General features: G+C 55.8%; 14 protein-coding genes, 2 long non-coding RNA genes, 1 other non-coding gene and 1 pseudogene across 30 annotated transcripts; 10 read left to right on the top strand and 8 right to left on the bottom strand.

Moving 5' to 3' along the window:
• Positions 1-547: 547 nt before the first annotated feature.
• LOC122692794 (WAS/WASL-interacting protein family member 3-like) lies at positions 548-4,798 on the top strand. The gene is made up of 5 exons (XM_043900619.1): positions 548-621; positions 1,052-1,276; positions 2,583-2,803; positions 3,268-4,131; positions 4,572-4,798. The coding sequence occupies exons 1-5, from the start codon at positions 548-550 to the stop codon at positions 4,796-4,798; spliced, it is 1,611 nt and encodes a 536-aa protein (XP_043756554.1).
• SHANK1 (SH3 and multiple ankyrin repeat domains 1) lies at positions 2,534-53,449 on the top strand. 6 transcript variants are annotated; one of them, XR_006340634.1, is made up of 26 exons: positions 2,534-2,987; positions 5,519-5,816; positions 6,050-6,253; positions 6,969-7,040; positions 8,658-8,766; positions 8,870-9,021; positions 11,682-11,849; positions 12,254-12,370; positions 18,246-18,323; positions 18,538-18,604; positions 18,864-19,194; positions 20,049-20,242; positions 24,542-24,655; positions 24,822-24,897; positions 25,373-25,399; positions 33,050-33,132; positions 33,366-33,490; positions 34,074-34,209; positions 34,645-34,725; positions 35,254-35,277; positions 35,483-35,551; positions 36,024-36,142; positions 43,132-43,228; positions 45,060-48,177; positions 49,631-49,833; positions 50,130-50,270. XR_006340634.1 is itself a non-coding variant. In XM_043899887.1 (25 exons), exons 2-25 carry the CDS (start codon positions 5,562-5,564, stop codon positions 50,845-50,847), a joined length of 6,534 nt encoding a protein of 2,177 aa, XP_043755822.1. In that variant the 5' UTR covers positions 2,546-2,987; positions 5,519-5,561; the 3' UTR covers positions 50,848-53,449. The 6 variants fall into 6 exon arrangements, 4 of the variants coding, with proteins under 4 accessions (XP_043755822.1, XP_043755825.1, XP_043755824.1 ...); XR_006340633.1 differs by having other exon boundaries at positions 2,535-2,987; positions 49,627-49,833; XM_043899887.1 differs by lacking the exon at positions 49,631-49,833 and having other exon boundaries at positions 2,546-2,987; positions 50,130-53,449.
• Positions 53,450-53,491: 42 nt separating this feature from the next.
• On the bottom strand, positions 53,492-64,618 carry C4H19orf81 (chromosome 4 C19orf81 homolog). 2 transcript variants are annotated; one of them, XM_043899987.1, is made up of 5 exons: positions 64,537-64,618; positions 56,623-56,695; positions 56,399-56,519; positions 54,874-55,013; positions 53,492-53,760 (listed from the first exon to the last, which is right to left on the bottom strand). In XM_043899987.1, exons 1-5 carry the CDS (start codon positions 64,601-64,603, stop codon positions 53,565-53,567), a joined length of 597 nt encoding a protein of 198 aa, XP_043755922.1. In that variant the 5' UTR covers positions 64,604-64,618; the 3' UTR covers positions 53,492-53,564. The 2 variants fall into 2 exon arrangements, 1 of the variants encoding a protein (XP_043755922.1); XR_006340641.1 differs by lacking the exons at positions 54,874-55,013; positions 56,399-56,519; positions 56,623-56,695; positions 64,537-64,618 and adding an exon at positions 54,503-54,601 and having other exon boundaries at positions 53,624-53,760.
• On the bottom strand, positions 57,422-57,932 carry LOC122692406 (annotated as a pseudogene).
• Positions 64,619-72,006: 7,388 nt separating the features above from the next.
• Positions 72,007-86,625, top strand: SYT3 (synaptotagmin 3). 4 transcript variants are annotated; one of them, XM_043899905.1, is made up of 10 exons: positions 72,007-72,723; positions 74,195-74,360; positions 77,119-77,644; positions 79,836-80,223; positions 80,349-80,567; positions 82,994-83,114; positions 83,416-83,587; positions 83,676-83,808; positions 85,876-85,944; positions 86,105-86,625. In XM_043899905.1, the coding sequence occupies exons 2-9, from the start codon at positions 74,210-74,212 to the stop codon at positions 85,939-85,941; spliced, it is 1,776 nt and encodes a 591-aa protein (XP_043755840.1). In that variant the 5' UTR covers positions 72,007-72,723; positions 74,195-74,209; the 3' UTR covers positions 85,942-85,944; positions 86,105-86,625. The 4 variants fall into 4 exon arrangements, with proteins under 4 accessions (XP_043755840.1, XP_043755842.1, XP_043755841.1 ...); XM_043899907.1 differs by having other exon boundaries at positions 74,190-74,360; XM_043899906.1 differs by having other exon boundaries at positions 73,965-74,360.
• A 25,757-nt stretch (positions 86,626-112,382) lies between these two features.
• LRRC4B (leucine rich repeat containing 4B) lies at positions 112,383-154,963 on the top strand. 2 transcript variants are annotated; one of them, XM_043899903.1, is made up of 3 exons: positions 112,383-112,891; positions 130,495-130,826; positions 152,405-154,963. In XM_043899903.1, exons 2-3 carry the CDS (start codon positions 130,530-130,532, stop codon positions 154,244-154,246), a joined length of 2,139 nt encoding a protein of 712 aa, XP_043755838.1. In that variant the 5' UTR covers positions 112,383-112,891; positions 130,495-130,529; the 3' UTR covers positions 154,247-154,963. The 2 variants fall into 2 exon arrangements, with proteins under 2 accessions (XP_043755838.1, XP_043755837.1); XM_043899902.1 differs by lacking the exon at positions 112,383-112,891 and adding an exon at positions 127,644-128,324.
• A 3,110-nt stretch (positions 154,964-158,073) lies between these two features.
• On the top strand, positions 158,074-160,612 carry ASPDH (aspartate dehydrogenase domain containing). 2 transcript variants are annotated; one of them, XM_043899915.1, is made up of 7 exons: positions 158,074-158,220; positions 158,748-158,892; positions 159,154-159,238; positions 159,327-159,476; positions 159,559-159,779; positions 159,848-160,002; positions 160,434-160,612. In XM_043899915.1, the coding sequence occupies exons 1-7, from the start codon at positions 158,166-158,168 to the stop codon at positions 160,475-160,477; spliced, it is 855 nt and encodes a 284-aa protein (XP_043755850.1). In that variant the 5' UTR covers positions 158,074-158,165; the 3' UTR covers positions 160,478-160,612. The 2 variants fall into 2 exon arrangements, with proteins under 2 accessions (XP_043755850.1, XP_043755851.1); XM_043899916.1 differs by lacking the exon at positions 159,327-159,476.
• A 331-nt stretch (positions 160,613-160,943) lies between these two features.
• Positions 160,944-165,521, top strand: JOSD2 (Josephin domain containing 2). Its single transcript, XM_043899988.1, has 5 exons — positions 160,944-161,096; positions 161,713-161,872; positions 163,392-163,517; positions 164,936-165,130; positions 165,240-165,521. The coding sequence occupies exons 2-5, from the start codon at positions 161,727-161,729 to the stop codon at positions 165,337-165,339; spliced, it is 567 nt and encodes a 188-aa protein (XP_043755923.1). The 5' UTR covers positions 160,944-161,096; positions 161,713-161,726; the 3' UTR covers positions 165,340-165,521.
• Positions 165,522-174,651: 9,130 nt separating this feature from the next.
• LOC122692408 lies at positions 174,652-176,304 on the top strand. The gene is made up of 2 exons (XR_006340642.1): positions 174,652-175,698; positions 175,864-176,304. It is a non-coding gene; the product is annotated as an uncharacterized LOC122692408 (long non-coding RNA).
• Positions 176,305-179,494: 3,190 nt separating this feature from the next.
• On the bottom strand, positions 179,495-185,741 carry EMC10 (ER membrane protein complex subunit 10). Of its 2 annotated transcripts, XM_043899959.1 has the most exons (8): positions 185,536-185,741; positions 184,498-184,570; positions 183,467-183,576; positions 182,548-182,652; positions 181,983-182,164; positions 181,734-181,827; positions 180,839-180,925; positions 180,486-180,627 (listed from the first exon to the last, which is right to left on the bottom strand). In XM_043899959.1, the coding sequence occupies exons 1-7, from the start codon at positions 185,647-185,649 to the stop codon at positions 180,839-180,841; spliced, it is 765 nt and encodes a 254-aa protein (XP_043755894.1). In that variant the 5' UTR covers positions 185,650-185,741; the 3' UTR covers positions 180,486-180,627. The 2 variants fall into 2 exon arrangements, with proteins under 2 accessions (XP_043755893.1, XP_043755894.1); XM_043899958.1 differs by lacking the exon at positions 180,839-180,925 and having other exon boundaries at positions 179,495-180,627.
• Positions 185,742-185,791: 50 nt separating this feature from the next.
• On the top strand, positions 185,792-191,409 carry FAM71E1 (family with sequence similarity 71 member E1). Its single transcript, XM_043899986.1, has 5 exons — positions 185,792-186,051; positions 186,236-186,354; positions 186,710-186,840; positions 190,452-190,713; positions 191,237-191,409. Exons 1-5 carry the CDS (start codon positions 185,982-185,984, stop codon positions 191,291-191,293), a joined length of 639 nt encoding a protein of 212 aa, XP_043755921.1. The 5' UTR covers positions 185,792-185,981; the 3' UTR covers positions 191,294-191,409.
• A 689-nt stretch (positions 191,410-192,098) lies between these two features.
• MYBPC2 (myosin binding protein C2) lies at positions 192,099-218,285 on the bottom strand. The gene is made up of 28 exons (XM_043899898.1): positions 218,123-218,285; positions 216,918-216,998; positions 216,338-216,424; positions 216,034-216,182; positions 215,620-215,737; positions 214,535-214,583; positions 214,288-214,347; positions 212,139-212,332; positions 211,758-211,890; positions 210,109-210,233; positions 209,579-209,684; positions 208,292-208,464; positions 206,120-206,285; positions 204,821-204,927; positions 204,543-204,572; positions 203,856-203,995; positions 202,599-202,758; positions 202,399-202,503; positions 201,783-201,971; positions 201,172-201,306; positions 199,427-199,594; positions 199,180-199,268; positions 198,863-199,058; positions 198,490-198,629; positions 197,160-197,319; positions 196,715-196,851; positions 193,521-193,707; positions 192,099-192,225 (listed from the first exon to the last, which is right to left on the bottom strand). The coding sequence occupies exons 1-28, from the start codon at positions 218,139-218,141 to the stop codon at positions 192,215-192,217; spliced, it is 3,414 nt and encodes a 1,137-aa protein (XP_043755833.1). The 5' UTR covers positions 218,142-218,285; the 3' UTR covers positions 192,099-192,214.
• Positions 218,286-220,830: 2,545 nt separating this feature from the next.
• SPIB (Spi-B transcription factor) lies at positions 220,831-226,860 on the bottom strand. Of its 2 annotated transcripts, XM_043899962.1 has the most exons (6): positions 226,683-226,860; positions 225,662-225,689; positions 224,067-224,139; positions 223,569-223,780; positions 223,052-223,202; positions 220,831-221,801 (listed from the first exon to the last, which is right to left on the bottom strand). In XM_043899962.1, exons 1-6 carry the CDS (start codon positions 226,703-226,705, stop codon positions 221,503-221,505), a joined length of 786 nt encoding a protein of 261 aa, XP_043755897.1. In that variant the 5' UTR covers positions 226,706-226,860; the 3' UTR covers positions 220,831-221,502. The 2 variants fall into 2 exon arrangements, with proteins under 2 accessions (XP_043755897.1, XP_043755898.1); XM_043899963.1 differs by lacking the exons at positions 223,569-223,780; positions 225,662-225,689; positions 226,683-226,860 and having other exon boundaries at positions 224,067-224,132.
• On the top strand, positions 221,808-232,607 carry LOC122692411. The gene is made up of 3 exons (XR_006340645.1): positions 221,808-221,971; positions 231,230-231,921; positions 232,473-232,607. It is a non-coding gene; the product is annotated as an uncharacterized LOC122692411 (long non-coding RNA).
• Positions 227,513-249,729, bottom strand: POLD1 (DNA polymerase delta 1, catalytic subunit). Its single transcript, XM_043899899.1, has 27 exons — positions 249,622-249,729; positions 242,899-243,104; positions 242,415-242,528; positions 240,277-240,423; positions 240,067-240,192; positions 239,804-239,972; positions 239,647-239,728; positions 239,433-239,562; positions 238,795-238,961; positions 238,325-238,429; positions 236,482-236,622; positions 236,292-236,402; positions 235,552-235,743; positions 235,366-235,454; positions 235,166-235,282; positions 234,871-234,984; positions 234,420-234,567; positions 231,738-231,833; positions 231,485-231,622; positions 230,418-230,593; positions 230,036-230,188; positions 229,795-229,897; positions 228,951-229,083; positions 228,757-228,870; positions 228,404-228,456; positions 228,226-228,323; positions 227,513-227,698 (listed from the first exon to the last, which is right to left on the bottom strand). The coding sequence occupies exons 2-27, from the start codon at positions 243,101-243,103 to the stop codon at positions 227,593-227,595; spliced, it is 3,327 nt and encodes a 1,108-aa protein (XP_043755834.1). The 5' UTR covers position 243,104; positions 249,622-249,729; the 3' UTR covers positions 227,513-227,592.
• On the top strand, positions 244,073-244,145 carry TRNAM-CAU. The gene has a single exon. It is a non-coding gene; the product is annotated as a tRNA-Met (tRNA).
• Positions 249,730-252,187: 2,458 nt separating the features above from the next.
• On the bottom strand, positions 252,188-258,771 carry NR1H2 (nuclear receptor subfamily 1 group H member 2). The gene is made up of 10 exons (XM_043899917.1): positions 258,613-258,771; positions 258,362-258,500; positions 257,785-257,846; positions 257,582-257,704; positions 256,969-257,259; positions 256,615-256,886; positions 256,253-256,432; positions 255,488-255,587; positions 252,968-253,176; positions 252,188-252,717 (listed from the first exon to the last, which is right to left on the bottom strand). Exons 3-10 carry the CDS (start codon positions 257,825-257,827, stop codon positions 252,571-252,573), a joined length of 1,365 nt encoding a protein of 454 aa, XP_043755852.1. The 5' UTR covers positions 257,828-257,846; positions 258,362-258,500; positions 258,613-258,771; the 3' UTR covers positions 252,188-252,570.
• Positions 258,772-260,244: 1,473 nt separating this feature from the next.
• Positions 260,245-263,246, bottom strand: LOC122692793 (aurora kinase C-like). The gene is given in 7 exon segments (XM_043900618.1): positions 260,245-260,442; positions 260,602-260,776; positions 261,304-261,449; positions 262,220-262,358; positions 262,542-262,733; positions 263,038-263,083; positions 263,198-263,246. Coding segments are annotated over 7 exon segments (945 nt in total).
• Positions 263,247-273,504: the final 10,258 nt, after the last annotated feature.

Here is a 273,504-nt window from a genome sequence, read left to right as displayed (position 1 = left end):
TGGGCAGGGAAGGGTGGATCCTTTGCACCTCTGCAAACTCATCACCCCTACTCCCTTCACCACCCCCCTCCAAGCTCCAGCCACACTGATCTCTTCACTACTTCCTGAATGCTAAGCTCCTTCCTGCTTCAGAGCTTTTGCACCAGCCTTTTCCTCCTTCTAGAAAGCTCTTCCCCCCAGCTCCTTCTCATCACTGAGGTCCCAGCTCAGAGAGGCCTTCCCCAGGTAGTTTATTCAAACACCCCCTTTTATGTTTTTGGTTGAATCAAGACCAACTTTGCCTTGTTGGCTTGTTTACGTGTTTGGTGTCTGTCTCTCGCCAATGAAGGCAGGTATCCCTGTTCATGGCCATATCCTCGGAGCTAGGACAGGGCCGACCCAGCGCATAGTAGGTACTCAATCAATTGAACAAGGAAAGGAGCCTTCCCTGGCAGCAGGGTCGCAGCTCAGCGAAAAGATTGAACCCTGTATAGTTGTGTTTAAGTGGAAACTCGAGTTTCCTGTGGCCCTGGGGGGGGGTGGGGGCCTGGTGACCGGGGTAGAGGTGATGAGGGCAGTGGCAGAGAGGCTGCAGAGGCAGGAGGAGCAGGAGGCTGGCCATGCCCACTCCATGCCAGACCTGTGAGTCATGTAGGGCTTCCCCAGCTTCAGCCAGGCGGGGGGTGCCAGGATCGCAGGGCCCACTCTTCCAGGGGGGACACCGAGGCTCAGAGAGGGGACAGCTGGGCCTGCTGGAGGTTACCAGTGCGGCGGCGGCAGCTAGCAGAAGCTTCTGGCTCCCGGCATGAGCAGGGCATTCGCCCTCAGCTGCCGGGAGCCCCAGGATGGGGCCTTGGAAATCAACACAGCCAGACTTTTCCATTTTCCAAGAAAGCAAAGGGCAGTGTGACCTTGGGCAGGTTGCCCACTGCCTCAGAGCTCGGGCTTCTCTTAGGTGCCCATGAGGGGCCTGGGGACCCCTCACCGAGAGCTGATGCCCAGGCCCAGAAAAGCCTCGTCAACTGTAGAAAGGGTACACGGCCCCTCTCACTGCTGGTGCTGACACACACAGGCAGCTGTTTTCTCCCCACGCCCAGCTGCTCACCACCTGGGCTGGTGGGGGTGAATCCAGAACCGGGCCTCCTGGGGCAGCTGGGCCGGCACCTGCTCCCACTCATCCCGTGGCACCCCAGAGCCTGCAGCAGGACGCGCACCCAGAGGCTGCCTGGAACTGCCCTCCGCAGGTGCCTGGGCTCTGGCTGGTGGCCCCGGAGGAGCTGTTGGAGCTGGGAGAAGGGTAGGGGCCTGGGCTGCGGCCACGCACTCACTGCTGCCCTATGGGATCGGCCCTGTCTCTGCAGGTGTGTCCCACACGCCATGCAGAGATGGCTGGGGGGATTGTGTGTGACGAAGAAGGATATGCAGCTATGGAGTGCCCAGTACTGAACCCCAGCACACAGCAGTCTGAAGATTTTGAGTCAGGCCGCCTGTCTCTGATCCTGGCCACCACCTCTTGTGGGCTGGGTGACCTTGGGCAAATTCCTTAACCTCTCTGGGCCTCAGGTTCCCCCTCTGGTAAATGAGGATGATGCAAGTCCGTAGCCCGGAGGACTGCGGTGTGCAAAGTTGAGGAGTAAACCCAGCACAGAGCCAGGCACAAAGGAAGTGCTCAAGAAATGTCAGGGATAATTATCAGGAAGGAAGTGGTGGTGCAGAGTCATGCCGCTAAACAGGTGTGTGCACACCTGTGTGATGCACGGCCAGGGCACGGTGGGTGACTGTGACAGAGGCAAAGCACACGTCTCCCTGTGGTTCTGTGTCTCTGTTTCAGGGTTGCGTGTGAGCTGGAGTTCTGAGCAAGTACAGCGGGCTGCGTGCCCGTGTGTGGGGTGGGTAGACGCGTGTGCTCTGCCGTGTGCATGCTCCGGCACACGGGTGTGATATGTACATGATGTAGCTGGCTGTGCTCATGGTAATGTCATCCTGCAAGAGCCCCGCAAGCTCTGGAGATGTGTTTGTGGAGACGTCTGCAGGGGCAGGGCTGGGGAGCGGCTCGCTGCACCTGTGCCTTGCGGGAAGGTGTGTGTGTGTGTGTGTGTGTGTGTGTGTGTGTGTGTGTGTGTGTGTGTGTGTGTGTGTGTGTGTGTGTGTGTGTGTGTGTGTGTGTGTGTGTGTGTGTGTGTGTGCGCGCGCGCGCGCTGGGGGAACAGGACAGGAATCTATAGCTCTCACCATCCAATTTGGGGGTGTAGAGTCTAGCAACGAATATTTAATTGCACCCTACTGTGTGTAGAGGAGGTGGGGGCTCCCTGGGAAGGGGCGGTCCTGGGGGGTGCGGGGAGAGGTACCCTTAGGGGGGCGGAGCCCCATCGCCGGGGTACCGGGGCAAGCAGGGGTGGAGTCAGGGTTCGGGGATCTGGCGGCGGAGAGGAGCGGTGGGGGAGGGCAGGGGGAGGGGGCGGAGCCGGCGTGGGGGGGATGGGCGAGGTTTGGGGGCGCGGGGAGGGGCGATGTCTCCTCCGCCGGCTCCCGGAGGGAGGGGAGAGGGCGGAGGGAGGGAGAGAGGGAGGGAGAGAGAGAGAGACGGGGTGAGGGAGAGACAGCGAGAGCGAGAGAGCGAGCCGGGAGGCAGAGGAGGCGCGGAGCGGGCGGCGGCGGCGGCGGCGGCGGCGGCGGCGGCCTGAGGCCGAGGAGAGGAGCCGGCGGAGACGCGGCGCCCGGAGCCGGCCGGACCGAGCCGGGGGCGGGCTAGCTAGGAGGGGCGCGGCGGCCGCGGCGCAAGGGGGGGCGCTCTGCGGATGGCCAGGCCCGGCCCGCGGGGGGGGTGAGGTCCGCGGGCCCCCCGCCCGCCCCCCCGGCCCTCGCCCGCCCCCTCCCCGGGCCCGCTCGCCCTCCGGGGCGGTGGGGCATGGCCTGAGGGTCCCCCGTCTCCGGGGGGGTGGGGGGTGGGGGGAGGGGGGAGGGGCCGCGGGCGCCGCCGACCGGGACTCAGCAGCCCCGCCAGGCAGGTAAGGGGGCTGAAAACCGGGGGTCTGGGTCGGGGGTGGGGGGGGGAAGCGCGGGCCCGGGGCCGCGGGCGGGGGCGGGGGCGCCCCGGACGTCCTTGGCCGAGCGCCGGGCTCCCGGCCCGGGTGTGCGGTGGGGGGCGGGGGTGAAGAGGGGAGCGTTGCCCCAGGCGACGCCAAATTGGGTTACGCCCGGGTCCCCCGTGCCCCGTCCCGGATCGCGGACTTGCGGGGGGCATGCGGCCCCGTGGCCCCCTGCCCGAACCCGCCTCCCGCGTTCCAGGGCCGAGGGCTCGGTCGCGGTACCCGCCTCCCGGCCCGGCCCGGCCCGGCCACTCCCCCGCCTCGCCCATCGCGGCCCACCTGGGCTCCCTAGACCCCTCCTGCGGCCCCACCCCTCGAGACCCCTCGCCGAGGTCATTCCGGCGCCCACCCCCTCCAGCGGGGGTCTGGGCCTCGGCCTCGGCCGCCCCCTTCGACCCCCTGTGGCTTCGGCTTCTCCTTCCTGACTCGTCCAATCCCCTCCCACCCTTTCACGAGCTCCCTGCATCCCCACCCGGTCCCCGCTTCCTTCCCCACCGGCCGGCGCGCCCCCTCGGCTCCCGCCCCCGAGTCCTGCTCCCGGGGGCCTCCGCCCCCTCTCCGCGGACCCGGGCTCTCCCCCACCAGCTTCTCGGCCCCAGCCGGGGCTCCCTCTGCCCGCCTCTCCCCGCCTCTCTCCGCCTCCATTCATTCTCCCGGGCCGGCTCCCGGCCACGCCGGCAGCCTCCCCCCGCCGTACCCCCGCAGCTTCCCAGGGCACCCCCTCTCTCCCCTTTCTCCCCCCCCCCCCCCCCCCCCCCCGCCGATTCCTCAGCCCGTCTCGGTACCAGCTGCGTGCCAGCTATTCTTAGCCGCGGAGCGTTTGATTCATGCCGCCCCGGCGGAGTGTGCCCGCTCCCTCCCTCGGGGCTTGAGGGGGAGGGGCCCGAGCTGGTCCTGGGGGTTGGGGGCAGCCGCACGCGCCGGGGGACCGGGCGAGCTTTGCTTTCAGGGCCACTGGCCACCCCATTAGTGCCCGTGGAGGCTGGGGGAGGGGGTCAGCCAGGGTCAGCAGAGGGGGAGTGGCTGCCAGCCCGAGGTCTGGAGGTGGGAGTGGAGTCGCCCGGTAGGAGAAGGCCGGGGGTCTCCGCCAGGGCCAAGTAGGGGAGACTCTGATGGATACCCAGAGGGGGAGGGGGCCGTGGCCACGCTTGGGTGAGGGGGTGGCCAGCCCACAGTTCTTGAAACTCTCCTCCTCCCCCCGCACACATTTTGTCTTCTCTTCCCAACCCCCCCAGCCCATCCCCACTCCCCCAAAGTCAGCAGTACCCTCCACTGCTTCCCATCTCCATGGCAACGTGCAGGAGCCGGGCCTGGTGTGGGGGGGAGGGACCAGACCAGACATTCTGGTTTCCGGTGCTGTGGTGGGAGGGGGGAGAAAACGGGGAAGAAGGGCCCCATCTGGACTCACCCTTATAAGATCAATTCAGGGGCGAAGAATAGTGGGGATCTGAAGAATAGTGGGTATCTCACCCCTGCTCCCGAGACTCTCATCCCACTCCTTAGCCTCCCTCCCAGCCCCCCAGTCTCCCTCAAAGTGGAGCCCCCAGGACAAGGCAATGCTGGTCCTCCTACCCAGCCAGCGCCAGGTCTCGGACACACCCGCAGGTCACCTACCGCCGCCCTACACCCACCCAGGCCACGGCAAGGCTGTCACCCAGACAGCCCCCCCAGGGCTAGTCTCCCCACCCACCCACCCTCCCTCTCAAGATGCCTCCGGGAAAGTTGCATAGGCCACCTCTTGTGGTTCCCCTGGGGGACACCTCATGCATGGTACTCTCTGCCCCATGACTCCCCCGGCTGGGTGCCCCTGCCCCCTGGGATGCTGGCTCTCCAGCAGCCCTCCGCACACACGAGGTCAGCCACACTTCAGTGAAGCCACCGGCTCCACCCTAGGCTCAGGGCACCTCCCTCTCCCCCTTACTACATCTCAGCCTCCTCGTGGTCATCTGGGAGGCACCGGGAGCAGAAGGCGGGGAGGACCTTGGGTGAGGAGGGGCCAGGCTGGGGCCAGGGGGGCAGGGTGCCGATGGGTCGCCCACCTGTCTGTCCTGGGCTAATTTTAGCTGCATTATCCCTGGCCTGGCAAAGTGGGCCAGCGGCTCCCGCGGTGATTCTGCGGTTTCTGGGACACCGGCGCGCTGGGTCAGCGGCAAAGTGGGGCGCAGGAGGGGCGGGGGGCCGCAAGCAAGGCCAAGGGCAGGGAAGGAGACACGTGCAGGCAGCATGGCAGGGCTGGGGGGGGTGTGTGTGCCCGGGAGAGAGAGAGAGAGAGAGCTCGGGAGAGAGCTTGGAGGCGGTAGGAGTGTCTGGGGGTGTGTCCAGCCTCCTGCCGGCCTCCCTCCGGCGGCTTGGAGCCACTGCCCTGGACCGTGTTTGCCCACTGAGTGCGCCTGTGGCCTCCGAGCCTGGGCTCCTGGTCTGACCGCCACCCCCGCCCCCTCCCCCGCCAGCCGCCTGTGATGCTGCCGTCCCCCGTCGCCCCGTGGCCCCACGATGACCCACAGCCCCGCGTCAAGCGAGGACGAGGAACGCCACAGTGCCAGCGAGTGTCCCGAGGGGGGCTCAGAGTCCGACAGCTCCCCAGACGGGCCCGGGAGAGGCCCCCGGGGGACCCGGGGCCGGGGCAGCGGTGCAGCTGGTAGCCTGGCCTCCATCCGAGGCCTCCAGGGCCGCTCCATGTCCGTCCCAGACGACGCCCACTTCAGCATGATGGTTTTTAGGATCGGCATCCCTGACCTTCACCAGACAGTGAGCCACAGCCCACTGGCTGGGAGACGGGGGGCGGGAGACAGGGACCACCAGAGTCTGCACGGGGAGCGGGGAAGGGGACGGGGCCTCTGGTTCTGGATGACCTCACACATGGACCCCACTGCCAGACCCCCATGGGTTTCCCCCCAGCCTCCTCTGTCCCGAGAATCACCCAGAGCCCTCCGCAGACCTGCTCAGGCCCCTTCTCTCTCTCCTGGCGCCTCCCCAACCAGAAATGCCTGCGCTTCAACCCGGATGCCACCATCTGGACCGCCAAGCAGCAGGTGCTCTGCGCCCTGAGCGAGAGCCTCCAGGACGTGCTCAACTATGGCCTGTTCCAGCCAGCCACCTCGGGCCGGGACGCCAACTTCCTGGAGGAAGAGCGGCTGCTGCGGGAATACCCCCAGTCCTTCGAGAAGGGGGTGCCCTACCTGGAGGTGAGACCCCCACGGCCTTCCCAGCCCCTTCAAAGATGCGAGCAGGCATCGGCCCGCCCCCCCCCCCCCCCCCGTTCCTTCACCCAGCCCAGACCTCAGCGAGGGAAAGCCCCGTGGGCTCTTCTGGATATAAAGGGCACCCTAAGAATCCCGGGGCTTCCCTGTGGCTCAGAGGGTAAAGAATCCGCCTGCAATGCAGGAGACACCCCTGGGTTGGGAAGATCTCCTGGAGAAGGGAATGGCCACCCACTCCAGTATTCTTGCCTGGAGAATTCCATGGACTGAGGAGCCTGGCGGGCTACAGTCTGTTGGGGTCACAAAGAGTCAGACACGACTGAGTGACTGAACACTTTCACTTAAGAATCAGAGTGAGGGAGGCCCGAGTTCAAATTAGCATGGCATTCCTGCCTCTGACCGGAAGGTAGAGTGGCCTTGCATGAGTCATTTCCCAGCCCCAAGTCTCCCCTGGCCTATCAAAGTGGGAAACGGCTCCCAATGACAGTGGTTATTCTAGAACATTCCCCGCGGGGTCCAGACACCTTAGGGGGTGCAGTCCACAGGTCCGCAGTGGTCCAGCAGCCCTCTGCCCACCCAGCCAAGACTCGGGGGCTATTTTTCGTCCTGACCCTGCACTGACTCTTTCCTGGCTCAGAAGAGGTCCAGACCCCTGACTCCGAGTCTTTTGTCTCTCCCGTCACCCCACTCCTGGCCTCAGTTCCGATACAAGACCCGTGTTTACAAGCAGACCAACCTGGATGAGAAGCAGCTGGCCAAGTTGCACACGAAGGTGAGAGAACCCTGCTGGTACTTACACCACCCCCAACCTGGAGCCCCCTTCCCTAACCACTTTCTCTCCTACCTCTTCCCGACAACCCTCCAAACCTTCTTTTCTTCTGCCAGCATCCCCCACTTAACTTGGGATGCTGTGTCATATTTGGGACAACCCCAAATGCACCTGACAACTCCATCACAGCCTTTTATAAAAAAAACAAAAAACAACTTTTTATTTTGTGTTGGAGTACCGCCAATTAACAATGCTGGGGTAGTCTCAGCTGAACAGGGAAGGGACTCAGCCACACATACACGTGTATCCATTCTCCCCCAAACTCCTCTCCCATCCAGGCTGGCACATAATGTTGAGCCGAGTTCCATGTGCTATACAGTACATCCTTATTGGCTATCCATTTTAAATACAACAATGTGTACAGGACCTTCCCAAACTATCCTTAACTTCTTAACTTCCTATCCTTAACTTCCTTAACTATCCCTTCTCCCCTCCAGCATACATCATAGCCTTTCTCATCTTCTCTCTTTGTGCCTCTGCCCAGGCTTGTGCCATTTCCACCTGGCTCCCACTTTCTTCATCCTTGGATTCTCCCCTCTCCTGGGGCCCCTATATCCATACAGGAACCCCCCCCCCTCCGCCTGCCAATGTGGCCTGTGACTCTGGTATCTAGTGTCCCTCTGTCTAGGGGCAGTTTCATAGACACCCTGCAGTTCACACAATCCCAGAGCCTGAATCTCTACCAGATCCAAGGATGCGCTCCTCCACAGCCATTTATCCTCCCGGCATCTTACTCTCTGGGGCTTCCCTGGTGGCTCAGTGATAAAGAATCCGCCTGACAATGCAGGGGGCACAGGTTTGATCCCTGGGTCAGGAAGATCCCCTGGAGAAGGAAATGGCAACCCACTCCAGTGTTCTTGCCTGGAGAATCCCACGGACAGAGGAGCCTGCTGGGCTACCATCCATAGGGTCACAAAGAGTTGGACACAACTTACTGCCCAAGTATGCACTCACACACCTTGCCCTCGAGTCCTCAGACTGTACGTCCCCTGCGTCTCCTCTGGTCCCCTGAAAGCTGGGAGTAAGTCAGGGGGCTGCCTCGGTCAGAAGTGAACGATCCTTGACACTTGGGAAGAAAGCTCCCTGGCTGCTTCTTATCCTCACCCCCACCCCACCATGCAGTTGTCTCTGTCCTCCCCCGAGCAGTCTATCCATCCAGACCTGTACCATCTGCGGGAGCCACCAGCCACATACAGCCCCCCGGGTACCTGCGGTGTACCAGGTCCAAACTGAGCCTCACTGTGAGTGTGAAATATACACCCGATCTCAAAGACTCAGTACCCCTGAAAGTATCTCAGGAATAAATTTCATGTGGATTACCTGTTGAATAGGTAATATTGTGGCTATATAGGATAGACTAGAAATAGACAGGTCGTCAAAGTGAATTTCAATATAATTGGAAGGTCTTCTTCCTTTAAAAAAGTGGTGGCTACTAGGGACTTTTTGATGGCATGTGTGGCTCGCTGTGTGATTCCACTGGACGGCGCTGCTCCAAAGCCAGCTTTGCCCCCTTCCTCCCTGACCGCCTCTCTCTCTCTCTCTCTCTCATCTACGGCTCAGACGGGGTTGAAGAAGTTCCTGGAGTACGTGCAGCTCGGGACATCTGATAAGGTGGCACGGCTGCTGGACAAGGGGCTGGACCCCAATTATCACGACTCGGATTCAGGAGGTAGGGAGCGGGCGGCAGGGCGGGGTGCTTTTGGAGGGCTAGGGAGTCGGGGACCACGAGGCCAAGGGGCTGCACGTGACTGGCCTTTCCCCCTGCCTCCCAGAGACCCCCCTGACACTGGCTGCCCAGACCGAAGGCTCCGTAGAGGTGATTCGAACCCTGTGCCTGGGCGGGGCGCACATCGACTTCCGGGCCCGGGATGGCATGACCGCGCTACACAAGGCTGCCTGTGCCCGCCACTGCCTCGCTCTGACGGTGAGGTTTCAGATCCTCCCGGGACCCTCCCCAGAGCCCAGAGACACCCCCAAGTGACCATGTTCCTCGCCCAGACTGCGTCCAGCCAATCCCCCCGGCCCCTCCGTCCACCTCCCTCCTCCAGAGTCACTCCTCTGACTGCAACCAAGACCCTCCTGGAACCTCCGTGAGCCCCCACCCTCCCCAGCTCAAGGCTGGTGATCAGCTATAGCTGATGGTCACACGGACCCTTGCCCTGTCCCCAGGTAGATCGTGTTAACTTCCTGACACCCAGAACTTCTCCAGCCCCACTGAGCCAGCAGCCGACACCTATCTCTGTCTCCCTGAGATGTAGACTCTTGCTGGTGCCCTTTATTTTTTTATTTTTGGGCCGCACGGCACAGCATGTGGGATCTTAGTTCCCCGACCAGGAATTGATCCCGTGCCCCCTGCACTGGACGTGCAGGGTCTTAACCACCAGACCACCAGGGAAGTCCCTGGTGCCCTTTAAAATACAGAGTGAGCTCCCCACCGTGCCCCCAGACACCGTCCCTCCATCTGCTCCCCCAGACACTGGTCCTCCCGCTTCCCAACTCAGCCCTTCCATTCACTCTTCTCAACCTACAGCTCACAGTCCCAGTACCCCACCTTCGCTCACCTGAAATACAGCCCTCTCCTCCAGCTGTTGCTGTTCAGCTGCTCAATCGTGTCCAACTCCTTGCAACCCATGGACTGCAGCATGCCAGGCTTCCCTGTCCTTCATTATCTCCCAGAGTTTGCTCAAACTCATGTCCATCGTGTCGGTGATGCCATCCAACCATCTCATCCTCTGTCGCCCCCTTTTTCTCCTGCCCTTAATCTTTCCCAGCATCAGGATCTTTTCCAATGAGTCAGCTCTTTGCATCAGGTGGCCAAAGTATTGGAGCTTCAGCTTCAGCATCAGTCCTTCCAATGAATATTCAGGATTAATTTCCTTTAGGATTAACTGGTTTGATCTCCTTACTGTCCCAGTACAGTGCCTAAAATGTGCCTTTACAAGCAGATGAACCTCGTACACCCTCAGTGTATATACATGGAGGCTTCCCAGGTGGCTCAGAGGAAAAGAATCCTCCTGCAGTGAAGGAGACTTGGGTTCAATCCTTGGGTTGGGAAGATTCCCTGGAGAAGGAAGTGGCACCCACTCCAGTATTCCTGCCTGGAAAATTCCATGGATAGTGGAGCCTGGTGGACCGCAGTCCATAGGGTCCCAAAAGAGTTAGATACCACTGAACGACTAAGCATGCACGCATACATTTATGGAGTCAGCTTACCCAATCTTATTTTTAAATGTTCTTCCTCTCCCCCTCCCCAAGGGCACTTGATGCGTCTTCATCCATAGATCAGGATAGAGCGCCCCGGAAGTTGTTGGTAAACACAACGACTCATAGATGATCCAGCCTAACCAGCCCTCCCCCTCCTTCTCCAATCCTTTCCTGAAGAACCCTGAAGGCAGTCAGACACCAGTCACAAAGGTCTGCCTTACAGCCCTGGAATTGAAAGACCCTCTTCATGCATCCCCCCTCCCCCAAACCCCTTCTGCCACCTGCTTCCCAGGTGCCTCTAATGGTAAAGAACCCTCCTCCCAAGGCAGGAGACATAAAAGATGTGGGTTCCATCCCTGGGTCGGGAAGGTTCCCCTGGAGAAGGAAATGGCAACCCACTCCAGCATTCTTGCCTGGAGAATCCCCATGGACAGAGGAGCCTGGCAGCTACAGTCCACGGGGTCGCAAAGAGTCAGACAGGACTGAAGAGACTTTACACATACACACATACCCCCAAACCCCACTCCTGCTCACGCCCAGCCCCTACCTCCCAGGCCTGCGCTTGTTCAATCCAGCCGCCACTAGCCACGGGCGGGGGAAGGGGGGCTGTTTAGTTTTAAATAGATGAAAATGAACTAAAATTAAGACTTCCGATTCTCAGGCTTACTAGCCACCTTCCAGTGGCTCGGTAGCCCCCCACGCGGCTGCCATGTTGGATCGTGCGGTTGTAACTATTTCCATCGCCGCAAATGTTGGAAATGTGCTGTTGGACTGCGCCACCGCTGACTGTTCGCGCGGCGCTGGCGCCGCCAACACTCCTCACACGCTCGAAGCTGCCAGTCTTCCAGGCCCAGATCCGTGTCTCAAGGGGGACCACTCCCTGCCCCCACCCCAGCCCCTGGCCCCAGTGAGGCTGAGCCGAGTCTCCTTGACCCGAGCCTGCCCCCTCCCAGACCGCTTTCTCTGCCTCTTGAGATCCCGGACCTCACCACACCTCCCACTCAGCCAGGGGCCCTCCAGCATCCAGACGCCCTTCTCTGATTGGTTCCCCACACCAGCCTGTTGAGTAGGTGGGCACTGAGGCATTATGCGCCTTCAGCGGCTCATGCCTCATGGCTCATGGTGGAAGGCTGGGCAGGATTTCAGAGTGAGAGGGAGGGGTCCTCTGGAGGCATCGCCCCAGTCCCTCCGTTGTTCACAGGGATGAGAGAGGCCCCGAGAGGGCAAGGGCCAGCCTCAAGGTCACTCAAGGGCGTCGCGGCAGCATCAGCTCTGGCTCTGACCCCGTGTGGAGTTACCCAGGTCTCTTCGTCCAACTGGCCCTTGATAACGAGCCAGTACTTGTGTGATTGTCATCTTTTTTTTTTTAACCTTTCCTAGGCGCTCCTGGATCTCGGGGGCTCCCCCAACTACAAGGACCGCCGAGGGCTGACTCCCCTGTTCCACACGGCTATGGTGGGGGGTGACCCCCGCTGCTGCGAGCTGCTCCTGTACAACAGGGCCCAGCTGGGCATAGCTGATGAGAACGGCTGGCAGGAGATTCACCAGGTACTCCCGCACGGCCTAGAGGGGTTGGGTGGCGTGGGCGGCGCGTGGGCCCCTTGGGCGGGCAGGGATCAGGGACCCTAGTCCAAGGATCGGGAACCCTAGTCCAAGGGCCTAGGGCTGTGGATGCTGGGGTCCTCACAGGGGATGGAGGGGGGAGTAGCATGGTCCCCAAAGAGGAAGGACAGAGGTGTCACCGCCGAGACTCTAAGGAGTTAGCCTGGAGCCCTGGGCCTTGGAATGACTGGTGACGTTGACAGCGTGGGTCCCTAAGCAAGAGTGGCGCCTCAGAGGAGAAGGCGGGGGGAGTGGCGGATGCAGGGCTGCCTGACCTCCAGGTGGAGGAGAGAGACAGACGCTGTGGTCAGGTGGGTCTGACCCGGCTCTTCACCCCTGGTCCTCTCCAGGCCTGCCAGCGGGGTCATTCTCAGCATCTGGAACATCTGCTTTTCTATGGAGCTGAGCCTGGAGCCCAGAACGCCTCGGGGAACACGGCCCTGCACATCTGTGCGCTCTACAATAAGGTCTGCTCTCCTCCTGGGTCCAGCCTCCCAGCCCCCTGGTGCCACCCCCCGCCCCTGCTCTTCCACTATTTCATTCATTTGTTCATTTGTTCACTCATTCATTCATTCAAGACCTGTTTCCTGAGCTCCTTCCCTGGGTCAGGCTCAGAGCCAGGGGCTGAGGGGACAGTAGTGAGCAAGACAGACAACCTCCCATCAAGGGACACACCCTGCCAGTGTGATCCCAAGTGTTCAGAGGGAGGTCACCGGGAATCCAGGTCTCCGTGGGGGCGCACATCTGGGCTCGGCCTTAGCGCTGGGTCGATGGAGGTGTCTCTCAGGAGGGTATGCCATCAGAGCTAAGAAGAGCAACAGGTGGTCATGTAGAAGAGGGCAGAGGGGCGTTCCCGGCAGAGGGCACAGCCTGTGCTGAAAAATCCAGAGGGGAGAGGGTCAGGGTTGTTCCTGGAAATGCAGGAAACTACAAGGTCCTGTTTCTTTTCTTTAAAAAATTTTTAAGATATATTTATTCATTTATTTCTTTATTTTTGGCTGTGCTGGGTCTTCACTGCTGTGCGTGGGACTTTACTTGTGGAGAACAGGCTCTAGAGCAAGGCTCAGTAGTTTCAGCACACGGGCTTCATTGCTCCGCAGCATGTGGGATCTTCCCGGACCAGGGATCAAACCCGTGTCCGCTGAATTGGCAGGCAGATTCTTAACCGCTAGACCACTGGGGAAGTCCTCCTTTTAAAAACATTTTTACTTTATATTGGAGTATACGTGATTTACAGCGTTGTGTTGGTTTCAGGTGTACGGCAAAGTGATTCAATTATATATAAATATAGATCCATTCTTTTTCAGGTGCTTTTCCCATATAGGTTATTACAGACTATTGAGTAGAGTTCCCTGTGCTATACAGTGGGTCCTTGTCGATTATCTATTTTATATATAGTAGTGTGTATATGCTGGGCTTCCCAGGTAGCACTGGTGGCAAAGAACCCACCCGCCAAAGCAGGAGAAATAAAAGATGCGGGTACAGTCCTTGGGTTGGGAAGATCCCCTGGAGAAAGGCATGGCCACCCACTCCAGTATTCTTGCCTGGAGAATCCCATGGACAGAGGAGCCTGGCGGGCTACAGTCCATGGGGTCGCAAAGAGTCGGATGTGACTGAAGCGACTTCACATGCATGCACGCATGCCGTGTGTATATGTTAATCCCCAAGGGTTCTGCGTCTAATGGGTCTCCATTCAGCTGCCACAGGAGCACCTACTGCAGGGGATGAGGGACAGTCCCCAAGGGGGACAAGAGTGTGTTGCAAGTTGTAGAGATTCAGGGCTGGGTGGACGGTCCCCAGCTCAAGAGCTCTGAATGGAGGTGAGCAGTGAAGAGCTGGTTACCCGCTGTAGCTGTGCTGTCGTGGCTGGTTGGGTTGATAAAAGCTGGGGCTTTCAGCCTGATGACCCCAGCTGGTTTGTCACCAGTGCACTGGGGGAGCCTGGGCAGATCAGCCCAGTCCCCGCAGCCCCAGTCTCAACACCTGCTTCCCAAGGCTCCCTGCCCTTGGACGGTTGCCTCAGGTCTTACGAGGCCAGGGCCTGGCATGCTGCAGCTGACCCATCAGCCTCTTCCCCCCTCCTCCAGGAAGTCTCCCAGAACAGCCCCAGCCCCTCTCATCAGAACGTGCAGTGCCAGGATGTGGCAGGTAGCCACGAGCCGCCTTGTGGCAGCAAGCAGTCTGCTCGCTCGGCGCCCGCCCGAGCAGGGAGAACGCAGTGTTTGTCCAATTGCCTGTACTTCCCCTCCCCGGTGCGTCTGTCTCTCCCGCTCCCCATGTGGGCCTCATTCTGGATTTTCTGACCCCACAGCCGGTGTGCAGGCCAGGGCACCCCGAGCAAGTCCCCTCCCCTCTCTGAGGTTCCATCCGGCTCCCTGAAGTCAGGATAACAGCAGCTGATTGAAGGGGATGAAAGATCATGCATGATAAGTGCTCATCCCTAGGAGGCAGCTATGCTAATAATAATGATTATTCTCATTATCATTACTGTTATCAGTCAGGATCTGGTCAGGAGACAGAAACCATACCGGTAATTTGAAAGGGAAAATGTAGTGTATAGATAGAGAGAGAGAGGCTTCTCAGGTGGCCCTAGTGGTAAAGAATCCACCTGCCAAGCAAGAGATGTAGGTTCGATCCCTGGGTCAGGAAGGTCTGCTGGAGGAGGGCATGGCAACCCACTCCAGTATTCTTGCCTGGAGAATCCCATGGACAGAGGAGCCTGGTGGACTACGGTCCATAGGGTCATATAGAGAGGGAACAATTACTCCGAGTGGGTCAGATGAGTCAGCCATTTCCCTCTCCTTGAGCTTCTACTTTCTCATCTGTAAAATGGGTCAGTAACCTCTACCTTGAAAAGGATCAAGGGTGTGAATGTTTGGCTCGCTCTCAGCATGGTACTTAGCAAATAGATGCTTGACAAACACAAGTTCTTCTCCGACTTTCTCTCCACTCCTCTTCCCTCCCAGACTTTCAGCTTCCCAAGGCCCAGAGCTGGGTCTGAAAGATTTCCTCACTCTCTGCCCCTCTGGTCTCCTGGCCAGCCCATCTAGCCTCTGGTGCTGAGGGTCAGGGCCATGTGCGGGTTGTGAGCTCCTCAGGGGTGGGGCTTGAGTCTGATCAAGTGCTCTGCCCCAAGGCCATGACATATAGTAGACTTAGATGCATCTTTGTTGGATGAGTGAGAGTGAATGAATGAATGATGGATCAGATACCTTGAATCCCCCGCCAAGACCACGCACAGCATCCGGCTCAGAACACTCAACAGGCATTTGCTTCGAGATAGACTGAATGACTCCAGGAATGAATGAATGATTTGAACGAATGACTTTTGCATGACTCAACTGCACATCCTCATCCTTTCCAGGCCCATTTCCTGAGCACCTATTGTGTGCCCGGATGTGAGATGAATCAGACACAGTATGACGCCCGTCCTCGGGAGGGCGGGGTGGGGGGAGGTTCACAGTCTGGCCAAGAGGCAGATGTGTAAACGAATCACTGCAATACAGTGGGATGAGTGCTAGCACCCCGGTACATACGGGGTGCTCAGGGGTGGAGCGAACTCCTGGCTGAGATGAAAGAGATGCTCCTGGGCCTGGGCTAGGCACAGTGACGGTGGGGGCAGGCAGATATGCAAAAACACACACGGCACCAATTTATCATCGAGTCGGGGAGACAGCATGTGCACACAGGGACACACAGTCACACTCACAAACACGCCCAGAAAATGAACCAGGCTAACTTTGCCATCCAATCAGGAGCCATCGGACTTGGGCGATCAGAGTTGTGTTTTCAGGGTAGACAGATGAGCGCTAGAATCAGAAAGCTTAGTTTGAGTCCCAGCTGCCCCACTGACTGGCTGTGGGACCTTGGCTACGGATTTGCCTTCTCTGAGCCTGTCCTGTAGGAGGGACCCGTACAAGCATCCTTGATGGGTCTGTCACGTGAAGAGGGTGAGACCGAGGAAGTGTCTGGTGAATGCTGGTTAGACTGGCATCTGGGGGATTTGGAGTGGAGCTGAGCTGGAGGCCAGGTTGGGTTTGGCCAGGCCAAGACAGAGGAGGAGGGCTCCCCTCATCCAGCAACCGTTTTTGAACGGTTCTATGGGCCAGGCACCATGCCAGGCCGTGGGTGCCACAGACAAAACCTTGCCTCTCCAAAATAGACAATGGAGTGGGGAGAGATGCTGGAGATGAATAAAATCGAAATGTAATTTCAGGGAGGCAGTATTATAAGGAAAACGAGTTAACTCTGACTTAGAAGAATGCCCAGCACACAGCAGGTATCATATAAATTAACATAAAGCCAGGAACAGGTCAGGGGTTTATTTTTGACAAGGTCATCAGAGGGGCCTTTTCTAAAGAATTGGCCTCTGTGCAAAAATGTGAATCAAGTGAGGAAATGAGCTGTGTAGAGAGCTAGGGGCAGAGACTCCTAAGTCGAGGAAGCAGCAGGTGCAAAGGCCCTGGGGCACGAGCCTGCCTGCCAGAGAAGGGAGGCCAGAGGAGTGAGGAAAGATGGTAGCAGATGAGGTCGATGAGGCTGGGGCTGGGGGTGGCAGGGCAGGCAGATCAGTGGGGGGCCTCCCAGACCAGGACAAGGACCTTGGGTCTGTTGTGACTGACACTGGCAAGGAATCGATCTGGACTTGGATGGCATTTGTCTCCCACCCCCTCGACCATCCAGCCCTGGCCCCCACTGCCTCCTGCCTCCTTCCTTCTGGGTCTAGCAGAGCGTTCGAGTAAGGGCTCAGGAGTCAGACACACCTGGGCTCGAATCCGAGGGCTGATTGTCACCGGCTCCCTTCGAAGCCTTAGTTTCCTCGTCTGTAAAATGAGGACAGTCATTTCCATCTCACGGAATTGTTGGGCCAGTCAGTGGCTACCGCCTCTAAGGCGCTCTGACATGCAACATAGTAAGTCCCCCACCCCAAGAGGTCTGACTTGGTGGCTCTCAAGCTGGATGCTCCCGCACCCTAGGGGACATTTGGCAGTGCCTGTGGACGTTCTTCACTGTCACCACTGAGGAGGGAGTGTCACTGGCATCTAGTGGCAGAGACCAGAGAATGCTGCTCAATGCAACGCACACACAGGATGACCTGCAATGCACAGGGTGGCCTGCAATGCTCAGGGTGGCCTGCAATGCACAGGGTGGCCTGGCTACAGAGACTTGTCTGGACCCTAAGTGTCAGTAGTGCTAATGATGAAAGCCCCTGATTGGGAGGTTGGGGCGAGCAGATGCAGGCTATTATATATAGAATGGATAAACAGCAAAGTCCTACTATAGAGTGCAGACAGCTATAGTCTCCTGTGATAAACCATTAAACGGGCTTCCCAGGTGGCACTAGGGGTAAAGAACCCGCCTGCCAATGCAGGAGACCTAAGAGACGTGGGTTTGATCCCTGGGTTGGGAAGATCCCCTGGAGGAGGGCATGGCAACCCACTCCAGTGTTCTTGCCTGGAGAATCTCCATGGACAGAGGAGCCTGGAGGGCTACAGTCCGTGGAGTCGCAAAGAGTCAGACACGACTGAAGCGATTTGGCACGCATGCGGGCAAACAGTAATGGAAAGGAAAAATTTCAAAAAATGATATAAATATGTGTGTATGTGTGTATAACAGATTCACTTTGCTCTATAGCAGTAATTGACCCAACATTGTAAATCAACTATACTTCAGTAAAATAGTAATAATAAGAAGAAAACCCTGGTTTAGGTTAGTAGCCATCCAATACACTATAACCCAAGTCACATGCAATTTTAAGTATCCCAGGAGACACTTTTTTAATAAAAGGAAAAAACAAACAGGTGACATTAATTTTAGTAGCATATTTTGTTTCAAAAATACTATCCTTTCAAGTAATCAGTATAAAAACTGTTGTGCTGTGCTTAAGTGTTAGTCACTCAGTCATGCCCGACCCTTTGCGACCCCATGGACTATAGCCAACCAGGTTCCTCTGTCCATGGGGCTCTCCAGGCAAGAATACTGGAGTGGGTTGCTATTTCTTCCTCCTGGGGATCTTCCCAACCCAGGTATCGAACTCACATCTCCTGCATCTCCTTCATTGGCAGGCGGATTCTTTACCGCTGCGCCACCGGAGAAGCCCCCATAAAAACTGCTGGAGAGATTTAAACTACATCTTTCAAGTCCTTGAAAGCCGGTGTGCATTTTGCATACACAGCACCTCTCAGTGTAGACTGGCCACGTTTAAAGGGCCAGTGGCTGCTGTCCAGAGCAGGGCGGGTTTCCACCAGATGGTTCCAAAGGCTCTAGCGCAGTGTCTGTGTCCACTCGCGGTGGCCTTAACTGTTTTTCTCTTCCCTTTCACCCCGTGCCACTGTCCACCAGGAGACGTGTGCTAGGATCCTTCTCTATCGAGGGGCCAATAAGGATGTCAAGAATAACAGTGGACAGACCCCCTTCCAGGTCTGTTGGGGCGGCTTGGGGGAGGCGTGTAAAACTCAGAGGGGTAAATTTTGGGGAGCTGGGAGGGAGGCAGGCGGTCTCGGAGAAGAGGGAGGCTGGACTTGCTGGGGTGAAGGTTGGGGGGTGCAGGGCAGCTGGCTGGAGACCTCACAGTGTTTCCTGTTTGTTTTTCTCTCTCTCTCCTACCTGGGCCTCCCTTACCCCCTCACGCCAGGTGGCAGTAATCGCTGGGAATTTTGAACTTGGGGAGCTGATCCGAAACCATCGAGAACAGGACGTGGGTGAGCGAGCTAAGGGGAGAAGTTGGGGTCCTTGCAGGGGGGGTGCATGGTGGGATGGGGAGTCAGCGGACCTGATCTGGGGGCCAGGATGGGACCAAATAAACCTTAGAGGACCGTGAGCACCTGGGCAGCGGGAGGGGTTGGGGTCCAGGAGCCCCACTCTTTCTCATCTGTTTCTCCCCCGGTGCCTCCCCCCCCAACTGTCTCTTGCCTCCTGTGTGTCTCCCCACCTGCCCCCCGGCCTCCGTGCCCACCTCAGTGCCCTTCCAGGAGTCCCCCAAGTACGCAGCCCGGCGCCGGGGACCCCCAGGCACAGGGCTGACAGTGCCCCCCGCGCTGCTGCGGGCCAACAGTGATACCAGCATGGCCCTGCCCGATTGGATGGTGTTCGCCGCCCCGGGGACCTCGTCCACGGGGGCCCCCGGCCCCACCTCAGGGCCCCAGGGCCAGGCGCAGCCCACCGCCCCCAGCGCCAAGCTCAGCAGCGGGACCCTGCGGAGTGCCAGCAGCCCCCGGGGCGCCCGGGCCCGCTCCCCGTCCCGCGGGAGGCACCCCGAGGAGGCCAAGCGTCAGCCTCGTGGACGGCCCAGGTAGGGGGGGCTCAGCCCTGGTCCCGCAGACCCCCAGCCCCTGAATCCCTCCTGGGAGCCACGGCTGCCCCCCACCGCGCTCCATCCAACGCACTGGTCCCCACCTCGGACCACCAGGTCTCCCTCCTGACCCCGAGGCAGTGAGGGCATTGTGAACCAGTCTCGCAGCCGTGTATTCCAGTGCACCAGAGTTTAGCTCAGTAGTCACTCCGTGGGCCAGGGGTGGGGAGGGTGCCCAAGAGAAAGGCTGGTTCCAGCCCCTGAGGACATGCAGGCAGAGACATAAGACAGCCTGGGCAAGGTGAGAGGAAGCTCAGCGGAGTGGGGGTGGGCGAGGAGGGAGACTGGAGGGGCTTCCATGCCTGGAGATGAGGCTGGAGGCGGGGAGGATGAGCAGGGGACATTGGGGGGAGCCGGCTGGAGGGGGACAGGGAGGGGGTGGGCGGGAGGAAGATGGTGGCGGGCTGGGGATGGCGGGAGAGGCGCTGGACCCAGCCCAGGAGGAAGCTGGGAGTCGCCGAAGGCTCGTGAGGCAGGGATGACACAGGCAGAGCTTCAGGAAGCTGAATCAGGCAGGGTGTGCAGGCCCGTGGGAGGGGACAGAGCCGGAAGCCAGGAGGCAGGAAAGGGGGCCGGCGGGCCCACAGCGGGCAGGCAGGGGAGCCCCCAAATGCCCTCTTCCCCCCCCCCACCCCCCACCCCCGGCCCCCGAGGAATCAGAGCCGGAAAAGGCACTCAGACCCCCTCCCCCACCCTGATGCTCCACCTCCCACCCCCCCCCAAGGACCCCTGTTCTCCCAGAGGCGCCCCCTCCCTCCACTCGCCCCTGCCTCTCACACCCTCTGTGTATGCAGCTCCAGCGGGACACCCCGGGACGGGCCGGCCGGGGGCACGGGGGGCTCCGGGGGCCCCGGGGGCTCCCTGGGCAGCCGCGGGAGACGCAGGAAGCTCTACTCGGCCGTCCCTGGACGCTCCTTCATGGCCGTGAAGTCCTACCAGGCCCAAGGCGAGGGGGAGATCTCCCTGAGCAAGGGCGAAAAGATCAAAGGTAAAGGGGCAAGGGTTTGGGCAAGGGTCAGCAGGGGAACTCACCCCCTTCTCAGGGAGGGGCCTGCGACCAACAGTTGTCCAGAACCTGGAGCTTCCAGGGCAGCCTGAAGACCTCAGAGAGACCTAGGTGCCCCTTCCACCTCCGAGGGGCACACAGCGGAGCTCAGATGCGCTGCCAGGAGGTGGGGTCCAGGCAAAAGAGAGGAGATGAGCATCTCTGGGACAGCGACCCCACGAGGTCCCATCTCGCTCACCGCCACCCTCGAGGGCGGGTGTCCGGAGCCCATTGTACAGTCAAAGGGGCAAAGCCTCACACGGGTGAAGCGACTTGCCTGAGGTCCCCAGTCCGAGCGCACAGTTCTTCTCGCTCTCTTGCGCGGAGAGTGAGGGACACACTGCCTTGACTTCACCTGCCTCTGCCGGGCGTCTTCATCTGAGACCCGGGGTGTTGGTGCCCGCTTCCCCGGGCTCTGATGAGATGGGCAGTAGGTGAAGCCGGTCCCTGCCGAGGGCTTCCTGAACAGAGGCTGCTCTCATGGGGGTTTGCCTCTCTTCTGCCTCCCTGCCTTCCTCTGGAAAACCATGCCAGGATCCCCCGCGTGCAGACTTCGCAAGGCTGCGGATGTGTGTTCTTGGACAGAATGGTGCTTTGGAGACAGGAAGTACCCAGCCGTAGTTCACTGGAGGCGGGGGAGCAATTCTTTGCCTGACTCTAGGCTGGTAGACGAGCCAAGTCGCATAGGGGTTGAGAACCAGGCTGTCTGGGTTCAAGTCCCGGCTCCTGCACTTCCTGAGGGTGGCCTCAGGCAAGTGACTTCTCCGGGGCTCAGTGTCCTCATCTGTACAATGGGACCTTTGCGAGGATTAAAGGAGTCAGCTCTTGGAAAGCCCCCAGAACAGTGATTCACACCTAGTAAGGCCAGCTGTCATCATCACACGCGGCCCCACTAGGGGCACTTAGAAGGAAGGGAAAGACCCTCGGCCCTGGGGGAAGCTGAGTCCGGGGGTGGGGGGTGTCTTCCCACAGGAGACATGGTTTAAGTGGGCCTTGAAGAGCGTGCCGGGGTCAGAGCGTCAGTCGGGTTGTGGAATTACATCTGTCTTGTAGTCTGTCTCCCTGGTGCCTGAGTTTCTGAAGATGAGATCACATGTCACCGGGGGCCGGGTCATCAGGGCCCAGGTTAATGACCCGGGACACAGAGGGCCTCAGTGCATACCTGCTGAGTGGACAGGTGGATGGATGAATGGCCAAATGCAGGAGCTAACTGTGGGGGCCAGGCAGGGACAGTGTCTCTGGCAGGGGGGCAGCGTGCCAGGGGAATGTGTGTATGTGTGTGTCTGTGTGTATGGCCAGGTGGGGGGTCAGTTCCGTCGCTCAGTCGTGTCCGACTCTTTGCAACCCCACGGACTGCAGCACGCCAGGCCTCCCTGTCCATCACCAACTCTCGGAGTTTACTCAAACTCACGTCCATTGAGTCAGTGATGCCATCCAACCATCTCATCCTCTGTCGTCCCCTTCTCCTGCCTTCAACCTTTCCCAGCATCAGGGTCTTTTCCATTGAGTTAGTTCTTCGCATCAGGTGACCAAAGTATTGGAGTTTCAGCTTCAGCATCAGTCCTTCCAATGAATACTCAGGACTGATTTCCTTTAGGATGGACTGGTTGGATCTCCTTGCTGTCCAAGGGACTCTCAGGAGTGGGGGTCAGGTCTGTGCAAAAGAAGAAAGGGAAGCTGAGATCAGAGGTGAGGGACCCTCCCACAGGCAGAGGGCCATGGGCTGCATCTTCTGTGTGTCTTTCTGAATGTCAAGCCCAGTCATCCGATGCACTGCCTGGATTTCATATCCTGTCCTTTCCTTAAAAGTTCCCTGATTGCCTCAGAGCACACCCACATCCATGATGTCACTGGTCTTCTTCATTGCCCGATTAAGGCAGCAGACTCCCTCTGCTCTCAGGATCAAAGCCTAGGGCCTCAGCCTGGCCTGCAGGCCCCTCCACTGCCCACCCTGCCCTCCACACGACCTCATTTCAGGCTACTCTTCCCTTCACCTGCAGGGATCCAGGGACCTTATTCTCCTCATCCTTCCTCAAACTCCCCAAGTCCTTTTCCACCCTAAACTCTTTGCACATGCTGTTCTTTCTGCCTGGAAAGGCTTTCTCCCCTCTCTTTGCCTCCTCCACACTCAGCATCCTTCAGGTCTCAGCCTGTATGTCACATCCTCTGAAACGCCTTCCTGATCCCCCTATGCCATCAGATTTATTTGTTTATAAAGATTTTTTGATGTGGACCATTTTTAAAGTCTTTACTGCATTTGTTAGAATATTGCTTCTGTTTTATGGTTTATGTGGAATCTTAGCTCCTCAACCAGGGATCGAACCCACACCCCTCTGTGTTGGAAGGCGAAGTCTTAACCTCTAAGACCACCACAGAAATCCCCTCATCGGATTTATATACTCCTATCTGGTCTTTCTCCAAAATTCCTTTCCTTTCCCCTCTCAAGCCCTGACCTCAGTTTTCCAATCATGGGGTCACTTGTAGAGTTATGTCTCCCCCGGCTGCCAGTCTGGAAGCTCCGTGAGGACAGGAACCACGTTGGCTGTGTCTGACAGCTCTACTCACTCCCCTGGTGGCTCAGACAGTAGAGAATCTGCCTGCAGTGCCGGAGGAGACCCAGGTTCGATCCCTGGGTTGAGAAGATCCCCTGGAGAAGGGCATGGCAACCCACTCCGGTATTCCTGCCTGGAGAATCCCATGGACAGAGGAGCCTGGCGGGCTATAGTCCACAGGGTCACAAAGAGTCGGACAAGACTGAGCAACTAACACAACAACTCTACTTGGTTCCTAGCCTGACGTCTGACTCATGACTGGCACGAAATACATATTTGTTTAGTGAACAAATGATTGATTCCCAGATCATCCAGCTGGGCAAGGCAGAGTCAGCCAAGAGCCCAGACCTCTTGACACACATCTGCTCTCTTCCGTAACCTGGAGCACCTCCTGGCTGGGGTTTCCCCAGACCCTCTCAGAGGAGGTGATCGGTGCAGGGCAAAGCATCAGATGGCCCCAACCCCAACCCTGGCCTGGCTCAAGCCACCCCTGGGCAAGAGGTGTTTCTATTCTAGCTTCAACTTCACCTTTAAAATGGGAAATCAATTGTTACCTACCGAGGTGTAAGGATAGAGTGAGTGAAGGATGTGAAGGGCCAAGTGGGAAGAGAGCTGTGAAAGGTGCTGGAGAGGTGGACGGCTGTGGGCTTGTTCCTTTCGCTCTCGTCATGATCAGGAGCAGCAGCAGCAAAGCACTAGAACAGAGAGGTAGCAAAACAGGAGTGTTCAAATCCAGGCTGCCAAACCTGGAGCAAACGCGCCTGAGTGTCTCCGAGCCTCTGTTTCTCCATCAGTAAAATGGGGCACATGACAGTATGACAGTGCCCCTCTTAGGGTCCTGGCCCCGGTGAGAGTTGGGTAGACATCAGCTGTCCCTCCTGCCCATCATTGTGGGTCAGCGTATGCCCCATGTCTAAGGGGTAGGGGTGGTGGGCAGGGGCCTCCGGTAACGAGCAGCGGAGAGAAGGAGAGACGATTCTAATCTCCCATCTAGAGCCAGGGGAAGCAAAGAGAGACAGAAGGAGGGGTCTGGGAACAGAGGACAAAAGGTTTAGTGACAAGGAGACTGCAGGAGGTGGCAGGGGTAGTGATGAGGTATTGCACGTGACCTAGGAGCCTAGCGGGGGTTTAGGGAAATTACGGAATAACTGAGTTGTGATTGGTTACCCAGGGCGATGAGAGCCAGTTGTGGACATGTCCCTAACTTGCAAGGACCACATCATGGGACACAGCTCCTTTCCCCAGTGCCTCTTGGTGTCCCCGTTGTGTTCAGGAAGCTACTATGCAGGAGTGACTATCTCCCCATTCCCCTTTGTGGGGCTTCCCTGATGGCTAAACTAAAGAATCTGCCTGCAATGCAGAAAACAATGCAAATTCAATCCCTGGGTCCAGAAGAGCCCCTGGGAGGAGGAAATGGCAACCCACTCCAGTATTCTTGCCTGGGAAATCTCAAGGACAGAGGAGCCTGGCGGGACCGTTCATGGGACGGCAAAGATTCGGACATGACTGAGCACACACACACTCCCCCTGTGCCCCTTCCTGGGGATGCCCTCGGGCCGGGTTCTGGGCAAGGTGCTGAAAATTGTGGAAAAGCTGTGCATCAAGTGTTGGGAGCAGGCCGGGTAGGGGAGGTGTGGGCAGCAGGGAAATGCAGAAATGTTTCTATTCTGTGTCCCCACTCCCCATCCAGTGCTTAGCATCGGGGAAGGAGGCTTCTGGGAAGGCCAGGTCAAAGGTCGCATTGGCTGGTTCCCCTCTGACTGCCTGGAAGAGGTGGCCAACCGCTCCCAGGAAGCAAAGCAAGGTAACACCCCCAGGTGTCCCCGACTTACTCTAGATTTTCATGTCCCTTCCTTTCCCCCTCCTGGTGGGGGTGAGAGGTCGAAAGGAAGGCTTGGGCCAGGACCCCAGGGGATGAACCCATGATTTCCAGAGTAGAAGATCCAAGGTCATCCTTTGTCCCCCTGCAGAAAGCCGAAGTGACAAGGCAAAGAGACTCTTCCGGCATTATACCGTGGGCTCCTACGACAGCTTTGATGCCCCAAGGTAAATGTCCTACACCCTCGGGCAACCCCCCCCCCACTCCACATCCCTCCCACTCCACCTTTTAAGTAAGTCCACCACCTCAAAGCCCCCTCTCTCATCTGATCCCTCTAACGTTTGATCGGGGTGGAGGGAGGCAGGGTTAGCTTCAGACCACACAGCTCAACCCCAAACCATCCTTGGCAGCCACTGAGACTGCCCAGCTCTGGGGTAGCCAGAGGCCAATGAGGTGGACTGGGGCAAGGTGGGGGTGCCTGGGGGGCTGGGGAGCTCCCCTGTATGGTGGCTGGAGGCTCCCGTCTCCTTCATGTGCCGCATCTCTGTGCAGTCCTGTGCGGCGGAAGTGTGTGCATCCCATGCTGGCCGTGTGGGGGGAGGTGGGGGGCGGACAGCAGAGCCGGCCACGTGGGGTGGGGGCGGGGAGAAGGCACACTGACACCTTTCCCCTCCCTGGCTGCTGGCTGACTTGCTTCTGAAGCTTGATGGATGGGATTGGCCCAGGGAGGTGAGAGGGGAGGGGAAGGGAGGGAACGGGGTCAGGAATGGGAAGGAAGGGGTGCCTGGGGGCGTATGGATGTGCGTGTGTACCCCCAGAGCTACCGTCCCCCTGTGCGTGACCGTCTCACACAGTCGGCGAGCATCCCTGTACAGATTCCCCAGGCGTGTTCTTGCCCGTGTGCCTCTGTAGGTGTGCATGACACGTGTCTGTGTGCATGTGTGGCCGGAGGCCCTTGGAGTTCTAGCCCTGTGCACATGCCCGTGACAGCGAGAGGGTGTGTCCCGCTCGGTACAGATGGGTGCATTTGTGGCTGTCATTTCTGGTGCACGATTGTGGCTCAGTGTGTGGCTGTCTCTCTCTGCACCTCTCTTTCCTCGAATCCTTGTGTCTGAGAATGAGGGCCAGTGTTTTCCAGAGATGTCCAGTGTGTCTGCTTACCACCTGGGGACCGGCGGTGGGTCTCTGCACATGCCTGTCCCTCTTCATGCACGTCGCTGTGTGTGCGCATTAACGCATAAAGTTGTGTGCATGCATTTGTGTCTGTCCGATTGATCTGGAATTCAGGACCTGGGGTGTTGGGGGAGGGGAGGGAGGAAGAGGGGAGGACTCCAGGGCTTGAGCTTCCAGAAGGGCCGGCTGTGGGGGAGGGATGGTCATAACTGGGCATCTGAAAGATGACATCCCCCCCCACACCGCTCCCCCTGATCCAGGGAAGGGTCTCCTTGTTCGTAGCATCCTTCCATTAAATGTGTCCAAACCTACGTGTCTGTGTTCTGGCCAGTGGGGATGGATCGGGGCGGGGGAGGGCCCGGGGTGGGGGTGGGGGGGAGGAGAGAAGTGACAATATGGGAAGAGAGGGTGGGACTGGGGTGCCACCCTGCGCCCCAAGTGTCCGAGGCGCTTGACCATTGTGCGTGTTCGCCTGGCACGTCTCCGGCTCTGGGCACTGGGTGAGTATCGAGGTCCCCCCCCCACCACCCGGAGTCTCCCCATCAGCCCCTGCTTCTCGTCTCTTGTCAGTGTCTCTGGGTCTCCCCTTGGCTTTGGTTTGGGGGTCGTTTGCTCTACCAGCTGGATGAGGGTAGTCGCTCAGCTTCTTCCTCCTCTTTCCTCTGCTTGTCAAGTGCGTGGCCCCCCTCTTCCTCCCCTCCTGCCCGCTGGCATGTGCGGCCCTGCGCGCGGCATGTCTGAGGTTCTCCTCCCCACCCCCCCACCCTCCGCTCTCCCCGGCCCTGTCTGGGGTGGCCTGGCCCGTGTTGTGACCCTGCCTCCCTGCCGGAGCTGTGCCGTCCCGCCGCGTGTCACCCCTCTTGGCCTCTGCTGCGCTCTGTCCTCTCCCCGGGGGTCTGTGGCTCTCTGGCGGGGAGCCGTGGTGCGTGGATGTCCCTCCGCCTGGACTTCTTTGCGGGGAGGGGTGTCTCTCCCTGTTCTGGCGCCCAGTCCAAACGTCCTGGCTCTCCCTTTCCGGCCCCTTCCAGACTGTCGGGGTGCATCGTGCGTCTGTCTGCTGTGGGGGGCGGGGGGGGGAGGGTTGTGCGTCCCCTCCCGGGGTCTCTCTCGCCGCGCCGTCCCCCCCGGCTCGGGAAGTGGGGCTCGGTGTCCGCGCGTCCCTCGCACGCGGTTGCGAGGCGTCTCGTGTGATGTTGTGCGTCCCTCTCCCCGCGCTCCCTCGCTCTGCACCTGCGCGGGAGGGCTCGGGAGGGGGGAGGGGGGCGAAGGGGGGGCCCAGACCGGAAGTGCCTCCCCCTTCTCCTCCCCCCGCGCTCGCCCCTCCCCCGTCTCCCGCCAAGGGGGCCCCCGCGCTCCCCTGCCGGCCCCCTCCCCCCGGCCCGGCCCCCTCCCCCGCCCGGCGCAGGACGCCAAGGGGTTAAGCCTCGCGCCCGCCGCCCGCCTCCGGAGCTGTCCGCGGTGCTGAAGCCGGCGCCGTCCGCGGTCCTCGCGCTCCCGCCGCGGCCCGACCCCGCGGCCCGCGCCCCCGCGGCCCCCCGGCATGTGAGCCCCCGGCCCTGCCCTCCCTCCCGCGGGAGGGCGCGCGCCCCCTCCCCCTCCCCCTCCCGGCGCGGGTCAGCATGAGGCGGGGCCTGGGGGCCCGGACACGGGGGTTCGGCCGAGCGGGGACGGGGACGCGGCGGCGGCGGCGGCGGCGGGGGCGGCCGGCACCGGGACCGGGGCCGGGGCCGGGGCCGCGGCGGCGATGGCTCTGTCAGCGGTCGGCGGCGGCGGCGGCGGCGGGGGTCTCGGGGGCGGCCCCGGGGGGGGCTCCCTGCCGCAGCCGCCCCCCGCGCTCTCCTCCAGCTGGCCGGCCCTGGGGCCCCGGCGGCGCAGCGTCTGGTATATCTACAGGTAACGGAGCGCGCCGCCCCTTTCCCCCCGCGGCCCGACCCGGAGGCCCCGGCCCGCGGCGACGACCCTCCCCCAGCCGCTGATTCCCCCAGTCCTGGGGCTCCTTCCCCGCCCCCAAGCCGCTCGCCCCCTCCGCCCTTCTCCCCTAATCTTCTCTCGGCACTAAGCCCTTTCCGGACCCCTCTTCTCTCCCCTTCGTTTTCTCATTCCCCCCAACCCAGGCCTGTCTCCCCGACATCCCCCCCACACACACACACACGCACACACACACTCCTCCGGCCCCTCCTAGGCCCTTCTAGGCCCCCTTCAGCTCCTTCTCCAGGACGTCCCTCCTAAGGAGGCCCTCCAGACGGACTCCACTCCGGGATTCGGGCCCCACTTGTCCTTCCTGCCACCCTTAGCGCCCCCACTCTAGAGCCCTCCCCTCAGGCATCTACACCCCAGGCCCGCGTTCCTCTGATCCCTGTGCCCCCACACCCCTTCACGGAGTTGGCAAGTCCCCCCATTCATACCCCTCTCTCCCATTCACAGTCATCTCCCCCCATCACATACGCATCCCGCCCCCGTCTCCCCTCCCCTCCTCTTTTTCCGCTGCGTGTCACTGTGCGACGGTGCGTGTGTCCCTATGGCTGTGGCGGTGTGCGTGCGTGTGTGTGACTGCCTGCAGCCCTGTTTGTGTGTGTGTGTGTGTGTGAGCGAGAGAGAGATGGTGGGCTCCCAGCCCACCCCCCAACTGTGTCCATCTGTACGTCCCTGTTTGCCGGCGTCTATCTCTGTGTGTGACTTGGAGCGATAGCGAGGCTGTCTGGGGACTAGTGTGTTTGCTTGTGTGTGGGGGGGGGTCTGTCCCAGGGACTGCGGCTGTGTTTCCCAACACCCACCCTCCTTGAGCAGGCCTGCCCCCTCCCCCACAACCACCCTTCCCCGGTCCCCGTCCCCACGCACCCCTCTCCCTGCCCCAGGGGTCCGTGCCTGTGTGGGGCACGTGTCGAGCTTCTGCACGGGGAACTGCATCTGCTTCTGTGTGTCACTCCTCAGCATGGGAGGGGGCTGGCTTCCCTGCGGGGGGCTGGGGGCGCCCTCTGGGCAGGCCATGGAGAGGCTCTGGTGCTGGGACACAGGGAGGGGCTGAGTGCCGGGGCGGGGGGGGGGCGCTACCTACAGCAGCAGGCTCTGGGCTGTGGGATCCTGGGTGTGCGAGAGGGACCTTCGGGGTGGGGGTGGGGGGAGTGGAGGCTGCTGCAGTCCCTGTGTGTGGGATCTGGTGAACAAGAGCTGGCCGCTGGGCTCCGGAGGCCGCTCAGGGTCGCCGAGGGATGGCCTGGGGCGGAACATTGTGTGTGCTCCTGCAGGGCAGGTAGTCAGCCCTACGGGAGCATGAATGGGGTGCTGCGTGGGTCGCCAACAGTAGGGCAGGGGGCGGGGTTAGAGGGTCTGGGTAGGAGGCTGGCAGGATGGAAAGGGAACAGGGGGGAGTGGGGGATACTGAAGTCGGGGGAGGAATGGGGAACACCGGAGCAGAGCTTGTGCGCGGGGCGAACAGAGGAATGGGGTAAGGAGGGGGTGCAGGAAGTGTGAAGAGGATTGGGGGGGCGGGGATTCAGGCAGTTCGGGGAGAGCACAGAGAGGAGATGCAGGGAATGTAAATGAAATGCAGCTGCCAGTGAAAGGAGACAGAAGGAGGGGTGAAGTGAATTGAGGATGCGAAAGTAGGAGGAGGCTTCCACGGATGAGAATGGATGGAGGGGGGGAACTGGAGTAGGAAAGAAACCTAGGATGCTGTAGGGGATACAGTGGGGTTCTATACTGAGGCTCGAGAGGCTGTGGGAGGGATGAGGGCAAAGGAGAGGGAGAGCTGGCCTGAGAGGGGGTGAGGAGGTCACAGAAATCTGTGGGAGACAACTTTGGGAAAGGGGATGTGGGGTGTGCAAGGGCAAAATGGGAAGTGGGAGGACGGCCCCGTGGGGTGTAATGCGGGCTTGCAGAGGTGAGAGCTGGTGGGGAGTGGGTTAGGGTCCTGGGGAGCTTTCAGACAACTTGAGGGGGGATCCAGGTGCAGAGCAAGAAGGTATACACAGGAGTAGGGGAGAAGGAATACCCAGTTATAGGGAGTTGTGGACACAAGAGGGCAATTGGGCAGTTCAAGGAGGATGAGAGATACAGCACACAGTGCTGGGGGCTGGTGAGAAAGTCGTGGGAAAGAGAGGTGTATGTCCAGGATGGGGAGACTCGAGAGGGAGGGATGGGGTGATCTGCTGGTATTTGGATATTATTGGGGTATATGGGTTGCCTACCACTCCAGTGTTCTTGCCTGGAGAATCCCGTGGACAGAGGAGCCTGGTGGGCTGCTGTCCATGGGGTCGCACAGAGTCGGACACAACTGAAGCGACTTAGCATGCATGCATGCATGGGTTGCCTATGTGGAATTCAGATCTTGGCTGTGACATTTTTTTCTGGCAGGTGTGATCTTGAGCAAATTTATTTCTCTGTGCCTCAGTTTCTTCATCTATAAAATTGGGATGATAACAGCCAACCCCTTCCAGGGGGTGTCGTGAGGACTGAATGAATACATAAACGTAAAGTGCTTGGAATGCCGTCTGGCATTCAGCAGCTGTTCAATAAATGTTACTTGTTGTGCTATGGGCATAGCCTGAGATAAATTTCAGGCACTGGAGGGGCACGTTCATGGTGAATTGGGGGCAAATGTATATGTACTGGGGTGTTTGGTTTCAGTGGAGTGGAGGGTGTTACTATTGCAACTACCCGGGTACTTTCTTGGGAATTGTTGAAGAATGTTGTTCACTGTGTGAGCTCAGGCAAGTTCCTTGACCTTTCTGTGCCTCTGTTTCCTCATTCGTAAAGTGGAAATGGTACTCACACCTACGTAGAGGCCGGCCGTGGGAGATGATGGATTGAGTCATTTACCTGTGAGGGGCTTCAGATGCTGGTTGACATAGCACAGGCTTTTTCTTCCCATCTAATGGATAAAGGAGTCTTTTTGAATTGTATTAGGGGCTGGATGTTTGGGGGAGGCTTATGTATGAACTGTGAGGAGAGTGTGGGGTGAAAGAGAGATTGAGGGGGATGGGGGAAAGGTAGGGTTTGTGGGATGGATGAATGAAAGCGAAACTGCTGTAAATGAGGAATAAAGGGGATCTGAAGAGCATTACTGGCCACTGGGGGGCCCTGGAGATCTGGAAGGGCTATGGGGGCAGCGAGGGCCTGAGGGCTCAGAGGAGGTTGTCAGGCTACACGGTGGGCGCAGAGCTGGGGACGAGGATGCTACGGAGTTCATGGTCAGAAGCAGGCAGCTCTAACCTCTCAACTCATTTCTACTGGCCCCATCATTCACCCACTCAAGGAGCCTTCTTGACCTCTTTCCTCCCCTTCTTCATCGCTTTCAACCCCTTCCCTCCTTCTCTTCCAACATCCTCTCCACCCAGATACAAGGTGATCGATCCCTGGGTTGAATATAAGGTCTAGAAGATGTAGTGGATATGGCATAGACATGTTTACTGAAGCATCATCAGCTCTGAGCCAGGGCAGTTGTGGGCTGTGTCTACACGTGCATGCCTGCTGTTGGGCCCAAGGGGTTCTAATAATGGGTGGGAGCAGAGCTGGGGCCAGGGTGCATGTGCAGAACACTGTCCCTACAGTACAAATGTATGGATTCAACCGTGGATGTGTCGGGGGTCACGGGACTACCCAGCGGGGCTTGCGTGTGTGGAGGGGGTTGGTGCCGAAATACAGTAGGAGCACATTAAGTATTATTGGAGTGTGCTGGTTTGTGTTCAGGGGGCGTGTTATGGGAATAGACTGAGATCAGAGTGTGGGGGAGTTATTATTGGAGCATACTGGGATGTGTGGGGGGGGGTTGCTGAAATATACTGGAGTATTGGTGGAGGCCTGTTTTGCCAAATCTGTGGGGGTAGGTAATTGGAACGCGCAGGGAGCATGCTTGTCTATTATTGGAGTGTGTTGGGGCCTGTGGATATTATTGGGGTATTCTGAGGGGGCTGCTTGTGCGCTGGGCCATGTTTCAGACGTGACTGCAGGGTGTCTGGACGTGGCAAGGCATGGTGCCTCGGGCAGGGGTGGGGGATAGTGGGTATTCTGAAAAGCCTGGAGCTGGGGTGCCTGGGTATTCTGGGGTGCCTGCAAATACTGGGGCTCCTGGAATGGAATGGATGTGCAGCCCTGATGTACACCGTGGTGACATCTAGGGTTTGCAGCTGTTACCTGAGTGAGCCTGGGGCCGGTGTTGAGAGACACGAAATAGGTCTGCGTTTAACTGAACTTTTCTGGCTATGTGAGCATCCGGCCTTACAGGGAACTCTCCACGTATTCACATGCAGTTTTCATTTTGCTAGAATTCTCTGACCGCATGAAGGAGATCCATTTGAGTATGCCAGGAAGTAGATGTCATCGCTGCACGCTAGAATTTTCTGTGGCAACGGAGACATTCCATATCTGGGCCATCCTGCGTGGTAGCCGCTAGCTGTATGTGGCTGCCGGGCCCTTGGAAATGTGGCTAGTGAGGCTGAGGAACTGAATTTTTCCATTTAATTTTTAATTAATTTGCATATAAATAGACACAGGCAGCTAGTGGCCACCATACTGGACAGTTGCTGAATAAGCAGTGTTAACAATTTGCTCAGGGACCTGGGGAGATGTTACTTTAGCATGTATATATGTGTGTGTGTGTATATATAGTCTGGGAGTTGGGAGAGGTATCATCCAAGTACAGCTGTCCTCTGGACTAAAAGACTTGGCCGAAGACAGAGAACACATCATATTGCACACGCTCTGTACCCAGCGCTCTGCTGAATACTATATACACTACAGATGAGGGAACTCGCACGGTCACCCCACCAGGTGGGGTCTGTCATCGTCCGCTGCAATAGACAAGGCAACCGAGGCCCCAGAGGTTAAAGTCAGGGCTCAAGGTCACAGACAGGAAGTGGCCAGCAGGGCCTCCAGCCAGGCTGTCTGGCGATCTGGTGGTTCACCTCTGCGTTCCTCCCGCCGTGCTTGCTGAATGGATGGGTGGATGGATGCGCCGATGGATGAATGAGGAAAGAGTGAGTGGGAGACCGCGCGCTCCAGGCTCCGAGGGGGAGAGGCCTGTCAGGGCTGCTGCAAGCAGACACACGTGGAGTGGGTGAGGAGGCTCCTGGGGGGGGGTGTGCAGTGAAGGGTTCCGGAGCTTAGGTTCAGGTTGCCAGGTGGCTGGCGGGGCACGAGGTGGCTCCGTGTCTCATGATCCTTTTTCCACCCACCCCACCCCCGCCCCTCCCCCACCCTCCCCGCCAGCGATTACATCATCAAAGAGAAGACAGTTCTGCTGCAGAAGAAGGACAGTGAGGGGTTTGGGTTCGTGCTCCGGGGGGCCAAGGGTGAGTGCCGGCCGGGGTGGGGATGGGAGAAGGGCTCTCTGACCCAGGGGGATGGACAGGGGAAGGGACGCCCCCCTTCCTGGGACCCCTCCCCCGACCTGCCCACCACCCCACCCCGGGGTGCTGGTCCCTCAGTTACGGTGAGGCCTCTGTGACTTGGGTCTGAGCCCCATCCCCTGCTCGGCCTCTCCACCCCCTCCCCTCCGACCCCGCCGGCTCCTCCCCATCTGCAGCGCAGACCCCCATCGAGGAGTTCACCCCCACCCCAGCCTTCCCGGCACTGCAGTATCTGGAGTCGGTGGACGAGGGCGGCGTGGCATGGCGGGCTGGACTGCGAATGGGAGACTTCCTCATCGAGGTGAGTCCTGGCCCCCAGCCTCCCAGGGGCTTCTCCAAAGACCCAGCGCCTGGCCCATCTGCCACAGACACCGCGCTTTCCCCTGGGACCCTAGCAACAAATCCCCAGACCCCTCATGATCCATGTCAAGATGCTGCTGCCCAGATCCAGATTCTCCGTTGGCACCAAGCTTTCCAGCCCCCTGCCCTTCCCCCCACCCCCCAGCAGCTAGCCAGCCTCTTCAGTGATTCCATCTGAAAGCCTCTCTGAAGCATCTCAAGATAACAGAGCTGTCCCCTAGGGCTTAGGTGCGCGCGCATGTGCGTGTGCAGGCAGGCACGCCCGTGTGCACACACACACAGCTGGAGGACAAGGAGGGAGAGAGGCAAATAGGGTGGGCCCAGCCCCTTCCCCAACCCTGAGGCCCTAAGAGTTACAGGAGTGGAGAGGTGGGGGCTTGCAAGGGGCCGGGGGAGAGGAGAAGAGTGACCAGCAGCGCCACAGACAGGGCCAGGCAGAAGGAGGCCACTTCGACGGGGACCCGGAAGCAGAAAGCATCCCACCCCTCACCTGTCGGGTGTGGTTGGGGGTGTCTGTGCCACAGGTGAATGGGCAGAACGTGGTGAAGGTCGGCCACCGGCAGGTGGTGAACATGATCCGCCAAGGGGGCAACACGCTGATGGTCAAGGTGGTCATGGTCACCAGGCATCCGGACATGGATGAAGCTGTTCATAAGAAAGGTACTCCTTCCTCCGACTTGTGTGGTCAGGCTTGGACACTCCCCCCGCCCGCCACTGCTACTGGACTAAGACCTTCTGGAGCCCTAATGACCCAATGGTCCCACCAGTAGCAGCAGCCTTCCCCTCCCCAAGGCTGCTTGATCATGACCCTCAGGAGAGGAACTGAGCAAAAGCTCAGCTTGCTGGAAGATCCCCTGGAGAAGGAAATGGCAACTCACTCCAGAATTCTTGCCTGGAGAATCCCATGGACAGAGGAGCCTGGTGGGCTACAGTCCATGGGGTCGCCAAAGAGTCGGACACGACTGAGCGACTAAAGGCCATCACCAGCATCTCTTCTCTGAGCACTGGGAGCGCCGCAGTGGTGGGGGTAGGGGTGGTCGTGGAGGGTTTCTGTCCATGGTGCTGACGTCTGACCTCACCGTCATTTTTTTCCAGCGCCCCAGCAAGCTAAGCGGCTCCCGCCCCCAACCATCTCCTTGCGTTCCAAGTCTATGACCTCGGAGCTGGAGGAGATGGGTGAGCTTGCGGGGCTGCCGGGGACCAGGTGCTGCGGAGGGAGAGGGGGCCGCGGGCGGCTGGACCACCCCTCGGGTTTGCTAGTGCTGGTAGTGACCAGGGGCTCCTGTCCTCATCGCGTCCCCCAGGCCACCGGTCAGGCTCCCACTGACCTGCGTGTGTGTCGCTGGGAAAGGGCGTCTGAGAGTCGGCTTTCCCTGTTTATATCTGTTTCTCTGTCGGGGTGTCTCTCTCTGGGTCTGTACCGTTCCTCTCTGCGGGTCCCGGTTTCCTTTCTAGCCCCTCTCCCTCTGTCCCCCCGCAGCCCCACCCGCATCCTCTATTTCTCCCGCTACCAGCTCCCCGCACTTCCACTAACAGAAGGGGAGGCGAGCCCCCTCCCTCCAGGCAAGGCCGAGTGGACCCGGGGGGTCCGGTTCCCCCCCAATCCCGGGGCCCTGAGGGAGGCGGGCGTTCCAGAAAGGGGGCCCCTCGCCTCCCCACGAAGTCCTAACTCTTGGCTCCTCTACTGCCTCCCCCCCGGGCTAGTCTCCCCCTGGAAGAAGAAGAGTGGTGAGTGGGCACAGGACTGGCGGGAGGGCCCCCGTCCCGTTCCCGCCGGCGGACTCGCCCCTCCCCGACCCCGGCCCCTCACCGCCCCACTCGCGCTTGCGCACGCCCGCCGGCCACGCCCGCCGGCCACGCCCGCCGCCGGCCGAGCCCGCTCCGCCCCGCCCCCGGGGGCCCCCCGGGCCTCATCCGCCTCCTTTGCCCACAGAGTACGAGCAGCCGCCGCCGCCGGTGCCCAGCATGGAGAAAAAGCGGACCGTGTATCAGATGGCTCTCAGTAAGATGGCCCAGCCCTGCTCCCCGGGGGGCGGCCGCAGCTCCCGCGACCCACGCCCCCTGGGGTGCTGCATCCACCCCCACCCCGTCCCTCTCCCCTCTACCCCGCGCCCCCTTCAGCCACTTCCACGCTGATCATCCACACACCCCGACTGTGCACCAGCCGATAAGTTTAAGCACCCACCTCTGTCATGAGCCTCTTTGCAGCCCCTTCTGCCTCCGCCCCACCCTCCCTTCCTCGGAGGATGGCTGTCCTGTTCCCCGCCCTCAGCCCTTTCCGTCGCTACATCCCACCTGCCCTGCCGGCTGGACCTTGTGTCTCCAAAGAGGCCCGCCGGGAGGGAGACAGAGATGCCTGTCCCTGGTTCATACAAGTCACTGAATGGGGCGCCCAGCAGCTCCGTCTCTATGCCCGCCAGGCCCAAGCCAACTTCATTTCGCTGTCTCTCTTCCCCTCTTCCGCCTCCCCCTAGACAAACTGGATGAAATCTTGGCGGCAGCTCAGCAGACCATCAGTGCAAGCGAGAGTCCTGGGCCTGGTGGCCTGGCTTCCCTGGGCAAACACCGACCCAAAGGCTTCTTTACCACTGAGGTAGGCAGCCTGGCCTGTGGGACTGGGGGACTCGGGGGACTTGGGGGAGGGAAGCTTGAGGGGTAGACAGAGCAACTTGGAACCTTTATCCCTCCCCCTACAAACCCTTTGTGACTCCACTGTGTTGAATGCTCTTCCTAAGGGGCACCAGATTTTCTGGGGTCTCTCCTTGCTCCCCACTCTGGGGGGGGCCCTTTCCTCTCTACCTATCCTCTTCCTCCTTTTTCCCCCCAAATCCCATCTCTGTCCCCTCCCTCCACTCTCCATCCCCACACCTCATTGCTCCCTCTCTCACCCACCTCTTTCTGTCCATCTCCGACCCGCCTTAAGGATCTCGGGGAAGGTAAAGGGAGGTCAGGGATGGCACTGCCTAGCACAGGCACAGCGCATAATAATAGGTGCTCAACAAGTGGTAGTTATTAAAATATTAATTATCATCTCTGTCTCCGCTCTGCCCGCTCACCTGCAGTGGGTGTTGATCACATTTCTGACACTGTTTTTAACGTGGATTATCTCATTCATTCCTTGGAATCATCCTGGGAGGTGCACTCGGTTGTGATACAGAAGGGAAACTGAGTTTCAAAGAGGGAGCCAGGATTTCAACCCCAGGCAGTTCGGCAACTGGGATCCACAGTCCACCATGGCCCTGTCATTTCTGGTGTGGATCTGCTGGTCCTTCACTGGATTGTGCCCCTTCACGGGGACACATCCGTACCACCACCCTCCAGTTCTCCACCCAGGCCCCCCTGCCCTCTGACCGCACCCTCTGACTCCTTCTTTCAACAGGCCACACCCACACCTGGTGGTCAAGGGGCCACTGACTCTAGTGCTTTGACTTTGGAGGGATTGTGGATCCTTTTAGGCTGGCCTAGCCCTCCAAATAATGCTCCGAATTAATGCTCCAAATAATGCATAAAATAAAATACATAATCCATAAGGGTGAAGAACCCTTGATAGCTCAGTTGGTAAAGAATCTGCCTGCAGTGCAGGAGACCCCAATTTGATTCCTGGGTCGGGAATACCCACTGGAGAAGGGATAGGCTACCCACTCCAGTATCCTTGGGCCTCCCTTGTGGCTCAGCTGGTAAAGAATCTGCCTGCAAAGAGGGAGACCTGGGTTCGATCCCTGGGTTGGGAAGAACCCCTGGAGAAGGGAAAGGCTACCCACTCCAGTATTCTGGCCTGGAGGATTCCATGGACGTATAGTCCATGGGGTTGCAAAGAGTCAGACACGACTAAGTGACTTTCACTTCACAAGGGTCAAGAACAGTACATAACCATGGGGAGTGACAATGGAAGGGTGTAGCCCCTCAGGGCAGTGTAAGCCTCAGCAAAAAGAATTCAACTCTCGTGAGCAGATGAAGTGAGGTTACAAGGCCCTTGAACCAAAAATAAAATTAAAGCAAAATATAATACTTAAAATAACAAAAGAAGCCAGGTACACAGAAAAACAGTTATCAAAGCATTTTTAAATTTTATTAATATTTATTTTTATTTATTTATTTGATTGCGCCAGGTCTTAGTTGCTGCATGTGGGACTTAGTTCCCTGACCAGCAGTCGAACCCCAGCCCCCTGCATTGGGAGCTCAGAGTCTCAGCCACTGGACCACCAGAGAAATCCCTCAAAACACTTTTAAAAGCAGAATTTGTGATACAGTAATGTTGGTACCTTTTCTTCAACACAGTAGCCAGCAAGTTCCAGTGGTGGATCTTGACTACTCTAATTTCAAAGTTTCTAAGAAGCATAAACACTGTTTAGCGAAATGTGCCGCTCTGTCATGAAGAATGCAGAAATACCTATGATTTCTGATACAGTCACATGTTTTGTTAAGACTGGCATGGTCTGTGGGCGACATCCTTAATTAAGGAAATGTGTTTTAGTTGAAGGCTAATGAAAATCAAGATGTAGGGAGTTTTCCCCCTATCCAAGTGCACCGCCCCTCCCTACCCCCAAAATCTATCCACAGCCCTCCCAAGGGTTCTAACATCTACTCTGAAAGGGTTAGTACTTTTACAAGAGCCAAATGCAGCTGGCAGATTTTGTATCCAGACTCCCAGAATTTCTTTCAGATTTAGAGGCAGAGGGTCCTTGGCCACTTCTCAAGGCTGGGCACAGGGCCCTGCATGCAGCAGGCCCTTGCTTCACACCTGTCCTTGGTTTCTCAAAGAATCTGAAATCTCTCAGCCTGGGACTTCCCTGACGATCTGGTTGTTAAGACTTCCACTGCAGGAAGTGCAGGTTAGATCCCTGGTCAGGGAGATTAAGATCCTGCATGGCATGCGGCCAATAATAATAACCTATAGTGGAAAAGAACCTGTAAAAGAACAGACACATACACATATATGCGTATGTGTGTGTATGTGTGTATATACACTGAATCATCAAACTAACCCAACATTGTAAATCAACCGTACTTCAATTAAAAAAAAAAAAAAAAAGCACATGGGCAGTAGAGCCAGGCAAACCTGCCTTCAAAGCCTGACTTCCTCTAACTTACTATGTCAGTTGGCCCATGCTTTATAATTTCTCTCTGCCTCACTTTCCCATTCTGTAAAATATGGCTAAAGTCAATCTCACTGGCTTTTAGGAGGATTGAATGAGATCAGCTTCTAGCAGAGGCTCTCAAGAGATGGTGAGCACCCCCAGCCACCATAACATAACTGGAGCCCCCACTGTGACCCCAGCCTGCACCCCCAGAAATGGCCCCACAACAACATCCCAGGCTCAATATGGAGTCTCTAGTAACAGATTAGGGCCGATCCTGTTTTCATTTATTCAACAAATGCGTAGAGTACCCACCAAGTGCCAGGTTGCCAGCCCCTCCTTACATGAACCTCTGTTACAAGAGGGACAAGATCCTGGCTCCAAAGACAACCCCTCCCTCACGGCCCAGGCACTAGCCAGTAATAAAACTAGCTGCCTGCCCACCCCCTTCTCCTAGAAATAAAATGCCTGAGGTCTTCATGGGGCCTCCTTTTCTTCTGGGTCCTGGAGGCTAGTGGTCATTTCCCCTTTCCTTCTCTTTCCTTCTCCCTGCTGGGGTCTGTCCCTGGGCCTCCCCCAAGCCCTCCCTCTCATGTCACAGGCTGTCTCTGTCACCATCTCTGCCCCCTTCCTCCCACCAGCCATCCTGATCTTTCTCAGTCCCTGAGACACAGGGGCTCCTCCGTGTCCTTCCTGTGTCTCTATGGCCTCCCTGTGTCTCTCTGCCTCTCTCAGTGGGTGATCTTGTTCTCATCTGTCTCCATCTCCCATCTGTTCTGGCTTCTCTCCCCTTTCCCACCTGGACTCTCGCTGCATCTAAACCAGGGGGACAAGCAGGCAGTGTGGAAGCCCAGTGCAGACCCTGAGGCTTCTTTTAACGGGGGCCTGCGCCACAGTGGACAGAGGTCCCTGAGATACACCTCTGGGTTAAACCTAAAGGGGGCTAGGGAGGATCCACCGCGCCAACACGGGGGCTGCAGACTCCTGGTAGATCCACTGAAGGTCAAGATCCTCTTGGGCTCCGACTCTTCCTAGGGCTCTGCTGTTCGTCTGTCTGTCCTCTCCTCTGTGTGGCCTTGGTTTTCTTGGCTACTGTCTCTGTTACCTGGTCACTGCTCCCCGCTTCCCAGGGGTCCCCTGCTCCCTGTCCCCCACATCTTGGTCTGGGTGGTCCGGGTTCTAGTTTCATCCTCTCTCTGGACTCAGTTTCTCCCTCTGGTTATTTTTTAGCGTATCCTCCTGGTTGCATACTCTGCCTCTCCCCCTCCTGGGGCGTGTCTGACCCTCTGACTGCATGTTTCCTCCTAGGCTGGCCCTGGTCCTCTCCATGGCACGACCTCGCAGGACCTTTTCCTCCCTGCCTTGCTGTTTCAAGCCCCCGCCTCTCTCCCCCGCACCTCTGGACCCCCATCTCTGTCTTTTGTCTAGCTCTGCCTCTCCATCAGCCTCCCACGCTGGTCTCTTTCCCCTCACCCCTTTCCGGGGCTGGCTCCTTAACGTGAATTTCCCAGCCCATCTTCAGCCTCTAGGCTGCGCACAGCGCCCGGGCACGCTCTTCTGTGGAGGCACAGGACCCAGAGCTGACCCAGGACGCGGCACAGAGGAGGGCGGGACCTCTGGCCGACCTCCTGGGGAGAAATCTGCCAGGCAGCCGGTGACGTCACGGCACCTGGCGCCCTCTGACTGGCTGCCCTCTCTGCGCGGGAGAGGACGCTCCCAGTTTGTTGACAGGTCAGCCTGTTCGGCCTTGAGTCGGTCCGCCCCTCAGGCAGTCACTCCTAGCCGCCTCCGACGCTATTATGCCTCCTCTGTCAATCTGGCATCTCCTCTGCCACTCTGATCCCTCTTGGTGCCGAACTAACCCGTTCTTTGATCCCCCTTCTTCTCACACTTAGAAGGTCTTCCAGTGTGCCGATCAGACACCTCTCCCTTGAATCTGGATCCTCTTCTGTTAGGGGAACTCTTCTCTGTCACCCTAGCCCCTCCACCTTTATTCCGCCCCCTCCATTGCCTCCTCCTGCTTTGACTTCTCCCCTGTCACTGTGATCCACCCGCCATCAGTCTCTCAGAGGCGATCTAGTGTTACATCATCAGTGGCTTGCCACATCTTGTCAGGATGTCCTTCATTCTACAAATATTTGCTGAGCACCTACTGTGTGCTAGACCTGCTGCCCAGTCCTGGTAGTATAGGAGGGAACCTGTCAAACAAAGTTTGTTTGTAAATAAAGTACTTCCTTTAGAGAATTTATATTGGCAAAGGGAGTGGGGGTATCTTTGGGGAACTGGGTTCCATGGTAAGAGAAATCTCCAAATAACAGAGGTTTGAACAAGATAAATGCTTATATCTCTGTCATGTTGAACAAGTCAGGAGTAAGAAGTCCAAGGGAGGTGTGGTACCCTCTATGGTCATGAAGATCTAGAATCCTTCTCATCCCAGACACAAAGTTCCCTCATAGTCCGCAATGGCTGCTGGAGCTCCAGCTATTGCACCAGCATTCCAGATAGCAGGAATAAGGAACAGTGGAAAGACAGGAGTGCAAAGGAGGGCACATTGTTGCTTCTTGGATTACCTCTAATGAGACTTTCCAGAAATAGAACACAACACTTCCACTTATGCATTTGGGCCTGCCTTAGTCCCATGACCACACCTAGTCACAAGGGAGGTTGGGAAATACAGTCTCTTAATAAGTGCCAAAGAAGATCAGGCTCTTCTTATCGAGTAGAATGGGTATTGGGTAGGCCACATGCTGAGGAAGACAGACAACAAACAAGTAAGCAAATAATTATAATAACTCTAACCTGGGATGAATGTTATCCAGTCTGAACTATATTCAAGTCTCCTTCCTATCTGAAAAGAAATGAAAACATTTCTCCTCTAGAATTATCATAAGCCCTTGACCCTGTACCCGTAGCGCCTGGGAAAATGTCTGGTGCCTTCAGGGAGCCAACATTCTAGATGGGGAGACAGACAGTAAACAAGTAAACCAGATCATTTCAGATGGAGAGAAGTGCCTTGAAGAAGACAGGACAGAGAAATGCAGTAGGCTGTGACTGGGAGGGATGTTTGAGCAGAAGAGGTAAAGATGGGAAAGAATCTGTGATGATTAGGAGGAAACCATTGCAGAGAGAAGATCCAGGACTTGTAAGTGTCCTAAACAGGGATGGACCTTGAGGCATCAGAGGAGCAAGAAAAGGTGGGTGTGGTGGGACCAGAGTAGGAGATGTAGGCAAGGGCTAGATCATACATAGTGTCTTAGTTTGGGTTTCCTAGAGTCGGAGTCTGAGACACGGATGCTCGAGACAATGATTTCTTAAGGGGGAACTTTTAAGGTCGCTGGGGAGACAGGATGAGCTGCAGAGGTCAGCAAGCCTGATCTCCACTGAATTTCCCCCTCAGCCTGAACTCTCACAGATCTCTGGAGTGTGAATGACAGGATGGAGTTAATCCCGCCTTAGACTTTCATGTCAGTGGGCTGCAGGCTGCTGCTTCCAGAAGTGGGGACACCTAACTGCCTGGGCACATCAGCTCCTTTGGGGGAGGGTGATTCTTCAGAACAAGGGGCCGCCAAGTGCTGCAGGAAGGTGATGCTGCAGCTGGGGACGGACACAGCATCCTGGCCAAGGAGATATCTGGGTGAGCACAGGCAGTGCCTACCGCAGGGGGACCTGAAGATCAGACTCAGAAATTTGGATCCCCTCTGACCTGATGCGAGATGCAATAGTAGGATTTTAAGCAGGGCAATAGCATGATCTGAGTTTCTTTTAGAAAGATCCCTCATGTTTTCTTTTTTTTTTTTTTAGATTGATTAATTTTTATTTATTTGGCAGTGCTGGATCTTTGTTGCTGCATGGGCTTTTCTCTAGTTGCAGTACACAGACTTCTCCTTGCGGTGGCTTCTCTTGTAGCGCAGTACCAACTCTAGAGTGCCCTGGCTTCAAGAGTTGCTGTGCACAGGCTCCATAGTTTCAGCTCTTGGGCTCAGTTGCTCCACAGCGTGTGGTATCTTCCCAGATCAGGGGTCGGACCACTGTCCCTTGCATTACAAGGCCGATCCTTAACCACTGGCCCACCAGGGAAGCCCGCCTCTGACTCTTGTGTGAAAAGTAGATCAGAAAAGGGTGTCAGGACAGCTGTGGCAGCCAGGAGCCAAGGAAGAGGCTACTGCCGCCATCCCAGCAAGTGATGGTGGTCACTTGGACCTGAGCAGTGACAACACAAGTGGAGAAAAAGTGCCCAGATTAGTGATCGGTTGGAAACAGAGCAGACTCAGTTGATAATCTGCTTTTTCTTTCCCTCTTTCTTCCTCCCCCATGCTGCCGTAAGGATTCAGAAGCCTTTCTCTTTCCCAGAATTCCCTTCCACTTCCTTCACACCCCTTTCCCTTCCTGCAGAGGCTGGAGAAGGGAAGGAGGATGGCCGTGGAGGGAATCCATGGATTTCCATGCCCTGACTGATCTTCCCTCACTCTCTTTTCTCTCTCCTCCTCTGACTGCCAACCCAAAGTCAAGCTTTGATCCCCACCACCGCTCCCAGCCAAGTTACGAACGTCCTTCCTACCTGCCTCCTGGACCTGGGCTCATGCTCCGGCAAAAATCTATTGGTATGTCACCTGCAGGGGTAGGCATAAGGGATGCCAGAGGGGAAAGGGGAGGCTGGGAGGGTGATGGTTTATGGGGATAACAAGGGTGCCTGGGGATGTTCTTTTCTCCTTCCATATGTGACCATGAAGTTGGGCAAAGAGCTCAGGCTTTGTTGCTGGGCAAACCTGGGTTTGAATCCTGGTTCTTGTCCATCCCAGCTGTGTGATCGGGGGGGAGGTGGCTTCACCTCTCTGGGCCTGGGGCTCTGCATCTAGAAAATGGGGGCATCACTGCCCCTGCCTGGATGCAGTAAGTTAAAGCCCCCACCACAGACTGTGGTTCATTCTCTCATACCTGACTCCATTTATTTATTCATTCATTCTACAGATGTTTATTGAGCACTACCATATGCAAGGCTAGACTACTGGGGATTTGTCAGGAAACAAAACAGACTAAAGGGTCCCGCCCTCGTGGAAATTACCTTCTAGCAGGGGAAGACAGACAACAGATTATAAGGAGGAGAAATAAGAAAATAATATAGTATGTTAATTGTGGTGAGTGCTATGGGGGAAAAAAAGGAAAAAGAGTAGAATGAGAGAGGTCAGGCATGCTGGGGGGGCAGGTTTGAGCTGAAACTTGGAGATGAGTGGGGAGCCGTGGGGATATCTGGAGATAAGGCATTCCACGGAGTAGGCACAGTCAGTGCAAAGGTCCTGAGGTAGGTGGGGGACTGAGCTGCCATTTGCTGAGAGAGCAGCTTGGGAAGATCACAGGAGAGATCAGGAGCTCAGTTTAGGGTCTGCTGAGCTTGAGATGCCAATGAGACATCCAAAAGGATGCAACATTTGGATACATGAGCCCAGAGCTCTGAGGCAAAGATGGGGTCCAAGACAAGCATGGGAGTCTTCAGCAGGGAAGTGGTGAATGAAGTGGTGACACTGGCTAAGATAGTCAGGGGAGAAAGAGAAGTCAGGTGAAGAGAGAGTGAAGGACTGAGCCCTGGCAGTTGATCAGTAGGCAAAAGATTTCACTCCTCTGGTTTTCTCCAAGTTGTCTTGCTGTTTGAATCTAGCTTTTCCCCAACTTCGGTGTCCACAGTCCACCAATGTGTGTCATTTGCCTAATAATAGCTACCCTTACATCCACCCGACATTGCTTACCTATAAATTGGCTCCCTCTTTTATTTTTTATTTTTGTTCTTTTTTTTTTTTTTTTGGCTCCCTCTTTTAAAATATTAGCCTCATCCTGAGTTCCATCTGTGAAATCACAGATTTGATGTGCTAATTACATTTCTTTTCTGCCTGTCAAGAAAAGAAATCTAGAACTACGCACATAAACAAGGTATCTCTTCCTGGCTCAAGCCAGTTTCGCTCACCGCAAGAGACCCCTGGTGGTGGTGGTGCTTTAGTCACTAATTAGTGTCCGACTCTTGCGACCCCATGGACTGTAGCTAGCCAGGCTCCTCTGCCCATGGGATTCTCCAGGCAAGAATACTGGGGTTGCCATTTCCTTCTCCAGAGACCCCTAGCCCATATTATACCTTTGGACGAGTTAGAAAAGACGCCCCCTCCTGGCCCGGGGAAGAAGTACATCTGAATTTCGCCCCACCTCTCTTGCTCCCTCTGCTGTTTGCTGTTGTGCAGTGCACAACCTGAATTACTGTATCGAGCGGATTTGCATTTGCCACAGCTGGGGAAGGAAGCTCTGGACTAACATCCTTCTTAACATCTACTGGGTGTCACCATTAGTATCATCACGGCTGTTGTTGTTGTAATACTCTAGCTCCATAGGGTTAGGGGAGACCACCCCTCCCACCCCCGCCCTGCTCCTGGATCCTCTGTGTCTTCCCAGGGGCTGCAGAAGACGATAGACCCTACCTAGCACCCCCAGCCATGAAGTTCAGCCGCAGTCTGTCTGTGCCTGGTTCGGAGGACATCCCCCCGCCGCCCACCACGTCCCCACCAGAGCCCCCCTACAGCACACCTCCAGCCCCGTCCTCCTCCGGCCGCCTCACTCCCTCTCCCCGGGGTGGGCCCTTCAACCCCAGCTCAGGTGGCACCCACCCGGCCTCATCCCCGGCGTCCTTCGATGGGCCCGCCCCGCCTGACACTCGGATAGGGAGCCGAGAGAAGAGCTTGTATCACAGCGGGCCCCTGCCCCCAGCCCATCACCACCCGCCCCACCATCACCACCACCACGCCCCGCCCCCCGCGCCCCACCACCACCACGCCCACCCGCCTCACCCCCCGGAGATGGAGACCGGCGGCTCCCCCGACGACCCCCCACCCCGCCTGGCTCTGGGGCCCCAGCCCAGTCTGCGAGGCTGGCGGGGCGGCGGGCCCAGCCCGACCCCGGGGGCGCTGTCCCCGTCGCACCACGGCAGCGGGGGCGGCGCGGGCGGCCCCTCCCAGGCCCCGGCGCTGCGCTACTTCCAGCTGCCTCCTCGGGCGGCCAGCGCGGCCATGTACGTGCCCGCCCGTTCCGGCCGCGGGCGCAAGGGCCCGCTCGTCAAGCAGACCAAAGTCGTCGAAGGCGAGCCCCAGAAGGGCGGCGGCCTCCCGCCCGCCCCCTCGCCCACGTCTCCGGCGTCCCCGCAGCCGCCGCCGCCGCCGCCGCCGGCCGCGGCCGCCCCGTCGGAAAAGAACTCCATCCCCATCCCCACCATCATCATCAAGGCGCCATCCACCAGTAGCAGCGGCCGCAGCAGCCAGGGGAGCAGCACCGAGGCGGAGCCCCCGAGCCAGCCCGAGGCCGCGGGCGGCGGCGGCGGCTCTTCCGCGCCCAGCCCCGCCCCGGCCGTGTCGCCCGTGCCGCCGTCCCCCTCGCCCGTGCCCACCCCCGCCTCGCCCAGTGGCCCGGCCACCCTGGATTTCACCAGCCAGTTCGGAGCGGCCCTGGTGGGGGCAGCTCGGAGGGAAGGGGGCTGGCAGAACGAAGCCCGCCGGCGGTCCACGCTCTTCCTCTCCACCGACGCGGGCGACGAGGACGGCGGCGACAGCTCGCTGGGCCCAGGGGCGCCCCCGGGCCCCCGGCTGCGCCACTCCAAGTCCATCGACGAAGGCATGTTTTCGGCCGAGCCCTACCTCCGGCTGGAGTCGGCGGGCGCCAGCAGCGGCAGCGGCTACGCGGGCTACGCGGCCGGGGGCCGAGCCTACGGGGGCAGCAGCGCCTTTACCAGCTTCCTGCCGCCGCGACCCCTGGTCCACCCGCTGACCGGCAAGGCCCTGGACCCGGCCTCCCCACTCGGGCTGGCCCTGGCCGCCCGGGAGCGGGCGCTGAAGGAGTCCTCGGAGGGCGGTGGGCCCCCTCAGCCCCCTCCAAGGCCCCCATCGCCCCGCTACGAGGCCCCGCCGCCCACTCCGCTCCACCACTCGCCCCACGCCCACCACGAGCCAGTGCTGCGCCTCTGGGGAGCCTCGCCCCCGGACCCGGCCCGCCGGGAGCTGGGGTACCGGGCAGGGCTGGGCAGCCAGGAGAAGTCCCTTCCGGCCAGCCCTCCGGCGGCCCGACGCTCCTTGCTGCACCGCCTGCCTCCCACAGCTCCCGGGGTCGGGCCCCTCCTACTGCAGCTGGGGCCCGAGCCCCCAGCCCCGCACCCCGGGGTGAGCAAGCCCTGGAGATCCGGCGCCCCCCCGGAGGAGCCCGAGCGGCTGCCCCTCCACGTGCGGTTCCTGGAGAACTGCCAGCCCCGGGCCGGAGGGGCGGGTGGAAGGGGGCCCCCCTCGGAGGACGGGCCGGGGGTCCCGCCGCCCAGTCCGCGCCGCTCGGCGCCGCCCTCGCCGACCTCCCCGCGGGGCAGTGAAGAGAACGGGCTCCCCCTGCTGGTCCTGCCGCCGCCCGCCCCCTCGGTGGACGTGGAAGACGGCGAATTCCTCTTTGTGGAACCGCTGCCCCCGCCCCTCGAGTTTTCCAACAGCTTCGAGAAGCCGGAGTCGCCCCTCACGCCCGGGCCTCCCCACCCGCTGCCGGACCCACCCACCCCGACCACCCCCTTGCCCCCTGTGCCGCCCCCGGCCGTGGCCGCCGCCCCTCCCACCCTGGACTCGACCGCATCCAGCCTGACTTCCTATGACAGCGAGGTGGCAACGCTGACCCAGGGGGCCCCCGCGGCTCCCGGGGACCCCCCTCCGCCAGGCCCTCCCGCCCCAGCCGCCCCGGCTCCCCCAGCTCCCCAACCTGGCCCAGACCCTCCGCCGGGCACGGATTCTGGTATTGAGGAGGTGGACAGTCGGAGCAGCAGCGACCACCCCCTGGAGACCATCAGCAGCGCCTCCACGCTGAGCAGCCTGTCCGCTGAAGGCGGCGGCGCAGGGGCTGGAACCGGGGGCGTTGGAGGCAGTGGCGGTGCCAGCGTGGCCGGTGGGCCGGAGCTCCTGGACACCTACGTGGCATACTTGGACGGCCAGGCCTTCGGGGGCAGCGGCACTCCTGGCCCCCCATACCCCCCGCAGCTCATGACTCCCTCTAAGCTCCGGGGCCGGGCGCTTGGGGCCGGAGGAGGCCTGCGGCCGGGCCCCGGTGGGGGACTCCGAGACCCTGTCACTCCCACCAGCCCCACTGTCTCGGTGACGGGGGCGGGAACGGATGGGCTGCTGGCCCTGAGCGGTTGTCCGGGATCCTCGACGGCAGGCGTGGCTGGCGGCCCCGTGGCTGTAGAGCCGGAAGGTCCGCCAGTGCCCTTGCCGTCGGCCTCCTCCCTGCCTCGGAAGCTGCTGCCCTGGGAGGAGGGCCCGGGCCCGCCGCCGCCCCCGCTGCCGGGGCCCTTAGCCCAGCCTCAGGCCTCAGCCTTGGCGACTGTAAAAGCCAGCATCATCAGTGAACTCAGCTCCAAGCTTCAACAGTTTGGGGGCTCCTCGGCAGCTGGTGGCGCTCTGCCCTGGGCCCGGGGAGGCAGCGGGGGAAGCGGGGACAGCCACCACGGGGGAGCCAGCTACGTCCCGGAGCGGACTTCCTCCCTGCAGCGGCAGAGGTGAGCAGGGTGCGCGGCTGGCGGTTGGCAGTGGAAGCCAGAGGGGCTGATGCTGTGGGTCCCGGAGCCCACCTCCCGCATCAACCTCGTCCCTTTAGGCAGTAGGAAGAAAACAAACCAGGCTGGCTTGGAGAAGTTCGCCCTTAGAGAAGCATGCTTTCCCAGGCACTCAAAATTTCCCTTTATCTCAGTAGCTTCTGTGATCTCCTCCCATCACCATGACAACCCACATTCCATGATGAACAAAAAGAGTGATGAACAGAGGAGATTGGAGCACAACTTGCCAATGTCCGTTTCCTTGGTGGGTTGTCATTTCTGACAATCCCTGAAATCTCTGAGTCCCTTTGAGCCCAGAGTTGGTTCAAGACAAGAGGCTTTAGGGCATGGTGGTTACAAGCATGGTTCTGGAGCTAGGTTTGTTTTTGTTTTTTTTTGGGGGGGGGGGGTCCTGGTTCCAGCCCCTGCACTTGTTAACTGGGTGACCTTCGGCAAAGGAATCTACCTCTCTGTAGAAGGAGGAAGACATAGAACTCACCTAAAAGGGTTTTTGAGGCCAATTGTTGTACCATGAGATGGAGGAGGGGAGGGGGTCTCTTAAAAGGCCATCAAGTATAGATGGAGGAATCTGGAAAGATGCAGGGAAGTTTTCCAAAGAAGCTAGCTAGTTGGAATCAGCTCCAAGTTCAAGCCCTTCTAATCTTAGGGAAAGTATAGAGTCACATTCCTGACTCAGACAGACAGAGCGAGTGGAGGTTTTTTAACCCTCTTGTCCTTCTTCAGAGCTTACTTTAATTCTGCTTGAGGGTTTGATATCCTTACGGCGATATTCTAAGGTGGTTTTTAAGGTCTTAGAGGTCTTTGAGATATTAAGGCATCTCACTGATGATGGAGGAAAGGATGCTTAATTTAGTTGACCCATCCACCAATGATTGACTTGCCATCTATTCTGTTAACCGGGTGCCCTTTCAGGGGGAGAGGGAGGGACCCCGCAATGGACAAAACAAGCACAGCATATCCCTTATAGAGCTCACAGCCTGATAAGCAGAGGTGGACGTCAGACAGTAAACAAAGTCACTGCCATCATCCTAGGGGAAAAAAATACAATAATGGGATGGTTGGGAGAGGTGTCTCAAATAACAGGCAAGCTGAACAGAGACTGGAGGAGGAAAGGGAGCAAACTATGGTTCCTCGAGGGAAAAGAGCGCTAAGCTGAGGGAACCGTTCAAAGACCCTGAGGCAGGGACTTTGTGGAGGGAGCTAAAGGGATGAGGGGAACCCTTTTCTCCCCTCGTTTCTTCTCTCTTTCATTGCCCTCTCCTCATCTCTCTCTCTCTCTCTGTCCCCTGTCCCCTTCCATCTCTCTCCCCTGAATGCTCCCCCTCTTTTTTTGTTCCTCTCTCACCGTCTCCCTGTCTTCCACTCTGCTGTGACTTGGCCATAACCCGGAAGGCAGTGTAGGGTAGTGGTTAAGAGCTCAGACTTTGGTGCCATATAACTGGGCTCTGCCACTTCCTGGCTGTGTGTCCTTAGGCAAGTTACTTAACCTCTCTGTGCTGCTGATAATAATAGTAACCTGCATCAGGGCTGTCGCGGGGATTCCATTGAGATGCGATCTGTAAAAGCACTTAGAACAATGCCTGGCACACGTGAGCATCAGTAAGTGGTGGCGATTATTATTATTATCACTTAATGTCTCTTTTTCTTTCATCTCTCTCGACTGTCGCCCTCTCCCTGTCCTCTCACTTTTCTCTCCCTTCATTTTCTGTCCTGACATCCATCTTACCCCCTCACTCTCTCCTTCCATCTTTTTCCATCTCTCTACCCCCCCCCCCCCGCCCCGCCCTGGTCTCTCTTCCTCTCTCCCTGTATCTTGACCTCTGCCTCTTTCTCACCCCGCCCCTGCCCCCCACCCCACCCCTCTCTTCCACCCCCGCCCCCTTATCACATTCCAGACTCTCCGAAGACTCCCAGTCCTCGCTCCTCTCCAAACCTGTGAGCAGCCTGTTTCAGAACTGGTCCAAACCACCTCTGCCGCCACTCCCCACGGGAACCGCGGTGTCCCCTTCAGCCGCTGCAGCCCCGGGGGCCACCTCCCCATCGGCTTCCTCCTCCTCCACGTCCGCCCGCCACCTCCAGGGCGTGGAGTTCGAGATGCGCCCACCTTTGCTCCGCCGGGCCCCCAGCCCCTCACTGCTGCCCGCCTCGGAGCACAAGGTCAGCCCTGCGCCCCGGCCCTCGTCCCTCCCCATCCTGCCTTCCGGACCCCTCTACCCGGGCCTCTTTGACATGCGCGGCTCCCCCACCGGAGGGGCAGGAGGCTCGGCCGACCCCTTCGCCCCCGTCTTTGTGGCGCCCCACCCCGGGATGTCCGGGGGTCTCGGCGGGGCCTTGTCAGGGGCCTCCCGCTCCCTTTCACCGACCCGCCTGCTTTCCCTGCCCCCGGACAAGCCGTTCGGCGCTAAACCTCTGGGCTTCTGGACCAAGTTCGATGTGGCTGACTGGCTAGAGTGGCTGGGCTTGGCCGAACACCGAGCCCGGTTCCTGGACCACGAGATCGATGGCTCCCACCTGCCCGCCTTGACCAAGGAGGACTACGTCGATTTGGGGGTGACCAGGGTGGGACACCGCATGAACATCGACCGGGCTCTCAAGTTTTTCCTGGAGAGGTGATGGCTGGCCTGGACGGACCAGCCCGTCCACAGAACCCTTGAGCCAGCTGGCCTCTTGACCTCTGACCGCCCCCACCCCAACCCAACCGTCCTTCTCTCCCCGGGCCAGGGACTCTGCTAGAACTGCGCCCTGACCCTTGTCTCCCAAGGCCGGAGGTCACCAGGTGGCCTGATCCCGGCCAGACATTTGCACCTCACAGGAGGGGGCAGCTGACAAGAGACTGTGTGTGTGTGTGAAGGGGTGGGGGGAGCGGAGGGGGGCTGGAGGAAATCACAGAGGGGGGATGGAGAAGGAGGGAAGGGTCGATTCTGGGGAGCGGGGGACAGACAGAGCCATAGAGGGTCAGCCCTGAGCCTGACCGGTTGGGGGTCGTCCCCCAGGCCGCAGAGGAAGGGGACGCCCTCAGATTCCACCATCTGCCGCCCCTCTAACCACCCTTCCCCCCCTCTCCAGGCCCCTGGCTCTCCCCACCCTCCCCTCTCCCCAGCACACACAGCAGCCCCCCCGCCCCCGCCCCAGGCTCTTGCACGCTCCTTTGCACGCCTGCTCACCTTTCTCCCCTCCCTGGGCTACAATTTTGCACAAATGCGCCCTCTGGCTGTCTAGCGCGCTCCGCCTTGGCTTCCTCCGCCTGCCTTTGCTTCCGGCTCACGCTCGGCTTCCCTGGCACACCACGGCGTCTGTCTCCCCCACGCTCCACACCCCCCTGGTTTCAGACTCTTCCCACGGGCGCCCTCCTCACCCCCACCCCTGTCTCCTGAAGAATCTCTGGGCCCTTGCTGCAGACACACTTGGGACACCCTTTCCCTCGCCCTCTCTCAGACCGTGCGCCTTCCCCTAAACTCGCGCCTCCGTTCTCCTTAAGCACCCTCTCCCCTTAATCCTGCACCCCCACATTCTCACTCTACCCACCTCTCCGTCTCACAGTGACACTCCCACGCCCCCTCCTTGCCCCTCCCCCTTCCCCACTGTTGCTTGCACCCTCGCCTCCCAGGAACCGTATCTTCTCTTTGCCAGGCTTCCTCACTCCCTCGCCCCGTCGTTTCCCAGATCCTTGTCCATCTCCACTGTCAACTCTTTGATAAAGCTTCTTGCACGCCCGCTCTTGCACACGCATCCTCCCCAGCACTTCCTCTGCTCTCTCGAAGCCGCCTTTTCGCCCTTAACTAGGCTCTTGCACCCCGCAGCCCTGCCTTGCCCGCTCATGCTTGAATTGCTGGTTGTTCTTGGGTAACTTTTTCCATCTCTCTTGGAGAACTCTGCAGCCTCTTTCCTTTTGCACACTCATCTCATTCCACACGCTCTTGGGACTGTATTATTGTTTCTTTTCCTGGCACTTTTTTTTCTGCCCCCAAAGATCAGCTCTTATGATCATTCGCACTCTGCCTATTCTCTTAGCTCTGTACACTCTTTTTCTGGCAAGAGAAGATTCTGTGCATTCTCAGTTCTTGCCCACTTTGCTTCCTCGCTTCCTCCTCTCCCTGCCCGTCTTTGCCCTCTCAGCTCCTCCCTCCTCCGACTTCCGGTCCATCCATTTTGCACGACGACACCGCCTCCCCTCCCCCTTCTCCTAAACTTTCCGTCTCTCCCAGAAACTCCTCCCTCCAGCATGGCTGTTCCTTCCTGCACGCTTCCCTGTCCCTCTATTCCTAGGGCTTGGAAATTCTAAGCCACCCCCTTCCCCTGGAAAGCCCCCTCCCCTACTGTGGGCAAAGCGGGGGAGGGCATCGCCCCCGGTCCCCGCCATGTTCAGCTGCCAAAGAAGGGAGCTCCCCCTCCTTCCCCCAAGCCCATTCCCCCTCTGCTGCCCCCTACCCCCGAGGGGGGGGCGCTCCGTCCTTGGGGGGAGGGTGCTTGCAGCCCTCTCCCCTTACCACGTCAGGGATCTGCGGGGAACCTTGTGGGAGGGTCGTGGGAGGGGGGAGGGGTGGCAAGGAGGGGGGCGGAGGTCGCGCTGGGCCCCTACCCGCCCCCCTCCCCCTAGTCGGATGCCCCCCGTCCGCAGGGGGCCTGCGCGGCGCTCGTCTATCAAGGGCTTGTTCATTCTGGATGGGTGCCGCGGGGTTGGGGAGGGTGTGGGGGGTGGGGAGGGGGGTTGGAGAGGTTGGGCTGGGGAGGGGGAAGGTACTGGATGGGGGGCAGCGCGGGGCGGAGAGAAGAGACAAAGCAAAAAGAGGAACAATAACAAAAGAAAATACAAAAAAAAAAAACAACTAGAACACACACAAAAAAAAAAATCCAAAAAAAAACCTGAAATAAAGCCCGAGAATTGTCTTCCAAGGGGGGGGTGGGAGGAGGAAGAGGAGAGGGGCGGATGAGGACGTCTGGTTCTCGCTGGGACAGGGATCGCACGCGTTCAAATCCACGGCGCCCGGGTCTTCCCTCTCGCGGGCCTCGGAATTCACCCCTCAAGGGATTGCGACCCAGGCGTCCATTCGCAGGGACTGGGGGAAGACTAGGGAGGCGGAATTATACCATGGGGGTTCGTCCCTACCCCCCATCACCACCCTCCCCCTGACTCCCCACCAAGATTTTGCAGAGAGAAATGGCTTTTGTACCAGGTCATTCTTTATAATTAAACTCACAGTATCCACCCCCTCGAGCCGACCCCGCCTCCTTCCTGGGGAGGCAACTCCCCTTTTCCTCTGAGGTTCCGGGTGGGTATCCCGAGCCAGCTGGGCGGTGCGCAGGCGCAGCCGGGGCCCGCCCCCCAAATGTCAGTCTTCTTCGGTCGGCTCCGCCCCCAGAGCCTCGAGCATGCGCCGTCGGACCAGGGCGCGGCGCAGGTGCAGGCGGTAATCGCTCAGCAGCAGTTCGTCGTGGCGCACGAGAGGGTGCAGGTTCCCGCGGAGTCGAAGCCCCGAGCGCAGCAGGCGCGAGCGAGTCTGGAAGTCCGTGACCATGATGAGCCACCTGCGAGGGGACAAGGCCAGGAGGAGAGGAGCGGGGCGGAGACGGAGTGGGAATCGCTGAAGGCCCCAGCCCCGCCTCTGGTTGCTGGAGCAGCCCTTGCCTGATCCCTGAGTTCTTTTACCGACGCGTCCCTCAACCCGTCGCTGCGTCCCTAAACTCGCCAGCCCTGCACTCTCGTCGGGGTCAATCTGTTCTTCGAACCTCACAGGGGTCAGTCTAGGCTCTGTCTTCCCTCAGCCTGGTTCTGTCGAGGCTCCATATTTCTAAACCGCCACTGCACTGGCCGCCCCGCCCCTCCAGCGCTGCTCTCAGGCCTGGTCCCGCCCGCCACCAGACGGTCTAGAGCCACGGGATCACTCTGACCCCGCCCCTGCAAGGTGCTCAGGCTCATAGGTGCTGTTCGGACTCCACACCTCGGTCTTGCGCACCCCCGTCACCACCTGGGTCACTGAAAGTCTGGCTCCTCTCTCCAGATCCCGCCTTCTTTTCCGATCTCACCTGGCCCTGCTCCCCCACCGCACCCACTCTCGGCTTCGCCCCGTCTAGGCATCCGTGTGGGTGCGTACAAAGTCGTTTCAGTCGTGTCCGACTCTGCTCCCTTATGGACCGTAGCCCATCAGGTTCCTCTAGCCTGACAGGCTCCTCTGTCCATGGGATTATCCAAGCAAGAATACTGGAGTGCGTTGCCATGCCCTCCTTCAACGGACCTTCCCCACCCAGGGATGGAACCCGTGTCTCTTACGTCTCCTGCATTGGCAGGCAGGTTCTTTACCGCTAGCGCCGCCTTTCAGCCAGATAGAGGTCCTTCTATCTATCAACAACCTTCTCTGGGCGCTCCAGGCCCCGCCCCCTCACTGTCTGTCTCCTCCCCGCCCTGACTCCCGACCACGCCCACCCAAGGTCTCCGCTCCGCCCCGCCTCCTCGCTGTCTGTCCCCGCCCCGCCCCGCCCCTCGCTGCGCTTCCTGTAGGCCCGCACCGCCCGTTAGCTCCCGGCCACGCCCATCCGAAGTCCCCGCCTCGCCTTTCTCCGCCCTCACTCTCGGCTCCGCCCCCTCATCCTGTTCACGGCGGGCCTACAACTCCAAGCCCTTCAGCCCCGCCAAGGACTCACCGGTCCCGGCGCCCAGCAGTCCCACAGATGACGTTCATGTTCTCAAAGCGGATGCTGCTCACGCGCCCACTCTCCATGGCCCCGGGGAACTCGGCTTCCAGGGCCTCCAGCACCTCCACGTGGGTAAGGTCCTCTTCAGGCTGGGGATGTCGGCAACACCCGAGTTAAGTCCAGGTGCAAAAGTCCCCACCCTAGACCCCACCTGCCAGAATCTGCCAGAGCGAGGAGGATAGGAATCTTTCAGGTAGAAAGGCATCTGCTGCCATTCTAGGTCATTCTCAGGGGAAAAATAAAATCAATCCTCACCAAGCCGATTTGCCAAAAGTCAATGAACAGTCGGCTGAATGATTCACCAGTTGGCCAACTTTGCCCATCTATTGAAAACTTTTCAAGCAGCCTGCGTTGGATGGTGAGGTTTTGGCAGACCTTGAAGATTTCCGCAAGGATTTAAGCCCTACATTTTTCCTTTTATAGTCATATTAGCATTTTAAGGACTGTTCCTTTGTCAATAAATAAGAATGATAGGGAAGGGGTTGACATCTTGTCAATCTATTTAACGGAGGAGGAAACGGCAACCCACTCCAGTATTCTTGCCTAGAGAAACCTGTGGACAGAGGAGCCTGGTGGGCTGCTGTCCATAGGGTCGCATGGAGTTGGACACAACTGAAGCAATTTAGCATGCATGCATGCATTGGAGAAGGAAATGGCAACCCACTCCAGTATTCTTGCCTGGAGAATCCCAGGGACAGAGGAGCCTGGTGGGCTGCTGTCTATGGGGTCGCACAGAGTTGGACACGACTGAAGTGACTTAGCAGCAGCAGCAGCAGCAATCTATTTAACATTCAGAAAACATACTGATCGCTAACCACGTTTCAGTCTCAGATAACAGTGTGGAGAGTGATACCATATGTCACATATAAAATTGCCGAGAAGCTACAATGAAATCAAGAAATCAGTCACCTCCAGGAAAGCAAGCCTTGGGTGTATATGTTGAGCGGAGGTGGGGATGGGGGGTATCGCATGTAAAAAGACACAGAGAAGCAATGGAGTGTAGATTAGCCTTATCAACAAGAACGGTGATCACTTTTCGTTGGGGTAAAGTGACACAGATCAGCTGAGGGAACATTCTGAGGCTTGTGCCTGGCAAGCCTCATTTAATTCTCAAATTAAAGGGTGAGACCTTAATAGCTACCTCCGCTGAAGCAGGAATGGCCACAGAAGCCATACATGGTGTAACCACTTCACTGAATCTGTCAAACACCTGAGCCTTTTTAAAATGAGTTTTTGCACTATCTGTCCATTTTACAGAATTTCCTAGTAGACGGATTAGCAGGATTACCCCTGTCCTCTGTCTCCCTTCTCTCTGCTTCTCTCAGCGATGGCCCCTTTGACAAATTCACAGTTTATTTTCAGCCACTTATCCCGGTGCCAGGCCCTCAGCTGCTAAGCTGCAGATCTTGGATTCAAATCCTGTCCACCGCCCCAGCAGGGACCTGGGGTCACAGGCTGGGGGAGGGCCACTCACCAAGGTCTCCATGCACAGACAGAGCGGCTGAGCGGCAGGTGGCATGGGGAACTTGCGGATACATGGGAGCTCTCGGTCCAGCGCCTCGTATTCTGCAATGACCTGACGCAGATACTGTTTCCTGGGAACACAGCCAGCGGGCAGGGCCCTCCCAAGGTCAGGGGTCAGTGCCCTGACGCTCAGAGGAGCTGAGGTCAGAAATCACAGGGCCAGGGACCACTCACGAGGATTTGACAGGTCTGCCCAGGCTCCGCGCCTGCGTCTCCTCTGGGTTCTCTCGGTCCACAAGGAGCGCTCCTGGGGATGGAAAACCCAAGTACATCGGTTGCCCTGAGCACTCCTCACACCTTATTCTGCTTAAATGGCATCACCAAGTGACTGTCCATGCCACTCCTGGGATAGCTCCTCTGCCAGTTATTTGGCTGTTTTGTCTCAGCCCCAAATTCCACCCTCCCCCACCCAGCTGTGGGATACCCCAGAGCTGGGACTCACTACTAACCCCATTTCCCTTCCAACTTTTGGGGTCCCCTTAGACTCTGCCTAAAGGGGGCACAAGAGGGAGACTGCAAGGCAGGAGGACAAGGAAGGGACCTGTCCCTTTCTGCCTCCTGTTCAGTCACCCCAGCCTGGCTCTTTCAGCGCAGCAGCGTTTAAATCCGGTCTGTGGTTTCTCCAGCACCCTCAGAACTGCCCTCCTGATTGGAGCTCGATAACAGCTCTCAAATCTGAGCTCTTCTACATAACCCCTTCATCAGCTGATTGATCTCTCTTATGGCCAACTGCTAGTTGTCCCACATAATCCATTTCCTCTTTCTCTTTGCGACCCTATGGACTCTAGCCCACCAGGCTCCTCTGCCCATGGAATTCTCCAGGCAAGAATACTGGAGTGGGTTGCCAGGCCCTCCGCCAGGGGATCTTTGCAACCAAGGGATCAAACCCACGTCTCATGTCTCCTGCATTGGCAGCCAGGTTCTTTTTGTTGTTGTTGTTGTTTTGTTTTTTGTTTTTTTTTTTGGGGGGGGGTTGGGTTAAGTGGCTTTATTAGAGAAAGCCAAGACTACAGAGGACTTAGGAGTTAGCATTAGGGCCCTTCTTCTTGCCAAAGGTGGGCACAACATTGACAAAGTGCCAGTTGTACTGCATACGCCTCTTGGCCCTGCCCGCCTTCTTCTTCTTCTTCTCTTGCTTGGCCACCTTGGGAGTCTGACCTCTCACTTTCCCAGCACGGGCCAGGGAACCATGGACTTTACCTCCAAGCATGCGGCCGGCTGCTTCCAGAGTGCTCAGAGCCTCCACGCCACACTGGCCCAGAGTAGCCTCATCCTCTAGGGGTGTGCCAGCCAGGAGCAGGACTTGATCTTCTGGAGCGATGCCCTCCAGCTAAGCTACATGAGCCTTGATCTGGGTGACCGTCTCCTGGCCGGTCACCTCGAGAGTGTGTAGCTCCTGGGCGCGGACAAAGAGCTGCATGTTGGCGACTAGATCGCGGACAACGCTACCGCTACCGTGAAGATGGAGTTGAGAAAGAGGAAGGAGCGAGGGCACGCACACCCTGTCCGCCTGCTGCCTGTCACGTCACTCGGCAGCCAGGTTCTTTACCACTAGTGCCACCTGGGAAGCCCCAAGTCTTCTCTAGCAACATTTTATTCAGTCGTTGATGTGTTACCATCTCCTTCATTACAGTTCAGTAGACTGTGTGGTGTACTGTGTTTTCTCTCTCTCAGCAGGTACTAGTTTTCATGGTGTGGGTACACCCACCCTGACCAATGTCATGGTACCCATGGTTTTAACAGGGCTTCCCTTGTGGCTCAGCTGGTAAAGGATCTTCCTGCAATGCGGGAGACCTGGGTTTGATCCCTGGGCTGGGAAGATCTCCTGGAGAAGGGAAAGGCTACCTACTCCAGTATTCTGGCCTAGAGAATTTCATGGACTGTATAGTCCCTGGGATCACGAAGAGTCAGACATCACTGAGCGACTTTCACTCACTCACTCATGGTTTTAACAACCAGCTTACAAACGTCATCACTCAGCTCTCGTGAGCTGGGACAGGCTGTCTCCAGCACGCGGCTATGTCCCAGCTCTACTCCTGGCAGCCTTTAGCTTCAGGGTGTCAAGACGGCTCGGCTTGTACCTCAGTAAGCCCCCCTCTCTAGTCCTGGTCCTCCCACCTCCATCTGTTTTAGCAGGGCAACTAGGGTGATCTTTTCCTCTCAGAGGCTCACAAATTTCCAGAGGCTTTCTCTTGCCTTCAGGATAAAGTCCTCCCCTGCTTTGGGGACTCATCCCTCAATGTGTGGTCTGGGGGAGCCTCTCAGGGTCCCCTCCAGACCTATGGGATGAGAATCTGCATTTTAAACAGATCCCCTTTGAGAACCACCTGCCCTGCATCACGTATGGTCCCTCTGTTGACCTCCCTGCGTTTCTGTCCAGCCATCCTGGCCTGCCTTCCATCCTTCCAATGTAGTCATCTCCTTCTCAAGTCTGTCCACTTAACAATAACTACATGTTTACAGTCCCTTTTATAAAGCCAAACACCTTTTAAAGTTCTTTCCATTGAATCCTCACAACAACTTCTGAGGTAGTGTAGTTTAACACTAAACTAGAGACAATGTATCAGTTCAGTTCAGTCACTCAGTCCTGTCTGACTCTATGATCCCATGGACTGCAGCACGCCAGGCTTCCCTGTCCATCATCAACTCCCAGAGCTTGCTCAAACTCATGTCCATAGAGTCAGTGACGCCATCTAAGCATCTCATCCTGTCGTCCCCTTCTCCTCCTGCCTTCAATCATTCCCAGCATCAGGGTCTTTTCAAATGAGTCAGTTCTTTGCATTAGGATGCATAATGAACCCAAATGTTCCAATACCTAGCTTCAATCAATATCAATATTTTGCCAATCTTGTTCCATCTAGGCACTTCCCCACCACACAGAGAAGCACAGAGAAGTTAAGTGATTTTCCCAAGGTCACACAGCCCAAGCGATAGAATCATGATAAAAATCAAGCCATCTGGATCCAGAACATGTTCTCAATCCCCCAGTCCACTGCCTCTCATCCCACTATTGTCTAGACAACAGCTTCCTAACTTCTCAATCTCTTTCTCTCCCTCTCTCCTTCATTCATCCCATTAGAATAGCATTTTTTGCTACCGTTTCTTGGTTTGTTTTATAATTATTATTTATAATTTTTACAATAATTTTATTTAATTATAAATTTAATTTAATATTTAATTATATATTTAATTTAATGATTATAATTTTATAATAATTATGTATAATTTTATTTTTTTATTTATTTTGAGCTGTGCTGGCTCTTCATTGCTACATGGGTTTTTCTCTAGTTTCAGAGAGCGCAGGCTACTTCCTAGTTGTGGTGTGCAGGCTTCTCACTGCAGTGGCTTTTCTTGTTGTGAAGCATGGGCTCTAGGCATGCAGGCTTCAACAGCTGCAGCACACAGCCTCAGTAGTTGTGGCCCACAGGCTTAGTTGTCCCAGGGCATGTGGGATCTTCCCATGGGATCCCCCATGGGGATCGAACCCATGACTTTTGCATTGGATTCTTTACCATTGAGCCATTAGGGAAGCCTCAGAATAGCATTTTGAAATGTAGATCCGACCACATCACCACCACCACTTTCCTCAAAACCCTGCCAGGACTTCTCATTGTCTTTGGGATAACTTAAGACCAAGACCACATAGGACCAAACCCTGCTGATGTCTCAAGCCTGATCAGACACCATCGACCTCCTCACTTGCTGCATTCCAGAAACATCACGCTTCTGTGACTTGAACTCTCCATGCCCCGCCTCCTGCCACAGGACCTTGATACATGCCGTAAATCCACATGGAACTCTCGTCCCCCTCACTTAGCTCATCACGTCTCCTTGAGCATGTGAAGAGTTCCTGTCTTGAATGCATAACACCATGTATTGGCTGTCATCACAGCTGCATTTTTACATTTATTTCTATGAGTCTCTAATTATAATGTGAACAACATGAGGTCAGGGGCTTGTCTTCTGCTCTTGGCATCTAGCAAAGCACCAGGCACCCAGTTGTAAGAATTCATTGGATAAAGACTGAAGGGATATAATCATCAAATGCAATATATTGTCTTTGTTTGGATCTTAATTAAAACAAACCAACTGTGAAAAATGAATGTTCTTAATAATTAGGGAAATTCAAATATATACTAGATGAGATGATATTCAAGAAAAATTTATGAATTTTTGCTGGTTGTAATTAATGGCATGATAGGTCTGTTTTCTAAAACTTGTTTTAAAACAAATTTGTCCTATAGAATGTCCCCCAAAAAAGTGTGTGGGGGGGTGCCTAGGTGCAAGAAGATTAGCAAAATATTGATAGTTATTGAAGTTAGGTACTGGGATGTGTGAATTTATTAAACATTTTCTCTATTTTTGTGAATGTTTGAATTTTTCCATAGCAGAGAAAAATCTTTTAAATTCCTATCACAGATAACTTAGAAATAAAATTATATGCCCTGGAAAAGTGTGTGAAATGACTTGGAAAATGACTCTAGCAACATCAAAGTGATATGTTTAAAATGTGAATAAAACTGTTTCTCATGAAATGTGGCATTAGAAATAAAGATTCCTAAATTACAACCATGATTTTAATATATTTGTTTCAATGTATATGCATAACTTAATAAAGGTATACATTTATAAATGAGTACTTATTGAAAAACTGAGTAAACATAATACTTTCAAACATCAACAGACACCTCCAAGGCCTCCTGTGTGCCCTGAAGGATGATGCAGACAAAGAGATTAATGAGACCTCCACCCTGCCCTCCAAGAGCTTTTGGTCTGGTGGGGAAAGTGGTCACTGTAAAGTGCAGTACTTGCTACAGTGGAGGTGTCGCAAGGTGGATAGTCTGGGGGCAATCAAGGCAGGCTCCTTGGAGGAGGTGATGTCTACCATGAGACTTATAGGACACAAGAGGAGTTTGCCAAATAAAGAAATGGCAGAGACCCTCCTCATTAAAAAAAAGAAGAAGAAGAAAGAAAGAAATTGCAAAGAAAGGGATATTTTATGCAGAGGCATCACAGGATGTGTGGGTGGGGCGCTAAAGTCTTTAAGCAAAAGAGAATATTCCCAGAATTCTCTTCAGTCCCAAGGCTAAGGAGTACTTATTGCAATTGTAGGTTATTAATTATTTGTGAGATGACGTGTGTCATGTCTACCTTCCTTGCATGAGAACAGGCTGGGTCATTTCATTCATTACTACAGGCAAACCACTTGGGACCCACAGGCTTTCTAATGGCCTAAGCCAAAATTTGCAACCTGACAAGCTAAAAATGTTACTGGTTCCAAAATACCACAAGGGAAATAGAAAAACTAAAATGAACAAATATTGATCTGCAAAATGGGCCAACTGGTCAACTCAATGCCATTCAACATAAAGCTTTGATGCTCTTGAACTGTTGGAGTTCTACTGGTGTTGGAGAAGACTCTTAAGAGTCCATTGAACTTCAAGGAGATCAAACCAGTCAATCCTAAAGGAAATTAGTCCTGAATTATTCATTGGAAGGACTGATGCAGAAGCTGAAGCTCCAATACTTTAGCCACCTGATATGAAGAACTGACTCATTGGAAAAGACCCTAAAAAAAATTTTAAAAAAAAAAAAAAAGAAAGAAAGAAAAGACCCTGATGCTGGGAAAGATTGAAGGCAGGAGGAGAAGGTGATGATAGAGAATGAGATGGTTGGATGGTATTACCGACTGAATAAACATGAATTTGAGCAAACTCCAGGCTATCGTGAAGGACAGGGACACCTGGCGTGCTGCAGTCCATGGGGTGGCAAAAAGTCGGACAAGACTGAAGCAAATTAGCACAGCAGGGAAAAAACTCTTGAGAGTCCCTTGGTCTGCAAGAGATCAAACCAGTCAATCCTAAAGGAAATCATCCCTGAATATTCATTGGAAGGACTGATGCTGAAGCTGAAGCTCCAATACTTTGGCCACCTGATGTGAAGAACTAACTCCTTGGAAAAGGCCCTGATGCTGGGAAAGATTGAAAGAGAAGGGGATGACAGAGGATGAGATGGTTGAATGTCATCACCAACTCGATGGACGTGAGTTTGAGAAAGCTCCGGGAGTTGGTGATGGACAGGGAAGCCTGGCATGCTGCAGTCCATGGGGGCACAAAGAGTCAGACATGACTGAGTAACTGAACTGAGTTGATACAAAAAGTATACTTATCAGGTGGGTGCCTCAGTCTAGGTTAGAGATGATGTGGAGTGGGGGTCTCCAAATGGAAGAGGTTTTCAAAGACACTAACAGAGACTGGAGGACAGAGAAACTGTCCGTTTTGCCACTAGAGCGTTTACCGTGCCTAGCCTAGCACCTGGCACAGAGTAGGTGCTTACAGCCAACACCCAGAAAGGAGACCCCGTCAATGATTTCCATTCCTATTCCTCACTTGAGGAGTGTCCATTCCCCACCCATGGGAGAGATAGGGAGGGAACCAGGTGAGGCTCACCAATCCCCAGGATCCTCAGAAATATCTCATCCAGTGTAAACCAATGCCTTTGACCCTTACTGCTCATTATAATTACCTGGCAAGCAGTCAAAAACTATAGATGCTAGGGCCCCAGTCCTAGAGATCCTGGTTAATTGGAATCTGAAGTAGATTAGATAGAAATCCTTTAAAAACTTTCTCCCACCTGAGGCATAGACCCAATGACTAAAATAATCATAATAATTTCATTCTTTTTGCCAGGCATTGAGACAAGAGTGAATAGGTGCTTAGTGCTGGCCAATGAGATGTGAGGAGAGATTATTTGGAATTCTTAAGATTAAAACCTTTGGACGTGATGCCTGGAACTTTGGAAGCCATTTGGTGACCATGAGGTATGCAAGCTGGTGTGCAAAAGGGATATATCCCAGACCAAAAAGCAGGGAAACAGAAATCGGCTTCTCAATAACATTCACTGAGCTGCTGATCCACCCAAACACAAACCCTGCTCCACCTATAGACTTCTTTTACAGTGAGATAATGTCTTTCCTATTCTTTATACTGGGCTTCCCACGTGGCTCAGTGGTAAAGAATCTGCCTGCCAAGCAGGAAACGTGGGTTTGATCCCTGGGTTGGGAAAATCCCCTGGAGAAGGAAACAGTAACCCACTCCAGTATCCTTGTCTGGGAAATCCCACGGATAGAAGAGCCTGGCGGGCTATACAGTTCATGGGGTCGCTAAGAGTCAGGCACAACTTAGCAACTGAACAACAACAATTCTTTATACTGCCTTAAGTCCAATTTTGTATTACCTGCTAGCCAAATGAACTGTCACCAAGATATTACTTTAGAAATGTTCACTGAGAAAATGAATGAGTGAATGAGCTGTGCTAAAGTAGAGCGGAAGTAGGCAGCCCTGGAAGATGAGCCTGACAGCTGGCGCAGGCTACATAGGGCCTCAAACACTGGATTGAGGGGCTGATGCCCTATCCTGGGAGGGATGGGAAACATGGAAGAACTGCGAGCAAGGGAGAGGCAGGGTTAGTGCTGGGTGTCAGAAAGTTTTCTCTGGAGCTACGTAGGGGATGGGCGGGAGGGAAGAAACTGGAAGCCAGGGAGTTAGGTGGAGAAAGGGTCCATTGGAAGAGGACAAGCCCTGAGCTGGGGATGTGGGGACGGGACAGAGAGAATGAGAACGAAGACAGGGTTAGGGACTGATGTCAGTGGGAGGGAACAGGAGTCGGCAGAACAATGCCTGGGGTCTGGATTGGGTTGGTCGTAGGGTCATTCAAAGATGGAAAGCAGGGAGAAGGAGTAGCTTTGGGAGAAGATGCTGAGTCCGGTGGTGGAGACAAAAAGGGTGTGAGGGACCAGGGCAGCGGGTCTCGGGGGGCTCATGGCCTCCAGAAGAGTTGTTAATGCCCCAGAGACTCATGGGAAATGTAGTTCCGGGTCCAGAACATTGGCCAGGGAACTGCAAAGGCTCACGGGAAATGGCGGTTTGAGGTCTTAAAGGGTACTGCCTAGTGGACACAAGAATTTGAGGGTAGCTCTGTCTTTGGAAGGCCAGTAACTCACTCACGGCCACGCCGCAAGGCAGGCGGTGACACAAAGCTCGGATGAAGGCCCTCCACCCCCACGCTTGCGTACAAACGCATAGTTACCTGCGTCCCTGTGCATGCCGGGGTTGCCCATGGCGGAGGAGCACAGGGGCTCCACCTCCTGTTGCATCCTGGGAAGGCGGGTGAGGGTTGTCTCAGGAGGACGGGGAGAAGAGCTCTGACTGGGCCACCCGCCCCAGCTCTGTCTCCCCGCTGCTTCCTCCTTCTTGTTCTTGAAGCCCCGGGGGAAAAATGTGGACGGCTGAGTCCACATAGGTATCTGGTTTCCTTTCATCTCTGGGACCCCCTGTGTGTCCCAGTTCCTTCTTTCCCAGCTTCCTTTTTCTTCCTCAACGTCTCCCGGTCTCCTCGAGCCTCTTTCCCCACCCCTGTCACTTGCACTGTCTTCCTCATGTGCTCCCCACGTCTCTGTCCCCCTCCCTTCCTCCCTCTCCCCCCATTTCTTTATCCTGACTTCTCCTTGTCGCTCTCCCCATCTCTCCTCTACTCTTTCCCTCGTTTTCTCTGCCCTCTTTCTCCCCACATCTCTCCCCTTCCCTTGTTCCATCTCCCCAGTCTCCTCCATCAGTTTCCCCAACATCTCCCCAGCCCCCCAGCCCTCTCTGTCTTCATTGTTTTCTGGCTCTCTCTAACCCTGTCACCCCCTCTCTGTCTCCCTACCTCTCTCCCCATCTCTCCCAGCCCCCTTTTTCCCTCTTTCCCCATCTCTCTTCTCTCATAGCTGCCTCTGTCCGGCCCCTTGTCCTCCCCCTCTCTGTCATCCCTTTTCTGTTCCCACTTGCCCTCCGCTCATCCCTGTCTCAGGCAGGAACTGGGTAGATACAGGCGAGATTCAGACAGAAACTGAGTTCTATATGGGGGAGGGAAAGGTGAGCAGGGACTGGTTGCCATGGTACCTCCAATGGGTGGGGGAGGGGCTGGGAGTGAAGGAGTGTAGCCACAGAGGTGCCCACAGGGCATCTCTTCCTCTGTCTGCCGAGCTCTCTGCAGGGGAGAGGAGCCCAGACTTTTCCCCTTATTTTGTCTTTCTCAGTCTGTCTCTGTTACCTGTGTCTCAAGCCTTCTCTCCACTTCAGCTGGTCGTTGCCTTAACTGTCGATTATTCCTGCTTGATAAGGATTGGTTCTCTGCTTTTTAGTAGTAGCACCTCGATTTTCTGAGTCGCTAATGTTTGTGGTGTTGGAGAAGACTCTTGAGAGTCCCTTGGACTACAAGGAGATCAAACCAGCCAATCCTAAAGGAAATCAGTCCTGAATATTCATTGGAAGGACTGATGCTGAAGCTGAAACTCCAGTACTTTGGCCACCTGATTCGAAGAACTGACTCATTTGAAAAGACCCTGATGCTGGGAAAGATTGAAGGTGGGAGAGAGGAGGATGACAGAGGATGAGATGCATGGATGGCATCATCATCTCGATGACATGAGTCTGAGTAAGCTCCGGGAGTTGGTGATGGACAGGGAGGCCTGGCGTGCTGTGGTCCATGGGAGCACAAAGAATTGGACACGACTGAGAGACAACTAAATTGAGCCTGAAACGCAATCTAGGATAGTTTTTGCTAGATCCATTTTGCTAGATCCATTATACAAGAAGGTCTTTCTTTTTCCAGTGAGGTTAAGAGGCTGGTTGGAGCCTAGGTTTGAGCTGCTGGGGACCATCACATTGCCATATGGGGAGAGAGCCTGCCTGAATGCAAAGACAACAGGAGGAAAGCAGAAACCAAAGATACAGACAGATTGCTGATGATGTTTGAGGCACCTAGATCTAGCTGTGCCTGAAGCCATCACTCACTCAATTAATTCCGTGTTATTGCTTGGGTTATTTGAGTCTCTGTCATTGGTAATTACAACAGTCCAGACTTCAGTGGACTCATTTCCAGACCCAGTTCCTTTGCAGCCCAGACTCCCTCTCAGCATCCTTATGTCTTTTTCTCTCCCATCAGATTGTCCTTTACTTCTAGTTGCCAAGTTCATCCCTATAGGAGAGGAAACATTTTTCACTCTAATGGCCACAGGCACACCCAGCCTGCACAGCCCATCAGTCTCCAAACTCTATCCCTTCTGCTTCCTGACTCTGCTTTTTCTTCTCTTCATTCCCACAGCCCAATACCCACTCTGGTTTCAAGGTCCTTTCCTGCCTGGACCCTCCCCCCGCAGACTTCTCCTCCCTCACATCCTCCAGTCTCTTCCCCACAAGGTTTCAGAGGGGTCTTTTGGCACTCAGAGCTGACCCCTCCCCTGTACTCGGCCCTCCCATGGCTCCTCAGCACCTTGGACAACGTTTCAGTCAGGCGTTTGACAGATACATGATCTGGTCCTAGCTTCCTCTCTCACCTCCTACCTTCAAGACACTCTTCAGCCACGTTTTACTAATTACTTTATTTAATTAATCCCTCACCTCTGTCCCCACTCTCCACATGCTGCCTTTTCCAGGTGCCCAAATGCCCTAATCCTTTCAAAAGCAGCTCAAGTGCCCCCTCCTCCAGGAAACCTTCTCTGACTCCTCCTCCTATCTGTTGTGTTTTCTGTCTCCTTTCTCTGCACATTCTTTATCTGCTTCCCCACTGCCCCCTGCCCACCCCAGGCCTCTGAGTACTGTGCACTCTGCCTGTCTTGCTCAGGGATTTGGGTCTTTGTCTGCCTCCCACTCCAGACCATCCCTGACTCCTCTCTGGTTCTCCAGCATCAGGAAAGTGTGGAACATGACTGTTGACTGAATAAGTGAGTGACGATTCCCCTCTGTTACTGTGACCCACACTCAGCAACCCCCAAGCCCACTGCCCTCTCCCTCTCGGTCCACATGACGTAATACAGAATGAAGAAGTGAGTATGGACTCTGGAGTCAAACAGACTAGCGTCAAACTCCATGTCAAGGCTGTGCAACCCTGGGAAAATGTCTTCTCCTCTTAGAGCCTTGGTTTCCTCCTCTCTTGCCAACAATGATGCCTTGAAGGGCTAATGGTGCTTAAATAAAGCAAAGCCCCCACATGTGAGCCAGACACAAAAGAGACACTCAGTTGAAGGTTGCCCCCTTTCCCAATTCTTAGCTTAGCCTCAGGCTTTAGCTGCCTCTTCTGGGGCTCTTTCTTCTCTCTTTGGGTGTCTCTCTGCATCTCTGGGTGTCTGTTTCGCTCTTCTTCCCTCTGGCATCTGGGTCTCTTAAATTCCCATCTCTCCATGTCTTCATTTTCCTCTGTGATTTGTTCTTCTTTTCTCCCTACCTGTCTGTCGCTGGAACCCTGCCCCATTCATCTCTCTCTGTGCCTGACTTTGAATCGCTCTGTCACGTGTCTCTGACTTTCTTTATCTGCCTCGCATTCTCTGGGTCTCTGTACCTTTCTGCGTGTCCCTGTCTCTGTTTTTGTGTCTCTCTGTGTCTCCATCACTTTATTTGCCATCTCTGTTTCAATCTCTCTGCCTCCTTCCCTGTGTTTCCACCTTAGCCCCACCTGCCTGCCACTGCCGCTCACCCCAACTCTCTAGGATCATCTCTGTCCCACTCCCTGGCCTGGCATGCAGCCCGGGACACAAATCCCTGAATCAGCATTTTCTTTCTATTCCAGAAATTATGTCAGCGCTGCAGCGGGGGTGGGGCTGCTTGTAGCTCTGCTCAGAGGGTTTGCCTTCCTGGACCCTTGTCCACACAGGCCCCAGCCAGCATGGCCTGCCTCTCTTCTCTGCGTTGGTTCTCCCACGGGAGCACCAGGAGAAATGGTGAGCCTGTGTTTACACACACTGCGCATGTCTCTGGGTGTGTGTGTCTGCATTGGTCTGCAGGCTCTTTGTGGGTCTGTAGGTACTTTGCAAACTCATCCATTCATTCGTGCATGCGTCTATCCATCCACCCACGCCATGATCCACTCACTCACCCACTCAGCTATCCATCCATTCATCCAACCATCCATTCATCCATCCATCCACCCATCCATCCACCTATCCACTGATCCATCCATTCACCCATGCAACTCATAAATACACAAATGCGAATGTATGGGCTCAGTTGTGTCTGACTCTTTGCAACCCCATGAATTGTAGCCTGCCAGGCTCCTCTGTCCATGGAATTTTCCAGACAAGAATACTGGAGTACCAGGTTGCCATTTCCTACTCCAGGGGATATACCTCACCCAGGGATGGAACCTGCGTCTCTAGCGCCTCCTGCACTGGCAAACGGATCCTTTATCACTACGCTTGGAAAGTCCTTATACATACATACACTTCTCTGTTTATCCCTCCACTCATTCATTCATTCAGCCAGCAAGTGTTTATTGAGTGCCTACTGCATGCGAGGCACTGTGCCAGACAGCAAGGACAGAGCAATAAACAAAAGGACTCCCCCCGGTGGAGCTTATGTGCTCACCAGCCCTCCTCCATGTGCCAAACTTCCTCCTCCCCAGGCTTTGCACAGACGGATTCCTCTCCCTGGAGGAGTCCTCTCCCCTCCCTCATCTTCACCTGGTTTATGCCAACTCAAATATCACTTGCTCAAAGAAGTCTTCTGTGACCTCCTTCTCAGACACAGCACCCTGGACTTTCTTTCATTAACGTTGATCCTCAGATGGAGTTATTTAATGATTGTCTGTCTCCACCACTAGACCATGAGCCTTTCCAAGGCTGGGATTTTTGTCTGCTTTCTTCCCAGTCAAATCCTTAGTGCCTAGAACAGTGCCTGGCGCTCAGTAGATGCTCGTATCTGCCCAATAGCTGCGTGGATTGAATTGAATGGATGTCTCTCTCTGTCTCCTGCTTCCCTGTCTAGTGCTCTGCACTCTGCTACACCCCCAGTGGTGATAACAGGCAAGGTCCTCAAACTTCCTAGATGCAAACAATGTAGTGGCTGAAAGCTGGGAGTCTAGAGTCAGACCACGTGGCTTTGAATCAACTCTTGACACCTCCCAGCTGTGTGACCTTGGGCAGGGCACTTTCCCTCTCTGATCCTCAATTTCCTCACTTGTAAAATGACATTAAACAGTCCGTGAGCAGGGACTTCCTCCTGGTCATCCAGGGGTAAAGAATTCACTCTGCGATGTGGGTTGGATCCCTGGTCCGAGAACGAGGATCCCACATGGTGCAGAGCTACGGTGCCCATATATCACAGCTAGAGAGTACATGCACCGCATTGAAAGATCCCGCATACCAAAACAGATAAATAAACAAGCCAAGAAAAAAAGAAGACTCCATGAGCCAATGCATGTAATTACTAATTACGACAACAGTAAACATTAACCATTTTCTCTGAATCGCTGGTGAATTTAATCCTGGTGAATAACCTAATGAGGTGGAATCTGGGTTTAAAAAATGATCACCCTCCCAATAAAAAAAAATTGGGGAAAGAAAGATTACCCTCACTTATAGATGGGGAAATGGAGGCACCAGGAATGTTAAGTCATTCACCCAAGGCCACAAATGATAGAAGAGCAGAGCTGGGATTTGAACCCACGCTCCCCACTCCCAAAGTCACACACAGTCGATGCACTGCAGCTGTTCCTTGATGCCTGAGGGCGTCTTTGGGAACACATCATGGGGGTGTGGCAAGCCCACCTGCGTACACAACTCTGCTTGTGTTCGTTGCTGCATGCTGCTGCGCGTCTCTCCCTGCTTGTGGACCCTGGGTGGAGGTCTGGCTGTGAGAGTGCTATTTGGGGTGCTTGTACCTCCATGCACACATCTGCGGGTGCACCTCCTCCCATGCAATATTTCTTGGGTGCAAATGTAGGTCCATCTGGGAGAAAGCAAGAAGCACTGAGGGTAGGATTTGGAGTGAGCTCAAAAGGCAATTCTGGGGGATCCTGCAGTATGATTTGTTGTTGTTCAGTAGCTCAATCATGTCTGACTCTTTGTGACTCCATGGACCCCTTTGCACGCCAGGGTTCCCTGTCCTTCACTATGTCCCAAAGTTTGCTCAAACTCATGTCCATTGAATCGGTGATGCCATCCAACCATCTCATCCTCTGTTGCCCCCTTCTCCTCCTGCCCTCAATCTTTCCCAGCATGAGGGTCTTTTCCAATGAGTCGGCTCTTCACATCAGGTGGCCAGAGTATTGCAGCTTCAGCGTTAGTCCTTCCAATAAATATTCAGGGTTGATTTCTTTTAGGATTGACTGATTGGCTCTCCTTGCTGTCTGAGGGACTCTCAAGAGGCTTCTCCAGCACCACAGTTCGAAAGCACCAATTCTTGGGCTCTCAACGTCCATTATGGTCCAGCTCTCACATCCGTACATGACTACTGGAAAAACTTTGGCTAGACGGACCTTTGTTGGCAAAGTGATGTCTCTGCTTTTTAATACACTGTCTAGGTTTGTCATAGATTTTCTTCCAAGGAGCAAGCATGATGGTGGCTGCAAAATGTATACATAGGCAGCAACTGGGGGAGGGAGTCGTCTAATTAAAGGGAGATGAGCCTCGGAGACACGTCTTAAAGTATTTGCAATTTTTCACTTAGATTATATTTATATGGGTGTCACTGGGAGGCAGGGGGCAGCACTGAGAAAGACTAGGACGGGCCCTCCAAGTCGCCCCTGTGGGCTGCACCCAGACTCTAGGTAGTTCTGGACCTTCCTCAAGGGATTTCACCTCTGTGGGCCTCAGTTGTCTCCTCTGTGAAATGGGAATAACATAATTGCTCCCCACCTGATAGGGCCAAAGTGAAGATTAACTCAGAGAATGATTTCAAAGCATTTAACCCGGTGCAATTGTCATTAATTGAGGCGTTGAAAAAATATTCACTAAGCACCTCATTGGTGCCTATTCTCTCTATATACTGACTGGTTTTTCAAATCTCTGGGTCCCTTAGGAAACGAGTCTTTTGTCTGTATTTTGGTGATGAGGAAACTGGAACTCAGAGCAAATAAGGCACTGTCACAAAGGTAGGAGCAGACCCAGGAAGAATTCGAGTCCAAGTCCTTGCTTCCACCTCCACACCGGGCTCTGGCTCTGCCTCCCCTCCCAGCACCAGCCCTCAGAGCCCCTCGGCTGGGAGGACTGGAAGTCCTGGGTCCTGCGGAAAAGCGGGGTGGGGAGTCGGGAGTCCTGCGTCCCCGAGGGAGGAGGGAGCGGGAGAGGTGGATTCCTGCATCTGAGAATGGAGGGGGTTGGGAGCTCGGTACCCGGGGTCCTTGGAGAAGCGATGACCAGGGTCCCTGACTTCTCTGTCTAGGAGAGGAGGGGCTGGGGCCCGGGGCCTTTGGATCCTGGAGGAGGGGGGGGCGGGGGCGGGAGCAGAGGGTCCTGATCTCCGATCTCTATCTCCTAGGCGGTGGAAGTGCGCTGCGTCTCAGACGCCTAGGTCGGGGGAAAGCGCCCTCCTTCCTCTCTGCGGCCGCGTGATTTCGGCTTTCAAGCCGCAGGTTCGAAGGGGAAGAAGGAGGGGGTGCGAGGGGAGGAGCCGGGGACCTGCGACAGGGGCGGGGGGAGGAGCCGAGCTGGCGCCGCGGCCGGCGCGCGGGGCTGCGGCGGCGGCGGCAGGGGCAGCTCCGGGTGAGTCCGCTCCTCCCCTTCCCCGTGCCACAGCCCCCGCCCCAGCCCCATCCCGGGGGGCGGCCCGGGCGCGTGGGGGCGGGGGTAGGGGCAGAGGTGCGCGGATCTCCGACCCGGGAGTGGGAGTGCTGCAGCGTCTCCTGGCTGCCCCGGGGGAGGGGCACGTGGTCCCGGAATGTGGGGGGGTCCCGAAACACCTGGGTGCACCCCAACCGATCCCCCGGGCGTGGGGGTGGTTTACCCACTCCATGGCCCCTCCGGACTTAGGACTCCGTGGCTTCTCGAGGTCCCAGACATTATTCATCTCCCCTGCAGCGCCTTGGGACCCCGGCATCTCATAACCGCCCCCCCCACCTCCAAAAAATTCCCATCCTATCTGCAGCCGGGAGAGGCACTAAGGACTCCAACTCCCATCAGTCCCTGCAGTGCCTGGTCTATGAAGCCGCAGCAATGCGAGCGCAAGGCCTGCCGGGAATTGTAGTCTTTAAGCTTAACAGGAGCTGGGGGCCCGAAGGTGGGAAGGGGGTGGCCGGACCTCCCGGGGGTCGCCTGAGGTCGAGCAGCTGGCCCGAGTAGGACAAGATGTGAGGCTCGGGCTAAGCTTTTTCTCACGGCCACGGCCCCCAGATCCGGCCCCCTCTCCCACCACCTGGGTCTTGGGGACAGTTCCGCAGCCCCTTATCCACCCTACAACCCCAATGGGCTACCGCCAGCCGCCGCCTCCGCTGCCATCCAGGACAAGGCAGGGATAAGCGCAGGTGAGTCTGACTATGCCCGTCTCAGAGTCCTGGCCTTCTGCGGCACCCCACGACACCTGTCCGTCTGTGAGCCCTGATCTGTCCATCCCTAATTTCCCCTGCACCCTCCTTCCAGTCTATCTCTGATGTCTAGCTCCAAACCATGTGTCGCTAATTCCCCTTCTCCCCACAGCCACCTATTTCTCCCTGTGTTTTATGAACGTCCCCCCCGCCAACCTTCCTTCTGCCCCCATGACTGTCTGCCCAGTCCTCCATCCGCTGTATCCTTTTGTCCATCTGTGATCTCTGGCCATTATTTTTCTGTCCTTTATTTCTGCACCCCATCCATTCTCCTGTCCACTATTTGTCTCTCAAAGATATTTCGGTCCACTCTCTTGCCTGGCACTTACCACTGCCCGCTCGGTCCATCCATCTCTCACACTCCTGTGAATTACACACCAGCTTATTCTTTATGGCTTGTCCATCCCAAGTTTCAATCCTTGACTTTCCCTCTGTCTGTCTGTTCATCTGCCCTTCTCTTCCAGGCCCCAGTTTGCCCTTCCCATTATCTCTGTCTCCCTTCCCCTTGTCTCTCCCTCTCTCAACTTGGTCCTTATCTCTGCATCCTTCACCTTCATCTCTCCACGCCAGCATCAGACAACCATCTCCTATCTCTCTGCCCCCATCCATCTCCTTCTCACTCCCCCTCTCCTCTCCTCTCCTCGTCTACACCTTCCTGTTCCCTGGACCTCCCAAGCCCTTTCCCACCCTGGGCCATTGCTCATGTTCTTCCCGCTGTTTTGAATGGTTTTCCGCACTCCAGCCCCACTGCCCACTGCTAATGGCTGGCTCCGTCTCGTCTTTCAGGTTTCAGAGAACTCCCCCGATGACCCACCTCCAGGTCCCTTTGTGACACATCCTTCTTTTAGGGCAGTTCTCACAGTCTGAGGGCTATGTGTCCATATGAGTGTGTTTGTTGATTTGATTGTCCTTACGTCCTCTCATTGGACTGTGACACCAGGAGGCCGGGGACCGAGTGGGGCTTGTTCCCTGCTGGATCTGCAGCAGCCCACACAGTGCCTTGAGCGTAGTTGGTGCTCAGTGAATATCTGTTGAATGCACGAAGGAGAAATGGCGGTTCCATTGTCTCTCCATCCCTAAATTCTGTCCCTGCATCTGTGCAACCCTAATCTTTGTCTCCTTGTCTGTCCAACCCTTTATTTGCACATCCTGAATCTCTGCCCCTTGCCTGGCCTTCCCAGTCTCTTCCTCCTTGTCCATTTCCTCCCAGTTTCTTTTCCCTTGTTCATTGCCCTCCCAATCTCCATCCCCGTGTCCCTCCACCTCCCAATCTCTGTCCCTTTGTCACTCCACTCCCAGTCACTACCCCTTGCCTATCCTCTTTCATTCTCTTTCCACCCCTTATCCATCCCCTCTCTCCCCCCCATCCCATTCCCCATCTGTACCCTTGCCCGGCCCCTCCCAAGCACAGGACTCGCTGGCCACCATGTCAGGAGACTACGAGGATGACCTCTGCCGTCGGGCGCTCATCCTGGTCTCGGACCTCTGTGCACGGGTCCGAGATGCCGACACCAGTGACAGGTGCCAAGAGTTCAACGACCTGCGAATCAGAGGCTATCCCCGGGGGCCAGATGCAGGTCAGCACCCCCAGCCATGTTGGTCAGCCCCCTGCTTCCACCATAGGCAGAATTTTTAGAGATTTAGAGCAGCCTTGCTCAGCTTCCTGTGCCTTATGGAGCCAGTCCCTCTTAGAGTCTTGCCTCCATCCTGCCTGTTGCTGGTCCCCCTAACCTCTAGTCTAAGGAGAAGGAGCTATGTGGTCCATTTGACCCATGACCTTTGGAGTTTTGCCCTGTGGGCCTCCTATCCACCCTCCCCACCCCCACTCCCCTGCTGCACACACCCCCTTCAAGTGTCTTTGTGCATCTCACAAGTGCTTAGAAGCTCAGGCTCTAAATCAGTCTGTCTGACTTGTCTGGGTTCAAATCCCACCTCCGCCACTTACTAAATGCATGGGTTCTTCTGTACCTCAGTTTCCTCATCTGGAAAATGGGAATAATAAAAGTGACTACTCCATGGAGCAGCTGAGAGACTCAAATGATATAACACATGTGACTTGCTAACAACAAGCTGGGCACACAGTGGGCATTCGATAAATGTTGGAATATACTTACTGAGCACTGATTGTGCGCCAGGCAGTATGTAAGGTCCTTCACATATCTCATCAACTACTCATGATGACGCTTGGTGGTACATATAATCCCTATCTTCTCTTTTTTAAATTTTATTTAAAAAATTTTTAATTGAAGTACAGTTGATTTACAATGATTCATGTGTATGGCAAAGTGATTCAGATATAGATATTGATGTATATATTCTTTTTCAGATTCCTTTCCATTATATGTTGTTATAAGACACTGAATATAGTTATGATCCTTATTTTCAATGGGGGAAACTGAGGTTCAGATGGAGTGGTTGGTCCCCCAGCTAGGAAGAAGTAGGGTTCTGAGAGCTAGGGAATATCATGAGCGCCTTCGTCCAGACGAGAAACCTTCACGAAGCAGGAGCTGGGATATTAGGATGAGTGCCAGGGTGGGGCTCAGCATCTCAAGTGCAGGGTGTCCAGAGGTCGGTGATAAGGGATGAGGCCCAGAGAACTGCAGCAGCTCGCTTGGAGTCTCATGGTCTATATGCAGAAGAGCCCGACTGTGACCCCAGGAAATCTAGCACACTACGGTGATTTGGCGAGCTGGGGGTGGGGTGTCTCAGGACCACCCCCAAATTCAGTAATTCCTAGGACTTTGACTTGGAGAGAGTCTGGGTCAGGCTAACAGTGGGGAACGGCATCTGTCCAACTTCTCTCCCCCTTCTCTTCCAAAACGACCCCTTTTGCTCAGTTCTCCCCGTGTTCAGAAGGCTGGGGGGCCCTTGCTCTGGCTTCTAACAGGCCCCCAGAACTCTAAGTAGGTGCTGGTCATTTCAAAATGGACTCCCCAGGGGATTGGGGTCGGGTGGGAAACTCAAAGTCCTTCCACTGCCTGCCCTGTGGCCCTGCAGGGTCACTTCCTGTCTCTCTGAGCCTCAGTTGCCTTGTCCATAAAATGGGATCAGTCACCCTCAGGTGGTATAGTGTCATGAGGATGAACATCAGGGACCACTGACTTAGATTCACCGGGCGGTTCAGGATTGAAGCACATCCCCTTGTCACCAAGCGCTCCCTGAAGGGACAGCACACAGCGCTTCCACCCTGCTGTCCTTGCCGCCGATGCTTTGGTGACCTGCTCCTCCCCGTGCGCCCCATGACCCGCCGTCTGGACACAGCAGGAATTTCCCTCTGTGATCCACTTCATGGATCAACCCCCAAACAAATTCACATCTCCTTGAAAAACCCCAGTCCTGGCACCAATTACTGAACGAACCTTCGGTTCAAGATCTGGGCTGTCCCGGGTTTCTCTGAAAGGCATATCAGCACACAGCAAGCATTCAGAATGTGTTAGTGGTGATGGTGTGGGATGCAGGTGGCAGCACTGGGATTTATCATCCTAACAAAAAGTCCTGCTTGAACCGCCATTCACTGGGAAACACTGAATGTGGTAGCCCAGTGGTGAAGATGGTGGGCTCCGGAGCCAGGCGCCCCGGACTCAAATTCTGCCTCCTCCACTCCAGCTACAGGACTTCGTGTCTGTAGTAACTTCATGTCTCTTGGTCTCAGTTTCCTTTTGTGAAAAGTACTAATGGGCATAATCATGTTGCCAAGCTCCTAGGGTGCCCTTGAGGCATAAGGAAGCTAATGTCTATAAAGCACAGTAACCTCTCAAGAAATGTTTGCTATTATCTTCCCCAGCTTCCTCTGCAAGCCATTTACTCCCTCTGTTCTTTAAAACCACTCTGACAGGCAGAACTGAGTTTTCCCCATTGGACAAATGGGGTGGGTCAAGCTCAGAGAGGTGAAGATATGTTCCCAAAGCCACACAGCGAGCTGGAATTTGAACCCTGACCTGCCTAACTGTGCCATGCGATCTCCCCTCTCTTTGATCACCTCTGAGCATTTGGGGGAAGCTTAGTTCTAAATTGGAGGATGTATCCACTTATAGGAGAGGCAGTGAGATCAAGAGAATAAAAAGGATGAAATCTGAAGACAGACTGCTGGTTCAAACCCCAGATCTGTCATGGACTAGCTGTGTAGCCTTAGCCGAGTCACCCAACCTCTGAGCTTCCTCATCTTTAAAGTGGTTAGACGGAAACACCGACGTTGCGTAGCCGTGGAGTCTATACTGAATAGTACGTGTAACGTGTTTAGGATGGTGAGAGGCCAACACTAAAGCTTAGCTTTTTCAGGGAGAGCTAAGTTCTGACCCCACCCTGACCCCTGACCTTTGTCCTCACTCTCTCCAGACATCTCCGTGAGCCTGCTGTCGGTCATCGTGACGTTCTGTGGCATTGTCCTTCTGGGTGTCTCCCTCTTCGTGTCGTGGAAGCTGTGCTGGGTGCCCTGGCGGGACAAGGGAGGCTCGACCGTGGGCGGTGGTCCCTTGCGCAAAGACCTAGGCCCTGGGGTCGGGCTGGCAGGCCTGGTAGGCGGTGGTGGGCACCACCTGGGGGCCGGCTTGGGTGGCCATCCCCTGCTGGGGGGCCCGCATCACCATGCCCACACGGCCCACCATCCGCCCTTCGCCGAGCTGCTGGAGCCGGGCAGCCTAGGGGGGTCTGACCCCCCTGAGCCCTCTTACTTGGACATGGACTCCTACCCAGAGGCCGCAGCTGCTGCAGTAGCCGCGGGGGTCAAACCGAGCCAGACATCTCCCGAGCTGCCCTCGGAGGCCGGGGCAGGCTCGGGGCTGCTCCTGCTGCCCCCCAGTGGTGGGGGCCTGCCCAGTGCCCAGTCGCATCAGCAGGTCACAAGCCTGGCACCCACCACCAGGTGAGACAGGCCACCGGGCTGGGGGTCCACTCTGAACTGCCTTTCCTCTTCCGTGTCGCCTTCCCATCTGCGGCGCTCCTGAGTCCCGGGAAAGGAGGGAGCTTGGGGCGTGGAGTCCTGGATCCTGGAGAAAGATGAGGCTGGGGACCCAGACTCCTGAGTTTGAGGGAGGAGGTGGCTAGAGGTCTGAGCTCTTAAAACCAGTGGAAGGAAGAAGATAGGGACAGGACTCTGAGATCAGGAAGGTGGGAGAGAATGGAGATTAGACCCCCGAGTCCCTGAGGCACAAAGCGATTCATCATTGTTGGGACCTGCAGTTCATTGATCCATTGATCCTGATTCTATGCATGCATATTGAGCGCCTAATATGACCTAGACCTGAGCTGGGTGTTGGGAAAAAGTAGAGGTGAGCATTGCAGACAGACCCTCATGTCACTCCCAGTCCAGGGGAAGTGGGTCCCCAGATCAGCCTGTCCTGAGCCAGGAGGCCAGGTCTGCAGAAATACAACCTAACGGACACGGGTGGGACCGGATGACACCGGGTCTTGGATGCCAGATTGAGGGTCTGGGACCTTGTCCTGGGGCGCTGGGGAGCCACGGAGGGCTTGAGCAGAGGAGGTCAGCTCTGGGTATAGAAAGACCTCTCTGGGGCCACACGGGACAGACTGGAGGCCAAGAGTCCAGGCAGGGGGAGGACAAGGCTGAGCTGAGATCACGGGGGTGGTGGAGAAGGAGATGAGGCAGAGAGAGTCGGGGGCAGCGAGTCAGGGATGGAACTGGGGGGCTAACAGCTGTGGGCATGAGGGGGTCGGAGGAGGTAAGGACAGCACCCAGGGGTCTGGCCTGGTGATCGGGTGGATGGTGAGGCTGTCAGAGGACCTAGGAAGAGGGGAGGGTTTGAGGAAGACCCTGAGCTTATCTGGGTCTTGTTGAATGGGAGGGACCTGGGGGGGCACCTGGGGGAAACTGCCTTCTAGGATTGTCTTGGGCCCCAGAGGTTCATGGGTGGTTCTCCTCCAGGCGGGAGCTGGTCAGTGGCTCATGGAAAATGTAGTCTGAGGTCTCCGGGGAAACCCTCCAGAGGTTGATGGATACACTGGTTCTGAGTTGCTCATTCCCCCATTATACAGATGAAGAAACTGAGGCTCAGAGGGTGTTAATGACCTGCTCAAAGTCACTCTGGGAGCAGGGAATGGCGCACTGATCAGTAGCTGGGGGCATCTCACCCCGCATCCCTTTTAATGGCTCCCCGCTCCCCCGCTTCTCCCAGCCCCGTGCCTGCCTCTGAGTGCATCTGGCGCTGCCCTGTCCAGTCATCACTAGGGGCCCCACCACATGGACTTCACCACGGGTGCAGTGGCCCATGCAGCAAAGGATGGATGAGCAGAGGGACTGAGGGGGTGGGAAAATTCAGGAGACGGGAGGGAAGGGGTTTTAGGGGAGAGAGGAGGTGAGGATGGCACCAGATGTCTGGCCTGCAGGCCAAGGTGGATCTTCGGGGGCTGGGAGAGGGAGTGGGTTGGGGAGAAGGGTGCGAGCCCAGTGGGGAACACAAGAGGAATGTGGTGTCTGATGGGGCCGGGAGGCTGAACCTGGCTGGAGCCCAGGAGACACACTTAGCAGACAGAGGCTGCTGATGGTTGCGGAAACCTGGGGCACAGATGAGCTTGTCCAGGGAAAGCATACGAGGGAGAAGCAAAGACAATGGCCAAGATGGTTAAGGATGGAGCTGTGGGCTTCCGTAGTGTTCCACAAGCACAGAAAAGACAGTTGAGAGAGAAAGAACAGGCCAGGGGCCACGATGGCCAGGTGGGAGAGCGTGAGGATGGGCCGGGGAAATTTGGAGGAGGGCAGATGGAGGTCGGGGGATCTGGGCTGTGTGAAATCCCAGGGCTCCACAGAGGTTATTCAGGGTCACTCCTGGAGGTCAGATGGAAGCTTTGAGAGGCTGGTGACAGCCCAGGTCTGATTTGGAGTTAGCTTAGAGAAGGGGATGGTCACCCCCCCATACAGACGGGGAAACTGAGGTTCAGAGGATTCAAGCGCCCTGCTCAAGGTCACAGTGGGCAAAGGTGGGGGTCTGTGGGCCCCTGGCTGTGGGGTTTGGGGAGGAGGCCGGGAGGGGCCCCCCAGGTCTTCAGGTGCAGAGATCAGAGCCACTGACTCCATCTGTCTTCCCCACCCGCTGCAGGTACCCCGCCCTACCCCGGCCCCTCACCCAGCAGACCCTGACCCCGCAACCAGACCCGGGCAGTGAGGAGCGGCCGCCCGCCCTGCCCTTACCCCTGCCAGGCGGAGAGGAAAAGGCCAAGCTCATCGGACAGATCAAGCCAGAGCTGTACCAGGGGACTGGACCCGGCGGCCGGCGGGGCGGCGGGGGCCCCGGCTCTGGGGAGGCCGGCGCGGGGGCGCCCTGCGGCCGCATCAGCTTCGCCCTGCGGTATCTCTACGGCTCCGACCAGCTGGTGGTGCGGATCCTGCAGGCCTTGGACCTTCCGGCCAAGGACTCCAATGGCTTCTCAGATCCCTACGTCAAGATCTACCTGCTGCCTGACCGCAAGAAGAAGTTTCAGACCAAGGTCTGGAGTGGAGGGCTGGACATCCGGGTCCCAGGGAGGAGGGGCGGTGTCCGGACTCCCGGGTCCGAGGGAGGAGGGGCCGGTGGGCATGGTGTCTGTCTCCCTTCCTCGCCCACCCCCTCCAGGTGCATAGGAAGACCCTGAACCCCGTCTTCAACGAGACGTTTCAGTTCTCGGTGCCGCTGGCTGAGTTGGCGCAGCGCAAACTGCACTTCAGCGTCTATGACTTTGACCGCTTCTCCCGGCACGACCTCATCGGCCAGGTGGTGCTGGACAACCTCCTGGAGCTGGCCGAGCAGCCCCCCGACCGCCCGCTGTGGAGGGACATCGTGGAGGGTGGCTCGGTCAGTGACTCCCGCACCCTCTTCCCCAGGGGACCCAGGACCCCCCAGCTTGCCATCTCCTTGCCCCCCTACTACTTCACAACCCCATAACTCCTGGATCCTGGAGTTTTCTTTTTAACTTTATTTTCCTGCAAAATATTGCAAACGTACCAGCAGGAATAGAGAATGGTATGGGCTCCCACTCCCTTTCTGCACTTAGTTAAATATTAACATCAGAACCAGGCCCCAGATTTCCCAACTTCTGACCCCACCTTGACATCTGATGGCAACCATTCAGAAAACCATAACAGATGCCACCTGTTTTATCAAAACTCTAGGCTGTGACCCCATGACTTCTGCCTCTGACCCCGGATTCCCAACCCTCCATCTTCCCAAGCCTAGAGTGCCTGGCTTTTGTTTGTCAAACTTCCTTTCCCCTTACAACCTCCTCATTTTTTCAATTCCCAGTCTTCCTGAGACCCCCAGCCCCTCTGATCTCTGAACATTTTGTTTCAAAGCTCTGACCCTTAAGCTCTCTAATTTAATCTAATCCTCTGAGTCTTCATGGTCTCCACTGGAACCCTGATAGTATGATTCCCTAAAGCCTCACACTGGAATCCCCGATATCCTGACATCTCCCCAGTGCCCCCAACACCCCCCACTGGCCCCTTTTGCCTGTCTTACAGCCTCGTTCTCCTGTACATCCAATCCTTCCCCGAGCCCAGCTCCTAGGTCTTTGTTTGGGTGTCCTGACCCCTTCCATGCCCCAAACTTCACACCCTCCCAACTCCTCAGCCCTCTCAGTTCCAGTCCATGGGTTTCCCAACACTCCAGTTCTCTATTGATCTGGGGAAGCTGTGTGTGAGTGGGGAGAGGTGTGAGCCCTGTCCTCATATCTTGAGAGGGCTGGTTTTGCCCACCCGATGGCCCAACTCAAGCTCCTTCCCGTCTCTGAGCCTCCGTTTCCCCCTACGTATCAGGTGCGTGTGGCTCTTCCTAAGGTATCCTTCACCCGGGGGGACCACAGCCCGCTTGCTCTGTCCCCCAAGCCCAGGCTCTGAGAACCACCTGCCTAGTTGTAGGGTCTTAGCTCTGCTCCCTGTTATTCCCCGAGGCCGCCCCGCTCGAGGGCCCCCTCCTGCATCTATCCTTGTCTCCTCTGTCACCTCACATTTTCTCTTCTCCTCCTGATCGCTTCAGGCCTAGGTGGTCACACAGGGGCCAGCATCATGGGGACACCCAGGGGGAGTCTTTGCTCAGGGCGGCAGGGAGTCTGGGAGCACGTGGGAAGAGCTGACAGCTAAACTGAGGCTTGATGACTGGGAGGAGACGGGGAGGGAGGGTACTCTCGCTGAGGACACAGCCGGGGCAGAGCCTCAGGGGAGCGCGTGGGGAGTCTAGGGACCTGGGCTCCGGCTGCGTGGGTGGGGGGTGAGGCGCTGAGATGAGGCTGAAGACTAGGGCAGCCTGGTGTCGAGGCGGGGGATCTGCCTCCCTTGTAACCTCGCGCAGGCTCTTGTCTGTCTCCTGCCCCGAGATTGACCTCTCCCTGTGTCTCTTCTCAGTCCCACCTCTCTGGATCTCTGTCCCTTTCTCCATGTAGGTCTCTGCCTCTGTTTCTCTCTCTCCTCCCGCACCCCCTCCCCATCTTTTTCCCTCCCCTCATTCTGGGTCTCTGTCACTCTCACTGGGTCTCCATATGTGTTAGTCACTTCAGTCGTGTCCGACTCTTTGCGACCCCAGGGACTGTAGCTCACCAGGCTCCTCTGTCTGTGGGGTTCTCCAGGCAGGAATACTGGAGTGGGTTGCCATTCCCTTCTCCAGGGGATCTTCCCGACCCAGGGATTGAACCTGAGTCTCCTGCATTGCAGGCCGATCCTTTACTATCTGAGCCGGGGATCTCCATACACTGCCCCCCACCAAGTCTCTGCCCCCTGGGGACTCTCTCCCCTCCCAGGCCTTGGTTCTCCCTGAGTCTGTACCCCTCTTCCCCTCCCCAGTAGGTCTCTCTCCTCTCTGTCTGGGTCTCTAGGTACTCACCGCACCCCCACCCCCCCCACCCCGCCCCTCCACTCTGCTCTGGGTCTTTCTGACTCTAGAATCCTGTGGGTCTGTCATTCTGACTCTCTCCCGCTGTTTGCATCTCTGTCTCAGCGGATTTCTCACAGCGTTCTTCTCTCTGCCTCCCTCTTTCTGTCCTTCTCCTGATCTCCCCCCAGCCACGCCTCTTCCAGTTTTCCCCGCAGAACAAATAGGCTTTGACGGTGGTGGGCCGCTGTGGCCGGGGAGTTTACCAGGTTTTGGCCCGGAGTCAGATTGTTAAGTGGATCGGAAACCTGAGCCTTGCAAATCGGGGAGGAGAGCTGGAGGCTGGAGATGGGGAAGTCAGGAAGAGACTGGGGGGAGGCTGAGACAGCGCCTCGCTGGCCCCCTTTCCCCAACTGCAGGAAAAAGCAGATCTTGGGGAGCTCAATTTCTCACTCTGCTACCTCCCCACGGCCGGCCGCCTCACCGTGACCATCATCAAAGCCTCTAACCTCAAAGCGATGGACCTCACCGGCTTCTCAGGTGGGTTCCTGGAAAGGCGCCGGTTTCTGAGGGGCAGGGAGGCGGGTGAGACTCCCGGGTCTGAGCGAGGAGGGGGCTGGAAGCCCAGACTCCACAGAGTCCTGAGAGAGGAGGGGAGGGGCGTCCAGACCCCCTGAGTCTGGGCGACGAGAGTCTGAGGTCTGGGCTCCTGGATCCGAGGGGCTAGGAGAGAAAAGATTGGGAACCAAACGCTTGGGTCTGGGAGGAAGGTCTGGGGTCCGCGACGGGGTCCGAGGGACGAAGACCCGGTTCAGCGCCCTCCCTCCACGCCCGCCCCCAGACCCCTACGTGAAGGCCTCTCTGATCAGCGAGGGGCGGCGTCTGAAGAAGCGGAAAACCTCCATCAAGAAGAACACGCTGAACCCCACGTACAACGAGGCGCTGGTGTTCGACGTGGCCCCCGAGAGCGTGGAGAGCGTGGGGCTCAGCATCGCGGTGGTGGACTACGACTGGTGAGGCGGGGCGCGGGGTGAGAGCGGGGTGTGGGGCCCGGCCTGCCGGCCTCGGGGGTGCTCACCAGCCCCCACCCGTGACCCCCAGCATCGGGCACAACGAGGTGATCGGCGTGTGCCGCGTGGGTCCCGACGCCGCCGACCCCCACGGCCGCGAGCACTGGGCCGAGATGCTGGCCAACCCGCGCAAGCCCGTGGAGCACTGGCATCAGCTGGTGGAGGTGAGTGGGGCGCCACTCACCCCTTCATTCCCGCAACCCCTCATGTCTTCGTGGGCTGCTCAGTCACAGGTTCGAGTCCCCGCTCCGCCCTCTTTAGCCGTGTGACTTGGAGCAAGTTCCTTGATCTCTCTGTGCCCCCGTTTCCCCACCTGGGAAATGGGACCCTTAGAAGCGTCTATTGTTAGGACTGGTGTGAAGATGCAGTGAGTTAATGCAGGACTAAGTGTCCGCCTCTGAGTAAGGGCTCAGTAAATAGTCAGCTACTCTTATTATTATTACTCATGATGCTAAGTCCCGAATAAAAGGAAAGGGAAAAAAACCTGGATGATAAAATAGAGCAGGGCTTTATTTGTTATTTAAAGCAGGCTGTGAAAATTGGTGGATTGTGGTTTACGGGGTAGGGATCAACAATTTTTCTTTTGAAATGAATAAGAAAATAAAATTGAAATAGAACAGTACAGAAATTTTCACAGGGCAGGAAACCAAGGATGGTGGTATTAATTTATTTTTTCCCTGGGGGTTGCAGTGCAAAAGGTTTGAGAGTCTTGGGTGGGGGGAGAGGGAATCTGGAGGGGAGTTGGGGCATGCCCTTTCAATTAGGGAGTCCTGGAGGGCTTCTCGGAGGAGACATTTGAGCAGAGGCATGGAGGTTGAGAAGGAACGGGCTTAGGTTAAAAAAGCTTGTAGGAAGAGGGTGAGGCTGCCAGTTCCTCCAAATCATCCAGACGGGAGGTGTCAGTGGTGAGCCCGGAGCAGAGAAAGAAGGGGATGGGAAGATCCCAAGAGGCCTTGGGGGTCACGGGAGAACCAGCTTGACAATTTTTAAATTAAAAATTTAAGATCACTTAAGAACCTTAATTGGTCAAGAGAAATTTTCAAGTATGGGTTCTCTCATTTGAATCCAGGAAAAGCAAAGAAGTAACTTTCAAAACTACTGATGACTCTACTGTCACTAAAGCCAAGAAAGTAAAATTATACTAAATTCTTGCAGGGTGAAAATAAAACATTTAAGATAGTATGAATTTCAGTACACTTACTCTTCTTTTTTTTTTTCCTTCAATATTTTCTCAACTAGTTTAATTTTCCAGGGGGGAAAAAAAAAACAAAAAATACAGAAAAATCTAGTACATATTTCTCCTTTTGTCTTTGGTTCCTGAGCCCAAAGGTTGGGCTTTGGTTCCTGGCCTTTACTGCCAATTTAAATAAATTTAAAGAAATTTCAATTTTAAATAAATAAAATAAATTTTAAACAAAACAAGTTGTCTTTAAAACGGCACTGGACTAACTTTTACTTAAAATTTATATTTTGCTCATCATGGACTATTTTTGCATTGATTTTGATTTTTTTTTTTAAAGGTGGTATTACAATAGCATTTATCTGGATTGCTGCATTTGGGTGCACCTTGCATTTTATACCTGGATTCAGTTCCTCACTTGGAATTGACTAGTGTGGCCCTGCTTTGAAGTTTTCTCTGGGGTTGGAGTGGGGAGGGATGTAAAGGGCTGAGTGCAGAGCTCAAAAGTGAGTTTTGAAAAGACTGATTATACTTAGCTGAACAGATGGCAGCTCTCCCTGCTTTCATCACTTACTCGTCTTCTAATTCACTCACTCGTTTATTCACAAACTTCTCTGGCAGCTCCTGTGAAACAAGCTTGCCATGCTCCTCAGTGAAGAGGAGCTGAACCCTGGCAGAGTCTGGCCACGACCTTGACTTTCAGCCAATGGTGTTCTGTGGCTGACCCTGACCATTCTGTAGCTCAGCCTTCCCGTGGCTCCCCAGCACTCTCAGGACTGGGTTTCAGCTCCTCGGGGGCTGTGCAGGGTCTCCCCCATCACCCCAATGGCCTCGTCATCTCTTCTCACATTTCCAGTAATGTCTCCTTCGTGCCTCTGTTTTCCCATCTGTAGAATGGGACTGTAGTACCACTTGCCCCATCACTTCAGAGCTGGGCAAAAAAAGAGAATTATAAATGATGAAAACAGGTGTGATGTCTTATTAGGTTCATTACTGGCAACTGTTTTGCCTCTGTCCCCCTCCTCCTGAGCCTTTGGATTTCCCCCTTCAGGAAAAGACTTTGACCAGCTTCACAAAAGGCAGCAAAGGATTGTCAGAGAAAGAGAACTCAGAGTGAGAGGTAAGGAACCCAGGCCAGGGGTGAGAGGGGCTTGACTCCCAGGTCTGAGGATGGAGGGACATAGCACCAGGATTCCTGGGTCCCTGGAGTGTTTGACAGCCATGACCAGCTAGGTCATGGGCTGGCTGTCCGCCATCACTAATGTTTCCTTGCTGCCCAGTCCCGCAGGTCTGGCCAAGGCTTGGAATCAGACCAGGCCCCCTGAGGACCCCATCCCTTCCTGCCCGGACTGTGAATTCATCTCCTCGAAGCCATAACGTCCGAGCTGCGTGGTGCGAGGCAGCCCTGGGCCTGCCCATCCTTCTACCCCTGGAGGCTTGGGGGTGGTGGGAGGCAGGCGGGCCCAGCTCCCTGTTTCAAAGTGGGGGGCATTCAGTCTCCACTGTGTCTGTCTTCCCTCCCCGGGGCTCCCCATCCAGGTGAGGGGCCATGCATGTCTGGGGGATCCCTGCCCCCCAAAACCTCTGTCTGTCTGTCTGTTGTCTGTCTCTTTGCTGTTTGTACAAGACTTACTGTCCTAACCCTCGTGCTGGCTGTGAATGTCTACGGACCAATCTCCCGTGTCCCCCTAGACACGCACACGCCCGTGTCCACCCTGTCTGTTCACTACACCCTGAGTCTGGCCGATTCCCCCCACTGCTGCTGCTATCAACTCCAGAATAAACACATACATTGGGTCTCACTCCATCTGGGGCTCCTGTCCTTTCTGGGGCTGGGAAGCTGGGTTGGAACATCTCAGTTTGCATTCAAACAAATGTTTCATTCACTAGCAGGGTGACCTTTGTCAACTTAACTGATTTCTCTGAACTTTTCTAAATGTTACACCGGCCAGGACCACTGTAGTCATAGGACACAAAATGCAATCCAGACTATTGTAAACCACAAGCAGAAATGAAGGACCTCCATGCAAGCCTGAGTGTACAGAAGGACTTCAGGCATGGTTGGATCCAGGTGTTTGGGTGATTCCGCTTTGTCCTTTGTTGACTTCGTTCTCGGGCAGGTCTTTGTGATGGTAGCAAATGGTCATTTGGAACTGCAGGCTTATAATGCTGAAGCTGTTATAATGCCTTCAGCTGAAGAAAACAGAATTCCCAACAGAGAGAGCTGAAGTAGTAGAGATTTCTTTTGCTCATCTAACATTTTAAGACACAAAATCCTAGGGTTAGTTCAACTGCTCAGTGTCAGGCACTAAGTTGGCATCTCTGAGAATAGTTTGCTTTCCCCGCATGGGTACAAACTGTCTGCAATGATACCACACATCCTGTTCTCAGTGACATCTAAAGCAGAAAATGTGGACAAGGGCCTCTCCCTTATGTGTTTGACATTTTTATTTTCTCCCTAGAAGAGTTCTCCTTCTTTCTCATTTGCCAGACTGGGTTCTAGGGGGCCAGACTGGGTTGCAATGCAGTCTGAAAAGTGAGCATCTGTCATTTCTAGTCTAGATCGTGGGGCGTGGGCTTTGCCAGCAAGAAAGCATGGAAAAGGGAATGATTGTTAGGGTGGAAATTAACAGGACCTGCTGCAGTTGCAGAAAAAGAGGAAACAAAATTAGGATATTCCCTTTCTCTCTCTCTCTGCATCCATATCCTTCAGGAAGAGGAGTCCGATTGGTCCTCCTCATATCTTAAATGACCCCCTCCAGCTAAGCAACTGTCCAGTTGAGAAGCTTGCTCTTGCCCATCTCCCACCCCCACCCCCGCCAGAGCTGACTCCTCCCCTCCCCATCCCACCCAGATTGGATCAGACTCCCTCAGGAACCCGACCCTTCTTGCCCAGCGGTGAATTCATCTCCTAACGTCATAATGTTCTTTAGTGGAAAACACAGGGGTTCCCTTCACTGACAGCCCCAACAGAATGTCGTGGCAGGGGGGCAGGGGACAGTCCTTCAAAGTAGCCAGTGTCCGCTCCATGACGAGTTGACATTAATTCACACCCCCTTGCCCGTACGCACCATTTCAAAACATGCGATCATGAAAAGAATAGTACAGTTCCTGTATTTGTTGGCGTGAGCTGCCATAATAAATGACCACAAGCTGGCTAGCTGAGAACCGCGGAAGTGTATTCTCTGGAGACCGGAAGTCTGAAGGCAAGGTGTCGGCAGGGTCGGTTCCTTCTGAGACTTTGCAAGAGAATCTCACGCCTCATGCCATGCCTCTCACCCAGCTCCTGGTGACTGTCTGAAATCCTTGGTGTTCCTTGGCTGGTAGAGAATCGCTCCACTCTGCTGCCGTCTTCACATCTGCGCCCGCGCGTATCTCATACTTCCCACTTCCTTTCCGGTTCCCTCTCTTTTTAAAGCACATAGAACACTGATATTTTTTTTTAATTGTAGTCTGACTAGGAGTACATAAACTCTTTTTTCTTGAGCATTGAGCAACACTTTTCAAACCCTAATAAATGTCAAGGTTAGAAAGGTGCGATACTCTTAGTAAAGTTCAGCTTAAAGGTAAATAAGCAGAGTGACAATATACAGCCTTGACGTACTCCTTTTCCTGTTTGGAACCAGTTTCTTGTTCCATGTCCAGTTCTAACTGTTGCTTCCTGCCCTGCATACAGATTTCTCAAGAGGCAGGTCAGGTGGTCTGGTATTCCCATCTCTTTCAGAATTTTCCACAGTTTGTTGTGATCCACACAGTCAAAGGCTTCGGCATAGTCAATAAAGCAGAAGTAGATGTGCCAGCAAATATGGCAGCAGATTTGGAAAACTCAGCAGTGGCCACAGGACTGGAAAAGGTCAGTTTTCATTCCAATCCCAAAGAAAGGCAATGCCAAAGAATGCTCAAACTATTGCACAATTGCACTTATCTCACATGCTAGTAAAGTAATGTTCAAGATTCTCCAAGCCAGGGTTCAGCAATATGTGAACCGTGAACTTTCAGATGTTCAAGCTGGTTTAAGAAAAGGCAGAGGAACCAGAGATCAAATTGCCATCTGTTGGATTATCAAAAAAGAAAGAGAGTTCCAGAAAAACATCTATTTCTGCTTTATTGACCATGCAAAAGCCTTTGACTGTGTGGATCACCACAAATTGGAAAATTCTAAAAGACATGGGACTACCAGACTATCTGACCTGCCTCTTGAGAAACCTGTATGCAGGTCAGGAAGCAACAGTTAGAACTGCACGTGGAACAACAGACTGGTTCCAAATAGGGAAAGGAATATATCAAGGCTGTATATTGTCACCTTGTTTATTTAACTTATATGAAGGGTACATCATGAGAAACGCTGGGCTGAAGGAAGCACAAGCTGAAATCAAGATTATTGGGAGAAATATCAATAACCTCAGATATGCAGATGGCACCACCTTTATGGCCGAAAGCGAAGAACTAATGAGCCTCTTGATGAAAGTGAAGAGAAGACTGAAAAAGTTGGCTTAAAGCTCAATATTCAGAAAACTAAGATCAAGGCATCTGGTCCTGGCACTTCATGGCAAATAGATGGGGAAACAGTGACAGACTTTATTTTTGGGGGCTCCAAAATCACTGCAGATGGTGAGTGCAGCCATGAAATTAAAAGACTCTTACTCCTTGGAAGAAAAGCTATGACCAACCTAGACAGCATATTAAAAACGAGAGTCAAAAAAAAAAGCAGAGCCATTACTTTGTCAACAAAGGTCCGTCTAGTCAAGGCTATGGTTTTTCCAGTAGTCATGTATGGATGTGAGAGTTGGACTATAAAGAAAGCTGATTGCTGAAGAATTGATGCTTTTGAACTGTGGTGCTGGAGAAGACTCTTGAGAGTCCCTTGGACTGCAAGGAGATCCAACCAGTCCATCCTAAAGGAAATAGGTCCTGAATATTCATTGGAAGGACTGATGCTGAAGCTGAAACTCCAACACTTTGGCCACCTGATGCGAAGAACTGACTCATTGGAAAAGACTCTGATGGTGGGAAAGATTTGTCAACTACAAATTGGCAGTTACCAAGAGCATTACCAATGACTGAACAACAAGGCATTTGCCATCTGCCTCTACGGAGACTGAACCCCATGCTGCTATAACTGTTGACCTTCAACAACCCCTAAGGGAGTTCAGGGTGGAGTGAAGCACTCTGTGCTCCAGGGAATCTGGTAGGACACGTCTGTAGATAGTTGGATATTTTTAGGAACAGATTTTATAATCTCAATCCTTGCATCTCCTCATATCTAGAGAAACATTAAATCCCTTCATGGTAATATCAAGTCCTCATGACTAACAGGAAGACTTTCGTAAAATGAGTGCTTCATGGCACTGAACACCCCCGTCACCAAAACTTTATATGTTGACTTTCCCCACTGCCGCTTTGGAGCAGTCTCCCAGAGCTATCTGAGATGCTGCCTCCAGGGCTGCAGTCCTCATTTTGCCCCAAATAAAACTTAACTCACAACTCTCAAGTAGTACATCTTTTTTAGTCGACAGATTGAAGGCAGGAGGAGAAGGGGACGATAGAGGATGAGATGGTTGGATGGCATCACCAACTCAATGGACATGAGTTTGAGTAAACTCTTGGAGTTGATGATGGACAAGGAGGCTTGGCATGCTGCAGTCCATGGGGTCTCAGAATTGGACTCGACTGAGCGACTGAACTGAACTGAAGGTTAACAGGGCAGCCTGTTAGCATCCAATTGCAAGTTAATTTTAACCTAACAAATACCCTGAAAATATCCTTAAGAAGACAGTGCATCATGCCAAACTTTTCCTTTAAATGAATGTCATACTCTACTGAGCATGCTGCTAGCTCATTCTTTTTGCCGTCTTTGATGACGCCACTACGTACCAGCAAGTTCATCTGGTACACAAGTGAGCTTTTTTGTTTTGTTTTGTTTTGTTTGACCATGACCTGTGGCATGTGAGGTCTTAGTTCCCCGACCAGGGATCAAACCTGTGCCCCCTGCCGTGGAAGTACAGAGAGTCCCAACCACTAGAATTCCCTACAAGCAAGCTTTGAATTTGAGCCTAGATTCAAATTCCTTCTCCTCACATATTATCTCTGTGACTTTGGGCAAAGTAGATAACCTATTCATGCCCTGATTTCTTTAACTGTAAGGTAGAGAAATGATAATGCCTACTTCACAAGAATGTTATGCAGATTAGTGAAAATACACATGAGACACTTAGCGTGGTATTTGGTATATAGCAACTGACTCAAATGTTAGCTATTAATATGGATAATAATGCTGACTGTAATTGCTAATAATTATGTATGATTAGAATATAGTTGTGCATTAGAGATCTTCATAATCACTTTCATGATGACCTAATATATTAAGGACCAGGTGTTCTAGAAGGGAAAATGATGTTTCAGGGTAAGGAAATGTAAGCAGGGCAATTTTTTATCACCAGTTTGCTTTGAATAACATCAGTTGGTTACAGTCATCCAGGTATGTTTTTTCCCTCCTTTCTCTTATAAAGATACCTGTCATTGGATTTAAGGAGCAGTCTAAATCCTGAACAATCTCATCTCGATATCCGTACTTCAATTATACATCTGCAGAGACTCCAAGTAAGGTGCCAATCACAGATTCTGGGGAGTTAGGAAAATATATTTTGAGGGTCATCATTAAACTTGCTGCAACCATTTTGGAAAAACATCTCATCAGTTTTTCATAAAGTGAGACATAAGCTTACCATGTGACTCAGCAAAGGGATTCTGAAGTATTTACCCATGAGAAGTAAGAACACATGTGCACACAAACATTCACAACAACTTCATTCATCACAACCCCAATCTGGAAAACTAGAAACAATGGGAACTTTCTAAACAATGGGTAAGCAAATTGTATGTTGGTAGGATGGAATGCTACTCAGCAATTAAAAGAAGTACCTACTGATAATATGTAACACCACAGATAAACCTCAAAAACAGTGAGTCTTGTGAAAGAAGCCAGGCAGAAAGGAGTACAAACTGTATGATTCCATTTCTATGAAATTGTAGGGACTGTTAATCTATAAGATAGAAGTCAGATTAGGGTTGCCTGAGGCCAAGGGAGTGGGGATGGGGGATTGATTATATACATGTACAGAGCAACCTTTTTTTTTTTTTAAGGAATGCTCTGAGTTTTTAAAAACAATTTTATTTCTTTATTTATTTGACTGTGCTGGGTCTTCATTGCTTTGAGGGCTTTTCTCTAGTTGTGGAGAGCTAGCTGTGTTCTCTAGCTGCAGGGCGAGGACCCCTCATTGCTTGGCTTCTCTTGTGTAGCACAGGCTCTGGGCAACCCCCCAGTAGTTGCAGCTCACAGGCTCTAGAGCTCGGGCTCCAAAGTTGTGGTGCATGGACTCAGCTACTCTGAGGCATGTGGGATCTTCCCGGACCAGGGATTGAAACCATGTCTCCTGCCAAAGGCAAGCAGATCCTTTACCACTGAGCCACCAGGGAAGCCAGAAACTGTTCTATATCTTGATTGTGAAGATGGCCATACACTGTATATACTTGTCAAAACTCATAGAAGAATACACTTAAAATTGGTGCGTTGTTTTAAGTTACAGTAAAATACACATAACGTAAAGTTTACCATCTAAACGCTTTTGAAGGTTTAGTGCAATAGTGTTCAGTAGATTCACACTGGTGTGCGGCCAGTCTCCAGAACTTTTTTATCTTGCAAAAATGGAAGTTTTATATTCATTAAACAACTCCTCACCCCCACCACCCTCGCTGCCTCAGCCCCTGGCAACCACCATTCTACTATGTGTCCCCATGAATTTGACTACTCTAGGTACCTCATGTAAGTGGACTCATACGGTGTTTTCCTTCAGTTGTAATAAATATGCCATACTAATGCAGGATGTTAATAATAAAGGGAATTAGGAGAGGGCGTGTTAGGGAGTGTTGAATTAGGGTACAGAGTTTCCCATTAGGGTATATGGGAAATTTCTGTACTTTATTAAGCTCAATTTTTTCCTGTAAACCTAAAGCTGCTTTGGAAAAAAAAAGCCTATTAATCTCTTTTAAACAGAACAGATGCCAATCAGGCAAAAACCACAGGTGTCTATTATATGGGTCCATAGCTGCAGGTGGGCGTCCCCTCTAACAATAGTTTGCACGTCTGCGGGCGATTATGGAGGTTGGAAAGGATAATAAAGGTGACTGCCCTCTGCACACTTAAGTATTTGAGTCCAAGGTCATTCCTTATTCCTGAACACAATATCTTTCTGCCTATGACACCGTTCTCCAGGTCTCTCTTGACGGCCAGAGCGGAGGGATGTAACCAATCAAGAATGGCCTGGCAGTGGCGTCACCAGTCACCAAGGCCTCCAAGGCCCCCGGCACGCTGTGGCGCCCTCTGGCGGAGGAATGGGAGGCTGTATCTGAGAGGGAGTCAATCCGGTCAGCTGACTTGGGCCAAGTTCCAATGCCGGGTGCGACGCCCCTCACGCCCCCTGGCGACTCAAGCCACTTTCCATCTCCAGAAACCCGACCCGGAGAAAGAGATTCTGAGGGGAAGGAAAGAGCAAGAGTACCTGGCATCCAATCAGATACAGGAATGAACTCAACAGCCATCCAATCAGGTCAGCGGACCCAACCTAATAGCGCAGGTATCCCATTAGACGGAGTAGAGTTGCCATGACAACACGAGTCCCCGTAGGGTTGGCTGGGTCCCCGAGCTCGGACGCGTGAGCGCCACCTGGCGCTCAGCAACGCGGGGCCACGCCGGCGAGCGCGTGCTTGCTGAAGGCCGCCAGTAAGGCCGCGCAGAACCTGGGGGAGTGAGGTCGCCAGTTGCGGAGCCTTGGAGGGCACAAGCTCCAAGGCGAGCCCGCGTGAGCCCCTGCGAGCCCGCTGGCGGGTCGCGCGCACTTTCTCAGTGCAGCGGATGGTGTGCGGGCCCTCGTGTTTCTGTCTTCTTTTACCTTGAGGGAGCGATAATAGGCGGGGAAGGGCCTGAGGCGAGGTGTTAGGCGACAGGCACAAGGGGGATGCCTGACAGACTGATGGATCCGGGTCGGGAGTGGCGGGGCTGACTGACAGGTGGACCGGGGTCGGGGGTGTGGCGGGGCTCTGTCCCAGAAAAGGCCTGGGAGCCGATGTTGCCCCGTAAAAATCTTGTTGAAGGACAGAGCCCATGCTTTGCAGGCCCTTGAACGTGGACTTGTTCTGCCTCTTGCGTTATCCAGTATTGGTTCCAGGCAGAAGGGAGAGCAGGGGGAAAGCGCGTGCTTGGTATGTTTGAGGGAAGGAAAGAAAGTCAGAAAAGCCAGAGGGGGCGTAGTGAAGGAGCGGGGAGGGGAGGCTCAAAATGGAGGCAGAGAGGCAGGGGCCAAATTGTATAGGGCCTGGTGGCCGCAGTGAGGTGCTTCCCTTTTACTCTAAGAGGAACGAGAAGCCGAGAGCTCACTAGGCCAGAATTCAAGACTTCTATATGTATTTGCTGTGTATCTCAGGCAAGTCACTGTACCACTCTGATCCTTTGGTTGTCCCAAGTGTGGGGAAAAAAAGAGTCCAGGAGGGAGAGTCAAGAGATGGTGAATCTTCTCCCATCTTGTATCTTCCCTCTGGCTGAGAGATTTCCTTCAAAGAAGCTAAGACTGAAGTTATCCCAAAGAACCTTATGTATAGAGAACTCCCACCTTCAATTCCTTGATCCAGTCCTTTGTCTGTGACCCAAAGCTCCTCTCCAGGAATGGAGGGAGGGATCCTGGACTCCTTGAAGATTGTCTTCTTCCTTTTGATGCCTCCCTGGCAGTCTGTTTAGAACTAAGCAGGACTTTATAACCTGGGGCCAGACTTCAGGGGGTCAAAAGTTCCCCTGAAATTGTATACAAAGTTTTGTCCACAAGTGTTTGTCTCTAGGGAAAGGGTTGCTAGTTCATCAGATTCTCAAAGGATTATTTCATTTGCAAAAGACAGAACTCCAATTCAGACTGGCTGGGGAAAAAAAATAGAAAAAAAAGAAGATGGATTGTTATTGCCTCATATAAATGAAAAGTCATGGCCACCCCCAAAACTTCAAGGACAGGTTCAGACACTCACATCATGTTATCTGGGTGCCTCTGGTGAGCCCTGACTTCCTCTGATTGGCTTCATCTTCACACAGGCTCTCCCTTCCTGGTGGAAGTGACCTTGTGATTACATTGAAAGTGAAAGTCACTCAGTCATGTCCCACTCTTTGCAACCCCACGGACTGTAGCCCTCCAGGCTCCTCTGTCCGTGGAATTCTCCAGCAAGAATAGTGGAGTGGTTGCCACTTCCTTCTCCAGGGGATCTTCCCAACCCAGGGATTGAACCCAGGTCTCCTACATTACAGGCAGAGTCTTTAGTGTCTGAGCCACCAGGGAAGCCCCATGTGACTACATTAGACCCACCTGAATACTCTCAGCTACTCTCCCTGTCTTCTTTTCTTTTCTGGCTTCACCTTGCAGCATGTAGCACCTTGCAGCAGTTCCTCAACCAAGGATTGAACCCATGCCCTCTGTCATTGAAGCCCGAAGTCTTAACCACTGGCCCATCAGGGAAGTTCCTTAGTCTCCCTATCTTAAAGTCAGCTGATTAGCAACCTTAATTTCTTCATCAGCCTTCATCCCAATTTACCATCTAACCTGACATATTCACAGGTCCTGGGGATTAGGACATCTTTGGGAAGCCATCATTATGCCTACTGCAGCAGGGGTAAATGCTAAGGAGGCACCAGAAAGCAGTCATCGTTTTCTGGCTGCTGGGTTAGAAGCAAGGTTAGGGTGAGGAAGGGCTGGGAAATGGACGGGAAGGGAGCTAACATTGAAATGAATACATACTACCTCTCAGACACTATCCTTGGAACTTTATATACATTATTATTTACTTTTTATGACAACCCTGTTTAATATCCCCACTTTACAAATGAGAAACAAATATCCCCATTTTACAAATGAGAAAACAGAAGTTCAGAGTGATGGGGTAATGTGTCACACAACTGGTGGCAGAAGTGGGATTAGAAATCAGGCCTGTCTGCCTCTAAAAGACATTTAAAATAGAACCTCAGGGAGGGGACTTCTCTGGTGGTCAAGTGCTTAAGACTCTGTGCTTCCAAGGCAGGGGCACGGACGGGTTCAGTCCCTGGTCAGGGAACTAAGATCCTTCGTCAGTGAACTAAGATCCTACATGCCACAAGCAAGGCCAAAATAAATAAATAAATAATTATTTTAAAAGAATGGGGAGAATTTTTTTTTTTTTAAATATGAAATACTTTGGGACTTTCCAGGCAGTCCAGTGGTTAAGACCACATGCCTCCAATGCAGGGAGTGAGGGTTTGTTCGATCCCTGGTCAGTCAAGGAACTAAGATTTCATGTGCTAGGTGGCCTGGCCAAAAAAAAACCCAAGATGTAATATTTTAAAAAATAGAACCTTAGGTTTATATTCACAGTATACCATGTACATATATTCATATATATTTCTTCCCTTTTAGAAAATTATTTATTTTTTCAAATGTACAAGTAATGTATAGATAGAGTGTTCTTGCTTTTTAAAAACTGTGTAATAGATCAAGCTCAAGTCCCCTTTGATCACCTCTCTATAATTGCAATTTCTTCCCTGGAAGTAACCTTTGTTATCCATTTATGGTGAGTCCTTCTAGGTCTTTGTCTATAAGTGTGTGCATATATCTAGTAATATAGTGTGTGCATAGTATTGTATAGTAAATGAGTAGTATTGTTTTGAGCAAGCATGTGAGTGTGTTTTAACATAAATGGGATCATACTGTACATATTGTTCTGCAGCTTGCTTTTTTAACTCAACAATATGTCTTGGAAATCCATCCAGCTTTATTTAAATAGCTCTGTACCATTTCTTTCAAGAGCCGCAGTGGTGTTCCAAAAAACTCGTGTTTCTTTATCCGTTCTCCTGTTGCTGGACATTTGGGTTATTTTGGGTTTCTTTGCTCTTACAATGTTGCCATGAACATCTTTTTTCTCAGGTACATGTGTGTTTCCTCTGGGTCTATAAGGACAGGCAGAATCATCAGGTTATGTGAGTATATTCATTTTAATTTTAAATAAACACTTTCTATAACTTCCAACTACTGCCATTTGGTGAGTATCAAAAGCTCAGCAACTTCAAATAATAATCCTGTGATGGTTGATGGAGTCTGGCTTATCTAGGGCTGGTCTGCGGTGGGCTGCAGGTCCGGCTGGCTCAGGTCTGCTCCAAGTATCTCATCCTAGGGCCCAGGCCAAGGAGGGTCAGCACCTACAGCAGGAATCTCATGGCCAGAGAAGAGTCACAGAGAACTAATGGCAGCAAGCTAAGCCAATCACGTCCCAGATTTACACACCACTGTTCCCACCCACAAGCCACTGGCCAAAGCAAGTCACGTGACTACTAAGGGACAGGGATGATGTCACGGCAAGGGTGTGGAGATAGTGTGACACCAGTTTTCACTTCTGCAAGCCTAGGACAGAGGGCTTTCCACATCCTATCAACACTTATACACCAGTCAACTAAGTTTTGGTGAGCCCTGTGGGAGAAATGTATGTTGACTTTCTTTTTCCCAAAATGCCTTTATGGCTGCTCCCGGCCACGGGGCAGCACAATGCAGAGGCAAAAGCACCAAGTGGAGGGACTTCCCTGATGACGCAGTGGATAAGAGTCTGCCTGCCAACCAGGGTACCCGGGTTCAGTCCCTGGGCTGGGAAGATTCCACATCCCCCAGAGCGACTAAGCCCATGCCCCGTAACTATTGAAGCCTACGCTGTAGAGACCACGCGCTGCAGCTCCGGAACCTGTGGGCCTCAAGTCTGTGCTCCGCAGCCAGAGAAGCCACTGCAATGATAAGCTCTCGAACCACAACAGAGACCCAGAGCAGCCCCCCGAAAAATTACTGGATGAAGATCAAAAGAGCCTGCCACTGCCCTGGATGGAAGGGGAGTTTGGGGGAGAATGGATATCTGTATATGGATGGCTGAGTCTCTTTGCTATCCACCTGAAACTATCACAACATTGTTCATTGGCTATGCTCCAAAACAAAGTAAGAAGTTTTTTTAAAAAAATGGTGCCCTGCTGATTTCTCTATTGTGTAGGTACCTTTTTTCCTTTGTCAATAAAGAACTTCTCATTTACAGAGAAAAAAAAGAGAGAGCCTGCCACTAATTAATCCTCTTGCCATTCTCTGTGATTTTAAAGTTGCTTCCTTTGTACCGATCTCAGCTTCCACACCTGTCAATGGAGCACAGGACACGGAGCCGTGTAGCCCAAGGTCTGAACCCCAGGAGCTGTGTGTGCCTGTTTTATGTGATTTTGAACAATCGCTTAATCGCCCCCAGCTGCCATTATTTCAGCAGTGTGGAGTGGGGTCGATAAACTCTGCCTTCCCTAGTTCCTCTGCAACAAGATTTCTCTCAAGTCGAGTATATATGATCAGCATTGAAACATGAAGGGCCACTGATTAGACTCTTTCATTTTGTTTATTTTATTTATTGGCCATACCGCACAGCATTTGGAATCTTAGTTCCCCGGCCAGGGATCAAATCCATGCCCCCTGCAGTGGAAGCTCAGAGTCCTAACCACTAGACCACCAGGGAAGTCCCAGCTCTTTCATTTCAGAGTTAAGTAAGCTGACAACCCATGGAGGGGAAATGAGAGCATGCTGAGCTGTATGAGAAAAGATAGCAGGAAGTCCCTCACAATACCCTTCACTTCTGTCACACTTGAAAGTAATTGAACCTCAGTGAAAACTGGTTTAAGCAAAAACATAAAATAAAATGGAGAGAGAGTGTGCATTTCTTGGTTCATGTAACTGGAAAGTTCAAGACTAGTTCCAGCATCAGGAATGGCTGGATCAGGCACTCAGACATCACTGTTGGGAGTGTGACTCCCCTTTTCTCCCGTCTGCTTTCCTCTCTGTGGCTTCATTCTCAGGCAGCTTCCTCTCCAGTAGGGCAGGGTCACCAGATGTTGTATGGGGAAATTACAAAACAACAACAACAACAATAAAAGGCTCCTGGGATGGACAGATTACCAAAAAGCCACTAACTCTGGGTAGGTCATTTCAAAACGGCAGCCCTTCCATCCAGCTGGCACAGTCTTGAACCCAGGACATAGGTTTGGCAAGAGAAGCAGAGGCTGAACGTGTGAAGGGCTCCAATTGCCCAAGCCTGTGCAGCGAACCCAAGGGAAGCAGGATGGTCACTGGCACTTCTAGGTTTCATTTCTACCAGCTAACCCAGCCCAGGATCGAGCCAAGTAACCCCAGAAAAGGTCTCGGGATTGGGAGACACCAGACCTAGGTCATGCGTGTGCGTGTGCTCAGTTGCTTTAGTGCTGTTTGAGTCTTTGTGACCCAATGGACCGTAGCCCACCAGGCTCCTCTGTTGATGGGATTCTCCAGGCAGGAATACTGGAGTGGCTTGCCATTTCCTTCTCCAGGGGATCTCCCCAACCCAGGGAATGAACCTGGGTCTCCTGCATTGCCAATTCTTTACTATCTGAGCCATCAAGGAAGCTCCTAGGTCATGCACCTTCTCCTAATACCTAGGAAGGGTTAATGCCACTGAAATCCCATAGAATGAATGTAGAACAAGGGAGAGTTCCCAGTGGAAATTACATTGCTATTACTAGAAAGAGGAAGAACTCCTCGCCAGGCTGACAAGACAGCAGAGACCCACTACACTCCCTCAAGGAGACTGCAGTCTAGCCCAGGGAGTAATAAACAAGCAGATTAACTAGAGGCTTGGAAGTTGGATTTGTAAAAGCACAGATGGTCTCCATTTCAACTTCAGTGAAGTAGGTTCCTCACCTCGACAACACTGTAAGCTTCACGAGGGCAGCTTTTTGTTCCCTGACCTTTCATTCATCACTGTATCCCCAGTCGACCGCACAGAACTTAGTCCATGTATGAGATGACTGAATGAATGATTAATAAATAGATATGGCAAGAGTGATTCAGAATGAAAACAACAGGATACAGGTACAGTATCCTGGATCACACATCCTCTACTAATTTTTAACATTTAAGCTTCCAAATTTTTTTACAAATGATGCTATGATACACATCTTTGCATGAGTATTTTTGTCTACTTCTCTGATTATTTCTTCTTTTTTTAGAGTCTTTTGTTTTATTTTTAATTGGAGGATAATTACTTTACAAGATTGTGATGGTTTCTGCCGTATATCAACATGAATCAGCCATAGGTATACACATGTCCCCTCCCTCTTAAACCTCCTTCCCTGATTATTTCTTTAATATAATTCCCTAGGAGTTGAATTACTGGGTGATTAAGAAAACTGCAGCAAGAGGCAAAATGACTTTTCACATTAACTGTTTTGTTCCTTCTGATAAAACCCAAGGGCATAGCTTTAAAACAACTTTGTGGGTTGTTATTTTTTGCCCATCAGATGAGCAAAAAAAAAATTTTAAGGTTCTACTGAATGCTGGTGAGCGTACAGCAAAACAGATATTCATGCCCATACTCCTCGGTGTTGGAATGTAAATTGCCACCACCCTTTCGGAAAGCAAGTTGGCACTAGATGTCAGTTCAGGAAAAATGTTCACGCTCTCACAGCCTGAGGATCCACCTGCAAGTCAAGAGACTCATATACAAAGAGGTTCATCATGATGTTGTTTATAATGGTATTTTAAAAATGAAATTACCAGCATACCCAACCAGAAGGAAATGGTTAACTCTACTGCATCCACTCAATAGAATATTACACAGCCATTTAAAATGACATTTAGAAGAATATGTATTAGCATGGAAATGCTGGTGAGGCAATGTTCAGTGAACAAAAGCAGAATGCTCACATTTTATGTGAAGTATGAAGATAACTATGCTTCTAAAGACTAAGTGGAAATGCATCAAACTGTTAAGCCGTGATTTGGATGGTGGACATTTTGTTTTAATGTATAATTCTCTGTTCTCCCCCCGCGCTCTCATGCTTGTCGTGGCAGAGAGTATAAAGATGCCCACATCCTAATCCCTGGATTTATGTAGCAAAAGGGACTTTGCAGATATGATGAAGTCATGCTCAGTTGTTCAGTCATATCTGACTCTTTGCGACCCCATGGACTGTAGCCCGCCGGGCTCCTCTGTCCCTGGAATTTACCAGGCAAGAATGCTGGCATGGGTTGCCATTTCCTACTCCAATAACGAAGTTAAGGATCTTGAAAAAGAGAAGAGGGACTTCACCTGTGGTCCAGTGGCTAAAATTTCACATTCCCAATGCAGGGGACCAGGGTTCGATCCCTGGTCAGGGAATCAGATCCCACATGATGCAACTTAGAGTTCACATGCCCCAACTAAAGATCCCACATGCCACAGCTAGGACCTGGTGCAGCCAAATAAATGAATACAGATTAGAAAAGCAGAGCATATCCTAGATTATCCAGTGGGGCCCAGTGTGGTCACAAGGGGACTTGTAAGAGGAAGCTGGAGGATCAGAGTCACAGAAGGTGATGTGACAACAGAAGCCAAGGGTGGGGCCACAAGCCAAGGGATACAGACGCCTCTGGAAGCTGCAAAGGGCTATGGAACAGACTCTCCCTTCAGCCTCTGGAAGGAACACACCTTGATTCTAGCCCAGCGAGACCGATTTGAGGCTCCTGGTTTCCAGAACTGTGAGAGAATAAATCTGTGTCTTTCAAGCCACTAAGTTTATGGTAGTTTGTTACAGCCGCAATAGAAAACTCATACAGTCGTGAGTTAGTTTACTTTGAAAAGTAAACCTTTTAAATATATGTATTATAGGGTTTCCCTGGTGGCTCAGTGGTAAAGAATCTGCCTGCCAATGCAGGAGACACAGGTTCGGCCCCTGGTCCGGGAAGGTCCCACAGGCCACGGAGCAGCTAAGCTGTTGTGCCACGACTACTGAGCCTGTGCTCTGGAGCCCAGGAGCCGCAACTAACGAAGCCCAAGTGTCCTAGAGCCTGTGATCAGCAACAAGAGAAGCCAATGCAACGACAAGCCTGTAGAGAAAGCCAGCGCAGCAACGAAGACCCAGCACAGTCAAAAATACAATAAATAAATAATACTTTAAAAAGTAAACCTTTAAATATCTGCAGTATACACAGAGAAAAAGACATACGTGATATGTGTCCAACTCAGTCAGTTTCTGCAAGGTGCACACGTCCATGTGCTCAGCTGCCAGATTAAGAAAGAGCACTTCCAGGCCCCCAGAAGCCCTCTCATTCTCCCGGTCAGGCACCACCCGCCCTCAAAGAGCACTCGCTATCCTGACCTCAAACCCCATAGGTTCTTTTTGCCTCTTCCCTGCTGGTCCAGCGGCTGAGGCTCCACACTCCCAGTGCAGAGGGAGTCGGGTTCAATCTCTGGTCAGGGAATTAGATCCCACATGCCGCAACTGGGACCTGACATGGCCAAATAAGCAACAAAAATAAAATAAATACGCTTTTAAAAAGCAACGCAGTATAGTGACAAGTGGTATTAAAAAATAAAATTTAAAAAAAAGCTCTTTTGTGTTACCTCTTAGGTTCACATATATAACCAGTCTAGATGTAATTTTTGTAAATTATATGAGGTAGAAGCCAATGAATTATTTATATATATTTTGGTTGAAGCATAGATGATTTACAATGTGTCAGTTTCGGGTGTTCAGTACAGTAACTTAGTTATAGATCGATAGATAGATAGATTCTTTTTCAGATTCTTTTCCCTTGTTATGCCTGACTCATTATGACCCCACAGACTATATCCTACCAGGCTCCTCTGTCCATGGGATTTCCCAAGCAAGACTATTTGAATGGGTTGCCATTTCCTTCTCCAGGAGATCCAGGGGATCTTCCGGACCCAGGGATTGAACCCTCATCTTCTGCATGGGCAGATGGATTCTCTACTGCTGAGCCACGGGGGAGGCCCATATTTTAGGTCCTTGTTGATTATATATTTTATATCAATTATTATCATTTTATATCAATTATTTTGAGGAACAATTTACATACAGTGAAATGCACAGATGCTCAGTTTACAATTCCATGAGTTTTGACAAATCTGTACAAACATAACCAACACCTCATTCAGAATGACAGAACTTTTCCATCAACACAGAAAGTTCCCTTCCAAGGAATCCCCAACCCCCATAGGAAACTACTATTCCAATTTCTATTACTGAAGAGTAATTCTGCCTTTTCCTGAACTCTGAGCAAATAAAATCACACAGTATGTACTCTCTGTGTCTGGTTTATTTTTTTCTTGCTTAACATAACATCTATGAGATTCATCCATGTTATTGAATCTGTCGATAGTTTATTCCTTTGTGTTGCTAAAGAGTATTCTATTTTATGAATATACTACAATTAGCGTATCTGTTCCATTGTTGATAAAAGTTGATAGAAGTTCCATTGTTGATAAAAAATAACTGGGTTATTTCCAGTTTTATGTTATTATTAACAAAGATGCTTCAAACAGATTTATCTAAGCCCTTTTTTTTTTTTGAAGTCGTTTCTTTTATTTATTTATTTATTTTGGCCACACCGCGAGGCATGAAGGATCTTAGTTCTCTGACCAGGGATGGAATCTACACTTCCTTCAGTGGAGGCTTGGAGTCTTAACCACGAGACCCGCCAGGGAAGTCGTTTATCTGAGCTTTGTGTGGAACGTGTGGATCCGTATTTCCATTTCTTTGGGCTGAATACCTAAGAGTGAAATTATCTTGTTGTAGCAGAGGTGATAGGACCAGAGTTCTCTTCCCATCTGCTCAACGCCTAAAAATGCTGTTTTCAGTCGCTCAGTTGTGTCCGACTTTGTGACCCCATGGGCCGCAGCATGCCAGGCTTCCCTGTCCTTCTCTATCTTCCAGAGCCTGCTCAAATACAAGCCCATTGAGTCAGTCATGCCCGAACATAGTGGCCTCATGTGTTTTGTCCAGTTTTGTCCTGGGAGGGCAGTTCTGGTACCAGTTAACCCATCATGGCCATAAGCAGGAATTCCCAGTGTATTAGATTTATAATGAAAAGAAACTGTGATTCAGTCAAGTCCCAGACAACATGGCAGAGAAGGAAGAACATGGGCTTTGGATTCAAAAAGAGCAGATCTGAAGTCCAAATCTAACGCTTCTTCACTGTGGGGTCTTGTATCAGTATTCACCTCTATGAACTTGAGTCTTCTCTGTAAAACATGGGGGAGAGATAATAGCATCTTCCTTGAGTGATTTGGGGAAGGATTATAGAAGCGATAACATAAGTGCCTGTCTAACGCATAGTAGACGCAGCAAACACAGTTCACGTTTTGTTATGTTGAGGGATGGTTTTGTTTCAAGAAAATCATTTGTGTACTACTCAGAAGACTGGATGGATTATGTATTATATTCAACAAATGTAATGAAAATAGACACTTTATCTGACACATTTTAGACACTGGGGATATAATAGTCACTGAGGCTAGACCGGGTCTGTGTCCTCAAGGAGTCTACCTTCTAGGGAAGGAAGATAGTCAGTGAACAGCAGGTAAACAAACAATGAAGAAAAGTTCAGTTATCAATACATTCTATGAAGAAAATAGACAAGGGGGCATTGTAGACTGCAGTTTTATCTCGAAGCAGAGTGCAAGTCTTCAGAGTGTCAAGCTGAGGGTACCATGATCTAATTTACACTTTAACAAGATCACTCTGTGGAGAACAGGTTGTAGGGAGACAGGAGTGGCCACAGTCGGTCTAGTGAAGAGGCCTGGAGCCAGGCATGAGAGAGGGGGTGTTGGTTTTGGTACCACGCTGGCAGAAGAGATGGAAAGAAGGGACAGTCTGCAGCCTCTTTAGAGGAAGAGCCACAGGACTGGATGGGTTGGGTTTACAGGTGAAGAAAAGAGCCCCACTGAGAAAAATTTCTACATTCTTTTTAAAGAATCTGTATTCACTTATTTTGGCTGTTCCAGGTCTTGGGTGTGGCATGTGGAATCTAGTTCCCTGACCAGGGATTGAACCCAGGCCCCCTTGCATTGGGAGCTCAGAGTCTTAGCCACTGGACCACCAGGGACGTCCCCTCTACATCCTTTTTTCAACAACTCGGTGGAAGGTAAATACAATTTACTGAGATAAGGAAGACGGGAAGCAAAGCTGGTGTGTGGGGTGGGGTGGGAGTGGAAAGCTGCATTGGAGAGGTCAGTGGTCCTCTGTGAGCTTGCCTGACGAGAGTCAGGGCTGGAGACCCACGGGGGCATCACCAACTGACTGGGTTTAAAGCTGAGAGCTGGGTGAGATCACCCCGGAGAGAACAGAACACAGAGCCTGGCCCCCGAAGCTCTCCTCCCACATCCAGAGACCCTCAAAGGAGTCTGGTGGGGAAAAGAAAGTGGAGGGTATGGCTAAGACCACACTCGGGCCAAAAGAAGAAGTGGTTTCAAGGAGGTGCTCTGTTAAGTGCTGGCAAGTGGATGAGTGAGATGTGGGTCTAGAAGGAGCCCACAGATTTGCAACATGGAGGTCTTTGGTGACCTTGACAAGGGCAGCTTAGCTGAGTGGGGAGTGGGGGCGGGGGCAGAAACCCAGCTGTGTTTGAAGAGAGAACAGGAAGAAGTAGAGATAGTGAGTCTTCCTATTGTCTCAGAGAGTGACAGTGTTAGCCGCTTGGTCCTGTCCAACTCTTAGCAACCCCATGGACTGTAGCCCACCAGGCTCCTCTGTCCGCGGGATTCTCCAAGCAAGAATGCTGGAGTGGGTTACCATTCCCTTCTCTAGGGGCTCTTCCTGACCCAGGGATCGAACCCAGGTCTCCTGTATCGCAGGCAGATATCTTCTTTACCATCTGAGCCACTAGGGAAGCCCACAATTGTCTCAGGAGTTTTGCTGAAAAGAACAAAAAATGAGGTGCTGGGAGATGTGTTCTCAAAGGCAGAAACTTTGGGAGTTCAGGGGTTTTTACTTTTGTTTTTTAATATTTACTTGGCGTTGTTGGGTCTTAGTCGGGGCAGACAGGGTTTTCGGGATCTTTGCTGCCTCTTTTGGGATCTTTGTGTTTTGGCATGTGGGATCCGTTTCGGTGCTCAGGCTTAGCTGCTCCATGGCATGTGGAATCTTAGTTCTTCTACCAGGAATCGAACTTGTGTCCCTTGTATTGCAAGGTGAATTCTTAACCTCTGGACCACCAGGGAAGTCCCAGGAGTTCAGGTTTTTTGAGAGAGGATTACCCGTCCCCTGCTTGGCCCTGCAATAAAGCTTTCTCTGCCCATAAAAGGAAAGAAAGAAAGAGAAAAGGAAAAAAAAGGAACTTTGGGGTGATTTTTATTTGAGATGAGAGATATCTTGAATGTGGAGGCAAAAATTATTAATATTTATGCAGGAGGGGAAAGGGGTTCATAGCAAATAACAACTACCCTAAATGTTACTTCTCTCAGTGGCCTGCCCCCTCCTGATTTTGTATGAAAAATGTCAAATATATAGAAAATTGAAAAGCAAATTTCAATGAGCTTTCACACACCCATCATTTCAGTTCCACAATTGTTAACATTTCAAATGTCGACTTTTTAAAAGTTAAGTTGCAGGTGTAAATATTCCAGCATGAATCTCCTAAGAGTAAAAACATTCTCCTACATAATCACAATATCATATTATCACACTAGAGAAGACTAACATTAATTCCCTAATGTTTTTAAGATCAGGTTTAAGTTCCATTTTCCCAATTGCACATAGAGTGTCTTTCAAACAGGGATCCAAGCAAGCGCTACACAAGTGCACCTGGTTTGGGGGCTCCCCCCCCCGCCCCCGTTCTCAGCAGTAAAGAATCCGCCTGCAATGCAGAAGACACAGGAGACGTAGGTTTGATCCCTGCGTCAGAAAGATCCACTGGAGGAGGGCATGACAACTCACTCCAGTACTCTTGCCTGGAGCATCCCATGGACAGAGGAGCCTGGGAGGCTACAGTTCATACGGCCACAAAGAGCCAGACACGACTCCAGGGACTGAGTACAGGTGATGTCTCATTAATATGTTTTAGTCTAAAGCTGCTACTCCACCCTTTTTTTGCTCCCTCATGACACTGACTTTTCAAAGAGACCAGGCCAATAACCTTGTCAGTGCTCTACCTTCTGAATTTGTCTGATTATTTCTTCATAGTGTCTTTTGACTTGTTCCTCAATCCTATTTTCTATAGGATGGAAATTAAGTCTGGAGCAGAGGTTCTGAAACATCCTCATTTCACAGTACCTTTAGTGCCTCAGTAATTTTTTCATGGTATTCCTCAAGACCCTAAAGGAATACCTAACTCTTCCATTTATTAAGTAGTTAGATCCTTACGATGTAAGAGTTAGCACCGATGGAAAAAGTAATGCACATAAATCAAAAGAGAAAACATTTTGTTTCATCCTAACTGCTTACTAACAGGATGTGTGCAACTGTTGGGCACTTGCACAACCTCTCAAACTTCAGAATCAGATTAGACACCACGACCCTCATTTCCAGTCCCACAAAGATTTTCAGGGCAGTGCTGGCTGTTAATCACAGAACTGCCAAAACCCCAGCTTCACATAGATATGTCAACTCTAAAAACATAGCACAAATCTAATGTTGAAACTGTGAACTACTTCATACACACACACACACACACACACACACACACACACACACACACATTACCAACATCATGTCATTCCTCCAACTGTCCCAACTTCTGCCAATGAGAACCCCTTCAAGTTGGCTCCTGGGTCCCTTGGAACTGGCCCCACTAGTATTTGAGTACTTTCTTGCCTTTGTGGCGGAAAAAAAAAAAATGTCCCAGGCTTACTTTGTATTTGTCCTGTCCCACACCCAGAAGCAGCTACTTTCCCGAGGAGTCTGGTTCCTTTTAGGGGGAGCAATATCTAGAAACCAAGACCAGAGTGGTTCACAGTTTATTTCAGCCAAACATTCAACCACCGATGGATGCAGCCGGCTTGAGACTGCCTGTCTAATATAAAGAACTGGAGTGTCAGCGCCCGTGTCTGTGACTGTTGCAGTTACCTATTGCTCTACAGCAAATCACCCCCAATAATTAGCGACTTGAGGCCACAAGAGAATTTTATTATCTCTTCAGGTCTCTGCAAGTCAAGAATTTGGGAAACAGTCAGCTGGCAGTTCTGGCTCTAGAGCGGATACGGTGAAACTGCGGCTAGGGCTGTCACAGAAGGAGAGCTAACACACCCACGTGCTGGTCAGGCCTTCGTCCCTCTTCAGGTAGCGTCAGGGCATCTCTGTGTGGCCTCTCCCTGGATAGGACAGTTTGAGCTTCCTCCCAGCAGGCAGCCTCAGCGCCTTCAGTCAGCTTATGAAGCCACCAGAGGCTCAAGAGCCAATATTCCAGCAAGTAGGGCAGAAGGTGCATCTCTTTTATGGCCTAACCTTGGAAGTCACGTGGTGTTGCTTCTGTCACTCCATTGGTCTAAAAGGTCATAAGCCCTTGCAGTTTTGAGGGACGTGCGCATGGAGGAGGACCAGAGTGTGGGGGACGGGAGTGGAGGGGATGTTGCAACCATCTTTGGGAAACATGGTCAGCCACACTGACTCAGGACAAACACAGCTGTGTTAGAAACTGGACAAGTGAACTCACAGGGATGTTGCTCTGCATCTAATTCTGTGTTCCTTGGTCAGCATTGCCATCTCTCTGAAGAATTAGGGATTAGGTTGGAGGCACAGTGAAAGTCAGGTGGTTCCCAGGTGGTTCAGCAGTAAAGAATCTGCCTGCCAATGCGGGAGATGCAGGTTCGATCCCTGGGTCAGGAAGATCCCCTGGAGGAGGAAATGGCAACCCACTCCAGTATTCTTGTTTGGAAAATTCCATGGACAGAGGAGCCTGGTGGGCTACAATTCCTGGATTGCAAAAGAGTTGGACACAACTGTGCTTCACACATTATGCTTTTTATTCATTTACATGTTTAGGGCTGGTCTGGTGCTGGAGAAGACTCTTGAGAGTCCTTTGGACTGCAAGGAGATCAAACCAGTCAATCCTAAAGGAAATTGACCCTGAATATTCATTGGAAGGACTGATGCTAAAGCTGAAACTCCAATACTTTGGCCACCTGATGCAAAGAACAGACTCATTAGAAAAGACCTTGATGCTGGGAAAGATTGAAGGCAAGAGGAGAAGGGGACGACAGAGGATGAGATGGTTAGATGGCATCATTGACTCAATGAACATGAGTTTGAGCAAACTCTGGGAGACAGTGGAAGACAGGGAAGCCTGGCATGCTGCGGTCCATGGGTTGCAAAGAGTCGGACATGACTTAGTAACTGAACAACAACAAATAGTGAAGGTCAGAACTGGAGGCTAGATCAGAGCTTACCTGAGCACCCACTGTGATATTCTCCCACTCCTAGAACTCTCCGAGTCAGTGATGATCTTGTTTATGACTTGTTTATCCACAGTAGCTGCTCAGTGCAAGTATATTGAACAAAATACAGGAACACAGCTGGGGGTGGGGGTGTGTGTGATACCTCTAGCCATTATCTCCCATGGATCCCACTTTGAAAAGGTTTTCTAGGCAAACCAAACTACTTTAAGTGAAAATTTCCTTCCTTGGCCCATATTTTATTTATCAAAGGTAAACCTAACTGTCCATGAGAACTCTGATCAGGGTAAGATGACCAGTTAACACACAGAGTGGATTTTTAAAAAAAATTTTTTTTTACAGCCTGAAGCAGAGAAATTTGATTTTGGGTTAGCCTCTGAAGTGCTATCCCAAAGGAAATGTATACTTTATGTTTGGTTTTTTTTTTTTTAATAGTAAACGTACCTTTTGAGTGTCCATTACTACGCGGGGGAGGGGGAGGTCCTGGGGTCACTGCCACTCTCTCTTAGGTAATAGAGTTTCTGGCCCATCATAAGCCCCAGTCAGTGTTGAAAATGTGCGTGAAAAAAGTGGGGATCGGGGTTTAGGTTGCTCAGGACTGCCGCTAGAGTTCAGCTTTCAGGCAAAGTTTAGGGGACAGGCGGGCGCCTGGACTTGGTTTTTTGTTTGCGCTAATCTGAGGCTCTTCTTCCTCCCTTTCTGCTCTCCCTGCCTCTGCCCCGTCTCTGCCACACCTGCCCTATCTCCTCTCTCAAACAGGCTAAGCCTGCAGCCAGCCCCATGCCTCTGCTCACCATGCCTCCTCAGCCCATGGACTCTCTGCTGCACACCCAGGCGGCTGCTTCCTCTTCATTTAAATCTCGGCTCAAATGCCACTTCCTCCAAGAGGCATCCTCATCACCTGCAGCCTGCCGCCCCACCCACCTCTGTCTTCCTAGTGTTGTTTTTTTTTTTTTTTTTTTGGCTGCATCAGACCTTGGTTGCATTATTGGAGATCTTTCATGATGGCGCAGGATTCTCTACTTGTGGTGCACGTGCTCTCCAGCTGTGGCACACAGACTTAGCTGCTCCGCAGCATGTGGCAAGTAGGATCTTAGTTTCCCGAGCAGGAATTGAACCCACGTCCCCAGCATTGCAAGGCAGACTCTCTTAACCACTACACCACCAGGGAAGTCCCTTCACAATGCTCTTCTGCTTCTCTGAAATAGGTTCAGACCAGGCCAGGAAGGCTTGGGAGTTGTAAGATGTGGAAATTCTGTACTTCCCTGTTCTGGCCCCTCCCCAGCAAGCCTCCAGGAACTGAGGGGTTAACTCTGGGCACAGCAGGGGCTCCCCAGATCCTGCTCAGCCTGTGTCCACCAGTGCTCAAGCATCCATAAAAGTCCAGCTGAGGCTGGTTGTAAGGAATCATCTAGATGTTCATGCAGTACTCAGCACAGTGTCCAAGTCTGACCAAAGCCAGGAAACGCTGGCTGTTATTACTATTACTGTTTTACCACCATTATCACCACTGACCTTGAGCCTGTACTATGCTGCACTCTGGGGTGGCCGTGTTCACACCTCCCATCTCCTAAACCCGGTTTCTGTAGCAGCACCAAGTTGGGGACCCAGTGCTCCATGACCCACCTGCGGCTCCCAGGCCCCAGCCCTTCTCTCCTTCCTCAGTTTCCCCTCTCTGTAGTTCTCACATCTCATTAACCGGTTATCACCCACAGCTGCTTCTTACGCACCCAAAGGTGACCCACTTTCTCTCCCTGCCTCCCAGCCCCTCTCTTTCCCCAGGCAGGCTTCCACTTCACCCCACTTCTGCCTGTGGGGAAGAAGGGGATACATCGGCCCCTCCTGGGGCTCTCAGAAAAAGAGCAGGAGTCAGTCTCTCCGGGGACCTTGCCACTGAGGGAACTTGTACCTTTTCCCTCTTTATCCAGAGTTAGTAGCCTGACTTTGGAGGTGGGGGGGGCGCGGTCAAAGAAGAGGTGAATTTCCTGCCTGGGAGGAAATTCAGTGCCCAGGACAGGGGCTGCCTCCTTTCAGCCCCCTTCTGATTTTTTTTGCCCCCTTGCCCCCCATGCCCCCCACCCATGGTGTCTGAGCCTTTGGGGGCAGCAGATGGCGGGGCTGGGGGGGAGTTGATGAGGCAGCGGGAGGGCGAGGTGACCTCTGAGGCCCCTGCGGCCTCTCCCCACCTCCCTGCACCCAAGGTGCAGAGCGGGATCACAGCTCTAAATGTATCCCCAGCGCCCGCCGCCAACACCTGGGGAGGTGAGAGAACGCGGCGGGGGTCAGGTGGGTGTGGGCGCATCCTCTGCCCTGCCACCCGACAGATCTGGGCCAGGGGCTCCTTGCCAGGGCCCGACCTCCTCTTTGCTCCTCCAAGACAGCCCGTGCAGAGCCCGGACTCCGCACTGAGATGCGGCCGCCCTGGTCCCCTGGAGAGCCCAGCGTCCTCATCCGGAAAGTGGGTATGAGGATCCTCTCTCGAGGTGCTGAGTGGGGAAGAGGTGAAGAGGCGGGCACCCCGCGGGGGTTTAGGTCCTGCCCAGGCCCCTGCCCTCCCTCCCCCAGCCTGCCTTCACGGCTGTAGCTGCCAAGCTCCTTTCTCCGCTGCCCTGGACTCCCCTCTCCCCCGACCCCTCCCTCGTGTCCGTCCTCTCACCTCCGTCCGCTTGGTTTCCCCAGGGCTCCCTCCCTGTCCCTACATCCCCCCCAAAGCTCCCTGACCTTTCCTCCCGCCCTGTCCCACCTCTCCCCTCCCTCCTCCCTCCCCCACTTGCCCGCTCCCGGGGCTCCTCCAGGCCCCTGACCATCGCTCCCCTCGCGGTCCCTGTCCTGTCCTCTGCCTGCCGCTTCGCTTCTCCCCAGCTCCGCTTCCTCTCCACCCCTTCGCTCAGGCCTGCCTGCCCGCCCCCCCCCCCCCCGCGTGCCCTCCCGCATTCGCCCCTGCAAATATTTACCAAAGGTGCGCTAGGAGTTTCTCCTCTCCCAGCCTCCCATCCCGGGCAGGACAAGCTCGCCTCCCTCTCCCCTTCCCTCCATCCTTCCTGGCTCGCTCGTCCCCCGGTCCCTCTGTCTCTTCCCCGTCTCTGTCTCCCCCGCCGCTTCACCCCTCCCCTCCCCCCACGGCCCTCCCCCTCCCCCTGGTCCTCCCCCCCACCTCCCGTTTCCTCCCTCCCTTCCTCCCCCCCTTCTTCCTCTCCTCCCTCCTCTCCCCCCTCCGCTCCTTCCCGGGCAGCCTCCCCCCTCCCGGCGCCCTCCCTCCCCTCCCTCCCGCTCCCCCTCCATCATCAGTATTCCGCTCCCGTCTCTGCCGCTCTCGGCTGCTCCCGGTCGCTGCCGCACCGTCCGAGGCGGGGGCCGGGGCCGGGGCCGGGGCCTGGGGGGGGTGGGGTGGGGGGAGAGTGGCGCCGGCGGCCCGAGGAGGGAGGGAGGAAGGCAGGCAGGAAGGCTGGAAGGAAGGAAGCGAGGAAAGAAAGAAGGGAAGAAAGGAAGGCAAGAAGGAAGGCGGGCCGGCGGACCAGGGCGCCGGGCCGGGCGGCGGGCGGGCGGGCGGGCGAGGAGGCAGAGCGGCCCCCCACCCCCCGCCGAACCCCACCGCTGCCTCTGCGGAAGCCCCCTCCCCATCCAAGAGCCGGGGAGGGGGGCGCAGAACGCGACAGCCCCGGGCCCGGCCGCAGCCCCGCCCCCCCGCGCCTCCCCGCAGCGGGCCTCGCACCCCGGATCCCGTTGCCTCATTGGGGGTTCCTTCCCCCGTGGGCCGGGCATGCTGCCCCCCGGAAGGAGCCCCTTTCCTCGCTGTGAGTAGCCGCCGAAGGGCCCGGGCGGGGGCGGGAGAAGGAACCGCGGGGTGGGGGGGTGGGGGGGGCATTCTCTAATTAGGGGACCGTGGTCTTAGGCCTCCTCCGGGACGGGGGGGCGGCAGAGGACAGTGGGCGGGGCCTGCTGGAGAGCAGAAGCCGGTGGGAGAGGCGGTCGGGTGGAGGTTCTTAGTTCTGTGTTGGGGGGTCGCCGCCGCCGAGGGATGGGGGGGAAGCACGTCTGGCAGTCGCTGCGTATCCAGCTGTGGGGCTGAGGATGGAGGCTTGCGGGGAGGGGGGGCTCGCTGGATGTAGGTTTGGGCCCCCTCTCTGGGTCGGGAGTCCGAGTTCTCCCCCCCCCATTGCCCCTCCCACCTTCCACACCACTGCTGCTTGGGGTGGGGGGGGCACTCCAGTGATGGGGAGGGGGGGAGAGGCGGGCACGGGGTTTCCTTGGTGACCGCGCCTGGCAGGAGCGGTTGCCGTGGCAACCGGGGAGAACCGGGGAGTTTGGGAAGTGAGAATGGGAAAAAACGGAGGGGTGACTGGGGAATGAGACACCCCCCTCCCCAACCTGCAGCCCTTCTCTCTCTGGGGTCCCCCAACCCCGACTGAGGGGCCACCGAACCCCGGTCTCTCCCTCTTCCCAAGACCCCCTTCCTTGACCCCATTCTGCTTCGTGGGGCCTTGCATCCCCAGGCACGTGTCTCTCTGGGACCACTACCTGCGCCCCACCATCCTTAGCCTTCTCCGCTTGGGGACCTCCCCTCCCCCATTTGCTGCCCTCCCAGGCCTTCCCTCCCTCATACTTGCTCTTCTAGGACCTTCTAACTGCTCCTCATCTTCCCCTCAGGATCCACTCATCTCTCCCCCCCCCCCCCACTCCCTACCCCCATCTCTCACTCTCTCCCCCATATCCCCCCTTGATGCCCTCTCCAGGAGACCCCAACTTTAGCATCTTTCTCCTCTAGCCCCCAGCCCCTACCATGTTCCCCTCAGGACCCCTTACCACTTCCCCTGTTTAGGGCCCTCACCTGGGCAGGGGTCTGGAGCACCTCTCTAGCCCTCCCAGACTCTTTCACTCCATCTTGCTCTGTCCGGGACCCCCTTCTGTGACCTTTCTTCACTCAGGGCCTCCATCCTCGCCTCTTCACTTAAAGGGCTCCCCCAGCCCCCGTTCCCCGGTCCTAGGGGCCTCCTCTCTGGAACCTCTCCTTCTCCAACCCTCGGGTTTTCCCAACTCCCCTTCAGTCCCTGGGAGCCCGAGACCCAGGCTCTGTCCAGGGTTCCTCTGTCCAGGGTTCCGCCCACGTTTTCAAGCCCCCACTTCGGCAGGCTCCTCCTTTTCTCAGGCCAGGGGTCCAGCCACTCTCTCTGCAGGACTCGGGGTCCTGAGGCCCAGGATGCTCCCTCGTCCGCCCAACCCTAACCGGTCTCTGGGCACTCACGTCTTCCCCCTCCTTCCCCACCCCCACCTCCTCCGGAGCCCCGGGCCCTTCTCCCCGCCCCGCTCCCCGCAGCCTCAGACCGGGCTTTCTGGAAGAGAGTTTCTCTGGGTGAGGAAATCCCCTGGGGAGAGCCCAGCTGGGAAGGGGGAGGGGGCAGAGAGCCTCAGGGCCGCCCCTCGGCCCCCTCCCCACCCCCTCCCCAGCTGGGAGCTGCAGTCGAGCCTCCGCAGCGCCCCATTGCTATGCGCCTCACATCCCGAGTCCCGGCCGCGCAGCCGCCAGACAGGAACTCGGGCTCCGGCGGCAGCTGGGAGTAGCCTTCGTCGCTCGCTCCTGGTCCAGGCCGCGGGCAGCATCCTCTCCCCGCTTAAAAAACTCCCCGCCTCCCACTCCCGACCTGGGCCAGGATCGGCCTCCTTCCCTCTTCCTGTCTCCTTACTGCTCCTAACCTGCACCTCCTTTTCCCCTCCCCACCGTCCTTCTTCCCTGGGGTCTCCTCTGATACTAGCCCCGGAGAGCTCGAAAGCACACTCAGGAAAGAACGACAGAGAGCAGAGCGGGAGGGATTCAGCGGAGGCAGGGAAGGGAGGGAGACAGAGGGACAGAGAGAGGCACAGCCAGAGTGGGACAGGGGGACCCGACTCCCAGACACACACACAATTAGGGCGCATCGCCACGGGGCCAAACATACACAGAGTTACTTAATTTCTCTCGGGAAGAGAAGGGAACACACACCATCCTCACACACAGAGCCAGGGCGCAGCGAGGCAGAGACACAGGGAGCCACAGACTCTGGGAGCGCAGGGACAGACCTAGGGCACAGCTGACAAGGAGCCCGGGGCACCCCAACACCAGAGAGGTGCAGGGGGCGACCAAGGCAAAGGGTCCAGCCTGCTAGACAGAGTCAGCCATCAGTGGAGGGCAAGAGGGGGAGTGGGAGACAGACAGAGGCGTGTGTAAGCAGAGGTGCACATGGGCGTGTGTGCACGCGCATGCACACAGAGTCATTCACTCGCAGCCAGAGTCTCAGATGTGGAATCAGACAGACCCAGTTAAACACTCGGCTTTGGTGCCCAGAGCCAGGGAGAAAGACCGGGATACACAGAGACCGGAGGGAGAGACGTGGCCAGAGAGAGGCCCTCACACCTGGTAGCCCTGGGACCTCACACTCGCAGAGACACAAATGTAGAGACGCGGAGGCGGTGGCCTCAGAGCTGTGAAGGTGTAACCCCATGTGATGCTGGTCTAGTCTCAGAGCCCAGCTCGAGGGGCCAGGTGTGTCTGTGTGTGTGTGTGTGTGTGCGTGTGTGTGTGCGCGCGCGCGCGCTGAAGGGACCCAAGCAATCGCCCTCCAACCCACCCAGAAGTTAGGAGAGTGCCCGGGTGCACCGAGTCAGAGAGCTCGGCGGAATTAAGACATCAGGTATTAGAGGGCCGTTGGCGCATCTCTGGAAAATGGAGGCAGGGTCCAGTGCGTGCACGCACACACAGGAACCGAGGCCGGTGGAGAGAGGCAGGTCTCCTGGCGGAAGCGGAAGTGGAAGCGCGGACTTCTCCGCGTCTTCCGGTGTCTGCGCCTCGCCTCCCTACCCTCTTGGCTCACCTGTCTCCTCTGCCTGGACGGTGGGCCTGCTCTCTATAGCACCCTTCCTCTCCTTCTCACCCTCCTTGGCCTCTCTGGCTGGTCATCTGCCCCAAGGTGTCACCTGGACCTCCTGTCTCCCATCTCTGCACCTCATGTCCCGTCCCACCCCTCGGCTGACCCCTCATCTCCCCCGACCCAGCCCAGTGCCTTCGCTCCTGGCTTCTCTGTGTGCCTTTGCCTCTATTTCCATTTCTTCTCAGCCAGGCCTCCTGCACTCTTCTTGTTTTATTCCATGCACTTGCCCTCCCACAACCCTGAGCAGTTACACTGGTGTCCTGAAGACCACGAGTCTTAATTCCCCCAGGACTTTCAAAATGTTTAATGTGTTGCCAACTTTTTTTTTTTTAATTAGAGATTTCACATAAAAAACTCATTCCCATCAGGAGAAAAAAAGTGTTTAACTATATGTGGTGATTTGTAACTAGACATTGTGGTGATTATTTTGCAAATAATGAATTATTATGCTGTGTGTTGTGGTTGGTTAGTCGCTAAATCGTGTTCAACTCTTGCTACACCATGGACTGTAGACCACTAGGGTCCTCTGTCCATGGGATTTCCCAGGCAAAAATACTGGGGTGGGTAACCATTGCCTTCTCCAAGAGATCAAACCCATGTCTCCTGCTCATCAGGTGGATTCTTTACCGCTGAGCCACCTGGGAAGTCCATTGTGCTATACACTTAAAGCTAATATAATATAATATTAAATTATATCTCAAAAAAAATAGCCAGCTTATCAGCTTCTTTTGAATAATTCTCCCCCACCTCCCACCTCTGGGTAGCAATGGGCTGTGTTCAGGTACTCTGTTCTAACCTGCTTCATCTGTCAGTCCTCCCTACCCAGTGCTATAGTCGGCTGAGTTTTCCACCTCTGCTATTTTCTCTTCTCTTCCTCCAAGTGGCTCTTACCACCACCACCCCACACACATACTGTCTACACTTCTTCCCTTGGTTTTCTTCCGGAATTGGGGCTCTCTCTGCCTGTCCCTCTTGCTCCATCATTCTTTGGGGCAGTTTTGCCCCCAGCTCTGCACCTCTTTGGAGCCAGGGCCTGCCTCCCTGCCACACCAAGGGAGGGAAGACTCCTAAGACCACCAGGCTGCAGAGTGCAGACAAGTTCTCCATGGCCACAGCCCCTCGAGGTGTCTAGAGCTAGCGCTGCATGAAGCCACCATGTTACAACCCGTCCTTGGCTGGCTGACAGCCAGGGTGGGCCCCAGACCCCACCCGTGTCCCCCGTGGGTCAGGGTGTAGCCCACAGGCAGGGGTGGGCTCCCTGTGTGTTGGAGGAAGGGCAGGTACACACTGGCTCACCTGCTACCAGTGCAGGTCTCAGAGGACACGGGGCTCGGTTCCAGGAGAGGAAGGGCTTCACTTGGTCTCATCTTGGGGTCAGGGTGACATGAGGTCTCCTTGGTGCCGTGACCGAGCTCAGACCCCCATCCATTGCCCCGCCATCACCCTTGTCGGGATGAAAGGAGAGTGACCACGTTTCCTCTCTGGCAGGGTGTAGGAAGCCTCTTCATCTCTGATTTGAGAAGCCCCCTCCTCTTTGCTAAGGAGAACCTCCTTTCCCTCCCCTTCCCAGTCCCTGAGAGTGGGGTGGCTCTGCCAGAGAGGGGGGTGGCGGGAGAGTTAGCAGAGTGGCAGAACGCCCCCTTGTTGCCTGGAAACCTACGTGCAACTGTTGTCATGGCAGGTGGAGGGGACAGGCTGCATCTGACACCTGAGAGGTGGGCTGGTAGGGGCTCGGCATGCGGGAGTCCATCCCAGGGGACAGCTGGGTCCCCAAGAGAGCTGCAGAGAGTGAGAACGCTGGGTCCTGCTCTGTGTGTGTCGAAGGGGGATTTGAGCAGCTTGTGGGTGACCCAGATTGGGAGGAGTGAGGGAGCAAGGTGGGACTGGTGCAGCAACCCAGGCCACCCCCTTCCCGTCTCCAGCTGGGGCCCCCTGAACCCCTCAGCCCACACTGCTGTCAAAGTGTTGAGCTTATGCCCCAGAGCTCTTGTTCAAACAGTGTGACAAGGGTCAGAAAACAGCGGCAGCCCCAACTCTCCCAGAGGGCCAACCCCAGGCAGTAAATGTGGAGATCTGCCATCCGCTTGTCTGGAACCCTCAAACACAGGGCTGGAGATAGTGATAAGAGCTGACATTCATTAGAACTTACCCTGGGCCAGACTCTGTGTGGGTCATTCCAGGCGGATTCGTCCTGTTATCTCCTCTCGGGAGTCCTGGGAGGGAGGCACGATCATCGTCACTAGTTTGACAAAAGGGGGAACTGAGGCCGGGAGAGATGAGGTCCTATGCCCAAGATCACCAAGCTAAAAGTGGCAGGGTTGGGACCGCAAATCCAGGCACTGGCCACCCTGTGGATTGCCTGTCGCAGCTGAGACTGCTTTCCAGAGGGGGAAACTGAGACCCAGAGAGGGCAACATGCCGGCCCACCAGGCCCCCTGAGTGGCAATTAGGATTGTTAATAATAATGATAATGAGATTGTTAATAATAATCAGTTCAGAAGGTTAGACCTCCAAGGAGACACTGGAGTTCTGGTAACGCACGGGCTCCTGGCCTCCCAATCTTGTTCATGCCCTTCAAACCCTAGAGGGGATATCCTATCCCCTGGGGCCCATTGTCACAGATGACTTTCCTCGCCAAGGTAGGGGTGTCCAGCTGGGCCTGGGCAGGGCACAAAGGCCCCTCAGGCGATTCTGTGGGCCCCCTGGCCCAGTGATAAATGGACATTTTTGATCCATTCAGAAACGCTGGATATACATATGGGGGGGGGGTAGGAGGTGGAGTCACAGTGAGAAAAAGATTTGTTTTTCTGACCCAGTGAGAATAAACAATAATGGTTATTAATTATTTACTAATAATAATGCTGGAAAAGACCCTGAAGCTGGAAAGATTGAGGGCAGGAGGAGAAGGGGGTGACTGAGGATGAGATGATTGGATGGCATCACCGATTCAATGGACATGGGTTTGAGCAAACTCCTGGAGATGGTGAAGGACAGGGAAGCCTGGCGTGCTGCAGTCCCTGGGGTCGGACACGACTTAGCGACTAAACAACAACAATAATGATTGTTGTCACTACCACTGAAGTGCCCAGCACTAGACAGATCATCCTGAGTCCCCACCTGGGGGGCCGGAGGGGAACATGGCAAGAAAGCAGCAAGTAAGCGTAGACCCAGGTCTCCCTGACACCCATGTTCTTCCCACTCTGACAGCGTGACGCTGTCTAGGAGGAGAAGGATAGTCACGGTTACAGAAGAGTTTTATTGAGACCTTACTATGTGTCGGGCACTGCACTCAGCCCATCACAGATATCATCACAGATATGGGGCCACAGACGCCCCGTCATCCGAGGAAGTTGATTAGCTATTTTTCTCATCTTACAGATGAGCAAGCTGAGGCCCTGAGAGGCGATGTCCCCTTTCCAAGGTCCCACGTCTAGTAAGTGTGACAGTCGAGGTGCTAACCCAGGTCTGTACCGCCCCCCACCCCCAGCACACCCTTAGACAGGGCAGGCGGAGGGTTCGTTTCTCATCCGGAAATGGAATGTGGGGGTGGACTGCACGCTTAGGGGGCCCGTGACTACTTGCTGCAGGACCAGCATCCCTGGGAGGTGTGGGATCTCCACTTCGTCTTGGACCCACCGAATCAGAACCTACACTTTCACAAAGTCCCCGGTGGATCTGGACGCACAGACGTCTAAGGAACGTGCTCCTGTTCAAGGAGTTTTCAACTTCTGGTCACTGTTAGTAGAACCACCTCTCCCCCTCCCCTCTGCCCTTTTTTTTTTTAATGTAGTAGTTCTGCACACCTTGAGATGGAAAACAGATAGCAACATCACCCTTGCAGGAGACAGCAAGGGGAGCAAGGGGAGGGAGGTCACACACAGGCTGACTCACACCAGAGCCCTCCCTCCAAACTCACCCCCATGCACCCCTGCAAAGTCTTGGCAGTGGCCACTGCTTTGAAAGCTACCAATACCAGGCTAGGTCCTAGTTCTCTCCTGGGTAGATTCAATTCAACGGTGGTGTTTGCTCCTCCCCACCCCCAACATCCAGAGTCATGCAGAGTATAGGGGGCCTGGAGGTTCAGCTTCCTTCCCTCTCTGGGCTCCTACCTGGGACCAGGCGGTCACAGGTACATTGATAACTTGGGAGTCTCACGGCACCTCAGTATGCCCTTCTGTGAAGTGGGCCCGAGGATCCCTAGCACAAGCCTGGCACGGAGTAGGCCTCATATGACAGGCAGAGCCAGCCTGGCTTGGGTGCCCTGCTCTCAGTCAAGTTTGTTTCTCCAGCTTTGATCTTCTCCAGAGTCCTTCCAGAGTGCTGTGAGGCTGTCGGGCAAGGTGTCTGAGCTGGAGCCCAAGTTTTGGGGACTCAGAACCAGTTCCAAGTGAGACTGAGCCTGAGCTGGGAGACACTGGGATGGAGACACTGGGATGGAGACACGGGGATGGAGACACGGGGATGGCCTTCCCACAACGCCCAACACAGGAACCACTACAGCCGCAGCCACGTGTGGCCATCGACATTTAGATTAATGTAAAGTGGGACTTCCTTGGTGATCCAGTGGTTAGGACTCCACCCTTCCACTGCAAGGGTATGGGTTTGATCCTTGGTCGAAGAACTAAGATCCCACATGCCACAGGATGCAGCAAAAAATATTTTTTTTTCTAGATAAATTTAAAGTAAATCAACAGTTCAGTTCCTCAGTTGCACTTACCACGTGGCAAGTGCTCGAAGCCACACGTGCTGGTGACCACACCCAACAGCGCAGAAAGAAGGTGCTGGGGGACAGTGACCCATTCAAATACTGAACTGGTCCCACACCGGCTGGCAAACAGCTGCTGCTCTTTCCTCATCCCCTGCCCTCCCAGCCCTTTCTCATATGGTACATGCGTGCATGCTAAGTCGATTCCGTCGTGTCCAACTCTGTGAGATCCTATGGACTGTAGCCCACCAGGCTCCTCTGTCCATGGGGATTCTCCAGGCAAGAATACTGGAGTGGGCTGCTATGCCCTCCTCCAGGATGTATTCCCCACCCTCACTGCGAGGGACTGAACCCCTGTCTGTTACATCTCCTGCATTGGAGTCTACCCAAACTCATGTCCTTTGAGTCGGTGATGCCATCCAACCATCTCTTCCTCTGTCACCCCCTCTCCTCCTGCCCCCAATCCGTCCCAGCATCAGGGTCTTTCAAATAAGTCAGCTCTTCGAATCAGGTGGCCAAAGTATTGGAGTTTCAGCTTCAACATCAGTCCTTCCAGTGAACACTCAGGACTGATTTCCTTTAGGATGGACTGGTTGGATCTCCTTGCAGTCCAAGGGACTCTCAAGAATCTCTCCAACACCACAGTTCAAAAGCATCAATTCTTCAGCACTCAGCTTTCATAGGGTACCTGTTTTCAATTCCCATTTCTCAGATGAGGAAACAGAGGTGCAAGGTGTGGTTCCCAGCAGAAAACTGGCAGCAGCCTGGGACGGGAGTGGGTCCGCTTCTTTCCCCACGCACCAGCCGGACTTCACGTCCCAGTTCACCCTTGCCTGTCACTCACTGGTCAGACCCCCTCTTGGGCCGCCTTGCTCCAGCTCTGAGCTGCTCTGTCACTGACATCCTGTGTTAGAGGAGGAAATGGGAGCCCAGAGAGGGGGAGGAGCCGGCCCAAGAGCACAGCCAGCGACTGAGAGCACCCAGGCCCAGGGTCCGTCCGCCAGCACCTCCCGAAGCACGGCGGGTCTGCCACCTACAAGTAAAGACTGTGGTTGGGAGGTGTGTCTAGCCACCTTGCCATTCTCCTCCCCTCTCCAGCCTCTTTCCCCGCCCTCTCCACTTCCCTGGCTCTGAGAATTTGACCCCCGCCCCCCCAGATGGATCAGAAGACCCAGGCCTCTCCTTCAGCCTCATCGCCTGCTTCTGCCACTCTTGCAGACTGGCGGTATCTTTTCCATCTCCTCCTCTCCATACCTGTGGTCCCCCAGCCCCAGCCTCATCCTGTCCCCCTGGACCTTTGACCCAGCTCATCACCGGCCTCCAATCTCTCCGGAAACCCCAGCATCCACACCCCCGCCTCTCAGCGCGCTGTGGAGGCAGGAGGTCTTTGTAACCGAGCTGGACTCTGCAGATCCCCGGCTCCCATCCGCCTCTCTGGCCCCCCGGGCTTTGTACGCAGGGGGTCCCTCCACCGCACGCGCCCGTCCTCACCCAGGTGCCGCGCGATGGTCCTGCAGCTTTCAGCTTTGCCATCACCTCCTCCAGGCCGGGGGGCGGCGCCCCTCGGAGACGCACCAGGGCCTTCAACCCTGAGCTCACGCTCTCACTCAGCCCTTTGTGGGTCTCCCCTCTGGACCTCTAGCTCCCCCAAAACAAAGGCAGGTTCCTCTGCCCCTGCGGCCCCGGAGCCGGCAGGGAACCCGGCGGTAGGCGGCGCTCGCTCGCACCTCGCTTCCGCGAGTGTGGAGAGGCTCTGTGGAAGCCTGGAGGGTTACAGGCATCCAGGATGCTTCCGGACAGACGACCCCCGTGCCTGGGGAGCTCACCTCCTAGTGCGCAGATAGGCAATCAGCAGGACCAGTCGTGATCCATCAGATAAGGTCGGGCCAGCCGATGAGGGTTTGAAGGGAAGGAAGTGAAGTGTAAGGGGTGGGATGGGGGGCGGAGGGCCGGGACACCCTCCCGGAGGTGGCATTGGAACAGAGGCTGGAATGGACACAGAGGCAGACACGCAGACCTAAGGAGGCCCGCTTCAGGCAGAGGCAACAACAGGAGCAAAGGCCCAGAGGAGGGAACGTGCCTGGGATGTGGGCGGAGCCTCAGGGGGCGGGGGGGGGGGCGGTGCAGCCCCTCTGTAAATATCCCTTCAATGAATGTATGAAAGATCAAATAAATGACCCGCCAGTGCGTCTCTGGGTGGTGTTGGGGGAAGACAGGAAAATATAGGCTCCCTTGCCCAGCAAGTCATCCCTCCCTAGCCCACCCCTGCCTGGGAAGCCTGGGCGGGTCCGGAGCTGAGACCCCAAACTGTCCCCAGCAGTTAGGTCTGGACCGCCCTATTTCCAGGGTGGTTCTAGCTCAAAAGTTAGGCGACTGTCAACTCCTGAGGCTTTAGGGGTGCTTTTATTTTAAAAGCATTAAGGACACGGACTGACTCAGAGGGACACACGTGTGAACTTGTTTCATCCATCCTTGAAGCCTATGCTTCGGGTACCCTCCGCCCTCCCCACCCTAACAGCTCCCGCCACCCCCCCCCCCCCCACCGCAGGACAGACATCCAGAGAGGGAAGTGATCCACTCTGCCCGGCTTTGATGTCTCTCCACCCTCCTGGCTCCAGGCTCCTCTTCCCCCACCCAGTCCCTCACAGTCGGGAAGTTCTTCTTTAGATCTAACCTCCATCCCTCTTGCTGCGACAGCAGTCAATTTCCTATCTTTTCTCTCACCTTCTGAACTTCCCCCAGAAAAAAAAAAAGTGAGTACGCCCCGACAGGAATGTTCCCTGCCTCCCTTTTCTCCTCGCCCCGCCTCTCCTGGGCCCCTGAATTTCCCAGCTGCCATCTGCTTGAATCCTCTTAGGCTCGATGCCCTGAGAGTTCTCAGGACTGGAGCTTGGGAGGATGGGGAAGCTGGTGAGGCCTCGGCCCACACCTCGAGCACCTGTGTCTCCCTGCCTCCACTTTCCCCCTGGATCTCAGCTCCCTCTCTAGGTTCCTCTGTTCCCCCTTGAAGCCTCTCCCTCTCTCTCCCCTGGTGGCTCAACCGGTAGAGAGTCCGCCTGCAATGCAGGAGACCTGGGTTCGATCCCTGAGTCACAAAGAGCCCCTGGAGAGAAGAATGGCAACCCACTCCAGCATTCTTGCCCGGACTTGGAGAAGTCCGTGGACAGAAGAGCCTGGAGGGCTACAGTCCACGGGGTCGCAAAGAGTCGGACACGACTGAGTAACTAGCACTCCGCTCTTGCCGCCTCCCCGGGCTCCTCTTGGTCTCTGCTTCCTCTCTCTGACTCTGTCTGTCCCTCTGTGCTCCTCACACCTCTTCTCCCCCGGCCCTCTCGCAGCTCTGTGTCCGCCCTGTCTCTGGCACCACGTAGCGGTGGAGGATCCTAGCATTGAGGCTTCTCCAGGGCGCTCGGGTGAGAGACGCAGCGCGGTGACCTGGCCCAGGGCTGGGGCTTTGGTTCCAATCCCAGCTGTCCCGCCTCCGGGCTCCGTGACCATCAGCCGGTGCTTTCAGCCCTCAGGATCTGCTTCTCCACCTGGAAAATGGGCACAAGGACAATGACCTGCTCCTAGAGCCGGGGGGGAGAAGCCAGAAGCTCCAGCGGAGGGGGCCTCCCAGGTGGCACCAAGGGGTAAAGAACCTGCCTGCCAATGCAGGAGACATTAAGAGACTCGGGTTCGATCCCAGGGTCGGGAAGATCCTCCGGAGGAGGAAATGGCAACCCACTCCAGTATTCTTGCCTGGAGAATCCCCATGGACAGAGGAGCCTGGCGGGCTACAGTCCATGGGGTCGCAAAGAGTCGGACACGACTGAGCGCCTTAGCACACACATCAGGTGACGGCAGCATTCAGTTGGCACCGGGCCCCCAGCGAAAGCTCATTGGATAGCTCCCGTCACTATCAAGGGTGCACCCTGGCCAGTAGGGGTCACAGAAGGCTGGGCACAGTTGACAGGTCCCCCAGGAGGACTGTCCCTGCTCTCATGACAAACTTGAAGGTCTTGAGCCCCTCAGCTCTGGGGCGGCTGACAGGGAGGGGCCCCTTCCCAGCTGCGTCTTTGGCCTTGAACAGGTGACTGCTTCTCTCTGCCTCACCTTTCCTGTCTGTGAAATGGGGGTAAGAGCAGTCCCCTGTCAGAGGGCCAATGGGAGAGCTATGGTAAATGCTAGTCAACCTGCCAGCCTGGAGCCCAGACCCTCAAATACTGACAACTGACCAGAGCTGGGTTGTGAAGGTGTTGAACAAATGCAGGGAAGAACTGTCTTTAAAGGGAACGAGGTGTTTGGCCTGAGGAGCCTAGGGGAAGCAGCTGGGAGAAACAAAGAAAACGCCAAGAAGTGGAGGTGAAGGGTAAGGAGGGGCTAGAGAGCCAGCGGGACCCAAGGAAAGTCAGAGGGAGCCCTGGTGGGCGAGACTGGAGGAAGGGTTGTGAGGGGGTCACCAGGGCAACTGCTGCGCCGAGGGGTCCCAACCTCAGTGATGAGCCACTGGGATCAAGGGGTAGAGATCTCGCTGGGCCAGATACATGGCAGACATTTGTGCGTGGCGGTGGCATTAGTCAAGGAGATGGTGTGAGTCAGGTGTGTACCGCATCCCTGATTTTGAGAACATGCTCAGAAGAGGGTTAGCCAGCACCCCTGTTAGCTGGGTCGGAGGGGTGTAACTGGGGCCAGGCGTCCCCTCGGGACACAGCAATGTAGCCCACACAGGTGGCATCCGAGGTGTGGCTACCCTCAGATTTGCCTGCTTTTGGTGGGTGCACACAGCTGCCCTGGGGACCTTGGGTAGAATATCTAGGAGCCGATCAGCCAGGTGGCACCGCGGCGTGGGCATGGATGTCCAGCTGAAGGTGGTTGTGCTCATGGTATATGGATGTGCTGCCTCCACCAGGCTGGTCTCCTGGGATGGGAGGGAACGTCGGGATCCAGGACGTCTAGGGGCTGAGCCTGAGATGTGCAGCTGGGGGATGTGTGTCTGGGCCGGGTGTGCAGAGAGGGGCATCTCTGGGAGGCATCAGTGGGGCATCTCTGGGAGGCATCAGTGGGGCATCTCTGGGAGGCATCAGTCAGGCATCTCTGGGAGGCATCAGTGGGGCACCTGCTGCTGCCTCCACTCGGTGTTCATTCAGCACCTACTCTGTGCCAGGCACCGTCATAGATGCCGGGAACCAAACTGCACACAACAGACGCAGTCCCTGCCCTCGGGGCGCTTACGCTCAAGTGCATGGGCTTCTAAGAGGTCATCGTCGTTGTTGTTCGGTCACTTCAGTCATGTCCAACTCTTTGTGACCCCATGGACTGTAGTCTGCCAGGCTCCTCTGTCCATGGGATTCTCCAGACAAGAATACTGGGAGTAGGTTGCCACGCCCTCCTCCAGGGGATCTTCCCCCCTCCAGGGATCAAACTTGCATCTCCTGCAATGGCAGGCAGATTCTTTACCACTGAGCTACCAGGGAAGCCCTGGGAAGCCCTGGTCAGAGGGTAACAAATGCGACACAGACAAAGCAGAGAACGTTCTGGTGTGAGGCGGGGGTGCTGTGTGATGCAAGGTATTCAAGCTGGCCTCACTGAAAAGGCGACCTCTGGGCAAAGACCAGAGGGAGGGTGGGACGCCTGAGGGTCCATGCCGTGGGAAGAGCATGTGCAAAGGCCCTGAGGCAGGAGTGTGTGCCCGGATCTGGAAGCAGCAAGAGGTTAGTGTGGCCCGAAGTGGTTGAGTGAGCAGGGGAGCAGCAGAGGGTCTGCTGAACCTCGGTCAGGTTACACACACACACACACACACACACACACACACACACCCCTCCCCCCCACCCCGCCACCCAGACAGAGTGTGAGGGCCGCTGAGCAGAGGAGGGTCAGGACCCCTCAGGCCACCTGTGGGAATAGTCTGGGAGGGAAGGTGAGAGTCAGAGAGGGGAGACCAGTGAGGAGGTACCTCTGATCACCCAGGGGAGATGGTGGTGGGCATAAGAAGTGGTCAGATCTGCATTTACTGTCAAGAGAGAGCCATTTCCTGAGCCAGTCAGTCCCCCAGTGGCCCTGTGATAGATACTATTATTATCCCTGTCTCACCGTGTTTTTCTGCAGCTCAGAAAAATGAAGTCACTGGCCCGAGGTCACACAGCAGGTCCAGGACGCAAACCCAGACCCCCTGGTGCTTGATCTATCCTCCTACTACTGCTACTTGATGTTGGGGTCTGGAGGGTGGGGGTAGCGTTTGTCAGCATCTCTACCGGCGTCTGCACATAGTAGGGATATGGGGGGAAAAAATCTGTTGGATGGATGGATTCATCGACTGATGGATGAATAGAATGGATGGAAGAGGCTGCCCTGCCCATTTTGCAGAAGTGTATCAGGAGGTGGATAGCAGGAAACCGCTGAAGTCCAGAGGGAGGGGACTGCATCTGGGAGTGGGTTTCTTTGTGGTTATGAGCAGGGGCTGGCCCTCGGGCTGAAGGACTCGGGTGACCTGGGCCCGGGTTCGCTGGTATATTGGGGTGGAGGTCTGTACCCTTGTGGTGGCGGGGGGCATTTGGGGGAGCTTCTGGGGTGCTGAGGGGAGCGCCTGCCTGCAGAGAAGCCCTAGCTAGGTTGTCTGCACTCCGGGGGGCAAGTGTGGGAGGGGCTGCTGTGGCCAGCGGTGGAGGGGGGCGGCCAGCGCCCGCCCGGCCCGGTTTTGCAGCCCGTGAGGTTGTCTAGACCACGAGGCCAGGCTTGGCACGGTCCAGAGCCCCCCTTCCCCCCCTTCCCCGGGCAGCCCAGCCTTCAACCTTCCTCCCCCGCTTCCCTCGACCTTCCCCGGCTGCCCAGAACCAATGGGTTAATTAGATAACAGAGCCTTTGATTAGCGGGGGAGGGGGAGGCCTCCGGCGCAAGGAAAGGGTGGGGGGTGGGGGGGGCGGGCGAGGAGGAGGGAGGGGAGGCGCCCGCCCCGCGCAGGAAGCGAGGAAGAAGGAGGGGGGAGGGAGGGAGCCGAGGCGCACAGCTTGGCTCTGCACTGCCGTGTGACTAGAAATTGTAATCGCGGAGAAAGCCAGGGAGAGACAGACGGAGCCCGGCCGAGGGAGACCGAGACGGACGGACAGACGGACAGAGAATCTGACCGAGAGGCGCTCCCCGACCGACCTACGAGCGGGTGATGGGGGCGCAGCGAGAGTGAGGAGGAGATGGAGGAGAAGGAGAGGGGGGCCCGGTGGTCCCAAGGGCAGCGAGACAGCGAGGGGGGCGCCTGAGGAGGGGGTTGGGGGGCCCTGAAGAGGTGGACGGGGGACTGGAGGAGGCAGGGGAGTCAGGGAGAGAGCAGGGGGCCGGGGTCCCCAGGGGCAGACGGGAGGCAAGCGGAGGTGGGGGCGGGGGTAGCCGACCGGAGGAGGCGAGCCGGGAGGGGAGGAGGAGACGGTTGCTGCAGTGGCCTAGACGAGCCTCCCGGGGGGGTGGGAAGGGCGACTGGCGAGGAGGGGGGGGCGCGGGGAGACCCAAGAAGCCCCTGCGCCCCCCCCCCCCACAACCTCGACGGGAAACCCTGGAGGACCGGGGAGGCAGAGCCCCCAGCGGCTGGAGGCATGCGGAGGGGGGGGCCTGGGGCGCAGGGAGAGGCCCAGCGGAAGCCGAGCCACTGGGGTGAGTGTTCCTCGCGGTGTGTGTCGGGGGGCGGTGGGGGGAGACAAGGACGGAGAGATGGCGGAGGGCGAGGAAGGAGGGGAGGGAGGCCCCGGCGCCGCAGAAGTGGGTGGGGGTGGCTGCGGGCTGGCAGCGGGCGAGATGGGCACCGAGGCGGCGGGGGGAGAGACGCAGGGGCGGTTTGGACCTGGGGTGGGCGCTACCGGGCTCCCACCGCCCGAGGGGCATCGAGATCTGGGGCTTCCCCGGCCTCGAATCCTGGCCCCCTCGGGCTGCGCGGCCTCTAGGCTGGGCTGGGGGGGGGTGCGGCAGGGAGGGGAGGGGGGGCGACTGGCTTCTCACCAGTCTCGTGAGGTGGGGACAGGCACGGTGGGCGCAGGACGAGGACCCCACCGCCCTCGCAGGGCACGCAGAGAGGAGCTCGCAGCCCCCAGCCCTCTGGGCAGAAAGATGAGTCTGGGGTGTAGACCCAGGACCAGCCCTCCCCCCACCCTACCCCACCCCACCCCACCCCACTCCATCTCTCTGTGTCTCTGTCTCTCCGTTCTCTCTCTCTTGTCTAGCTGTTGCTCTTCCCCTCACACACGCGCGCAGGCACACGGACACACGCACATGCATTTTTTTTTTTTTAATCCGAGTTACAATGATGTTGGAAACCGCGGGCGGGAGCGTGTGCGCGTGCGTGCTCACGGAGTGCGGGGGCGAGCCGCCCCGGGTCCGCGGGTCTGGGAGCGCGAGGGCGCGCCCCGTCACCGCTGAGGGTACGCGCGTTTGTGCAGACCGCACCCGCCCCCCATCCCCGGTCCCCCTGGCCTCCCCACACGTGGGAAACTCTCGGGTCTGCTGTGTTGAAGCAGAGCTCGCGGGCTGGGCGCGCGCGCGCGCACGTGTGTGTGTGTGTGTGTGTGTGTGTGTGTGCGCGCGCGCGCGCTGGGGATGGAAATGCTGCTTGGAAGAGAGGGCCGGGCGCCCCAGGGGTAAACCCAGGACCACAGTCCCCTTCTGCCGCTACCCAGCCAGCCCCAGGCTCCTCAGTGGCCTCATCCGTCAATTGGGTATCCTCACAGCTTCCTCCCGAGGCTCCCCGGGAGCTTACACAAGCGTGTGCAGAGTCTGGCGCAAGAAGGGGCTGACTCACAATTCCCAAGTTATTGTTGTTGTTTTCACTGCGCCCGTCATGACTAGCCCATCTCCCTCTAGCCCGTCTCTCCCCTATGGAGATGGGGGTAGGAGGACCTGACCCCACGCAGCCCACTGCCCTCCCAGAGCTCCGGGTGGGAGTCCCCGCTCACCCAGCCCCTACCCCGGCAGCGGCTCAGCCACATCCTGCGGCAGCCACTGTCACAGGCCCAGCAGCCGTCCTCGTGGCCTCCAGCCCCTGCCACCCAAGGCCGCCTCCTCCCCCGTCATCGCCCGGCCTCCCCACGGGCTTCCTCCCAGCCTCACCTGCCCACACCCAGCACTTACCCACTTGCCTTGTCTGGCACCTCACCTTCTCCTTCAAGGTCCCCCTTTGAGTCTAACTTAAATCTTTCCAGCTGCTGCCAGGAGGCGCAAGGGAGACAGGAGCCCCGTGTGTGATGGTGGGTGGGGTGTCCGGGTCCCTGGGAAACCTGGCCTCTGTAAGCACTCCCTGGAGAGAGAAGTGGGGTGAGGGGGCATCCAGGGGGCCGGACCCCTCCCAGAGGCACGTGCAGGTGGCGAGGGGACTTGGGTGGATGCCGAGACAGGCACCAGATCCTAGCTCTGACTTTCTCAGCTTGGCTCATCACCTTTTGTCTGTCACCTGTGTCTCGTCTGGCTCTCACTCCATCTCCACTTATCGATGTCCCTTTGTGAAATCACACAAGGAACCAAGTTTTTAATCTGGCTGATGTCTCCACCTGTCGGCACATCCTCTCCCCCTAGACTCAGTTTCCTGTTCTGGGAAATGGGCATAAAGTCTTCCCAGCACGGAGATGGTGAGCTGAGGGCCAGCCCCTGCCTCTCTGCCTCCCTCGGCCTGTTGGGCCCTCATCACCTGGGACCTGGGGTGGCCTTGATCCCTTGGGTCCTGAGCCTTGATGGCAGCAGCAGCAGAGAGCTGTCTGGACTCGGGGGAGGAGCTGGGCCTCTCGGGGGTGGGGGTCCCTCCCGTCACTGAGCCTCTTCCTCTCTCCGCTCCCGACAGCCCCCCGGCGCCCAGGCGGAGCATGAACATTGAGGATGGCGCGCGCCCGCGGCTCCCTGTGCCCCCCGCTGCCGCCCGGTAGGATGTCCTGGCCCCATGGGGCCCTGCTGTTCCTCTGGCTCTTCTCCCCGCCCCTGGGGGCCGGCGGGGGCGGCGTGGCTGTGACATCCGCCGCCGGAGGGGGCACCCCTCCGGCCACCTCCTGCCCAGCGGCCTGCTCCTGCAGCAACCAGGCCAGTCGGGTGATCTGCACCAGGAGAGAGCTGGCTGAAGTCCCAGCCAGCATCCCTGTCAACACGCGGTACCTGAACCTTCAGGAGAACGGCATCCAGGTGAGCTGGGCTGGCCGCCGTGGTGGGGGCCCTGGGGCAGGGGCGCGGGTGGTGGCCGGGCGGCCGGTCCCCCCTCCCTGAGCCACCAGCTCTTCGTGCTCGTCCGTCTGTCTCCGGGCACTTCTCGGACACCGTGTGCATCCTCGTTGCTTGAGCTGAGGCTGTGTCTTGCTTTTTCTCAGCATGAGGCTCCTCCCTGTGTCTGGGCTGCGGCAGGACCGCCTGCCTGCCTCCCACAGCGCAGGAGCCGCAGGTCGTGCTGGGGGTGACCCTTCCCTGAGGCCCCCCCCACCCCGTGCCATCTGCACTGCCGTGCCCGCCACCTGGGGCATTGGGCACATGACACTGGGCCTCAGTTTCTCCATCTGGAAAATGGGGATGATAAGAGCTCTGCCCGCAGGGCAGGTGCGAGGGCTGCTGGACTTCATACTTGTCAAGGGTGTAGACTTGCTCTGGCATGGGGAGCAGCGCTCATTCGCTTGTGGTTCGGGGCTCGCGGCCCCGCGGAGTCTGTATGAGAGCCGGGAGCTCCCAGGTGCTGGCTCCTGCTGGAACGGGGCAGGTGCCATCCGATTATTATTGTGGCTAAGACGGGCCGCCCATGATGCTTTGGGGGCGGGGCTGCAGTGTTTTGAAGCAGGTGTCTCCTCTTCTGCTCTGTTGACTCTGAGGCTGGATCATCCTTGGTTGGGGGGGGGGTCGTCCTTGGTTGGGGGGGAGGTGTCCTGTGGGCTGTAGAATGTGGAATGGCGTCCCTGATCACCAGAAGCCAGTAGCATCCCACCTCCTCAGTCCCAACCACATCTCCAGATGTCAGATATCCCCTGGGGACGGAGGGAATCCCCTTGGTTGAGAACCACGGCAGGGGAGGGATTGTGTGGGTGGTTTTCTTTTTGGCCATGAGGCATGTGGGATCTCCTCACCCACGGAACAAACCGTATCTCCTGTGTTAGAAGGCCAAATCTTAACCCCTGGACCACCAGGGAAGCGCTGAGAACCACTCGGGTTGGTTGATTGGTTTTTGGCTGTGATGTGCGGCAGGGCCAGCAGGACCTTCCCCAACCAGGGATCAAACTCACGCCCCCTGCTTTGGGAGCACGGAGTCTTAACCCCTGGACCACTGGGGAAGTCAGAGACCCTCTGTTTCAAAGGCCTTTGCTCAATCCGCTGTCCCCATGCTGGCCTCTCCTCTCCCAGCCCATAGAGCCACGAGAGAAGAGGGGTCTGAGCTAAACTTCCCCTCCCCCACTGCACCTCCTGGCCTAACCCCAGGAAGGGGAAGGGGTCAGGGACCCCCTCTGCCATCTGACTGTCTTGGACTGCCTGAGGACCGGGGCCCCATCTGTGGGGGCAGAGAGGGGACCTCTGGGGGGGGGGGGGCGGTCAGTGTCAAGGGAAATGCCAAAGGCCAGGCTGTCGCTTCCTGGGTGGCTGTGGGGCTAGAACGCCTGACATCACCCAGCCCCGCTCCCGCACGACTGTGTCCCCCCCATCACCCAGCCCCGCTGCTGCAGGACTCTGTCCCCCCGGAGCTCCAGGCCGCCACCCCAGCCGCCTCCCCCAAGAGGCTCCCTTTCCCGCTCCCGACCTTGGAGTCCAGCTTCAGTCTCCCGGCTCTGTCCAGGTCTCCCTTAATCGGGCCCTCCATTCCCGCCCGTGTTCCTCGTGCTCCCTCGCCCTGTCCTCCGACATCCCTGTGATGGCGCACTGATGCTGCCAGGCCCTGCCCTCTCCCTGGGCGGCTTCGCCTCCCAGGCGAAGGGAAGGAAGACATAGTTGACTGGGCTGGCACGGCAGGCTGGGGAAGCTGGGACCTGGGAGGCCGAAGCAGGGAGGTGAGCGCATCAGGGATCCTGTCTGCGACGGAGTCACGGAGTCCACGCCACAATGACCTCCCCATGGTGGGGAGCTGGATGAAAAATTCCACCCCTCCAACAGCCGCTGAGGGCCCGTCCCCACCCAGGTGCCCCCGCCCCCAAGCCCTGCCAGATCCTTACTCCGTACGCCCAGCCCATCCTCCCGGGGCCTCCACGCAGGCCTGGCAGCGCCCTCTGCCTGGGTGTTGTTCAGTCACTGAGTCGCGTCTGACTCTCTGTGACCCCACGGACTGCAGCACGCCAGGCCTCCCTGTCCCTCACCAGCTCCCGTGGCTTGCTCAAACTCATGTCCATGGAGGCAGTGACCCCATCCAACCATCTCATCCTCTGTCGTCCCCTTCTCCTCCCGCCTTCAATCTTTCCCAGCATCAGTCTTTTCCAATGAGTCGGCTCTCCGCATCAGGTGGCCACAGTCTTGGAGCCCTCTGCCTGAAACGCTCCAAAACCCCCTGGTCTCTGGAACGAAGTCCAGGCTCTTCTGCGACAACCAGTCGCTCTCCCAGCCTTGAGAGGCTGCTCAGACCGTCCCCTCGCCTGAGCCTGCCTCTCTTTTGGCCCTGAGGTCCCCCAGGCGAGCCTTCCCTCATCGCCTTCCTCTCTGGATCCACAGTCCCCCAACATCCCTGGCCTTCCCCCGTAACGCTTCCATCATTCAGTATCACTTGGTCGTCTTCCAGGAGGGAGGCTGTAGTGTAGGTACTTGGGACACATCAGTGAGCAAAACCGACACCCAAATGCGTCCTCCCAGTGCCTGCATTCCAGGCCTTTGTCTAAAAGGAAATGTGTGTGTGTGTAAAGTCGCTTCGGTCGTGTCCGACTCTTCGCGACGCCATGGACTGCAGCCCGCCAGGCTCCTCTGTCCTTGGAATTCTCCAGGCAAGAATACTGGAGTGGGTTGCCATGCGCTCCTCCAGGGGATCTTCTCAACCCTTTAAAGATGTGGGAATCAAACCCACATCTCTTACATCTCCTGCATTGGCAGGCGGGTTCTTTACCACTAGCACCACCTGGGAAACCCAGAAGAAATGTGCTTTGTGTTAAAGATGTTAAGGGCTGTGGGGAAGGAGGCTGGATGGGGGTGAGGGGGTGGTGGCTACAGCATTATAGACACAGGGGTCAGGGCGGACTCATGGAGAAGGTGACATTTGAGCAAATGTTTGTTTTCGGTTGTTTTGTTTGGCTGAGCTGTAAGGCTTGTAGGAGCTTAGTTCTCTCCTAAGGATGGAATCTGAGCCCCCTCCAGTGGAAGCGTGGTGTCCTAACCACTGAACCGGCAGGGAATTCCTCAAGCACGTGTTTGGAGGAGGTGGTGGTGGTGGGAGCCTTGTGGGGGCGTTCTGGGCAGGGAGCAGCAGGTGCAAAGGCCCTGGGGTGGAGCCTGCCTGGTGTGTAGGAGGAACAGCCAGGAGACTGGCATGGCCAGAGCGGAGTGAGCCACAAGGAGAGGGTGGGGGTGAAGACAGAAAGCGGACAAAAGGGTCGCGTGGTCATGATGAGCGCTTGGCTCTTCTCTGCTGGAGACAGGAGCCAGGGGAGGCTCTGAGCAGAGGACATATGGGCCCTGACTTGGGTTTCTCTCTGGCCAAGGTGTGGGGACCCCAGAGGCAAGAGTGATGGCAGGCACGCCTGTTCGGAGGCTGGTGCAGAGCTCCGGAGAGAGAGGTTGGCCCGGCACACTCCGGGACAGGTTATGGTGGAGGTGGAAAGAAGCGGACAGATGCTGGGTCAGTTTGGAAGGTGGAGACCACAGAATTTTTTCTGCAAAGTGGATCTAGGAAAAGAGGGAGAAAGGGTGACTCTGTAGGTCTGAGTGGACCCATTGGTTGGATCTACCTGCCCATGTGTCTATCACCCCATCACCCAGGCCACTGGCCACCAAACCATGTAACCCACACCCCTGTCAGATTACACATGTATGAATTTATTACAAAAGTCATGCAAAGGTCTACAGCATCCATGGATCGCATGTTATAAAGCTTACACAAAAATGGCTACGTTAAAGGATGGTGTGTGTGCATGCGTGCTCAGTCGTGTCCAACTCTTTTGTGACCCCAGCATGGATCGTAGCCTGCCAGGCTCCTCTGTGCATGGGATTCTCCAGGCAAGAATACTGGAGTGGTTTGCCATTTCCTTCTCCAGGGGATCTTCCCGACCCAGGGATCGAACCCTCACCTCCTGCATTGGCAGGCAAGATTCTTTACCACTGAGCCACCCGAGAAGCCCATTAAAGGATGGCAGGCGTGTCTTTTTTTATTTTTTGGCTGAGCCATGTGTCATGTGGGATCTTAGTTCCCTGACCAGGGATCGATCCCACACCCCCCGCAGTGGAAGCTTGGAGTCTTAACCACTGGACCACCAGGGAAGTCCCCAAGTGTGGCAGACATGTCTTAAAATCCTAACACTTCCGTTTCTCACCCCTGGAGGTTCTTGCACCCCACCCCCATTCTGGAGAGCACTGATACCCCCCAAACCACATGTTCCCTGAGGTCAGGGAATGTCCAGTCCACAAAAGCAGATGATTTGAAGTGTCTAGTGGAATCGTACACCCTTGGTGGACACAGACAGATAGCAGGAGAAGTGAGGTCACCTTAGTTACCAAATAACTTTTTAATTATTCAGATTTTAAAAACTGAAATAACTCACCCTTAGTCCTACCACCTAGATATAATAAATAACTACTGTTTATGTTTTGTTTTAAAGCCTTCCTGGCTCTTTTCTGTGCCTATGTAAATGTGCTTTTGAATTATTTATCCCAGAATAAACACAAATTAATTTAGGAAAACTAGGAAAGATATCTAAGTAAGAACACAGGGACAAAAGTCAAGTGTAATCCGACAACCACAGGTAACTCCCATTAACATTTGGTGTCTTTTTTCATTCAGAGACTCAGCACACACACCTCTGTGCGTATGACAGGTTCAGGTCTCTAAAGAGATATTTTGCTTTTATTTTTTAAAAGAAAAAATGCAATCACCCCATTTCACACTGGTTTGCAACTGACTTTTGGCACCTAGGAGTTTAACCATGAACATCTTTCTCCCTGATTCTGATACTTGTCTGTTGTACGTTTGTGTGTGGTCAGTCATGTCCGACTCTGAGACCCCGTGGACTGTAGCCCTCCAGTCTCCTCTGTCTATTACTTGTATTTTAACCACCACAGTGGATTCCAATATGTGGGCGTCGGGTTAATTCACTTGTCCCTTCTTATTTCCAATGTTTTAACTGATATAAACAATACTGCAATGAACATCCTCAGTGCTTGTTCTTTGTACCATTCTGGATTCTGCCTTGGGGATAAATTCCTAGAAATGGGATGGTGAGGTGGGAGGCTGTGACCTCCCCAAACATGCATGCACACGCCCGAGGCCTGGCACCGTAGAGGTGGCTGGGGTTGGGAGATTCAAGAGCCACCCCCCGCCCCCCTTGTCCGTGATCACCTGCTTGTCATCTGGGCTCCCAGCCAGATGGTCACCTCCCTGAGGGCAGGGACTTCCCCACTCCCTTCTGCTTCCCCAGAACCCAGATCAGAGCCTGGCACGCACTAGGCGCTCAGCAGGTGTCTGTCTGAGGATAGAAGGCCAGCCCCAGGGGAGCCTCCGTGAGCTGTAGCAAGCCAGTCCTGCAGCCCCCCTCCCCAAGAACTGGGGGCAGCCCTCAGGTTCAGTCACCTGATCCCACTCACCCCGGCTTGCAGTCCAGCAAGGGTGAGAACCACACTGGGAGCGCAGCGCCCATGTAGCCGCCGGGACAGGGGGCCGGGCCCTCGGAGATGCTTTCTAGGCAAAGCCCTAGGGACTCACCTTCCCTCAGTCCCGATGCCACTCAGGCCGGGCACCTGCCCACCCTGGCCGGCTCGGGGACACCCCTGCTCCCCCGGATCCTCCGGGTCCAGGTAGACGCCGTGGCTCTGTACGGAGCTCAGCCAGCTCACCCCTTCCCAGCCCTGGGCGGCGGGGGGTCCTCTCTGGGACCCCTCCCTCAGTCACAGCCTCGACCTCTTCTCCTCATCCCCACTCTGTTCTCCTCCCCACCCCCAGCAGAGCCGACCATCCGTGTGTGTTTACTCTGGATCTTTCTGCTTGTGTGTGTTCTTGCAAAATGCTTATTGTTGCTTTGTGTGCATGCGTTGTTAATTTATGTAAATGAAGCTGCGTTATAGACGGCTTCCTTTGTCTCGCTGTTTTCACCGGGCCTGGGTTGTTAAGAGCCTTCCACGTCGCTCTGTGTGTGTGTGTCTGTGTATGTATACTCGGTTGCTTTAACTGCTGCAGAATTCCCTTGATGGGACGCCCCCACCAACACCCCCCAGCCTGCAGGAAGCTTCAAGCTGCCCCCACCACAAGCCCTCCCTCAGGAGCCCCTTGGGGGCTGCGGTGGGATCATGTCTTCGGAATGCACGCCAGGGGAATTCAGAGGACATGATGCACTTGACCTCACAAAGTACGCTGACCTGCCCAAGCTTCTGTGGGCTGCCCTGGTCCCTCTGGGGCCCACCATGGGGTCCTGTGGGCAATGTGTGGGAGTCACTTGACTAGGAAATACGCTTCCATCCTAAGGAGATGCTCAGTGTTATGCTGAAGGCTGGGTGGCCCAACAGCCAAAACACAGACGCAGCCTGGGCTCCCGGTGATCGGACATCAGTTCAGGGAATCACCGAGCATCCTGATGACAGGACATTCATGCACCGATTTAAAATGGAGTTTCAGGGTCTTCCCTGGTGGGCCAGTGGTAAAGAATCTGCCTTTCAAGGCAGAGGACATGGGTTCGATCCCTGTTCAGGGAATTAAGATCCCATATGCGGTAGAGCAACTAAATGCAAGCGTTGCGACTACTAAAGCCTGCACGCTCCAGAGCCAGCGCACAACTGCAGAGTCCATGTCCCTCATCAAAAGACCCTTCCTGCCACGACCAAGACCCAGCACAGCCAAATAAATTAATAAATGTTTAAAATGAAGTTTCGAAGACTACTGAAGGACACCGGGAAATGCTCAGAAGATCATACTGAACTTTTCAAAGGATGCAAGTAGTGTGTCCAATGTGTCTTTAAATTTTAATTTAAAATTAAAACAAAATCCAGGGACCACTCAGACATGTTAGCAGTTCCTTTTTTTTTTTTTTTTTTGGCCACGCTGCGGCTTATGAAAGCTCAGCTCCCCAAACAGGGAGTGACCCTGGGCCCAGAACTGTAAAAGCACTGAGTCTTAACCACTGGATCGCCAGGGAATCCCTTGAATTTCTTCTCGATGTCTTCTTCATTCTCTAAATTCACTCTACAGTGAGGGTATTTAACACTTTTTGAAACCGGGAAAAGATTGAACTTAAAAAAGAACGAGTATAGGGCTTCCCTGGTGCCTCAGTGGTTAAGAATCCACCTGTCCATGCAGGGGACTCAGGTTCGATCCCTGATCCAGGAAGATCCCACATGCCTTGGAGCGACAAAGCCCATGTGCCACAACTACCGAGCCTGTGCTCTGGAGCCTGAGAACTGCAGCTACTGAGCCCTCCTGCCTAGAGCCCATGCTCCGCAACAAGAGAAGTCACCGTAAGGATAAGCCCGAGCACAGCTGGAGAGTGGCCCCCACTCCCTGCAACTAGAGAAAAATCCATGCAGCAAGGAAGACCCAGCAGAGCCCAGAATAAATACAACTGTTAAAAACAAAAATAAGTACAAAATGTTACACAAGTCAAAGGAAGAAGCCTACACTGGGATTTACTCACCTTTCCCTGGAGAAGGGAGAAAGAACTGGAGTTTGTGGAAGATTTGCCCCAACTCGTTTGTTCCTGTAACAGCGGGATTGCTCCCATCTGACGGGTGTGGGAACAGGGGCACAGGCGGCTTGTCCCCCTGCTTGTCCAAAGTCACCCAAATCACGGTGACCCCGACAGCTTGCCCCAGGTCCCAGGAGCCAGAGCGGAAAAGCGAGGCCCTGCCAGCCAGGCTTTGGCTTCAAGAAAGTCAGTCTGTTGCAGAGAAGAACCCACCGTGGTGCGTGACCGAGGTGACACTTTGTGATTTTCTGGGTGGTCGAGTCCTACCAGCATCAGGAAACACAGAGAGTTTTTGACCAGATGGACTTTTCCCAGCCAGAGCTCTTGAAGGAAGGGAATGGTGAGCAGAGTGGGTGCAGAAGGACCCTCTTTGGAGGTCAGCAAGGGCAGGCTGGTGGGATTCCCCATCCAGGGTCACTGGGGCAGGAAGGGACAACCAGCCTCAGGAGTCATGCCCAGGCTCCCAGGACTGGATGCCTAACTCGACCTCCCCAGCTTCCATCCTGACTCTCGTTTCCTCCTTCCTTCCCTTGGAAGCGCCCCCCAGAACTCTGGGTCATCGAGCGCCCCCCAGAACCCCGGGTCATCCCAGCAACCCCCAGAACCCCGGATCATCCCAGCGCCCCCCAGAACCCCGGGTCATCCCGTCCCCCTCTCTGGCACTTAGTTTCCGCATCTGTCAGACGGGACTCTGGAAGCCTTGTCAGTTTCTTCCTGGCTTATTTTCATTATGACATGTAACACACACACAAGTAGAACATGGAGTGAATGTCCAGCTCAAAAAGATCATCAGAAAGAGAAGGGCTGGGACTTTCCTGGTGGTCCAGTAGCTAGGAATCTGCCTGCCAATGCAGGGGACACGGGTTGGATCCCTGGTCTGGGAAGATCCCACATGCCTCAAGACAACAAAGCCCATGCACCACGACTATTGAGCCTGAGCCCTGGAGCCCGGGATCCACAACTACCAGAGCCCGAGTGCCCTAGAGCCCGTGGTCCCTAAAAGAGAAGCCCAAGTAGCTGCATCGGAGAGCAACCACCACTCTCTGCAGCTGGAGAGAGCCCGCATGTAGTGATGAAGACCCAGTGCAGCCAAAAGTAAATAGTTAAGTGGAAAAAAAAGAAAGGCTGCTAGCTTCCACTGCACAGGGTGAGGGTTCGATCCCTGGTCGAGGAATGAAGATCCCACATGCTGTGTGGCACGGCCAAAAAGTAAACTTTAAAAAAAAAAGAGAGAGAGAAGGGCCACGTAAACACCACCAGGACAAGAAGTGGAACGTAAAGAACCCTGGACCCTCCCCCAGCATCCTCGCTCCGGGCAGCTCCCCTCCTGCACATTTGGCTGCTTCTGCTCCGCACACCCCCTGAGACGCGTCCCTCGGGTTTCCTGTGGCCGTGGCTGCGCCCCTTTCCCTTCCGTATTGTTGGGTCATGTTCTATCCATTGTAGATACCTCAGTTCCTCTTTGCATTTCTGTTGATGGGCATTTGGCCACGCCAAGCAGCATGTGGGATCTTAGTTCCCCGACCAGGGACCAAATCCACACTCCCTGCACTGGAAGCGCAGAGTCTTAACCACTGGACCACCAGGGAAGTCCTGTTAATGGGCATTTGGATTGTCTCCAGGTTAGGGCTCTCACAGGCTTCCCTGCTGGCTCAGTGGGTAAAGAATAGGCCTGCCAATGCAGAAGTCACAGCGGGTATGGGTCCACTCCCTGGGTTGAGAAGATCCCCTGCAGGAGGGCATAGCAACCCACTCCTGTATTCTTGCCTGGAGAATCCCATGGACGGGGAGCCTGGTGGGGTCCATGGGGTCGCACAGAATCGGACACAGCTGAAGCCCCTGAGCACACAGGCAGAGTGAGAACTCTGCCTGCTTTTAGATTTAGTCTTTCCGAGTGGGAGGAGATGTGGGTGGAGCCCCTCCCCCATTTATCCCTAGAGAGTGGGCTGCCTGCCTTGGGCTGGGGTGGGAGGGGCGGCAAGGCTGCCTCAGAGTCAGGTGTGTGGGTGAGCGGGCCCAGGAAATGATGCCACACACCTCGGGCCTCACGGGGCAACTCCTGTGCCAGCGAGCTGGTCTGCTTCTTTGAACATCGGACGCCTAGGTGTTCGCTCTGGTACCTACCTTGATGGAGGCAGACTCCTTCGGGACTCGGCCTCCCATCTCTCCCCACTCCAGGCTCCTGCATCCCGGGCAGGACACTGGCCCTTCCTGCTCCCTCCTAGCTCACCACCTTCACATGCGCTGTTCCCTTTTTCTGAATGCTGTTCCACTCTCCCACTCACCTTGGCAACCCCGGCCCTTAGGATGGTGGGGGACTGTTGAGATTTGACTCATGAGTCCTCCGAGACATTATGGAACCCACTGGGGCCTCAGTTTTCTCATCAGCAAAATGGGGATAATGGTCCTTCCATCTTACAGCTGCCAAGAAATTCCATGTCTCTAAGCTGTGGACCAGCACGTACTGAGCGCCACTGTGTGCCCTGCGGTCTTGGGGCCCTGGACTCAGCACCTCAGCAGGTCTGATGCAGGAAGAGCGCCCTGGGCCTTAGCACGCACGCACACAGCCGATGAACAGTGTGGTGGTTAGAGATGAATAGCAAAGGGGCGCAGCCATATGTATACATGTGTCCACTGTTCCCCAACCCCCCCGCCTCCCCTCCAGGCTCCCCGTGCTCTACAGGAGGTCCCTGTTCGACCCCCGAGCCTTACCCACCAGGCCGCAGGGCTCGGCCTGTAAGGATGGCTGGGCGGGGTCTGTCTGAGCACAGTGGTTGTCCAGGGAGCCGACACGTGGACGTCAGGCGGTCTCCTCTCCCGCCCTGGCCTGAGCACCCCCTGCCGCCCCATGTAGCCAAGGAGGGCCAGCGCATAGAGCATGCTGAGAGGTTGGTTTCAGCCGCCCTCTCCCGTGATGGTTCCTGGGGGACGGCAGGGGAGAGCTGCCCCTGTCCCCCTGGAGCCTCTCGGAGCCCCTGTTAGAGCGGTGCCCGGTACGGCCCGGAACCTCCTAGCAGGGACACATTTGTTGGATTTGTTGTCGGCAGTGACGGAGTGATGATGGAGAAGATGCTCCGTTCTGGGTGGCCCCTGGGCGGGGCCATGTTGTCGTGATACATGTTTGTTCTCAGTCCTCAGGGCCCGTGTTCCCGTGTTCCAGAGGGGGAGGCCCCAGGGGGCCGAGTCTTAGGCCTGGGCGGGGGGCTCAGTGAGCAAGATGGGAGCCCTCAGTGGCCTGCACGCTTGCCCAGCTCCGGCCACATCCTCGCAGTCAGACAGATCTCCGCTGAAGTCCCTGACCTCAGAGAAGGAAGAAATAGAAGGAGTCGTCATAAAAGCAGCGGGTACAGGAAAAAAAGAAACAAACAAACAAAAAAACAGTGAGCATGGACTTCCCGGGCAGGCCAGTGGTTAAGACTCTGTGCTTCGGACCCAGAGGGGTGTGAGTTCGATCCCTGGTTGGGGAACTAAGATCCCCCATGCCGTGGGGCAACTAAGCTTGAGCACCCCAGCTACTGAGCCCGACTACCTCAACTAAGACCCAACACAGCCCAAGGGGGGGAAGAAAAAGTGAACCTAAAATAATTAACGAGAAGAAAAAACCAGGAAGCTTACTAAATTTTTGTTTGCGGTTCATTACGTTCAAAACCTATCAGAGCGATTTATCTTCATAGTGTTCAGATGAACAATTCGCCTCATGATTCTCCAACCACAGTTAAATTTTTAATAAGGGATTTCTTGACAGTTTATTTTCTTAAAAATCCCAACAGAACACAGTGGGTTTGTTTTTGTTTTTTTTTTTTCCCCAGCTTTAATAGCATTTATCTACCACCACTGAAGTGGAAAGTCCCCTAATTTATAGGCAAGGTTACAGGATGGAAGGAGCGGGGGAGAAGTCCCTGGCGGGGAGGGAGGTGGTCAGGGACAAGACCACATTCCCAGGCCTGCCTGACTACTGTTTGCATCCATGATAATTAGCACAGAGCCAGGCTCATGGGTGGGGGTGGGGAGGGCTTGGCAAATGTGCCCTTACAGGGGGAAGGGACTCAGGTGGCTAGGACCCCAGGCTCAGCTTCTCTGTCATATCACTGGATGTCAGCGTTCCCTCCAGCCAGAGACGTCAGGCTGGGAGGGCAGGGGGACTTGCCTGCTCCGAGAAGCCAGTCCCCACCTTGTCCATCCCACTGTGGGCCAGTGGACACAAGGGTGAGCTGGCCCTTAGCATCAGAGAGGGTTTTCGGGGAGGGGTTTCAGATGGCGCTGGGTGAAGAAGGGACCGCAGGCCTGCCTCTCCCCTGCAGCCAGGGCACCTCCCCAGATCTGTTTACACCATCACCACTTAAATGATCATTTGCATAATTAGTATGCTGGGTGTCTCTGGTCCCCTCTCAAGGTTGGGCTCTGGGAAGTCGGCTGTGGCTGTGTCTTGTCCCTGCTGGATTCCCAGAGCCCAGCACAGTGCTTGACACATAGCAGGCACTCAAAGAGTATCTTCCGAATGAGCAAGTCAGCATGTGGGTAACGGGCTCTGCAGCTCAGAGAAGCGAGATGGAACCCACAGAAGCCCCGCCGTCTGGGTTTAGGTGTGGGCGTGGTGGAGAAGTGGTGTTTCGATTCAGGAGAAACAGACAGAGTCCTTGTTCTGCTACTCTGGAGCTGTGAGACTGGAGGCAAATGACTTCACCTCGGTGAACCTCCGTGTCCTCAGCTGTAAACCACCAACTGTGCAGAGAGAAGGCAAGGGCATGTGGTTGGTCATCTCCATGTGACAAGATTTCCACAAGGATCAAAGCAGATCACAACCTCAGAGTGTTTAGCACAGGGTCTGCTAAATGCTAGGCACGCAACAAATACTAGTTTCTCCGTTTGACTTGTTAGGAACCTGCCTTGGCGCGCCCTTTGTTAGAGTCAGAGATGGGATCAGCCTTGTACTGTCTGGAAGAAGAGGAGAGGAGTTGACTGGCTTTGATCTTTAGGTGGTTGTTGTTCAGTTGCTCAGTTGTGTCTGACTCTTTGCAACCCCACGGACTGCAGCATGCCAGGCTTCCCTGTCTTTCACTATCTCTGGGAGTTTGCTCAAACTCATAGCCATTGAATCAGTGATGCCATCCAACCATCTTATCCTCTGTCATCCACTTCTCCTCCTGCCCTCAATCTTTCCCAGCATCAGGGTCTTTTCCAATGAGTTGGCTCTTTGCATCAGGTGGCCAAAGGAGTGAAGCTTCAGCTTCAGCCTCAGTCCTTCCAATGAATATTCAGGGTCGATTTCCTTTAGGATTGACTGGTTTGCTCTCCTTGCTGTCCAAGCGACTCTCAAGAGTCTTCTCCAACACCACAGTTTGAAAGTATCAATTCTTCAGTGCTCAGCCTTCTTTATGGTCCAACTCCCACATCCATACATGACTACTGGAAAAACCATAGCTTTGACTCACACCATGGATGCTCTCCAAATGAGCCTTGTCCATTCTAAGCCTTGACTAAGCCTTGGCCTGGGTGCAGAGAAGGCAGAAATGATTTATATGGCGTCTACTCATGAAGACTCACAGCCCAGACAAGGAGACATATGCACTGAAGCAGCATGATAAGGGTCTGCTAAGAGAATGCCTATGACGAGTCAGTGAGCACAAGGCCAGAGAGAGACTCCTGGCAGAAGGCAATTGGAACGTCCCAGGGAACTAGAAGCCCAGGTGGCGTTAATGGTAAAGAACCTGCCTGCCGGTGCAGGAGACATAAGAGACATAGGTTCGATCCCTGGTTTGGGAAGATCCCCTGGAGGAGGGCATGGCCGCCCACTCCAGTATTCTTGCCTGGAGAATCCCATGGACAGAGGAGCCTGGCGGGCTACAGTCCATGGGGTCGCAGAGAAGCGACTGAGCAGCGATAGCAGGCATTCCGGGCGGAGGGCACAGCCTGTGCAGAGGCAGAGAGGCCAGGTGAACGACTAGCACCTCGTATGTGTCCCTGTGGCCAGAGCAGAGGGGAGGCCAGCAGGGCAGGTCCTACAGAGCCTCCGACACCAGGCTGAGGGTCACAGGGAGCCGTGGGAGGGCTGTGAGCAGGGTCGTGGCAGGATCTGAACTGCACTTCAGACAGTTCTGGCAGCCGATATAGAGAAAGCGGCCAGGGAGGAAGCCGGAAGCCCAGAGGTACGACAGTTGTTAACGGTCATCATCAGCCTCATCAACAATGTACAAATACGTATTACTGCCTGCTTGCCGTGTCCCGGGCACTCACTGTCTTGTCCGAGCCTCACAACGCTGCAGGACCTGCAAGGAAAATGGTCTCAAGAGACGTTAGGACACCTGGCCAAGCTCGCACCGCTGGTCAGCAGCAAAGCCGAGATTCGAACCCAGCCAGCGCTGACTCCCACCCGCAGCCCCCGCCCCCAACAAGGGTGCTCCCCAGTCACCCTGCAGAGAGGAGGAGGGAGAGAAGACTGGAATCCTGTTAAAAATAAAGGGACTCACTATTTAAAGCAAGCCTACAGCGCCTCCTCAGTAAACCTGGGCTTCCCTTCTCCGCCACACCCCCGGCCTGCGGCCTGCTTATTCCCGAGTGCATCATTAAAGGGACTGGCAGGGAGACCCCCCAGCCCTGCCCAGGGAGCGCCCCTGCAGCTTCCATCACACACCCCCTTTTGAAGGGGACAAAGCACGTGGACCAGGAGCATCTGCAGCCCTGGGCTGGGCCGGGATGCGCCTTTGGGACGTGTGTGCTTTCAGTTGCTTTGTGCAGAGAACCAGGGAGACCTGGGCCCACCTACCAGCTGTGGGCTTCCCCCAGGCCCAGTGAGCAGCCCTGCTGAGTCACTCGACCTTGCTGAGCCGTCTGATCTCCGAAACGAGGCATGATGCTCTGCACTGCCCAGGTTGGAACCTCACTGAGCGGTTCCTTCTGCGAACATGCGCTAATAGCACCCGCCCCACCGGCCTGGGCAGGACAAGCTGGGCTGGTGGTTGGGGATGCCCAGCCCAGAGCCTGGCACTCATCGATGCAGCTCAGATGCCGCCTGCGGGTGCCAAGTGAATCTCACCAAGTACTTCATGTCCTCCAGTCAGCTCTGCAGGCCTGGTGTTGAAGGTGCCCTTCCATGGAGAACAGTCCTCCTTCATTTGCTCCTTCAGAATTGCCCTACCCTGGCTCAATAAATAGGCAAAGGATGGATGGATGAATGAGAGACATTTGGGCTGGGTTCAAGAGGATGGACCAGAAAGAGGGCTGATGAATGTGGAAGAATTGATGCTTTCAAACTGTGCTGCTACAGAAGACTCTGGAGGGTCCCGTGGACAGCAAGGAGATCCAACCAGTCCATCCTAAAGGAAATCAGTTCTGAATATTCATTGGAAGGACTGATGCTGAAGCTGAAGCTCCATTCCTTTGGCCACCTGATGCCAAGAGCTGACTCATTGGAAAAGACCCTGATGCTGGGAAAAACTGAGGGCAAGTGGAGAAGGGGACGACAGAGGATGAGATGGTTGGATGGCATCACTGATTCAATGGACATGAACTTGGGTGAACTCCGGGAGATGGTGAGGAACAGGGAGGCCTGGTGCGCTGCAGTCCATGGGGTCGCAGAGAGTCGAACATGACTGAGTGACTGAACAAGAAGAAGAGGGTCAGTTCAGTTCAGTCGCTCAGTTGTGGATGACTCTCTGCGACCCCATGGACTGTAGCACAATAGGGTGGGTGGGAGTTTTCTAGGTGGATGAAAAGGGAAGGGCATTCTGAGCAGGGTAAGAGTGTATGCAAAGGTGGAGTGCCTGTGAGATAGTTCTAGAAGTTGACAGTGGCTGAAATGCAGCTGGAGTGATGACTGCAGGTAAGAGGGCCAAGCCAGGCTTCCAAGGCAGGCTGAATCTCCCCAGAGGGCACTGGGGAGCCATGGAGGGCTCTAGAGGAAGGCAGAGGCCGGGTCAGCTCCAGCTGTGGCAAGGCCCTGGAGATGGACTCAAGGGGAAGAGATTGGAGGCTGGGAAGTTTGAGGCCTGAACTGGGCAGTGGGAACAGAAGAAGCGTGAGACATTCAAAAGGGACAGAACTGGCTGGCTTGCTGGTCGACCAGCCCTAACATGGGGAGGCTGTGGACAATGCAGGGTGCAAAGCTACATTCCTGCTTTTGACTGGGAAGGTGGGCTGGAGAACAGGGACCCCAGAAGGAGTGGGGGCAGCGTGGGACATGTGGATGGATTTGCTGGGAACTAGGGAGGACCACGGGGCGTTGTGTGACTCAGACAGGGTGAGGGGGCAATGGGGCAGCTCCCAGAAGTTCTTTTTATTTATTGGTTGGTTGGTTTGGCTGCACCTGGTCTTAGCTTCGGCACGCGAACCCTTAGTTACGGCATGAGGCATCTAGTTCCCTGACCAGGGATGGAACCCAGGCCCCCCGCACTGGGCATGTGGAGTCTTAGCCACTGGACCACAAGGGAAGTCCCTCCCAGGGGATCTTGCCGGCACCTGGGCCAGCAACCCCTGTGTTCTCAGCTTCTCAGTCTGAACTCTCAAGTCTGACCTTTGAAGAGCCCACCTCATTCTCTGCCTAGTGATTAGTAATGACTGGATATTACTGTTATTATTATTGTTGCTATTAATAGAAACAGCCACTAAAAGGCCTGCTTGGGGCTTTGCCAGCGTTTCCCAGGGTGATGAGGAAAGGCAGCCTGTGAGAGGGGTTCTGTGGCTATTATATTTGGGAAAACTCAGACTTGAGCAAAGCAAAGGGCCGGCCGGTTTGATCGGGAAAGCTTTTGGTCATGCTGCTGTTTAGAAGCTCGCGGGATGCGTGGGCGAGAGGACACACTGGGCTCTTTCTGGGGTCGCTCAGAGGAGGAAACCCAGGCTCCCGTGGCCCATGCAGCAGTGCTGGGGCTCCAGGGCCTCTGAGAGCTGCCAGGCCAAGGCTTTCCAGCCCCGCTTCTTCTCATCCCCGACTGCAGGCACAGACCTGGCTGCATCCGCATCGATGCGCCACATCGTCCCCAGGCCAGCCCTCCCTAGCCACGTCCAAGTCTAAAGGTGAGCCTGTTCACTGTAGGAAACGAGATGAGGCAGGAGCGTATTAAGGAAAAGAAAAAACTGACCTTGTCAATTCCATCTCTGAAAGCAGGTGTAGCTCCAGGAGGAGATTCTAGGTGGGCACAGAAGTCAGGTTTTAGAAGCATATTCATGACATGGGGAAGGCTCACAATATCCTATTATTGAGGGGAAAGGCAGGAACCTGCTGCTAAGGGTGTGGCCTGTCAAACACACATCAGACCTCAAAGACTTTGTGTGGAAAGAGTGTAAAATAGGGGCTTCCCTGATGGGTCAGTGGTAAAAGACTCCACCTGCCAAAGCAGGAGACACAGGTTCGATCCCTGGTCCCGGAAGATCCCACATGCGGCGGAACAGCTAGGCCCGTGGGCCACAAGCATTGAGCCCGTGCCCTAGAGCCTGTGCTCAGCACCAAGAGAGGCCACCACAATGAGAAGCTGAGGCATCGCAACTAGAGATCAGCCCCCACTTTCTGCAACTAGAGAAAAAGCCTGCGCAGCAATGAAGACCCAGCTCAGTAAAAACAAATTTAAAAAAGAGATCGTAAAATATCTCATTTGTAAGTTCTCCCCTGGATTACATGCTGAAACCATAATGTTGCTGTTCGGTCACCAGTGAGTGTATGAAACTCGCTCAGTCGTGTCCGAATCTTTGCGACCCAATGGACCATACAGTCCATGGGATTCTCCAGGCCACAATACTGGAGTGGGTGGCCGTTCCCTTCTCTAGGGGATCTTCCCAACCCAGTGATCGAACCCAGGTCTCCCACATTGCAGGCAGATTCTTTACCAGCTGAGCTACCAGGGAATCCAGTTCAGTCGCTAAGTCGTGTCCGACTCTTTGCAACCCCATGGACTGCAGCACGCCAGGCTTCCCTGTCCTTCACCATCTCCCGGAGTTTGCTCAGACTCCTGTCCATTGAATCAGTGATGCCATCCAACCATCTCATCCTGTGTTGTCCCCTTCTATCTTGGAACTATCAAGCTAATCAATCATTAAAATTGATTTCACCTGTCTTGGATCTTTTTTTTTTTTTTAATGGGGCCTCTAGGAAATTGACAATTAAACACATAGCGGACGTCATGCTTCTGTTGGGTCATGCCGTCAGGAATGGTGGCTCTTGTTTTACAATGATAACTGCACCAGGTTTAACATTGTTCCTTATCCTGGGGTGCCTCTCAGGTTAGAGTCTCTTTTTTTAAGTTTTTTAAGTGTTTTTCTACGTAAAAGTAGTTTTTATTCATTAAAGAGAAAGCATAACTTAAGAAAAATAACTGAAGTCCATAATCCCCAGCTGCTGGAGTTCACCACCAAGAAGTGGCTACGGCATGTCCTTGCGGCCTTTTCTTGCTGCGTATATGCACACACCCAGTTCCTTGGCTGCTTTTTTTTAAGTTCTATGAGGTCATAAGCACACTGTCTGCTATTTAGGGTTCTCCATTATCCCCTTAATATTCGAATGCAAGCGTCTCCGTGGCATAACTAGGCTGCAGAAAAGCTGTCTGATGGCTGTGCGGTCTCCTGTGCCTTGCTGTAACCAGCACAGTGATTGATGAGGAGAATCTGGTAAGATTAGATTCTGCGTCCCACGCTAAGCCCAGCGCTGCCCCTTCTGTGGTCCATCAACCTCCACCCTGCCAGGTGGCAGCCAAGTGCAGGGGTGAAGAGCTGGGGCTCTGGAGCCAGACAACCTCAGTCAGATCCCAGATCTGCCAGCCCCTCCTGTGCACCCCCAGCCAGTCACTGCGTCTCTCTGTGCCTCCACTTCCTCCCGCTTTGTCCTTGTTCTGTCACTCAGTCATTCCCACTCTCTGCTACCCCACTGACTGTGGCACGCCAGGCCTCCCTGTCCATCACCAACTCCTGAAGCCTGCTCAAACTCACATCCATCGAGTCAGTGATGCCACCCAACCATCTCACCCTCTGTCGTCCCCTTCTCCTCCTGCCTTCAATCTTTCCTAGCATTGGGGTCTTTTCTGACAAGTCAGTTCTTACATCAGGTAGCCAAAGTATTGGAGCTTCAGCTTCAGCATCAATCCTTCCAATGAATATTCAGGATTGATTTCCTTCAGGATTGACTGGTTTGATCTCCTTGCAGTCCAAGGGACTCTCAAGAGTCTTCTCCAACACCACAGTTTGAAAGCATCAATTCTTCAGCGCTCAGCCTTCTTTAGGGTCCAACTCTCACATCTGTACATGACTACTGGCAAAAATCCATAGCTTTGACTACATGAATCTTTGTCAGCAAAGTGATGTCTCTGCTTTTGAACTGTCTAGGTTAGTCATAGCTTTCTTCCAAGGAGCAAGCATCCTTTAATTTTATGGCTGCAGTCACTGTCCACAGTGATTTTGGAGCCCAAGAAAAGAAAATTGGTCACTGTTACCACTTTTTCCCCATCTGTTTGCCATGAAGTGATGGGACTGTATGCCATGATCTTAGTTTTTTGGATGTTGAGTTTTAAGCCAGCTTTCCCACTCTCCTCTTTCACCCTCATCTTCCCACTTAGATGGAGATAACTCATAACCCCTCGTGTGACACCCTCAAGGATGAATGTGTTTGGCCATCCGATATTAGAAAGATACTCATATACAGCATTTATGTTTACAGCACCCCCAAGGATCTCATACTTCTTAAATCTGGGAATGTTCTAGAGTGGAATGTTTGACTAGTCACAAGAAGGGGATCAATAAAAGCTTTAAACAACTTCACATGAGTTCGGATCAGGTTTTGCCACCAAATGGGGTTTGGTGCCAAAGTTATTGAGAAACCTGGCTTTTGGAGCTCTATGGATTTCATAGTTACTCTACGGATTTCAGGGCAATTTGTTGGATTGACTGAGTTGTTGGTCATAAAGCATTTAGAATAGCTTCTGGCACCCGAGAAGTATCCAATGCATGTTAACTGCTGGCATAACTTTTTTTTTTAAATCTTTTGGCCATCACATCATGTGGGATCTTAGTCCCCCAAACAGAGGCTGAACCCGTGCCCCCTGCACTGGCAGCACAGAGTCAACAACTGGGCCACTAGGGAAGTCCCTAACTTTTTTTAATCTTTTTTTTTTTTTTTTTGGCCATGTCACAAAGCTTGTGAAATTTTAGTTCTTTGCTGCTGCTGCTAAGTCACTTCAGTCGTGTCTGACTCTGTGTGACCCCAGAGACGGCAGCCCGCCAGGCTCCCCCGTCCCTGGGATTCTCCAGGCAAGAACACTGGAGTGGGTTGCCATTTCCTTTTCCAATGCATGAAAGTGAAAGTGAAGTCGCTCAGTCGTGTCCGACTTTTAGTGACCCCACTGACTGCAGCCTACCAGGCTCCTCCGTCCATGGGATTTTCCAGGCAAGAGTACTGGAGTGGGGTGCCATTGCCTTCTCCATTAGTTTCCTTGACCAGGGACCAAACTGGAGCACTTGGCAGTGAGAGCTTGGAGTCCTAATCACTGGACCACCAGGGGATTTCCTATATTTAATCTTTCTGATTAAATACTATATATAGGATAAAATGCCTCCCATGTTATGGGTGGGCTTCCCTGGTGGCTCAGCTGGTAAAGAATCTGCCTGCAATGCTGGAGACCTGGGTTCAATCCCTGGGTAGGGAAGATCCCCTGGAGAAGGAAATGGCAACCCACTCCAGTACTCTTGCCTGGAAAATGCCATGGACAGAGGAGCCTAGTAGGCTACAGTCCATGGTGGTCACAAAGAGTCGGACACGACTGAGCGACTTCACTATGTTATGGGTAGTTTGGGGACTTTCGACAGTTGCATTCACGTTTGTAACCACCACCCCAACTAGGGGCATTTCTATCAGCCCAGGAATCCTGTTCCCTCGCGGCCCTTTGCAGACTGTCTTCCCCCTGCTCCGGAACATACACACACACGTGGAATGGACAGGGTTCTATGGCACATGCTCCTTTGGGTCTGGCTGCTTTCACCCAACCTGACGCCCGTGAGATCCATCCAAGCTGTTGTGTCCAAAGTTTGTTCTTTTCCCTTGCTGAGCTGTTGTGTCCCATCCTGCAGACACAGAGTGTGGCTCCATCACCAGGTGATGGGCCCTGGTTCATTTCCGGCTTGGGCTGTAACGAACACAGATGCTGTGAGCACCCATCACAGGCTTTTGGATAGACATCTGCTGTCCTTTCTCATGGGGAAATACTTGGGAACTGGAGGGGCCGGGTCCCAGGTAACTAACCTCTCTGCTTCACTTTATAAGAAGAAAGCCTCAAACTACTTTCCACAGTGACCTCATGATCTTACAGCAAGGATGGAGACGTGGGGAGTCGTCACCCACGCCAGCACTCAGAGCTCTTTGATCCAGACATAGAGAACAGACTCCTGGTTGCCAAGGGGAGGGGATGGGTTGGGAATTTGGGATTAGCAGATGCAAACGATTATATACAGAATGGATAAACAGTGTCCTACTGCATAGCACATGGAACTATATTCAGTATCCTGTGATAAACCATGGAAAAGAATAGAAAAAAGAATGTGTGTTGTGTGTATATATATATTATTTTTCATATATATGAATATATACATGTATTTTTCATGTATCTATTAACTGAATCACTGGTTTACAACAGAAATTAACCAGCCATGAAAAGTGTTAGTCATTCAGGGTGTTTGACTGTCTGCAACCCTCTGGACTATATAGCCCACCAGGCTCCTCTGCTCATGGGCTTCTCCAGGCAAGAATACTGCTGTTCCCTTCTCCAGGGGATCTTCCCAACTGCGGGATCCAACCCAGGTCTCCAGCACTGCAGGCAGATTCTTTACTGTCTGAGCCACCAAGGAAGCCCAAATCAACCATACTTCAATAAAATAATTAAAAAAAAAAAAAAACCCTCTGTGGTCCACCCAGTTAGTGTCAGTATCACCAATGGTGTTTCCCCTCCCCCCCCCCCCCAGGTGATCCGGACGGACACGTTCAAGCACCTTCGGCACCTGGAGATCCTACAGCTGAGCAAGAACCTGGTGCGCAAGATCGAGGTGGGCGCCTTCAACGGGCTGCCCAGCCTCAACACCCTGGAGCTGTTCGACAACCGGCTGACGACGGTGCCCACGCAAGCCTTCGAGTACCTGTCCAAGCTGCGCGAGCTCTGGCTGCGGAACAACCCCATTGAGAGCATCCCCTCGTACGCCTTCAACCGCGTGCCCTCGCTCCGCCGCCTCGACCTGGGCGAGCTCAAGCGGCTGGAGTACATCTCGGAGGCGGCCTTCGAGGGCCTGGTGAACCTGCGCTACCTCAACCTGGGCATGTGCAACCTCAAGGACATCCCCAACCTGACGGCCCTGGTGCGCCTGGAGGAGCTGGAGCTGTCCGGCAACCGGCTGGACCTCATCCGCCCGGGCTCCTTCCAGGGCCTGACCAGCCTGCGCAAGCTGTGGCTGATGCACGCCCAGGTGGCCACCATTGAGCGCAACGCCTTCGACGACCTCAAGTCGCTGGAGGAGCTCAACCTGTCCCACAACAATCTGATGTCGCTGCCCCACGACCTCTTCACGCCCCTGCACCGCCTGGAGCGCGTCCACCTCAACCACAACCCCTGGCACTGCAACTGCGACGTGCTGTGGCTGAGCTGGTGGCTCAAGGAGACGGTGCCCAGCAACACGACGTGCTGCGCGCGCTGCCACGCGCCCGCCGGCCTCAAGGGGCGCTACATCGGCGAGCTGGACCAGTCGCACTTCACCTGCTACGCGCCGGTCATCGTGGAGCCGCCCACGGACCTCAACGTCACCGAGGGCATGGCCGCCGAGCTTAAGTGCCGCACGGGCACGTCCATGACCTCCGTCAACTGGCTGACGCCCAATGGCACCCTCATGACGCACGGCTCGTATCGCGTGCGCATCTCCGTCCTCCACGACGGCACGCTCAACTTCACCAACGTCACCGTGCAAGACACGGGCCAGTACACCTGCATGGTGACGAACTCGGCCGGCAACACCACGGCCTCGGCCACACTCAACGTCTCGGCCGTGGACCCGGTGGCGGCTGGCAGTGGCGGCAGCGCGGGCGGCGGCGGCCCCGGGGGCGGCCCCGGAGGCGGGGCCGGCGGCTACACCTACTTCACCACCGTGACGGTGGAGACCCTGGAGACGCAGCCCGGAGAGGAGGCCCTGCAGCCGCGCGGGACCGAGAAGGAGCCGCCAGGGCCCACTACAGACGGCGTCTGGGGCGGGGGCCGACCCGGGGAGGGGGCCGGCCCGGCCTCCTCGTCCACCACGGCGCCCGCCCCGCGCTCCTCGCGGCCCACGGAGAAGGCGTTCACCGTGCCCATCACGGACGTGACGGAGAACGCCCTCAAGGACCTGGACGACGTCATGAAGACCACCAAGATCATCATCGGCTGCTTCGTGGCCATCACGTTCATGGCCGCCGTGATGCTCGTGGCCTTCTACAAGCTGCGCAGGCAGCACCAGCTGCACAAGCACCACGGGCCCACGCGCACGGTGGAGATCATCAACGTGGAGGACGAGCTGCCCGCCGCCTCCGCCGTGTCCGTGGCCGCCGCCGCCGCCGTGGCGGGCGGGGGCGGCGTGGGCGGGGACAGCCACCTGGCCCTGCCCGCCCTGGAGCGCGACCACCTCAACCACCACCACTACGTGGCGGCCGCCTTCAAGGCGCACTACAGCAGCAACCCGAGCGGCGGGGGCTGCGGGGGCAAGGGCCCGCCCGGCCTCAACTCCATCCACGAACCTCTGCTCTTCAAGAGCGGCTCCAAGGAGAACGTGCAAGAGACGCAGATCTGAAGCCGGGGTTGGGGGGGATGGGGTGGGCCCCCCCAAGGGGGGAGGGGCTGGGGCCGGACCGGGACCCTCCCCACAGCCCCAACCCCGCACAGGGGAGGTTGGGGCAGGCAGCTCAGAGCCCCCACCCGCGTCCGGACCCCAGGGCGGCTCTCCAAGCGAGGACAGGGTGGGGCCCCGGGAATGGAGCCCCCCCAGGGGTTCCGGGCCTCGCCCCCCTCCCTGGCGATGGGAGGGGACGCAGGAGGGGAGTGGCCAGAAGCCTCCGCCTTTCCTCCTCGCTCTCGCCGAACAACTGCTCCTGGCCCTCGGCGTTCCAGGGGAGAGAGGAGCTTTTTTGAGGGGTGTCCTCTCCCCTCGCCCCCAACAGCCCTCCTTTTACGGTTCATTTTTTGCAGTTTGACGCCTGTCCCCCGACCCCCACCCCCGCCCTATCCTACCCCTAACCCCCTGGAAACTGAAGAGACGGCCACGCGGTCAGAGCCTCCGGACACCCTGGCCCTGTCCCGGGGGAGTCCACTCCTGGCCCCCAGGCCCCCGTGGGCCGGGGATGGGGCGGCGTCAGCCCGTCCCCCACAGTTATCCCCAACCTTCTCCTGCCCCACAGACTCTTTTGATACTGAAGGGAGGTTTGCGTCAACGACTACCTGCTCTGTAATTACTTTAAAAAAAAAAAAAAAACATGGAAAAAGTAAAAAAAAATTTTTTTTGGTCATGGAAGCATGAAGGAGAGAGAAAAAAGGGAACGTGGGTGGGCAGCTAAATGAGAAGATGGAAAACTCCTGGCCCCATCAGGGTCAGGGGAGCAGGTGCCTCCAGGTGGTCTTAGACCCTTACCCTTTCACCCCTGAGGCCCCAGAGAAGGGCTGGGCCGCCCAGTGCACCTGGCATTGTGTTTAATCTCCTTGCACCTCTTAGGAGGCATGTTCTGGGGTCCTCTCCCCTCACCTCCCACCTCACAGCAGGAATCCAGGGGGTTTGTTTCCTGGGGCTGCCCTTTCAAGGTACCATAGAGTGGGTGGCTCAGAACCACAGCAATTTAGTGTCTCAGTTCCGAGTCCAAGATCAAGGTAGCGGCAGAGCCATGCTCCCTCTGTAGGGAAGGGTCCTTCTCCGCCCCTTCTGGCTTCTGGTGGCCCCAGGTGCTCCTTGACTGGTGGCGGTGTCACCCCAGGCTCCACAGGGCATTCTTCCCCCATCCCCACATCACCTTTCCTCTGTATCTGTGCCCAACTTCCCCCCTTCTATGAGGTGGTGGTTGTTTAGTCCCTGTGTCGTGTCTGACTTTTTTGTGACCCCATGGACCGTAGCTCTCCAGGCTCCTCTGTCCGTGGGACTTCCCAGGCAAGAATAGTGGAGTGGGTTGCCACGCGCTCCTGCAGGGGATCTTCCCAACTCAGGGATGGAACCAGCATCTCCTGCTTGGCAGGCAGGTTCTTTATACCACTGAGCCACTTGAGAACCCCTCTTTATGAAGACAGCAGCCATATCGGATTGGGGACGACCGGCTCCAGCATGATCTCAGTCATCTGCAAAGACCCTGTTTCCTACTAGGGTCATATTCACAGCTCCTGGAGGCGAGGACACAATTCAGCTCATCACAGAGCCAAACCTGAGAGGGTGTGTCTCCACTGCAAACCCATTGGAGACACTGCCTCTGGAGAAAGTCGGCAGGGGAGGAAAAGAGGGGCATGAAGGGTGCTCAAGCTGCAGCTGGGGCCTGCTGGGCATGAGGGGGCTGCACTTCTGCCTGGTTAACTCAGAGGCACAAGGCAGAGTCCAGGCCCAGGGAGTAGGCGGGGGCTATATTGTAGCTTTCCAGGTGGCACTAGTGGTAAAGAATCTGCCTGCCAGTGCAGGAGATGCAAGAGACGTGGGTTGGATCCCTGGTTGAGGAAGATCCCCTGGGGGAGGCCGTAGCAACCCACTCCAGTATTCTTGTCTGGAGAAGCCCATGGACAGAGGAGCCTGGCTGGCTAGAGTGCATGGGGTCACAAAAAGTCAGTCACGATTGAAGTGATTTAGCAGGCTCGGACGCAGGGTGTAGTTCAGAAGGGCAGGGGCCGCACACAGAGTCCTCGGAGAGATGAGAGCCAGCCAGTGGCAGCAAACGCCAGAGGTTGGTCAGGCCAGCGGGCAGATGCTTGTGGGGCCGGAGGAGGCCAAGGTGCCAGCGATTCAACCTCCAGAGGGTCCCCCAGGGCAGCTTTTGCGTGCTGTGCAGACGGGCAGAAGCCAGTGGAAGCAGGATAAGGCACTGCTCCGGGCAGACATCACTGTGCACACATGGGGCTCGGCCCCAGCAGCGGCTCGGGTCTCAGCCGCCTTTCTCCCCTGCGCCCATCCTGGTCAGCGAACAGGGCAGGCCTGGCGCATGCGCAGGACGGCCGGACCCTATGGCGTCCACGACTGCAGGTGGGGCGCGAGGAGGGCTGGAAGCCCCCGGGACCCCACCCAGGCCCTGTATGCTCCCAGAGGGCCTGGACTGGGTCCCTGCTCCTGGCCCTCCGCCTCCGCCCCGCCTGTTTCTGACCCACAGAATCTTATCTCTCCCCCACCTGGGGCTCTTAGAGCAAATTCTTCACTTATCACCCGTGGCAGCCGCCTCAGCTGCGACGTGTCTGGGGTCCCCGGCCCTATTTGTCAGGCCTGTCTGCTGGGGACTCTCCTCTCGAGCGACGCCTGGCTCCCCCTCGCTCCCTCTTTCAGGCTCGAGCTCTCTCCTCTCTCGTCCTCTCTCAGGGCCCATCCTGGTTGCTATGGCAACGCTGCAGCGGGTACCAGGTGGTGGTTGGGGGCAGGGAGCCAAGAGTGCCGCAGCCTCCGCCATTTCCGATGCCAGGCACCCTCGAGGCGCAGTGGCGGGGGCTCATGGTCGGGGGTGGGGGGGCACTCGGGGCCTCCCCAGGCCTCGCAGGTTTCTCGTTGGCCATGGGAGGTGGCAAGAGGGGAGGTACGAGCGTGGGAGTGAGGATATAAGGTGGCGTCCTGGCTGGGGGAGGGGAGGGTAAAAGGTGAGAAGTCAAGGTGAACAGAGGGATGATCAGACTGGCGGGAGGCAGGTTTGGAGAGGGGCTGCGAGCGTGGACCCCTTCCATGGGAGCTGGGGGTGGGGGGGCGCTTGGGGGGGGGGGGCCGCTGAGGCTAGGATGAACGCATCTCCAGCTCCTGCTGCCTTGTGGGGAGATGGGCATGACCAGGCCAGGCCTCCCTCGGACTTTGCGGGAGATGAGGGCCTGGCCTGGCTGGGGACGGAATGGTAGCCAGCCCAGAGGAAGCAGGAGTAGGAGCTGGAGGGATGGAGATCCAGGAGAAGGTGGAGAGACAGCGATGAGAGTGAGAGACACACGAGATGGAGACAGAGAACCAAGGGAGGAAAACGCTGAGGAGGAACGTTGACAAGAACCCCGGGTGCCAAGGCACCGGTGGTGGCTGGGGTGGGGCAAGGATGGGGACTGGAAATACAGAAGCAGAAGCAAGGGGAGAGACAGAGCCCAGAGTCCAGCATCACCATCTCCTCTCCCCTGCTTCCAACCCTCTCTACCCCCAACCCAAGCAGGATGCAGTTTCCATGACAACCTGGCTGGCCAGAAAAGGGGGGCAGGGGACTGCAGAGGAAATTTTCCACATCAGCAGGAAGACAGGAGGACGTGATGCAGAGAAAGAACAGGCTAGATTGGGGGGGGGGGCACGATGCAGGGTCCTAGAACCCCAAACCATCTTGCCTACTGTCCCCAGGATCCTCTTCTGCCCCCATGCAGCACCCCCTCACCCCCACCTCTGGGCCACCACAGGGAAGGGGAAGGTTCAGGAGAGGACCGAGGGTCAGAGTCCAAAGATCAGCCACTGCCCAAACCTCGTGTGTGGGGTGAGAGGGGCAGCAGGCAGCGGAGCTCAGACGCAGACCACTGAATTCAAGGGCATGGCCCTCGACAGGGTCCCGAAGAAGGTGGGGATAGTGGGCTACGGACGCCTCGGTGAGTCCTTGATTGTCCGGGGCCTCTCCCCAGGGCCCTTTCTGGAGCCTCAAAAGCCTGTGTCCTCCACCAATATTCCTTTCATCTCTGTCTTGATCTGTGGCCTGGCTGATTCTGCCTAAGCGTGTTCCACTCCCCACTGCGGGTCTCCGGCCCCTCAGGGTCTCTGCCCGCCACCTGTTTTTATGACCCCCCCTCCGGATCCCTGTCCTCCTCTCTGGGTCCCTGTCCCCTCTGAGTCCCTGTCCCCCTCTCTCTGGGTCCCTGTCCCCTCTGAGTCCCTGTCCCCCTCTCTCTGAGTCCCTGTCCCCCTCTCTCTGGGTCCCTGCCCCCCTCTCTCTGGGTCCCTATCCCCCTCCCTCTGGGTCCCTGTCCCCCTCTGAGTCCCTGTCCCCCTCTCTCTGGGTCCCTGTCCCCTCTGAGTCCCTGTCCCCCTCTGTGGGTCCCTGTCCCCCTCTCTCTGGGTCTCTGTCCCCTCCCCCTAAGTCCCTGTCCCCCTCTCTCTGAGTCTCTTTGCTTCTCCCCAGGACAGTCCCTGGTCTCCCACTTGCTGACTCAGGGACCAGAACTGGGCCTAGAACTTGTTTTTGTCTGGAACCGTGACGCAGGACGAATGGCGGGGAGCGTACCCCCTTCCCTCCAGCTCCAGAATCTTGCTGCTCTCGGGGAGAGGTCAGTGACCTCGCCATGAGAGAGCAGGACTCTCTGAAACTCTTATTCTGGCCTCCTTTAAGTGCTGTATGCTCTCAGGCAAGGCCCTTACCCTCTCTGGTCCTCCCTCACGCAAACGTGAAACAGGACAAGCCTCTGTCCTATTTCCCCTCCCAGGCCAGAGTGAAACATGACGGGCCTCCACAGACTCAGGGAACCTGGGGAGCGGGGGGAGGACCGATACCTCTTCGAGGCCTTCCCCGCCTCTCTCCCGTCTCCCAGGCATCCTGACCTTGTGGTGGAAGTGGCCCATCCCAAAATAATCCAGGAATCTGGGGCAGAAATCCTGCGCTATGCCAATCTCCTGGTGAGCCCCGCCTCTTCCACCTTGACGCCACCCCACCCTAAAGTGGGATCCGTCTCCTGACCTCAGCTCCCCGCTTCATCTGCCCCAGGTAGGGTCCCCCTCAGCCCTGGCTGACCAGGCCACAGAGCGGCAGCTCCTGGAGGCCTCACATCGCTGGGGCCACGCTGTGTTCGTGGCCCGGGGGGCCCTGTGGGGCGCGGAGGACATCTCCAGGTTGGACGAAGCCGGGGGTCTCCAGGTGAGGGCCCGCTGCACTCCCCGGGAATCAGAGGTGGCCAAGAGGCACACCCAGGCTCCCTAACCCCAGCTCTCACTTCTAGAGCCTCCGTGTCTCCATGGCCACACACCCCGATGGCTTCCGGCTCGAGGGACCCCTGGCTACGATGCGCAGCACTGGGCCTCGTGCCGTGCTCTATGAAGGCCCTGTACGGGGGCTCTGCCCCCACGCCCCCCGAAACTCCAACACCATGGCAGCCGCTGCCCTGGCCGCCCCCAGCCTGGGCTTCGACCGTGTGATCGGGGTGCTTGTGGCTGATTTCAGGTGAGCGGAGCTGAGTGGGGTCTGGGCTGGGGCCAGACCAGCTAGACTGACCACCCTGCTTGCCCCAGCCTCAAGAACATGCACGTGGTGGATGTGGAGCTGAGTGGACCCCCAGGCCCCACAGGCCGAAGCTTCACTGTGCACACGCACAGAGAGAACCCCGCAGAGCCAGGCGCTGTCACCGGCTCTGCCACCGTCACCACCTTCTGGCGCAGCCTCGTGGGTACGGCCAGGCTCCTCCTGGGCACTAGCGGCCCCTCTCCCCAAGCCCCAGGCAGAGCTTGAGTCTCAGGCTTTCTGAGTCTGCAGTTCTGATTCCATCTCTATCGACTGATCTTTATTTCTGAGTTTCCTTAATCTTCTTCTCCACGAGGTTGAGTCTTTATAGATCTCTCGCTCTCTCCAAGTCTCCTCTCCCAGCCTCTGTGTCCCCGTCTCTCGGGGACTCTAGCATGTGAGTCTCTCCACCTGCCAGGTCTCTATCCCTCTTCCTCTAGGTTTTGGCCCCTCTCTCTGGGTCTCTGTTCCCCTCTGAGTCTCAGTCCCTCCCTCTAGGTCTTTCTCCGACCCCACGGTGATCTGTTCCTTCTTCCAGGTGTCTGTCACTCCTCATCTCTCTGTTTAAGCCTTTCATTCCCTGTATCTCTCCCGCAGGCTGCTGCCAGCTCCCCTCCAAACCGGGGATCCATCTCTGCTGAGAAGCCTCCCCCTTCCCGAGAGGACATCCTCATCTCCTTATTTACCTCCCACCATCACCGACCCACTGCTGTCCTGGCCTCAGTGTCCCCAGACATCCCTCTGGTCTCAGTAAATAGTGGAGGCTCTTCTCCCTGCGTGGTCTGGTGTCTGATCACTTTCCCTTCCGTGACGTCACGCTGCATTATCACACTAGGCATGACGCCAGCCCAGGGAGCGGACGTACAGGGAAGTAACACCCCTCGAACCTATCGCGAGAGCCTCCTCACTAAGTTTCCCAGAATCTTCCGAGCACCAGGGGGCGTGGAACTGTGAGAAGGAGAGGAACGATTTAGGGCACATTTCCGGGACTCCTCGAAGGGCTGACGGAAGTTGTAGTCCCGCGTTCTCGGGGCGACAGCGGACTTCCGGGCCACGCTGCCCGGACGTTCCGTGAGGAGCTCGCGCTCTCGCCGGGGTCGCCGGGAATCGTAGTCCGGCTCGCGGGGGCCGCCGGGAGCTATAGTCCGTCCCACCTGCCCAGTCAGCGCTGTGCGGCCCGCCCTGCGCTCTCGGAGCCCGGAGCCGCCGCCCGGGGGGATGCGGGAGCCCCCGGTTTGGGGGAACAGAGAGGCAGGCGGGGTGAGGGGCGTTTCCAGGCAGCGGGACGGGCGAGCGCCATGGTTGGGGTACAGGTCGGGGAGACAGCTCTGTTACTCGGTGTCCGGGGAGGGGGCCCTGTTGCCAGGTGACAGGAGGAGAGAACTCTGCTGGTTGGTGACAGGGGAGGGGAGTCTTCTGTTGCTAGGCGACCAGAAGAGACCCTGTTACCTAGAGACGGGGAGGAGGCTTCCTCTATTGCTAAGTAACCAGAGGAGAGCCTGGTTACCTAGTAGGGGGCGAGTGGGGGAGGGGGGAGGAGGTTCCTCTGTTGCTAGGTAACCAGAGAGGAGGCCTGTTACCTAGGGACAGGGGAGGGGAGTTCTCTGTTGCTAGGTGACCACCACAGGGACTCATTCACTTAGGGATGTGGCAGGGGCGGGGGTGGTGGTCCTCTGTTGCTAAGCGAGAGAAGAGCGAGCTTTTTTCCTAGAAATAGGGAATGGAGGTACTCTGTTGCCAGGAGATCGTCAGAGTCAGGGGCCCCTCAGGCTGCCCGAGCCCCCACTCAATGACGGTGCCCCCAAGGGCCTGCTGGCAGGTTGGGTTTCCAGATCCCAGACTCCTGAGCACCTTCTCCCCCCACCCCTCTAAGCAGGAGCCGAGGACGGCATGTCCCAGGCCCCAGGAGCTCAGCCAAGCCCGCCCTCCGTGTACCACGAACGGCAACGCCTGGAGCTCTGTGCCGTCCACGCCCTCAACAACGTCCTGCAGCAGCAGCTCTTCAGCCAGGAGGCTGCCGATGAGATCTGCAAGAGGTGACCATCACCCACCCCAGCCCCTGGAGAAGCAGGGCTTACGGAGGCGGGGACACCCCCTGGGTCTCGGAGCAAGGCCTGAGGCAGAGCCCTGCGGCTTCCTGCTGCCCCATCCCCTGCCCGGCTGGACTCCGGGACTCAGAGGCCGAGATGTTACCCAGGCGGCTACGCACCCCGCTGGCCTCAGCCCCTGACCTGGCCTCAGCCTTTTACCTCTGCCCTCATCCTCATTCTCTTCCCACCTCCCAGCTTCTGGTTTATCTCCTTCAGTCCCGGCTACACAGGGCTCCAGCACTGCACCTGCCCCTCCCCCACTCCCAGGCCTCCCAGGGCTCCCCCAGCACCCCTGGCAGAAGCCCCAGGCTCCGCACCCAGCCTGATAACAAAAACCCTGTGTGCTGTGGTCCCCACCCATCTCTGCAACTTCATATCTCACTGCTTGCTTCCAAACAAATTCCCCTCTAGTGTCTGAATGAGCGCCACATGGTGCCCCTGGGCCTTTGCACAGGCTGTTCTTTCTGCCTGGCACAGCTCTCTCTTCTTGGCAGCCTGGAGTGCCGCCTCACTATTCAGGATTTCAAACATCACTTCTCTGTTATCTCTCTGCCGAGCCCCTCCTCTCTGGCCCTACTGCCTTCTGGACCCTCCCCTTGGCCTCCAGTCTCTCCCCTCCCGTCAGTCCCCTGTGTGATCCTACTCCCCCAGATGACCCTTTCTTCCCATCTCTTGCTCACAGCCCTCCCGTGCCTCCACCCCCGCCATCCTCAGGCCGAGTCCCAGCCCCTCAGACTGATTATTTTAGAATGTATTCAGAACAGGAATCAATCAACTCTTTCATAGCTCGCCATGCTGGATACTCAGAGATGAGTCCGCTGTGAGCCCCTGCCCTAAGGGAAGCCAGGGAAACAGATACACAGAAAAAGAATACACAACTTTCCCCCTCTCCAGCCCCTCCCCCTGCCTTGCCCCCCAAAGGCCCAGAGACAGAACAAAGTTGCCTTTGTCTCAAGGAGGCGGGGCCCAGAGAGACAAGTGGGCTGGGGGACAGCTGGAGGGAAGGCGGGGTGCAGGAGCACGGGAGATGCTGTGGGTCAGGTGGCTGTAAGGAATGGGGCGGGCATGAAGCCAGGAGGCCAGCAGGGCCCAGATCCTGCCAGGCCAGGCCGAGGGGCTGGGGTTCTCTCCTGGGGTGACGGGGGTGGCAGGGGCAGCACTGGGTGTAGGAGGAGCCCCTAGGAGGGGGGAGATTGGAAGCTGGGTGAGGGTCCAGGAGGAGGAGGGCAAGGCCTGAGCAGAGCTGTGGGTGGGGGACACGGCCTACTTCCCTGAAGACAGAACGAGAGAGTCGGGGGACAGGAGGAACATGGCTGGGGGTGATGAGTCGGGCAGAGGGTTGAAGAGAGGGAACAGTCCCAAGGGTGGGTGACTCACGGACCCTGGGACTCTTTGGCTCTGTGGGGGAGGGGGCGGCCCTCTCAGGAACCCCCAACTCAGGAGGCCCTGACCACCTCCCAACCAGGTTGGCCCCAGACTCCCGGCTGAACCCCCATCGCAGCCTCCTGGGTACCGGCAACTATGACGTCAACGTGATCATGGCCGCCCTGCAGGGGCAGGGCCTGGCCGCTGTGTGGTGGGACCGAAGGAGGTGCGGACCATAGCGCTGCGTCAGGCGTGCTGAGCTGGGCGCGGTGGGTGCGGTGCGACGGTGGCCTGTGGGGGACAACGCAGGGGGAGGGGACGGGTGGATGGGAGGGAGGGAGGAAGGGGTAGACAGGTGGAGGGTTTGTAGGGGTGGATAACAGGTGGCTGGCCGGCTGAGGGCTTGGGAGGTGGTAGAGGGATGGTCAGGGGGTAAGCTGATGGATGCATGATTGGTAGATTGATGGGTAAGTGGATGGTGAATGGGCAGATTGGGTGATGAGATATATGAATGGATGGGTGGTTGAGTGAATGAAAGATCAAGGATGGATTGTTGATACGTGTGGGTGCATGCTCAGTCACTCAGCCATGTCCAACTCTTTGCGACCCCATGGACTGTAGCCCACCAGGCTCCTCTGTCCATGGAATGTTCCAGGCAAGAGTACTGGAGTGAGTTGCCATTTCCTGCTGCAGGCCAACCCAGGGATCAAACCCGCATCTCTCACGTCCCCTGCATTGGCAGGCGGATTCTTTACCCCTGAGCCACCTGGGAAGCCCTCAGTTGATAGGCTGCTGCTGCTGCTAAGTCGCTTCAGTCGTGTCCGACTCTGTGCGACCCCATAGACGGCAGCCCACCAGGCTCCGCCATCCCTGGGATTCTCCAGACAAGAACACTGGAGTGGGTTGCCATTTCCTTCTCCAATACATGAAAGTGAAAAGTGAAAGTGAAGTCACTAAATCATGTCAGACTCTTCGCAACCCCATGGACTGCAGCCCACCAGGCTCCTCCAGCCATGGGATTTTCAAGGCAAGAGTACTGGAGTGGGTTGCCATTGCCTTCTCCAGTTGACAGGCAGTGGATAGCGAACATCCAAGATGGTCGGCTGGATGGACGGATGGAAAGAGCGGATGAAGAGTTGGGTGGATGGTGGAAGAGATGTTGGGCTGTCGGCTGGCTGGCTGCGGGTTGATTGCATCAGTGGGTGGCTGACTGGGTCAGTGAAGAGTGTGGATGGTAGGTGACTGTTCTATGGCTGGGAGGCTTGGATGGGTGGGCGGTGTATAATGGGTGGGTGATGGATGATGGTAGATGTGTCAGGAGTGGATGGGGAGGGGGTGGATGGTGGAGTTGTTGGGCAGGTGGTGCTTGGGGGCTTGGCTAGGTTGGGTGCATGATGCGTGGGTAACGAATGGGCAGGTGGATGGGGGTGAAGGGTGACTTGTTGGGTGGGTGGCCTGACTGAGAGGTCTGGGTGGGGTGGGCAGCAGGTGAGTGGAAGGAAGCAAAGGGTGGGCTGATGGAGGCGACTCCCTGGGTGGGCTCGGGTGCCCACTGCCACCACCAGCCCGGGCCCTACACACCCGGCCAGCAGGTGCCCGCCCAGGGCCGGGGCTCTGACCGTGGCGCCCCCGCCCCACCCGCAGGCCCCTGTCCCAGCTGGCGCTGCCCCGGGTGCTGGGGCTGATCCTGAACCTGCCCTCGCCCGTCTCGCTGGGGCTGCTGTCCCTGCCCGTGCGCCGGCGGCACTGGGTGGCCTTGCGCCAGGTGGACGGCGTCTACTACAACCTGGACTCCAAGCTGCGGGCGCCCGAGGTGCTGGGCGACGAGGATGGCGTCAGGTGAGGGCTGGGGGCGGCTCCAGGGCCGGGGGCCACGGGGAGGCGGCTTGTCCCCCCCCCCCGCCGCACCCCACTCCTGCCAGGCCTCAGCCTCCCCGTGTCTGCGCAGGGCCTTCCTGGCGGCCGCGCTGGCTCAGGGCCTGTGCGAGGTGCTGCTGGTGGTGACCAAGGAGGTGGAGGAGCAGGGCTCCTGGCTGCGGGCAGACTGACCCCAGGAGGAGGGGAGCACGGCTGCCCTCCCAGAGCGGCCCCCGCGACCGCGTCAGCCTCCCGAGCAAGCGCCGGGGGGCCGGGGCAGGACACCTCGTGGACCCAGTGGAGGCCCCGCCCCCTGCCCTGTATCCCCGCCCCGCCTGGTGCCGCTGCTGCCTCAATAAACCTGGTAATTTGCTCCCGGCCTGGCCCGTGTCTCACCAGGGACCCCTCTCCTTCAGTTACTCCGGTTTATCAGAGACCTAAGCGGGTTAGACTACCTCCTGGGACGTACTCACCTCTCAGGGCCTCGGTTTCCTCATGGGGGTGGGGCGGGGACCCACTGGGAGAAAGCAATGCAAATCCTTGCCCTCTGCATCCCAGAGGGTATGGGGAGATGAGCCCCACGGAGAAGGCAAGGGTTGACTTCTCAGCGCCCAGCTTGTCCAGCAACTGGCAGTCGTGGCCCCAGAAGACATCCCTGACCTCATCCAGGAACCTGCGAGTCTGGCTGAGCTGCTGACCTCAAAGGCGGGAAATTGTCCTGCGTGGTCTGCATCAGCCCAGTATAATCCCGAGCGTCCTTAGATGTGAAGGAGGCAGTGGGACTTCCCTGGTGGTGGTTCAGTATGGTTAAGACTCTGCGCTTCCACTGCAGGGCGGGGGTTTCAGTACCTTGTTGGGGAACTAAGATTCCACACACAGTGCAGTGCGGCCAAAAAATAAAAAATAAAAAAAAATGGAAGAGAGGCAGGAGAGGAGAATCCGAGAAAGACGGGTGATGAAGACGCTACATGGGAGACTCGGGGTGGGGCCTGGGGGTGTCTTTGAAGACGAGAGGGGGTCACGAGCCAAGAAAAAGGCAGCCTCTAGGAGCTGGAAGTGTGAAAATGAACGTGTCAGTCTTTCAGCCGTGTCCCATGGACTGCAGCCTGCCAGGCTCCTCCGTCCATAGAATTCTCCAGGCAAGAATACTGGAGTGGGTTGCCAGTTCCTCCATCAGGGGATCTCCGCGGCCCAGGGATGGAACCTGGGTCTCCCTCATTGCGGGCAGATTCTTTACTGATTGAGCTGTGGGGTCCTGGGCAGGGCTGGCTCTAGGAGGCTGAGGGGATTGCTCTCCAGGGAGCCAGTAGGAAGGGTGGGAGGGGCCATTCCAGAATTAGAAACAGCCCCCAAGGAGACCTGGAATGTTGAAGGAGGCAATTTCTCCAGTATCTATCTGAGGAGGTGATTAGAGATAAGGGTAGATCCTGGCAGGCCCACTGCCCACAGGGCCTCCAACAGCAGCTGGAGGGCTGGACCTGGCCCAGGATGGGGCTATGAGCAGGGGTGGGGCGGGTCGGTCCTGGATACAGAAAGACCCCTCTGGGGCCGTGGGGGCAGGCTGGAGGCCCAGGAGGAGGCTGAGGGTCCCCGTGGGAGGAGATGAGGCCTGAGCCAGGACCCTGCGGGCAAAACAGAGGTGACAAGAGGGTCAGGGCACACTCTGCAGGTGAGTGTGAGAGCAGGCAGGGAAGGAGGGACCCCAGGGTCTGGCCCTGGGGGACCATGGGGCGACCCCACAGCGGCTGCTGGGGGCGGGGGGGGGGGAGCGGGATGCAAGGGGTATGACAGGCCGGGTGACATCAGGAGAGGAGGACCCGGGTCAGGGACTCAGGAGATGGCTCTAGGGGTCACGGGCCTGACCCAGGAGGCGTGAGCTTAAGGGCAGGAAGTGGGCAAACGTGGGGAACCTCATTAGGTGCCAAGCAGAAATGGGGGACCCAGAGGCTGTGGGCACGGAGAGGCAGGCAGCGCCCCAACTCGGGGTGTCTCCCTACCCCCACCTCAGGATGCGCTCCACCCAGCAGTAGATTCATCCAAGGTGGGGAACACAAGAAGGAAGGCAGGGAGCAGATGCTGGCAGGACGCAATGGCCAGCCATTGCGGGGGCACTCGGGCTTGGTGGATTCTAGCTCCCAAGGCTTCAGAGGTCAAAGGGCAACTGGTAAACGTGAAAAGTAAAGCTGCACAAGGTCCAGTGGCTAAGACTCCAGGCTCCCAATGGGGGCAAGGTTCAGTCCTGGTCTCCCCGGTCGGGAACTGCATCCCACATGTAGCAACTAAGAGTTCATATACCACAGCTGAGACCCGGAGCAGCCACGCATATAAAACACAGTCAAGCAGCGCATGCCGGGAAACTGCCAGGCTCCCAGGATGCCCCAACGCCAGGGGTGCCCCCCGGGCCCCACACTCCCCCCAGTCTCTGATCTGGCCCTTCCTCGGTGCCCCTGTCTTGGGCTCTCTTTCCAGGTGTCTCTCTCTCAGCCTCTGTCTGTCTGTCTGTCTCCCTGGGCCCTCTGTAGCCCACTCCCCCGCCCCGTGCCTGTCGCCTGTCCCATCAGGTCCCAGACAGCCTGGCGGGGCTCCCTGAGTGTTTCTATTCCTGGGCCTGAGTGATCTTTCCAGGTGCCTTCTCCACGGTGGCCTAATATGGTCCGAGGAGCGGGAGCTTCGGGGCAGGGGGGTGGGACCCCGGGGGTGGGGACGGGTGGGGGCGTGGGGGTCCGGCATCCTCCCTCCCTCCTACTCCCAGCCCCACCTCAGGTGATGATCCCTCCTGCTCTGCACAGGCTAGAGCACCAGCAGGCTGGGCCGGTGCACACGTTGAGTGCCTACTGTTTGCCTCTTAGGGTGGGTGCAGGACCACCCCACCGCAGCCTCTCTGGCCCCCACCTGCTGCCCCTGCCCCGCCCCCGCTATTCACAAGACTGAGTCAGGCTGTTCCTTGTCCCCAGGATGCCCCCAGCCAGGCTGGTCCCAGAGCATCAAGTGGTCGGGGGGCTCCTGGGGATCCCCAATTTCCCGTTAGGGGCGCCCCAGGCAGACCCACCAGGAGTGTCAGGGCCTGCGGGGCTGCAGGAGGGGAAGGGGCAGCAGGTGCAGGGGGAGGTGACAGCTGTCCCACGCCCCCCGGGCGCCAGGCCGACAGCTGAGGCCCGATTTAGCTCTCTCAGCCCGGGTCTGGCCAGATAAGGCCGTGGGGGGGGGGGGGTGTGCAGCCCCGCCCCCCGGGATGCCCCTTAAATCGCGGTCGGGCCGCGGCGGGGCGGCCGCCGGCGATGCCAGGTGAGAGGGGCCGCGCTCCTTCCTGCCTCCCCGCGTCCCACCCGCCCGGCGCTGCCCCCTCTCTCCGGCTCTCTCCTCTCTCCCTGCGGCGCCCTGCTCTCTCCCTCAGCCTTTCTCCGTCTCTTCGCATCTCGGACCCCGGCCCCCGCGGCTGTTTCTCCCCATCCCGTCCCTGACTCCGCCTCCCTTCCCCTGTAATCTCTCTGGGCTTTGTCTTCCCACGTCTCTCTCCTCTCTCTTCATCTCTTTCTGTCTGTCTGTCTGTCTCTCCCTTTGCACCGCGCAGCGGGCGAGTTCTCAGTTCCTGACCAGGAATCCAGCCCGCACGCCCTGCAGTGGGATCCCGGAGTCTTAGCCACTGGACCACCGGGGAAGTGCCCTCCCTGTCTCTTTCCACTTCTTTGTCTCCGTGGCTTTCCCCGCTCTCTCGCTTTCTCTCTCTCTCTGCTTGCCCCCAGCCCTTCTCTCTGCACCTCTCTCTGCATCTCCCACCCTTCTGCCCATCCCTCTCCCGTCTCCCCAGTCTGTCTCCATCTCTCTCCTCGCTTCTCTCTGCGTCTCTCTCCATCTCTCCCTGCCTCTCCCAGCCTCTCTCTCCTCTCTCTGACCCCACCTCTCCAGCGCCCGGGATGGAGCCGCCCCGGGGCCTCTGCCGCGGTTCTGCTGAATAAAGCTGTGTCTATCCTCACCTCTCCAACTCCTCGCGCCTCCTTTCCTTTCTCACCCCTCTGCCTCTGAGCTCAGCAACACCACCCCTGTCCTGATCCCAGGGGGCGGGAGGGGGTAGTCGGGAACCCAGGGCTGAGGTCAGGGTTCCTGCCTCCCAGAGAGACCACCAGAAACGGGCTGAGAGCCAGATGGAAGAGATGGGGAGAAAGGCAGAGAGATGTGTGCAGAGGCCGACCCGGAGACAGTAGGGGACAGGGACCCAGAGACAGAGGCAGACCAGCTGGGCGCCATGGACTCAGAGATGGGGAGGCCCGGTGACGGTGCAAGACCCGGAGACTCAGAGGCTGACAGACACACAGCAGCCAGTGCCCGCGTTCCTCCAGACACAGCAGACAGGGCTAGTAGCCACCCCCCCAACCTCTGCCAGGCGGTGCCAGGCCCCAAACAACGGGCCCTTGTCCCACTCCGTGGTCCTCGGGGCAGCTGGGGCGGGGGGCCACCAAAAGCCTGACTTCAGCCTCCAGCTTCAGACCCCCCTACACCCGCCTTCTGGCCTTCCTGCTGGGGTCTCCACCCCCTTGAGCCTGCTTTCTGCTCTGCAGGGGAAGGAGCCAGGCATTTCTGGAGCACCTGCTGGATGCACCCGGAATGCCTCCGTGCCTGTCCTGACACCCCCTTCCTCCATGCCCTCTGCTTGTTCCTCCTGAACTCCCAGCTCTATTCCTTGGAAGAGACGGGCACTTATTAAGTTCCTAGTGTTTGCCAGGCAGTTCCACACACTGTCTCTGCACCTTCTTCTCTCTTTGTTCTCCCATCCCTTCCACCGTGTTTCCTTTCCCTTCCTCCTGAACTGCCTGGTCTCTCCTGCAAGGAAATAGGCATGTATTGAGCACCTACTGTATGCTGGGGAATTTACAAACCCTGTCTCTTCTTACACTCTTTTCTTCCCCAATTCCTTTCTTCTCTCTCTATTCATTTCCTCTCCTTTCTGACTCTGCTTCCTCCTAGGGGAGGGAATGAACATATAATGAGCACCTACTGTGTGCCAGGCAGTTTACACACTTTCTCTCCCTTCCTCACACTCTCTTCCTCCTCTGTTCCTCCTCTGTCCTCTCCTTGTCTTTCTGGGCTCTCTGCTCTCTGCCAAGGCAAGGGACACACATTTATTGAGCACCATTGGAGAAGGAAATGGCAACCCACTCCAGTACTCTTGCCTGGAGAATCCTATGGAGGGAGGAGCCTGGTGGGCTACAGTCCGTGGGATCAGAGTGGGACACGGCTGAGCGACTTCACTTCCACTTCACTGTGGTATACCAAGCAATTGCTTGCTCTTTCTCGACTCTCCTCTCACCCTCCCTTCTCCACGGACCTGTGGTCTTTCTTTCTGCTCTCTGCCAGGAGAGGATATGGCATTTATGGAGCACTGATTGTGTGCCTGGCAGCTTCCCTCCACTCCCCCTGCCCCTTGACTCTCCCTGTTCCTTCATCTCTGACTTCTCCTTTTTTCTGCTCTGTCTGCCCTTTCTTGGGGATGAAAAAGCAATTATGAAGCACCTACTGGATACCAGGGCTTCCCCGGTGGCTTAGCTGGTAAAGAATCCGCCTGCAATGCAGGAGACCTGGGTTCAATCCCTGGGTTGGGAAGATCCCCTGGAGAAGGGAAAGGCTACCCACTCCAGTATTCTGGCCTGGAGAATTCCATGGACTGTATATCCATGGGGTCGTGTTTACCAGGCAATTAACACTTCCCCCACCCTCCGCCCCCAGCTCATCTTCTCTTGCTTCTTTCTTCCTGCTCCTCTCATTTTGCCACCTTCCCTTCCTGTGCTCTCTGGGCCTTCTTTGGGGAAGGGAACAAGCATTAATTGAGCACCTCCTCTTTGCCCCATGGTTTACCCGCACTGCCTCCTCTGCCATCACCTCCTCCCTCCTGCTCCATCCTGTCACCTCCTTGGCCAGCCTTGCTTTACGCGTGTCTTCTTTTTCCTCTTGCTCTCTCTCTCGTCCAAGGAGGAAAATGTGCATCTATTGAGCACCTCCTGTATACTTCACCTGCACAATAGCATGTCCTCTCCTCATTTTCTCTCTTCTTCCCAGCTCCTTGCTCCAGCTTCTCCCCTCCTCTCTGCCCCTTGCTCTCTCCTGGGGGAGGACTGGGCATGTATGAGCGCCTGCTGTGTGCCACTCCTCCTATCAGCTGTCTGTCTGTCCTGGCTTGCCTCACAAGCCCGGCTCTCTCTTCTCGCCCTTCTTGGCTTGCTTTCCTCATCCTGGTTGCCTCCTCTGTCCCTGCACCCATGGAGGGGAGTGGGTATTTATTAAGTGCCCACTGTATTCCCACTACCTACACTACCTTTACCTACACTGTCTCCTTCCATCACAGCCTCCATTCTCTCTGCTGGAGCCTCATCTCTCCTCTCCTTTTCCTCCTGTCTTCATTCTCCCGGGAAGAGAACGAACACTTAAGAGCACCCACTGTATGCCTGGTTCTTTCCACCCCTGGCCCTCTCTCCACAGGCTGTGTTTCTTGCTGTTTTTCCTCTGTGCTGGTGGTTTCTTCAAATCTTTTCTGACTTGGCTTCTCTCTCCTGAAGAAGGGAATGAGTAGGCATTGATTGAGCACCAACTGTGTGCCAGGCTTTTTCCATAAAGCACAGTGTCCCACCCCCCACACTTGGCTGTCTCTTCTCTCACTTCCTGCTCTCCTCACTCTCCCCCAGAAAAGGGAAGGGGCACTAATTATGCACCAACTGCATGCTGGGCGACTCACACTGCCGCCTCTCCTTAGATCCTGTGTCCTCCCCTGCCCCTCCTCTCCTGTTCCCCTTCCTTCTCAGTGGTGGAAGCTCTCAGTTTTCCAGACACAAGGGGTCTGGGCTCTGTAGGAAGGGCCCATCGTCTTTGCCCCCCACTCCTTGGTGCTGGGTGAGGCCAGCTGATGAATGATGGGGGTCCAGCTGGATTTCCTCATTGGGGGAGAATGTATGGGTCATAACAGCCACTGCCTAGGGTGTGGGGTGGGGGAGCTGAAGGAGACCAGGAGGGAGAAGCAGGATAGAAGGTGCTCATTCTTCCTCTGGTGGTGAAGTCCAGTGGTTAGGTCCCCAGGTGCTGCCGTCTGCCCCCAGCCCCCGCCTTTCTGCTTCCTCCCCCACCCCCACCCCCACCCCAGGAAGCAGCTGAGGAAACAGGCTCTGATGAGGGTGGAGGGGTGGGCGAGAGGACTCCTGATTCTCTGAGTCCTGACTCACTGGGGGCCTGTGTCTCCCGCCCTCCATGAGCCTGGCTGAGGGCCCTTCTCTCCCTGGGTCTCCGTCACTCTTCCCTGCCTCTCCCTCTGACCCCTGTCTCTCCACTGGTCCTTCCCCGTCTCCCTCTCTCTCTCTCCTCCCTCCCATTCTCTGGGCGTCAAGCTCTCTGCCCGCCCCCCCCCCCATCTTTTTTCTCTTTCTCTCCTGTTCCTCTGCCTCACACACAGTTTCTCAGCCTCGGTTTCTCTGACACACACACGTTCCTGGATGAATCTCCCCCACACTGGTTTCCTTTGCTCACACCTTCTTGATGAGGCCTTTCTCTTCAACCTCTCTTCCTCCGGCCTCTCCTCCCCCGTCCCCATCCTGACCGTCTCTACCTCCTGTTCATTTGTCTGTCTCTCCCCACAGACCCGCCCCCAGGCTCCTCTCACCCCTGTCTTGCACCCTGATCCTCAGTTTCCCCCTCTTGAATTCTCTCTCTCTCTCACACATACACACACACACACACACACACACACATGCTGCTTCCCCACCGGCCCTTGTTTCTCTTCCTTAAACCGTGTTCCTGTCCTTCTTTGGGCTCCCCTGGTGGCCCAGATGGTAAAGAGTCGGCCTGCGATGCAGGAGACCCAGGTTCAACCCCTGGGTCAGGGAGAGCCCCTGGAGGGGAGCGTGGCAACCCACTCCAGTGTTCCTGCCTGGAGAATCCCAGGGACAGAGGAGCCTGGCGGGCTAAGTCCGTGGGGTCGCGAAGAGTTGGACAGGACTGAGCGGCCTTCTCACCTCTCACTGAAGCCTCTCCTGCTCTCCCCTCTCTCCCCACGAGGCTCCTGCTGCCTTCCCGTCCTGTCCTCGCTCTTGCTCCCACTGGGTTTTCCCTGCATCTTCTTGTTTATTTGGCTGCAGCACGCAGGACCCTTAGTTGTGGCGTGGGAACTCAGTTGCAGCAGGTGGGATTGGTTCCCTGATCGGGGATTGAACCTGCGCCCCCTACACTGGGAGCTCAGAGCCTCAACCACTGGACGCCCGGGGAGGTCCCTCCCCGTGTCCTCTTTTCACTGGTCTAGTCCTCCGCTTTCCTCCCCCCTTCTCCTCCCTCCCCACCCCGCTCCTGGCATTGCCCTTCCTGTCACCCTGTCCGCACTCACGCCCTCCTTTCCCTGGGGACAGCTGCCCACAGCCCCCTCCCGAGCCCCTCAGCTGTCCCTCCTGGTCTCTCCCTCCCACACCTGCTCCCGCACATCTGGGGTTGGCAGCCTCTCCCCCCTGCCCCGCCCCGGCTCCTTCCGACTCCCACAGCGGGGGAGGCCCCTCTGCTGACCGCGTGTCCCCACGTGCTGGTGGTATTTTTATCCTGTCTCGGAACACACGGTCCTGTGATGAATGTTTCACAGTTTACGGAATTCATTTCATGTCCTGCCAGGTCCCGGATCGTCAGCTGCACGTGTTCATCCGTCTGCAGCTCAGCGTTAACCAGGACGCGGGACACGCGAGGTCCCCTGACCTGGCGCCTTATCGCTCGTGGTCGGGGAAGTGGCAAAGCTTCCCTTCCTCCCTGTCCCTCTCTCTCTCTCTCCCTGTCTCTCTCCCCATCTCTCCCCTTCTCTCTCTCTCTCCCCATCTCTCTCCTTGTCCATCCCTATCTCTCTCTCTCTCCCCCTGTCTCTCTCTCTCCCCCCATCTCTCTCTTTCTCTCCCTGTCTCTCTGTCACTCCCCCTGTCTCTCTCTTTCTCCCTCTCCCCCATCTCTCTCTTTCTCTCTCTCTCTCTCTCTCTCTCTCCCTCTCTCTCTCCCCCCTCCCCATCTCTCTTTCTCTCCCTGTCTCTCTGTCTCTCCCCCTGTCTCTCTCTTTCTCCCTCTCCCCCCATCTCTCTTTCTCTCTCTCCCCCATCTCTCTCTTTCTCTCCCTCTCTCTCTCTCCCCCCTCCCCATCTCTCTTTCTCTCCCTGTCTCTCTGTCTCTCCCCCTGCCTCTCTCTTTCTCCCTCTCCCCCATCTCTCTCTCTGTCTCTCCCTCTCTCTCTCTCTCTCTCTCCCTCTCTCCCCCCCCCCTCCCCATCTCTTTCTCTCCCTGTCTCTCTGTCTCTCCCCCTGTCTCTCTCTTTCTCCCTCTCCCCCCATCTCTCTTTCTCTCTCTCCCCCATCTCTCTCTTTCTCTCCCTCTCTCTCTCTCCCCCCTCCCCATCTCTCTTTCTCTCCCTGTCTCTCTGTCTCTCCCCCTGCCTCTCTCTTTCTCCCTCTCCCCCCATCTCTCTTTCTCCCTCTCTCTCCCATCTCTCTTTCTCCCTCTCTCTCCCCCCATCTCTCTCTTTCTCCCCCTCTCTTTCTTTCCCTGTCTCTCTCTCTCCCTGTCTCCCTGTCTCTCTCTCCCCCCATCTCTCTCTTTCTCTCCCTCTCTCTCTCTCCTTCCTTTCTACTTGCTCCCTTCACCCTCCCCCTTTGCTCTCTTCCTCTCCTAGCCCTCACCGTCTCTCTCTCCCTTCCCTCTCGGGTCTGACCTCCTCCTCCCCCTGCTTCTCCTCTTTGTCTCCCCTCCCCCCGTCCCTCCCCCTCCCCCTGTCCCTCCCTCCCTTCCTCCCCCCTCTTCTCCTCCTACCCCCTCCTCTCCCCGCCCCCCCACGGCTCCCTCCCCACCTGTCTTCCCCTCTCTTCCCCGCCTTCCCTCAGGCCTCGCTCAGTCCCCGTTCCCCCCACCCCACACCCCCCTGCTGTCCCCTCTGAGCGGCCCCCCTCTCCTGCATTTCCTCCCCTCCCCCTCTCCCCGCTTCCTTCTCCCCCCGCTCCCCCCCACGGCTGTCTCCCCTCCTGTCTCCATCCCTCCTCCCCGTTGCCCCTCTGAGCGGCCCCCCTCCTGCACTTCCTCCCCTCCTCTCCCCTCTCTCTCCCTCTCCCTTCCCGCCTCCATCTCTCCTCTCCTGGCCTCAGTCGCCTTCCCCACCCGTCCTCTTTCGCTCTCTCCCCAGTGGCTCTTCCCTACCCCTCCCACCTTCCCTTCTCCTTCCTCTCCCCTTTCCGGATCTGTCGTCTCGCTCTCCGTCTTGGGAGGCCCCTCCCAGCCCCGCGTCCTCACCCCGCGGGCTCCCAGGGCCGCCCTCCCGCCCTCCCGTCCCAAGGTTCCCAAGTTCTGAGCTGACGGCCGAGTCTCCAACCCAGGGATCCGGGGGCAGGGCTGTCAAGCCGGAGCCTCCGAGCTGGAAGCACCTACGTGACACCCATTTTCTCTCTCTTTCCTGTCCGCCCCGGACTCTGGACGCTGCCTGGAGGGATCAAGTCGGCCCCCCGTGAGGGAAACGAGGAACGGGCCCAGAGGCTGGAAGCGAGCTGCCTGAAGACGCCCAGCACGTAGGTGGCGGGGCGGGGGCCGGGTGGGAGGCCCTGCAGTTGACGGGGAAATAGACGCCTTGGCTCTGCTGAGCCGTGGACCCGGGCCTGAGCTTGGTGAGGACGGGGCGGCCTCCTTGCCGCGCCGTTCTCCTCCCCAACCCTCCGCCGCCGTCCCTTCCTCAGGCGGCGTGGAGCACACCGGCAGCTGGGAGGACTTCGCCCACCGCCGACTCCACCGATGAGGAATCAGGTGCCAGGCGTGCCTGAAGACCAGCATCCGCCAGGACGGAGACCTCAAGGGAGCCCCGACGGCGTTTCCAGAGGACCGACGGCGCCCCCCGCAGGGCCCTTCTCTCCGCCGAGACGGCCCACGTGGGTCGGCGAGAGGCCCCAGGATCGATCACCGGAGAGGCTCTCTCGGACTGCGGTCGTCCATCGCCACCTACCGGCGGAAGACAAAACTGCAACCCAGCTCTAACAGACACTAGGACTGGTCGCCCCAGAGGAGGACAGTGCCTGGGGGTGAGGGGGGGCCTGGAGCGGGCGGAAAGAGGATTTGCACAATTCTGTAAAAATCAAAAACTCTTCTACGCCTAACCGATGTATAAACATCATACTCAGCAAGCTTCTTGGTATGCCAGCTTAGAGCTCCAACTGCATGTGTGTTTCCAAGTCATGGGTGGTGGGTTCTCTCCTGCATTGCCATGGAGACGCAGGTGTCAGTGCTTTGGGAAACGCAGGAGAGTGGGATTCAGTTTATACAATGTGCTGGGGAGCCTATTTCTAGGAATTGGAATCAAATTGAGTTTGATTCCTCTACCATGAACTCACTGAATGCAAGGTGGCTGCAAGGAAAAGTGAATGGCTGACAGCCAGCCAAACATTGGTCCCTGATCCTCACCTGGAGTCTCTCTGGCTAAATAAATAAACCTCTAGAGTTGTTTCCAGATGCCACCTGCTTCAATGCACAACTTGGGGTGGCAAACATTCTTTAAAAACACTAAAATCAACCTTATATTAATATATTTTCAAAGAATACTTGCCAAACAACTATCTTGTGTGTGTGCTCAGTCATGTCCAATTCTTTGCAACTTCAGGGAGCCTGCTGGGCTCCTCTGTCCATGGGCTTTCCCAGGCAAGAATACTGGAGTGGGTTGCCATTTCCTTCTCCAGGGGATCTTCCCCACCCAGGGATCAAACCCAAGTCTCTTTCATCTCCGGCACTGGCAGGCAGGCTCTTTATGGCTGAGCCAGCTCTTCTCAATAACCCAGATGACAGTATGAAGGCCTAGGTGGGGGGAGGGGTTTCCCCAGTGCCAGGGAACAAGTGGCATTCTGTGGGGCAGGAAATTGGGGAGAGGCCTTCCCTCCACTGAGTATTCACCTTGTGGGTGCTTGCCTGTTTTAGACCAGACCTCAGGAGGCTGAGGTGAGGAAGCCAGAGAGAGAGTGAGGGCTGAGCTCGTGGGGGACCGAGAGGAAGGCATGAGGCAGGAGGAGGAGGGGTGGGGACGTGGGGGTGGGAGAGGAGGGAAGGTGTCTGCAATCTGGCCTGGGGGCATCTGAGTGAATCAGGAACCAAGGCTGGGGTAGTGATTCACGAGGCGGAAGAGGAGACCAGAGGGCCTCACAGGCCAGGCTGAGGGCTGGGACTCTGTCCTGAAGGTGCTGGTGAGCCAGGGAGCAGAGGCGGCTCTGGGTCGAAAAGCCCTCCATGAGGGGGAGGGCCTGGAGGGGGCACACTGGAGGCTGGGGAGGGGGTCCGGGTGCAGGAGGAAGAGGCCAGGGCTGAGGCCACAGGTGAAGGGAGGAGGCAGGGAAGAACAATGGGTAGGTGGCCCAGCCCTCTGGTCTGAGGCTGGGGGTGGGCGTGTCCAACTCTGCGCATGCGTGCTAAGTCGCTTCAGTCGTGTCTGACTGTGGCCCATGGACTGAAGCCCGCCAGGCTCCTCTGTCCAGGGGATTCTCCAGGCAAGAAGACTGACATGGGTTGCCATGCCCGCCTCCAAGGGATCTTCCCGATCCAGGAATCAAACTTATATCTCTTTATGTCTCCTGCATCTGCAGGCGGGTTCTTTACCTCTAGGGCCACCCAGATTCCTGGGTGACACGGACTCCCTCATTGGTCTCCGGGGCACAAGAGGGAGGGGCCTGGGGTCTGGAGAACCTGGAGGGGAGTCGGGGCTGGAGACGGGCTTGGGAGCCGTCAGGAAGGGTTGCTCCCAACCTCCAACGTGAACGGGCGGCTGGTCTATGGAGGTGGGGCTTGGGGGGTCCCACACACGAGTGGGGAATCAAGCAGGCACACTGGGATCCCTGCAGCACCCAAAGGTCCATCGACAGGAGACCAGTAGGATCCACTCAGAGCCAGCCATGAGGTGCAAGGAGAACCACTCTGTATCAGACATGGAAACCTCCCTGACTTGTCGGGTGGTGGGGTGGGGGTGGGGAGCCGGGGTAATGTAGTTTTGCAAAAACTGTGTACATAGACTTGCTTATTTCTCAAAGGAGTTTCTACAGAGTCAGGCGCAGGAGACTGAAAGCTCGGGCTGCCCTCCAGAGCAGAGAAGAAGTGCTGGGCTGGGGTGAGCAGAAGGCTCTGTGCATTGGATGCTACAGAATCCTTTGGGTTTCGTTTGATATCCCCAGATACCCTGATCAATCAAAAGAAAACTGACTGCGCTCTCCAGGGACGGGCAAGACTGAGAAGAGAAATTTAACCGGGACAGAGCCCCAGGGAGCCAGCACCAGCTCGGACACTGACTAGAACATGCCACAGAGTAACTCTGCCTGCTTGAGAGTGGCTGAAAAAGTCTAAGAAGGAAGTAATCAGATAAAGACCTCAGATCTCAGGTTACTTAAAAAAAATAACAAAATGGTCCAGCAAATGATTGGCAGGAGATCACAGCTGCGAACTAAAGGATCAAGAGCTCTTCATTTGTGAGCACTGCCCATGAAAGTGTCAGTGACAGAATTCACATGGAGCAGGAGAGATATTGGGGCAGTGTCTCCTACCGGTGAAGAAAGAGACGCCAGTTAGAGCAACTTGGGGACCCTTTCAGCACTTAAAGCTACCAAAAAAGTGGGCAAACCAATAACCCCCAATGCTGGCAGGTGTGTGACCCAACAGAGGCAGTGTTTCTCAGGCCTCTTGTCACTGGGCAGAGGGGTGGCTGGGCAGGGCGGGTGGGCTCTGAGCTCCTGGAGCCAGGGGGAGCCGCAGCAGGATCAGAATCCAAGGGCATCAGAAGACAGAGGGCACACGGAGGTCTCGGCATCATCAGATGAGTCACAAGAGGAACTCAAAAGACATAAACACCGCCATGGAGCAAAGGATGAGCTCGGCTCTCAAAAACACCAACTGTGCCGCCACGGTCTGCAGTCCTGTGTTTCGGTCAAGCGTAAATTTTGTGAAAAAAGTAGGTGGAGGGCAGGCTGAGTGAGCTCAGTGTCCCTTTCTGGTGGCACACGGAGGACAGGGCCACTCTCTGGACATAGACCTGGAGCACAACGGCAAGGACAGGTCAGTGTACAATCCCCAACTTACTACTCTGGTTACAGACAGCGGCCAACAGCCTTCCCCGCTGGCTGGTGCCGGCAGTCACTCCAGGAGGGAAAATTACCTGATCGAGTCATCAGGGACACTCCACCAGGCATCTTCCTTGGCCGTTTGGTCTGCTCGAAAAATGTCTCTAACCTATTGTAATTCTACTTTGAGTCATGCGTCCGCGGGAAGTCAAACTCACACCAGGGACAGGCAGGTGACAGCCTTCGATGTCACGCTATTTATAACCACATAAAGCAGGAGGCAAGCTGAACGCTGAATATTTAGGGCTCGCTTTAATAAACTGCTACACACACACACCCCGTGGAGCCTGATGTCACTGTTACCATGACAACGGCGGCCATTTTTTTTGGCCTTTCTGAATCACACACCTAGCCACCCGCAGAATTCAGTAGCACCTGTACATCCTGACAGTCTCTTAGCCTAGTTAACAACTGCATTTGCCTGTTAAGTTGCAAGCTGCAACTTTCCCAAACGTTTACCTATTTCAATTATGTTGTCGATGTTTTTAAATAGACAGAAGGAGAAAGGGAGATAAATGGCAAGGACCCAGCAAAGTCCCAGGGCAGCGACCAGCTGGGAAAGGGGTTCTCTACATCATCTGGGCCCTGACTCTACTGCACGGCAGTCCGCTCCGTTTTGACTTCCAGCATCACTGGTTCAAGCCCCAGAGCCTCTGGAGGGCCTGGCGTCCTAATAGCAGGAATTCCCAACTCCCACTAGAGCCGTGGGCAGATACAGGCCAGAGCAGGGGGAGCAGGGCTGTGCAGACAGAGTGAAAAGGGGGCGCCCAGGGCCGGCCCACCCCTGCTCTGTGCCAGCTCTGGGCTTTGGGGAGCCCCAGGGTGCCCTCAAGACCACAGAGAGGAGGCTGGTGTCCCAATCCAGTGTCAGACAAGTGAGGGGGACACCCTGGCCTGGCGGGGTGAGACCAGATAAAGGCACGGAGGCCGGAGAGAACCAGGCATGTTCCCACCCCACAGGGCTTGGGGTGTGGGATCAGGGGACCGGGAGCGTGGGCTCTACACTTCGGTGGGGCCAGGGGGAAAGGTGGGGTGCAGCAGGGCCCAGAACCCAGCCACCCCCACACCCACAGTAACTCCAAGCACAAGAGGGGAGGGACACATGGGGAGGGGGCGCCCTCTGACCCCCACAGGACAGGGAGATGGTCGGGCGGAGAGTCCCTCCTAAGATGACCAAGGGAGCGGGCACGCTGGGCAGGAAGGGCGTGCTCCAGGAGAAAGAGGGCGGGCGGCACCTCGGCCCCGCGCCCCTCACCGGCCACTGCCTCCGCTACCGCCGCCACCGCCGCCGCCCTGGCCCCCCGCGTCCGGTGCTCCCGACATCATGAGGAAGAGGACGACTGGGACGATGTACATCCACTGTGAGCCGGCGGCATGGGATGGATGGACGGGCGGACAGAGAGACAGAGAAGAGAGGTGAGGTCAGCGGTGGCCTGGCCACCGTGGGGGAGGTGGGCGCGGCGTGAGGGGAGGCGTGGAGGGAGCGGGCCCGGGTCCCCTACTGCACTACGGGCTGGGGGAGGGCTGGGGGGCTGCGGGAGCGGGGAGGCGGGAGGGGGCGGGTCCTCACTCAGGCCTCGTGCTGCGGCGGTGCGGGCCCGGGGGCGGCAGGACGCAGGGCTGTGAGCAACACGGCCCCCCCCAGGATGAGGTGCCACTGAGGAGGGCGGGGACGCAGGTCAGGGCCAGCGGCGGCTGCGGCGTCCGGCGGCCGTCAGGGAGAGCGGGCCGGCCGGGCGCACCCGCGGAGGCCGCGTTTGCCCGCAGCTCAGTGGGTTGGCTCTCCTGACCCCAGGAGCGACCAGCACGCTACCTGAGGCCCCGCAGACTTGACACCCGAGACCCGGAGGCCCCAACCTCACTGGCTTCCGCGGCCCCCTGCCCTGGCCCGGGGTGGGACGGCCTCCTCCAGCCCCAGCGTCACCAGCACCAAGGACCCTCGGCTCCCAGGCTTCCAGGCCCCTCCCCGGCCTGGCTGGAGGACACCTCCCCAACTCCCTCCTTTCTAAACCTGTCCCCCTAGATCTCGGCCTTCCACCCCGCAGCCCCCACCCCCAGCCCAGCTCAGGCACCCTCTCCTGTCCTCGGTTGGCATGGACCCCGCCCCTCCCCGACCACGCCCCCCTCTGCACTCCCTCCAAACGGGACAGACTGACACTCCCTGTCCCTGGTCTGAGCCCGGCCCAGGCACCCAGGGAGCTGGCCCCGGCTCCCCTCACTGCCCAGCTCCGGGGCGGGCTGTTTTCTGAGACCGGATGCCCCGTGACCACCGCCACGAGTGGACACAGGAGGGCGGGTGCGGGGCTCCAGCGTTCAGCCCAGGGGCCAGGGAGACGAGCACAGAGACCAAGCCGGCCCTGCATAGAGGAGGGGAGCCGAGCAGGACGAAGCGGGGCTCAGGATGGGAGAGAGAGGGCCCTTCCCCACTGGGGAAGGGCCCCAGGGGCGTGCAGAACCCCACTCACATATTTAGCGAAGAAGGACTTCTGCTCCTGGGGGTTCTTGGCCTTCTGGGCCTGCTCCATCTCCAGGCGCTCAATGAAAGCTGCTGTCTCAGGCCTGGGAAGGTAGGAGTAGAAGCACAAGATGGGATGAGGCGCCCGCACCTCCCCAACCCCCCACAGGGCCCAGAAGGGTGGCGGGAGGGGCGGGGTGGGAGGCTGGCCCGGCCCAGAGGGGCCTGGTTCTGTCCCCTTCCCGCACCCCCTCCTCACCCAGGCGCCGTGACCGGCGGCTGCAGCTGCACGGAAGTGTTGAACAGCTCCAGGTCCACGTCCTCCACCTCGTGGCCCCGGCAGCCCCCAGGGTACGTCACCACCGACACGCCCACCACGTTGCCGGCCACATCCACGTGCAGGGTCAGCTGGTCCGAGAGGTGAGACTCTACCAGGGAGCACTGCGGGCAGAGGGGAGGGGGCTGAGAGGAGGAGGGCCAGCAGGGGCTGCTGCCCAGGCTTTGCCCACACCAGCACGCCCCCGCATCCCACGGGGCCCCGGACACATCTTTCAAAGCCCTCCACACGACCCCCTCCCACCCCACCAACCTCAGGTGGAATCAGCAGCTTCTCCAGCGCCCACAAGGCCCTGAGCTGCCCCATTGGAGCCCCCGCCAACCGGACTGCCCCTCTCCAGCCCAGGAGACCCTCAAAGGCAAAACCAGGTCCGAGCCTTCCCCATTCTTAAATGCTGGGCCACAGACAATGGAGGCCGAACGGTAGGACCTAGGCTGGAGCGGTTGGGCGAAGCAAGGATGGGGCCCAGTCCTCGTTGCTGACTCACCGCGGGGACAAAGGAGGAGACGTAGCCCCCGGCTTCTGGGCCATCAGGTGCCCCAGGCCGCCGCGGGACCCGGACACGGTACAGGCCGTTCAGCGCTGCCACGTCCTGCAAGGGCGGAGAGGAGGAGGTGGTGGTGGGCAAGGCAGCGCCCAGCCCCCACCAAGTCTGCACCCCTCACGGGGCCCCCAGCCAGGAAAGCCCCTCCCCGACACCTGGCCCAGCCAAGCCCAAGACTCCTCCCACTGGCCTGCCCCACTGGGCAAGGGGGGAGTGGGAGGGAAGACCATCAGGAGGAGAACAGAGCAGGGCCCAGCGAGGGAAAAAGTCCCCAAGAATGCTGCCCCCAGGTCTGGGTCCAATCCCACACCCAGACTCCTGTTAATCCTTTTCTTCTTTCTTTTTTGGGGTCACGCCAGGTGGCTTCTGGGATCTTAGTTCCCCAACAGTGGATGGAACCTGGGCCCACTGCAGTGAAAGCGTGGAGTCCTAACCACTGAGCCACCAGGGAAGGCCAGGGACTCCCCAGTTCTATGAGCAGCAAATTCCCTCTCGGGGTGACAGGAATCACATGGGCATCGTGCTGATCCAGGCGGACATCACCCTGCTATTTCCTACAGGGAGGGCACCCAGGGGCCCACGGAGCTGCCCAAAAGAAGCCTGTATCCCCCGCCTCCCCCACGGCTCCATCTGTCCAAAGGGGCAGAGCAGAAGTGGCCTGTGGCAGCTTTTGTGAGCTTCCCCCCAAAGTCAGCTAGCTGGCCCCTCGCCTCTCCTTCCTCCCTTTCTCCACCCTGCTGTCCAGAGCCCCACCTGAGCCCGGTACCTCCCCACACCCTCCCCAAGGAGGACCCGGAAGTACGCATGCTGTCCTCCGAGGCACGTGCCCCCCATTCCAGCAAAGCCGGGGTCCCCTCCTCACCCGGAGCCGGCCCCGCTCCTCCTCATTGAGCTGCCGCTGTGATAAAGACAAGGTGCCGTCTTGCTGGTTCCAGAGCAGCGAGCCCCGCTTCCGGAAGTGGGCACTGTCATCTGGAGGTGGGGAGAGGCACACCTGGACTCAGCGACCTCCGGCCACCACACCTGTCAACCTCGCTGTGACCAGGTCACCTCCCCACCCTGAGCCCTCATTGTTCCACCTAAAAACTGGGGACACCACCACCTTGTCTTGCCCTCCTGCCTCCCGGGGCAACCCACGATAGGTGCCCAGACCCCACAGCTCCTAAACCTGGCCTCCAACTTGCCAGGTGACCCAGGGTCGCTCACATAACCTATCTGGCCCTCAGCTTCCCCAGCTGCAGATCACAGGGTACAGAGCTTGGGCACTCCCAAGGCCAGGCTTTCTTGGGCAGATGGCAGGCTCTGACTGGAGAGGTCTGCAGAGGGTCCCAGCTTCAATGGTTATCATGAACGCCCCTCACCCCAGAGTCTGGGGCCTCAGACTGGATTATGAACCCCTGGGCCGCACTGACGTATCTGGGATTCTGGATGCATTAGTGCATTAACGCAGTTTAAGCTGGGCTTTAGAGCAGGTCCTGGCTCTGCCATTCACTTGTAAAAGGACCCTGTCTGGTGTCCCTCTGCACCTCGGTTTGCTCTTCTGGGAAATGGGGCTATCCCTACCACCTCCTACTTTGCATGACTATTCTGAAGATGTCTGAGTTAATACAGGAGGAGCATCTACCAGGGCAGGGCATGGGACAAGTGGTCAGGAAAGTCTGCTCTGAGCTTATTACCACCACAGTGACCTTTCTGACACGGGCATTTGTCTTACCAGTATAGAGGTATTCAAAAGCAGAGCTTCTATTCTTCCCCCATCCAACTCCCCCGTGTTAATGCAAACACACTCCCAAGTGCAAAGCTGTGAGTGAACGGATGACGTGTATCACACGGGGAGGCACCTGAATTCACAGGGCAGTGACTAAGTGTCCAGGTCAGGACGCTGTGACTCACCAATCTCAAATGAGTGCTCCAGTAGCAGCCCCACGGTGCCGCAGCCCTCGCCTTCTCGACCTTCCACCCCCACCTGCGCGTGACAGAAAGGGACCCACTTAAGGACCATCAGAGTCCTCAGTCCAGCAGGATCCAGGAACCCCAGGACACACAGACCCGTAAGCTGCTGGAAGAGCCTTATTTTCATACCCATATCCAAACACTGATGCATGCTCACGATTCCACCGGAATCTGACCATTTCATGAAAATTCATGATCTGGACGGGCCTCAGAAGACCAGAGCCTGCAAACCAGTTGCCTCATTTTCAAGGCAACTACCTCCTGGCCACTTTCACGCCTAGCATCATAAATATTCATGAGTTAAAGGGTATCCTTCCCAAGCTAATATCCAAGTGACCTCGGTGTCACCTTAAGCCTCAACAGTCACGATGCCGCCATCAAGCAAATTTAAGATTTCAGGCCTTCCTTTTCTCCAACTCTCCAAATTTCTCCAACTTCTGCATACTCCACTCTCCACCCTCAAGCCTGCGCTACCTCGTTCCAGATTTTAATCCTCGAGCTCAACATTCCGCCCACCCCACGTGTATGCGGGAGACGGAACTCCTCCACTCTCTCGAGAACCCCCTCGCCATTTTCATTTTAGCCGCCCCGACGTCTGATTTGCCAAGATTCCATCCGGGCCACACATCCTCAAGCATATTCATGACTGCGGATCCCAAGCGTTCGAAAGTTAAAGAAGTTCTTGCCCCGATCTCCTCTTTGGGTGCAGCCGAGTTTTCACCTCACCGATAGCCTTGGGGCCAAAAAACCCATCCGAGCCCCGCCCCCTTATGCATATTCACGAGTTAGGGCCTCTCTAACCTCTCGCTTTCTCCCAGGCCTCATGCACGCGCAGGACTGCAGCCTCGCTTTGCATGGTTTTCATCTCGCCTTCCCTCCCGGCCCTGCGCAGCCCCGTTCCCACCTTAACCGACCCAAAGACCCAAGACCGCGATCTCCGGCGGCCCTGACCTCTGTGCAAAGCGAATAAGTACTCACTCCCCGCACAGCGGCTCCGGACCGGCAGCCACTACCCCGCGCCCGGCTGGGCGCTGCTGCCGCCACCAGCAACAGGAGGAGCAGTCGAGTCGCACCAGCGGCAGGGACAGACATCTCGGGCCCTTCCCTCCAGCCCAGAGGCTGGAGTCAGGCGGGCGCCGCGGAGCACGCCGGGAGCAACGGGCCGCATCCCGTCGCCCGTGCGCCTGCGCCAGCTTCTTGCGTCTGCGCACTAGCGCCCACCCGCTACCGGGGCCTGATGTCGCTGGGCGACCGCTGCTCCCTCTGGGCGTCCGGGTACCGCCCCCTCTGGTGACGTCACAACCGCGGACTTCGACGTATCGACGCCGTCCGCCTCGCTGTGACGTCACAGAGCCCGCGGCCCCGCCCTCCCGTTTTCTCCATGGGCACCGCCCTCCGCTCCTCCCAAGGGGCGGGGCGTTGCGATGAAACGGGGGCACGAGCCTAAGCCGGCCTTCGGTGGAGCAGGTGAGGCGGGACCAGGCGTGATGGCAGGTGAGAAGCGGAACCGGGCCTGGAGGGGTTGGACCAGGTGCGGGAACCAGGTGAGGGATGGGGCCTGCGATACGGAGACCGGTAGCCGGGAACCCCCTACCCTCCGCGCGGGGCTGTCCGCCCTGGGTAGGGGACCCCTACCCAGCCTCTTGGAATAGATCTGCGAACTTCGCCGCTTCTGTAGAACGCCCCCTGGTTCCACCCTGTCCCACGGGCCGGCCCGGACGGCTCCAGCGCCATCTCCTCAGCGGCGAATTCGACCAGCTGCGAGACTTCCCCATCTTTGAGAGCAACTTCGTGCAGGTGCGGAGCCCCAGAACCCTCTGCGCCCAAGCCTGGGCCCCGACCTCCTGACGTAGGGAACCTCTGCTCACCTTACCGCCCATCTCCTGACCTCCACACCCCACGCCCGCCAATACCTCCAAACCTTTAGTTTCTCTATGACTGCTAACCTTTGATTCCCTCAGTCCATGTCTCTGACTTCATACCCAGGTGACTCGACCTTTGACCCCAAGATATCTGATCCTCTTCTTGATGGTTAACTTTCTTAGTTCATGCCCCTTAATCCTACCAAAATTCCTGACCTCTGATCCCTCCCCAACCCTGCTCCCCATTTATCCAGCTTCTAACCTCTGTCACCACCCCTCCCCCGGCCCAGGTGACCCGGTTAGGAGAAGTTGCCAACAAGGTCACCATGGGAGTGGCAGCCTCCAGTCCAGCCCTGGAACTCCCAGACCTGTTGCTTCTGGCGGGCCCTGCCAAGGAGAACGGACACCTGCAGCTCTTCGGGTGACTGCCCCCACCCCCAGCCTACACTGCCTTCCTCCCCAGCTCTGGGCACCCTAGGTCCCCTGAAGCACCTCCTTTCACCCGGATGACTCCCAGGGCCAGGAGCCATGGATGGCTGCCGGCCCTCTCTGGGCTACTGGTCCACCAGGAGAACAAACCACAGGGCCACCCACAGGGATCAGCAATCAGGGATAGATGGACATGAGGGGACAGCCCATGGCCACGCCCTGGTAGGGGTCAGGAGAGCGACCATTTATGCAGCACCTACTGCATGGGCTTCCTTGGTGGCTCAGATGGTAAAGTGACTGCCTGCAATGCAGGAGACCCGGGTCTGATCTCTAGGTTGGGAAGATCCCCTGGAGAAGGACATGGCAACCCACTCCAGTACTCTGGCCTGGAAAATCCCATGGATGGAGGAGCCTGGTAGGCTACAGTCCATGGGGTTGCAGAGTCAGACACAACTGAGCGACTTCACTTTCACTGCATGGTATGCTGGGGCCCTTTAACCCCATCCTCAAAAAGAAAAACTGAGGCCCAGAGAGGGGAGCCACTTGGCCAGGGTCCTAGTGTGAGTCAGGGGTGGCCTGGATTGGAACCACCTGCTCTTCACGACCAGCCCCCTGGATTCTGGAGCTCTCAGGCCACTCTCTCCACACTGCCCCTGCAGGTCTTTGTGTTTCGTTTTGTTTTTTCATTGAAAAAGTAATGCAAAAACACTCTAAGGTACAAGACACACACAGCACAAAATACACCTTTCTCCCATCCTAGGCTCCTGCCTCCAATTCCAGCTGCAAATACCAAAGCATTTACATGAGTAGAGTATATTTACAGAAACATTCTGCCCGTGGCTTGCCTTTTTTTTTTTTTTTTTGATTGCATGTGTGCTAAGTCATTTCAGTAATGTCTGACTCTGCAACGCTGTGGACTGTAGCCCACCAGGTTCCTCTGTCCATGGGATTCTCCAGGCAAGAATACTGGAGAGGAGTGCCATGCCTTCCTTCAGGGTATCTTCCCGACCCAGGAATTGAACCTGTGACTCTTATGTCTCCTGCATTGGCAAGTGGGTTCTTTTACCACTAGCACCACCTGCATCTCATAGTTAATGAAAGAAACGGGGCAGGGAAAGGGAGGGGAGGAAGGAAGGAAGAATGGAGTCACATTATCACAAACACACACACAGACACACAGTCCTTTGTTTGCAATTCTGAAATCCAAAAAGATTTTTTTTTTTTTTTGCAACTCATTCAGTGGTATAATCTGATTCTGACCTGAACGAACTTGAAGCTACGTACAGCCTTTATTTATCCTCCCTGGATAAGTTGAAAACATTTCACAAAGCAGTATTCTGTTGTCAGAACCCTGTACTGAGACATTCTCTACCACACCTCCCTTTTCTTTTCAATATTAATTGTATCCCACCACTTGAGTCACAACTTGCAGTTGGAAGAATATCAAGGTTGGTGCTGAGAAGGGGTCTTTGATCTCCTTGTAACCTCCTTCAGCACTCTGCCTTCTCCCACCATAAAACATACCACGGAAGTAACATCATTGAGCCTGCTCTGCCAACTCAGCCTCTAGACTCACCCCCCAGCCCCTCACTTCTAACCAGCTTCCAGCCCTGGGTGATTCTGTGCTGGGACGGACAGGTCCTCTTTGGGACACACCATTCAACAAACTCCACCCCCTTGGACACCAAGCTTGCATCTGCCTCTTGCTGAGATAACCTAATAGGGAATGTCCTTGAAGGAATGGCTGCCTTCAGACAGCTTGGGTTCAAATCCTGGCTTCACCCCTTCTTCTCTGCCTTTGGCCAAGTTTCCTACCTGTCTGGGTCTCAGTTTCCTCACCTGCAACATGGGGATAAGAGGAGAACCCACTTTCCAGGGCTGTCAGGGGATAAACTGAGTAAATGTTTGGGAAACACTTGGAACAGCACCTGGCAAAGAGTATGAGCTCTGAAAATGTCAGCTGTTATTCTTCCATTTGGGGAATGTAATAACAGATCGAGTCGCCTATGAGGGACACGGATGTGTCCTGTGCCTGGGGGTGACCACCAGTGCAGCAGGCAGGGGACATCCATGCACAGCCGGGAGGGTGTGAAATCAGTTTCTGGAGATACATTGCTGGGCCTGAGGAGGGTGGTGTGTAGCTACCCAGTGTTGCTAAGAACCTTGGTAAGACTTGGGTTCAAATTCTTGCTGTGTGATCTCTGCCAAATTACCCATTCTGTCTGGATTGTTTCCTCTGCTGCCTTTTTTGGACATTGAATTAGGCTGGGGGCCTAAGCGATTCATGTATTCGATACTCAGTGAGCATTCATTGAGCACAGACCGTGGGTCAGCTCTGGATATGAAGGAAACAGCAGTGAAAAAAACTGGACCAAACTCTCTGTCCTCAAGCTCACCTTCTACTAGGAAGGCAGACAGAATAGATGTCAATTTGTCCAGTGGCTGAGGTCTGTGGAGACAGATCAGAAGGGGGTGAGGGGTGGGCATGGGGAGGTCAGCAAGGGCAGATGTGGTTGTAAATAAGCAGGAGGTTGTAAACAGATCTTCTCCCTGAGAAGATGCCTCTTGAGAAAAAGGGGCACCCCTTCTCGAGATGAAGAGGCCAAGCCATGGGGATGGTTGGAGGAAGAAGATTTTAGGCAGAGGAAACAGCCAGTGCAAAGGTCCTGGGGTAGGACCAAGCCTGGCAGGTTTATAGAACAGTAGGACCAGTATGGCTGGAGACGTTAAACCGGGAGAAAGGGCGGGAGGGGAGGACAGAGAAGTCACAAAGTGGAACAGAGCCTGCAGAACCTAGCGGTCAAGACCAGGACTGTTTCCTGTGAGCCCTGGGAGCAATTTGAGCTAACTCTGGTGTTGATTTGACTCTGAGGTAAAGAATCCACCTGTAATGCAGGAGACGCTGGAAACACGGGTTTGATCCCTGGGTCAGGAAGATCCCCTGGAGGACGCAATGGCAATCCATTCCAGTATTCTTGCCTGGACAACCCCGTGGACCGAGGAGCCCGGCGGGCTACAGTCCATGGGTCACAAAGAATCGGACACAGCTGAGCACGCCCCCATTTCACCCGGGTGTTGATTGGCGCCCTCTGGCGGCAGTGTAGGAACAGACTGGGGTGAATGCGGGAAATTGTGGAGACTTAGAAATGGTCGGATTTTGAGTATTAATATTAGTACATATTAACGGTGGAGCCATCAGGACTTGGTAAGATCGGTTAAAAATGTCAAAAAGACGGATCAGGAGCGACTCGCACAATTTCTGGCTGAGCAAGTGGGAAGATATAGCTAAGACGAAGACGAAGAGGAGCAGGTTTTGGGTTGGGCTTAGGTCAGGAATTCAGCTGTTGGAAGTTGTGTCCGATGTCGATCCAACATCCAAATGTTAATTTCAAGTAAGCAGCTATCCGAGTCTCGCGTTTAGGAGGAGGAGGACCAGCGGGAGACACAGATGGGCTCCGTGTCTGGACGAAAGTTTGAGATGGATAAAATGCAAAAGGCAGAGAAAGTGACAAAGAACTTCCGGGGGCGGAGAGGGGCGCTGGGGTGGGCGCTGCTGGCGCCTGGGAGGGTCAGATGCTGAAGCCGCCCCTTCCGCCTGCCCAGGCTGTTCCCCTTGCAGTTCGTCCAGCTCTTCGTCCACGACGAAAGCCGCTGGCAGCTCAAGGTCAAGTTCCGCACCGGCCGTGCCTTCTACCTGCAGCTGCGGGCCCCGCCCGAGAGCCGCGACCGAGAGTTCGGCCAGTGGGTGCGGCTGCTCTACCGCCTGCGCTTCCACTCGGCCCAGGGAGCCGTGCCTTTCACCCAGGACTACTCGGCGCTGGAGGACGACGACGAGGAAGAGGACGAGGATCTGACGGCGGGAGAGGCAAGGAGGGGGAGGGGCGTGGGCGGGGCTGGGGGGCGGGACTCCTGGCTCGGAGGAGGAGGAGGGAGTTGAGGGGCTGGATCCGGGATCTGAGAGTGGAGGTGACCCGGGGCCCAGACTCCTGAGTTCTGAAAGGGTGTGCTGTCTCTGCTCAGAGTTCAGGAGGCTCTCAAAACAGAGCAAGGTCCGCAGGGCCTTGATGCGCCAGCAGAGGTGGCGATGGTTTCCAAAAGGGGCATTGCCTACCCAGCTTCCCTCCCCTTGACCTAACATGCTGGGATCTGGAGAGGGAATGCCTAGGCCTTGAAGAGTTGGCTAGGCCAGGGACCAGTTCCCTGGAAGGCCTGGGGAGGGGAAAGACACCGGTCTTCGAAGGTGGGGTCACTGGAACCTATGGGGCCCCTTCCTTGAGAATCCCCTGCTCCCCAAGTCTTCCCAGAAAGTACCAAACGCCCACTCACCCATCCCCCGAACAGCAGATACATCCACAAAGCATCTGAGACCAACTCTCTCTTGTACCCAGCTTCAAGACATGGAAGCCAGACTTGACCCACAGATGTCTGAACTCTGGGGACTCTGACTCCTCCAACGTTCTTTGAGGTCACCAAAAGACCAGAGATCAAAGTGTCCCCTACCTTGGGGCCGGACAGATGAATTAATATTAAAGTTACTAGAGATCGGCCACTTAAGAACCAAGAAAACCGGGTCATGAGCACTTTCCCCATCGTCACCAATTCAACATGGCGGAAGCAGCTCTTTCAGTAATGGCTGCCTTAGCATGGTCTCGGGTTCATGGTGTCTGGCTCCGTGGGCCCCGCACGCACCATTCCAGCATGTCTACTCCATAAGGGTAGCCCCCCAAGTCAGTCCTTGGCTTCCTCTTTGACCTACTATGGCTGCCACTGCAGCCCGCCTGCCTCCTCCCGGCTCACAGTGGCTCCTCCCAAGAGGGCTGCCTCCACAGGGCCTTGGGTCCCCAGTGACTGTGCAGTTGCCATGGCAACGTGGTGAAAGTGAAAGTCGCTAAGTCTTGTCGGGCTCTTTGCGACCCCATGGACTTAGTCCACGGAATTCTCCAGGCCAGAATACTGGAGTGGGTAGCCTTTCCCCTCTCCAAGGGATCTTCCCAACCCAGGGTTCGAACCCAGGTCTCCCGCATCGCAGGCAGGTTCTTTACCAGCTGAGCCACAGGGTCAGCAACACGGTAGCCTCCCTAAAGTAGCTGTTCCAAGATGGCGGCCTCGACATGGTCCCCTTCACCAGGGCTGCCTCGCGGTGGTGGTTGCCGCTCCAACCTGGCTGCCCCACCGCCCATCCCCGGGAGACTAAACCTACGGGAGGAGGAAGGCGGGACCACAGACTCAAGAAGGACAGACACACGGGTGTCAAGACAAGACTACCATCTTCTCACTTATAATTCGGGAAAGGGAAACGTCTCTGGGGAAGTCTGGGTTAGGACTCAGCAGCCAGTTAGTCATCTTGTTAGGTGGAAGACAGAACTTCACTGCGGCACTGTGGGGGGTGGAAGAGAAGAGGGTGGTAAAAATTCCTGTGCCCCCTGCCCTGCCTCAGCCTCTGCCCTTTAGATTCACTTGGCCAGCAGCAGGGGGTCAAGTTTTCTCTTCCCCACCCAGCTGGACACCAGGTTAACCCAACTGCATCGAGCCCTTGATTCCTGTAGTTTTGAACTCCAGGCTGGCATATTCTGACTTCCGAGCAGCTGCTGGAGGCCAGCCCTCACTGGAATCCTGAAGAAGCCATATTTCTGAGTGGATTCAATAGTTGATAAGGGGACAGCAGAACACTAGGAAGTGGGTCAGCCCGGCAGAGCGGTGCTTTAAAATAACAGGCAGGAGGTGCATGAAGAGTGGTCCCTTGTCTGCTGGGCTGTCATCAGAGCCGGGGGCGTCACGGCCGGGGACGGACCCTGGAGGCCCATGTGAACGTCGGCCGCCTCTGAGGGACGTGGTGAGCAGCCTCCCCCCCCAAGTCTTGACTGGTGGACCAAAGCCGGAGACAGGAGAGGGAACGGCATGTGCAAAGTCCCAGGGGCAGGAGACAGCACAGCTGGTTTGTCCAACCCCAAGCTGTTCGGTGTGGCTGGAAAATGGGGGGCACAAGGAGGGGGGACCTGAGGGGTAGCAGATTCAGGACCTTGACACCAGGCTGAAGGGTCCCAGGGCTGCTGGGGGAGCCCTAGGAGGGCCGTGCGCAGGTCAGCCGTGGTACAGAGCGCCCGCTAGGGCCGGGAGGTGGAACTGGAGAGACACTGGAGGCTGGGGCGGAATTCAGGAAGAAGAGGGCAAAGGAGGCTGAGGCTGTGGGGCAGAGAGGCAGGGGCCGGAGGCACAGAGCCTGGGGACAGGCCGTGGAAGGGGGCTGTCTTCCGGACTCTCCCGGCCACCCCCGGCCCCGGCCCTCTGCCACTGTCCATGACGGACGGTTTCGATGCTGTGTCCACACACCTCCCCAGCTGCACTCAAAGCCTTAGTGATCATTTGCTAAGCTCTTCGCATCCTCATTCACCTCTTATTTGTCCTTCAGCTCCTCTGGAGAACCTCAGACTCCCGCCCAGGCGGGGTCAGGTGCTACCCGCCCCGCCCCCCCCCCCAAAACCCTGTGCTGCCTCTGTCCCCCGCACATGACTGTGTCCCTGCTGGGGTCTGAATCGGCTTCCCAGTCGTCGTCCTAGAGGGCCCAGGCCTGCCCCGCACCGTCAGCTTTGTAACGGCCGTGGATGAGGGTAAGGCGGGTGGAGTGTAAGAGTACCACTGCCCCCCCCCCCCCCACCACGCCCCCAGGCTCACCTCGGACTTCCAGCTTGCACTCGGCCAGGGCCTCCCCCAGCTCGTTGACGGCCCGACACGAGTAAGTCCCCGAGTCGAAGGGGGACGGGCGGCGGATGTTCAGCGTCAGGACCCCCTGGTGGTTGGTCATCACGAACTTGGGATCTTCGCGGATCTCCATCTTGTTCTTCATCCAGACCACCTTGGGCTGTTGAGCGGAGCAGACAAGGAAGCCACGTGACAGAGGGTCCCCTGCGCGCTGGCACGACGGGGCCTCGGAGGCAGCGCGGAGCCTCCCTTTGGCTCTCCCAGCCCCTCATTTTGACTGGCGGATCCTGGATGAGTCACTCCTCTCTGACCCTCAGTCTCCCCTTCGGTAACAGCAAGAGCTCCCCCTTGTGGTGGCACAGGGCCCTATGTGATTTGGCCCCATCGGTCCTCTGCCCTCACCTCCCGCCCCTCCCTCTCTGTCCAACCCGTGGGCGGCCTTGCTGTTCCTCAGATCGGTCAGGCCCCCTGAACAGCACCTGCCTGTCTTTGAGGTCTCCGCTCCCAGGTCACTTCCGGGTCCTAGACTGGTACAGGAATGCCTGCTTTACACTCTCACAACCGCCTGCGTTTCCCTAGCAGACCCTCCACCCTTTCTAATTTTCTTAAGTAACTGATTGATTGGGCTGCCTCGGGTCTTAGTTGTATCACGCGGGATCTTTTGCTGTGATGCGGGGACTCTGATTTCGGAGCGCAGGCTCGGTTCCTCCTTGGCAGGTGGGACCTTAGTCCCCCAACCGGGGATCGAATCCGAATCCTCATACCCTGAATTGTAAGGTGGATTCTTAGCCCACTGGACCACCAGGGTAGTCCCCACCCTTTATAATTTCATTGTCAACCAGGTGGCACTGGTGATAAAGGACCCGCCTGCCAGCTCAGATGTAAGAGACCTGGGTTCCGTGCCTGGGTTGGCAAGATTCCCCTGGAAGAGGGCACGGCAACCCACTCCAGTATTCTTTACCATCCAAGCCCCCAGGGAAGCCCCCATTCCCGTATTCTTGCTTGGAAAATCCCATGGACAGAGGAACCTAGCAGGCTACAGTCCATAAGGTTGCAAAGAGTCAGAAATGACTAAAGCGACTTAGCACGCACGCACGTGTGATTTCAGAGGAATGGCCATCTTCCCCAATATAAAGGAACTCCTTGTTCAATTCACCAGTACATAGAGAGTCTCTGAAATATGTGTGTTGAAAGAATGAAAGAATGATGTAAATAAGCAAATGAAGTGAATGAATGAACTGAATAAATAAATGAATTGGTAGGGGAATAAATGAATGGAATGAATGAACAAATGGAGTTAGTGAATAAAATAGTAAACAGCAGTGATGGAATCCACAGTAGGCCTACCGGGGCTGATGCTAAAAATTGGAGTTAGACCAGAAGACAGCAAAATGTGTGAAAAGGGTCAGGGAGTCAATGATTTAGGCTTCCTGAGCTCTATGGAAAGAGATGGGACTATCAGACCACCTGACCTGCCTCTTGAGAAACCTGTATGCAGGTCAGGAAGCAACAGTTAGAATTGGACATGGAACAACAGACTGGTTCCAAATAGGAAAAGGAGTACGTCAAGGCTGTATATTGTCACCATGCTTATTTAACTTATATGCAGGGTACATCATGAGAAATGCTGGGCTGGAGGAAGCACAAGCTGGAATCAAGATTGCTGGGAGAAATATCAGTAACCTCAGATATGCAGATGACACCACCCTTATGGCAGAAAGTGAAGAACTAAAGAGCCTCTTGATGAAAGTGAAACAAGAGAGTGAAAAAGTTGGCTTAAAGCTCAACATTCAGAAAACTAAGATCATGGCATCCGGTCCCATTGCTCCATGGCAAATAGATGGGGAAACAATGGAAACAGTGGCTGACTTTATTTTTCTGGGCTCCAAAATCACTGCAGATGGTGATTGCAGCCATGAAATTAAAAGATGCTTACTCCTTGGAAGGAAAGTTTTGACCAACTTAGACAGCATATTAAAAAGCAGAGACATTACTTTGTCAACAAAGGTCCATCTAGTCAATTCTATGGTTTTTCCAGTAGTCATGTATGGATGTGAGACTATACATTTGGACTATAAAGAAAGCTGAGCACTGAAGAATTGATGCTTTTGAACTGTGGTGTTGGAGAAGACTCTTGAGAGTCCCTTGGACTGCAAGGAGATTCAACCAGTCCATCCTAAAGGAGATCAGTCCTGAGTGTTCATTGGTAGGACTGATTTTGAAGCTGAAACTCCAATACTTTGGCCACCTGATGTGAAGAGCTGACTCATTTGAAAAGACCCTGATGCTGGGAAAGATTGAGGGCAGGAGAAGGGGATGACAGAGGATGAGATGGTTGGATGGCATCACCGACTCAATGAACATGGGTTTGGGTGAACTCCAGGGGTTGGTGATGGACAGGGGGGCCTGGCAGGCTGCAGTTCATGGGGTCGCGGAGAGTCAGACACGACTGAGCGAATGAACTGAACTGAGCTCTATGGTCTCGGCCAGAGACAACACACAAACTAGTGTGAACAGCCGTGTTCCAATAGAATCTTATTTAGTAATGTGAAAGCAAAAGAAAAAGAAAAGAAAAAAAAAAGCAAAGAAAAAGAGAAAAAGGATTAAAAATCTTATTTCAAGAAACCAGTGGCAGACAGATTTGGCCTGAGGGCCGTAGTTTGCAGCCCCTGGTCTAGGTGGGCCCTTGGGAGTTCAAGACTGCAAGTATCTGCATTCCCAGACAGCAGCCTGGAGACTGGATGGGGCAGGAAGATAACAGGGAGCCTTGAAGTGTTAGACCCCCTCCACCCGAAAGATTCCTGTTTTTGAGGGAAGTCAAAGTGTAATGAGCTGAGACTTGTGCTCTGGCTAGAGGAGAGAGAGAGGAAGTGGGTTAAAAGCAAGCAAATCCTGGGGCTTCCCTGGTGATCCAGTGGTTAAGACTCCACACTACCACTGCAAGGGGCACAGGTTCAATTCCTGGTTTGGGAAGCTAGGATGCCCCATGCCACGTGGCTCAGACCAAATTAAATACAAATAAAGGAAACACTTTTCACTAAAAGTAAATCCCATGAGCAGAGGAGAGAGAACTCAGGGAGGAGGAGCCCATGCAGTGGGAAGGCAAGAGGGCTTCACCTTGGAAGGTGAAGATGTTCCCCAGGGTTACACACACACACACACGGCACCTTTGGGTGGCCTCTCACGGCACAGTTGAGAGCTGCAGCGTAACCAGCCACCACAACCCGGTCTAATAGAGGCGTCAGGAACTTGGGGGCCGTTCGGAAGTCGTGCTCCTTGAACTCGGGCAACTTGAGGGTCATACCTGGGGGAGGGGAGATGCACCTGTGAGGGACTGACCCGGACCGCCCCCGACCGCCTCTCCAGCACCAGGTGCCACCAACTCTGAATCCAGGAGGAGGAGGATCAGAGGAGTCAACAGTCTGTAATAACCAGCATGGGAAAAGACTGAAAAATGATGAGTATACATATATGTAGAACTGAATCACTTGGCTGTACCCCTGAAACTAACACAACATCGTAAATCAATGACACTCCAAAAAAAAAACCAAACAAACCCAGAGATAGATGGGGGACCCAGGCTGGACCCTGAGTGGGTGGGGGTGGCCAGACCTGTCTTGAGGATCCGGGCTGTGTTCTTGGAGACACCAGGCAAGTCACTGAGCCCACAGATGTTTTCGGTGTAAACTCGGAAATAGTACTCGTTGCCCATGATGAGATCGGACACGGTGCAGGAGGTGTGCCGGCTGCGCTCATAAACCGTGAACCACTCCTGCAGCGTGGGGGACAGGGGAGGGCCGGGAGAGTCAGGGACACAGGCCCAGGAAGGGCGTCAGGAAAGCAGACGCCTCGCTCACAGAACCTGCCCTTCCCAACAGTGCTGTTCACAATGACCGGGAGGCGGGAGCAGCCCAGGTGCCCATCAGCGGCTGAACAGACAAGCAAAACGTGGTCCATACCAGCCAGGGACTGGTCGGGGAATCCCCTGGAGGTCCAGTGGTTGGGACTCTGTGCTTCCACTGCAGGGGGTGACAGGTTCCATCCCTGGCTGGGGAAGCAAGATTCTGCAAGCCAAGTGGTGTGGCCAAAACTAACCAAATAAACAAGGGAATAGCCATGAAAAGCACGGAAGCACGGATACCAGCTACAATGTGGATGAACCTGGAAAACATGATGCTGAGTGAAAGGAGCCAGACACAAAGGCTCACAGCATGTGACTGTATCCAGACGTAATGCCCGGGATGGGCAAATCCACAGTCAGGACGCAGATGGGGGGCCGCCAGGGGCTGGGGGGGTGGAAGGGGAGGGACTGCTCGATGGACACAGGGTATCCGTTCCAGGTGATGAAAATGTCTTGGAATGAAATAGAGGGGGTTGTTGCACAACATGGGGAAGATGGGAAATCCCACTTAAAAATGTATGCGTGCTAAGTTGCTTCAGTCATGTCCGATTCTTTGCGACCCCATGAACTGTAGCCCACCAGGCTCCACTGTCCAAGGGGATTCTCCTGGAGTGGGTTGTCATGCCCTTCTCCAGGGGATCTTCCCAACCCAGGGATTGAACCTGAATCTCTTGCATCTCCTGCATTGGCAGGCGGGTTCTTTACCACTAGCACCACCTAGCAATTTTTGCTAGGTGAATTTTACCTCAATAAAAAGAAACAGAAAACCTATTAAGAGTCCAGGCTTTCAATGCTGTGGCCCAAGTTCAATCTCTGGTCAGGAAAATAAGATCCCACAAGCCACACAGTGCAGCCAAAAAGGAAAAACCTATTATGCACCAAATCTCAGCCAAAAGTCTTTCCTCGTGGCCCCGGCCCATTCTCCCGGATCTCTCAGTGCCTCAGTTTTCTGCAGCTGGGAAATGGGAACAGCACACCTGCTGTGACTATCTCCCTAGCTTTTCTCCCCTTTCCTCACGCCACCCGCAGCCCCTCGCTCACCATGGTTTTCTTGTCGGCTTTCTGGACCAAATACCCGGTGACCTCACTGTTGCCGTCATCCCTGGGGGGCTGCCACTCCACCAGCGCGTTGGTGCCCCACACCTCCTTCACCATCACATTCTCCGGGGGCCCTGCCTTTTCTGGAAGGTGGGTGGGCTGTTAGAAGCCAGCCCAGGCATCTCTAAATGTCCAGCGCCTCACCTCCTCTGGCCCGCCCGCCCATCCCCACCCCTGCGGGGTCTCGGGTTCCCCGCCCTGGCGTCCCGCTGGCATTTCTTCCCCTTCTGCCCCACCCTCCTCCGTTCCAACCTCTCCACTTCCCAGCGTCGGGCTCTCTCTCCTCCCCTCCCCTCCCCGCCCGCGGGCCGCGCACCCACAACGCGGATGCGGATGGTGGCCGTGTCCTTCATGTTCTCGATCTGCACCGTGAGCTCGTACTCCCCGGAGTCGGAGCGGGCCGCCTGGCGCACGAAGAACACCGTGTCGAAGTCGCTGGTGCGCACGTGAACGTGGGAGGTGTCGAGGGGCGCCCCGCCCTTGGTCCACACCACCTGCGGCCGCGGCTTTCCCTGCCCGGGGAGGTGCGGGGGTGGGGGGGCGTGTTGGTCAGCCTGGGTCCGACCCGCAGGAGCTGACCCCTCCTCACCCCTGCGCCCCGCTCCCCGCCCCCGACCCCGCAGCTCAACGCACCTGGAAGGGGATGACCAGGTTGAGATGCTCCCCGACTCTGCGGACATAAGTCTGGCGAAGGTGGCGGGGTAGTCGGATTTTGGGTTGTTCTGAGGGTACAAACCCAGGGAGGGGCTCAGCGCCGGGCGGGGGTGCGGGGGGACGTCCCACGGAGGCACAGAGAGGGGCCGACCAGGGGGCGGCCCTAATGGCCACACCAGCTTGGTCTTTCGAAGAGCAGGGCCGCGGGGGGTCAGGAGCTGCTCACCCACAATCTCCCGGATGGTGACCGGCTGGGTCAGGGTGGCCGGCTGGCTGCGGCCCGCGATGTTGACCCCGACCACGCGGAAGGTGATTTTGGCTCCTGTGGGGAGATTCTTGACGGTGAAGCCACAGCGCTCCACGGGTTCCGTGTTAGCAGGGATCCACTCGTCAGCTATGAGAGAGGAGCCAGGCTGGGGAGCTTCCTTCAGGACCTTCCTAGGGGCCCCCTCTGGCCTGTGTCCCTTCAGTGCCTCGGGCCCCCACCGCGAGGCCTAGCTGCAGCTGACATTTCTTGAGTTTGTCTCAGGACCAAGTTGGAGCTGATTAATGTTCGTTCATTAATTCCTGCCTCCACAGTTATCCCCATTTTAGAGGTGAGCAAATGGAGGGTCAGAGAGGGTAAAGATGTGGGAATGGTAGAGACGACCCCTCGGATTTCCTGCCTCTATAATAGGTGACTTTCCATCTTGGTTTCTTTGCCACGGGTTGGTGAGCTAATATGGATCAGACCAAGAGTTGACAGGGTGAACTCTAACAAAAGTAGATTCTGAAACACAGATTGGGGAGGGGAGGGCAATGGGAGGAGTGCAGCAAAGAGTGCTGGGAAGAGAAAGGAAAGAAACTGGCCAGAGCCCAAGCATCCATCATTTGCTTGCATCCCCGGATGTGGTCATCACCGCATCCCATCAAGGCGGGAACTGTCTTCGCCATTTTTAGATGAGGAAGCGGAGGCTGAGGGACTTGCCCAAGGTCACATAGTTAAAAAGTGTAGGGTAGGGCCAGGACTGGAACCCACATCTGTCTGACTTAAGGCCTGGGATATGGCATTCCTGTCTTCCCTGTGAGAGGACCACATGGGAGGCATCCCCAGGGCCCGGGCACTGGGCCTGTCGTGGAGTCACGGAGCCGCTGACGGCAAAGTCGGCTCAGTTTGCTCAGTGAAGGATGGAGGGCGAGATGTGTGGAAATATGCATGGATGGATGGATGGATGGACAGACAGACAACAGATTGTTAGACGGTTAAATGGTCCTGTAGGCAAACAGAGGGATGGAAGGCAGGGAGGGGGAGAAGAAAGCAGTGAAGAGATAGATACAAGGATGAAAAAAATGTTATTGGTTGGGTGGATAATTGGATGATCCAAACAGTTTTCAGATGGATAGAGAGATGGCTGGATGGATGACTGGGTGGGCAAGAGGAAGGAAAGAAGGAAGGAGAGAAAGAAAGGAGAGGGAGAGAGAGAAGGAAAGGAAGGAGGGAGAAGTAAGGGAGGAAAAGAAGGAAGGAAGGATGAAAGATTGGTGGGATGGGTAGATGAATGGATAAATGGGTAGAACGGAAGAGAAGCAAGTGTAGGGAGAAGATAAGTACTTGGATAGATGGATGGATGGATGGATGGATGGATGGATGGATGGATGGATGGATAAATGGAAGGTTGGGTGGGTAGGTGAATGGATAAATAGAATTGAGGAAGGGCAATAAATACTTGGAGGATGCATAAAAGGTATTGCTGTATGGAGGAAGTATGTAGGAGAGGAAGGAAGGAAGTGGGTAAGGAGAGAGGGAGGGACAGAGGACAAGCTGGTCACTCGGGGCCTGGCTTGACCCATCCCATCCCAGACTGGAGCAAGCACAAACAGAAGGGCAGCTCACTACGCCAGAGACCTGCCCCATGAGCAGTCCCCGGACTGGATGCCCACTGGGGCTCTGCATGCGTCAGTCTCCCCCACCAGGCCAGACAGGTGACTCACAGCCCTCCACGCAGTACTCGATCAGGTACCCATCGATGCCACCCGCCCCGATCTTATCCGGGGGCCGCCACTTGAGGGTGGTGGTGGTGTCGGTCACGTCCTCCACAGTCAGGTGCTGCGGTTCACTCGTGGGCGCTGTAAGATTCCAGGGAAAGGGGGGGTGGTCAGTGAGGGCTCAGGGGCCAGAGCTGGAGTCTCTGGTCAGGAAAGGGATCCATATGGTGAGGCAGAGGTCAGCAAGCAAGGATGTGGCATTGCCAGTCTTGGGCAATGGGATCCAGGGATCGTGAGGTCTCCAAGGGCAGGGATAGGCGTTAGCGTGGTAGGTCAGAGGTCAAGGACACATTAAGGAGACAGCACAGAGTGGGATCATAAAGGTGAGTGGCCGATGTACTGGGTGGGGAAGAGGTTAGAAGGGTGCATGGTGCTGGAGGGGGTCAAAGTCTTGAGTTGTTTGATGAGAGGGGACAGAAGTCAGCAGAGTTGATAGAGTGCAAGGCCAGGGTGTGCAGAGAGAGTGCAAGGCCAGGGTGTAGGGTCCAAGATCAGTGACAGATGGGGCATGGGTCAGAGCAGGGCAGGGGCTCGGGGAGGGTGCAGAGAGGCATCACCAATAGGCATGAAGGGCTTGGTGTTCATGCTGGGCTGGGAGACCCCGATGGCGTTGACGGCAAAGACCCGCATCTCGTAGAGGATGCCCTCGATCATGTTGGTGGACTCGTAGGTGGTCTCCGTGAAGACCTCGAAGTTCAGCTTCATCCAGCGCTGGGAGCCCTTCTTCTTCCGCTCCAGGAGGTATCCTGGCAGCCCCCCATGGCAGAGAGAAGTGGAGGCAGTCACGGGGAGGCCTGGGGTCACAGGTCAGTCAGGGGGCAGTCAAGGGCACAGCAGGTCACATGACCCAGAGAGGTCTGAGGCCATGAATCTTAGGGTCACAGAGCAGTTAGAGGTCACCCAGGTGGGGCCAGGGATCGGGAAGGGTCACAGATCATGAATCAGGGAGTCAGGGGTCACGGAAAATCCTCGGCTGTTAGTGAAAGCCAGGATCCCCAGGTCACTGGGGAGGAAAGAATGACAGAAAGGCAGAGGGGATGGTGAGATGCTGAAGACAGAAAACCATGTCTCCGAGGGCGGTCACTGAGGATGCTGAGGACTCTTGAAGGTCAAGGAGAAGTCGGGGGGCGAGGGAGGTCAGCGGTCATGGCCCCCTGGCAGACAGGCACTCACCAGTGACCGGCCGTCCCCCGTCATACTTGGGGGGCTCCCAGACCAGGATGGCCCAGTCCTCTCCAACCGACGTGATTCGCACTGCCTCCGGGGGGTCTGGGACATCTAGGCAGGGGGGGTTCAGGCAGGATGGTCAGAGGACCCCTCGTGGCCTTGGAGGACCACCCCCTGGCTCAGCCCCTGGGGTCCCCCGCGCTTACCCACAACCTTCAGGAAGATGGAGGCCACGTCCTCGCCCACAGGATTGGTGACCTTGATGGTGTAGCGACTCTCGTCACCTCGCTCCGCGCTCTCGATCACGAAGCTGCTGATGTCACCTCGCTCCTCGATGCGGACCCTGCCCTCGGTGCCCGTGAACACCTGAACACGACCACCGGGTGGCCTCCGTCAGCTTCTCTCCAAACCCAAACCGGCCTCTGCCTCTGCACTGCTCAGCAGTTGCCAGGGGTTCCCCATGGCCCCAGCCGCAGAGGACCTGGTGGGTCCGCCCCCAGCCTCATCACCACCCCCTCTGCCCTCCTCACCCTCCAGCAAACAGCACCCTTCATTAAACACACCAGACCGTCTCATCCCCAAGATGTTACAAAGCTGATCCCTGGGGCGTGCAAGGCCTTGACCCACTTCTCGACCTGCTGTATCGTTATACCTGCTATACCCTGCTATATCAGTACCCATCGTTAGCCAGAAGAAGTCACCTCTTCTGGGAATCACTCTTGGATACCCTCAGGAAGGGGTGGCCCCAGCCCCTGAATCCTCACAGTTTCTGGTACCTCCCCTTATCTCAGCCCCGATCACCCTAGACTGTGACTCTTGGGGCACCGGTCTGCCTCTCTCCACAAGTGAGGCTCCAGGAAAGCAGGGGTTGCGTGTGATTCCTGGCTACATCCTCTGCATGAGCAGAGAACCCAGCATAGAGGGAACTTCAGGGCGGGGTGGGTGGGGTGGGGGGGGGGGGGGGGGCTGCTTTGCTGAGTGAAGGAATGAATGAGTCAAGTCTCTCCATTTTACAGAAAAGGAAACCGAAGCCCAGAGGAGAGAAGAAAAACTGAACTGTCTCAGGGCCTGGAACATACAAGATGAAAATGTTTGTTGGATGGATGGGTGGATGGATGGATAAGTGGACTAATTCATGGATAGATGGGTTGATTGTTGAATGAATCAATTAATGAATTGATGAAGGGAAAGATGGTTAGATGGATGAGTTGATGGATGGCTGGACTGACTAATGGATTAACAGGTTAATGGATGGAGGGATAGATGGAGTACCCATCATGGGCTGGGCCAGTGCCACGTGATGAACAAATGTAATCTCCAGTCTTCATCTCTCTGAGGAAGGTATCATACTCCTCCTTTTACAGACAATGAGAGTGAAGCTCAGAGAAGGGAACCAGCTTGCCTAAAGCCACCCAGCAGGGCTGAGAGGGAGAGGTCAAGGCACCGGGGAGGCCACACCATACCTGATCCTCCTTCATCCAGGTGGCAACAGGCCGGGGCTCCCCGGTGATGGACACGTCCAGCCTCAGCTTGTTTCCGGCCACAACCACAATGGAATTTTCTGAGGTCTGCCCGGAACAGTCAAGGTGGATTTTGGGTGGCTCTGGTGGCAGAAGAGAGAGTCTGGGCAACTTGGGAGTGGACAGCTTGGCCTCCTAACCCCTCCAGAGGATCTCCTGGGAAGCTGGGTTCCAACAGCCATAGAGAACCAGCGGTCCAGGCCCCCAGCCCCTCCTCCCTCAGACCCGGGAGTCCAAACCCCCAGCACCCCCTCCATCAGACCCAGGGGTCCAGGTCCCAGCCCCTCCCCCCTCAGACCTGGGGCCCCCGGACCCTCCCCCTTCAGACCCAGGGGTCCAGGCCCCCAGCCCCTCCCCCCTCAGACCCAGGGGTCCAGGCCCCCAGCCCCTCCTTCCTCGGACCAGGGAGTCCAGACCCCCAGCCCCACCTCCATCAGACCCAGGGGTTCAGGCCCCCGGCCCCTCCCCCCTCAGACCTGGGGCCCCCAGACCCTCCCCCTTCAGACCCGGGGGTCCAGGCCTCCAGCCCCTCCTGACTCAGACCCAGGGGTCCAGGCCTCCAGCCCCTCCTCCCTCAGACCCGGGGGTCCTGCCTCCCGCTTACAGACCACAGCAGCCCCTGGTCCTTACCCTGTTTGGGGACGTACTCCACTTTGATTTCTGGAGGATGAAGAAGACCAGATGGTTAGGTCTATGGGCCCCTTATCCCACCCTCACACCCTGGAGGCAGAGGGGAGGGCCTGGCATCACCCTGGGACCTGGGGAGTGGGGGTGGATTCAGGCCCACGACATCCCACCTCCTGCAAACACCCTCTGTCACCCCCCCAGTGTACAGTTAGGGCAACTCAGTCCTGAAGGGGGGCATCTGAGCCCCCCGGGGGAGGTGGGAAACCCAGAGGCACCCGCACCCAGGAAGTTGAGCTTGGCCGAGAGGGACAGGGCATAGCCATCAGGCACAAACGTGTAGTCTCCCTCGTCCTCAGGCCGGACGTCATCGATCACCAGCTTGTGGAACCTAAGGGGCGGGCAGGGTAGAGGTCAGCCTAGGTCGTCCTGGGGACCACCATGGAGAAACACGCCGCAGTGCAATCTACGTGCCCAATGCAATGCTAGTAACTGGAACCCAATCCCACTCTGCTCCTTACTAGCTGTGTGACCTTGGGCAAGTCACTTAACCTCTCTGTGCCCCCGATTCTTCACCTATGAAGCAGGGATAATGTTGACAGTCTACGAGGGGGTTGTTGTAAAGCATTTAGAAGACTCCCCAGCACATGGTAACACATTAGCGTTGACTCTCGCCCTTACTGACACCACCAGCAGGCCGGGGCCCTTATACAGAACCCAGAGAAAGGCTACATTCTGCCGAAAGCTGCTGTCAGGAGACCCACAGGGACACAGTGTTCCGTGGGCATCACAGCGGCACTCAGAATCCTACAGATTACCAGGTGTTGATGTCAGGCGTCCACGTGCTATGCTTTGAATTCCAGTCCCTTGTTTCCCTAGCTAGACACCCTCCCCTCCAAAGTAGTTCCCTTTTTTTTTTTTTTTTCTTTTAATGTTTTCACTGCATCACACGGCATGTGGGATCTTAGTTCCCCAACCAGGGATCAAACCTGTGTCTCCTGCATTGGAAGCACAGAGTCTTAACCACTGGACCACCAGGGAAGTTCCCTCCCCGCCGAAGCCAACTGCAAATATGGCCACAGATGTCTCTCCCTGGAGCGGTGACTCCTGCAAGGAGACCTCGCAGGTTGTGACCTCTTTTGTCCCATAGGACGTGGTAGAAGTGACACAGGGACAGCGCACGGCACTCAGAGGCCCTGGTCGCTTCTGCTCTCTCTTGGGACGCCTGTGTGGGCCACAGGAATATGCCAGGACCAGCCTCCTGGGGGATGAGAGGTCCCACGGGCCAGACGGGAGCAGCCCAGCTATCCTAGCGAGGCTCTGAGGGAGTCCAGCATGATGGCCATCAGAGATCAGCTAGCCTCCAACCACCCCTGAGACTCACAATGAAATAAACCCTTGTTCTTTTTTTTTTTGGCCACACCACGCAACCTGCCGGATCTCAGTACCCCAACCAGGGACTGAATCCAAGCCACTGCAGGGAAAGTACCGGGTCCTGACCGCTGGACCACCGGGGAATTCCCTAAACCCTTGTTCTCTGAAACCGCGAGGTCTGCTGGCCACATGCACAGCGCACTCCGTACCTCCCCACGTGGGAGATGGTGATCCGTTTGCTGGGCCGCACCTCCACCCCGTTCTTGTACCACTTGCCCGTGACCTTCTCGTCGGACACCTCACACTTGAACACGGCCTGTTCCGAGGCTTTGACGGTCAGGTCCGCGATGTCCTGCAGGACTTCCAGCTGTTTCTCTGGACAGGGAGGGAAGGAGACGGGGTCATCAAGGTCCGGCCTGTCCGCGGGGATCGGCCAGCACCCACTATTGGCCAAGCACAGTCCCTGGCTCCGGGGATCCAGCCATGAAACAACCCAGAAAAAAAAAAAAAAACCTGTAAGTTTCACAAGCTCACGTTCTAGTGGGGAGACAGATACTGAACGGAAAACACACAGACCAAAAACTAGAGGGAGCGATGGTTGGTTGGATGGCATCATCGACTCAATGGACCTGAATTTGAGCAAACTCCGGAGATACTGGAGGACAGGGGAGCCTGGCATGCTCAGGTCGGACATGACTTAGTGACTGAACAACAGGAGGGAGTGACGAGGCCTGGGGGAAGGCGGGGAGGCTGCAGAAGGCCCGCAGGTAAAGGGCACGGCATGTGCAAGGACCTGGCACAGGAAAGCAGGCTTACCGACTTGGACAACAGCCAGCAGGCTGGTGCAGAGTGAGGGAGGCATATGTGGGAGGTAACGCAGGCTGGGGCAGACCCCGCGGGCCACAGAGAAGGCTCTGCTTTGGCTCAGGGAGGTGGAACGTGTTGCGAAGATGGCTGGGGTCTGACTTACATTTTTTTTTTAATTTTAATTTTTTAAATAAAACAATGCATTTGTATGGCTTAAAAATAAAATGATAGGGGCTTCCCTGGTGGCTCAGTGGTAGGGAGGCCGCCTGCCAATGCGGGGGACACGGGTTCGATCCCCGGTCTGGGAGGATCCCACGTGCCGTGGAGCAACCAAGCCCCACAGCTACTGAGCCTGTGCTCTAGAGCCTGGGAACCACAACTACTGAGCTCGTGAGCCACGACTGCTGATGCCCATCCATCCTTGAGCCTGTGCAACAGGAAAAGCCACAGTGAGAAGCCCACGCACTGCAAGTAGAGAAGAGCCCACGCAGCAATGCAGACCCGCACAGCCAAAAATAAATAAATAAATAAAATTATGAAAAAAATAAAATGATAAGAGGATGTAGATATACAAGGGGAGATCGCTTATCTCCCCACTGCCAACTATACAGGTCTCTATCCAATCTCCAGATACATTATAGCCAGTTCACAGCCATAAAAGCAAAGATGTACATACAGTTTCTTTCCTCCTTCCTTCCCTTCCCTCTTTTCTTTCTTCCTTCCTTTCCTTCTTTCTTTTCTTTCCTCCCTCCTTCCCTCTTTCCCTTCCTTCCTCTTTCCCTTCCATACAAATAGTGGCATATTTGCTTCTTCACCTAACAATATATGTTGGAAACCCTTCCAAATCAATAGAGTAAAAAATTGGTTTTTTATGGCTACAGATGGATATATCATCATTTATCTGGCCCACCAATGACTCAAGCTTTTTTTTATTTTTTTAAGAATTACAGGGCATGCCCCTGGTGACTCAGTGGCTAAGACTCCATGCTTCCAATTCAGGGGACCCATGTCAGGAAACTAGATCCCACATGCTGCAACTAGAGTTCACATGCCACAACTAAAGATCCCGCATGTGACCACGAAGACCCAGTGCAACCGAATAAATATATTTTTAAAAAAAGAATTACAGGCTCACAGGAGTGGGGGATGGGGGTGGTGACATCTCTTGTAAATGTAGTCAACTGCACCAGAAATTGACATGGGTCCTATCCCCTGAGCTAGATGACAGAGTGTGTCCCATATCCATCGTGGACATTTCACAAGGATTGCTCTGGCTGGCATGGGGGTGGGGGCACAAGTGTGGAAATAGAGGGAGCAGTGTAGAGACTGCACCTGTTCAGGCATAAAGGGATGGAGACCTGGGCCAGGTGTGGGCAATGGAGGTGGAAGGAAATTGTCAGATTCAGAATATCCCTTGAAGGTGGAGCCCCCAGGATCTGCTGGTGAATCGCATGTAGGGCAGGAGGCAAAGAAGGAGTCAGGGAGAGCGCCAAGCCTCGGGGCTTGGGCACCTCGGAGCTGTGTGCTGAAGCACGCGCAGTGCGGCCCCGGCCCCGGCCCGGGAGACCCCGTACCTTCCACGATGAGCTCCGCCTCACACTGGCCGCCGTTGGTCATGACCTGGTAGTGCCCCTTATCCTCCATGGTCACTTCCGAGAAGATGAGGATGTGACGCTTCCCATCCTTCTTGAGGCGGTACCTGGCCTTGAAGGAATCCTCCCGAGTCAGTTCCACGCCATCTTTCAGCCTGGGGGGAGGGGGAAGTGAGGAATCCGTTTGGCCCGGAGTCTGGATGTCAGAGGTGAGTCAGGGGTCAGACAATCCTGAGCAAGAATCAGGGATCAGAAGGGAAATCAAGAAAAGGAGGAGAGAGAAATGTTGACAGAGCTGTCGAGAGTAGATAGGTCACAGGTCAGAGGAGAAAAACAGGACGAAGTGGTCACAGGCCACAGGACTCCATTGGAAGTCAGGAGACACAATGAGATCATGGGGGAGAGGTCAGAGCATAGAGGAAGTTCACGGTCACCGAGATATGGCAGATATTATGGCCTCAGAAAATGGTGCTTCCCTGCCCCGGCCACTCCTCACACTTCACTTCTACTTCCTCGTCATTTGAATATCAGCTCAATCGTCACCTCCTCCAGGAAGCCTTCCCTGACCTCCTGAGTCCTTCTCTCTTATTAAAAAATGGTTACAGCATCAGTTATTGCTCCTCTGATATACTTGTCAAAATAGGACTTCGATATTTATTTGTGTGATGACTTGATTAATACCTCTATCTGTCTCCAGTACACACACACAGACACACATACACACCACGCCCCAGCAATTTGCCAGATCATAAACTGCATAAGGGCAGAAGCCATGTTGATATATTTTCTCCCCATTTTATCTCTAGTATTTTGAAGTGTGCCACCACACAGTAGGTGCTCAATAAATACTTGTTGGATGGGGGAATAGATGTAAGAATGGATAAATGGATGGATAGATGGGTGAGTGGGTAGATGGATAGATGCGGGATGACAAATGGACAGATAGATGGATAGATGGATACATGAGTGAATGGACCAAACGATGGATAATTGGTTGAATGGGTGAATAAATAATTTAATGAATCAGAAATAGCAGGGGGAAAAAAAAAAAAGAAATAGCAGGGATCCAGAAAAAGACCTGGAAGAGCAGAGGTCAGAAGTTTCAGGAAGAGGTCATAAACGAAGAACAGGATTTATTGGGAAAGGCTGAGGTCTCCCAGAAACTACTGGGGAAAGGTCTGAAGTCTTCAAGAGAGATCCTACAGACTGAGGCTGAGGCAAAGACACTGTGGGCATCCGTGTGGAGATTGGGGGTCAAGAGTCACTCACCACATGACTTGGGCACCCTCTTCTGACACTTCCACTGCCATTTCTACCCGATCACCCACAAACACCTGCTGGTCTTCCAGGGGTGTGACAATCAAGACTGGGGGTTCTGGAAAGAAACTCACAGACTTAGCGAACAAACGCACGGTTCCCAGGGGGAAGGATGGGGAGAAGGAATAGTTAGGGATTTGGGGATGGACATGTCCGCACTGCTATATTTAAAATGAATAACCAACAAGAACATACTGAACAGTCCATGGAACTCTGCTCAACGTTATGTGGCATCCTGGATGGGAGGGGAGTTTGGGGGAGAATGGATACATGTACATGTATGACTGAGTCCCTTCATGTTCACCTGAAACTATCACAACATCATTTGTTAATCTGCCATACCTCAATACAAAATAAAATGTTTTTTTAAAGACTGGGGATTCTGTGGGGCATCTGGAAAGGGGAGGTCAGTAGTCTCCCGGTAGCCCCACAGGAGGTCAGTAGCCCCACTCCCCAAGCTCACGCCCAAATCTCGGCCTCACCTTTGACAAAGAGCTCGGTGAAACACTTCTCGTCTTTGACGGCAACCTCATAAGCAGCATCGTCCGCCAGCGTGCACTTGTTGATGGTGAGGATTCGCTTCTTACCAACGTTCTCAAACACGTATCTGGTGCAAAAGTCTCAGCTCAACCCAGGGCACAGAGGGGATCCTGCATGCACCCGTCTATTCTCAGGACAAACCACTCCCTCTCAGAGCCAAGTTGTGTGGGAAAGGGGTCGATGGTCCAAGTTCTAGTATTTAAAAAACCGCAGCGGAAATACTAACTGTCCACCCATATCCACCTTCTTCCACTTAGCAGCAGCACACAGCAACCCACCTAAAGAACTACATTTCCCAGATGTCTTTGCAGCTAGGATGGCCACGCCGCTGAGCTTGGACCAACAGAATGTGAGTGGAGGAGATGGGGATAACTGCTAGGTCATCTCTAATTTTGTGATGCTTGTTCTAGACTTCTCTCCTTCCCTCTTCCTGTCTGATAGATACAGTTGTGCCCATGACCTAGTTTCAATCATGCGGATGAGGATAATGCCATAAGAAATTGTGTAGCCAAAAATGTGGAACCTGGATCTAGATCAATCATCTAGAAACATCTTTCTTTCTAAACTACCGTGTTCTGGGGACGCTTTGTTATAGCAAGTTAACCTGTAGCTTAATTACCATCACTTTTCATCACATCCCAAATGCTCATGATGAGAAATCTAGAAAACACAGCCAAGGGAAAAATACTAAAAGTAGAACCCATCCAGAATTGTTCTGCCGAGAGATAACTGCTACAAACATTTTGACCTCTGTCTTTTCAATCTTTTTATATTAAAATCTATATGTAGATTAACATTTTGTGTAGCAGAAATGAGAACTCTTCTGCACATAACACTAACCTTCAGTAGCTTCCCATGGTAGTGTAAATTTTAGAATATCTTTTTTAGTGACAGCACAGCACCTTAGTATGGAATTGTATGCTTTGGGTGTTTTCCATTTTTTGTTACAGCAGCAAATGATCCAGTGAACATCCTTGCAGCTAAATATGCATAACCATGATTAGGCCCTTATGAAAAACACCTAGCATTGAACAATCTAAAAGCTTTTGAATACACTACCCTTTTGGAGATTTGCCAATATACATTCCCACCACCAACATCTGTGGACCCATTTTCCTATGTCTTCTCCAGCACTAGGGTTTATCATTTTCTAAAGTCTTTGTCCAGTTGGAGAGCAGAAAGACCATTGTTTTGTTTTGTTTTCTGGTTTCCTAGCCCTGAGGCATGTGGGAACTTAGCTCCCCTACCAGGGATCTGAACCCACACCCTTTGTAGTAGAAGGTGAAGTCTTAACCCCTAAACCACCAGGGAAGTCCCAAGACTGCTGTTTTCATTTGTGTTATTATTGGTGATGGTGGTTGTGTTTGCAAGGTTGAATATGTACTTAGTGTATTGGCCATTTGGGTTTCTTCTAACTGAATTCCCGTTCACTGCCTTTGTCTATTTTTCTACTCAGGTATCCCTATCTGTATTTTTCATATGGATGAGGGAGTGCCCTTTCTGGGTTAAGAGTAGCCTGTCTTATTTCTGGACTCTCCCTGTCTCTGGGACTTGGATTCCCCCCAACCCGAGCTCTACCCCCGACACATACTTGCTACTTGGTTTGATTTCCTGGCCATTCTTGAACCACTTGAGGGGAAGGTCTGGATCGCTGATCTCTACCACCAGCTTGATCTTGTTGCCTCTGTCCACTTGGTAGGCTGGATCCAGCTTCTTTGTGAAGGCTGGAGATGGAGGGATGTGAGTGGGATGGAGCTGAGATGTTCTCAGTGCTCTGAGCCATCAAGGCTCCCTCCCCAGGCCACCAAGGTCAGAAAGCCTCTTATGGCTTTGGAGGGCCCCTGAGAACAGGGCTGTCTGTTACTCCTCAGAGTGGGACCTCCCAAAGATAAGTCCAGGGTCCGACCACTGGCTGCCCACGATGCTGGAGTCCCCGTGGGCAGGGCCCTTCTCCCCTCAGACCAGCACTGACCTGCGCTCTTCTTGACCTCAACCTTGGCCTTCTTGAGCCGCTTCAGCATGCCCCGGAGGTCGGTGATGCCGTACTGGAAGGCGATCCTCTCATACTCACTCTTCTTTGCCCCTTTCAGGAGCTCCCAAATCTCTGGCGGGATGCCAAGGTCATCGTCATCTTTCTTCTTTTTCTTCTCCTCCTCAACCACCTGCCTGAAGGTGGGGAGAACAGGCCGGGGGCACCAGGCAGTGAGGAGCTGAGGGTCTCCCCCTGCCTCCTCCTCCCACTTTCTGTGTCACTTTCCCTCTCTGGGCCTGTTATTCCTTACCCTGTCCCACCTGGTCCATTGCCCAGCCTCCTTCCTCCCTGGCCTCCTGACCTCATCCCATCTCTTCCCCTCCAGTCTGTTCCCTCCTTAACCCCTGAGGGCTATTTCTGAACCCCTACATCAGATGCCATCCTTTCCCTGTTCAAAACTCCTCCGTGGCTCCCGACCGCTCTAAGGAGGAAGCCCCAGCAACTCAGCCTGGCCATCATAACCTCACCCTCTGACCCATCCCCACTCTCCCCACTACCAAACCACCCTACTTTCCCTTTCCTGAATGCTCTAGGCTTGCTCCTGCCTCCCTGAGCCTTTGCACAAAATGTTTCCCTGCCTGGATGACCTCTCTCCACCTGCTCTTCATCCTACAAGACCTAGCACCAGAGTTCCTCTTCCATGAGGCACTCCCTATACTCCCAGCATAGCAGTTGCCCTCACTCTGGGCTCTCACAAGGCCCTCATGGGACCTCTCTCTGACCACACTAAACAGTCCTGGTCTGTGTCCGTGTCTGCTGGACCAGACCCATCTTCCCAAGGCAATGAGCGACCCAACGTCAGGGAACCAGTCAAACTTCTCTCTCTCCCCTGATCTCAGCTCAGGGTAGACAGGAGGCCTCAGAAGATGTTTGATGAGTGAGAGAGTGAGTGGATCTCTGGAAAGAAGGAAGGAAGGGAAGGGAACAAAGGAAGGATAGATGAGTGGGCGAATTTGGGGACATGTGACTATCTGGATTGATGTACAGAGCATTAAGTGGGGGACTGATACAGGGGTGGAGGGGTCCATGGACGGTTAGGCCCATGGATGATTGGGTCAATGGATGGGTGGATTGGTAGGGAATGGATGGCATTAAGATAGGTGGATGGGTTGGTGGAGAATGGCTGAGTGAGCTGGGAGGAGCTGGCTGGGTGAACATATTGATGGAAGATGACTGGGAAGATGGATGGCTGGAAAAGACAAACAGATGAATCTATTAGTAGGTAGAATTGTTGGGGATTTCATTATGCAGATTGATGTGTAAATGGAAGGATGAATATATGGACCAGCAGATAATGAATAACTGAGTGACTGGACAAGCATCATGTTGACCCATATAAAATGGCCAATATTCAATCTTTTTTTTACCTACACAATAGCAATTGCATATAGATGAGTCTTGGAGAAGGAAATGGCAACCCACTCCAGTATTCCTGCCTGGGAAAATCCCATGGACAGAGGAGCCTGGTGGGCTACAGTCCATGGGGTCGCAAAGAGTCAGACACGACTGAGCGACTAAGCACAGAGCACGTAGATGAGTCTAACAGAACAATCTGGAGGATGGGTGTGCCATTGAAGAGGTGAACAGTTGATAGAGGGAGGCCTGGCTACATGAGGAGGTAGATGAGTTAGGATGGGTGGGTAAGATGTTGAACTCAGTTGAAAGAGAGATGCAGGTGCAGATAGAGTCACAAATGGGAAGGTGGATGCAGGGCAGACGATGGATGGTGGAAAGGTGGATGGATGGATGCCTCGGTTGGTGGGGAAGTAGAGGATGGAGTTGGTGGGTGCAGGATGAATGAATGGATCAATGAATGGGGGGCTGAGTGTAATGGCCAATGCATAGGTGGACAGATGGGAAGATGGTGAGTAGATGAATGGATATGTGGGCAGAGGGATGGGCAATGGGTAAGTGGATATGTAGGTGGATGGACAGGTGGCAGGGTGGGTGGGGGGCGGGCCGATGGAGGGGTGCTGGGGGTCCCAGGAGAGCAGTGGGGAAGCAGTGGGGGGCAGGGGGACCTCACCCACCATCTTTCTCCTCCTTGAGTCCCCATCTCCCCTTTCCATGCCAGGCAGAGTGGACTCACCTCTTCTTCAACAGCCCGCTGAAATCCAGCTCACCCGCGGTGTCTGACTTCGCTTCACCCCTGTAGCCATCAAAAGGGAGTGTGAACCCCAGCAAGGTCCCGACTCTCAGGCTCACCCTGGATCCCCACTCCTAGGCTTCCCTGATCCTCCCCTTCTCCCGCAGCTGCCCCTCCCAAGGGAGACCTTCCCATGGCCCTTGGCACCAGGTCAACCCCCTGTGGCTCCCCAGGGTCCAGGGTCACTTACGATCGCTTGAAGCTTTCTAGACTCTGTCCAGCGGAGTCCTGACGGGGCGCTGGGGAGGGGTGATGGGGAAGAGAAGATGAGCTTGGAGGCAAAGCCTGATCTAAGACCAAGAGTGCCCCTCCCTCCAGGCCTGCACAGCCTCCTCCAGGCCTGCACAACCTCACCCAGGTCCCTTTCCCTCCATCTTGTGAGCCAGCACACCCTCTCTCTCAGACCTGGACACCCTCTGCTTGTAGACTCATTTCCCTGCCATGTACCACCCTCTCTCAGCAGCCTACATCCCCCAGCTAAGCCTTCTCCGCAGGCAGGAGCAACCTCAGCACCTGTGTCCTCCATATTTAAGCTCCCATACCTCCTGGGCTGCAGACTTCTCAAAAATCTGTACACCCTCAGAGCTCCACACACATGCCCCCAAATCTGTGTAACCTCCCATCAATCCTGTACACTCCCACCCTCAACCCACTCACCCTTAGATTCACCTGAAATAAACAATAGACAATAAAACGGAAAGTATATTTAAAAAAAAAACTTCGGACACCCTCACTTCTCAAACCCTTACTGCCACTCTCTCAAGCCTGTATGCTGTGACCCTGGAATCTACATAACTCACCTCCTAAGCCTCACATGCACACCTCCAAACCCTGAACCTTTTCACCCCCAAATCTACACCTCAACAGGCTCTAAAATGGTAGACCCTCTCCCCAATTTTGAATGGCTTCCTTGGTGGCTCAGGTGGTGAAGAGTCTGCCTGCAATGCAGAAGACCCAGATACGATCCCTCAATCGGGAAGATCCCCTGGAGAAGGAAATGGCAACCCACTCCAGTATTCCTGCCTGGAGAAGCCCATGGACAGAGGAGGCTGGTGGGCTACAGTCCATGAAGTCACAAAGTCAGACACGACTGAGCAACTAACACTTTCACTTCCCTTCCAGGTTTGAATACCCTGATCCCTACCTCTGTGCTCCATCCTCCAAAAACCTGTGCCCACCTCACCCCCACCTCTATATTCTATCCCTACACCTGGCTGGCAGATCTGACCCCCCACCCAGACCCAAGACCCTTGGCCCCCACCCCCACCAGCATACCCTCCACATCGATGTTAAAGGCACAGCTATCACATAAGTCCTTGGCTTTGACCTCGATGCGGTAATCCCCGCGGTCCCCCAGTACCACCTTCGAGATGTGCAGCTCCACAGTGTACACCTGGGGGCCCGGCCAGGGGTGCGGGTGCATGTAATGACCCCCAGTGCCACCCCACACCCCTACAGCCCACCTCACCACTCTCCAAGTTCCCCCAGGAAGGGCCAGCCCCCATGTCTCCTCCCATGCCTGGGCAATCTTGATCTCTGGGGGCCCACATCCCTGACCCTGAGAGCTCCTGGGGTCATGCACACCCCGTGCCCAAACGCAGCCTGCTCTGACCGGGACATTCTCCCGTCCTGCCCCGCACAACCTCCAGCTCTGCCCCGCAGGCCCTCGCCTCCCCACGGGGTCCTCACATTGCTGGCGGCGTCGTGGGACTCCCTGAAGGAGAATCGGGCACCACTTTTGCTGCCCAGCTCCAACCACTTCCCCTTGAACCACTTGATGTCGGGTTTGGCCGGCAGCTCTTTCCCATTCAACTTGGCCACGATCACAGTTTCCTTTCCTAAGAGGAGGGGGGAAAGGGGTGGCAAAGGAGGGTCGGGCAGGAACCATAAGACCCTATAAAGAGGACTGGGACGCTGGGAGCCTCCGGCCCCACCTCCCTCAGTCCCAGGAGCCCCCAGACCCCCACCCCCTCCTCGCCCAGGCGCCCCTCACCAGTCTCCACCGACACGGAGTCTGGCTTCTTCAGGAAAACGCCGGTGGGTTCCTCCGCGGTGGGAGACTGGTCTTCGGGTGGGGCTTCTGCTCAGGAGATAAGATCGGGGGTCGAGGTGGGCCGAGGAGGGTGGCGGCAGGCCACTTTGGGGGCGGGGTTTAGAGCGAATGACGGGACCTTCTTCTGCTGGGCATCAAAAAGACCTTGGAGGCAAAATGGCTTTTCCTGACCTGGGAGAGACCAATGTGTCATCCAGGTGTGTGGGTGTCCAGGGTCCCCCACCCCTTCGGGCCTCAATTTCCCCATATGAGATCCGGATGGTCTTAACGGGGGCTTTTTTAAAAGGGTAGGAGAGGTGTCAGGACGGGCTGGGGCGTTCAGAGCTGGGCGGGACTTGCGGACGGATCGGCCAGTTGCTGGAGGCTTGACGGCCAGGCTGAGGGGCTAGGCTCCGCCTTGGAGGCGCTGGGGAGCCCTGGAGGGCTGTGAGTAGGGGAGGGCGGTCGGTCGCGGAGCTGTGGGGAGGACGGACCGAAGGAGAGAGCCGGGAGGCTGGGGATGAGCCGCCATCTATCTCACCTGTAGGGGGCGCTTCCTTGGGAGCCGGCTTGGCAGCAGCATCTTTGCCAGCGTCTTTGCCCGCGGGGGCCTTTTTGGCCGCTGTGAGGCAGAAGACATTCCGGGTTGAGCACGCGCTCCGTCTTCTCTTCCAGAACCCCGGAGTGCAGGCCCCTGGGCCCCGCCTCCTTCAGATCCTGGAGTCCAGCCGTCCAGGTGTAAATTTATCTCTAATCCGAGAGTCTGTGGATCCGGTTTCTCCTTCCCCTCCCCGGGGAAGGCCTTGCCTCATCCACCCGGGCCACCGGGCTCTGACCTTTTAGGTCTTGACGGTATAATTAGCTCTTCCCCTGGGCTGGAAATCGGACACTGGTGCTGACCACAGCATCTTTCACACGCCCTGCCTGCTGGCGCCTGGCCCGCCAGGACCCCAGCTGTAGCGAGGGGCTGGACACCCACCCTTCAGCCTGGTTGGCCTGGTACCAGCCAACTGGACATCCCAAGAGGAAGGGTCCTCTCTCGGGGCTTGTGTCTCCTCCGTTCACTGCTTCATAGAGAGGAAGCCCCATCCCATCCGCAAATTTAAAAATGCCCCCCAGTTCCATTCAAAGGACCCTGAAACTGTACACAGAGAAAGGCTCTCCAGCCTCTGTATGAAGAAGGTCCCCTAATTCCTACACCAGGAATCCCCAAACCCCATCCAAAGGAGGTGCCCTCATCTTTGTACAGAGAACTCGCCTTACCACCCAGACAGGGACCCTAATAACTAGACATGCAAGGACCAGACCTCATCTCCCTGCAGAGAAAGGTCCCAATCCTCACTCACAGAAGTGACCCAGGTCCTTTCCCAGAAGACCGCATCCTCAAATGTAAAGGACCCGATCACCCCGCCAAAACCCTGCAGTCTCCAACTGCAGGACTTCCATCCCCGTGGAGGAAGAGGGACACTGATTCACAGAGAATCTCCACGTGCACCCAGAGATAAACCCCCAGCTCCCTGCAGAGAAAGGAAGCCCCACCACCACCACAGAGGGAAAGGGAATCACCCCCCCTCACACACACACACACCTAACACAGGTATGGGACCCTCCTCTCCCACACAAGGAAGGGAGTCCCTCCCCAATGGGAGAAGACACCCCATTCTCCCAACCCCACGGAGGGAGAAGTCCCCAGTGAAAACAGGACTGCATCTCCACAGAGGGAGGGAGTGAGTTCCCCCAAGCCACCTGGTTTTGCCTCAGGCATGTCGTAGGACCTCCTCCAGCTCCTCCGACCGCAGCAGTGTCCCGATGGGCCCTAGGAAGGACAGGTGGGCCCCCCCGGGGGGGCCCTTTAAAGAGTCGGGAGACTCCCAGGAGGCTCCGGGAGGCATAGACGCGCCTCCCCACCCCACCCTCCCCTGCCGCCCCACATTCCGCCTGTGTGTTCTAAAAGGCGAGAAATAACAGCTGGACAAGGAGAGGTGGCCAAATGCCAGGTCCCCAGGGAGGAGGGGGGCTGGGCTTCCGACACCTGGGTCTAAGGGAGGATGTGCGGCAGGCAGGGACTCCTGGGTCTGAAGGAGGTGGGGGCCTGGACTCCGGAATCCGGGTGCGGAACCGGCCTGGAGTCCAGATTCTTGGATCCCAGAGAAAGGAGAAGGATGAGGGCCTAGACTCTTGGCTCCTAGGCGGAGGGACAGGAAGGGACTGGGGTTTGAAGTGGACTAGGGCTCTGAGCCAGGATTCTGGCATGGGGAGCGGGGGGTAGGGATGGTGGGGAAGACAGGGTCTAGAAAACCATTCTTAGCATCTGCAAGTCAGGCGTTTTCGGGAAACCAGAGCCGGGAGGCAGAGTCCGGTTTCCCAGCGTAGGCAGGGTGGCCGCAGAGGAGGCGTGGGGGGGAGGGCACCGAGGCTCCGGGACTCCAGAGTCCCACCCTCCCGGCGCGGGCCTACACGCAGACTTGGGGCCCCGGCCACCTGGGACCCCTCCTGGGGCCGCGCCCTGCCGGCTCCCCGCCGTGGTTCCCGGAGCGGGCGCGGCGGGCACCGGAAGCGGGGGAGGGGGCGGGTGCCCCAGCGGGGGCGGGTGGGGAGACCGGGAAGGCCCTGGAGGGCTGCCCGGACATTGGCGCCCTTCCCGGCAGGGGGACCTGCGGCTTTTTGCATGGGGGTGGTGGTAGCTGGACGCCGGGCAGGGGGAGGCGAAGGAGACGAGGAGGGGAGCGCTGGAGGGGAGCGTCTTGGGACGCCAGGTGTTTGGGGGGAGGAAGGCGAGGTGGGCGCGCGAGAGAAGAGGGGAAGGGTATGGAGGCTTGAGCTTAAGGCCGAGGACAGGCGGGCAAATAACGCCGGCGGAAAGACCCTGGAGTAAGGGAAGGCTAGTCGGTCCCGGCTTTTTTCCTGCCCATCGTCACCTCCCGCCCGCAATCCTTTTCCAAAATCCCCTAAGAGCCGGAAACGTCCCGCCTCCTCGGAGCTCCTAGCCAACCCAGAGGCAGCTTTCGGGTGACGCCACGGGTTGCCAGGCAAACTGCTATGCGGCTCCTGCGGGCCCCGCGGGTGGGTGGAGCGCACGAAGCCTGGAGGGCATCTCCGCCAGCCCGAGGGCTGTATCCAGCGAGACCGGGACAGAGATACAGAGGAAGAGGGCAAAAGTTCAGAACGCGGGGTGGGGGGGGGGGGGGGGGGGGGGGAGGACAGAAACCCAGACGGAAAGGGAACCTGGGAGAGGGTGGGGAAGAATTCCGATCATCAAAAAGAGTCGGAGACAAAAATTGAATACAACCACCAGTGCCTGCATTTCAAGCCCTTGCAGCGGCCTTCAAGGCTGTCTGGTCTGGCTCTAATTGCTTCTTGCATCTCCTCTCATCTCCCCCGACGCTGCCCCAGTGTCTCTGAGGGTCAGCAGGCCTGGGTGGATGGGCAGCATCGCAGTCCCTGACAAAGGGTCCCAGGAGGTCTGTATACCTCGATGTATTTTATTTTATACCACACTTGGGGTAACGATAGTTTTTGCCAAAGATACCTCATTTGCAAGAGGAGGCCCCCAAAAGACACGTTGTCCGTGACAACGCCCCTCCCACCCAGCCTCACCCCTCCCCGGAGGGGGCGCTCCCCGCCCGGGCTCTGCTATCAGCCGCTATGTACTCCCTTCAAGGACCTCTTCCCTCTCTGGGTCCTTGATGCTCCTTCATGTCTTCCTTCTGGCCATCAGTGGGTGGATGGTAGATTTCAGGTGATACGTCAAAGGCTTGACAGGGCTGCAAAGGACTTCCGAGATCTTCTTCCTTCTCTCCCCTTCCACAGAAGGGCCAAACTGGCCCAGAAGCAGCAAGTCTTTCTGGTCATCCTAGATCCCCCAGTCGCTCAGGCTCTAGTTCCTTAGCCCACAGCCTCTGACACCCCCGTGGGTTCCAATCAGAGCTCATCTGGGATTCAGCTCAATGCTGGATTCACACAAAAATGGTTGGGGTCAATGGACAACTGAAACAAGCCACTGGGGTATGACAGCCAGGGGCAATGGGGACTTGAGATTGGAAAACAGATTCCCCATTAGACGTGGCCACCACCCTGTTCCAGCCTCTCCACACAGAAAAGGGGTCCACCTGTTGATGGACTGCACAAAGTCTCTGGTTAGAACCGATATGGGGGGGTTTGCCAAGGTCACACAGAAATCAAGGAGTGGCCAGAATGCTCCCCGGCACCGCCCTAAGGAGGGTATTCCCGGAGAGGGAGGGTCCCCATGAAAACTCAGGGGCTGTTGGTGGGTCCCCAAAGGGGCGTATCAGATGAGGATCCCAGGAGGGCCTCAGAGGTGATCGGAGGATTCCAGACAAACAAGGGCATCCCAGACTACATGGCCCAGACACAAGGTTCACTGAGGTCCACCGCCCCCCAAACCTGACAATGGTGTTTTCAGACATGACAAAAGGATCCCAGAGGCACCCATTATGTGATTGGAGATTTTCAGACATTGAAAAGTGACAGCAGGGTGGTTCCAGAGAATTAGGGGATCTCAAAGATGACAAAGGAATTTGGAGGCACAGATAGAACGAGAGAGTCACAGACGGGCATAGAGACACGCATGCAAACGGTCCCCCACTCTACCCCAGGGACCCAGACATAACTAGGAGATCCCAGATTTGACAAGAGGGACTCAGACATGAGAGGGGATCCCAGAGAGACCCTGGATAGGGCTTAGGGCTGCAGGCAGAGCCCTCCTTCTGGTGTGATGATCTCTAGGTTCACCCGCCCCTAGATGAGATTTGAGGGATCACAGGCATCACAAGGGGATCCCAGAGAAGTTCCTGGGATTCTGGAAGCACTTTGCCCTGCCCCGCCCCTCTACACAGACACGTAGCATAGTCGTCTCCAGGTCTTCTGACCCAAGACAGGAAGATCTTGGGGCCCCTGGACATGACAAGGGACTCCCAAAGAGGCCCCAGACACGATGGGGGGGGGGGATCCCAGAGGGGCCCCGGGCTGGGCTTAGGGATTGTGGCAGCAGCCCGCCCCCCGCACCAGTGTGGGGGGGGTCCATGGGCCCTATGACCCAGGGTGCGGGGACGCCCACGAGACACAGGCGTGGAGCCCCTGAGGGCCCCCGAGAGGCCGCCCTGGGCTCAGGCCCGGCGGGCGGCGGGCAGCAGCGCACTGTCAAACTGGTAGGTGAGCTTGCGCTTGACCTTGCGGATCTCGCCGGTCTTGGCGTAGTTGCGCAGGGCGCGCGCCAGCTTCTGGTAGGTCATGCGCTTGCGGTTGCCCTTCTGCTGGCCCCAGCGGCGCGCCAGGAGCTCCTTGTGCTTCGAGGAGAATTGGAAGACCCCGGCGCCCGGCTCCACCCACCACACGCACTCGCGCATGTCTCCGCGCGTCAGCAGCCCCAGCAGGAACTGGTACAGGCGCAGCTTCTTGCGGGCCCCTGCGGCGGGTGCGGGGCGGTTAACGGAAGCATCCTTCGGGGCCCCACCCCGCGCCCTCCCCGGTCCGGAACCGCCAAGCCCCTGCCTCCCCATCAAGAGAAGTGGGGTGAGGGAGGTGGCTGCTGGGTAACCGTGCCTGGCTTCCTCTGTGCCACCCCTCCCATCCAGGGTAAGTTGCCCCCCTTCCTGAAGGTGTCACCCCGGAAGACCCATCTCCCATCCCTGCTTTATTTTTCAGGCTGTGTGCCTATCCTGTGCCTGTTTGGTGGCCAGAATGTATCTGTGGAGCGCACGGGATGAATCTGCCAAATGGGTTGGCAGTGCTCCTTAAAGGCTTCTAACAGCTGACTAGTGAAGAGATCTGGAGTTGGTTTGAATCTGCCTGGCCATTTCTTCAGCTTCAGGCCTCCCAGCACGTCAGCTCGAGGGACTGGGATCCTGGGAGAGGCCGAGGGGTCTAACTCCTGGGCTTCTAGAAGCAGCAAGGGGCCGCAGAGCTGGCCGTGGGGAGATGGGGGGCTGTGGCGGTTCATAGCAGGCATTAGATACAAGAACCCCACCTCTGCCATTTCCAGCTGTGTGATGTTGGGGTGGTGACCTAACCTCTCTGAGCTGGTGTTTTCTCAGTTATATAAATGAGGCTTGTGTGTGTATGTGTTTTACCAGTCTTCGTGAAGCACTTGGTACCCACGTGCTGTGCCATGCACAGTACAATTATGAGCTCATTTAATTTTCATCAAAACCCCACAATACAGGGATGATGATAACAAAGCCCATTTTACAGATGGGAAACTGAGGCCCAGATAAGGAAAGTGACTAATAATTCCAACTTCCAGGGGTTGAGAGTTATGGAGGTCAGGCACAGGGGCAGAAGCAAAGGTTGACTAGGCGGGAGTTGATATTATGATGGTTTCTGTTGCTCTTGTGTCCATAATGATGGTGAAGATTTGAGTACTGACTCTGTGCCAAGCATTGCTATCTTGTTGACACTTATGATCCCCCGAACCCTCCCAGCCACCAGGAACAGACACTATTAGTGTTTTCGCCCCATTGTACAGATAGGAGACCAAGGCACAGAGAGGTAGACGCAGTTGCCCAAGGCAGCACAGCCAGCAGATGGCAGATCTAGAAAGTGCCCTCAGTGCTGGAGTATATACAGTAGGTGCTTGGGCAGACATGGTTCCCTTAACCCTCCCTCTACCCCCACCAACAGTTGGAGTCCCCCCCCATCCCATCGGCTCCCACATACCTGCCTCAGATCCCCTGCCTTCGGGGCCAGCCACGAGGACCTCATCCGACTCGCTGTCCGAGACCTCCAGGGCAGGACTGTCCAACAGGAGGTCCTCCTCCTCTGAGAGCACGGGGCTGGGGTAGGGAGCGTACGCCGGGGGGCCCAGGGTCTGCAGAAGGTCAGGGTTACCCATGGCCTGCAGAGGGGCACCCTTCTCTGCTTCCCTCTGCTTCGGTCCCTTCGCTTCTTCCTGGGCCGTGGCTCTGGGCTCCCTGCTCTGCTCACAGCCTGCACTCAGGCTCAGTTCCCATCTCCATGGCGGGGCCAGGGACCCCTGGGCCACCTCCGTGAGAGCCTCCTGCCCCTTGACGCACGTCTGCTCCTCTGGTGGCTGGCTCATGTGATGGAGTAATAATGCCGTTTAACCCCAGAGTCGTCAGAGGGGTGAAGGGTTCCCTATGTGCTCAGGTTCTGACGCGGTGCCGGGCACCTCAATCAAAGGATAGGGAACTTCCACGGTCTCCCCGGCCCTTACCTGGCTCGTGAAGTCTTCCGTGGGGTACGCTGGGAAGCCGGGTCCCGGGGCCTCCAGGCTGGGGGCCGGGTCCAGGTTCCCCACGGGGCTGTAGGTTGAGGGGCCGTAGCAGAGCTGGACACCCTGGGGGTGGCCAAAGGTGGCCACAGCCGGGTCAAAGGTTTCATAGGAGGCGGCTGGGACTGCGGGGCTGAGGCCGTAGCTCCACAGGTCTGGGGGGAAGGGCGCGGGATTAGAAGCCGAGAGGTCTGGCCTTGGGCCCCTCCCCCTCGAAGCCCCCGCCAGCACAGAGGGGCTATTGTGGGCTGTGCAAATCTGTGACCCCAGGATTTGCATGGGCGAGTGGGTGCGTGGGAGAGGAAAGGGGAGGAGGTCTGGAGGCCGGGACTAACCTTGTCCTGCTGGCCCAGCTGACAGCTCCCCTGGGCCTCAGCTCCCCCATCTGTGAAACGGGCCCAAGGGGCAGTGGGGGAGGGGGGCTGGGCTAGGGTCACTCACCAGGCGCCCCCTCTGAGTCGGGGTAGCTGGAGTGTTTGCAGCTGTCCAGATCGTAGAAGACCCCATCCGGGTACTGATAGGGGTGGGGGAGGAAGAGGGGTCACCCAGGCTGCCGGGAGACCCCACCCACCCTGGACCAAGGGGGAGACTCTGACAGGCTGGGAGAGGGAGAGAAAGAGAGGCCCAAGGACTAGGCATCAGAAATAGGGGCACAGAGATGGGAGGTAGGCACAGCACAGCAGAAACACACAAAGACCCAGACACACACATATACTCACACACAACGAGAGACACAGGCAGAGACACGTAGAAACACAGAGACCATGGTCTCTGACAGACATGGCAGCCAGCTCCCACTAAGAGTGTGGGCTTCCGGGAACCCCAGCACCTCGCCAGTACAGTCATAGCAGCTGAGGAGGGTGGAGAATTCCCCCAGCCTTTCCTGCCTCAGGGCCGGGAGCACAGGGGATGAAGGGTAAGAGGCATGGAAGTTTTTCTAACAGAGGGAAAGAAGCTCTCGACCCTTCTTTTATCCACCTCGATATCACTTCAATTCGCCCCAAGAGCTGAGCGTTGCTTTAGCAGTGAAAATCTATAACTAGAGATATGTCATCCTGGTCTTAGGGCTAGGTATTTACCCACCAGATCTGGAAACATAAGTCCATAAAAATAGCTTTGTTCAAGAACAATCAGGGCAACTTTAGTAACAGCCCCAAACGGGAAACAGCCTGAGTGCCCAGGGATGGGAGAACACACAGATCTGTGGTCTCGTCCTCGGAGTACTATACAGCAAAGAAAAAGGAACAGTCTCTGACACACAGTTGAGGTCACATGAAGGAAGCCAGAGCCAAAGGGGGCCACTGGACATAAAGCTCAGAACCAAACAAAACTAATCTGTGGTGGAAAGTATCAGAGGGGGCTATTGATTGGGAAGGGACATGACAGAATCTTCTAGAGTAACGGCAATGTTCTCTATCTTCATACGGTCCGTGGTTACACAGGTGTGCACATAAGTGAAAACCTCAGTGAGCTGTCCACAAGACTTGTCACTTTTCTGACTTGTAAGACAAACCTCAATTTTTTTTTTTTAAAGCAAAACTCTTTAAGCCAGAGAAGGGTGGGATGCCTTGGGGAAGGGGCACCCGCAGGGGTTTCTTTCAAGCATATGTGTGGGGTTTTATTTCTTGGACTAGGCTGTGGGTTTATGGGGGGTGGGGTGTAGTATTCTGCATGTCTGAAATAGTTTCGACTCAATTTTTGAAAATATATAAAGTCAAGCAGAGAAGGGAAGGAGGAAGAAGTAGATTTACTGAAAGTGGGATGCATGGAGGAAGAGACGCAAAGTCAAAGACACAAAGACCTACTCCTCCCCATTGGAGGAAGTGGACCAGGCTCTGAGAGAAGGAAAGAGATGTTAGAAAAATACTCTGTGATGGCAGCGGGTGGGGAAAAGGGGGCTTGGGGATAGCAATGAAAAGTCAGAAAGACAAAGGGACAGGAAGAAGCAGAGGGGGAAACTGAGGCAGGGAGGCCGCGATGGGCCACGTGGGTCTCCCCCACCCCAGCCCTTGCTGACCCCCAGGACCCTAACTCACCAGACAGCTGAAGTGTGGCCCGTCGAGCCTGGAGGGGGAGAGACACAAGGGCATGTCAGGGGCGTCTTCAGCCTCCTGGCTCTCGAAGTGGTTGGGGGATGGATGAGAGGCAGGTGGCTGCAGCTGTGACCACTGCAGCCGGTCCGTGGCTGCGTGTCTCGCTGTGGGACCAGCCCCACCACACTCACCCCCACTCTCCCACCGGGACAGGAAGTGGGGCGCGGAGGCCAGGCAAATGTTCCCCCCTCCCCTGGGATTTGCATAGACAGAGGCCGGGCGGGGGCAGGGAAAGTGAAGGAGAGAAAGTCCCCGGAGAGAAGATGTGGGTGCCCGAGGGCAGGTGGGGGTGGGGAGGGGGCCTCGGTGAGCGAGTCCGTTCAATGGGTCCATCCTGGACCAGAGGGGAGAGACGATGGGAGAACACAGAAGATGGGGAAACACAGAAGAGGCTCCGCCAGGGCGAAGGGAGGAGAGGAGGGAAGGGAGAAAGGTGTGGAGAGACGTTCGCGCTTGGGCTGCAGGAGCTATTTATTAAGCCCCAGAAATGGGTGGGGAATAGACGGGCAGACAGATGGAGAGATGAAACAGAAAGACTGGAGACAGACACAGCGAGGGAGCAAGAGGCAGCGAGAGACCCACCAACAGAAAAGATGTGGCCCACAGCACAGGCTGCAGACAGAGTCAGGGATGCAGTGAGACCCAGGGGAAGACAGGGACAGAGGCCAAGGGCCACTCAGGAGGACACCGGGGTGGAGGGAAGAAAGCGCCCCAAGAGAGAGATCCTTTCTCTTTTCTCTCCCCAGGGGTCCAGGGGAGACACAGGTGGGATGCAGGAAGGAATCGAGGAAGTGGCAGAGGCAAAGAGACCCAGGAGGGGGAGCGGACCCCAGCCCCTCCCACCCACCTGCCCCCTGGGTGGGACAGAGACCACCGCCCCGCGGGGGGGCCTGGTGGCAGAGGGGTCAAAGGTGAGGGGCAGGGCGGGGGTTCTGGGTCCCGGGTTCGGAGGGTCCCCACTTACTGTGCAGCCTCTAGGGTGAGCATGGTGGTGCTTGCTGCCGCCTGCAGCCACCACCCCTATTTATACCTTGGCCCAGCCCCCGGGGTGGGGGGGGCAGGGGTGCCGGCTGGCTGTGAGCTCAGCCCTCCTCGAAAATCCCCTCAGGGAGGGGGTCGGGGAGGGGGCTGGATTGCACAACCCCTTGGTCACGTGGCAGAGAGGGTGGGCCCAGGGGCTCTCTGGATTTGGGGATCCCCAGGGTTGGGGTGGGGGGGCTGGCCCTGAGGAGTGGAGATGGGAGAAGCATTGGGTTTGGCGGGACCCTGAGAAAGTAAAGGAGTCAGGGGTCTTGTGGTCAGGGTGTGTGTGTGGGGGGGGGTCTCTGGACAGAGGAGCCGGGGGGAGTGGGTTCCTGGGGGGCACGCAGAGACCGACAACAGGTGAGAGCACTGGGGTGTCAGAGGCGGGGGAGCAGGGGTCCCTGAGGAAGAAACCCAGTCCTGAAGCTGGTGGGGACCCCAAGGTGGAAACACTGTGGGTGTGTGACCTGAGGGGGGGGTCCCCTGGTCGTTCCGGGGAGCAGGAGCCTCCTGCCGGGGGCTGCCCCAGGCCTGGAGGAAGCAGGTCAGCACCTGGAGGGCGGGGCCCACAGAGGCTCTGCTGGCTGGGGCCTGGGGGGAGCGCTCAGGAGGGGCGGGGAGATCCGATCCGACCCAGGGGTCTTGCAAGGGAGGGTGAAGGGGCCAGTGGGGGCCTCCTGGGGGTCGGGGCATCCCACTCAGTGAAGCGAGGCCACCTGGGCCAGGGCTCGTGACGGTGGACCACGACCCCCCAGAGACCACGAGACACCATGGAACAAAAGGCCTGAGCTTTATTAATTCCCCGCCTGTCCCCCCGCCCCCCAAGGTGGGAAGTCCGCTGAGGTCAGAGGTCACCAGGCCTCGGGGCCGGGGGGCCCGAAGCGCCGCAGCAGCCGCTCCTGGTCCTCCAGGTCCTTCCGCACCTTCTTGCGCATATAGAAGATGGGACAGTCCCGGCTGCGGGCCGGGCGGCCGTCAGGGCCAGAGGCAGGGCAGGGGCCGTTCCCAGGACTTTGGCCCCTGTGTGCTGCCCACCCGACACCCGCCCACCAGGGGCTGTTTGCTCAGCAAGCTGAGGGGGGGAGCCGATAACAGAGGGTGCTCGCTCAGGCGCTGGGCCACCAGCCGTATATCACCTGGCACCTGGCACCTGGCGTGGGAACCCGCCCCGCCCACCCGTTCCCTGGGGAAAGCCCGGCCCGCCCTGGGGGAGGGGGCTGGGACCCTGCATGTGCCTCTGTGTGATGGTGTGTGTGGCCATTTCCTGGGCAGATACTGGGTGCCCGGCCCTGCCCGCTCAGCAGCCCCCCACGCCCACCCCAGCGAGGCCAGGACACCAAGGGTTGGGGAGACCCTCACAGCCAGAGGGGGATGTGGCAGGGAGGGCGCGGGCACTTGAGCCTGAGAGCTGGGAGCCGGGCTTTTGAGCCAGGCCTGGGCAGTGGTGGGGTGGGGGGGCTGCGCTGACCCGGCTGGCCGCCCACCTGGTGCAGATGACGTCCTCGTGCAGGCTGCCTTGGCAGCGCTGACACTGGGTCCACAGGCGTGAGAAGCGCTCCTCCAGGGCGCTCAGGTGGGACACCTGGGGACGGCAGGGGCTGAGCGGGCAGCCTGGCCCCGCCTGAGCCCCAGCTGCCCGGCCCGCCTCCCCTGACCCCTCACCTCCTTCTGGTACAGCTCCGACTCCCGGGGCTGGCAGAACTTGCACACGGCTCCTGGGATTGGGGGGGGGGGGGGCGGTCAGCACCGGGGAGCTGGGGCTGAGCCAGGGCCTGGGCCGACCCATCCCCGCCCGCTGCCCATCCCGGCTTCTGAAAGTCCCCACAGAGAACAAGGGAGCAAGTGTGTGGAAAAAACTCCCTGGGGAACCCCCGGGGGAGGGGGCCTGGGACCCTCACGGCGGCGCCTGCAGACGGGAGCCCCACCCAGGGGCCACGCCAGCCTGTGGGGCTGGTGCCAGAGACCTCGGGTGATGGCAGAGGCGGGAAGGCCGGGGGCTGGGGTCCCGCACTCACCCTGGTGGCTGAGGACAGTGCGACAGCCAATGCAGCAGTTCCGGCGTTTGGCGAAGGCCAGGAGGCCGCCCACCTTGCCCGTGAGCACCGTCTTGCAGCGAGTGTGGTCTCCGCCTGCAAGTGAGGGCAGGCGGTGGGCCAGGTGCCAGACCGGGCCCCCAGTACCCCCACCCGCCCCGGGGGGCCCCCCGTACGCAGCAGCACGGCCTCCGCGCGGCCCTCGCCCAGGATGGGCTCGAAGATGCGCAGGAGCGGCTTGGCGAGCTGCTGCTCCAGGTAGTACTGCGTGTCGATGGGCAGGCTGTGCTCCAGCACGAACAGGGGGTCCTGTGGGCAGAGCAGGGCGCCGTCACACGGGGGAACGGGGCGGCGGGGCCTGGGAGGGGCTGAGGGGCCGGGGTCCCTGGAGCCGCAGAGGTTGGGGGGGGTCCTTCAATCATGAGTGGGGCAATGCTGAGTGGCAGTTGCTAGCCCAGACTAGGATGGGGTCAGAGGTCATGGGGGTCCCTGGTCACAGGTAGACGCCCTCAGGTCCCCAAGGAAGGGTCAGAGAGCACAGTGGGGGCAGGAGGTGCAAAGATAAGAGCTGGAGGCTGGAAGCCCAGATCTAAGGTGATGGGGCAGGAACTGGGGACTGCAGAGGAGATTGTGGGGTCAGGGGTCACTAGACATCCAGATAGGATGCAGGAGGGTGTGAATCCCAGGGAAGTACAAGTTGGAGAGCCGGGACCAAGAAGCCGGAGCCACAGAAACAGACGGTGCGACAGGCACTCTCGCCGTCTGCAGGGAGGCTGCGCCCCCTTCTCCAGGAGGGGTCCGAATAGCGGGGGCGGGGGGGGGGGGCGCCCTTTCCAGAGGGTGCGGGAAAGCCTGAGAGCAAAGCATCACGGAGCCAACTCCCAGGGGTGTGTTGATGTGTTGGGGGCGGTTCTCAAGGTCCCCGCGGGGCCGCGGAGAGGAACACCCTCCCGCCAGGCCTGGAAAGCAGAAGTGAGAGCCGGAGAGCTGGGCGGAGCGCGCAGCCCAGGTGGGCCTGACCTCGGACTTCATGTAGGCGGCCACGCCCTTGGCGGCGCTGATGATCACGTAGGGGACGCGGTCGCCCAGGCTGGGCGCGCTCCCGGGGTCCCGCTTCCTCATCCTGCGGGGAGACCGGGGCGGCAGGCCCGGGTGAGGGCAGGTGGGCCGGGTGGGGGCGGGCGGGCGGGAAGTGGCGGGCCCAGCTGGCTGGTGAGGGGCTATTTCTGGCCGCCCCCACCCCCTCCCGGGCCGGGCGCACCTCTCGGCCAGCTCCACGTGGGCCTGCTTGCCCGCGTAGTCGGCGGCTGCGCGGGTCAGCTCCTTGGTGATGACCAGCTGCGAGATGTCAATGCGATTACACAGCAAGTCGGAGATGACGTCCTGCGCATGCGCCACGGCGCCCGCGGGGTCTCTGCAAAGGGGCGGCCGTCAGTGGGACTCAGGGTGCGTGCCAGGGGCGGGGAGGGGCCCTGCCCGGCCGCCGGCTGCCAGGGGGCAGAAACCGGGCCGGAACCTGCAGCTGTCCGACCCCACACTCTTTCCACAGCACCGCCACCGAAGGGCTGGGCCTGACACCTGTGTCCCCAGGGGAGGAGGGGCTGGGGGCCGGGCCCCGGGGCCGGGTGGGGGTCCCCACGCACCGGTCGATGAGCAGGCGGCGCAGCGAGGCGGTGACGAGGTTGGCCACCAGGGGGCAGTTGTCCCTGCGCACGGCCTCCAGGCCCTTGCAGTCCATGCGGTCGTGGGCGTCGGGCCGGGAGGAGAAGAGCAGGCCCGCATACCGCTTCTTGCTGATGAGCAGGTAGGGGAAGTAGACCTGGGGGAAAGCCGCGGCGGGTTGAGCCCCTGGGACTGTGGGCGCCGGCGCCCCATCCTGAGACTTCCCTAGAAACGGGACAGTCAGGGATGGTCCCCGGGGATGTGGGCTAGGGTCACTGGGGAAGGTGGACCCTAAGACCCCAGCGTCCCAGCTCCGAGGGGCTGTGTGGGGGACTCAGCATTCCAGGGACTGCCCCCCCAGATCAGAAACGGACTGGAATAAACCTAGACCCTAAAACCCAAGATCCAGACACCAGGGTGAAGTCTGGAGGGCCCCAAATGGAGGTTTGAGACAGACCAGAGGCAGACAGGGGAGCCAGGCAGCACCCCCTCAAAAAGAAGAGACTATAGGCAGGGAGTGAGCCTGAGGCGGGGCCTCCCTGGACGGACAGGCTCCAAATCTGAGAGCAAGTGCACCCCAAGGCCTGACCCCAGCTGTGAATGCTGGGGACTGAGTATGACGTGAGGGCTCCCAGACCCAAGCCTGTCTCACTCTGGGAGAACTGGAAAGCAGCGCCCCAATCCAGGCATCGCCTGGTCAGGGGGCCCCCAATGGACAGGGCTGCCCCCCCCACACCTAAAAACCAGAGATGCTCTAAGACTGACAGCATCTTTAGGAAACACTGTCTTGCAGAGCAAAGACCAAGATCCTGAACTCAGGAGGATCCAGGCAGCAAACAAAATACCTCAAAAGTGGGGCTTATGAACTCAAAGAATGGGACACCCAGTTCAGGGCGCCCCGAAACGGAGACCTGAGCAACATAGGGTGCCCAGACGTTGACACAGCAGGAGAATCTCACACAAATGCAGACATACCCGAGACTCAGAGACCCTCCCCAAAAAGTGGCAAGGTGTCTGTCCACTCCAAGCACTGGGGGCCCCCACTTACTTTCTCAAACTCTAGCCGGATGGGCGAGGGGAAGTGGCCGGACACCCAGTCTGCAGCCTCCCGTCCCAGAGCCATCGCCTCAGCCACGGAGGAGACGCCGAAGCGGCACATGACCGAGTCTGTGTCACCATACACCACCTGGGGAGGGGCGCGTGTGACCCGGGGGGCGGGGAGATGCTGGGCGGCCCCTGCACTTCCCACGCCAGCCCCGGGCCCGTCTCAGGCAGCAGCAGGCAGGCAGGAGGCCCCTGACCTTGGCGCTGGTGCTATAGCCGTTCTCCACCGTGTACTTGGACTCCACGAGCTGCTTCGTCTTCTCAATCATCTGGCGCCCGAACCCGGTGACACTCTGTTGGGGAGAGAATCATGCAGCATGAGAGCCCAGAGGCCATCCGAGGGAACACGGGCTTGGGCTCCCACCTCTGCTGCTCCTCCAGGTATGAGCATGGGTGAGCTGCTGTCTCTCTGGGCCTCAGCTTCCAAATCTGCAAAATGGGCTACTGAGCTGCTCCTTAATGGAGGTCCTTAGAGGAGGGCCTGACGGCAGCAAATAGTGGCGGAAAGGCCAGTGCCAGAAGAGGCCATCAGCTCAGTGTCTCTCCACACAGGTACTGAGACATCTGGTGACATTCCTGGTCCCATTCCCCCATCCTTGGGCAATCAGAAATGTCCCCCCCAAAGATAGGGGGCTGTAACAGGGCCAGGGGGAGACCATTTTTTTCCAAATAAAGAAACTGAATCTGGGAAAGGAGGAGGGACACACTAAGGAGAAACACATGTGACTACTGTTTTTGTTTGGATCCAGCCAGAAAACCTTTGTCTTTAACTCAAGCATTTAGGCCATTTATGTTTAGTGTAATTATTGATTATACCTGAGCTTAAATCTACCATCCAACTGTCTTCTATTTGTCCCACCCATTCGATGTTCCTTTTTCTTTCAAACTTTTTTCTGAAACAACTCAGTACTTTTTTTTTGTTCCACCCTTAGGCCTTCATAAGCTTAAGGAACAGAAATAGGAAAAGAGGCCAAGAAACAGACATACCTGAGACAGAGAGAAGGGGCTGAGAGGAAAATGACAAGAGAGACAAGGCCAGGAAGCGGCAGCAGTGATGAGGAAGCGCCAGGGGAAGCCCAGCCACACCCTCCTGCCTGGCCTCCCCTTGGGAGCTGCAACCTGATGCCCAAGCACCCACTGCTTTCCACCAAGGAGGTTGGGAGAGGCCCCAGGGATTAGGAAGGGCCAGAAAGAGTGGTAAGGGTGATCTACCACAAGAGATTAACCTCGCCCAAAGAGAGGTCTGGCTCTTGGCTGGCTCCTGGGAGGGAACCTCTAAGCCCTTGGCATGTCCTGCCTGACAAATGTCTTTGTTCATCTGGGACCTTGGGTCACACCAAGTGATGTGATTTATGGTGGGGGCCTTGGGCCACACCATATCACCTTGACCTCTGGAGGGACTAGAGACTGAGTAACTGAGGTCAGTCACATGGTGTACTCCATGCACCTGATCCTCAATAAAAACCCAGGCCACCAAGGCTGGGGTGAACTTCCTTGATGGGCAGTACCACAAGTGCATCAATGCGGGGAGGAAGGAGAGCTGTCTGCAGGACTCCCCTGGGAAAGGCAAATGGGAGCTTCCGCCTGGTCCTCCCCTGGACTCTGCCCCATGTGCCTTTCCCTTGGCTGGCTTTAACCCCTATCCTTTCACTGTAATAAATCATAACCATAACAGCTTTTCTGAGTTCTGAATCCTTCTAGTGAATCACTGGATCTGAGGGTGGCTTGGGGGCCCCTGAACTACAAGTGGGTAGGTGGATGGGGGTGCACAGGCCCCTCCCAGCAGAATGCCCAGTCCCTTCTACCCAGAGCCATGTGAGGACTGACACAATGAAGGGAGCTCCCTGTGGCTGGAAGGAACCAACTCTGGAATGTGCAGGGACCCAAACCCCAGGGTAAGGGACTAGAGAGAAGACCTTTCTAAGAATCTCTTAGGCCATGAGCTGAGGCACTGATCCCAGCATGGCAGAACCTCAGTGAGTCAGGCCCGCTGTGGTCTTGCTGTGGGTGTGTTTCTGTCTGAGCAGTAAACAGCCCCCACAGGATGCTGCTTGTGGGCACTTCTGCCCACATTTCCTCTCGGAGCAGAGCACTGTCCTAGTGCCAGCCGAGCATCCTCGCCGGGGTCCTCACTCAGGCACAGGACGGGGGACCTGCGCGCCTGACAGTGAGTCAAGTGCCCGAGCCTGACCGTGCTGCTGGGTGACCCCCGGCCCTGCCCCAGGGTGACCCCCAGCCTTGGTGGTCTGGGGTTTTACTGGGGGTCAGGTGCCTGGAGCACCATGTGACTGACCTCAGTTACTCAGTCTCCAGGCCCTCCAGAGGTCAAGGGGATATGGTGTGGCCCAAGGCCCCTGACAGAGACACGGCCCTGTGCTCCCATCAGGAGGAGGAAGGGAAAATGCTCTCTACTCTGCCACCCCGATGGGGACCAGGGGAGAAGGTGGGCTGGGGTGGCAACTGCCAGGGACACGAGGCTGCCAGGTGACTATAGGACAGGTGGAAAGAAGGAGCCAAACTGGGTCCCTCCCTTCATTCCTCAGCCTCTGCCTGCCCTGCCCCGCCCCACCCCACCCATCCTTCCCCGACTTTGTCTACCAACTGCTTTCCTGTACACATTTACTACTGTCGCCATATGTGCCCCCACAAGGCTAGACACTAGGGCAGGAACTCTCACCATGTCACCGGCTAGACCCACAGGGCACAAGGCCCAGCCCACAGTGAAAGGTCAGCAAGTGTTTTGCTGAACCAATCACGTAGGCATCCACTCTCCAAAAGGCCAGTGGGTTGGGACGATCCAGGCTCTGACCTCCACCACACTGAGCCCTGGTTCTCCCCAAGAGGCGGTGTCTGCCCTCCATCTGCCACTGTGCACTTACCTGTGAGATTTCCAGGCATGGCAGCTTGCCCACCTGGGCGCCAGTGAAGCCATATACAGAGTTGGCGCTCACTTTTAGCGCCAGCTGGCGCCCGTCCAACACTTGCCGCCGTAAGGGGTCTGTCTCCTTGGCCAGCTCGGCCTTAGCCCTGGGAAGAGAAAGGAGGACGTGGGGACCAAAGGCCACTCGAATGGCATCCCAGGCCTCACAGGGAGACGAGAGGGCTGGGTCCGGGTGCCTTTCTGGAAAGGAGTGCCACGTACAGTTGTGCAGGTTGCACACTGCATGGAGTTGCCTAGCAGAGGGGATGGAGGAAGCTGCCTGCAGTGGGTGACTTGTTCTAATTGAGACACAGCTGCAGCAACATGCGCTGGTGAGGAAGAGGGATTCCAGGCCACTTCAATAAGCCTGAGCTCAGAGCAGGGTGGGCGGGGGGAGCTCAAGGGCCCACCTCTTCCGGGCGCTGAGCAGGTTCTCCAGGATCTGGGGGAGCAGCCCCTTCCGCACTGATGTCTTCACAAACTCGTCCCCTGTGGGTGTCTTGATGAACTGATCCTCAGTCAGGCTGGATGAGAGACGGTGGGGGTGACACCTGGCACCCCCCCCCCAGCTCCTCCTCTTCATCCCTCAGGACATCTCTACCTCTCGTCAGTCCCCTCCCCTCCCCACTAGCTCTGGGTCTCTGGCCCCACTCTGGCCGGTTCCTGGGCAGTCTCAGGGTACATGTGCTGAGAGAGGCGCTGTACCCTAGTTTCTGGGCGGCCCCAGGCCGCAGGAGCGTGGTATAGCACAGGTTGTGGGCCATCATGATGGACGGGTACAGCGAGGAGAAGTCCAGGGTGGCGATGGGGACGTCGTAGTACCTGGGGGTGCAAGGGCAAGTCAGGGCCGGGCGCCCCCTTGCACCCACCACCTCTGGCCCCCTGCTCCCTCTGCCGGGCCTCACCCTTTCAGGGGCTCAATGACCGTGGCCCCGGTATAGTCCTCGCCGCCCTCCGTCTTTACCACGGGCATCAGCAGCCCCTGGCGCATGGCCTGGGAAAGGAGAAGGCGGGACCCAAGGGCGGGGGGTGAGCAGGGCCCCTCAGTGGGGAGCGCGGTGGCCGGGCCGCCCGAGGCTCTGCCTGCTGACCTGCCGCAGCAGCTGGGACACGACCTTGACCTGTTGGCCGCGGCTCAGCAGGTAGCCGAGGGGCACGCCGGTGACGCGCGCCATCTCCATGGCGTTCACCAGCACCATGAGCCGCTCCAGCAGCCGCAGGGGCAGGAAGGCGTCCTTGAGGCAGTACACGGCCAGGCGGCGGCGCGTCTGGTCGTTCCCGTTCTGGGGACAGGGACAGGGGTCAGGCAGGCGACAGGGTGGAAGGGAGGAGGGTGCGGACTGAGGGGCTAGTGCGGACTAGGAGGGGCGGGGCAGCGGAACAGAGGTCGCCACTCCAGAGGTCACAGGAATGGCTAGGGATACAGTTCCCATCTGCGGAGGGAGGTCAGAGGTCAAGGGCAGGAGGTGAAGGGGAAGGTCAGGAGAACAGGCACGGGATGTCCAAGACCAGGAAGGTAGGCAGGCGACTGAGGGCCGCCAGCGTGGGGAGATGAAGGGGCGGGAGGCGGCGGTCTGTGGGCTTGGGAGGCGGGGTCTGAGGGGATGAGGGGCGGGGTCTGAGGGCTTGGGAGGCGGGGTCTGAGGGGACGAGAGGCAGGGTCTGAGGGGATGAGGGGCGGGGTCTGAGGGCTCGGGAGGTGGAGTCTTAGGGGACAAGAGGCGGGGTCTGAGGGCACGAGGGGCGGGATCTGAGGTCTCGGGAGGCGGAGTCTGAGGGGATGAGAGGCGGGGTCTGAGGGCTCGGGAGGTGGAGTCAGGGGCACATGCACCTGCAGGTCTGTGATGATGCTGTGCTGCACGTCCTCCTTCTGCTCGCCCAGGAAGTGGAAGCTCACGGCGTTGAGCGTGTAGGACCGGAGCTTGTACTCCCGCAGCAGCACCTGCGGCGGGGGGGGCAGGTTGGATGGCAGCCCCGGGGAAGTGAGCCCGCAAGGGCTGCCCCTCCTGGCCTGGCCGTACCTGCAGCATGTCCATCTGCACGCGGCCCACCATGCTGACCACCTTGCTGTCCCTCCGGCCGGTCTGCCTGGACTGGAAGGACGAGTCCCGGATGTTGGAGCGGAGGCCGATCACACGGCCCAGAAAGGGGAAGCTCGGCACCTGGGGGCACAGCACATAGGGAGGGCGGAGGCTGGGGGGGTCTGCAGGGCTGAGCCACAGGAGCAGTGACCACATGACCCATAACACCCACTGTGGTGCCGCCCTCTGCCTGCTGAGAGCCCTGTGGGCTAGGGAAGCTCTGGGACAGAACCTCAGGGATGGGCAGGCACGAACTGGAGGCTGCACAGACAGAGTCAGGGGCCTGGGACTATGGGGGTGAAGGAGGCAAGGATGGTGCCCAGGGGCTGAGGGGCTGCACCCAGACGGGGAGCTGCAGGAAGAGACTTGGGGACAATGCTGAGCTTGCTGGGAAAGCAGTGGGTGCACGGGGTGGGGGGCCTGGGGGTCGACCAGTTGAAAGCACAAGCAGGGGCTCGCATGGAGAGCTAGGTCTATACTGGAGACAGTGGACTGGGGAGACCAGGCATGGAGGACAGGCGTGAGCCGGGGTGGAAGCGGTGAAGCTGGGGGAAGAGGGCAAGGCAGGGGAGCGGAGGCTGGAGTATAAACACCAGGCTGACAGGGGTGGGCTTCTCCCGAATGTGGTTGTTTGCTCTTTCTATTATGAAACTGGCCAAATGTATAGAAAAGGAAGAAAACAAGAAATCAACCCTGAATATCCATTGGAAGGACTGATGCTTAAGCTGAAATTCCAATAATTTGGCCACCCGATGTGAAGAGCCGACTCACTGGAAAACACCCTGATGCTGAGAAAGATTGAGGGCAGGAGGAGAAGGGGGCGACAGAGGACGAGATGGTTGGATGGCATCACCAACTCAATGGACATGAGTTTGAGCAAACACCGGGAGACAGTGAAGGACAGGAAAGCCTGGTGTGCTGCAGTCCATGGGGTCGCAAAGAGTCTGATACGACTGAGCGACTGAACAACACAATACACCTGTTAGGAGCTGAAGTGTGTTTGTCTAAAAGATGCTGAAGTCGTAACTCCTGGACCTCTGAATGTGACCTCATTTGGAAACTGAGTCTTTGCCGGTGAGCAAGTTAAGATGAGGTCATTAGGGTGGCCCTGATCCAATGTGACTGTGGTCTTTAAAAAAACGGGACGCTGGTGCACAGAGGGGAGAGCTGGGGAGAGCGCCAGGTACACCCCACAATGTCTGAGGAGACAGGAAGCTAGGAGAGAGGCCTCAGAAGGAACCAGCCCTGTGACACTCTGACTGGCCTTCCAGCCTCCAGACTGAGAGACCACACACGACTGTGAGCCTCAGACCCTGCAAACCCACACGCCCCCATGCCCACACCAGATTCAAGCATCAAGGTTTTGCCAGCAACTTCCTTTTTTCCTTAGTTTTTGCTGACATACGTTAAAGCCTAGAGAACGAGGCACTGCACTCGTGGTTCAGTCTGCCCTTCCAAACACCCAAGCCTTTTCTTTTCTTTTTGGCCGCACCAGTCAGCATGAGGGATCCTAGTCCCCTGACCGCGTACTGAACCCACGCCCACTGCAGTGGAAGCGCAGACTCTTAACCACTGGCCCTCCAGGGCAGTCTCACATGAGCCTTTCCTAACTTAACCACGAACGCTTCCTTGCCTCTGCGAAAGCCACAGGAACCTTCAGGCTTTCAGCAGGCCAGGAATGGGGCCAGAGCCGTGGTTTCCAGGAGGCCTCTGGAGCCGCTGGGCAGGGGCCCACAGCCTGAGGCCCCATGTCAGGGCAGCACCCCGCCCCGACCTGCCGTACCTTGAGGGTCTGGGCCCGGGAGATGAGGTAGGGAAGGTCGAAATTCTGGATGTTGTAGCCGGTGATCACGTCAGGGTCCATGACGCGGATGAAGGTCGACCAGGCCTGAGGCGGGAGCACGCAGGGTCACCCAGGCTGACATCTTGGTCATCCTGGAAGCCCCCAGGAGCAGTCCTAGAGCCCTCCCACCCATGGAAGGAAGACTGGGCAGGTGCCTCTGAAAATAAGGAATCCAGAGGGGCAAGTGGCTCAGGAAACAGCCTCGGGGTGGGGTGGGGGTAGGGGTGTGTGTGTGTGTGTGTGTGTGTGTGTGTGTGTGTGTAGGGGTGTGTGTGTGTGTGTGTGTGTGTGTGTGTAGGGGTGTGTGTGTGTGTGTGTGTGTGTGTGTGTGTGTGTGTGTGTGTGTGGTGGGGAGGGGTGGGGGCACAGGGAGCTGAGGAAAATGAGAAGGGGCGTGGAACGAGAGCCACCTGCAGCAAGTCCTCCTCCCGCTCGTAGCTCTGCACCTTGGCGCCCAGGATGGGGGCGCAGGGCCGCAGGGTGAGCGCCAGGCGCAGGAAGGGCTCCGGCTCGCCCCAGCGCAGGCCCAGCGAGCAGATCTGGATCACAGGGTCCCGCTCAGGCTCCGGGAAGATGCCTGCACGGGGGAGGAGGGAGGCAGGGCACCGACTCCTGACGCTCCCTCATGATTCACTGGGTGGGCACACCTCTGCATCCCACCAGGTCTGACCGATGTGGTCCCACTGCCCTCAGACCCTGCAGGATCCACCCTGGCTCCCTCACTGCCCGTCTCTCCCAGCCCTCACAGACCAGGCCGGTTCTGCCCCAGGGCCTTTGCACTGGCTGCTCTCACCGCCCGGAATGCTCTCCCCACCCCCATACCCCACCCGTCCCTCTTCATCAAGGCCTGTCCCCTCACCCTGGAGGCCTCCCCTGCCCAGCGGCCCTTTCCCTCTCCACCACCGCCCTCCTTTGTGGTGCATCCATTTGTGTCTTTACTCTCTTCTTCCTGAGTGAGCTCAAGAAGTGCAGGGACTCCTGGAGTGAGACTGGCCCATCACTGACGTCTGGAAGGAGGGAGGGAGGACCCCAGGCCCCAGGGACAGACCTTTGCGGCCAGCGCATTCAATGTCGAAGCTGAGCACGCGCAGAGGGGCAATTCGCTGCCACTCTCCTTCCGGTGGGTGGCTGATCACGTCTGACCACAGCACGTCGACCTCCAGCTGACACAGCGTGGCCTGTGGGGAAGAAGTGGGTCAGCGGTTACAGGGTCCCGGCTCTGTGTTCCCCCGGCCCAAACTCAGCCCCAGAGACCCCCATACCTTCCCCTCCGGCCTCAGGATGTATTTCCCAGGTGGGAGCTCCAGCCAGTTGCAGCCCACGATGTCCGTGTCCACCATGAACCTTCAGGGGGATGAGGGTCAGTGGGCAGAGGCAGGTGGAGGGGACAAAGTGAGAGAAGTAAGGCGGGGGACATACCGGATCTCAAAGTCAACGTTGGCCTCATACGGCGCGAAGCTGGGGGTGCCCAGGCCGGCCAGGCGGATGCCCTGCTCCAGGAGGCGGCGGGCGGGTGCCATGAGGCGGGGCAGTGCCAGGGTGATGCGCAGAAACGGGGAGGGGCCGTGCCCGTGATACCCGAACATACCTGTGGGCAGAGGGTGCTGGCACCGGCCCAGGGGGACCCCTGCCTGACCAGGCCCTTCACCCCCAGCCCCCGCGACCCCTGGGGCGGCGCTCACTCTCCCGGGAGCACAGCTCCACTGCCAGCACGGCCGGCCCGGTGAGCTCCTTGCCCCCACGCTGGTCCCGGCTGATGGCCGCACTCAGCTCCCGCTGCAGCTCGCTCAGGTGCTCAGGTCCAAAACCTGGGTGTAGAACGGCTGGTCAGACGTGCAGGGGATCCCCAGGTGGCCGGGCGAGGAGGGGTCTTTGGAGTCAAGGTCACTCACCAGGGGGTGCTGGGGTGTAGAAGTAGGGTGCAAAGCCGTGGATGTGGCAGCAGACAGAGACCCCCTCGTCGGTGACCCCGAAGGCGCGGAGGATGGGAACCGAGCCCTGGGATGGCGGGGGCGCCCCAGGCAGGGGCCGCGCGGGGGCTGTGGGAGAGGGGGAAACACAGGGTAAGGGGGGGCTGCCCCTTGGACTCCTAAAAGTGTGCCTGCCTCCCTCCTGGTTTCCGGTCCCATCCTTTCCCCCCACACAGCTAGAGGGAGCACCCGCCTTTCTTTTGTGAATCAAATGTTTCCTTTTCAAAAGTAGAACCAACTTTGCATGGGCAGCGTTATGAGCTTTAACACTGGGGTAGAGTCGTGTAACCACCGCCAAAACTGGGGTACAAACGGTCCCGTCACTCCAAACAGCTCCCTCGAGCTGCCCCTTGTTAATCACACCCACCTCCGGCCCGCCCCCTGGCACCATCGGTCTGTGCCCTGTCGTCCTGCTTTTGTCTTTTTGAGACCATGCACAGAATGAAGTCATTCAGTACGTAACCCTCCCGGGCCGGCTTCTCCCGCTTGGCCTGACATCCCTGGCACCCGTCCACGCCAAGCTTGTCAGTGGTTTGTCTCCTTTACTTTGGAGAAGCACTGCACGGTGGGCTATCCATTCACCCGCCCCAGGACGTGTGAGGTGTTCCCAGTTTTGGGTGGTTAAAAAAAGAGCATCAACACCCATGGTTTTTGTTTGAATGTGGCTGTTTGCTTCCCTCGGGTAAATATCTTGCAGGCGGAATTGCCGGGCCCTATGGTAAGAGGTTTAAGTCTGATCTCTCAGTGAAGCTCAGGGCAAAAACCAAAAACTTAATTACCACCGGAAACACTGTAAAAGGCTAGGTTGAAGCCTCTGAGAAACGTGCAGGCTGCTTCCCAGAGTGCTGTGCCAGGCCATGGCCCACTGGGCACACGGGTTCCCGACCCCGACCCCACACCCTCGCCTGCACGAGGTACTGTGGGTGTATTTCACTTTAGCCTCTCTCACAGGTGTCCGTGTCTCACGGTGCCTGTCATTTACATTCACCCAACAGCCGATGACACGGTAGCATCTCATGTGTTCATTTGCCACTGTAGATCCTCTAGCGAATTGTCCAAGATTTTTGTCCACTTTTGAACTGAATTCTTTCTGAATGTTCTTTATTTGCAGCACTGGTCCTGTCAGACATACAGACTGCAAACGTTTCCTTCCCGCCTGTAACTTGTCTTTGCTTTCTCCTTCAGGGGAGCCTTCGAAATGCAAGCTGGAGCTTGGACGTGCGTGTGTGCCGCGTGCTCAGTCACTTCAGTTGTGTCCGACCCTTTGCAACCCCATGGACTGTAGCCTGCCAGGCTCCTCTGTCCGTGGGATCTCCCAGGCAAGAATACTGGAATGGGTTGCCATTCCCTTCTCCAGAGGATCTTCCGGACCTAGGGATTGAACCTGCATCTCCTGCATTGGCAGGTGCATTCTTTACCACTAGTGAGTGCCCCTGGAGCTTAGATGGGGTCTCTCCATTGCCAAGGACAGGCCAGCTCACTCAGAGCGGAGTGCTAAGGTCCTCACTGGCCCCTCACTGCCTTCCTGGCTGCTCCCTAAACGTACCAGCCCTGCTCCCTCCTTAGGGCCCCCTGCCCAGAGTCCCACTTTCCCAGACATCCCCATGACTCCTTGTCACCTCCTCAGAGGGGCCTTCCAGAAGCTCCAAGAGGCGAGGTCCAGCACCCCCTCCACCTGACGCTCCTCTGTGACCCTCACCACAGCTGTTCCGCTTCCTTTCTTGTTCTGCCTCTCCTTCTAGAACGGGAGCCTCGGGGAGCAGGGACCTGGTCTGCCTGGTACCTGGCCTGCCTCAGTGCGCATGCTCGGTTGTTCCCAACTGACCGGATGAATGAATGGAAACCACACCACACGCCTCGCCCCTCTGCGAGGAGCCAGCCCCTTCAGGCCTCAGTTAGAAGACCTCTCCTCCTCCAGGACGCCCCCCTCCCGGGCCCCACCTGTCCCCCCTGCTCAGAGCCCTGGGCGGGGCCCCTCTGTGTCCATCTCTTCCCACAGAGCCAGAGCGGCTGACCCAGCCCCTCCCCCCACCCACCAGGCCTCTGATCCCCAAACTCACCCACGTAATGGTCGATCTCCAGCTGCTGGAAGATGAGGGGCTCTGTCTGGGGGTCCAAGGTGGGTGGGGTGGGCCGAAGCCAGCGGGCATCTGTGGCCGTTGGGGAGAACTGCCCTGGATGGGGGAAGGGAATCAGGGTCCATGGAGTCCTGGTCCTGCTTCGGAAACAAGTAATTGCCTTCCCCACCCTGCTCCTGACCCCTCAAGCAGCATCCCATTTGGGAAAGAAAGTCAGGTGGAGGCGGTGGTCTGCATCAGGCGAGACACTCCAGGGGGATCGAGGGGTCAAGGGTCAAGGTTAGAAGCAACAGGAAACAGAGGTGGCCTACTGACATGACAGCCAAAGATCAGCCCCTTGTGGAGCTCAAAGCAAGCCAGGCGCTGAGAGTTAAAGGTTGCAGGTCAGCTCCAGGGTTTGGAGGCGTGACAGGTGTGGGGTCCCCACAAGGGTGGGGTGCAGGGGGGCCCCTGCTCTGAGTCTCACCATCTGCCGCCCCCTCCAGGGCTGACTGCAGCTCCTCCTCCTCCTCCTGCTCCTGCAGCCTGCGCTCTGCTTCCATCTCCTCCATCAGCGCCAGCTCCTCCTCGAACTGCGAGGGCCGATATGCCTCATCCTCATCCCAGAGGCCCCCACGGGCCCGCTTTGCGGGCACCCCAGGCCCCGGGCCTGGTCGCCGCTTACCATCCATCCTGTGGGGCAGGTTGGGGTGAGGTGAGGGTTGCTGTCTTCTCCATGGCCTCCCATGCACCCACCATGACCGTGAGCCTTTTAAAAAATCTCCAAAGTACGGAATCCCCTGGCGGTCCAGTGGTTAGGACTCCATACTTGCACTGCTAAGGGTGGGGGTTCAATCCCTGGTCAGAGAACTAAGATCCTGCAAGCTGTGCGGTACAGCTAAAAAATTTTTAAAAAGAATAGACTATGCTCATCTGTGATGCTAAAAGTCTGGCTAGTGGCTGCTCCTGGGGTGGGGGAGATTGACTGGGAAGGGGCATGAGGTTGTTCTGCGGGGTGGTAGAAATGTACTATACGGCCAGCTGTATACTTCAGACCTATGCATTTCACCACATGTAAATTGCACCTCAAGTAAAAGCATAAAAAGTGGGGAGGCTGCAATTCAACATCCAGGGGTTTATGCTACAGATATACTATCACCTAATGAAAAACTGCATTTACGAGGTTATTTCCGGCAGCATTGTTTGCAGTCCCAAAAGACTGGAAACCACCTAAATGTCCTCCCCTGGGGGACTGTTTAAATAACTTACATGAATTCTGTTCCCTGGAATATTATGCAGCTATATAAAGGAATGAGGAAGCTCTCTATGAACTGACAGAGGACTCTCAAAGACCCATTGTTAGGTAGAGAAAGCAAAGTACAGAATGGTGTACTTAAGAGAGCTTTTGTATTTTAAAAAAAAAAAAAATTTCTAAGAAAATGAAAATGTTTACCCTGACTCTAATCAGTAGGAAATAATCGAACCAAAGTAAAGACTGGCCTGCGAGATGGAATCTTCAAAAAATGTCCAAGTCATGAAGGAGGAGGAAAAAAGATCAGGAAACTGTTTTAGATTAAAGGAGAGACTATGTCGTCATGACAACTAGATGACAGGTGTGATCCCAGGCCAGATCTTAGATTTAAAAAGTAGAAATAGGGACTTCCCTGGTGGTCCAGTGGCTAAGACTTTGCACTCATAATGCAGGGGACCCCGGTTCAAGTCCTGGTCAGGGAAATAGATCCCACATACTGCAACTAAAAAATCCTGTATGCTGCAATGAAGACTGAAGATCACACATGCTCCAATTAAGACCCGGTGTAGCCAAATAAATAAATAAATATTTTAAAAAAAAATAAATAAATAAAAATTAAAAAAAAATAAAAAGTAGAAATAGCACTGAAGGGTATCGCTGGAACTGCACAAACTGAACAATTGTCTGAGATAATAGTATTGTTTCATAGAGAATGGCCTGATTCCCATTATCCTGTAGTATCATGATGGCTACAACTTGTACATAGTTCAGCCAAAAAAAAAAGTGTACGTGCATCAAGATAAAGCAAATGAGGCAGCACATTCACAACCGACAAATCCAGGCAAAGGGTTCATGGGTGTTCATTGTACTTGTTTCGGGATGTCTCTGCAGACTTGGAATTTTTTTTAATTAAAAGTTGGAGGAAGGGAATCCCTGGTCAGAAACTATGACCCATAGTTGGGGCCATGAGTTGGGGCCAAAAAAAGAAAAAGCTGGAGAGAAACACATAAAATAAAAATAACATTTACACAAGGTGGTGGGAAAATATATCTAAAGATGTTGCTTTTTCACCTAATAATTGTGGCAGGGTAGGTAATAAACTGGCAACACTGGCTTTCTGGGGGGCTGGGGTGGGGAGATACTTTGACCAAGATCTCACTCACATACCATACGATTCATGCATTTTAAGTGTACAGTTTGGTGGTTTTTAGTATATTCAGAACTTGGGCAACCTTGACCACAGTCCATCTTAGAACACCGTCATCACCTGAAAAAGACCCTCTCCACTCAGTGCATCTCCCACCCTCCCCCAAAGCACCACTGATCTACTTCGTCTAGATGGACTGGCCTATTCTGCGCATTTCCTAGAAATGGAATCCTGTGTCTGGCTTCTTTCTCTGCGAATGTTTTCAGGGTCCACCATGTTCTAGCACGGATCCATGCTTCTTTCCTTTTCATGCCTGAGTACTTCCCCACTGTGTGGCTATCTCACGTTGCGTTCACCTGTGAGGGTCGTCTGCACCTTTGGGCTCTTGTGAATGGTGCTGCTGTGACCGTGCAAACACGGGTTTTCGATGAGGAGAAAGAATCTGAACCGACTCTCCTTCTGTGCCCCTCCCATGTAACTGTGCAGACACGTGGTCTGATCTCAGAAGGAACAAGCCTGGAGGCCTTTGCTCCGGCCATGCGAGTAGCCAGAGAGATGCAGAGAGTTAGGACCCCGGGGAGAGGCCCAGGTGAGGCAGAGGAAGCTGAGGGGTTGCCAGGAGCCCCGCAGAGTGGCCAGACCTGGCCTGGAAGGGGGAGGAAGAAGAGGGCCAACTGGTTGCCCTGGGTCACTGGGCTGTGGCCATGGGGTACGATGGGGGGCAGCTGTCACCGGAGCCAAACTTAGGGTCCTGGACTAGTCTCCCATCCCAGACACTGTCAGGCAAGCCAGCATGAGAAGAAAGGGGCCCCTGGGTGCCCCCTCTCAGGGGTGCAGGGCAGAGCTTGGCACCTTTCTGGGTGCTTCAGCAGCAAATACTGAACGGCAAGTGAATCCAGCATTAACCACAAGTGCTTGCTCTAAGTCACACACCCGTTTCTCTGTGACACTCACTCCCTGGAGGTTGTCATCGCATCCCACCCAACCTCACCGCTTTTTTTTTTGCTACACCACAAAGCATATGGGATCTTAGTTCCCTGACCTGGGATTGAACCCGTGACTCCCTGCATTGGAAGAGCGGAATCTTAACCACCAGACCACCAGGGGATGGCTTTAAATAACATCTCTTAGCTTTTGTGTCTCCCACCCAGACCTCAGCTGGGGCTCCAGGCTGACAGATCTGAGTGCCCACTGTGGCGACGTCCCTTCAGGCACCCCAGACTCCAAAGCCAAGCTCCTGATCTCCCCCCAGACCTGATCCTCGCACCCCACAATCTCCCCTGATTCGGTACAGCTCCCGGCAAGTTGACAACCTTGGAGTCACCCCAACTTCTCTCTTCCCTTCAGACCACATGCTCACTCCATCAGCAAATTTATTTATCAGCTCTGCCTTTCAATGGACAGGAATTGCACTGTTCTCGGCAACCCCCACCCCGCCCCGCCCCGAGCTGCCCCAGCTCCCAGGCTGGTCCCTCTGGCTCCCTAAGATGGTTGGCCTCTATTTGGTGCATTGCTGTTTGTCTGGCTCCCCCTGCTGGAAAATAAGCTCAGCTCGGGCTAGGATGCAGTATCCTTCACTGAAGAATCACCAGTGTCAGTAACAGTGTCTGGCCCATAGGGGACACCCAAGGAATATCTTGAATGAATAGCCTTGCCCGCTCCCCATCTCCCTCCTTCCACCTGGCCCCCCTCAGTGTTTCCTCCACTCAGCAACCAAAGAGATTGTATGAGTACGTCAGATCATCCCGCCCCTGCTCTGTTCAGAGCCTGTCCCTGGCTCTTGCTTCATGCAGTTAAAAGTCCTCATCGTGGCCCACAAGACCCTGCACAACTGCCCCCACCTTCTCTTTCAGGGACACCATCTCCGCCCTCTCCCTTGCTCATTCCAGCCACTTGCCGCCTCTCTGTTTCTCAAACACTCCAGGCTTGCTCCTACCCCCGGACCTTTGCACAAGATGCTCCTGCTGCCCACCCAAATGCTCTTTTCCAGACATCCCCATGGCTGTCTCCTCCCCGCCTTCAGGTCTTTGTTCCAATTTCACCTTCTCAGTGAGGCCGGCTTCAAAATACAGCCCCTGGGACCTCCCCAGCAGTCCAGTGGTTAAAGACTCTGCACTTCTGGGACTTCCCTGGTAGTCCAGTGGTTAAGACTTCACCTTCCAATGCAGGGGGTGTCGGTTCAATCCCTGGTTAGGGAACTACGACCCCACATGGCTTGCCACCAAAGAAAAAATAACTCCATAAAACAGATGTGATGTTGTAATAAATTCAATAAAGACTTTCAAAAATGGCTCACATTAAAAAAGAAAAAAAAGACTCTGCACTTCTACCTCAGGGGGCATGAGTTCAATTCCTGCTCATGGAACTCCCACATGCCAAGGTGCGACCAGAAAAATAGATACATAAAAATTTGAAAAGACAGCCCCACTGCCCCCTCCTGACACTCTCCAACTCCTTCCCCAGCTTTATTTTTCTTGCTGGGCTTTGTCACTGTCTGCTGCGATGTATCAGATCGTTAAGAGTTCTCAAAGTGTGGTGCCCTGCACCTGTAGCTTCTGGTGGGAATTGGGGGGAATGGAAGCTGTCAGGCCCCACCCCAGACCTACTGAGTCAGGGCCTCTGGAGGTGGGCCCAGCCACCCGCGTGGGATCGAGCCCTCCGGGGCCTCTGAAGCGGCTCAAGCCTGAGCACCACTGCCTGTTCCTTGTTTACTGTCTGTTCCCCGCGAGGAGAATGGAAATGCTGCAACAGCCAGGATTTCACCTTCTGTTCCTGCTACATCTCATGTCCCCAGGAGAGAGGCTGAGGCTGAGTACACACCCAATAAATAACGTTCTGCTGCTGCTGCCGCTAAGTCGCTTCAGTCGTGTCCGACTCTGTGCAACCCCATAGAGGGCAGCCTGCCTACGAGGCTCCTCCGTCCGTGGGATTTTCCAGGCAAGAGTACTGGAGTGGGGTGCCATTGCCTTCTCTGAATATGTTCTGAATGCAGCACAAAGGAAGGAACTCAGAACTTTCACCAAAGCTTCTGAGGCAGGTGCTGCTATTAACTCTCCAACACAGTGCCTGGCACGGAGGCCCAGAGTCAGGAAGCCACCTTCAAGGCTGAGGTGACACGGCTCACTCAGAGGAGCAGAGTCAGGGTTCAACCCAAGCAGACTGGCTCCAGGGCCCCATTGGTGATCAGCGCTCCAGGCTGTCGGCCTCCGGGATGCCAGGAGAGATATGGGGGTGAACTGCCCTCTGCCCAGCGGGGGAGACAGGAGGACAGACTCATCTGCTTGCTCACCCCCTATCCTGGCTCACGAACCTCTGTCAAGTGATCGATTAAACAATGACAAATGGATCTATTCACTCCTGCCCCCCAAAAAACTCCACACCTTTCATGCTTTGGCCAGATCCCACCTCTGGGCCTTCTGATTCCTGCTGCCCTCATCCTGGGCTGTGGATCACCTGGGCTTGTGTCTGGCTCCCTCACCAGACAGGGAACTCTTGAGGGCGGGGCAGGGCTGAGGCTGCTCTGGGTCCCCAGAGTCACCCAGTATGGGGCCTGGTCTTGGGAGGTGTTTACAGGATGAACTCTTCCTTTTTCTTGGCCACCTAACTCCTCTGCACCCTCTGAAACTCAGTTCTGGTTCAGTTCCTCCACACTGATCAGCGGCCCCTAGGGGCTCCCACAGCACCTTGGGGGCATTTCCATTACTGCACAAGCTATGACAACTTCCAGCTGAGAGGTCCTCAAAAAACAGGGGTCTGGGTCTGGGTCCCCAGCATCACCTAGCAGAGTGCCTGCAATGCAGGCCACTTCAAGTTGTGTCAGTTTAGATTCTTCTCTGGTGTCACCAACTCCATGAGTCCACCCTGAACCCTGAATTTCTTCTCTTAGCTCTCAAAGACTCGTGCCGCCTCTTTTTAGTTCAGAAAGCTCTGGCTTGAGATTCCCTGTCCTTCTTCCAACCAAACTGAATTATCACTAGCTCCCCAGTGCCCAGCAAAGGCCCTGAGTAGGACAGGAATGGCCTGGGTGGGGAAGTGCAGGAAGGAGGGGGAGAAAAGGCAACAGGAGGTTCCCGAAGTGGGTGGGGCCATGAACCTGAGACACTGACATCACCCTGCCCACTTGCTCCACCTAAGCTCTGCCCTCAGGGTGGCACCCCCAAACCCGCTCCCTCTCAGGTTCCCCTGATTGAAGGCAGGAGGAGAAGGGGACAACAGAGGACGAGATGGTTGGATGGCATCACTGACTCAACGGACATGAGTTTGAATAAACTCCGGGAGTTGGTGATGACACGGAGGCCTGGCGAGCTGCAGTCAGTGGGGTCGCAAAGAGACACGACTGAGCAACTGAACTGAACTGAACTGAACTCTGTCTGCCCCTGGGAAAGAGGCTTTCTCTGACTTATTCGGGTTGTAGCCTCGACTCCTAGGGCAGTGCTGGGCACAGTGTACTCAGTATTTAGAGAATAAAAGATGACACCATGCCCTCACGTGCACCATCGAGTATCCAACGCCTCCGGGACCCGTTGCCCCAAAGACTTCGCAAGATGCTTCCCCCTAGTCCCCGGCGCCCAGGGCCAGCGCCCGCCGCAGGCCGAGGGGACGCCCCCACCCCGTCATCTGCCCCTGCGTAGGCGCCCAAGGCCACTGGCCTCTGCCCCTCCTCCGCGCGCCCCCTAGCCAAGGGGATCCCTCCCGCCGCCATGCCCCACGCGAGCTCTCACAACCCTCTCTCAGGCCCACGGACTCGGCTCCCCAAGCCTACTTCCCGGCCAGGCCAAGTCCCCTGCAATTCCCCTTCTCCCGTAACTCACCCGCTTCAAACAGTGTTTCCCGCCACAGCCCACGCCGCCGTGACCCCTGACTCCGGCGCGCGCAGGCCCAGAGGCGCGGCGCGCCGAGCCGGGCCACGCCCCTCCCGCCCAAATAGGGGAGGGCACGCCCCCTTTGCCCACGCTCTTGGACACAGGCCACGCCCCCTCCTTCCAACTCGGACGGTGGTCTAGTCCCCTTGCTGACGTATCCTCGCCAGGCCACGCCTCCTCTGACGCGTGTGGCTCAAAGCTACGCCCTCTTCCTTACCGCAGGGTTGAGACCCAGTGTTCTCTGCGCACGCGCAGCGGTTCTGGGCACCGGCCCTCCCTTCGACCCTGCCCGCTCTACGGTGCTGGGCGCACATCATCCACCCCACCCGCTTCCTGGCCGAGGCCTTGTCGGGAGGACCGCCTGGGCAGTGTTCCTCCTTCAGCCCGCAACCTGACCTTTTCCCTCCCCGTAAAGGCTGGCCCATGCGCGCTCAGATCCTGGCCAGGTTGGTTCTCCTGTCTTGCGACCTCGGCTTCCCCATCTGGACTCTGCGCAGGGCAGGCACATCTCTAGAGCGAGAGGCACTTTGCTTGGGATAGGACGATCGCGTGTAACTACTCTCACTTCCTCCGTTCCCTCTCCCCTCTCTACAAAAATATATTTTTCAGTACCCCACCCACCCCTCCAGACAACACCCTCTTCACCCTGGACTGGGACTGTCCATTCAGCTCACCTCGGTGTCCCCTCACGGCCTGGCGCTGAAGAAATTAGGGGAAGTCCACTGCCTTTCCTTTGAACTCATCTGGGACTCTTTTGAGGCCTTGCCTGACTTCCTACTCATTTCCCACATTGTCCCATGCTGCCCCCATTAAAGCCCCCATTCGCTGACCTTCTGTCAGTCCCTGCTCAGCCCCCCATGACCAGCCCTGACTGGTGGTCAACTCCAAGGAGGGACTTTATCTTTTTATTTATTTGATTTGATTTGAGGCCGTGTGGCCTAGCTTGCAAAATCTTAGCTCCTGACCAGGTATTGAACTCAGTTCCTGGCAGTGAAAGCATAGAGTCCCAAGGACTAGACCACCAGGGAACTCCCTAATACAATTTTTTAAAGGTCCATTTACAAGTATTACAAAATATTGGCTATTATTGTCCATGTTGTACAACACATCCTTGAGCCTACCTTACACCCACAGTTTTTACCTCCCATTCCTCCACCCGTTGTCCCTCCCCCCACTGGTAACCACTAGTTTGTTCAGTCTGTCAATCTGCTTTACTGTTATAGTCACTGTTGTATTTAGATTCCCTGTGTAAATGATACACAGTATATGTGTTTCTCTGTCTTATTTCACTTAGCATAATGCCCTCCATGCAGAAGGAAATGGCAACCCACTCCAGTGTTCCTGCCTGGAGAATCCCAGGGACGGAGGAGCCTGGTGGGCTGCCGTCTATGGGGTCGCACAGAGTCGGACACGACTGAATCGACTTAGCAGCAGCAGCAGTGCCCTCCGTCCATCCATGTTGTTGCAGATAGCAAAATTTCACTCTTTCATGACTGAATAGTATCCCATTCTGTGTGTATGTATGACACCTTCCATTCATCTGTTGATGAACACTTAGGTCACTTCCATATCTTGGCAATTGTAAATAATATTGTTACAAACATTGAGGTGCATGTATCCTTTCAAATTTAGTGTTTGGGGTTTTTTGGATATATATCTAGGAGTGGGATTGCTGGGTCCTGTGACGGAGTTCTAGTTTTAGCTTTTTTTTTTTTGACCCCAATGAATGGCGTATGGAATCTTAGTTCCCCAACCAGGCACTGAACCCAGACCCTGAGTCCTAACCACTGGACTGCCAGGGAATTCCCCTAGTTTTAGTGTTTTGAGAAACCTCCATACTGTTTTCCACGGTGTCTGCAAAGAGAGAGACTTTATCGTGTTCACTGATGTTTCCAGTGCCAAAGAGTGTATTTGGCACATAGTAAACACTCCATGGGACTTCCCTGGTGGCTCAGATGGTAAAGAATCCGCCTGCAATGTGTGGAGAACCTGGGTTCTTCCTGGGTTAGGAAGATCCCCTGGAGGAGGGCATGGCAACCCACTCCAGTATGCTTGCCTGGAGAATCCCCTTGGACAGAGGTGCCTGGCGGGCTACAGTCCATGAGGTCACAGAGTCAGACATGACTCAGCAACTAACCACAGCACAGCACAAATGCTCCAAACCTATCTGTTGAATGAATGACATCTGTGTCCTGAGAATAACCAGCACAGTGCCTGACCCACAAATCAGCCTCAGCCAATACTTGCTGATTGAATGAAAGCCCCAAGCCCTCCTCCACTTAAACTCTCCCTGACCTTCAGGAGTGGGCTCCAACAACCAGATGACCCTGAGATTGTCAGGGCCTCTCCTGGGCCCCCAGAGCGCCTAGTTACATCACCCTGAACCCTCCCTAGTCCAGCACCAGGTCTAGGGGTTTGGTGTTCACGAAGACCCTGGCAGCCCATCCCCATCTCAGACTCATTCTGAATCAGAGCAAGTTTCTAGTCATACTTTATTTTCCTGTTTTTGTTTTTGTTTTTAGTTTTTATTAAATAAAAGGAGCAGAGGGGGGAGCCTGTGGTCTCCGGGCTGTGGGAGAGCCACACGCCCTCCTGCCTCCGTTCAAGGTGCACTGCATGGTAGGCTTGAGGTGTAAGCTGGGCGGGGAGGGCAGCTGGGAGTGCGGGAGAGGTCAGAGGTCAGGACCTATGACCCCGGCCAGCCCTCCCAGGAAGACTCAGTGGGCAGGCAGGGAGGGCTCCTGGACCCCAACTGGGGCTCATCCTGAGGGCTGGCAGGGGGCCAAGGCCTGAGCTCCAAGCTGCAGAGCGGGAGTCCAGACCTGGCCGGGTTCCTTCCCACCCCAGTGTCCAGTCATTGGGGGTGTGCAGGGCGGTGGGGCAGGGTGCCCGGGCCCCTCACTCATGGACGTCCCAGATCTCAGACAGCAAAGGCGGCAGCTTCTTGTCCTGGAGCCGCAGGGCAAAGACCTGCTCCGAGTGCACAGAGCTGAGCGTGCGCAGGCTCACAAGCTTCATCAGCATGCGGGGGAAGCGCAGCTGGTCCTGCGAGGGGACAGGAGCGGGTGGGCGCAGGGCGGCCCACCAGAAGGGCCCCCCCCCCCCGCCCCTGGAGAGGCAGTGTGGGGCCCCTGGGCGTGGACTTGGCCTGACTCCTTGATGAGGGGACAGGGGCCTGGAGGACCAGCTTTTGAAAGGACACTGATCAGAACTCAGCTGCTGGGGGGCGCCAGGGACGTAGGAAGCTGACCCTACACGGGTCTAGATTTCCTCGGGAGGGTCTGGGCTCTGGTACCTGTGGCCTCTTGATGCGGGTGTAAGACAATAGCGCGTCCACGTAGGGCTGCTGCAGGGCCTCCACTCGGCTGGGCTCCTGCACGTTGGGCCGGTCGGCTGAGAAGATGTTGATGGCGATGAGGAGGGCGTACTCGGCATCATCCAGGCCCAGGCGCCTCATGGCCCGCGAGAACTCGAAGATGGGGTTGATGAATTCCACCTGCAGGCCTGCGGAGGCAGGAGACTGGTTCTGATGACCACTCTGACCCTAAAACTGGCCCCCATGCCTGGCCACTGGCACTGCCCACTGTCAGCAGAGCGGGGGAAACGGCAGCAGGTAGACAGCCGGTCACCCTGTAACCCCACTGCCCACCAAGGGTTTGGCACGTCATAGGTGTGCCATACGTCTTGCCTGAATGGAGGAATGAGTAATGAGTGCGAACATTTATTCAGAAGCTTCTACCACCCCGTCACCCCCTTCGCTTCCTTCCTGGTACCTCTCCTCTGGAAAAGGAAAGATGTTTAATCCCAGGTCACCTTACATCACCCCGAGGTGGCTTCCCCTGCTCTCGCAGTGAAGCAGAACTCATTTCCAGCTGTGACTCATTCATTCATCAAACCTGATTGAGCACCCACTGCATATCAGGTCCTGGGCAGAGACTTGTAAGACAAAGCCCCCTGCTCCGGTGGAACTTGCATTTGGGGCTTGAAGGGACAGATAACAGACAAGCCTATAAGTAGGCCATCCACCCTGTGAGATGATTCTAATGGATCGAGGTAATGCAGGGGAGGGTAATGGGGGCCAATGAAAATCACGTCCACATCTTAGACATGAGGGTCACCACAAGGTGACAGTGTTGGAAGGCCTCCCTAGCTGCAGGGTGTCTGGCTCCAAAGAGGGGAGGGAGGGAGTTAACAGGATGTGCTAGTGTTCCCTGGAGGGTGCCACCAGTCTGTTTGGCCTGGGACTAGGCTACCTAGGCCCTGGGACTTTGAGTATTAAAGCTCAGAAGGAGACGTGCCTGGTGGCAGAGTGGGTAAGAATCCGCATGCCAATGCAGGTGACTCAGGTTAGATCCCTGGTCCAGGAAGATACCACAAGCTGCAGGGCAACTAAACCCATGCACTGCAACTACCGAGGCCACCTGCCTAGAGCCCGTCACACACACGAGAAGCCCGCGCACGGCAACTGGAGAGAAGAGCCCACTTGCCGCAACTAGAGGAAGCTCCCGAAAAGCAACGAAGACCCAGTGCAGCTAAAAACAAATTAATTAAAAAAAAGAAAAAAAAGCTTGGAAGGTCCCAGGCAAACTAGGAAAAGATGGTCATCCTAGTTCTGGAAAGAGGGACCAGCAAACGCAGAAGCTGTGAGGCGACAGCACGTTTGGTGGGTTCAAATAACAGGGAGGCCACCGTGGCTGGAGGAGGGTGAGTGAGGGGAGGGTGGGAGATGAGGGCAGGGGAGAATGAGGCCATGCCCTACAGGGCCTGTGGGCCAGGTGAGGACTCTGGCTTTTCTCCCAGTGTGACGGGAGCCACGGATGGTGCTGAGCACAGGAGGAACGTGAGCTAAAGTGGTTGTTAACTGGATCCTTCCGATGACTGTGTGAACAAACACACCAGGCTGGGGTGGAGGTAGAAGCCCAGCAAGGGGCCCTGCAATGTTCCCAGAAGGGCAAACTGAGGCCCGGACTGTGACAATGGCAGAGGATGGGGCGGTAGGGGAAACCAACCCCCACTCCAGCCCCATCTCACTGTGCTGCAGCTGCCCAAACCGCCCTGTGGTTCCTTAAAACCATCCGCTCTTCCCCACCCCAAGACCTTTACACATGCTGAGACCCCTGCCAGCAACACCCTCCCAACCCCCAGTGCTCCCCTGCCAAGATTATACTCAAAGGGTTACTGGAACGGCCCTGGGTATTGGGAGAGCCAGGAATTAAGAGGAAGGAAAGATGGGGTGAGGAGCAGATGTCCAGGAGTACAGAGAAGTGCCCCACAGAGAGATGACGGGAGCGAGCAGGACTCACTGAGCATGCCCAGAGGCGGAGAGAGTGAGGCCCTGCACTTGTGTTTCCTGGTAGCTAACACTACTCCCCACCTCCCTTGTCCTCTGGTCCCACTGAGCCACACTACCTCCAGAAGCCCATCACCTCAGTTACATCCCCAGGGAAGTGCTCTTGGAGGGCAGGGACCAGGGCTGCCCTGTACAGTTGGGGAGGCTGTGCATTTCCCAATGGACTGAGATCCAGCCTCTCTCACATGAGACCAGGGCTGGGGAGGAAATAGTGTCTTTCCTTAATTCCTACCAAGATGCCCTATATGACAGCACATACCCCTCTGTCGCATCCTGCTCTATGTGCCCCATGTGCAGAGTCAGGGCTCAATAACCTCACTGTGCTCTTAGCTCTCACTGTGAGGTGGGTGCGCTCAGCCCTCACTCTATCTGGGATGTGAACAGATGGAAGCTCAGACAGGGATGAGAGGCCCTGGGTCTCCTGGCCAGCAGGGACCCCACTGCCCAGCCTGCACTTGGCCATACCCGCGCGGTGGAAGTCATCCTTGCTGTAGGTGAAATCCTTTAGGAAGGTGATGCACTCGGTCTCGTGGTTGTAGCGTCTGGCCGTCTCCAGTAGCATGATCTGAGGGTGGTGGAGGGGAGGGGGGTGGGAAGGGGCTGGGCAGGAGCTGGAGGAGCCCTGTGACCCTTCAGCCACTGTCCTTCCTCTACTGGCCTGAATGGACGAGCCCAATCTTGCTGGGATCATCCCTTGCCCACCCAACCATTCTCTCAGCCACAGGGCCTACAGCCAGCATGCTGGACACTCCAAGCTCTCTCCCTTCCCCAGGTTCGGCACCCCCAGCCTTCTCCACTCAGGACACTCTCCCTAAGTGCTTATTAGACACAGGGAAGAGCTTTCAGTCTGTTCTGTTCACCACCACGCCCCCAGCACGTGGAATAGGGCCTGGCATACACTAGACACTCAGCACTTACTCATTACCATGGTTTTGGTTCAAACATCAACTGCCTGAACAAGCCTTGTCAGCATGTTCCCTGAAGTGTGGCCCTCCAGCCCAACCCTCAATTATTCTCCATCTCAGGCCGTTTCCTTTCCTCGCCATCACAGGAAGCTCTGATGACGTGTTTAGCATTTAACGTTCTCCTGGAGAATACCACCCGCACCAGGGCAAGGCCTAGAGTCTGCTTTGTTCCTATGCTCCCGGCATCTCTCCTGGGGTTTATCTCAGGACTTCCTCAAGGGCAGGATGAAATGGACTCCCCGAGACTGGGCAGGCTGGCCGTTACCTCAATGGTAGAGGCCTTCAGGAGGGCGATCTGGTCTTCGCGACCCAGCTGCAGGAAGCCAGGCACCTGTTTAGCGAAGTCCACGATCTCCTGCACGGAGATGATGGCCAGCTCCGTGAAGTGGGCGAAACGCTGCTGGCGAGCATCACGGGACTGCGGGTCTGCGCCCAAGGGCCAGGGCTGGGGACACAGGGTGGGGGGGGGCAGGTTACTATCAGCATGTCTCCCGTGAGCCCAAGCCTACCCCATCTCAAAGCGCCTGTTCTCTGGAGCCTCATTCTCTCCCTGTGCCCTGGACTGTGGCCCTGTCGACTTGACCACGCTGGGCGCATCGTCCCTCGAGGCTGTGGAAGGGGCCGTACCGTGACTTTGGGCTGGTCGGAGAAGGAGCGTTTATTGCACTGCAGCTGGGCCGCCACCAACTGCTGGATCATTAGTTCCTGAGCAGCTGTTAACTGGATACCTTCACCTTCTCCGGAGCCCTGGCCACCCCCGTCGGACCCTCCAGGGGAGGCCCCAGGCCCGGAAGCTGGGCTGCTGCTGCTGACTCCTGGCCCTGTGGGTGACGACTGTTGCTGCTGCTGCTGCTGTTTCCGAATCTTCTTCTTCCGGATCTGTTCTTTAGAGAGGACGCCTGGTGGGGAGACACAGGCCTCAGCAGAGGCTCCAGAGCTGGACAGGGGCCGGCCTGGCCCCACTCCCTCCCCAGCACTCACATTGCTCCCGCATCCCTGCCTCCTTGCATTTCCGCAGCCGGCATTGCTGGCACTTGCGCCGCATGAAGGCGTCCATCTGGCAGGTGCCACCGCCCCGGCAGGCATAGCGCCCCGCCCCGCCTCGGATCACACTTCGGCGGAAGAAGCCCTTGCAGCCTTCACAGCTGAGCACGTTGTAGTGGAAGCCGGAGGCTGTGTCCCCGCACACTTGGCATAGCTCGTCGCCCAGCATCTTTGGAGCTGGGCCCTTCTTTCGCTTGCGCTCCGGCTCCTCTGCTGTGTCTAGGATGACTGGCGTGGGTGGACAGAAGCCATGAGACAGAGCCACGGGATAAACAGCAGCCAGAGGGACAGGTCCATGAGAGATCATAGGCAACGAATCAGAGTGTGGGGGGGGGGGGCCCACGGAGACGGTGATTCAGAGGGAAAGATGTGTATGTCAGTGAATCCCAAAGAATGGGTCATAATAAGAGGTACCAAGAACTAACAGAAGAAAAAAAAATCAGCAAGACGCTGGGGCTGGCCATCCCCATTTCTGATCTTTCTCTCTTTCTAGATTCCTCTCTGAGCCTCCATACCAACTCCCAACCCATGTCCCTGGACCCTGTCTCACCCACGACGGAGGCTGAGTCGGCCCCATCAGTGCTTGGGGCATCAGGATCCGCCCCTCCAGGGCATGGTTCAGGACCATCCTCCTTTCCCCCAGGTGAAGAAGAGGGGGTGCTGGGGCCATTTCCTGGGAGAGGGAGACAGTGAGTTTCGGCTGACAATAATCTGATGGGAGAATAGCTGTGTTGGGGAAGGGGGGTCACTCACCAGGCAAGGGGGTGTCCACGGAATTCGTGGTAGGGGTGGACATGGTGGGGTCACGGAGCAGCCTGCAGGATACAGGGGGGCGGAGAGCCTTGTGGGGCCAGGGAAGGACAGAGTAGGCCAGCCACAGGTCTTGATGAGGGTACCTCTCTTTCCTCCATCTCTCACACTCTTCCCCTACTTCGTACAGATCCCACCCCCGGTCTCTGCCAGCCTACAGACCCTCCTATTCCAGTTCCAATAGGGCCCGCCCCCTTTCTGCTCCAGGACAGCCTTCGGCTGGGTCTCAAGCCCTGCCCTCCCCTACTGTCAGCTCCCCTCTTTTAGGCTCCCTCCATCCACTCCAGACCTCGCCCACCGGATTTTTCCAGACACTATCCCTTCGGCTTCGAGGGCTCCGCCCTCACTTCCTCTTTCCCCTCCAGCTTCACCCCACCTCCGCCGAGGAAGCACCCCCATCTCTCCTTCGGACCCCTGCTCAGTCCATAATGCTCCGCCCACATCGTTTCTTTCTAGGCCCCGCCCCATCTGCGCCCTTCACGGCCCCCCGACCTCCTCCCATCATGCTCCGCCCTCACACCTCTCTCCAGGTCCCGCCCCTCTCCGAACAGCAGTGGAGGGCGGGGCTCATGGCTGCGCGCGAGGGTCTCGTGGGCGGCCTCTCTTACTGGGGGTCCACTACTCCCGTTGCCTTGGAAACAGCCGGGGGGCGGCGCGAACTAGGAGGGGAGAGGGTGCGAGGAGAGAAGGGGGCTGAGCCAAGCAGCGCAGGGAACGCCGGGAAGCCCCAGGCCCAGGGCTCCTCCCGCGCCGCCCCAAACTTGAGTGCACCTGCTTCTGTTCCCTTGCTCTGCCTTCTCTTCCTTCTTCTCCGTAGCCCCTGGCACGCCGCCGCGACTCAGGTCCCCTCAAAAGTAACTTCGCCACTTCTTCCGGCAACCCCACCGTGCGTCACTTCCGGGAGTGGGCGGGTAGTTGCGATGACGAAATTCCGGCTCGTCCCGGGATAGCCTAATGGGCTGCCCAACGTGGAAGTCGTGGACCCGCCGGAAGTTTGCGTTTCCGGGTAACTAGGATGTGGGCCGGCAGAAGAGTTCCTGACCCATTCAATGAAATGTTGGGCAGTAGGGCGGCGTGAAGGTCAAAGTCGCTCAGTCGTATCCCCACTCTTTGGGACCCCATGGACTGCAGCCCACCAGGCTCCTCTATCCATGGAATTCTCCAGGCCAGAATACTAAGAGTAGATATCCGTTTTCTTCTCCAGGGGATCTTCCCAACCCAGAGATTGAACCCAGGTCTGACGCGTCGCAGGCGGGTTCTTTACCTGGTTCTTTACCAGGGCGGCGTGGTGAGTCCCAGATCTTCCCGCCCCTCCCTGTGTAGCCTTAAACTCTGTCTCTTGCTCGAGGGCCAAAGGTTTACTCGGCATCACCTCCCCAGCTGCGGCTCCTTTTGGCACACGGCTGATTAAAAGAATGTTTGTCCTTTTTAAGTTGTGGTAAGTTTTCTGATTTTGGAGGAGCGCTGCTTACTGGTTTCAAATAACTGAAATTACCAACCTAGACCTAGTAAAAGCATATTTTGAAAATAATTTGGTGGGACTTCTCCGGTGGTCCAGTGGCTAGGATTCCAGGCTCCTAATTCAGGGGGCCTGGGTTTGATCCCTTCTAGGGGAACCTGATCCCACATGCCACTAAGGCACAGGGCAGCCAAATAAATATATTAAAAATAAATCCAACTTGCAATGCAGGGAATGAGGGTCCCATCTCTGGTCAGGGAACAAGGATCCCAGTGTGGGGGGGCGGTTAGAGCAACTAAGCCCACGTGTTCCAGAGCCTTCCTGCCACCAGAGTGCACGGCCAGATCAAAAGATCCAGCATGATGTAGTGAAGATCTCAACTGAGACCCAATGCAGTCAAATAAATACTTTTTTTCTTTTAAGAAAGAGACCTGGTACAAGATGATTCAGCTTTGGGTTTCCCTGGTGGCACAGTGGATAAGGATCTGCCTGCCAGTGCAAGGCACACCGGTTCTATCCCTGGTCTGGGAAGATTCTATGCAGAGGAGCAACTAAGCTCATGGGCCCCAAATACTGAAGCCAGCACACCACATCAAGTGTAGCCCCTGCTCATGGAAACTAGAGAAAGCCCATCCTAAACAGCAATGACCCAGCACAGCCAAAAATAAATGATTTGGTCTTTATTAACGGTAAAATTCTCTCAGTCCTGTCCAACTCTTTGCAATCCCATGGACTATACAGTCCATGGAATTCTCCAGGTCAGAATACTGGAGTGAGTAGCCTTTCCCTCCTCCAGGAAATCTTCCCAACCCAGGGATCGAACCCAGGTCTCCCACGTTGCAGGCGGATTCTTTACCAGCTGAGCCACAAGGGAAGCCCTTATTAACTAGCATGATGCATCTTACAAGCGAAGAAACAAAAGACAGATGAGATACCATAAGCAATCACAAAAGAATAGGGGTGGACAGGGCTAAGGAAGCCATTTGCGCACCTGGGGGCAGCACCCTCCGAGAGTGAGCCCGGACCCATGGATGCTTCAAGACCTGGGCCAAGGGCAGCCGCTTCGAGGGCTGGTATCTGAGAAGCCTGGAGATCAGGTCCCGAGCCCCCAAAGGTATTGATGCAGGAAATCTTACATCAACCTGATGAGACCAGAGAAGAAAGAGAAGTATGGTTAGTTTCCTTGGTCCATTCAAGGCACTGGCTGGGATCATAGCAGACCACCTTTGTGTGTGCCCCAGGCTCCCAGCCACCCCTTACCCCCAGCCCCCGCATGAATGCCCAGAGTGTGGCCATCCCACCTTGAGGATGCCTCTGTAGGTCTCACTATGGGAGGTGCTCTCAAAGGGCGGATTTCCCACCAGCAGCTCATAGCAGAGCACCCCTAGGCACCATAGATCTATCTTTTCATTGTATGTTCTCCCCTCAATCATTTCTGGGGGCAAGTAGTCCAGCGTCCCACACATCGTCTTTCTCCTAGAGAAAGGAACATTAAGTGGAGGCTCAGTAGAAGGGACACTCTCCTTCCCCAGCATCTAATCCTGGGCAATCCCGTCTCAAGCACAGGAGCTTGGAAAGACCAAGTTTTCATATGAATTAAGGTTCAGAGAAGGCAAGTCCTGGGACCAACAATTCCATATTCTGATATTCTTCCTACATTATTTAGCTTATGATCTAGGAAGTTGTGGAACAAACTGATGGTCCACCAAGAGGGACCAAGTAAATTAATTATGGTTTATTGATAGAGTAAAATTCCTGGAATTATGGCACAATCATTCTTAATGTACTTACATGGAAACTTATTGGTATAATTTTATGTAAACATTAAAAAATAGAAGATATAGTTGAACCACATTCTTTCAGTCTACAAATACTTATTAAAATATGCATTTCAAAAGGCAGCATTAAAATACAAACCCAGGTTTGTAGCTGGGTCTTACATGTGAAATGAATTACGTTGGATCATTCTTAACTGGCACCCAGGGTGCCACCGCCTGTCCTACCTTAGAGAGGGTGTGTGCACAGACCAGCCAAAGTCTGCCATCTTCACCTCACCCATGAGCCCCAGCAGCAGGTTCTCTGGCTTAACATCCCTGTGAATCACCTTTTCATGGCAGTACGTCAGAGCATCTGCCAACTCCTCCATCACCTGTGTGAACAGAGAAAAAGCAGTCTGGAAATGAAGCCGGCCATGAGGTGATGATGGCTGTCATTCCCACCTGGAGCCCAAAATCCAAAAATCCCTGGCTTTCTAAGTCAGTTTCATTCATTTATTCAGTGAACTCCCTCACAGCCTTTCATGTTTCTTTCCATAAGGTAATGCAGTTAGATTCTGTTGCTTAAAACCAAAGAATGCAAACTTATACACACTACTTATTAATGTCCCGGGGATAATTATTCAGTTCAGTTCAGTCGCTGAGTCATGTCCGACTCTTTGCGACCCCATGGACTGCAGCATGCCAGGCCTCCCTGTCCATCGCCAACTCCCAGAGTTTACTCAAGTTGAGTCAGTGATGCCATAGGGTATCCAAATGTAAAATTGATAGAAAAAAGCAATTCAGGACTTCCCTGGTGGTCCAGTGGTAAAGAATCCACCTGCCAATGCAGGGGACACAGGTTCAAGTCCTCATCTGGGAAGATTCCACATGCCACAGAGCAACTAAGCCAGTGTGCCGCAACTGCTGAGCCTACGCACCCTGGAGCCCATGCTTCACAACAAGAGAAGCCACTGCAATGAGAAGCCAGTGCAAGTAGACCAAGTCCCACATGTCTACAAAAACCCTGCACAGCCATAAATTAATTCATTAATTCATACAAGTTTTTTTTTTTGTTTTTTTTTTAAAGAAGCAATCTGAACCCTCATGAAAGCCATTAGCAGTGACCCTTATGAACCCTAGCCCTCAGCCTCCTCTGCCTCACCGTGGCGGTACACTGTTCATCAAACGTGTGGCTCTTTTGTAGCTCCTTGTAGAGCTCACCCCTTGGAGCATATTCGAGAATCAAGTACACCCGGCGTGCATCATGGAATTAGTTATACAGGCGAAGGATACTGTGCTGTCTAGGGGCCAAAAGGAGGAAGGGTCAAGACTCCTCCCTGAGGGCCAATTCATGATGCTATTACAAATGACTGGTCACACAAAGGGGCAAATTGTGCTGGGGCCAGGAGAGTAACAGCTCCATCTGGAAGTCTGTGAGGGGGAAAAACGCACGGGAATCTCATTCATACAGAGACTGTCCTTACTGGAGGTGCACCTGGATTTCAATTTCCCTGCACGGCTGGTGTTGCAGTCCTTCCTTCTCTATCTGGGACTTGAAGAGGACTTTCAGGGCCACAATGAAATGGCTTTTCTTGAGGCGAGCCAGGTACACATTCCCAAATTTTCCCTTGCCAAGAGGATGCCCGATTTCAAAATCATCAATTGTGAAACGCCGCCTGAGAGGAGAAAGAAAAGAGCCTCAATTTAGGAGGTGGGTGGAGAGTCGGGGATCCTTCATGCTTGCCTATGTTCTTTCGCTTTTGCCTCCCCGGACCCCTTTTCCTTCTCCCATCCAAGTACTAACCAGGCCCGACCCTGCTTAGCTTCCGAGATCAGACGAGATCGGGCGCGTTCAGGGTGGTATGGCCGTAGACCCCTTTTCCTTCTCAAAGGGCCCAGCCAGGGTGTCTGGTCAAAAACTGTTAGTCCCGTGAGGCAACACTTGACACGTGCAGCTTGCTCTTCATTTCTGGGTCCCACCTCTCTTCCTCAGGGGTGCTGGGCCCTGTTTGACCTGTTGCAGCTACTAAAAGAAAAAGAAAGAAAGAAAAGAGAGGTCCATACTTTCTTCTGTGCACGCCCATCCTCAACAGCTGACACCAGACCTTTCCTCTAAAACCTCTCTGTCTGGTCCTTTCACCTGCGGGCTGACCCCTTCTCGACTTCCTAACAGCTTTTCGGTGGCTCATGACAAGAGATGGTGGTGAGAAGGGCGCCTTCCTCTGCCTTGTGGAGCTGGGTATCCAGGCAGAACACTCAGGATGAGCTTCTTCCGATCCGGACCTGCTCCCACACAGAGGTTCCAGTGGCTGAGCGGACACCACCTGGAGGTTCCATTGTGGAGCACCAGCACACTCTTTATGTTAAGTGCTCCAGCCCCATTGGCTGAATAGGTTGGCTTCCATTGGTTGAAGTATCTGAGGCTTAGGCAGTGTACCCAATGGAAGGAGTAGCAATAAAAGCTTCCGCCCCGCCCCCGTAATTTGGGGGCGGGACTGAGGGCGCTGGACCAATGAGAGGGCAGGGCGCGGAGACTGGAAGGCGGGCCCGAGGCACAAAGACAGGCCTGGAGAGAGTAGGAGAAAGCGAGGACTGGCTTGGAGAGGCTGTGATGTGAACACGTTAGTCGCTCAGTCGTGTCTGACTCTTTGCCACCCCATGGACTGTAGCCCGCCAGGCTTCTCTGTCCCTGGGGATTCTCCAGGCAAGAATACTAAAGTGAATACTGGAGTGAATCTCCGTTCCCCATCTTCCCGACCCAGGGATCGAACCCTCATCTCCTTCATTACAGGCAGATTCTTAACCGTTTGAGCTACAAGGAAGTCTTTGTGATGTGACCAGACTGAATGAATGAACAAATAGATAAATCCCTGAACGCCTAAGGGAACTCAGTGACGTAATGCAGGTGTGACTGGTTATAAATCAACCGCAGGAAGCTGCCAGGGAAGGTTGTGCTGTCGACAAACCGCACAGCCACGTGCAGCCCATCCTGACCCAGCTTGAGCGTCCTGTCCTACTCAGGCCTCTCTCCAGGGAAGGTCCCCCTCCATCACTCACATACGTGAGCGTCACCACGGTGGAGCTCCCCGACATGTGTGCTTCTCTCCCCTAATATCCAGTGGCTTGTGTATTCTCCCCCAATACACCTGCCTCCCCCAGCCCAGGAATGCCCAGGCCATTTGTTCTGGGAGCAAGGACCCACAGATCACTCACTCTCTCCTCTCTCCTGTACTTACTACAGTACTGTTGACCCTTGAACAAGAGCGGGTGGGCGCTTTAGGGGCGCTGACCTTCAGCACTATCAGAAATGCACACACAGTGTTACAGGGTAGAACCAATTCGGACTCCCTGTGGATCTGTTTCTTTGACTTTAACCTTTTCTTTGCCTTGCTTTTATTATTATAGTCATACATAATGGCCTGCCTCAGGGAAAGCTGCCCTCTCTCGGACTTTTAAAGTGCCTTTGTTCAACTCACAGAGATACAATCTGACTTAGCCTACCTGTGAATGACTGCAGAAAAGGAGAAATTTAACACATCCCCTCCTGTTTTGCAAGATAAATAGCTTTTCTACTTGCCTTCCTCACCTCCTCTACTTCTCTGTTCTATAGAAGAACCTGGCATGCAGACCCAGATGAAATGGTTATTAGACATTAGTATGCCATGTTCTCGGTCAGCCAGCTTTCCCAATAAAGCCATATTCCTTGCCTCCACACCTGGGATTTATTGGCCTGTCATGTGGGCTGCTGAGCGTGGAAGAATTGATGTTTTTAAGCTGTGGAGCTGGAGAAGACTCTTGAGAGTCCCTTGGACAGCAAGGAGATCAAACAGTTCAATTCTAAAGGAAATCAACCCTGAATATTCATTGGAAGGACTGATTCTGAAGCTGAAGCTCCAATACTTTGGCCACCTATGTGAAGAGTCAACTCATTTGAAAAGAACTTGACACTGGGAAAGACTGAGCACAGGAGGAAAAGGGGGCAACAGATGATGAGATTGTTGGACGGCATCATCGACTTGGTGGACATGAGTTTGAACAAACTCCAGGAGATTGTTCAGGACAGAGAAGCTTGGCGTGCTGGGGTCGCAAAGAGTTGGACACGACAGGGCGACTGAACAACAACACTTTCAGCACTGTCAAAAATCCACACATAGGATTTCCCTGGTGGCTCATTGGTTAAGACTCTGCACTTCTGATGCCAAGCAGGGCCTTTGGGGCTCCCAGGAACAGAGGTCTTTTTGTCTCCCATTTCTTTTTCTTTTTTGGCTGCACGAGGTCTTCGTTGCTGCATGCAGGCTTTCTCTAGTTGTGGCAAGTGGGGCTACTCTTCCTTGCAGTGCAAGGGCTTCTCATCATGGTGACCTCTACAGGCTGTAGAGTGTAGGCTCAGTAGCTGGGGCTCACAACTGCACGAACCCCCTAGAGCGCAGGTTCAGTAGTTATGGCCCACAGGTTTAGTTAATCTGCAGTTAATCTGTGGAATCTTCCTGGACCAGGGGTCAAACCCATGTCCCCTGAATTGGCAGACAGATTCTTAGCCACTGAGCCACCAGGAAAGTCTGCCTCCTATTTCTTAACAGGCAAGACTCCAGCCTCTGTGACCTCTGAGTTCCAAAGGGCAGAACAGTTGCTAATTAAGGGAGGAGCAGCCCTGAAACCACCTGAGGCAAGATTAAAGGGGCCAATGAGGCTCATCAAGGTTAGGAGACTGGACCACCTAAGGCCCTGGACACACCCTAGTCTTGTCAATAGCCCCACCCTGTTGAAACTTTGCAGAAGAAAGAAGAATTCAAGACTGTTCAGTTCAGTGGCTCAGTGGTGTCCTATTCTTTTCGAGTCTCAAGTCTCTGTGTGAGTCTCAAGACTGTTACTGCTTTTTAAAAAATATACATACTTATTTATGGCTGTACTGGGTCTTCCTTGCTGCGTGCAGGCTTTCTCTAGTTATGGAGATTGGGAGCTAGTCTCTTGTTGTGGAGCACAGGCTTAGTTGCCTCATAACTGTGGGATCTTCTCAAACCAGGAATTGAACCTGTACCGCCTATATTGGCAGGCAGATTCTTAACCACAACCAACAGGGAAGGCTGTTACTGCCTTGATCCTTAACATATCCCCTTGCCTGATTAACCTCTCTATTCACCAGGAAGCAGGGCACAGTTCTTGAGGTTCTAGCCTACTCTATTCCCCAGTTGCCTGGCAAAGAAGTACAGCAACTCTTTCTTTCTCCTCCATAACTCTGTCTCTATTTCTGTTTGGCACTGATGCACAGAGAGCCAAGATTTTGGCATCAAGTCCCAGTGTATGGGTTCAAGTCCCAACCTGAGTTACAAAACTTCACTTTCACTGCTGTGGCCCAGGTTCGACCCCTGGTGGGGAAACTAAGATCCTGCAAGCCGAGCAGTGGGACAAAAACGAAAAATTCAGAATACTTGAACAGGTAGAAGATGGAAATTATTCCAAAGTCTTTCCCCAATGATAATCAGATCTATATTATGTGTATATGATCTATATTGAGTGTATATGTATTTTTTTTTAATGGGAATACATGCTCCATGCTCTTTTGCAGATTGTTTTCTCCATTTCAGCTTGGGCTTCAAGTTGTGGAATTTCCCATCCCAGGAGGTTTGCCAGTAAAAGGAGTGGCTAACAGGGATATGGGGGAGGGGAGTGACTGAATGGGTGTTTCTGCCACTTCCTCAGGGTGTAATGTTGAGCCAAGTTATTCACTATTGCTGTGCCTCAGTTTCCTCATCTGTAAATTGTGACCAACGAGAGTTGGCTGTTGCACTGTCATTATGAAAATGGGTGGCCTCATGCTGTATAGGGCCACCTAAGATGGACTGGTCATGGTGGAGAGTTCTGACAAAAAGTGGCCCACTGGAGAAGAGAATGGCAAACCACTTCCTATTCTTACCTTGAGAACCCCATGAACAGTCAGTCAGTTCAGTCACTCAGTCATGTCCAACTCTCTGTGACCGCATGGACTGCAGCACGCCAGGCCTCCCTGTCCATCACCAACTCCTGGGGCTTGCTCAAACTCATGTCCGTTGAATCAGTGATGCCATCCAACCATCTCATCCTCTGTTGTCCCCTTGTCTTTCTGCTTTCAATCTTTCCCAACATCAAGGTCTTTTCCAAGTAGTCAGTTCTTCGTATCAGGTGGCCAAAGGACCGCAGCTTCAGCTTCAGCATCAGTCCTTCCAATGAAAATTCGGGACTGATTTCCTTTAGGAATGACTGATCTCCTTGCAGTCCAAGGGACTCTCAAGAGTCTTCTCCAGCACCACAGTTCAAAAGTTCATTTCTTCGGCACTCAGTTTTTATAATCCAACTCTCACATCCATGTGTGACTACTGGAAAATCCATAGCTTTGACCAGATGGACCTTTGTTGGCAAAGTAATGTCTCTGCTTTTCAATATGCTCTCTAGTTTGGTAATAGCTTTTCTTCCAAGGAGCAAGCATCTTTTAATTTCATGGTTGCAGTCATCATCTGCAGTGATTTTGGAGCCCAAGAAAATAAAGTCTGTCACTGTTTCCATTGTTAACCCATCTATTTGCCATGAAGTATGGGACTAGATGCCATGATCTTAGTTTTCTGAATGTTGAGTTTCAAGCCAGCTTTTTCACTCTCCTCTTCCACTTTCATCAAGAGGCTCTTTAGTTCCTCACTTTCTGCCATAAGGGTGGTGTCATCTGCATATATGAGGTTATTGATATTTCTCCCAGCAATCTTGAATCCAGCTTGTGTTTCCTCCAGCCCAGCGTTTCTCATGATGTACTCTGCATATAAGTTAAATAAGCAGGGTGATAATATACAGCCTTGACGTACTCCTTTTCCTGTTTGGAACCAGTCTCTTGTTCCATGTCCAGTTCTAACTGTTGCTTCCTGACCTGCATACAGATTTCTCAGGAGGCAGATCAGGTGGTCTGGTATTCCCATCTCTTGTAGAATTTTCCACAGTTTGTTGTGATCCACACAGTCAAAGGCTTTGGCATAGTCAATAAAGCAGAAGTAGATGTTTTTCTGGAACTCTCTTGCTTTTTCAATGATCCAGCAGATGTTGGCAATTTGATCTCTGGTTCCTCTGCCTTTTCTAAATCCAGCTTCACTATCTGGAAGTTCTTTTTTTCTTTTTCAGTTCTCCCACTTTATTGCTACCAACCCATCTCCCTCCACCCTCGTGCACACATGCTAAGTCATGTAATCCCATGGACTTCAGCCCGCCAGGCTCCTCTGTCCATGGACTTTTCCAGGCAAGAATACTGGAGTGGGTTGCCATTTCCTTCTCCTCAATATCTGGAAGTTCTTGAACATCTGGAAGACAGTTTTCATTCTGGCTGCCTCTGACAGATAAGGATAAGAGGCTTATGGAAGCTTCCTGTTGGGAGAGACTGACTGTGGGGGAAACTGGGTCTTGTTCTGATAGGTGGGACCATGCTCTGTACATCTTTAATCCAATTTTCTGTTGATGGGAGGGGCTGTGTTCCCTCAGGTTGTTTGACCTGAGACCAAACTATGGTGGAGGTAATGAAGATAATGGCGACCTCCTTCAAAGGGACCTGCACTGCCTCATCAATGCCCCCGACCCTTGCCTCTGCTGGAGACTCCTGGTCACTCACAGGCAAGTCTAGGTCAGTCTCTTGTGGGGTCACTGCTCCTTTATCTTGGGTCCCGGTGCACACAAGGCTTTGTTTGTGCCCTCCAAGAGTCTCTCTCCCCAGTCTTGTGTAAGTTTTGTAATCAAATCCCACTGGCCTCCAAAGTCAAATTCCCCTGGGGGTTCTCAGTCCCTTTGCCAGATCCCCAGGTTGGGGGATCTGTTGTGGATCCTAGAACTTTCTTAACAGTGTGATAATTTCTTTGGTATAATTGTTCTGCAGTTTGTGGGTCATCTGCTCAGTGGCTTGATGGTGGAGTTAATGGAGACCTCCTCCAAGAGGGCTTATGCCACAGGCTGTGTGACCAGCCTCCTGCACCCAGAGCCCCTGGCCCTGCAGCAGGCCACTGGTGACCCAAACCTCCACAGGAGACACTCACACGCGGTTCTGACTCAGTCTCTAAGGGGTCTCCAGGTCCTGGTGCGCGCAAGGTTTTGTTTGAACCCTCCGAGTGTCTCTGGTGGGCAGGGGGCTTGATTTTAAATGAGACTTCACCCCTTCTACCGTCTTGCTGGACAGTACGAAAAGGCAAAAAGATATGACACTGAAAGATGAACTCCTCAGGTCGGTAGGTGCCCAGTATACTACTGAAGAAGAGTGGAGAAATAACTCCCGAAAGAATGAAGAGACAGAGCCAAAGCGAAAACAACGCCCAGTTGTGGATGTGACTAGCGATGGAAGTAAAGTCCAATGTTGTAAAGAACAATATTACATAGAAACCTGGAATCTAATGTCCATGAATCAAGGTAAACTGGAAGTGGTCAAACAGGAGATTGCAAGAGTGAACCTCAACATATTTGGAATCAGTGAACTAAAACGGACTGGAATAGGCGAATTTAATTCAGATGACCATGATATCTACTACTGTGGGCAAGAATCTCTTAGAAGAAATGGAGTAGCCCTCATAGTCAACAAAATGCAGTCTGAAATGCAGTACTTGGGTGCAATCTCAAAAATGACAGAATGATCTTGGTTTATTTCCAAGGCAAGCCATTCAATATCACAGTAATCCAAGTCTATGCCCCAAGCAGTAATGCTGAAGAAGCTGAAATTGAATGGCTCTATGAAGACCTACAAGACCTTCTAGAAGAAATGTTGCAGAAACCAGTACTCGAGAAACCAAGTATGACACTTGGAGAGGTGGAGAACTCAGGCTTATTATGCCGGCGGGCTCAGGGGACTTAACACTCCAAGCTCTGAGCCCCGGACAAAGGGGTTACAGTGTTTTTATACACTGACAGGCATGATTAAGCAGGTTTGCGGGTTTGCAGAGGCTAGGGTGAATGCAAAGAGCAGGACAAGGGTGAGTGAGATAAGCTCCAGTTCCTAGTATTGTGAGTCCCCACTTTCTGAGACCTACCTGCTCTAGACTTTGCAAGGAGCAAGCTGAGTTACAGAGGCAGAAGGAGCAGGAGGTTATGTAAAAATTTAAAATTTTCCTCTTCACTAACACCCAAAATAGATGTCCTTTTCATCATAGGGGACTGGAATGCAAAAGTAGGAACTCAAAATATACCTGGAGTAACAGGCATTTGGCCTTGGAGTACAGAATGAAGCAGGTCAAAGGCTAATAGAGTTTTGCCAAGAGAACGCACTGGTCATAGCAAACACCCTCTTCCAACAATACAAGAGATGACTCTACACATGGACATCACTAGACGGTCAATACTGAAATCGGATTGATTATATTCTTTGCAGCCAAAGATGGAGAAGCTCTATACAGTCACCAAAAACAAGATCAGGAGCTGACTGTGGCTCAGATCATGAACTCCTTATTGCAAAATTCAGGCTTAAATTGAAGAAAGCAGGAAAAACCACTAGACCATTCAGGTATGACCTAAATTAAATCCCTTACAATTATACAGTGGATGTGACAAATAGATTCAAAGGATTAGATCTGATAGATGGAGAGCCTGAAGAACTATGGATGGAGCTTCGTGACACTGCACAGGAGGCAGTGATCAAGACCATCTCCAAGAAAAAGACCTGCAAAAAGGCAAAACGGTTGTCTGAGGAGGCCTTACAAATAGCTGAGAAAAGAAGAGAAGGGAAAGGCAAAGGAGAAAAGGAAAGATATACCCATCTGAATGTACAGTTCCAAAGAATAGCAAGGAGAGATAAGAAAGCCTTCCTCAACTAGATCTGAAAGACACACATGCACCCCAATGTTCATTGCAGCACTGTTTATAATTCCCAGGACATGGAAGCAACCTAGATGCCCATCAGCAGACAAATGGATAAGGAAGCTATGGTACATATACACAATGGAATATTACTCAGCCATTAAAAAGAATTCATTTGAATCAGTTCTAATGAGATGGATGAAACTGGAGCCCATTATACAGAGTGAAGTAAGCCAGAAAGATAAAGACCAATACAGTATACTAATGCATATATATGGAATTTTAAAAGATGGTAACGCTAACCCAATATGCAAAACAGAAAAAGAGACACAGATGTACAGAACAGACTTTGGGACTCTGTGGGAGAAGGCGAGGGTGGGATATTCTGAGAGAATAGCATTGAAACAAGTATACTATCAAGGGTGAAACAGATCACCAGCCCAGGTTGGATGCATGAGACAAGTGCTCAGGGCTGGTGCACTGGGAAGTCTCAGAGGGATCGGATGGGGAGGGAGGTGGGAGGGGGAATCGGAATGGGGAACACATGTAAATCCATGGCTGATTCATGTCAATGTATGGCAAAAACCACTACAATATTGTAAACTAATTAGCCTCCAACTAATAGACATAAATGAAAAAAAATAAAAATAAAATAAAAAAGAAAGCCTTCCTCAGTGATCAATGCAAAGAATAGAGGAAAATAGTAGAATCGGAAAGACTAGAGATCTCTTCAAGAAAATTAGAGATACCAAGGGAACATTTCATGCAAAGATGGGCTCAATAAAGGACAGAAATGGTATGGACCTAACAGAAGCAGAAGATATTAAGAAGAGGTGGCAAGAATACACAGACAAACTATACAGAAAAGATCTTCATGACACAGATAACCATGATGGTATGATCACTCATCTAGAGCCAGACACCCTGGAGTCTAAAGTCAAGTGGGCCTTAGGAAGCATCACTATGAACAAGCAAGTGGAGGTGATGCAATTCCAGTTGAGCTATTTCAAATCCTAAAAGATAATGTTATTAAAATGCTGCACTGCATATGCCAGCAAATTTGGAAAGCTCAGCAGTGGCCACAGGACTGGGAAAGTCAGTTTTCATTCCAATGCCAAAGAAAGGCAATGCCAAAGAATGTTCAAACTGCCACACAATTGCACTCATCTCACATGCTAGTAAAGTAATGTTCAAAATTCTCCAAGCCAGGCTTCAACAGTATGTGAACCGTGAACTTCCAGATGTTGAAGCTGGGTTTAGAAAAGACAGAGGAACCAGAGATCAAACTGTCAACATCCACTGGATCATCGAAAAAGCAAGAGAATTCCGGAAAAACATCTACTTCTGCTTTATTGATTACACCAACGCCTTTGACTGTGTGGATCACAACAAACTTGAAAATTCTTCAAGAGATGGGCATACCAAACCACCTTACCGGCCTCCTGAGAAATCTGTATGCATGTCGAGAAGGAACAGTTAGAACTGGACATGGGACAACAGACTGGTTCCAAATAAGGAAAGGAGTATGTCAAGGTTGTATATTGTCAACCTGCTTATTTAACTTATGTGCAGAGTAGTACATCATGCGAAATGCCAGACTGGATGAAGCACAAGCTGGAATCAAGATTGCCGGGAGAAATATCAATAACCTCAGATATGTAGATGACACCACCCTTATAGCAGAAAGTGAAGAGGAACTGAAGAGCCTCTTGATGAAAATGAAAGAGGAGAGTGAAAAAACTGGCTTAAAACTCAACATTGAAAAAATGAAGATCATGGCATCTGGTCCCATCTCTTCATGGCAAACAGATGGGGAAACAATGGAAACAGTGACAGACTTTATTTTCTTGGGCTCCAAAATCACTGCAGATGGTGACTGCAGCCATGAAATTAAAAGACCCTTGCTCCTTGAAAGAAAAGCTATGACCAACCTAGATAGCATATTAAAAAGCAGAGACATTAGTTTGCCAACAAAAGTCCGTCTAGTCAAAGCTATGGTTTTTCCAGTAGTCATGTATGGATGGGAGAGTTGAACCATAAAGAAAGCTGAGCACTGAAGAATTGATGCTTTTGAACTGTGGTGTTGGAGAAGACTCTTGAGAGTCCCTTGGACTATGAGGAGACTGAACCAGTCAATTCTAAAGGAAATCATTCCTGAATATTCATTGGAAGGACTGATGCTGAAGCTGAAACTCCAATACTTTGGCCACCTAATGTGAAAAACTAACTCCCTGAAAAAGACTCTGATGCTGGGAAAGATTGAAGGCAGGAGGAGAAGGGGACGACAGAGGATGAGATGGTTGGATGGCATCACCACTGATGGACATGAGTTTGAGCAAGCTCCGGGAATTGGTGATAGACCGGGAAGCCTGGCATGCTGCAGTCCATGGGGTCGCAAAGTGTTGGACATGACTGAGCGACTGAACTGAACTGAACTGAACTTGTCATTATGATTAAATGAGATAACAAGTGGTGAACATTGCCAGGTTCAAATAAGGAGGTCAGTATGTGTGCACACTAAGTCACTTCAGTTGTGTCTGACTCTGTGTGACGCTATGGACGGCAGCCCACCAGGCTCCTCTATCCATGGGATTTCCCAGGCAGGAATACTGCGGTGGGCTGCCATTTCCTTCTCCGGGGGATCTTCCAGACCCAGGGATCAAA

This window comes from Cervus elaphus, chromosome 4 (assembly GCF_910594005.1).
Source record: "Cervus elaphus chromosome 4, mCerEla1.1, whole genome shotgun sequence".
Classification (NCBI taxonomy): domain Eukaryota; kingdom Metazoa; phylum Chordata; class Mammalia; order Artiodactyla; family Cervidae; genus Cervus; species Cervus elaphus.
This window is presented reverse-complemented; position numbering and strand designations above follow the sequence as displayed.

Excerpts from the sequence above, each read along its gene's own strand:
- SPIB (XM_043899962.1), bottom strand. The coding sequence starts at position 226,705 with ATGCTCACCCTAGAGGCTGCACA. Across the intron at positions 223,781-224,066 it reads CGACTCAGAGGGGGCGCCTG|ACCTGTGGAGCTACGGCCTC; the intron begins GTGAGTGACCCT and ends CCTTCCCCCCAG. Across the intron at positions 221,802-223,051 it reads AGGCAGGGGATCTGAGGCAG|GGGCCCGCAAGAAGCTGCGC; the intron begins GTATGTGGGAGC and ends CACCCGCCGCAG.
- MYBPC2 (XM_043899898.1), bottom strand. Across the intron at positions 214,584-215,619 it reads CTTTAACATCGATGTGGAGG|CGCCCCGTCAGGACTCCGCT; the intron begins GTATGCTGGTGG and ends ACCCCTCCCCAG. Across the intron at positions 206,286-208,291 it reads GGCGGAGCTCATCGTGGAAG|AGAAACAGCTGGAAGTCCTG; the intron begins GTACGGGGTCTC and ends CTCCCTGTCCAG.
- SHANK1 (XM_043899887.1), top strand. The coding sequence starts at position 5,562 with ATGACCCACAGCCCCGCGTCAAGCGAGGACGAGGAACGCCACAGTGCC. Across the intron at positions 33,133-33,365 it reads CGTGCTCCGGGGGGCCAAGG|CGCAGACCCCCATCGAGGAG; the intron begins GTGAGTGCCGGC and ends CCCCATCTGCAG. Across the intron at positions 34,210-34,644 it reads TGAAGCTGTTCATAAGAAAG|CGCCCCAGCAAGCTAAGCGG; the intron begins GTACTCCTTCCT and ends ATTTTTTTCCAG.
- SYT3 (XM_043899905.1), top strand. The coding sequence starts at position 74,210 with ATGTCAGGAGACTACGAGGATGACCTCTGCCGTCGGGCGCTCATCCTG. Across the intron at positions 74,361-77,118 it reads TCCCCGGGGGCCAGATGCAG|ACATCTCCGTGAGCCTGCTG; the intron begins GTCAGCACCCCC and ends CACTCTCTCCAG. Across the intron at positions 83,115-83,415 it reads GGACCTCACCGGCTTCTCAG|ACCCCTACGTGAAGGCCTCT; the intron begins GTGGGTTCCTGG and ends GCCCGCCCCCAG.
- NR1H2 (XM_043899917.1), bottom strand. The coding sequence starts at position 257,827 with ATGTCCACCCCTACCACGAATTCCGTGGACACCCCCTTGCCTG. Across the intron at positions 257,260-257,581 it reads CGACTCAGCCTCCGTCGTGG|TCATCCTAGACACAGCAGAG; the intron begins GTGAGACAGGGT and ends CACCCACGCCAG. Across the intron at positions 256,433-256,614 it reads CCGACCAGCCCAAAGTCACG|CCCTGGCCCTTGGGCGCAGA; the intron begins GTACGGCCCCTT and ends CTGTGTCCCCAG.
- LOC122692794 (XM_043900619.1), top strand. The coding sequence starts at position 548 with ATGAGGGCAGTGGCAGAGAGGCTGCAGAGGCAGGAGGAGCAGGAGGCT. Across the intron at positions 2,804-3,267 it reads AGGCCCGGCCCGCGGGGGGG|GGCCGAGGGCTCGGTCGCGG; the intron begins GTGAGGTCCGCG and ends CCCGCGTTCCAG. Across the intron at positions 4,132-4,571 it reads GGTGGGAGTGGAGTCGCCCG|CCTCCCTCCCAGCCCCCCAG; the intron begins GTAGGAGAAGGC and ends CCCACTCCTTAG.
- EMC10 (XM_043899958.1), bottom strand. The coding sequence starts at position 185,649 with ATGTCTGTCCCTGCCGCTGGTGCGACTCGACTGCTCCTCCTGTTGCTG. Across the intron at positions 182,653-183,466 it reads AGGAGCGGGGCCGGCTCCGG|GACGTGGCAGCGCTGAACGG; the intron begins GTGAGGAGGGGA and ends CCGCCCTTGCAG. Across the intron at positions 180,628-181,733 it reads AGTCCTTCTTCGCTAAATAT|TGGATGTACATCGTCCCAGT; the intron begins GTGAGTGGGGTT and ends GCCGGCTCACAG.
- LRRC4B (XM_043899903.1), top strand. The coding sequence starts at position 130,530 with ATGGCGCGCGCCCGCGGCTCCCTGTGCCCCCCGCTGCCGCCCGGTAGG. Across the intron at positions 130,827-152,404 it reads TTCAGGAGAACGGCATCCAG|GTGATCCGGACGGACACGTT; the intron begins GTGAGCTGGGCT and ends CCCCCCCCCCAG.
- FAM71E1 (XM_043899986.1), top strand. The coding sequence starts at position 185,982 with ATGAAACGGGGGCACGAGCCTAAGCCGGCCTTCGGTGGAGCAGGTGAG. Across the intron at positions 186,052-186,235 it reads GGGACCAGGCGTGATGGCAG|AACGCCCCCTGGTTCCACCC; the intron begins GTGAGAAGCGGA and ends CCGCTTCTGTAG. Across the intron at positions 186,355-186,709 it reads TTGAGAGCAACTTCGTGCAG|GTGACCCGGTTAGGAGAAGT; the intron begins GTGCGGAGCCCC and ends CCCCCGGCCCAG.
- POLD1 (XM_043899899.1), bottom strand. The coding sequence starts at position 243,103 with ATGGATGGTAAGCGGCGACCAGGCCCGGGGCCTGGGGTGCCCGCAAAG. Across the intron at positions 235,744-236,291 it reads GCATCATCACAGACCTGCAG|AACGGGAACGACCAGACGCG; the intron begins GTGCATGTGCCC and ends CCCTGTCCCCAG. Across the intron at positions 235,455-235,551 it reads TGTCCCAGCTGCTGCGGCAG|GCCATGCGCCAGGGGCTGCT; the intron begins GTCAGCAGGCAG and ends CTCCTTTCCCAG.
- C4H19orf81 (XM_043899987.1), bottom strand. The coding sequence starts at position 64,603 with ATGCAACAGGAGGTGGAGCCCCTGTGCTCCTCCGCCATGGGCAACCCC. Across the intron at positions 56,696-64,536 it reads CGGCATGCACAGGGACGCAG|GAGCGCTCCTTGTGGACCGA; the intron begins GTAACTATGCGT and ends TTCCATCCCCAG. Across the intron at positions 56,520-56,622 it reads GGCAGACCTGTCAAATCCTC|GAAACAGTATCTGCGTCAGG; the intron begins GTGAGTGGTCCC and ends CTGTGTTCCCAG.
- ASPDH (XM_043899915.1), top strand. The coding sequence starts at position 158,166 with ATGGCCCTCGACAGGGTCCCGAAGAAGGTGGGGATAGTGGGCTACGGA. Across the intron at positions 158,893-159,153 it reads CTTGCTGCTCTCGGGGAGAG|GCATCCTGACCTTGTGGTGG; the intron begins GTCAGTGACCTC and ends CCCGTCTCCCAG. Across the intron at positions 159,239-159,326 it reads TGCGCTATGCCAATCTCCTG|GTAGGGTCCCCCTCAGCCCT; the intron begins GTGAGCCCCGCC and ends CATCTGCCCCAG.
- JOSD2 (XM_043899988.1), top strand. The coding sequence starts at position 161,727 with ATGTCCCAGGCCCCAGGAGCTCAGCCAAGCCCGCCCTCCGTGTACCAC. Across the intron at positions 161,873-163,391 it reads GCCGATGAGATCTGCAAGAG|GTTGGCCCCAGACTCCCGGC; the intron begins GTGACCATCACC and ends CCTCCCAACCAG. Across the intron at positions 163,518-164,935 it reads GTGTGGTGGGACCGAAGGAG|GCCCCTGTCCCAGCTGGCGC; the intron begins GTGCGGACCATA and ends CCCCACCCGCAG.